A 246,560-nucleotide genomic window follows, 5' to 3' on the forward strand; every position below is an offset into this window, starting at 1 on the left:
CATATGCATGTGTATACAGCTATTTCTCTTGCATACGTTATGGGCAAATGCAAGTAGATTTCTAACGTGCATATGCCCGATCGAGCATGGGAATCTTTGGGGGGTTTTTCCCACAGAAAATACCAGAAAAAGCAGAAAGAAGAATTAAATTGAAATTGTATATTAAATAATCTTCGTATTTATTTATTTTCTAATGAGCAGCTGATTCTTGCTTTTATTCCTGTCCTGGCAATGATGATATGCTCCACATGTTTCAACCTGTGTTGTCATTACAAGTAACAAAAAAAAATTACTCCAAAAATCTACCCAGATGAATTTGCAGCTTCAGGGTAACTGCAGATTTTTTAATCTTCTTTGTCTTAAGTACTGCACAATACAGCTGCTGGTGCTTCGAGGCTCGGTGTAGAAAAACCTGCCTTTTTCCAACTGATGAATTATGAAAGTCACTTGCTTAAAGCTGTTGTACTGCAGATGTTACTGGTCACGTAATGCCTCTGTTCTGGAGCTGGAAAAGCACTTCCTAGAGCATCAGAGGTAAAATGTAGTCTATAAAAGGACCCAGGGAAGGAGGAACATCCTGGATGTGAAGGATAAGAACATATCTAACACACTGCTTTGAAAAATAATTGAATTAGCATTTACAGGGCAAGTGCGAGGAAACGAAAGAAAACAGAAGAACCTGCCCTGAGTGGAAAAAGGACATACTTTGTAAGCATGCTAATTTGAGCTATATTTTCAAGTTATGTACCGTGCTTTTGAAAGGATTAAACCCACATAAATTATAACAAATGATCACTTCTCATTTTTGTATGTTTTATTTGTATTATGTCCTCGTTACAAGAAAAGTGACTTTAAAAATACAAATCTGCCGCATCGAGTACAACTTTGACAGAGAGAGCAGTCATGCAACCCGCTTCAACTGAGCATGGCCAGCAGGTCCGGTCAGAGGATGCAATCTTAAAAGAAAGTCAAATGAGCTTTTATTTTAGCTATCAGTTAAACCAAAGAAATGCTACAATATTTCAGTTAATGGAAGTATGACAGGATATTTACAGGTTTGGTTTTTTTGCACATATTATGGATATAGCCTACTAAAAAAGCAAGCAATATGAATCAAATAATCCTTGATCCCCGAATTACTATTATTTTTTTACCCCTCTTTTGTCATTTTCAGAGGTTTGGCAATATCAATACAGGACAACAGATGACGAGCTGAATTTTGCATGTGTAATCTTTTTGTAGATTAAGAGCATCTTCATACACTGGTTCATGGTCAGCTTAATATGTAGACTTCAATATATTGAAAACTCTTGTTATTGTGAATATTAACCCAATTGCACATTGAGTGATGCTATGCAGGCATTATTTTCAACTCAGCCTACAAAATTAGGAAGCCATCACTCATAGCACCCTGCGGTTTCTCACAGAAGATGGGTCTGTCTCAAACATGGTGTCTGCTCTGTGGCAGTGGATCAACAGACTGACGCCATAGTCAGTTATATCTTCACTTTCATTATTTCTTTTCCTCCTCCTGTTGTAACAGTGTTCTGGGGATGTCTGGAAACTGCATTTAAGCATCTAGCTTGACTAATTCCAGCTGTCTTACAGCAGGATGGAACAGAGAACAGATTTCAGTCACTAGAAACCAATAACAAGCTAAGTGATACCACAAAAATTTAACACTGTTAATTAAAGTAATAACCAATGGGAGAATTGTATGCACTGCTCTTGATGTACAATACGGTGAGTAATGTGGTTGAAGAGCTCACTGCTGATCAGGCAACGTGTCTTGACTTCCAATCACACAAGATGATGAAATACAAACCCGAGCGCTGTTCACCATGCTGCTTTTAGCCCGTGAAGAGCAAACAACCAATGAAACGTACGGCTCTTAGTGCGACTCAGCATACAGGCCGCTTCCTATTAAGTGTGTTGTCTGAACAGAGGAGAAGATTTCGTCCAAAATAACATACCACATGCACAAATTCCAGATAACCTCCCAAGAAAGCAGTATTGCTTTGAGGAGCGTGTTATTCATGGCTGCCACGTGCTCACGTGAAGCTGTGTGCTCTGCTACTGCGTTTCTGCTGAAAATGCTGCTTCTTCCTTTTGCATTAAAGAGTCAATTGCCTTGCAGACTTCCAGAAAAACATCTTCTGCTGTTCCTTCTGCATCAACCTGTCAAGAAGACACAAAGCAATGGTTTTGATTTAGTTATAAAGGATTATCTTAACACAACACAAAGGAAATACAAACTAACTAAAAAAACCAACAACTACGAAACAGGTGCAGTATAAAAGAGAAGTTCTGTTTCATGTTATAAACGCTGTAGAGGAACAACATCCATAAAAATCAGCGACCAGTTGTACAGATGGACGTGAGAAAAATCTAAAGGTTCTCTTGTCTGGAGCAAAGTGCATTGATCAAATGAGGGAGGTTAAGCTCTTGATCCAGAGTACTCATCTTAAAGTAAAATAACACCTTTGATATACAGAAAACTTCCAAAGATCATCGGAAACTATTTTTACATGTAACATCCTCCAAAAGAACCTGAATAACTGTGAAACTCTACCATTAATTAAATGAATAGCATTGACTTGTTAATTTATTTCTTGTTGTCTAAGCGTCAGAGTGTGAAATGCTGCGTCTGACCCAAGGACAGCGAGCTGCCTGTGGATCTGTTTCTGGGTCCTTGTATTTTTAAGTTTGCTGAATTGATGCTGGTTCTCTTTGGCCTTAGGGCATGTTTTGCAGCAGCACATGATTTGTTGAATGCCCACAACTTTTGTTGAAAATGTTTGTGTTGTGATTTTTTTTATAATGAAAAGATTCTGTTTTGATTTGAAGTTCTCCAGGACATTGATGTTATTTTCTTGTGAACTGAGTCTAACAAAAACAAGGCAAAATGGTTATTCTGTATGGAGGAACAGTGTGCTGCACTGTCATGACAGGGAACATCGCTTGCAGCCATTAATGCTTCTGTGTGCTACTGTCGCGGGTTAACCGTGAGAGCTACCTACAAAACATAGCATTGCATCAGGATTTTGGAGCAACGAGTTTCATGCCCATCCTATACAAGTAATTAGTACCTGGGGATGGTGAACTGTTGCCTTCATCATAGTGGCAGAAGCAGCTTTCCTGCTGGATGTGCACATGAAGCCCATTGCACCCAGTGGGTGTTCAGTTCCTCCCAGATGGAACAGTTCCTCCCTGGTGAGGATCTGGCAATTCTGTCCCCCAAATTTTGTTTCCCCTCTGCTTTGCTGTGCGTGGTGTTCCATGCGTGCCATAATTTGCACATTCTGTAGATCCACGACAAGTTTCCTGAAACCTGTTTTTCTGAGCTGTGTGCTGCGTTTTTATCTCCAAGGTGCTGACTAGGATGCCAGACAACTGTTGTGTTTGAAGAGAACATTCCGGCCCACTTCTGCCACCTTTATGTTTTGCAGAGGAAAAGGAACTTCAAACTCCAAGGAGAGTATTTTTGAAATAGGCAGTGAAATCCCCCTCAGACACAGTGTTGTCCTGCAGCCAGCTCCTCTATAGCCTGTCTGCACTCAGCCTACATGCTTCTGGTCTGATGACAACCAGGTGAGACTAATCCTCTGAGGGCAGTGTGAACCTGATGGCAGACAGCCTGTTCCCTGCCAGTCTAACCAGGTCAGCCTGGGCAGATACTTTGTTCCTGAGATGAGCGGCTCAGTCATGCCTGTGTAGCACAGCAAAACGTAACTGCCATACAGGTGGATGAAGAGAGTGGGATTATGGTTTGATAACTGGTACATCAGGCAGGCATTCTTCAAGATGTTATTGCCACGTCCGTGGAAACGGCTGCCCTCCTCTTCCTCTGATTCCTCCCAGAAACCTGACATAATGGGGCTGTGGCTTGCAGGGAATTAAACAGCACTGTGTGAATGCTGCCTTGAACAGACAGCTCTGAGCCCGAGGCAGTAAAAAATGCAAACATATTCTCTACAGCTCCTGCAAGGAATGGTTATCTGTGCTGGAGCTGCAGGGTGCGTGCCAGCCTGTTGAGAGCAGTTGGTGGCTCCTTTTCCTAAACAGCTCAGATAGTGAAGGAAAACACAGAAAAGTGTTTAGTACTAAATGTGATATTTCACTTATATATGTCTAAGCTTATATAGATTATCAAATACTCTCATTTATATATATACATAAAATTTCTATATACGCTTACATTTATGTATATAAATGTATGTATGAATATTTGATTAATATATCCATCCTTTCCTCTCTTAATATGTTGGTTTATTTTTTGATCTTTATTCTGTAAGTGCAGCTGAATTAAATAACCAATTTAGCCTTATCAGTGCAGCTGCCTTGCCACAGGTGTCTCAGTGCCCTTTTCTAGAACCGGGATTGATACTCAGGTCTAGGTCTAAGCAGCTGTGGGGAAGAATGAGGTTTATGAGCTTGGAAATTGCTGCCCTCTTATGACTGACTGAAATTCTGCCTTCCTGACAGTCACAGTAGAATATGGACAAGTTTGACTAATGACAGCCTGGTGCTTCCTGTGATGGCTTCCCAAATAACAAAGGTCCAATTCATAAAGCTAATGCAACGTTGTAGCACAAAAGTAACTTAATGTGGTGCTAATTCACAGCCAGTACAGCATCAATGGCACTCTGCAGCTCCAGGGGAGAAAACTCTATTCTTCGAATTATAAGACAACTCATGAACTAGGACTGTTTTCAAAGTTGGTCAAGGCCATGTTCTTATGTTAAAAGCAAGATGTAGACAGTTTTATATAGTGCTTCTTGTTCTGAAATGTCAATATGGCTCTAGATGACTTCTGATATCTAACAATGTAATGTGCTTATATGAAATGACTGAAATAATCATCTTCATAATACAGTGTTGCTCATTCTAGGATTAAAATCAGCTTCTTACAAGCTTCTTGCTGCCATCAAATCTCCACTTATTGAAGATTTGGGAGTCTAGAACCCTACACATATACTGCCACTGAGAAGAGACTGCCTGAGGACTGTGGTTGTCACACAGTCAGACCAAGTCTAGAATAAACTCAGTGGTTAGAAGCTTCTTGTTGCAGTTAGTCAAGGTCAGCTGTGTTGTTGCTAACATTTTTATCTTTGTCATTAAGTAAGAAATCCAGGGGAGACATGCTGCTGCCCCGATTTGTGCTTGGGGTCAACTTACGTCTATCTATTATCTATAACTACTACTGATGTTTCTGATGTACTTTTCCACACTGATTTCTCATCTAATGGGTCAAACCACCAAGGGGAGTGACAAAGAAATGCATGTTCCTTTTGTTCCTCGAGTACTTATCTGCTAGGGTTAATGACTTTGGCAACCCTTCAAAAGATGGAACTAAATTAAATACCTACTGTCACTATGACCATTGATCATCTCCTCTCTAAAGGGCAATTTTCACATTTGCCCCTCCCTATGGAAACTTCTGATAGGAAACATTAGCATGAGAAGGTACAGAAATGGAAGATGATGAGGTGGTGGGTGCTGGCTGATTCAGTGTGGCCATCTGCTAACAGCTGTGTTTGTTTCATAAGGGTTATGAAATGTTTGTGACAGAATCGAATGATTTCTACTTAACCAGTATGAAAATTCACCTCATTTTAGAAAGAGCAAAAACCCAACACTGTAACAACACTGTAACAACATCACAAGGAAGGAGGAGAAAAGGAGAAAAAGAAGAAAAAGAGAAAGGGGAAAAATGAAGAAAAAGGAAATAAGAAAAATACTGACAATGACAAAGAGGAGAAAAGGGAATGCGTTTTGATTTACAGTGCATCTACAGTGTTGTGCAGTCTGAAATAATTAAGGATTTTGGACATCCTTGAAAACCTGCTGTGGGGATTGCTTATTTCTTACAGTAATATTTCTTTTCCTCAGATGACTGCTTGAATTGGGAACTTGTATCTAAGACACCTATTTTGATGTAAGGTACATAGGATCAGTCTTGTCTTGCTTGACTAGTAAAGCATCGCTCTCCTGTATTACTTATTACCCTCCTACCTACTGTCACTTGAAAAAAGCTTTGAAGTATGAGTCAAACATTAAAAGCAATCATCTTATTTCCTTTCTTCTCAATTGACAGAGGGCCATACATTCAAAGATATTTAAATCTAGGCATGTTAAAGCACAAGTACATGCCTACTAAATTTTCAGACACACTTTTCTGTCCAGCTGCCTTTGAAGTTACTGAGAAATAAATTTTAAAACAACAACATCTACCTGCTTACTACAGCCGTCATAATACAGTTCATTCATCTGAAACATCTGCTTCCCACAGAATTAGGTAGCTTGCAACTGTTGTTTTTGTGAGCAGTGCTTTCAGCACTCAGATTCCCAGCAAGCTCCTTGTTAAAAAGCATCTACATGTCATTAGCAGCAGGTGGATGTTCTGTAACTGACCATAAAAGCAATTATGAAAAACTAGCTATATCTCCTAAACGTGATTAGTTTTTAAATTAATTGAAAATATCCTAACTCATAGTGACAACTACTTTGCCTTCCAGAAGGTGATTTAGAATCTTGATGCCTCGGCAGAAAAGGGTGCAGAGGACACTGTCATTCTTTGCCCTCTATTTTGTCAGTTCCCCCTTTTCTTGTAAATACATCCTGAGTCAGACTGCAGGTCTGCGATGAGCGGCTGGAATACCCACCAGTGTTTATTCCTATGAATAACCTATTCCTATGAATAACCTATGACAGGTTCACAGGTATTTCATCTACATACAAAGGTGCAGATCTTGTACTTGCACTGCTGTGTAGAAACGCTGACAGGTAATCTCGGTCAAAGGGAAATTTGAAACAGTTCTGATCTTGTGGTAGCTTTGTCCTGTCACCGTTCTTGTTCAGAGATCAGCAGAATGGAAAAATGCTCCATTCCCATGTATCAGATTAGTTATTCATTGTGCATCAACGCACAGTAACTCTGGGTTTAGAGAATGCCATAAAATTCTCATTGCTTAAAATGAGAATGCTGTTGCAACCACATACCTTTGTCTTTTCCACGTAAATAGAGCGAAGAGACAGCAGACTGCAGACAAAGCTCAGCCAGACCTGAATTTTTCTGTCTCCAGTGGGTTGAGGAGGCTCCTGCCACTCATACGTAAGACCATTTTGCATGCTAAGAATGAGCAAGCTAATTTGACAGCGTGGTCTCAAGCACACCTTGATGCAGCACAACAAACCAGCTTCTCCACTGAGTGCATAACAAGCCTTTAATTTCCACGTCAAACCCTTTACTGGCCTTATGCCCAGGTCTGAATTTTACATTTGCATATATAATTTCCTGCCTGTTTCAGGACTGAAAACTTCTAGGCTGGATTCAACTTGTGGTATGTGTTTAATTTAACTTGGATAGAAGTTAAACACATACCACCATTGCTATGTGCCACATACCACCAATCCATGGAAAACTGCCCAACTCTAAATATACTTCAAATGGAGCAACCAAATCATACCAATATGCCAGAGCAATTTTCTTGTTAATTAAATCTATTTAACAATTCTGACAAAAGAACACCACTTCATTTAGAATTATTACTGTGCTTCGTCACACGTTGCAGTAAGGTGGCTGAAAAAGGCTGATGCTGAATTTCAATGGCAGTCAGGTGGGATTTAGGTTCTTAAGATTCCTCTAAAAATCTCAACATCCACTCTAGTCTTTCCTCCCTAAGAAAGACCTTGACTGAAATCTCCAGGGACACACCGCTCACATAGGCCCTACACGAAGGCAGGGCAGTGGAACGATACCATTATACCGCACACAGTGTTTGAGTTGTGTGACTGACCAAGTCAGACTGTACAAGTAAACTATCTGGAATCTCTTATCCACAAAAATTATCACGCAGGATTTCTTATACAGGCATTCCTTCTAGAAGAAAATTGCTTTGTTTCACAATATTTGCTACATTTGCAAAATTGAATTCATTTATTTTTTATTTTTTTTTAGTTATTCTAACAATATACTCCTGGTGAGGAGTATCTGAACCAGAATAGTTAATGAAGTCAGCTGCACAGTGTGAGTAAGTGCTTGTACCTACTTCTTGACTTTGACTACATGTGGAAATTAAACTGCAGAATGGATTCCCACGAGTGTTCAACATAGAATCATAAAATCATAGTATCATTTGAGTTGGATGGGATCTTTAAAGGCCATTCAGACCAACTCCTCTGCAGTGAGCAGGGATATCTACAGCTTGATCAGGTGCAGTGAGCCTGGTCTGAGTGTCTCCAAGGACAGGGCTTCCACCATATCTCTGGGAAATCTGTTCCAATGCCTTAACACCCTAATTGTAGAAAACTTTTTCCTATATCTAGTCTAAGATCACTTACACTAGGTTAAAAAAAATCACATTCCTTTTCCATAAACAATAAAGTGTTAAATGTGTCTTGTATGTAAGCTACACTGACTTCCACTCCTTGCTGCACACGTACCAGAGCTGCTGGCCTCTATGTGATTCTTTCTGAGGGGTACAAGAATAATATGGGAGGACTGATTTTAGAAGCTGAATATTTTTGCAGTGTTTTACCAGTGCTGATAAATAGCTGAACATGTTATTGTCCACATCATAAGGCTTTGGTGTATGGGGGAGCTCTCTCTACTTACATTTAAACTGGATGCACATCTTTGATAGCAGATGTGTATTTTTCAGTTTAGTAAAAAGGGAATGAGGTGGACATTTCTGTATGGAGTATCTGTGTTCAAGAAAATAGAACACATTTTTCAACCTTAAGAGGATGTTTTACATAGTGGTGTTTATAAAGCTGATTTGACAGAGCTTTCATACCCAACAGTTCCACTCAGAGGATGGAAGTATGCTAAACACCTGCATTCATCAGAAGGAACTACAGACAGTGTGCAGACACTGTAAGAAAAAACAGTGTATGCACTGTTCAGGCAAAGCATGATTACTTTTTGACATGCAAACACACGATGTCACTTCCCACAAAAGTAATGATAAAAATACAAAGCACACATCCAGTTCTAACCCATAGACTAGACAAGTCCCTTGTGGAACTAATGAGCATGAACTTAAAAGACTGCGCGTTTTGTCGTTGCATAGATTGCATAAGATATAAAGGAGGAACATACAGCAGAAGTATGGGTTGGGATTGGTGATTTGCAGATTTGCTACATCCTCTGGAAAAAAAAGCTTCCATAATATTTCAAGAAGTATTTTTGGCTGCTACACATTTCAGGACAAGAAGAATCAGCAGAACAAGTTTTCTCCAGTTGATCATAAGGGACAGTTTGCCGTGATGGAGAAGGGAAATATATAAAAATAAATGTAGACTTCCCATATAAATGAGATTACAGATGTGCCAACATATCCATCAGTTAATTGCACTGACGTAAGCTTTCTTGCTCCTCTGCAAAGTATTGATTAGAGAATATAAAAATGCTTTAAATATCACATTCTCAGCAGCATAAACTGAAGTAATTAACTGAAATTAATATAACTACGTCATTTATTCCAGCTGAAAGGTATTTCTTGTGTGCGTGGCTGTTTTACTTCAGGATATACACTGTCAGTTGTGTAAATGTAACTGAGGGACTTTAGATTAAACATAATCTTGCAACCTAATCATGAAAGCCTTTATAGAGAAACAAATCCTAATACCTAAAGAAAAGCTTTCAGCATTAAGTAAGAGCTTCTATACAGATGAGGCAGTGATTCCGGATGCATCGTTGGATTCAGGATGAAGCTGTGTTTTTATTCTCTCAAGTTGTACCACGGAACTCAGAAGGTTGCAGAAATTGCAAACGACCCACGGAGGTGGAAGGTGAGATCAAAGTGCAAAAACTAATACAGTTCATAAATGGTGTGCCAGTGTTTCCTGAATATTGCTTATACAACGGAAGGCAGAAGCAATAATTAATAACTAATTCAAAGTTTCAATCAATTTACCTTGCATAGCTGTGTTTTTCTCTCATAGTATGCAGCCAGAGGCTGTGCTGCTTGGCAATAGCCTTCAATTCTTTCCTTGATGGTTTCAGCACTATCAAAGTGCTGGCTGGTCTGATTTCTCATCGAAAAGCGACTATTCATGCTTTCTGCAGAGCAGTCCAGACAGAACACGAGTTTTGGTTCCCCAATCTAGAAACAAAGAAAAAAATAAGTATTCAAACCAGTGGTCTGGCAAGACCTATTTTATTTGGAAATTCTACCAAAAGAGACTTGAAAATTATTAGTAAATTACTTGTGAAGGCAGAAATAATGCTTATTAACATCTCTTATTGTAGAAGCATTTAGAGATCTTACTTCTCAGGATCAATACTTGATTGGGCTGTACGCATGCAAAGAAACAGAGATATGATCTGAAAATTCTAGCTGCTTGTCTTGAAGCTCATCAATATGTTCATTATATGCAATTGTTTGACTCATGGGCAGGAGTTGGACTCCGTGATCTTTAAGAGTCCCTTCCAACTCAGGGTATTCTGACTGTATTTGATTTGTATGGTTGTATTGGGATTTGATATCTTGCTTTGCATTTTCAAATTGCTGAATCATTTCCAAATTGGATGAGAAGCCGACCACTTAGTGTTTTATGGCTACTGTCAGACTCATCCGGAAAGAAAGTCTGCCTTTTTCGACATAAATAACATAAGTAAAGATTGATTTATTTTTATTCTCAGGCCTTGGCAAAGCTAGTAAGTAACTGTCTCTATTCACATTTGATAGTATATACTTCAGTACTTCATGGATGAAAAACAACTTGCAGGAAAGAACAATACATTCCTGATAATATTTTAGGAGACAGCCAAAAGCTCTGAACACAAATCTCTATCATTCTTTCTCTAAGCTGATGAAAAATATGGATATCATTTAGAATAAATCTTGCAGTACACTCTGACATGCCCTGCTCAGGCACAGCTCTGTCTGACACAAGGTTTTATCTGAGCAACAACTGATGGCCTGAGTGTGCAGCGATAAACTCCACTCTAACAAGTAAAACAAAGGTGTTCTAGGATTGGAGATAAGTCACGTAATAATTCTTCTGTGCAGTTATGTGCTGAAGACTTCAATTATGCTCTCAGGCTTTTTCTCACTCCTTCCAGCAGGGACAGGAGAACATCTTATCAGGAAAAACTGAGACAGAAGTAATTAGAAAAAATGACTGTTCTTCCCACTAATGACCATTAGAAATTCGTGTTTTTTCCATGGTTACAGCAAAGTAAATCTCAATTACTGATGCATGGAAATCATTGTCACTGCCCCAGTTTGCATTTCATAGAAGAATAAATATTCTGTAGGTAAATATTTCATGTTTGGATCTGACTGGAGATAGCTGGATTGCGTTGACCTTTTACTACCATAATGTCTTTCTAAGAGACAGCTGAATCGAAGGGTTTATTTTGGACAGTTCAATGACAGGCTTTTTTCCAAGCATTTTTTTTCCACACAGCTCAGACAACATTAATTCCATTAGCATGAGCTGCACTGTTGGGTTTGGGGATTTAAAAAGTGAGCAAGGCAGTTTTAGCAGTGCAGAGATTGGAATCAAGAAGTTAAAAAGAGATGTGGGCTTAATCAATGATTTCAACTAATGCCTTTCTGTCTAATTGGTGGAAATTTATTTCCCCCTGACTCCTCATAAGGAATTCTATGATCTTGTCTGATTTATAATGGTATAAATGAGGAACAATAATATCTTGTTTGACTGATTTGAGACTGATTTTGCTGTTGAAAAACCCATGTGGTTCTCATAAAGGTTTCAATACTCGTATTCTCTTGATTTCAACACATTACAGAAACATCATTCTTAAGTGTTAAAAACTGCACAGGGTAGAAGTAATGGCCCTATTGAATTTATAGCTATTTTTATCACTATTTTTTTTTTTTAAAGAAGCTACTTGACCTGGTAATGTGGAACTTGTATTTTAATACTGTTTTCTTCTTCTCACAAATAATAGAAAGATTGAGGAGAAAACAAAGGATTGCAAACTTTTGCTTATCTAGAATTATAGACAGTAAAACAAAATCATCTATTTCTTAGAAAGGCACTGGGCAGAACTTATGAGAGAAAAAGCTCTTTCTGTGTAGATAATTCTAGTTACAGCTGTCAAGCTTTTAAGTAGAAGCACTATTTCCAAAGTCTTCTAAATAGAATATCTCTTTGTTAATAATTAAAATGCTTTTTGTACATCATGCAGATATGCAGCATTATTCATATGCACTTCGACACCATTAATATATAAAGCCTTATGCTCCAACTAATGTCATTCAATTGCAGTGTAGGAAGAGTTTCTGACCACTCTTCAGAAAGAACTGCACAGCATTATCTCAATAATGACTCATTTTAAAAAACTTCATAGACTTTCTGAGCAGGCAAATTTAGCTTGTGAAGGCTGAAGTGAATGCACTGCTTCACAACAGGTATGACAGCACATGCAACAATAAAACTTTGGGGTCTTTGTATTTTACTGAAAATATCAAAGGCGGTTTAGGACTACGAGATCTTTTGCTACGTCCCAGTGTCTACTGGAACTGGTAGTCAGTTCAATAAAGCAGATATTTTTGAGAAGAAAATGGATGATTCATTCAGGAGGCTTGTATAGAGTATTTTCTGCAGATTTAAAAATGGACAGCTGAGATTTCTAAGTCTTTGCACATACTGAGGAAATCAATAACTCTCTGAACTGCCACACAGCCACTTGCAAAACACTCTTTCTATGGCTGTTGCCTGTTACTCATCATGAGAACTTTATCAGCGTTTGCTGATTCAAAGTGGCAGCAAGCTTTAGCAGAGGTCACTCAATAGTGAGAAATTAGCTGTGGTGACACAGACCTTCATGTGCCTTTCACAAGAAGAGTAGCCCCCAACCAGTAGAAGTAGAAAACAGATGCTAAAAAACGTAATTTCCACTACATGGCAATTGTTCTTTGTTTTTGTTTTTATTACATCTACTTGAAATGAGGCTTTACTTCTGTAGGCAAGTTCAAAAGCCCTAGTCACTGTATTGGTGTTGTGATCAGCATCAAAACTATTCTTTGTTGGACTGGCTCTTTACAAGTCCCCTTTGGCAATCAATTGAAGGTGGTTTCCCAAGCAGCACCTGAAGTATAGTCGTATCTTAACAGGAGTAGTAACAGAATTACAACTGCACATTCACCTTGCTCTCAAACTCTTCTGCTTCTTTCAGCTCACGGGGGTAGCCATCAATCAGAAATCCTTTTGTGTCTCCTAAATTGGTGATCATGGCTTCTTTCAGTAGCTCTAAGACAATACCCTGCATAGGAAAGAAAGGGAGTTACTTGATTAATTGATTAATAAGAATAGCTGGTATCTTTATTTGCTACACTGACTTATGCCCTTGAGAATCAACCCTGTTCTGACTTGCTAAAACCACATCCTGTGATTGCAAGTGTTTTTCTTCGGTACCTGCTCATGTTTTGCAATCCTAGCACTGCAACCTATCCTTCTTCCAAAGAGGATACATCCACAGTATCCTCTAAATAGCTGGGGATATTTTGTAGTTTCAAAATTAATTTTAGAATCTGCAAAACTTTGCTGGCACTGCTACATTTTCTAATTGAATTGCATTTGCTATGTCATTGTTATATACATGGAAAGTGTTAAGAGACCCCATCTGATCAATCACACTGAGGAGCAAAGCAATCAAAATCAAGCCTCAGCATACCTTTTCGTTTCCCCTGAGCAGCACTTCCCTTTCATTAGTAAACACACTCCACAATCTAACTGCACTCGCTGAAGACCCATCAAGAGTTCAGGCTGCAGACCTGCCATGTAAAAGTCAAGTCCAGCTGAGAACAACACCGTCTTCGTGGTCTCCACTAAACTGCAATCCAGCTGCTCTGGGATGTCAGCCAGCTCCGCAGGGAGCCACTGCAGGTATTGTAAATTAGAATAGCTGCTAGTAGGACCAGCTCTGAATCTGAAATGCGAAGCTATAAAATGTACATAAAGTTTCTGTTTCCTGTACTTATTCTTACATTTTGCAATGCATAGCACAGCATCTGTCTCACTGTACTTCATGATTCATTTATGTCGTGTATGGAACTCAAATGTAAATTGCTCCAGGCACAGAAGGAGGAAACAAGTGTCACATATCTGGCAATGAGGAAGATTCTCTCTCAAGTTGCAGATTCCTTTTCCTTTAGTAGGAATCATCTCTTATTCTCTTATTTCCACCCTTCTAGACAATCTACGTGCTACTGCCTTTGTAAACTGTTAGGACCCCACATAAAATTGTATCTTACTCCAGGAACAGGTTCACCACATTCCATGATGTCTTTGATAAATTTACTTCTCTCTGAGAGTGATGATAACTCATTTTGGAGGAGGTCAGCAGTGGAAAGATGAGTAAATCCATATTTCTTGGCTAACTGTTCACATTGGCTGCTTTTGCCAGACCCAGGGCCACCTTTGTGAGGAAGAATATCAAGAATTACAAAGGAATAAACATCTTCCTTTTCTCAAATTATAGCAGCTAAAAAATTGAAAGAAATTGATGACTGCCTACTTTGCTTTATTTATTTATTTATTTATTTTTTTAAAGCACAGAGACTCTACACTGGAACAAGTCATGTATTTCCCCTCTGATACCCACAATGCTGACTCAAGTGTGCTGAAATCAAGGAGTCAAAACAAGGAAATGTTTTGCAGAAGAAAACTTGTTACTGAAACACAATTACCATGTCACTGAAAACCATTAAACACGGAGCAGGGGAGTGTGTTTGATTCTGTACACATTCGGGCTCACTTGTTACAACAAACATTAGCAAACCGATCTTGCTAGTGTTGCAAAACATAGCAAAATCCTTGCAAGGGAAATATTTTGCCCCCACTTGTGGAATGGAAAGATATAAGCAGAGATGGCACACATATGGAAGTGCAACAACCAAACCTGTTTGCACTATGGCAAATGCAAGAGCAAGGCTTCCCTGTGCTGGCCACCTCTACCTCTAGCCAGATGGCTCCCACAGGTGCTGGTACACCTGCAGCTGAATGCAGGTGGAGGCCTAGTCCTACTGCTCCTGCAGTTGCAGATCTGACTTGCTCTGTGCTCACACTGCAGGGTGCTGTGCAGGCCCAGTGCTCTGCGTGGCACCTTGTCACCCCTCACTCTCATTGTATTTAGCTGGGAGCTGGAAAACCACCTTGAGTCAGAGCAGATTCCATTACTCGGGTGAGGCTGCTAAGGTGATTTTTTCCCCTGGCTGAAGAGCGGGTGCCTGCTGCTCACCACAGCTGTGGGCTGGGCTCTCCTCTCCTCCCCCCCACGCAGAGGCCCACAGGTGACAGCAAATGTGAGCTGGGTAGGTGCTGCTGCTGAAAGAAATATCTCAGGAGATGCACCTGTGTCCACCAGCAGGCCAGCTGCCGCTGCACCAAGAGTTCTCAAACACTGCCTCTCTGCAAGCACCCATTCTGGGGTCTGCTCTGAGATGGTGGATGCCTCGTGCCCTACGTGCTAGCACTGCCCCATCCCATTTCCTTGCAGGAGGTGTCTGCTCCTCCCCCCTCACTCTAAAGCCCACTCCGCGAAAGGCTCAGCAAGTTCTTTAGCTGCCTGCTGAGCAGCCACAGCTGCCCCACTCCTACTGGAGAGATCGACAAAATGGAGGAAAGTTACTTCTCATGGATCCTGCTCCTGTGGTGGTGATTTCCAGAGCTGCTGGAGGACCTGAGGTGAGTGCCTGTGGGGGGAGCAGAGGGGCCATGTTGGTGCCCAGAGTTGGGGGAGGCATGGAGGGTAAATTCACATCAGAAAAGAGAGACTGTGGGGAGAAATTATCTGGGTGTGTTGCAGTTGGGAGTGCTTTTATGATCTTCAATGGATCTATTCAGAAGAACTGCTGCAGTAGGAGGTAATTATACCCTTGCAGGTAGTCAGTGCTCAAAATTAAGAGGTAGAGCCAAGACTGAAGAACAAAACAAAAGGTAAAAGTGTGCTTTACTAAATGGCTGTGGGTTTTTTTAAGTGTATGACTTGTATGTTTTTCAAGACTCAGAACTGTGGCTACTTGGACCCATTGTGTGGATTTAAGATGCTAGAAAACATGCAATGCTGAGCAACGTGATTTACCTTTTTGTTCATCTTTCTGTGAACAAACATAGGAATAACACTTCCACCATGCAGTGAATTTGGCATCACCAGGAAGTTTTAACTTTGGCATTCAATTTAAGAAATAACTGCCCTGAGAATGTAATCTTCAGAGATGTTGCAGTACTGTAGCTGAGAATAAAATTTGGGTTATAAGGTAGTAAGGAAGGAGGGAACAGTTTTGTCTAGAGTAAGCTGCAGTCTTCTGCTTCACATTTGCAAACATTATTATCAACTTGTGGTGTGAGATTCACACTTGCACCAAGATTTTATCTAGAAGTGTCTGTGTCACAGTTATTTTATTTCCAGTGTAGGTTACATGTTGTTTTTCTGTTGCTTTAAGATGAAGAAAACTTTTCCTTTGTAAAAGCAGTCATTGGAAGAGAATAGCGTCTGTGTAAAATTAGCTACAGATATGCAGCCATAATGGGCAAATCACCTTTGTGAAAAAGTGTCTGTAATGATAAATTATTTCTGGTCCTTTTTGTTTTCAGATTGATAAGTTTGTGCGTGTGCTTGATTACATATTCTGTCTTCTGGCTTTAATTCACTAGCAGAGCAGTAATTTCATGCTACCTGTTTGGTGTATATCCAGTATTAAATGGTTTGTTGTTTTTTTTTTTTTGTTTGTTTTTTTGTTTGTTTGTTTTTTTAAAGCTATAAAAATGACTTTATTCTCCTCCTTATGTAACTTCAGTGTCTCTTCACATACTAAATAAATGTAGATCTCTTGCAGAAATGACAATGTGAGAACAATTTTAGGTTGTTTATCGTGAAGATAAATACTTATAAAAGCTAGTACATTTCTGTAATACCTCTGTCTTCCTAGTATTTTAAAAGAGAATGCTACTGAACATGCAGGATGTATGCTAAAATAAGCATTACTGTTCTGCCAAAACATTCAAGTTGCCCATGTTTATTTTCATAGAAAAATTCCAGCAAAGCTGAAATTAAAATACTGAGCCCTTTATAGAGCAAAAGATGTAATTAAATATCAGCTATGTAGTGAAAGTGATAATGTTTATGGCCACTACTATTAATTTTGCATCATTTGATGAGAAGCGAAGCATCCTATTGCTTGACAAACGTATGTGACCCACTTTGCGTACTCTCGTGTTTTTATATGGTGACAAAGAACTCACAACTCTTGTTTTCCCTGATTGAAAAAGAGATTGAATGTCCCTGGGCATTTCCTCATTCCTGAGGTATCAATGTGTGCTCAGTGCTTATGCCAATATTAATTTATCTAGCTGAAATTCAAGTATTAGTTAACATCGTAACTCCTTCTGAAGGTTGGAATACAGTATGATTGCAGAAGAGCTATCAAGGTGGGAAAAGATGGTAAAGAACATTTCCTTGCTAATTACTACTTTCTTACTGCTCAGGGTATGTGCCTGAAGGAGTGCTATACATTGAGCTTCAACAACAAACAAACTCTAAAATTACGAGGCTTATCAACCTGTAATGTTGTTCATTCTTTCAGGAGGTCTTTTTATTGAATCTGTGTCTTTCTGAGAAATATGAGAAAAATAGTCTAATTTATGAGAATCTATAATGAACAACAGCTGTGTAGTATGTGTAACAAAAGCTATTGTAAAAACAAGAAGCCTTTACTAGAACTTATTACGCTGTTTTTCAACCATAAAAAAAACTTGTGGTGGGGAAGTTTCCACAATAGTTCGGTGTCCAGAAGAGGAAAACAGGCCCACGCATATGGCTACGCTGTCATCTTTTACTCTGCCTGCTTCTATTTTGGACAAAGCTTGTGTTAACCTGTGGCAGACTGATTCACAGTAGCTTGCTATTCAGGGTTAGTCATGTTCTTTCCTGATTTTTTTTTCAAATATGACATGAAGTTAGAAGAGGAAAGTGTAGAAAATACTGAGAAACTGAAGGCACTGTGACCTGTAGGAAAATATGGAATTAGTGTGCATGTTTGAACTTGAGCTGTGGAAGCTTGGGCACAGTTCCTATAAGCACTTGATCATGGGGAGCTAATGACCAATGGTGACCCAACTGCTCCACAAGGAGGCCTGAGGTTGCCAGGACTGGGGTGACCTCAATAGACCTTGATGAGGTAATGGAGGTCTTCCACTAGCTCTCAGTTTTTCTGGTCAGGGTCACAGCTGTGTTAGTGCACTGGGGGAGCTCTGTTGGCTGCATGACAACCATAAGCTCTGCAGGCTCCTGCTGGAGCTGACTACACAGCTTCCTCCATAACAGCAAGGCAAGGGGATAGTGAGGCAGGTGTGAGCTGCTGCAGGGAGGGACTTGAGGCCTCCCTTGAGCCAAAGGCATAATTGCGATGGTCAAACACAAGTTATTACTGAGTTTGCTCTCAGGATGTGTTTTATGAATTCCAAAACTGCAAACCACTTATTGTTGGCCTTTACTTACAGAGTCCAACTACTAACAGTACTTCAGTGCTACAGTGCTTGTCTATTATGTTATTACTGCTGTGTACTGCACATACTGCTTTAAAGCTCATTAATGAACTTATTTTAAAAAAAATAATTGAAAATTCAGAAATTAGGCAGGTGGCATCACTCGGTGAGATTAACCTTGGAATCCTTTGTATCTCTCTCTGCACTCTCTGATATGAAAAGTGAGTAAATACTCAGAACTCGTGTGCTTCACAGAGCCTAAAATTACATGTCATTCTGCATATTGTTCTTCCTGTAGCCAAGGTTGAGATTTAAAGGTCTGCACACCATCTTAGCACAGGTTTCTGTTTCATATTATATTGATTCAGCTGCCTGTGAAATTGTATAAAAAGATCTTGGGATAAATAACTTTCTGGCAGCACTGCTGACTTAGGTGTTCACCTTTCCCAATTTAATTATTGGCTGCAGAAGTGCTTCATGGAGGATGGTTCAAAGGCAGAAAAAGAGGTCTCGGTCGGGAGAAATGACAGCTGCCTGAGCAGCACTTCTCAATTTTTCACTGCAGTCTGCGCTAGATCTGTGAAAGGTCTCTGTTTAAGAAGTTAAGCCTTACACTTGCTCTACCTGAGGCCCTGATCACCCCCAGTCTATGATAGACTACAATTCCATGGTTGCAGTTCAAGTGCACTGGTGTACAGGATCACAAACAGATGAATTAATGATGGTAGAGGGAGCTGGGGCTGCTGCGGTGAGCAAGCAGGGTCAGGAACAAGCAATGTGAGCTATTTGTGAACTGGTTTTGGTGTCAGAAGCATTAGCAAAGTGCAACTGTCATACAGACAGACTGGGATGTCTCTGTTTTAAGCTTGCTAAGTCTAACGAGTTTACTGTATACCAAACAGTACAGCATTTGACATAAATTTTCAACAGAAATATTTACAAGAATATCAAAATTAATTTAAAAACATTTCAATTTCTAGCCCTTGTTTTTGTAATGAGGATCATCTTTGTATGAAGGGAAAGTGCTTGCAGGTGGAATTTAGCTGTACAATGGAGCTCAGAAGTGAGAACAGAAAGTAAAAGAATCTGTCAAACTATTCTTATGTTCAGGCTGTGATTTTGGGGGGCCTTTGATCAGTTTGGCAATGCCACCTGAATTACTTATAGAAATACAAAAATCTTAGCTACAGAATGTGGCATTTGGAAGCTCCTAAGTAGCACCTCATCTGTCGTTCAGGTATGATTTTAGCCTGAGTGAAACCAAATGGGAGTGATACTGCATTGAAAATAAAATCCTTTTTTTCTGAACAATGATTTTTATCCAGAAAACATCCTGGAGTGCACTCTGGCAGCAATGTGATGTTGTGGGAACATGACCCAGGACATCGCTGAGGTTCTTCTCCTAAAGAAAAACATACTGGTTCTCTTTATGTGGGAAGTCAGAGAAAGCAGCTTTCTACCCTTACTACAGCTGGCATTTTGACTGATTTGGGTTTAAATTGTCAGTGCTGCTCATGCTCTGCCTGTCTGATTGTAGAATGAACCTTATTACAAGTATCATAGAATAATTTAGGTTGGATGGGACTTCAACTGATAAGTTAGATAAGGTTGTTCAATATCTTTGGACACTGATGTATCTTGGACAAATGGTGTTTTGTTGTTGTTCTCCCTCCCCACAACCCCTATGTAGAAGCTAGTGTTGGCAGCTGGTATCTGCAAATGTGGGTGGGGATAATGTCTTCAGAGTGCCAGCTGGACAGCTGGTCTTATTTATCATGACCTTAATACTTTATGTTAAAAAGAAAGTGGGGAGTTTGCCTCTGATCCAAAATGCAGTAAAATTCCTGGAAATGTTCTACTTAGGTTTCAGCTTCAACCAAAGCTAAATGTGGCTGTGTCTTACAAAACTCCTGTAAGAGGATGGGCAGAGATAATGTACCCACTAATGCTGTTAGGAGAGACAATTTTCTGGATGTGCTGTTGTGTGCTGCATTAGCTAAGTATGATAAAGTCATGAACTGATCGTTGTGGCTAAGTCTACTTTTCATGTTGCTCTGATGAGAGAGTGGAGTTTTCTTCTTGTTTGAAGAACTCTGCTTGATCTTAAAGGAAGCGATGTTCCTTTCCAAGTGACTAGTACTGAGCTTTCAGGTGAAACTTGTTAATCTAGTTTTAATGTATTTTTTTAATAAGGGTTCTTCCATGTATTTGTGGCTTACATTACTCCCATCTGTATAATACTGAGCATTACTATGGTGTTCTTCCTCAGTGAACTTCCAGAACACAAGTATATTGTAGACCTTGAGTCTGCAAAGCCTCAGTGCATGCTAAGCATTGTGCAAGGTAATGGCATGCTAAGGAAATGCATGAGTGAAATCTGTGTTTACAAAAAATATTTCACGAAGAGGTAAAGAGACCCGATTTTATTATTTTTCACTTGAAGTTATTAATAACACTTTAACTAAATCTAGTGAGTCAGCTTTGTCGTGAGGTCACCCAGCAGTGCTGTCACTGCACAAGAACTATGATTGTTTTGAATTAGTTTGCACTTCAACATATCTCCTGTTCTGAACTTCACGGGTGATTGTTAGCATGGTCAGTCACAGCTGTGCTCTGGGTCCCACACTACAAAAAAGAAGACACTGAGACCTTGGAGCATGTCCCGAGAGGGGCAATGGGGCTGTGAAATGTCTTATGAGGACTGGCTGAGGGACCTGGGAGCTTGGAGGTGTGGTTAGTGGGCATGGTGATGGTGAGTTGGCTGTTGAACTGGATGACCTTACAGGCCTATTCCAATCTTGCTGATTCTATAATTGCTCTGTAAATACTCAGCTAAACACTCCTGCTAATCTTTAGAAGAAATAGCATACCTATAATCAATACTTAAAACAAACAAACAAAAACAAACAAACAAAAAAACACACATGGATTTTTAAATTTAATAAGAAAAAAAGAATTCTACTTACCAACTATAAAAAAGATGTTGGATTTCTTCAGGTCTTCTGAAAAATCTAAGACAAAAAATAAAAGTCATTCTATTGGCAACACCTACTCAGATCAGTCTTGCCGACTTTCCACACAGCTGAGTGATCTATTCTTTTTTAAACTGGATTTGCTTTCTGCTCTGCGTTGCAGAAGAAATGCTCACCCTGTTCATTTATCCCCACCCTTGTAGCTGTCACTGAAGATATGATTTAAAAAAAAACAACACAAAAAACCTTTACTTGAAAGCTAGATGTTGCGTATATAAATCATCCTAAAAAAAGAAAAACAGAAAAAAAACCAAAATAAATGAGCACATGCACCTTGATGTAGTAATTTGCTCCCCAACCCGTTGCATCTTTCTTTGAATATATAATTAGGTCGTGGCTGGTACAGAAATTGGTCCACAAGCCATTCAGATGCTATTTGGCTATTTGGCATACTGCGTCAGAGATATAGCCTTAAATCCCCCTGAATCTCAAATTTGGCCAAATAACAGTAATCTCAATTGAAATCCAGGCATCCTTTTATTTCCTACTGGAATTCTGGTGCTACAGCACTACCTTTTGCTTAAATTGTTGGGTTCTTTGCTTGTTTCTGTCTACCCTGTTTATACCAAGATAGGGGGTGGTCCTGCACCATGGGATGTCTGCTGGAAGTTTATGTCTTTGAGTTATCTACTTGCAACATACGCTCATTTACCTCACTTAATTTTGGTTGTTATGTTGCATAAAAGTATCTACATCTCTTGTTATTTATTATTAAATTTAAAAGGTTTTAAAGGTAAATAAACTCACCTCCTGTGCTTTCATAACCAGAAAAACTTGACTGGTCCTCCTCCTGTTAATTAAGCAAGTAACAAATTGAAATGGATTTTTCTTGCAGAGTAGTTTGCATTTCTTCTTCTATTTACTTATATCTATGTCTAACCTCTGAGCCTTAATCTATGTTGACAGATGGTTTACAATGTCATAGGAATGGTGTTTGAGTGTAGAATGTGAACCTGGAAAACCTGAGGTAAATGGGGAATTCACTGGCTCCATCTGATTTATTTCTCTGTAAGGAACACTTTTGTGTGTTCCAGTTTCAGCTGTGCAGTTCCAGTCTATCATGTAAGCAGACCAGGTGCATGCTGTATTGGTTTTGAAGTGTGGTATGATAATCTATAAGTGATGGAAAGGCAACACTGGAGCAGCAGTAGAAGTGAACTACAGTGAAAAGATGAAATTAGTCTTTAGTCTGAAACAGTTTGAATTTGTTGACCTTCAGAATACACTGCAAAATGCAACTTGTTACAAAGGCTGCTGAACTACAAGGAGGGATCAGGCCAGGGAAATGGAGAACTTGGAATGTTTGTTTTTCTTTCCTGATGCTTGATCATTTGGAATTATTTTGCCATGTACTGTATATATGTATGTAACCACTGAAGAATTATGGATACTGATCAGCAAGAGAGTCAGAGCAGGAACTGTTTGCTGTCCTTATTTATGAGAACTGTATACATATATGCAGTATGTAGGCTGGGTTATGTAGTGTCAATACATTCACGCCATCACTGCCATAATATAGTCCACAAAATAATCATAACCTTGACAATAACATGCATATCTTATGTGATTCGTGTCTAATATCAGCACAGTGCACATTACACTCGTTCTCTCAAAATAAACATATTTAGAGTGGACAAGATTATGTCCAACACTAGCATAGAGTTCACAAGCTGCAGTCGTTTGGAGTTCTGCATCAGTATGGTGTCAGAAATAGCCACCATCAGAAATGCATATTGCTGTGTGAGCAGATTAAGTGGAATGAGCAGTGTGGTGACCAGAAGGGGCAAACTGCTGGCTGCTCTGATTCAAGGGGCTCCTGTGCTGCACTTGTGGATTTCTCCCTGTCTTCCCATTATCACTGAAACACAAGCACTCTTCATTAGGCTGAAGAGCCATTACGTTGACCGCATTGAACTCTTTCTTTCTGTGATTCTCAGCCTATTACACTGCAGCGGAACTGCTTTAACTTTGCCTTTTTAAAACATACTGCTAATAAAAGAAAGTTTGGAGGGAGGTATTTCAGGGAAATAAAGTAAAAGCAAAAGATTAATTCCTTCCCTGCAATTCAAGTGACGGTATTAATCATGCACACTTTTTCTTTGAAGTAATAATACAATAATATTTTAGACCTTGCAGAGGACATATTACATACAGAAAGCGTAGTCTGAGATTCAGCCTTTTATTCATGCCTTTAAGTTTATGAATGCAAATGGATTTAGGCGCAAAGTTTAAAGTTTCTTTAAAAATCAAGATTGCAGTTGCAAGTTTACACTACAATCAAATGAACTGCAGTACTCCTTGCCAATAATGGAATTTCAAATAATGTATTTCATTCTACCCTATAATTGCAGAATGGAACTGCCTCAGTAACCCCACTGGGCTGGTCAGAGCAGCAGGTGATAATATAGGTCTGTCTAAGCCAGGAACAGATCTCATTTTGGAGAGCTGAAATATGTAGGAACTAGAGACAGAGGTGAAGCAAAATAAACTTTCAGCTTTTTTAATTGTTATTTGACCAACCTTATTTGTTTGAATAGACTAAGAGGTTAACTAGGCAGCCAGCCATGTTCACGTACAGAATAAATTCTATGAAAGGTCAAAAATGTGAATTGTAATTACAACTCAAAGTCAGGTAAACAAGAACATTAAAATAATTCATTATATCGGTACCTGCTCGTTTTTCAGGTACAGAAATACTGTTTATGAAAGAATCTTTTTCATCCCTGTTTTTTTTCCAAAGAGCATCTGTTCTGTGACTCTGAGAGTCAACTCAGCATGAAGCCTGGTGTGAGTGGAGCCACCAGCCTGGGACAGAGCAAGCTCCTCATATTCAGAGAACATATCACTATCAATACTTTGTTTTCAAAGATATTTCAGTGGCACCCAGCTCAGAGTGGAAAGAGGTCCTGACAGTTTGTCTCTTGGAGTTGTGAGAAAAGTCAGGAGGAAGAAGAGTATGGCCACAGTTAATCTGGCTCTGATTATAAAGTATTCCTCCACAGCTCAGAACCAGGCTTCTTCCCAAACTCCCCAGAAGTACAGACACTTTGCCTGCTATCTGGGTGAAGAGAGCCATACTGCCTTCATAGCCTGTACTCCTTTTTAGAGTGCAGCAGAGACTGATTAATTCCAGTCTGCTTGTGTCACGCTTGACAAGATCTAATTGTGTGTTTCCAGCAGTAACAAGTTCACCAACTTGTGAACAACTTCATCTCTGTTGGCTTGAAAGCACTGTTCTGCCTAGTTGCCAAAGTGCAATGGAAAGGAGCTGTTGGATTTAGTGTTACCTGTTCCTAAAATATAAATCGGCTATTGCTATCAGGAATATAGCAACAGAGTAGCAGAATGGTTTCAGTATTCTCAGCATAGATGTTTGTGTTTAATTGGAAGCCAGGTGAGGAACAGAACTTTTGCTAATGAGCTCTAGAGAAAGGTGTAATTTCAGCTGCTTTTAAAGCCAAGGTAACATCTACAAATATTATCTGGAAACATCAGTCAGTGGGGCACAGCTGGTCACATAACTGCTTTGTCAGTGTAAACAGTATATTGGATTCTGTGCAGCCAGCAGAATTCTCCATCTGTCTCTAGCTGACATTTGCCTTCAGAGTTGGAAAACGCAGCCTTCTGGCTTGTCATGTAACTGGTTATCAGTAAATAACTGGCAGTAGGTACTTAGAGGTTAATAAGTTGTGCCTATCATTGCTGGATCTGATAAGAGAATGCACTGATAGATAGTCACAGTTTGCAATAAGAAGATGATACAGAATTCTCCAAATCTTTTGAGTTCTGCTATTAGCAAACTAGGACACTTACAAAATATCACTTCAGAGAAAGCAATAAAACTTTCTTTTTAATGGGACTTTTTTGTTAGGGTTTAAATATGATTGCTTTGAATGTTTGTTCCCTGAGGTGAGAGGTCTTCTGTTTCAGTCTCTGTTCTAGTCTTTTTTTTCCCACCCACATTACTAAGTTCTTTTGTTGCTTCATGCTTTGTGAAAATAGTGGTATAAAGTGCCTGATGCATTTTGTTTGATTTTCAACAGATATAACAGAGTTCCTCCTAGAAACTTTAAAAGTGCACCAATAACCGTGGGTTAAGGAGAATGGAGGCAAAGAAACAAAACAATTATGATTAAATATTCAATTTGCATCAGGGAAAAGAGAAAAGAAAATGTGAGTAGTGTAACAGAGAAAGGGAGGGAAGTTGCTTTCATTAGTCAGTGCTAAACAGGATTATTTAGAGACTCTTAACAACACAATAGTGTAGAAAGCTCTATATCAATAAAAGCAATGACATTTCCAGGGGAAAAGCAATAGTATAGCTCCTTTACAGCACTGCATCAGTTCTCAGAAAAGAATTTATCATCTTTCAGCGAATCAGTTCATGAGGAATGTGACTTTGGATATAACATTTTGAAGTTATGAGTCTGATTACATAGGGAGAAGAAAAAGCTTGTGTGAATAACATTTGAATTGTGCAGAAGGTGGGCATTTATACCTTTCCTGTGGTGTAAAGCATTACGGTAGTATGAATCAAGTGGCACGTAGCCACAAGGGGATGAGCTCCACAGGGTCAGCTAAGAAAGCAGCGTTCAGTGAAACAGGGACACAGTACATGCTGAAATCTTGAACAGGAATGTATCTGTACATACCAGGAGGAATTCAACTAAAAACTGACAACTGAAGTTACCAAGGGCAAAAATACACTAAGATTAAAGAGGAAGCTAAGCTATATATGGAAATATCGTTCAGTTCTAATCATCGCTGATAGCAAATCCTGGAAGGAATACTCCATCTGATGCTTAAGCAAGTCAACCAGTCTTTATTATGGATCTGGATAATACTGAACTTGGAAGTAACTTCATGTTTTTCTTCTGCAAGATCTTCCACCGCTCTTTATGTTATTTGGCAGAAGATTTAAAAAAATAAATAGCGGCAGGACCCTAAATAAGGCTGATCTGAGTCTGAAGGCAATCTGTGCGTTACTAGCTGAATATTTTCCACATGAGTGTCTGTCATACTGTGCAATACTGGCTGTTCAGTGAGCAAATCCAAACATATGATCAAAAAAAGAGGGGGAGTGGTGTGGGGAGGAACAAGAGCTATCTATCTGTGTGTGTGTGTGTGTATATATATATATATATATATATACACGTACGCAGGCAGACCTTTTCAAGTAAGCCCTTCTACACCTTTGACTTTGTAAGTTTCAAACTTAAATATATTTTTCAACTGTCTTTGTGAAGTCCTTGGAGATGAAAATGAACATTCAGTGTTTCTATAACACATTGATACATTTCAATCAAATTCAAACACAACTCAAAATAGACTAAGAGAATAGCAGTAAATACATGCTGCTTCTGAATCCTACTGCTTATTTTCCTTATTTTTGAGCTCCCCATATTCTCTTTTTTATCAACTGACTCAATTTGGCAATAGAGTGAGACTGAACTGAAACTGCATCATGACTTGTGACTAAAATTACACATAATTTTGAAGATTAAATTTAAGAATGCAAATATTCAATGGAACACATCAAACAAATGAAAACAGCATGTTTCTCTGCATAGGAAATATTTGTTGAGAACAGAACTTAACATGTAAGTAAATAAAAAAGAATATATACAAGTATAGGTAATACAGATGACATTGTGTACAGTCCAAGCAAGAAGTGAGTATGTGGCTTTAGTTAAGTGATCTCATTAGCATTCTTTCAGTGTGGTGTAGATGTATACCATCAATTTTTCAGCATGCTGTAATGCTGTAGGTCTCCTTTTGCTTTGTTATGAGTACAAGTGTTGCTTTTTACTTTTTCAAGGAACACTGCAATTCCACTTAAATCTTCCTTGTGATTCCTTTAGGTAAGGGCGTTATCTGCACTTTGGAGGAGATATTAAGTGATATCAATAAGAACATAATTGTGTGGAAGAAAAGAAAGATCTAGGGCTTAGATTTCCATTTTCACCTGTTTAGATTGCAGTGTTTTTGTTTTGAATTCTTAATCCTTAATAACATTATATGAAATTCAGTTTCAGATGTTTGCAAATGATGCTTCTAAAGCATCATTTACCTTAAAATCAACTTCAGCTGTCAATTAAGTAAACTCACTGATTAAGAATGCTCAAGGGAATCAGAAAGCATTGTGCAGTGTCTGTCAAGCATCATCTGAATATACAACTTTTCTGCTCGAGTCCAGTCTGTCACCATCTGTGTGGTTTTAGTTTGACATGTGTTTGCAACTGAGTTTAATAGGCATGTGCCTAATCCTAGGGGATGGCCTTTCAGATTAGGTGTATGCGGTCTCTGCTTATCAAAACTGGAATGGACTCATAGGTGCAGTTCATCTGCATTCAGATCACAAGGCTCTGAGCAAGCATTTGCTAGGTGGAGCTGAGCATCAGAAGAAATTGGGTGCAGTCAGCACTGAGCTGTGGAATTTGTCTTCTAAATTCCTGTTTTCCTGTAAGAGCAAATGTTTTGATGAGATACGCTGAGTTAGTTTTAAGTTTTATGTATGGGCAATGGTCTCTGGGAGCAGATTTTGTTGAGCTGTATTGTTCTTTGCCTTTAAATTTGATTTAAGACTCGAATAGCTTTTTGAAGCTGAACTGCTTTCTGCACACTTTGTGTTGAAATATGGCTCTGGAAAGAAGGGGCTGCTGTGCTCTGACCTCCCCTGGTCCAGAACTAATGAATGTGTGTACATGAGATACAGTATAAATACACCCTGACTTGGAGGTTTTTCTTTCCCCAACGGTGTATTTTCTTACACAGTTTGTACTGCTCAGTGGAGTGGAGTTACTTGCGGCAAAAGAGATGAATAGTAATTAAGATGAGAGAACAGTGCTAATGTTATCTGAGGTGAGTTTTGTTTGTCGTGCATGCAAACAGGAAGTGCAGACCAAATGGTTTTTTGTAATAACATCTACAGAAAGCGTTTCCCTTTTGCCCCTGGGATTTTAGCAAAGATAAGCATTTCTATGCTACTTCCCTTGTAAAATAAACCTTACAATACCTTTATAATAATGTTAAAAACGAATTGATTTCCACTTGCAAACCAAGATCATATATATCTTGATTTATATAAACAGAGCAAGACATAAAATGTGTGTGAGTATTAAGCAAGAAAAATGCATTAGCTTCATATTGATTTCCAGACACAATCGTGCTAGAAAAAAGGATTACAGAAATGAACTTTTAAAGGTCAAACCTAGCAACCAGGGTTTGGGGCAAGAGCATATTTTCCAGTAGGGTAGCAGCACTTGGCATGGTCAGAGCAGTGTGAGAGTGTTCTGGTAAACTGGACGCTGAATTTGGGGTGAAAATATGTCTTGAAGAAGAACTGAGGCTTTTTCAATGTATCTTTGTGATTTGAAGGCAGTGGCAACACAATACCCACGTTTTCTGTGCATAGTTATTATCTATTGTGCTTTTTAAAAGACTTTATCGCATACAGGTTTGTAACTCTTCAGTAGTTCTATTGTTACAAAAGTTCCTTGTACCCATGAAGTTATTCCCAGAAATCATTACTTTTTTTTTATTTTTATTTTTTTTTTACTTTAATTATTGTTCTTTTCTGTAACTTGCCATTGCTCCTAAAATGATCCTTCCCTGTGTGGAGTATTTATGCTCCCATGGGGGCTTTTGTTACATTAGGCCAATGCAGCAAGGAAAAGTGCAGCAGGAAATGTCCACTGCATTTCAACTGCACCATCAGTGCTGCTCAGCTCCTGCTCTCAGTCTGCTAACCATGCTGCTAACAAAAGGATTCCTCACATTGGCACTATCTGCAGAACTGGAAGGCAGTTCCATTTGCTTTTTTAGTTTAGAGGACAAATGCAATCTCAATTAAATTTCCAGTAAGACTGTGGTACAAAGACATGAATGCTCTGTCAAGGAACATATGAAGTGGAATTCAGTAATAGGTTCTTTTGGAAGAACTAAAACTTCATGAGTTAATTTCCATAGATAACATACAAAATTCTATGCTTCTGATTGCATGCATCATCATCACCACTCATTTATTTTTGTTAGCATCAGCTCCATTACTTTATGAAAATGAAACTCCAGGGCAGGTGAGGTAAGCTGTAAAAAGTAACTTGTCTTTAGCCTTGAAGAAGTTGCAGCAATTAAAATCATCTTTAAGAACAAAGACAGCAAAGGAGTCAAGGGCAGAGCATGCCTTTCACTTGCAATCTCCTGTGTTTTCTAAGGGTGTTTTGTTTTGTTCCTTTGTATCATGCTTTAAGATTAAAGTATTTGTCCTTTGCTAGTTATGTCTACAACAGGCAGTAAGCTCAGAAATGTCTTTTCTCTTGCTCCCTTCTAAGCTCTTTCTAACCCACACACTGTCACATGCTGCAGCACTTGTTCAAGGTGCACAGTAACACATTTTGCTATAAAGCTCTGTTCTTCAAACTGCCAGTCCTAATTCAGTACTGTGTGGCGGGGGAGAGGCAGTTTTATTTCAGGATAGCACTGCAAAAGTTAGCAGGCGTCTCTCCCTTGTGTGGCAGGTGATCAGGTCTGGAGGCAGCAAGTGTTGCTATGCCTTGATTACATCTGCCATTTACAGAAAAGCAGATGCTTACACAGACACATAGCATGCAGAATTACAGCAGGGAGAAAGAGGATAGAAGTGTAGACCCAGGAAATGTAGCTAATGAGAACAGACCTTCTAAAATATGGAAGTAGAGCACTGCCTGGAAGAACTTGGCATGGAGAAGGACAAGAACATGGTGTTGTAAAATAAGAGCAGCGTGTGGCCTCACATCTATGATTTGCTGCTACTGTTTACAGCTGTGCTCATTTTTTTCTCCCTCAAAGACCTTTGAGATCAGCTTAACTTTTGAACAGGCCTGTTGTAGGTCTACTGGAACACCCATTTATGTTTTATTAGGTACTTTATAGCTTACAACAAAACTCTTCTACAGAATTTATAAAGAACTAATCTGCTGAGAAAGATTTTAACTGTGAGAACTCCACAGATCCAAGATGACCCATTTTTAGTTCCTTCATAACAGGGCAGTTCTTCCTCTTTGTGACCCAAATTACTAAAGATGACTGCATAATCATTGTGTACATAAGGAGAAAAAATGAGTAGGGAACATATGGTTTCAAGAGGATACACTGAGGGTTTTTTCAGTATTGCTACTGTACCCAGAGAAGCCATTCTGCTGCTTCAAAATAATGCAAATGAGTTATTTAAAGAGCAGTTCTCTATCCACTAAAGCAAAATAGTAACCTTGTAATCACTGCAGATTAAAACTGAAAAGTAAAAATGAGAGTGATTAGTAAGTATTTTCTATGAAAAATGTGCTGCTTCTTCAATGCTTTAAAGTATATGAATTGTTGCTGAAATACTTTGTGGGAAGGGCTTTGTTAGAGGTCTCCTGGGGTGCTGGACGATGTGAACAGAACCTGCGCACAGCCCTGACTGATGTGCCTAAATATAGGAGAATTCAGAAATGTCTGTGTGTTTCTTTATCAGTTATAGGAGCAATGTGAAACGTAAAGGCAGGTGTGTAATTGGTAGAACTCACAAACAACTTTGCAGCTGAATTTATATGTTCAAGGAGAAGGCCCTTAGATTTGCCAGCAGAGAAGCAAGCTAGTATAAGGAAGGTACATGATCCTGATGCTATTTCCAAAAAATGCAGGTGAAACATGGTAAATTGTAACGCTTTGTTGTACAGACATCTTGTACAAGTCAACAGAGCTGCCTGAATTGCTGCAGAAATATTCATTAAAGCATAAATGTGGCACATCTTGAACAGTGCTGTCCATGTATTTAAATCTCCAGTAACTCGTATGAGCTCATCCTTCCTCACTGAGGAGTAATCGTGCCCTGTCCTGAGCACAACTGCAGGGAACTGCTTTGGGTTCGAATGCAGAAAAGAAATGGAGGCACAAAGATTGCATGCAGCATCAGAAAGTAAAGCTAAATAATTTCTGAGAGGGAGGAACAACTATTTCCAGATTTAAATGCAAATTGAGTTCTTGGCAATTTTTCTTGTCCCATTTTGCTATGGTTTGCAAGGGGGGAAACCAAGCAGTTGGCTTTATTTCTTGTGCCTTTAGTACAGTGCACCATGGTGATTTTGAAAGACAGAAATCTTCAAGCTAACCAAATGATACAGAAATGCCAAATACACTTACTTTGAGCTCATTAAGGGAACACTTTGTAACAGGCAAACAGTAGTACTTTGTTTCTAGAGCTGTTCTTTTTTTTTTTTTTTTAAGCATTTAATAGAGTAGTTTCCATGGCAACTTGAACTGAACAGATTGTTCATTGACTTCAGTACATTTCTATTAAGCATCTTTTCTCTGTAGTTAGGCCTGCCTGTCCAGCTCTTTAATCTATTTGGGTGCTTTTGCATTATCATTGTTTCGTAGATATCCCTAAAGAGTAGACCCTGTCTTTCTCTGCTCTTCATCAAAAACAAACATTGAAGGTCTTCTAAGTTTTCTAAAGTTTGTTTTCTATGCCACAGTCCAGTTTTTAAACAGTTTCTCTCTAAAACAAGATTTAATTCAACTTGGTTCCTCTGTCTGCTAGGGAAAGGGAAATGCACACAGGTGATATTCAACATTAGAAACCCAGAGGGTTTCTGGATACTTATGATCATTTTACTCAGATGTGCAATGATTAACGCTGTGCAGTACATATGAATGAAGCTGCTGTTATACCAGATGTTCCCTACATTCTCAAAGGTAAAGCAGATGATTAATATAATGTACTGTATGTCTGGCTGCTTTAAATAATTTAATCAATGTTTGCCCAGTTCTGAAATGCAGTAGTCCCAATCAAAACTACCCCTGCTAATGTGGATGTACCATTTGCTCTTTGTCATATTTTAATGGAACTGCTTGGAGAGTATCTGAAATCTTAACTCTTGGTTGAATCTTCAAGATGTAGAGAAAGTGGAGTCAAAGTGCTGGTACAAAACATAGTAAATGCTGCACAGTGACTTTCTAGTTTAATCCAGAGGGTTTTAATTAAAGTGAGCTTCAAATGCACTGTTGCATAGGAATATTTGAGTTTTGCTTTTGCATAGGTTTTTGGGGCATTTTCATCACCCTTAATTTAGGTTTTGTGCTCTGATTATCATTCAGGCTGAAAATGTTGTTATAGTCCAGTTAGCAACAGAGTCTGCTTTTCTCCAGTGTGCTTAAAACTTCCTGTTCCCCAGCAGCCCAGATTTGTCCATTTGCTCTGGGTGGGACATGACAACAAGCTGCAAGCAGAATTGTCACTGCATGGCAACAACTTTTAATCAAGAGCTTGTTTGCTCTCATTATAATGAGAGTAGATCTCTTTGAGGGCCTTTTTTCCCTCCATTAAACTTTGGTTTTGCTTGTTGCTTTTCAAGTGAGCTGTCACATTTTCTAATTATAAAACATTCTGCATTTGCAGCAAAGATTGGGTTATGCAATTTACTTAATTCAATAGATTGCTTGTCACTGCTGATCAGAAAGACCTTTATTATCTTTCCGTATTTTTTACATCTACTTTTCCTAAATTCTTGACATACCAGAGTGGAGTGGGGGCAAGCAATCTTTTCTTTGAATGTGCCACTGCATTTACTGAAGTCTGGTCTAACACTGGGAGGGTATGGAAGAAATATCTTGGTTATGAACTTGTGGTTTCCCTTGAGGCACAAAATTATGTGTTCATGTTTTGTAGATTTGAGATATACTTCCTTTCCAACCAATCCATTGTATGATTCAATGAAAACCTTAGAAGAAGATACGTATATTTTTAAGGAATTTACTTGACGCTTACCTGCTGTTATTACATTTTATAGGTATCAGTTTAATAATGACTTGTTCTGGGGTGTATTCACTTCACAACTGTATACCCTCTTCATTAATTAGTTTAAGTATTCCACAGACTAGCTAAGGCTGTCTCGAAAGCCTTGTTTTCACAAGAAAATAATTGGCTGCTCTTTTGTTCTGTATGTCTTTGATAGGATTCACTGAAGCCAATTTTTCAATACTCCCTTTTAGCCTGAATGCACTCGAAATATGCCAAATGGCAGGTTTCTAATTAAAAACCCAATTCTTAAAGATAAGACTTGTCTGATCTCTGGAAACAAGTGGTGTTTTATTAACAGCCTCTCTGGCAAAGCTGAGAAATTGAATGACAAATATAGAAGAATGCCACAGTGAACAGCAAGAACCTGTATCTCACTTGAGAGCATTCCAGCAACAAAAGGCAATTGTTATTAGACCAAACAGACACTAGACACCACAGCAAGTGCTTAGCATATTCTGTAAAGCCCAGTCCTTTAGAAGCCACGATGTTGTACCCAAAAAATGAGTGGCCAAAAAGATATTTCCTGAGTCTTAGTACACTTGAAAATATCTGAAACTTATCAGCTTACTGTACTTTGTTTTTCAGTTGAGTCATGAATGGGATAATGGCTGCTCCAGCAAAGGCAATGGAGAGCAAGACCATGTGAAACTTTGGTAGGTTCTTCTACAAGGCATTCTCACCAAGAAGTACTGATGGCCTTTTTTCTTTTTTTTTCCCTTTTTTAAAGAATATTTTTGGTCAGTCATTCTGTACAGCTAGCTTATTTGTTCTTTAATAGAGTATTTGCTAGCTATAGATCTGAGAAGAAAAATAGTTATTAGTGATTTGGAATAACGATTGTTTTTTATTAAAAAAGAACAAAACAACACACTAGTGGGTATTTCCCTCTTACCTTATAATGCTGAAGGAACTTAGTGACTACAAGCCTTCTGCTTCCTGCAGCATTCATGAATAGTCAGCAGGAAACAATCACCTTGTTCTCAATTGTTACATGAATTCAAACGATAAACAACTCAAAAAAAGCTTAAGCTTTGTATTACATATTTTATAAATGAACGTTCAGTGTCCCCAGTGCTCTCTTCAAGAAGAGTCAGATCTTGCAGTAGTACTGCTTTGCACTGTTTCACTGATAGGTACAGAGTGTTTCTCAAAGCACTTCCCTGTGTTTTGGAGCACTCCTTGGTGAGGTGATGAGTGAGTATGTAGGCGGATGGAACCACACCACTTGTTCTCCTTGTTCCTGCCTGCTGGCAGGAAAGGTTATTTTGGAAGAAGTTGTGTATGTCTGAAGAATTCAGGTGATTCTTCATTGGCTTAAGTTTACACTGCAGACTTTCCTACCTCATTCCAGGAACAAATAAATGCAGGGGTATCCGTGTATGTCTGCTTCAGTTATGTTGAGTGCTACTCAGCCCCAGCATTGCCTTTGCCTTCAATACATGCTGTGTACTGCTGTAACCTCCAGCTCCTCTTGTTAAGAGACTACCAAGATGTTCTGCTAAAAAACATTTTTAGCAGCTCAGCTGTGTAAGGTTGCTTAGAAACAAGCCTTCTTATCCCCCACGTTCTCATGACAGATTTCCTATGCAATAACATCACTGCATGACACATTCGTATCCAGACAAGCATTCCTTTTCCACTTGAAATTCTCATTGTAAAGGTTGTTGATGCTTCACACAATTCGTAAACAGCATGTGGTAAATAGCTGGAGTATTAAATCACTGCCACAATCAAAACGAGCTTAAGTTTTGAGAGTAAGCAGTTCTTCACTCCTGAATTGAGTTATTGATCTTTTCTTCCTGAGAACAGTATCTAATTTTGTTTTTCACAATGGGTAACTAGGATAACTGTATGATAATTTCTCCGTTCTGTGTTCCTGTATAGAATATTTCTTTGTATCATACCAAAATTTAGATCCTGATGGCGTGGTTGTAATTGCTGTGTCCTTTATTTTCTTCAAATAGCTCATATTAACTGGGTATAAAAATATTAATAATACAAATATTTGCATATTTTGAGTCATTAGTAAGTATCAATTATTTCTACTTTCAGCTGAAGACAACCATTGTCAGCCACTTCATATTTGAATATCTCTTTATGACTGAAGGGTTTTTAGCCCTGTGTTTATTTAACTTCTCCTTCTCTGCTTAATAACAGTATTACACTTTTCCAGAACGAAAATATGCAGGTCTGATAAAATAACACATAGAAAAAGCTAACTGCCACATCTGGCAGAAAGAATAATTGATACTGATGAAGATTACAAGGTCCCATCACTGTTGATTTCTTTGGCCTCATGTAAGAACAACATACAGCTTCGTCAGTGCTTTTAAGGAGTGTGCAATGTATCGTCGAGGAAACATAGCTGGAAATTATAAATCAGTACAATTTTCATATCTGTCCCCATTAATGTTGTAACTATAAAATTCCCTGTTCATATTGTTGTAACACATTTCAAACGTTATGAAACAAGAGTATAATTTCTTCTGAATTCACACTTTAATAAAAGCCTTTGCCATTAAAAAATGCCAAGTCAACATAATCCAAACTTTCCTAGACTTTTTCAAGGGAAGAGTGCTTGGTTTTAGTTGTTTTGTATTTTGTAGTTTCATGCCTCTTTTCTGAAAATTGTTTTATCCCCTTTTCTTAAATAGATAGTAGACTTGCAGTGCATTCAGAAAATCATTTGGCAACACTTTAAAATTCATGGAGGAATGTCAGCAGTGTAAGGCAATGGAAGATATGGGCTCTTAGTATTCACTCTTATCAGAAAGCAACCTTTGAGGATCACAAATTTACTTGTTGCTCTTAAAAGCATTTATGCTGAGCTATACTTAAAGATCAGCCACTCTGCTCAGACTAATTATAAAGCACAGAATATATATAATCTAGAATATTGTCTAGAAAGGGGTCATAAATACATACATGTATATATATATATATACAAAATTACCTGATCTTCAAAGTCAAATTCTGTATAAGCAGTATCTCCAGAATCCATAATCAGGCTGCAATCAAGTTCATTTGTCCCTAAAATAGGAAAGAAAATTAGACTTCAGAAATGTTGAAAATCTTCAATTCATGTGGTAGGACGCTGTAGTATTTCCAATTGTCTCCATGTGTGCAAGAACTCTGATCCAAGGAATCATTCAGATGTGCTAAAATACCTGAATGAAATGTATTCCATTAATAAGCTTTCAAAAAAGCTTCCATAAATCCTCAGTAATGGTTACAATAAATAGTGAAAATTGTGAATTTTATGGGCTGGGTGTTCTGTGTGCTGTGACTTGCAATTGTAAAACTGCCACAAGAATCTTAGCTTAGAGGAGAACATGAGTCATAGTTTGGAAAGAGAAAGGAAATCCTAATTAGTGATTAGCAGATATGGATCTTGGAGAGATGCTGATAGGGACCAAAGCAGAATGCTTCCAGCAACTGCAGTCCTTGTTCGTCTCTCATCCCTTTCCTAGATAACAGTGCAACTCTGTCCCTTATTCTTGTGTCAGGTTTAGCAAGTTGTGAGCTTCTTCCACTGGGGATGACAAAGTTCAGTTGCTGAGAAGTCTTGGGCTGGTTTAGCTTTATAAAATTAGTTTAAGCTGGAGGTGTTGGATAACAAAATCAGGAGTCATGTGGGTGGGTGGTGACTGCTTAGCAAGAATGGGAGGATTAACCACCATTCTTCTGTCGAAGTACAGCAAGGATGTAGCATGGACATCACCATCGTTTTATGGCATTACCACCTCATTTAGATTATCTCACTCCTGGGCAGTGAGGAAGGAAACAGTCTCCTGTGCATTCCAGATGTGCACTCCTAAACCAAGTCCTAGAAGTATTCACACAGTAAAAAATAGGCATGTGACTGCAGGAGAGTATTTCACAGCATTATTAAAAGTATGCAAGAAAATACTGCAAGGACATACAGGGTTCAAAACATTGTAACAAGTCAGCAGCCACAGGTAGGCCCAGTCACTTGTCTTCCCAAAGGAAGCAACAGGAGACACCAAGGGGTGTACAAGATATGCTTAGTGTTGTGTATATAGATTGCCTGAATAAGGGTCTACGGAGACCTGATAGCAGCCTTTCAGTATGTAAAAGTGGTCTGTAAGAAAGGTTTGTTGTGATAGGACAAGGGGAAAAGATTTCAGACTAAAAGAGCGAAGATTTAGATTGGATATGATAAAAATGTTTTTACGGTAAGGGTAGTGAAGTACTGGAACAGGTTGCTCAGATGGATACTCAAGGTCAGGCTGGACCTGGCTCTGAGAACCTGACAGATGTGTCTGCTTATTGCTGGGGAGTTGGACTAGATGGCCTTTAAAGGTCCCTTCCAATTCGAATGATGCTATGATTAGATGGTGAGCTAAGCATCACTAGGACAGAAAACAGCAAAGAAAAACGGGATGTCATTCTGACTAAAGCTATAACTCCTTGACAGAGATGATGATTCCAGAGTATCTTGATTTGCAATCCATATTAGAACTGCTGCCAAATTCATCTTTCATGCAACCATTCAGACTAAGTAAAAACACCAAGGAAAGTCTTAGACCTACCATCTGCTGGTGCTTTGTTGTTATTTTTTCCCCTCCTAATGTTCATATATACTTCAAAAGATTGTTACAGAAAACCCAAAAACAAAACAGAAAGCGGTAATACTTTCTCTTTCATTGATTGCTGCATTTATACAGGCATTGTGTTCTCTGGCATATACACTTTATGATCTTTTGAAAATACCTGTCCGTAAAAGGCATATGCAAGCAAACGGAATTACAGCTACCAAGAGAAGCTTAATTTTTTGATTTATTTTACACAGCTGACACCTTGCTATTAATATTGTTATTGTTGATAATATGATTTAAGTAAGACTGAACTGCTACTAGCACTGGCTTACCTGGCCTCATCAATCACTTTTAAAAGCACTTATGTGCAAGTATTTGATTAACTGTCACATAGCTACCATGAGCAGTATGCGTCCCCAGCCAGGAGAGTTAAAGTGAAATATGATGCTGGAAACTTAAACGATCAGGCTGAAAATGAGTACTCATATATAATGTATCTTAAGTGACAACAGCCATAATGGTTATACAATTTTAATGTAGTCAAGCATCTTAAGGGCCTTTTTCTTGATCTAGGACACCAATTTCCTTGGGGAAGCATAACTCTTCCAGAGAATATTCAAGGAAGGTCAGGAAATTTGAAAATACACCTCTTCATTCCTGGTTTAATGAAATCTAGCAAAAACCATAACCATTTGTCACTGACCAGAGTACAGAATGCTCCATCCCACTCAATCTGCTAAAATGCAAACCGAGCAGAATCATATTGAAGCAAATGGCTACTCCCAGGGTTTATCCCAAGATAAAGCAGAGGGAGAACATAGCCATGATACTCCTGTATGTGTAAGCATAAATTGCTTGCTGTATTCCAGCTCAGTTTTTTATTGGATGGGAGTATTAACCATTATATCACCATTATTTTGGTGAATTAACAAGCTTTAGTCTAAAACAAGGCTTCTATGGGAGGAAAGCAGGCTCCCTAACCAACCTGTGCTACAAGTGGCAGCAAAAGTTTACCAGTTAGCTTCATGGCATCAAACTGTAAGACTGTAATCTAAAGACAAAGCTACTGGCAAGACTAAAGCTGAGAGGAGGATGTTAGGAAGAGTTCAAAACTCAGCAAAATCTTATATAGTGGCTAACAATGGAGAAACAGAAAATGCTGGCTTAAGAAAAGGAAAAAGTTTTGTTAAAGCATTTGTAAGTGAACACACCCTGTTGCTTTAAATGAGTCTGCAAGCTGCAGATCTTGCAGTACTACAACAAAACAGACGATCAGAATAAGTTTTATTGTGCTTTCTGTGCGAGTTCTTTTTCCTTTGGTAGTATCGTAGACTGAGAACAAGGCTATGAAAAAAACCCCTCAACGCTTGTTTACCACTAAAAGGAAAGTACTCTAGTCCAAGGTGTCCTCATTCTCTTGGATGGATGTCCCGTTACATCTGATAACCTCAGCTATGGTTAATTTAGAGCTTTTGTGTGCTTGTGTGAACTGATCACAAATGACAAGCAACTATCAGCTTTTTGAAAGAGGAAACTCAACAGTTAAAAATAAACACAATGCATGACAGCTCCACTGCTAGAGAGCAATAGCTTGCAAGTATCTGATCTGAAAAAATAAGTTTGTGACTTTAAATATGCTTCCTCAATTTCAGTGCATGAATAAAGTGGATGTAAGGCCAACCTGTTAATTATGTTCTCTGTGTTTTCCTTAGGGAAAAAAACAGAATTTTATTATGTACAGTACCACACAATTAAAAAATAAATCAGTTGGAAGCTTTTATTAAATCCCTGTTAACTGAATAATCAACTCTATGGGGAGAAAGGGGCTACTGAAAAAGAAACAGCACGTTAGCAAAAATGCACTCCCTTTTTTTGCTAGGTTTTGCATTTGATACTGAAAGCTTCATTCATAAAGATTTCTCTTACTGGGGACCTGAGAGGATATAGAAACACAGCAGTGGAAAAACAGTTGAATTAGTGAGTCTGCAGTTGGACAAGGGTGTGCTGACAGGCCTGGTCTAAAGGCAAAGAGAACAGTTCCCCTGCACCCAGAAGGGGTGCGGGGCACTTCTCAGTTGCTTCATTCACCATGAGACTGTACTTCTGAAATTGTTGCTGTGTTTCAGGTATTGCTTATTATACCCAAGCAGTATTGTACAGGATTGGTAATGTTAAACTAAGAGGATGTGGTTGTTATGGGCTGATTGGTAATGCTAAGCTGAGAGGATATGGTCATTTTGGGCTGCTGTGTGGCTCCTACCAAAAGATAATGTACCCCAGAACCCAGAGCCTTAGTGGTCATAAATATCTCTTGTCCCAGAAAATCAGTCAGTGCTCTGAAGCTAAGCGTGTCACTTTCTCCAAAAGCATATTCACCCTTAAGTTTTCACAAATACAAACACCAGGCATTGCTTTTTCACAGTTCACTAAATTCATTTTTACAAAGAAGCCCAATTGTACTGAACTGTCTATATTTAACAGCAGTTGATTAAACATCTCATTACAAGCTAGCTTTGTGCCATCATGTGAAGTAATTATACCCCTTGGATCATTTGTGTTTTGGCAAATCAGTTAATGTATTTCCAATCCTTGCTTAAATCTGTTACTTATAGGAGGTCCTAGTAGCAATAGTATTCAATATGGTTTGCTGGCTCTACTATGCCCATACTTGTGTTTTAATAACTGCAGTATTTGCACTGTCTAACACTGGCATAAATTAAGATCATCCTGTGAAATATGTCTTTTTATGTTATGGGATGTGCTCTGAAGCACTGTAATAACTTAGCTAACATATGTGATATGGAAGAACTTGAGCAAAGACATGATTGGAAGATAGATTTTTGGTGTGACAGAACACAATTTACTGAAGGACTGATCAGCATTAAAATGATTACAATGTCATTTGGCTCTCAGCAAGATGCTTCTAATACCAATTTTAATGCAACCTTACAGTGTTGAATTTCATGTCAGGTTGTTGCTATTAGCAACAGTCTTAATATGTCATAGGAGTCCACAAGGAGAAAAATTGTATTATAATCGATAAAAATAAATGTTTTCTTTCAGTGCATACGCTTACATGGTTACAACTAGTTCTTATCAGAACGTGAATTAAATTGATGAAGATACGTTAAAATATTATGTCTCCATTAGCCACCAGGAATCAAAAGGATTAAAAGACAAGAAGTGGTTAAGAGAATGCTGAAATTGAGTCCTTTAGAAATTAAACACCTGTTCTCACAGGATCACTAGAAATCCCACTTTGAATCTTTTGTTTACCATTATTGGTGCTTAACTTGAGAACTGATTAAATGGTTGTGGCATGATTTCTGTCTCTTGTTTGGTGAGGACTTAAGCAGATCAGACTTTCAAGGAACTGACCAGAACTCATCCAGAATCACAGTTTAGTGGAGATAGTTTTGCTTTTGCCATTCTGTTTGTCAGTGCTAATACCTTTATGTCACATCATTTCTCTTACTGTCATTGAGCGTTTAGCACATTTTATTAGGAAATCCACAGGTAATTATCAATTAATTAATAATTGCGAATATCATTTTAGATTTGTAATCAACCTTTTCTCTCTAGGAAAAAGGCTATGCACAAAAGAGGTATGCATGCTGCTTAACAGAGAGAGCTAGTGGCCTTTAGTCTCCTGTATATCTTACCTTGCAAATTACCACTAGAAACCTGTAGGTTAGGTAATGCACTTTTCTCAATCTTTTTCGCCCTTCATTGACAATTACTCTTTATCTCTTTTTGAACATTATCAAAGCCAGCCTTCTGGGTGGGCTTTGTAGGTCCACTAGCTTGGATGATTTTCACATCATCAAAATATGAGCTAATCTTTCTGTCTGAAGCAACTGCTCTTCACACATGTCCTGTTAGTAGATAAGAAGTAATCTCTCCTTTGTCAAAAAGAGCACTTTGGTAGACCTCAGGTGATTGTTCATTATTACAAATGATTGAAGCCATCTTGTCTATCAATTTAGGGCAGATGAGTTTTCACTTAAGCAGAGGAGAGATCAGATTGATGGATGTAGTAGAGAAAGCCATATCATACTTGTTTTAATAATAAAGCAAGTATATTTTACAGAAAAGCATTTTTGCCTAGAATTTCTTTTTTTCTGACACCTACTTATATAACCCTCAAAATCTACTTGGAAGGAGGCCAGACATGATATCTGTAGAAAAAGTGGTGAAGTAAGCCTCAAACAAAATATTTCTGACAGATGTCATGGATTTTTAATGCTCTGATTTTCAGCTGCTGTTTCTTTTTGTCTTTTTTTTTTCTCCATTTCTTTGTATCTCACAGACTTTTTCTTTGAAGATGTTCAAGCCTCAGTAAGCACAAATAATAAAAGTGATAGTAGCAATAAACCTTAAAAAAGAACTTTGCAGTCTTCAGCTTGCATACAGTTTCCAAATTAGTACCAATTTTTAGGGAGGATGTATGATCATTAATCTCTCAGGCTTTCAGGTGACACTGAGATATCATCTGGAATTGAAACCGATGTATCTGGCAATTGGAATCAATCAACATATAGCATTTTTTATTAACAATATAGTTGTATAAGGTACTGTAGATAATCCACTGAAGTGAGCTTGTAGAAAAGCAGGGTGATAGCTGGTTTGTATGAATTTATCAAGTGTGAAGAGATTTGCCCTTGGTTGTGGAGATATTTGAATTGGTTAAAGACTTCACTATAGTACATCGAGGAATATGAAAAAAGTGTCCCACCATTGTCAAGTGCAGTAGAAAAAATGTGGTTCTTTAGTCTTGTATTAACTCACCTGCTGCAGCCTCTTTGTTAGCAAATAGCTTATTGTCAACTGCTGAACTTATATCAGAGAACACTTCTTCCTCATCTCTGTCTGCATCAAACTATTAAGGAAAAGAAAAGGTGACAGTCAGACACTGCTTCCTACTTGGCTGATCATCAGTATATAATCTTAAGCTTTATTAATTCATTAGGAATATTTGACAAGATTCATTTATTTTGATCATTGTTGGCTGAGTTTTATTGGAAGAAAAACTAAGTACTTTTTATTACTCTTGCTTTTAAATTTTTCTTATTTCTTGAAATTGAGGATACTTACATGACTATGGAAAAAGGGAATCGCATAATCTCCTGTTACTGGAGCAACCAAACAATGTCACATGAGTTGCCTGTCATTCAATGCACGCCCCCTGTATTAGAATTGCTACTTTTGGTCACTTTGTATTTTTATTAATATCTTAAAATGAAGAAATGAACCATAGGGGGCAAAAAGCACGATGTTATTCATTGCAGATTGGCGAACTTTTGTGTGTTTGTTCTTCCAAGTCTGAAATTGTTGAGCACCTTTTCAAATATCGCACCAGTACCTACCTGTCTCGTGGTAAAAAAAAGTCACAGACAAGGAAAAGCTCTGGTGAAATACAAACCCCACTAGAATCCTGGCTGCTGATACTCATAGAGATTAAGTATTTTTCCCAATATCTATTACAGAGTATGGCACAATAGTTAATAAGAAAGCTATAGAGGTACTGAATCGAGTATCTAACACCCACAATTGCCAAACCAACATCAGTCTTCATTATATTTTACAATTACTTACATAGCATCTATACTACTTAATTAAGCTGGTCTGTCACTGGCTAATGAAATTTGCTTTCTTATGAAATTTTCCATCAGCATCTCAGGATAAACCTAGAGACAGATCAGCCCAAGATTCATATTTATATGGGAGATTGGTAATCACAGCCTGAACCTCTGATTAATCAGCTGAGGCAAGTATGGGATTAGCTGTGGGAGCACAGGTGAGAGTGATGTAGCTGTGCTCCCGGAAGGGGTGGAGTTCGACTCCATCCCCTCTGAGACCTCATTTAAGGGCTGACTCCCACTGAGGCAGCATCTCTTGGAGATTGCTCTCCAGTGGGGACTGCCCCAGCTTCTTCAGCCAAGGCACCACCACTGGTGAGTTTTCCTTTGCTTATTCCTTCTGTACATTTGCTACCATCTGTATTTTAACAACCAATACAATGTTGTTATTATTAGAGTTATTATTTAGAGTGATAGATGTCAGAAAGAGTCCAAAAAATATGAAAAGAAAGTTAAAGAGACAAAGACTAATTCTATAGACTAGAGCTGTGTGAATGAAAGAAAGTAGAAACTTGTGGGAAGCCAGAGGGTATTAGAGAGGCAACTGTTATAAAACATTTGTTGCCAACAGGCTGAACACTCAAAACTTGAGTACTCAAATTGGTACCAGCTCTATTTTGAATCTTTAATATTTTAATACATAGATTTATGCTTAGCTCAGCTCAACAAGTTGTTTCTATTGTGAATGAGCCCACTTTTATTGCCAATGCATGGAATTTTCAGATTGATTTTGTGGCTCTGACCCTGAGGAACACTCAGAAAGTTCATCCTGTAACAAAGCATGATTGTCTGCCTGTCTGGGCAGACATATATCTAATTTTGAGGAGGAGTTTTGCCATTTTGTTTAGTGTTAATTGAAGCACAAAGTATTATTACTTATTTAAACTTGCTTGTATTTTCCTACTAGATTTCATCTTCATTTGTGTCAAAACTGAGACTTGTAGAAGAAGAGGTCTTAAGTGAAATGTTAGGCCACTGTTGGGCAATTTATTGTCAATGCAGAAAGAGCATCTTAGGAATTTCCTTCCTCATGAGGAAAGTATTATCTCTGTAAATTCTTTTATACTGGCTTTCTCTAAGGAAGCAAGGGGGTATGCCTTTCTGTAACTTCTCGGTTAAAACAAACAAAACAAACAAACAAAAAAAAACCCACATGCATTTCATTAAATATGCTAAGGAAGATAAGTGGTATAATATTTGTTGATATGAATAGGCACAAAACCCAGTGATCAGGTTGTGTTTGATCCTTACTGTGCAGGTCACATCACACTTGGAGAGATAACTGACTTACTTTCTCGTTAGTAGCATTCCTTTGAGTAATTCAGTTTACCATGAAAAAAAAGTATGATCAATCTCAATATGTTCTGAAGGTTCCTAGAACTTGAAACGTCAGCTTTGCCACTCAAAGAACACCAGCTGTCCTACAGCACTTATAAAATCTGAGCTTTGCACTGAAATTTTATATTGTGACCTAAAGAAAACCAATTATTTGAAGCTTGCACATAGGCTCATTTTTCTGCTTGCAAAATAAGAATTATAATACCCTGAGCCACAGGAAGGCAAGGTAGCTTTCACAGAAAAAATGTTTTTGAAAGAAAATAGGTAACCGTGTGAGTTCTGTACTTCACCGAAATGCTAAGCATTTTATAATGAAATCCTTTGATAATTATTGAAGTCCTCAGTTAAACATAAAAGGTATTCAAACAACACTATTCACAAAGAACAAGCAGCTGCAAAACTCTTTGTTTCTAATGCAACATGTCTAAATCAATAGGTTGATTTCCTTACTGAAAACAAAACTCTACCTGCTTTAAAACACAGCTCTTTATCTACCGGGATCTTTATAGATGGTTCTTCTTTCTTCTCTATGAAGGCAGTGAAGTTTGAAGTCTGGTCTCACTCTACAGTTTCCCCCTTGATAAGACACTAATGAGGTTTCTGTACCTATCAGTTTTGCTGAGGCAGGCAAAGAGGGAGGAGTTCAGAGGACAGGAGTGTCACATCTCTTTTAGAGACCTGGCCAAAACTATGAGCCAACAGGATTTGTCTGAAAAATTTCCTAAGCATGTTTGGTGACTGTACTTGGTAAGAACCTGGAGAAATATTTCTCCATACTTACACATGCAAGTAGGAACAGCAGGGCAGCAATCCCTACATCACTTCTACAGAGCGGTCTTGCTTCCAAGATGTATCTCCCTGTGATTAAGGACAGTATATGAGGCTTTTTCTACCAGTCTCCGTCATTTCAGTACTGTTGTATTATCTCTTCTTCCCATTCCTTTTATAACACAGCTAACAATCTTAACATAGAAATGCCATTATTTGGTAGGATGTGATTTTACATTTTCATCTATGTTTTAAATAACTGGTCTATGGAAAGCAGTTTTTATATGCTGCTCTCAGAGACTAAATGATTGGTGTTTCTAAATCCTGGCCATCTGAAGGAGCCTCCCAGGAAAACTGTCTGAGTTGTCAAACATTGTGAGTTGCAGTAGTCAAGGATAAATAGTGTTGAGCTAAAGAAGGAAGTTCACAGTCATTTCCTCACAGGTTACCAGCGGCCAAGCCCTGGTACTACTGGTGTGTGAAGGTGAAGCCATTCAATATTTCACTGGCCCTCATGGACTGATTCATCTTAAGTGACACTACGGGTCTTCACAGCTGGTTTATTGAAAATAACTGTCCCCCCCCCCCCCCCCCCAAAAAAAAAAAAAGGAAGATCATAACAGCCCTTCATATTGTAGTAGAGGAAAACTAGCTGCAGGCAATTCTTGTTTGTGCACTTTGAAATAATGTTAGAAATTGGGAAAACATAAAACAAATCAAGGTAGTTAAATAACATTTGCGACAGTAGATGAAAATCTATTCTATTTTAGAACATGGCAGATGTCGGTGAGAAGAAAATAAGCCCTGTTCCAATTAAAATAATAACAGCAGGCTAATTGCTCTATGGCAAAATTCCCATCTACCTCAAAAAGAATTTTAGGAGTTGGATGATCAATGCTTTATTTGATTGGCAGGCAACCACACCAACAAAAATGTAATTCATACATGCCTGAATTTTTTCTCTTGAATCATATATTATGCCACTTGAAGAAATACTTGAAAATATTAAACATTTCAAGGTACTGGTGATCTGATTATTAGACCTAGCTGCTGCAAGCAGGATAGCATTCACATGTACCCTTTTAAACTCTTGATCTTGTCTCAGTAGGGAGCTATTCATCACCTGTCTTCAAAAGCATGAGTGAGTACAGGGTGCTAAGCCTCTGATCAGTGTGGTCAGTGTTGGTAAGGAGGGGGGAAATAAACAGGTACACTGAGATGCTCTTTTAAGGCATACCCTCGTGTACAAACATAGTATTAGTGACAGAGTGGATGTTTTCTTGGTTAAACCAAACTCTGAAGGGAAATTTTTAGTGAACAATTAAGAAAACAGGACTCAAGTTGTGCTGGTTAGTCATAGAGTATAATTACATAAATGTATGCACAGGCATATAAGCCAAGAGATGACATTACATCTTGGTGTTTGGTTCAGAAGTGATTGCTTTTGGATGCCATGTGCTGGGTTGGTATCCCCAGCTGCTGAACTGAAGGGGCTTCCAGATGGGCAGTGAGAATGATGACTTGACTGTTGTGTGATTTGGCTATACATAAACACTGCAATTGCTACAAAAGGCAGCCTTTAGTTTAATTGTTCTTAAAGTGAATTTTCAACATTCCAAGTTAAACTTGAGAATATAGTGCCATGGCACATAGAAAGTGTGGGATGTTCTGGCAGTTTTAATTGCTTTTACAGTAAAATGATGTGAAGCCAGGATCCATGTGCATGTAATATGGAACAGCAGGATGCCAAGTAAATTGCATATCTTATTCGAGGAAACAATGAACAGTTAGCAGTAGCAATATCCTGTCTTTACAGGTTTATTCTGAGCAATAGTTTTTGATAGAAAAAGAAGGGAGAAATCCTGTCTTTTTGCTGTGATTATGTTCAGCACCACTGTGACTTGTATCAGTTTTCAGCTGTTAAAAATGAATACAGTTGAGAGGCAAGAGTTGATGGGATAGACACCATGCAATTGCGGCCCTTGTAGAGTGAAAAATGGGTAAAACTGACGGACAGCTAGACTTTATCAGGAGAGAAGGGAGAAACAAATAATTTGGTGGTATGGGAGGTTGAAAATATGAGCTGGGGGATAAAGCTATTACATGTTTGATCAGGAAGTTGATGGAGGCAGAGTGCCACAGAGTGGGCTTGGTACACACGTACTGTTAATAACAATAAAGGGCAAATCCTTAATGTCTGAGCAGATATTTAAGAGCAGTGGCTCATTATTTATTTATATTTTTTTCACCAATAAGGGTATGAATCATGATTGCTTGTGATTGTTATGTGAAAAGCAAAGCTATTGCTGATTTATTTCTGAATTTATTTTTGCATCATGCGCTACTGTAGTAATTTTCACTACTTAATTAATTTCAAGGCAACTGCCTTTATTGAGACAAAGTGTTCAAAAAGACTGAGCAGTGCTGCCCAGCACAAAGACAGATCGCTACTGAAGAGCTTGAATGGAAAACTGAGTTAGGAGATGCTCCATGATATATTTGTTACTCTGTCCCTATAGAACTCAGGAAAACATTCAGCCTGAGGGTGAGATCACCTTAGTTTCACCTCTACTGGGTCTAGAAGAAATTGTATTTTTATTGTACTGCACCTAACCCTAAAGGATGGGACAAACTGGATTACAGACTCAAGTGTGGTCAGATGCTGTCCAAATTCCCATAGCATTAATAACTCATTATTTCTTAATCTTCAGTATTCTTTTTTTTTTTTTTAACCTCTTATAGTACTGGATTTCATAGTGATACTGCAAATTCTGCAGTATTTGTGTAAAATGCAGCATTTTGAAACCTAGACAAAAGCCAGAGCTGTACAAACAAGTAGTGTGAAGCCCAGTCAACAACAGCTGTTGTTGGCAGTTTGCTATATACATCTCAATGACATTACAGGAAGATCTAGAATCACTTGACTCTTCTCCAAATACCTCCCGTGCTGCATTAGACAAATTCTTCAGTGTTCCTATTCCCACAGCCCCCACCTCAGTGAAACAGCTCTTATTACAAATACGTGATTTCCTAGTAAAGGTCATATATACAACAACTGGAACTCACATAAGGCAATTAAAACAAATTTAAAAAATTTAGAGAAATAGAATACATTCCTCCCCACAAATACTATCTTCTTCCCATGATACTTTGTACTTTGGTTTAGTGAAAAGCATTGATGTTGCTGCTAAATGCCTCAAATGTTTCCCTTTCAAGATCAACAGCATTTATTCTGTTGTTTTTTTTAGCAGAGATTCTGAACAAAACTACTAAAATATTGTAGACTGGTCTTTTTGCATTAAATAATCTCAAAACGAATATTATTAAGGAGGAATGCTACTAAATGAAAGCTAACATGAGAAGTCCTCCTTAATCTCAGCTGTATATTAAAGTATGAGAAATTGACTTGGATCCAAGGACAGGCATGGATATACCATAAGCCCAAAGAGTAGCTGCTGAAGTTAATTATGTTAAATCTGTATTTATTTGGTGAAATATTTTGATGTTTGTAGGTGTCCAAAACATTGGGAAGTATAGATGGTTTGCCTGGAAGTTGTTCAAGGCCATGCTGTATGGGGCAGCCTGATCTAGTTAGTATATGATTCAGTGGTTGGCAACACTGTCTGGGGCAGTGGGGTTGGAACTCTGAGGACCCTTCCATCCCAAGCCATTCTGTGATTCTATGATTCCAAGTGTAATTTCAGATTGCAAGAAATAGAACATCTGAACATTATTAATTTTTCCTTGGAAGAAAAAAGAAAAAGCCAAATATTTCCTGTGTATGTAAATAAATTCTGATCTAGGTTAAGCAGCATTTCCAGTAGTGACCTCTATACCAATCAACTTCATAAAAACTCTGGAATTATTGATAACAAAAGCCTTTCCCTGTTCTTCTTGAGTTGAGGAGCACTACATTTTGATCAAGTGTTATTGTTTGTCTGCAGGAGCATGACTTGTACCAAATTTAGGATAATGCTGAGCAAATGTCAGTTTGAGTTTAGGACTGGCTTGTAAAGCCAGCTTCCAATTGTGCTGCCTCAGGAAGGACATGAACTTGTTTCCTGCAGCAGTAAGCGAGCCTACTGCTATTTTAATTTCTGTACCAGAAAGTTCTGTTTAGTTGTCTAAATTATTGGAGCATGTTGTTTCAGAGCATTAGGGAGACTATTTGGTTTATAAATGAAAACTGGCAAGCTAAGGAGATAAAGACAGAAACTATTGCTTTAGTCATCCTGGAATGACATTCTTTCACGTCCTATGCATTTTTTGAAAATGAATACAGAACAAAATCCCACATGATTATGTAGGTTGAAAGCATTTTTTAAAATACCATAACTAGAAAAGTGGACAAAGTGGACCAGAATGACATGATTTATTTAACTTTTCAAAAGCTTATGACAATATTTCTACTGAGAGGGTATGAAATGAAGCAACTGTAGGGAAACACTACATAATATAATGAATTTAGAAATGAGCAAGACAATATGACAAATGTCTGAGGGATGCCTTGTCAACAAGGTAGCAGGCAGGATGGCCACTGCTTTGATCAGGGAAACTGAAAACACAAATTAGAAAACTAGAGCAGGTCACTTACTTTGGGTAGGAAAATGAAGTCTGAGAACGAGCAGGGATATTGGCAAGAAAAGCATGTAATGTGGCTACAGTGTAAGCCAACAGAGAAAGATGAAAAATTATGCAGGCTTCATTTGAATCTTACTAATATAATTTCTTGACTTCTTGGGGGCAGTCATTTGAGCTAAGTGAATTATAGAATACAGAAATATATAATACAGAAATTCTAGCACTTGAGATATAAAACCATAGGTTAATAGATTGAGATATAGTTTATTGCAGAGAAAACAAGCCAAGTAACCTATATTTATACATCATTTATACATCACGATTCTCCTTTTCTTCATTTTGCACAGAAAATTATAACTTTTGATATGCTAAAAAAGAACCTACTGCTTTACTCTTTCTAAACATTAATTATTTTATAAGCTTTGGGTCTTTTCTGTATTACAATGGCTTCTGGGTAGTATTCGCTGTCAATACAGCTATTTTAGCATTGCTGTATTTGTCTGTTGGATGACACTACATCATGGAGTTTCTTACACTGCAGTTGATGTCACTGTCATCTTGTGAAATGGCAGATGAAGGACAATCTGTGAAGCTTCTAGCTTTTCATCTTTTAAGGGCTTTTTTTTACTGTTTCTTTAAAAATGTTTAAGTTGAATAATCTCAGTCCTACAGCTGTGCAGTGATATTCATTTCTACTGGGACTCAGAAAAAACATGGGCAGCAAACTGCAGAATCAGAAGTGTTATCAAAGAGTCTGTTTCTATTGCATGTCAGCTCAGAGTTCATGAAAGGCACCTCTTCCCTTCAGCCTTCACCACTGCTGTAGTACTGACTTCAGTTCAAATGCTGGCTAGAAGTAATGGCTATTTAGAACATTTAAAAATTAGTCTTTGCTTTTGATTTCTTCTTTCCTTTATTATTAAAATAATTATTAAATTAATAAATGGTTCATGTTATCCAGAAATGGCATAAGCTCTGGCATGCTTATGGACCCTGAAAAACAGGACAGGCTTGGATGCAGGTTAGGCTTTGGGAGAAACCCTAGATTTGATTGTATTTTGTGCTTCTAAGTACTTGACAAACAGTTATACAATTATAACTATGAATTAATGCACGTTTATGTTTACAATTGAAAACAATAACAATTGAAAAACTGCAGTACAAGCTTATGGAAGCACTGTGAAAGCAACTCAAAGTGTAAATGTGTATTTCTGCATGCTTCTGAGATAAAGGAGTTATAGGAAATGGAATGTATGAGACAAATTCTAAATTATCTGTATCTTATATTGTCAAGATTTAGGTAACATGAACCAACTATTTCTTCCTTGTCTGTAGCTCTGTGTTATTGCATACGCATTGTGAAGCCTACATGATGTATTTCAATGCCAATCTGTAGACATTCTTTCTGGACACCTGGTGCCTATGTTTGCTCAGAGCAATATTAGTGACACAGTTCCCACTGACATTGGTGAGAAAAAGCTAAAACAAAACATCAGTTGGAGGGCTTCAAAATCCAGCCATAAATTCCTGGGTGAGATAACAGCAATGATCCCTGCCCTTATAACTTGATACAGTTTTGTGTATTTTATATTCATTTGACTGGGAAAGCCAATAGTTGTCATAACAAATCTGCAAGCAAAAGAAGGCATATAATAATCTCTAGGATTATTATATTGCCTTCAAAAAATCACTAATAACTGTATAAAATAAACCACCTTAACAATGCAGAAGCAGGCTTTCAGAATAATAAGAACTTAGATTAATCAGTGTTAATGTTGGAAGGGAGGACTACAGTCATTTAGCCTGTGGACAAAATAATTTGCCAACAGTGTATGCATAAAGCTCACAACTGCTGTTCTGAGCTGTAAGTTTGATTTCTAGAATAATACCCACTGCTGAGGGAAATGACTGGGAATAACAGTAGATGTGCCTATGAAATCTTGGCTCTCTAATTTTTAGCCCACGTTTATTTTACCTCAATTATCAGTTAGTGGGATTGAAGCTCCCTGTTCTCCATAGCAGATTTTTAAACAATTAACTGGTCTCACGTGTGTGCTGTGAAAAGCGGTGCATGCCCAAGCCAGCAGCAATGACACTGCAAATGCCAGGCAATCTGGCCACTCCTTTCTTAAAACAGAGCATTGGCAACTGCTCAAGATCCCAGCAGCTACACTGATGGGCAGTAGTTCAAGCAAAATTATTTGTTTACATTGTGATTTTTTTAATGTATGTAGCTACGCGTTAAAAGCCTTTCAGTTAGTAACTTTGAAGTGCACTGCAGCACCTTGTCAGTGGATACCAGTGGAAGGCAATGTGAATATCAGTCCGATGAGTTTTTATCACCTGTTTTTCATAAGAACAATATGGAAGTTCTAAAATCAGGCCATCAGTTAATTTCATGCTCTTTGTTTGTTTGTTTGTTTTTTTTTTTCCTGCTATGAAATTGTAATCTGGTAAATAAGTTAAGAAAAACAGGTTCTGACAACTGTACATATCTGAACATCACGTTCGGAATGTTTGTCCCTGACTTAAACACCATCAGAGATGTTGGAGAAGGCCCTCTGTTTTTATTCTTTCTGCCTGTGACTTGTCTAATTATCATTGCTTCATAAGCTTGCTCAGTTAAACACAAATTCTCATTGTTAAAGATAACACTGCATTCAATCTAGAGAGTAAACAACTTCTTTTCCAAATGGGGAAAAAAAAAAATCAACTAGAAGGGTATGTTTGTGCAATTAACCTCATGTAGCAGCAATATTTCTTACAGAAGTTCACTTGTCTTTTCATGGGTGAGGGGTATGATGTGGGATGTGTCAGATATTTTTGTTTTCAAGTATTTTTTTGAAGGCATTGTTGCACTGACTGGAACTGGTGACTGCATTCCATGCTGTCATTGTTGTCAAGGAAGAAAGCGTACGGTTTTTAATAGCTTAGGCTCCAGTCATCTAGCTCCCAGTAACTTTTGAAACTCACTGTCCCACCTTTCAGAGAGCTGTAATCTTTTACTTAATTCTTGCAGTTCTGAGGCTGGTCTATACTATATAACAAGAGGAAGATCCTAATCATTTGTACAGCTTACCCTGTATTAAAATTACACCAGGGGAACAGGAGAGCTAACTAAATATGTATCCCGACAGGAAATTCTGCATGGCCCTATTCACGCTAACCAAACTCCAACTTCCATTAATAGCCCTCCATCTGGAATGTTGACTTCTGCCTTCTTCCAGTGCAGAAAGCAAAAGCCTGCAGAGAGCCCCTTTATCTGTGTTCCCTGTGCAAGCAATTGATTTCACACACCAGCTGATTTTTAACAGATTCCCTGATGTGAACTCAAGCACTCTTTTACCTTAAATAGTGAGAAGCCTGAACACTTGCCTATGATTTATTTTGCAGAAGGTTTCCTACATGCTCTCCTCTGAGAGCTGTACCATTTTATAAATACATAAATTATGTTACCAAAGCGGGGTTACAACAAATTGTTATGCTCCCTCAATACTAGACTATCAAATAAATTCCATTGGAAGTTATTTCTAGCACAGCTGCCTGTTGAACTGAGGGTCAGAGGTCATCTGTCAAAAAATACTGGCATTGTTTCTGTTACCAAGTCCTACCCTAAACTATGAGGGAACATCTAGATCTGTAGAAATTATTCTGTATAACTTATTCTGTATAACTCTCATCCTACAAGATTTAGTGCTTTTCTAAGAGATACTCTCCTGCACGTAGTTAAAGATATAACAAATGGTTTTCAGAGCTAAAACCAAACTGCCTTCAGAATTCACGTGGCTCCTGACCCTCTTTCTAAATTCAAAAGATACAAGAGAATATGAATTGTAATAGATGAAGAAAAGCTTCTATTTACACTACAGGTCTTCAACTCATTTGTGTCTTGTACCAATGACAGGAAGGGATCAAAGCTGAAAGCCAATGTACCCACAAAACCTTTGATGAACATTACAGCAGGCTGAGGCAGAGCATTAAGCATGGAGAAGAAAGCTGTGATAACATTCTTGTAAAAAGAAAACAAAGAACAGAAATAAGCAGTACTGAATATAAGTGAAATAGGTAGAATATTTCTAGCAAAAATTTTCGGATAAAACTTTCAGATTCAAAGAGGATTACTGAAACTGTTTTCAGTGTATTACGGAGTGAGAAATTTAATAAGTAACTTGAATGTAAACTGCATTGCCCACATTCTAGGTTTCTTTTCTCTAAGGGCTCAGTGCTCACACAGAATTTTGTTCGTTTTAGAAGAGAAGACCAAAAGAGCACAGAAGGTGGAATGTAGTAGGAAACTAGTGAAAGGAGTATTTTTACATTGCCTAATTGGCCTCTTGCAGTGGTAGGAGACAGAAATGACACAGGCATTATAAAAGGTATATTATTACTGAAACACAGTGGATGGTAGAAAGAAGGAAATGACCTGACAGAACAGAGAATTTTAAAGTGCTAGTCTTGAAAATGTGGATGTAAAGTTTAATTTGATTTTGTGCTCAAAAGTGGGAGGGGAAATCCAGTGGGAAACGTAAAAAAAATATTTCTAACAGAACAGATCAAGGGGTAATTTATAAAAAATATCTTTTACATGTAAGCAAAAGATAATTGCAAGTTATGGTGAAAATATTTTACATGTTAATGTCCTCATTTTGTGCTGTGAATGGCTGCAGTGGACGTGTTATGCTATAAGTGTTAACGTGTTCGTTATGAATGGACGCAACAGTTCTTCCTTCACACAATATCACAATGGTATCTGTGACTGCAGTGTTCCAGTCACATTTAGGGTTATTGTACCATTTTATTATTTATTTAGATTACCACGTGTGTCATAGTGACAACAAGGTGGAGAGAGATATTTACTAGCCACTAAAGGAAAAGATTTCAGTTGTGTTCAGATGGGATGGTACAAACGCTAGCTTGTACAGTAGGGTGGATGATAACTGTGCTGGAGGATAAAGGAAGCATGCATAGTGATAGTATTCACAAACTCTTTTCCAAGAATTGTAGGCTATGTCTAAGTGATAGAAGGCAATGCTGTGCGGAGATGTATGTGGTTACCAGGAGCAGAACAGCCATAGTAGTGGTTACCTGATGAAAGTAACAGGTAATTTAAGAAGTAGGATATGTTTATGTCAGTGAAGTGCTGAGCTAGCACAATAGCAGTGTTTCCTAATTCTGAGGTATTTCATAAAGTTCTTGAAAGCTCTATTGGATAGTCGTTCTGTAATTGTATTAGAAAACAAAATCCTTGAAAGAGCTATTAGAAGCATTCAAAATGATATTCTGCACATGTAAACGTACTAGGGGAAAGATACTGTTCTCACACTAGCACTGTTTTGTGCATTGTGTTCCCTGAGTCAGACAATATGTGAGTAGCTGTTCAGCTTTCTTAGTTCTTCACCAACGCTGTAACTGTATCTAACTACTGTTGAACCTAAATGCTGAACTAAGGCTTGAGAATGCTAGAGAAAAAAGCCACAGTGGTCCAGAACATTAGCTGCATCACTTTTTGCTGGCAATCTGAGCATCTCCTTCATTCTGACACTTTCCTGAGCATTCACAAATATTTACCTTTATAATGCATTAAAAAACAAGAAGGGGAAATCTTTTGTTTGTTTTTCATGTAGTGAATCTACAGAAAAAATAAAAAAAGGAGGACCAAAAAAAATGCTCCAACAATCAGAGGGTAATATTAGATGGCATGATGAGAGAACAGTCCACTCAGTTTCATTTCACCCATTTGAATCCAGACTGTTTAGGATTGGTATCAGATCACACATTCAGCTGCCTAGTGCATAAGGAAATAGAAATATTAAGCAGCAGCCAAAGCTACCAGCTTAAGATTCAGGAAATAAGGAAGTTACATACCAGAATATCACCTAATGTAGTTATATTTTATCAGAGCTGTGAGAGTGAGAGCTTGCTGGAAATACTTAACAATTCTGTTGATGTAGTAACTTGCATAAGTTGGTATCTGAAATTCTTCCATTGATCAAATGTCAGCAAAAGGATTTTGACATAAAATCAAGGTATCATTGAATATGAAGTTTTCACAGGAAAGATCCACCAGCAGTAATCAGAACTAAAATTCACTTCTAATTTTTTTGTTTATTTTGGGATTTTAACATAAAAAGCATATCTGAAATGGGGGTTTGGTTCTTCTGCTAAACTGATAGGATGCAGTTTAATATAGGAACTTTTGCTCATGGATGCCAGATACTCTTGATCCAACTCAAAAAGTCTATCCAGAGATGAAGTATGTTTTCCAAGCTGATTTCTTAGCACGAGGCTCTTCTAAATAAATAAATAAAATAATAATAAAAAAAATCTTCTGTAAATCTTACTTTAGCTTCTAATTTCCTACTTGTAGTTAATATTCACCCAGAGGACCCTGCTTAATTACCTTAAGATGAATGATTTAAAATGACTTGAAGAGTATATAGAGCATGATATTTTAAACATCTCTTGCAGTTCATTTCTCTGCATGATAACTTGGCTTAATTGCTTAGCTTTAGCTCCAGATCTGTAAAAACAGCCCTGTTAATTTTAAACATGTATTGGCATTCACAGTGCCAGAAATGGATAAAATCTGGGACAGTGTGCCTGTCAGAAACAGCATTCCCTCTCTCTTGTATTCCTAAATCAGTTTTAGACCATGTGCTCGTCTATGACCAACCAAATAGACAGATTTTTTTTTTCTCCTTCTTTCTTTCTTTTTTCTTTCTTTCTTTCTTAACATTTACTTCTTTTTTCTACTTTTTTTTTCTTTTTTTTTTTTCTTTTTTTTTTTTTTTTTTTGGCTGTAGTTCTGAGGGGTTATAGGGCAACATTTCAGAAGCCATGTATTTACTTAAATCGTCACACTTTCAAAGTTAGAAATTAAGGTAGTGCTGTAGCAATTCTTTTCCCCTCAGCAAAGAATTACCAACCTGAAGGTTTTTCTGCACACATGCAGGTGCACAGGTGGCAAGTTTCCAAGCTTGACCATACTCTGGCAGACATTAGTATTTTGATATGCTGAACTTGCTAACATAAATCATATAATCAGAATGTTTTGAAGCTTTGGAAGTGTATATGGTGCACGTGGTTCTGCATATACACAGATTAATCATCTCCCCCCCATATGCAATGTGTATATATTTATAAACAGTTTGCTTAGGAAGGTTTCTACGTATGCTTCATTCATATACATACCTTGGTATGTTTTTCAAAATATCTTGCTAATTAGTAATACATGAATAGTGTTGAGACTCCATGTAAAACCTGGCAGCAATGACAGCATGTATATGCATGCTCTAGTTCTGCAGTTCCACAGGAAACAGCAGTTACAGAGACAACCTCGCTCTTCTGCCCCAGTTTTTCTGCAGAAGAGCTATCAAACACAGCAGAGATGCACAGACCCTTAATTAGCAGTGGCAGCTGGGTGTCTATCCATGTCTGCTGAGATCTGGTTACCTGTTCTAAGCTTCAGCTTCTCTTTCATTGCTTTGAATCACCAAAACGAACAAAAGTGATTGTAATTTCCCGTCCATCATCTTATTCCCCCTGCACAGAATTTTTTCTTATGATTACATAAGGATATACATTCAGGAATCTGCAAAAAGACTTAGGAGCTATGCAGTAAACCACAAGATGTCTCCAGAACTGCAAAGAAAACCTGTGGTCTCAAGGTTCCCACAGAGAGGTGCCTATATTCTTTGTTTGAATTGAGAAGTTCCAAAGCTATTAGAATTTGGCTCTTTCCAACACCAAGAAACAAGAACTGTCCTGAAAAGCCAGCATGGTAATCATGGTGAAAGCAGACCTAATGTGCTCCTGCAGGGCTGCACTCATGACTACTGTATTTTTAAAAGAACTGAGAGATAATTGAGAACATATTAATTCACTGGGACAGTCAATAGGAAACCTCAGCTCAATGTCCTCTGCAAAGCAAAGCTCATATTTCTGACTTCTGTGGAGAAGGGCTATGCTGAGGTATGGACAAGTCTAGGTTTGAGTGAAACTATCTGTAATATTAGAGTTTGTATTACTTTGCTGCAAAAATAAATAAATAAATAGCAAGATGCAAGGCATCAGATGGTATATAAGTGAGTTCCTGAGCCTCTGGTGGAGAAATGAGATCATGCAGGAGAGGTGGTGGCTAGCAGTCCCTATTCCTGGAATTATTTCAGGGAAGGGAGCGTGGCATTTCTAAAAATTATTTCATGTGAAACTGCATGAAGTACCACTACCACAAAATCAAGTGCAACTAATCGGTCTGCTTTCTGCCAAAAAGGATGCAAATGCCTTCAATGAAGAGAAGATTCTTGGAACTAGATTGTCACTTCAGAGAGGTGGCCAGCAATGGCTCTCATCAGGTCTGCAAGCAGAGTGGAGGTTCAGATCAGGCATTTGCTTACCACTTCCTATCGGTAAGATCTGCATTGACCCTGATAGCTAGTGGCAGGACCAGAGGACCCATGCTTCTCAGAGGGAAGCAGGGCAATTTAAAGGGAATGAGTAACTGAAAGTCCTTTGAACTCATAATTCAGAGCTAATGAAAGAAAGAAGGAAAGCAAAAGGCCTAAACCAAAATCTGGTGTTGGACAGCTATATGATAGCACAGAAGCTTCAGAAATGGATTATAACTTATACTTTCACCAGTGTATTGGTAAATCACAGCCTGGAGCTAAAGTTCATGTCAGTGTGCAATGCTATTGAAAAATGCTTTTTATAACCAAATCCAGAGAAAAATTTATATAATACTGTTCCATGGGGAATTTTTCTATGACAGTTGACAGCCATTAGGCTTGTTTGATGCTAATGAGGGCAGACAGCTCTATAAGCTATTTCCCTCACCCGCAACTATTTCACTTCTAAATTTGTGCTCAAAAGCTGGTTTCCAGCTTCAGCTGCTTTTTTTCATTTTTCTTCATTTCTCTGCCTAGTCTGAAAGTCATTTTAATGTTTTGCATAGCCATAATAGATTCTTTTTTGAGATAGGATGCTGTCCTGTCTTGGCTGTTTAAATAAGGTCCTCAGCCTTCTTTTAATGCACTATGTTTCTCTCTCATTAAAGACAGTCTTTCTTTTTTTTTTTTTTTTTTAGAACACACACAGACTTACTAACATAACAAGGTTGAAACCGAAGCACTAGACTTATATAGATTTTTAACAAATAACAGTACTATATCCATTTATACACACCAGATAAAATTCCAGTTAAAGTGATGACTTAATCATCTTCCAGAAAATAACTAGTAGCTGAGTGAATGGCTATCACTGGAGTAGGAATAGCAGAGATTTAAAATGCATGTCTGAATAAGGCAAAGTAAAGACCCAGCTTCTCTTATACCATCTTCCCACAATTAACTTTGGTCTGGTACAAATCACTAGTTTCTAAAATACAGGTTCTTCCAGTAGGATGAATTATGTCTGATGGAGAGTACATAAAAAAAAGTTTTCTAGTAAGGATAATTACACATTATAGTGATTTATTCAGAGGTCAAATAATGTAGTTATTTGAACCTTACGCTACAGTTCTTAAGAGCTAAGTAGTTCACTGCAAAAGTCCAATGATGATGAAATATCAGTATAATGTCTGGAAAAGAAATACATCTTAACACTAAGAAATTGTTTTCAGCTGGATTTTTTAAAGGATTCTTAAGGAATCCTCTTACTAGATATCTAACAGCAAGCTCTAAGCAGACAACAGTGACATGCTGGTCTAGACCTTCAGCTAACCCACAACAGCTTTATCCTGGGGTGCCAGAGGTGGAGGGGAGAAGGGTTAACCTTTTATTATACGTAACAAGAAAGTATTTTTTCAGAGCATGGTAGGTGTAAGGACAGCAACCACATTAAAAGCATTAGAACATATTAGTCCCATAGTTTTTAGGGTTGTATTTTTTTTTTTCCCTATATTTCTTTTATTTACATATTCCATCTTCAATATTGTGGTATTTAATACTATTTTCTTTCTATTCTTCAGAAGCGGCAATTAGTAAGGTCAGGTTTTCATGGTAGATCTACCAACATATTGCTAAACATAATTTTAAACAGAGATTACACATGGTTGTAAACATATCAGGTATTTTCTACTTGATTATAATGATATTTACAGATCTGTTAAATTTGAGCTACAGTCCAAAATGTTGGATATTCCAACTTTATTGTTCCAAAGAAGAACTTTTTCAATAGTAACAGTTAGACCTTCCTGTTTCATAGAAGTACTCGAGGTAGGACCCTCATTTTCTTCCTTAAAAACAGAAAACAGGATCAGCCTCTGAAAGTAGGGATAGCATGCCTTATCTGAAAAGATAAAACATACAGAGCAGCAAAGAAATATATAAGATACATATTGTATAATATTTATAAAGGCCAAGGGCAGGGTGGGGAGATGTGGAAAATGAATTACATCTAAGCAACATAACCGATAAGATCTGAAACTAGAAGAATGTGGTTTTCTATTAACTTGACCAAAATATGTCAATTATAGTGTGAAATATCTGTTGGAGCAGCCTTTCCTTTTTCTGGTTGACCTTGCCTCAAGGATTAATTCCTTCAGAAATTAGGTTAGTGTAATTCTATTTTATGCTTTTCAAGTTCTTACCCTGCTCTCCTCCTCATAATATTTCAGTGCCTTGCAGGTTCAACACTGTAATCAGAAGGAGAAATGCAATACTTTTTCTTGCTTCCTTTTCCTGAAGGAAGTAGAGTGTGCAGATGTCTCCAATGTAGGTTGAAATGTTAGTATTACAGATATAAGACTTCCACCAGGAAAAGGTGATGAGTCCTTCACTGGTATTAGTTGGATCCTATAGCTTTGAAAAAACTATCTTTTCCACTGATGAAAGGCCATGTAAAATTGTAGAGATTTTTTATTTTTTTTTCCAAAATGAAAAGAAAGTTCATCAGCAAAGAAGGAAGTGGGATTTTTGAGTGAGAGCAAACATGATGCAATGTAAGAAAACATCTGTTATGTCCATTGATGTTTGATTAAAGGAATAGGACTGGAAGCTGGCAGAAACACAAACAGATTTCCCATTGGGCAAAATAATTTCCAACAAAATGAACACATTAGAAGTAACTGTTGTCAAAACTCATAAATAATGCTGGTCTCTAAATAGAGCACTAAGAAAAGGAACAAATGATGGGAAAATAACAAAATGTTGAAGTTTCAAACTCTCTGTAGAGGTGTGTAGTTTTTTAAGTGGACTTAGAATATGTGTCCTCTGTTTCAAAGTCATGTGCTTTTAAAAATGCCTTTTGGTAGGAATTTTTACTTCCTTACTTGTTCTGAAGTGTGCATACTTAATCTGTTTCTTAATCTATTTTCACTACTTCTTTCCTGGGTACTTCTTTTACTAATTTATTCCCTACCAACTTGGTTACCCTAAGGATCTGCAAAGACGGTTTTCCATATGCAATGAAACTTATAGAAATATCTTGTGAAGTGAGATATGCCGTATGTATTCTTTATCATCTACTGGAAAAGATATCCTCATCTTCTGACCATAAAACTAGCATTGCATCTAAGTCCCAAGGCTCAACTTCACCACTGCATCTTATTTTGCTACAAGGAAAAAGCAGCTGCCCTGGAGCAGCTCTAATAAGATGCAAACTACAATTTGAATTCCAATTCTAGCCAAATGCCCCACATGCTTTCTGAACAAAAGACAAATCTTCCCTGAAAACTACACAGGCTTTCTGTAGGAAAAGTACTTGAAAAGGCTATAGAAGTGTTACAAAGCACATGCTTTCCTAATAATTTAAAGCAACTCCCAAGACCTCCAGTCCTCTGAAGTCCTCCTCTCCATTGTCAGTGACAGTCCTCAGATAGAACAGATATTCTCTGGAGAAAACAACTGAAGTATTTATTGGGATTTTCATTCTAAAATTACAAAAGGTATAGAACTGCATTATGACTACCAACATCACTGGATGACTTTGCAGTTAAAGACACTCTGACCAGCACATAGAATTTGTGATATCTGCCATGAGGAGAATGTACCATAATTATTTAGGCTATTATAAGAAACAGAGGCAAACTGTGCTATTATAGTACCATACGTACTACCAAGTTCCACACGCTGTTACAAAAAGACTCAGCTTGTAATTTAGAACTTTTCACTAATTCAACTCTTGTGGACTGCTCATTGAATTAACCACAATTAAGCACTTATGTACTTCAGGAGCACTTAGTAGCCCTACTCCCATTGTCCTCATCTAGCTTTATTTATGCATGCAGCTTCTGGTTTGTTTTGTGGTTAGAGGTAGTCTTTCTTGCACTGAGTACTGCAGAAGTCTGTATTCTCACTAATTTCCCAGTGGTCTATTTACATCCCAGTATTCTCATCACCAAAATTTTAATTTAAAATGTTAAAGTTTCTAGGACACCACATAATAAGGCATATTTAAATCATGATAAGATAATCTGTGGGCTTTTTAGTTACTAGTGTATTTATATTTTGTTACTATATATGATTTGTATATATACCCATGTATATAGTTATTGTTGTAAATATTATACGCACCTTACAACTCCATGCAAAAGTTATCTAGTAACTTCTTTGACAACCAGTATTAATTTACTCCAAGCTGAGATCCACTTTCTTTTAGTTTTGTTTTTTTTTTCGGCTTTGCTCACTTCCCAAGACAAGCATTCAGGAAGTACGTAACTATTTGAAAGACTATGAGACTGCTGAACTGAAACAAAGGAATATAGAATTCATAGCAGCCTAAGCCAGTCTAAAGGTTTCACAACCTTTTATCTCCACACCTTCAGAAAGTGTAAAATGAATGGCTAAATCTGGTATCACCATCTTGAAAATACGTAGCTAGGAAGATAGCATGAGTCCTTGCCAATATTACCTCTCATACATACTTAGATATACCTACAAGCACACACCCTTTGCACCCTTTGACTCTCGTGTACTGTATTTAGCATAGCAGTTAGGAACTGTTATAGATTTCTACAGAACAACAATGTAAAGAGTACCATATTATATTAAAGTACACCTTCATTTCATAGATGCAGTCAGAAAAAAAAGGTTTGTTTTCAGTCAACGTAGTTATGAATACTTAAAGCATAATTTGAGTCACATTAAAACAAAAGGAAACCAAAGAAATCAAATGTAACCACAACAGTTTTCAGAGGTATATACTAGAGGACTTACTGTAACAATTAGCCCTTTTTCCTGGAAATATTTAACCAGTGGAACTGCATTTTGCTTGAAATTCATTAGTCTTCTTTGAGTAGCTTTCAGGTTATCATCAGGTCTCCCTTGCTGCTCAGCACGCTTCAGTAACCTTTCTTTGAGCCTTTGATTGGAACACGCCAAGAACACCACCAAATCCGGGGTACAGATCTGTGGAAAAAAGCAATTAAAGAAACCTGTGAATAAGTAAGTTGGCTGCACTGGAAAACAGGATTCAGCAAATCCATTACTAGATAAGGCTCAGTTATGCAATATTTGCATAAAATGGATCTTAATTAAGTAATTAATTTTCTATTGTATCTTTAGGTGAGGATTAGAGTTCATAGGCTTGAGGAAGAGCTACTTCTTTTTATTTGAAGGCCTGCCTATTTGTCTCATGTGAAACTGTAAGGAAAATTTTGAAGGAATTTTTTTACTTCATTCCGGGAAACTTGTTTAGCCTTACTTGCTGTTTTCACTACCAGAAGGTTCCTGCAGCTAAAATTCAGATCTTTATAAAGAGCAAAATATAACATATTATATACATATTTGTTCTAACGCATGAGCATGAAGTCATTTCTGCTGTCCATACTTACCTAAGAAAAAAGCCTTTTTTATTTTAGTAAAAAAAATTAGCTTACTATTCTTGAAATTACATGATCTAATTACACTAAAATTTATGGTGGATGATCAAGAGCACCAAACAGATGCACTTTGCAAAATGTTTCCTATGCACAGAATAAATTTCTTTGTTCTTTTGTTAATTTGAGGCATACAAGTATATCACCAAAACATCTACATGTGTTCTAAAGGAATACAGAAGGAATTTATATCTTCTTTACACAAGTTGTTACCAATATATTACTGTTGAGGGCCAGAATGAAAATGTGTTTCTGAATATGCTTTCTATTTAGGTCCCTCTGTCCAGTGATCTCTAATTACATAAGAATAGCCATACACTAGACTGAACAGTTGAGACTAGCAGGATTCCTGTCATTTGAGGGGATACAACATGAAATACAGTCTGGCCTTTTCTATTGGTGGTGTAGGCACAGAAAGGCTCCTCTGGAGTCAAAAGAAACAAATACAACTTTTCAAAATTGCAGTGATGGTCATTAGCCCTTGTTTACAAAGCAGTTCACTAAAGGGCAGGATATGGAGGAAGTAGAAAGCAGAGCCTTTTTCCAACCACAAAGGACATTCTGATAAGCAGGAGTAGCAAGTAGAATGGTGGCCTCTTTATCATTACTGAAAACTAAACGAGGTCTCAAAGCAAATCAATTTATATTTTATTCACATTGTAGATGATTGGAGACATGAGGACTGAAACTAAAACCTAAATCCTAAAATATTTTTATCTGAGTATACATCAGAATTTGGAACAACTATTTCCAAAACAGATACTTCAACTTTAATAAATAAATACATAATTTCCCTGTCTTTTTAGCCTGCTTTAATTGACAGGGTTATTTCATCCTTTTATGGGATGAATTAATTATGACATTTAATCTTATTACCATGCAGTAGCTTTAGGGGTGCATAATTATTCATGTGAAAGACTATGAAAGTAAGCTTCTGTGGTAGTTTATGCAACATGGAATTAAAGTGAATAGCTTTATTTAGTATTTCTACTTCTGCAGGTTCAAGCAGCCATGAGGAAAGATGGTAAGAAATCTTCAGGTGAATCTGTAGCTTCAAGCTGTAGTTGGCCTTCTTCCCACTTTCAACACTTACTCCCAAACACCTTCAGGACTACCACCTACCACATACTCAGGTCTATGAAGTCTCACTAGACCTCTGGTGTAGAACCTAAGGTCTTGCTTATCACGTAACTTCTCATACGGCATCATATCTCCTGTTAAATGAGTAGTCCTAAAAGAAAAAGAGACAAGGGAAAGGTCTCCTCTTTGACACAAACCTGGGACTGCAGCTTTCCACAGGCAGCCTCAGTTCTTTAAAGAAACTGCGGCTGAGTAATCGCAACCTCACAGTGAGGGAAGGATCTGAAAGTCATCGTGACCCATCAGGTGTGTCAGTTCTCATCTGCTTAAATCCAGCAAACAAGACAAATTGCAGCAGACAGTTCTTTTCTAAGAAAACAGGAAAGCATACTCTGGGCCTATTTTTTTTTTATTATTTTTTATTTTTTAAGTTTCTAACTGTAAAATGAAGATAATAATGAGGTACAACATTGTAATTGCCATGTAAAATTAATTAATTAGGCTTTAATTATTCCCTATTGCTTTTCAAAATGGAAAGTTCTCTACGGGAACTAAGTATTGTTCTTAATTTTCTGATTAGTAACGGTAACAATACAAAAGGCAATATCAGAATCCCAAGAATTAAAGCTATTTATTCTGACAGTCTGGCTTTTGTAATTTCAAATACATTTCATTCACTGAAATAAAATGTCACCAAGAACAATGGCTTAAAATGCTTAGTTCAAAAAGCCTAGTTTTAAAGGAAGTATTGTTCAAAACTTTTTTTGGAAGTAGAAAATGAAGTTAATTCAAGCCTATTTGAGATAGGAATACAAAATAGTCTGGTTATGTGATGCCTTTATGAATTCCCCTCTGACTTGTAGAATATTCATCACCAGAAACTAGCTGGAAATCATTTAATAAACATGTCTCTGCTTGGTTTTTGATGCATGAAATAGTAATTTCTATATCCACATGGAAACAGACTTAATAGTGTTTACTATATTTCTCCTACATGCATTTACAACCTTCAGGATAAACCCTTGAAAGACTATTGATATTTCATTCCTGTTTTCATAAAATGCTCTGCTTCCATTTACCTTAACTATACCCATTTGCAAAACATGCTTATAAACAAGGTGGAATATAACAGAGTACTGTGAACGTACAAACATCTGAGGTTACTCCTCTGGCAGCACAGCTAGCTCTCTATAAATATGAGTAGAAAACTACTTTTTTTTTTTCTTTCTTTCTTTCTTTCTTTTTCTAACTGAGGAAATAATTTTTTATGACTCATGTGAAAACAAGCCTAATTCAGAATTAACCACTGTTGAGTATTTTGACTAGGCAGTAAGGTTTATTCTTAGACCGAGCTTACAGAAATGGTCTTCTACATATAGATCCAGCAGAGATAGGAGAACTGCATTCCTTCATGCTCATTCCCCCTGACACACTCATCTTATGTTTAAGGTGGATAGTCTTACTCACATCCAGGGGAACCAAATTTAACTACTCACAAATTGGGATTTGGCAGAAGGGAAAATCTTGGTTTATGGGAACAGATACATTTCTGGTTATTCACAACTTTCTGAATTTTAACTGATACAAAGAACATATGGCAATAACTTAAAATATCACTGGTAGGAAATGTTCAGTCCTCTTATTCTTTCTGAATAGTATTTACTAGCAAGTAAATCATACTCTCTTTGGCTCTAAATCTCCTTCCTTAAAGTGGGACAAAGAGTAAGTTAAGAGTATTCCATTCAAGTCAGTGGTTGATGTAAAGCAGTGTAAGTAGAAAGATGGTCACCTCTCTTCAGATATTTTCTACATCTCCTCTTGCTAGTGAAAGTAGAGTGATTATTTGCTACAGATTAGGTGATTACACTCTCTGTTTACATTCTCTGTTATTGTTTCTCACTAGGCAAGAGCTGAAAATACTTTGCTTGTTAATTCCTGGTATGTTCCATTAGACACTCACAAGAACCTTAACCTACAGCTCGTGAAAAATCATCATTAATTCAACAGTGCATTTTATTTCAACTGGTGAAGGTTACTAGCAAGTTTATTTATGCCAGTTCTAAGGATGCTCTCAATTGTAATTCCTGATCTGATTTTACAGTTCCATCTCTGCTGGGTTACCAGACTACATAGTTTCTTCTTTCTTTAGAAAAGTAAATCATGAACTTTCTTGTCAAAGAATGAATTCTGAGGATAGGATTCTTCCTGTCAAATGCTTCTGAATCATACTCACATTGCCTGACAATATGCTTCCAGCAAATTGCCCAGACTAGGTGATTAGGCTAATTGGTAAGTGATTAAAAGAGCCAGGTGCCTTTAGGGAGGGCTAATACAGATTTTTTCCTGTGTAGAAGAGATAACCAGTTGAAATCCCTAGCTGTAAAAACAGTGCTTCTATAAAGAAGCCTAAGCAGACCTCAAATTCAGAATTGCTCAGCAGGCATCTTTTTGAACACAGACTGTTAGGTTATTTCCTGAGAGATAAGGATCAGCAGTGGATGAGCTTTCCTTTGGAAAGCAGGGAAATGTCTTTGCACAGGAAAAGAGAAAACATGAGGTCTTACCCAGCAGAAACTTGAATCACTGCTTGTCTTTCTCAGGAGATTGCTTTAGCTACTTGGGGAGAAGACAGACAATGATAAGGCCATTCTACAGGCTTCCTGTTCTTGCTTGACTTTAAAAAAGCAATTTAAAAACTCACAGGGCCAATGAGAATTAATGAGAGAAATATAGCAATGAGACCTTATTATGTTATAGTTATATGTTATTATGTTGTAGTATCCTTCTACTCCTCATACAAATAACTGGTTATAGATATCTATCAACACTGACTGTATCCATGAAGCTTCTCAGACTTGGACAATGGAGTGGAAAAGTGGGGGAAGGGGGACAGAAACAAAGGAAGGAATGAAATGAAGAGTATATAAAGACAGTGTTGCAGAAAAATAGCTTTACTGTAACAAGAATACTGTAACTGTATCCTTTCGCAAAGAATAGATTCTTTCCCCTTCAATGGATTATCAGAAGGATTGCATTCATTTTATTACTTGTTCTGGAGCTCATTCTTGATGGAGCAGGTTTTCCATGGGAAGCTCTTTGTGGACTGATCTTAGCAGTCAGGCTAGGTGAGCAGTCAGCCATAGGTGAGTTGGCCATTAACTCATACGTCAAACTTATGAAGAGATTGCAGGCATTACTTCGGCTTGGAAGTTTAAGCATCAGACTGTTTTCTTGGCACTGTGAGAGGAAGTCAGCTCTTCCTCAACAGCCTATACTGCCTCTTCTACATGCCCTGTTAACTTTACCACAATTAATTTACATAGTATTTTCCATAAGGAGTGTATCTAGGAGATAAAAAGTAAACTGGAAGATGAACTAGTTATTCTTTGTTGAAGTAGTACATTTATTAATAATATACTTTGGGACATTTTAAACTAATAATCAGATAATATAAGTAACAGAAGTAGTAAATTTTAGCATTTTACATCTTCAAATATATCCTTGTCACCCAAGGAGCTAAAAGTATATTATTTTAGAAATTATTTCTCTATATCAAAGAATGAAATGATATTCATTAACGAATACCTGTTAATTCTAATAATTGTTCCCCATTTCATTAAACAATTAACAAAACAAAGCATTTTAAGCAAACTTCATCAGTATTTAATGAAATTAAAAGCATTAATCTTGGTGATGAAATTACTGAAATCAGAAGGAAAGTTACTCATGAATAACTGAAAAAGGAAGGAGGGAAAAAAAATCCCAAAGCAGTAACTGAAATTAACTGGTAAATAATAACAAGATAAATTGTTTCTCCTGGGAATGGTAAGAACATATTGCCATGTGAGTGAGAGGCTGCACACAAAGTCAAACTGCAGTTTATTCTTCACAAGTCATTTGAGTTCAATACACCAGTCAGAGCATTTCATTGCAGTGTTAGTGGAGATGAAGATATTTAGAATGCTTGAGCATGCTGGTACTCTAGATGACGTGCTGAATTTCAAACTGACAGGTTAATGGTAAGTAAACCATTTTCTCCTTGGCATTTTTGAAAGCGTGCTTTGAATCTAAACACCTTTCTTTGGTTTGCACTCAGCAGAGATAATGGATGCCTTAGGAATTTCTGCTTTAGGGTTACTATATGTCTGTGACTGAAAAGCTAAATAAATGAGTAGTAAAGCAGCATACTGCTGGTCAGAAGGAATTTTAAAATGCCCAATATCCAGAAATAATCAGATATTTAAAATAAGGATGTAAACTGGAAGTTCTATTTGCTTTTAATCTACTAACATTCATCTCTTCATTTTTTTCTCTATAATCATGAGTACTTGAAACTTAGTTTGCTTTGTAGTGAGAGCTGACATTCTCATAGTCATGCGACTTAGGGATAGTCACAGAATATCCTGAGTAGGAAGGGACCCATAAATATCACTGAGTCCAACTCCTGCAGTCTTCAAAGGCAGAATAAAAAAGAAAAAATATAGGCTTTATTTCAGCTCCAAAGAAGTTCCCAGAAAACTGTCTTCTTCAGTACTCACAGCTATGAGGTCTGCCAAGCTGAAATGAATAACTGACCATTAAGAAATTAAGCTGGTGTAACTAAGTGACCAGAATGGCAGAGTTGCTGCTGGCCTGTAAGCATTGATGAAGATCTACAAGTATCACTGATGACATCTTAAGACATTTTCCTGCTCAAAACATATAGATGACAGGAACAGCGATGTTAAAATACTCAAAATAATAACAAAAAAAGATTGATTTCTAATTTTAAATTCCTCATATCTGTGAAGTGCGTTTCATTCACTTACTCCAGATTGATGGTATTGCTTGGAAACAGAGTGAGTTCCTTCTGGCTTTGAGATCTGAGCAGGAAGAGAAATACTGTGATTCTGTGAGTGTTGCAAGTGATACACTGACTTATCTTAGGCACTTTAGTCACTGATATGTGATGCTTTTTAATACAGTTCTGCCTAGCAACACTTTGAGTACTTACTGTCCACATCAGAGCCTAGCAACATAATAGGAAAAAAGTTATAATCTTTTTTATCTATACCTATCTCTTGGAATGTTAGCATAAGTTGGTATATCTTGGCTTGTTCACTAACATTTTTACTAGAGCAGAGTTTAGTTCTGGATTAGTTAATGGGATAAAAACATGCAAGAGCAATTGCAAGTGAAGTTCAATGAGAGTTCTTTAACATTGTATATGTCTGTACCATATATCATATAGGATGGGTATATTAACCAGAGTTCAGACATATGCATCTTCCTTTATCTTTTTCACTAAATAAAGAGATAATGAAAACTAAAATGATATCAGATCTCAGTAACAGTTACGTCAGCCATAAAACCAAAGGAATTATTTTAGCATAAATAATTTATGTTAAAGCTACCTGCAGATGCAGCACAGTTTGATTCTATGCATGCTTGCAAAAGATACCAGGTGCCTTAGCTGACTTTATCCTTTTCCGATGGCTATTACTATGGTGAACCACTTCCAATATAAATTAGTTTATCTTCGCAATATCTCAGCGCAGTTCTTAATAGTGAGAGCAATGTAATAACGTACAAAACATTTGGTAAACAGAGTTAAAGGAATTACAGTGTTCTTGGGAGCAGATCAGATTTTATACCTTCCAGTTCTTTAGCATCCATAATATGCAGAGGCAGAGAAAGGGGAGAGGGTGTGGCTTAAATTAAAATTATATAAGCATATGGATGACAAAACAATATAGACTTCTTGCGATTAATAAAGACCAGATATGCTTACTTGATCTGTAATTATTCTTGGCTTTTGCGGCCTGCTTTGTTTGTAAAACTCTTATTCTCCTTACATTTGTCCAGTCTGTCTTTGAACCTTAGCTATTCTCTCAGTATCTTGTATTACTCACCTATAGTTCCATACAGTGTAATAATTTGTCCTTCACATTCTCCCCCTGCAATTTATTTTTAGTATTATTAAATACATGCTTGGAGTGTTTTTTCTGTCTGTGTAAATAAGGGCAAAGGAGAAAGGCAATACAGTGGAAAATGCTACTGGTAAAATAAGTGCTTCTTTGCTTATTTGAAGCTTTCACAGCATTACTGATGAATACACATTCCAGTACACTAAAAGGATGAAGATAAACTAATAGTCACCCTGGTCCCCGCTGCATATTCCTATTCTGTATCATATATGACTGAAAGAATAGAGAAGGCCAGCATATTCTACTTAACCAAATATACAATTACCATCATTATTTTAATTTACACCATAAATTCTATAAGTGTGCTAGCTGCTTCGCAGAACAAATAACGCTGTAGAATCACTGTTGTAAAATTCTGATTTCATTTCAGAACATTTGTAATCAAAACAATTAGCTACAGTGAAGAGATCGTGTAATAAGGGAAAACAATTATACTTCAAGTATCTCTTGACAGTTCCCCTAAAAATAACCTTCATAACAGCTTGTGTCTTATGAAATGTTCTCCTTTTTTCAGGAATATAAACATGAAATGGTCCTAAAGTGACCACTGGAGTGTATTGAATCATCTTAAAGTGACCATCTGTAAAACAAGCATTAGTCCCCGAATAAGCTGATGATAACAAGAATGAGAACTGATTTTTATTCAGTACTTTTTATCAGTACATTTCAGTATTATACAGGTGAGGTATTTGTAAGAATAGGGCAGATGAATTACTGAATAACATGATTTGTCTGTTTGCACTTTGTGGGATTTCACTATTTTCTTCACAAGGATGTTCCACTGCTTAATAGTTCTTCTAATTAGAAAGAGTCTTTCTATTTAATCAAAACTTTCTTTCTTGAAATTTCAACTAATTATTTCTCATATTGTCAGTTTTGGATAATGAGAACAATTCTGCTTCTTCCTCATTATAAGTTATGAGTGGCTTCTACAGACTGCGCGCAAGAAAGCGATAACATTTCTAAGCTGTGAAAAACACCTGCTGCATCTTTAATTGCAGACCTACACAAATCATCACAACAGTTAATCACTGAATCCTCCACAACTTAATTACACTTCTCATTGAGGGATCTCTGAGTTGCTTAAAAATGTTAATGTGTTTAATGTAAATAATTTGACATGCCATGGATTACTGTCGGCCTCACATAATGGGGTGGAAAGATGACTACCATGTCTACTGGTAGTTTCCTTACTTAATCACAAGACCATCTGTATGTGAGCAACATTATGGCTTACTAAACAAAGGATTTTAAAAACAGCGAACATTTTTGTAACATATGAAGTCAATATGAAACACTGAACATATTCCACTGGATTAAAAAAAGTGTACATTGAAATATGTACATTCTTTTTCTGTATTTACTTCTATGGCCTTAGTTATATTCATATACAAGGTCAGCTGTAAGGACAGATTAAATCAAGAGATAGTCCAAACAGACCAAGTTTTCTTTCCTTTCCCATATTGATTTTAGAGCAGATAAGACTGAATGGTGACCCTTTATGAAGTGCTGTGGGATTTTCTTTTAGAGAGACTCAGTCATCTATCTTTCAGGAAGTATCAGACCTTGAGGAGGATGATTTAACAAATCCCATTAGACTAAAAATGAACAAACTGTCTGAGAATATAATCAAGTCTAAAATGACTACATGCATTCTCTCTTGTCTCTAGAAAAATAAAACCAATCTACAGCATCCTTGAAGAAATGGAACATACTAAAAAGGAGCAAAAGTCAGGCTTTCTATCTTTCCATCACTCTTTTATCAAGTTGTCTTATACAATAAACAGGGGCTAACCAAATCCATAGAGAGGAATCTTTCAAATTAAATTAGGAAATATTGGAAAAGCATATTTGAATGATGCAGTGAGAAAGTCCAAGCATACATTAAACAGGTTTAATCTTTCCCAACTTCCATGGTGTGGTTTGCAAGAGCTTTTTCTATTACATTCTGGATTTCATTTGTTAGTTGGTTTTCTAATGATGGGTGCTCAAGTGATGTTTAACTGGTTTTCCTTTGTAGAGGGAGAATTTAATAACCTAAAGAACTTAATAATTTAGACCCTGTCAGTTCTTCCACTTTCACCCCTCCCCCATGCTCTTTCATCAACTACAAAATCAGCTCAAAACTAGAGTACCAAGAAATACACTTCAGTCATGCTATCACAAAATATACTGGAGATGAAAATGGGACAAGGAAATGCCTAAATTTATGCTCTATGTTTCGTTTATAAAATAATCATCTCTTTCACTAATTATAAGGAGATATAGCTGGCAGTCATTGCCTCTTTTCTGTAATAACTATTTTATGTATTTCCTTTAATTTTCTCAAATCAGTCTTCTAAATTTTGCCCAGAATGCTACCTTATAAAAGCATTAATGAAATGCCTCATTAACTGCTTCCTTTTGTTACTTCTGTCCTGGCAATGCCACTTCAAATTCAAAGTACAGAACTGGTCATATGCTAGCAATTGTGAAGTACTTTGAAATGCTCTGCTTGAAAGGCACTCTGAAAATACAGCACTGAAACTGCAACCATTGCTTTTGACCATAACTGTCACGTTAACAGCACTTAGTAAGAAAATTAGATGGCCTGGCCTGGTTTTTTTTCCACTGAATTTAAGTATTTTTAGATGAGTTTAAAATATGCACATAAAAACAACATCTGAATAGAATTCATTAATACACTTTTAGCTGACTAAATCCTATAAGTATAATATATAATAACCAAAGTGTCTTTAAAAAAAGCACATCATTTCTGGTTCAGAAAACCTCCAAAACAGGCAATTTTATTCCAGTCTTTCCAATGCACAGTAGTACTATGAGATTAAATGCATTGTGAATATATGCATTGATTTAAATATGTTTCTCTTAATGTGGACTAAATCAAACAATTAGATATGGAAATATATTTTCCCCCTTTGTAAATCACTAATATGTATTAAAAAAATAATTGTTAGATTTTATGCAATTTTCTTCATTGTGAGAGGATTTTAATTACTGAGGCAGGAGACTTGGGATATTGGTGATGTTACTATGCTTTCTTTTTACAAGTACTTTGTCTTCATGCTTTATAGCATAAACCAAAAGAATGACCTTCTTTTAGTCTGTAATAACATACTTGTGAAGATTTAAAGAGCAATGCTCAATCAGAAATAACAGCTAGTCTTCCCAGGAATTTCAAGGAGCCTAACCGTTAAAGAAATACAGTTAAAATGAACAAAAACAGTATCTTACTTGGTCCTCAAAGGAGATTGCCTGGGCAACATCTCTGGGAAATCCATCGATCACTATACCCTCTTCATCAGGGATCTGCATTAATCTCTGTTTGATTTCAGTTATGGTTGTTTCCTTTCACAGAGAAAAGAAGTTTATTCAGTATTGTGAAGTAGGTTTCCTTGATGGTGCACATTAAGACAGCATGTACAAATCCTCAGAAAGTAAATATTAACAGAGGATAGGCTTAACTCTGCTGTACCTGGGGGGCTAGTTCTCCAGTAGTAATTATTTTAGCAATTAGACTCCATTTTCTATTGCTGCTTGTGCTGTGGATCTTCTTTCTTAACAATTCACCAACTGATATGTAGTTAAATCCATAGCGCTCTGCTATTTTCAAACTCTGTGTTCCTTTACCACTTCCTGGGCCACCTATTGTTAAGAATAAGCAAAACATTAAATTAAAACGTCACCCGAAGTACTCAGTCATATGGGAAATCTCCACTGCCACCACCAATCCTCCAGTACCAGAACACACCTTGCAGCTACATGATTTTTACCAGTCATTAGAAATAGATCTGATCTACCCAGTTATAAAGGTACAGTTTTTAAAACTACAAAGAAATACAAATTACTTATGAAGAAAAAATAAATATCCTCTTCTGGGCTTGACCTCATCTGAAAGCTGTTCCTGCAAAGGAATTTTTCCTGATTTGTAGTAAGGGAGAGACAAATGAACCAGTCTCCTCTGGACTCTTTGGATCCAAAGGTAGAGTCAAATAGTCTTGTTTACTCATGGCAGAATACCTGTTTAAATAAAGCATCCAAGAAATTGAACTAATAAAATCTGCTCCTAAATAGGAGTTTCTAAGGTTTTGTAATTTTAAAATACAGAGAAATATTAAATAATCAGCTGAGATGTTTCTACAGTAATTTGGTAGATGGATTCTCATTGAACCATGCGTACTTCTGGTATTGATACTCAAAGAATCTGATAGAGAAGCAATTTGTTAGATTCAGCTTGATGGACAACTCGAAGAATAAAGAGACCCTTCAGGCAGAATAGGTATCAAAATCACAGCCACATTAGACAATAGGGAATGCTGAGGTGAGGGTCATTTGGACAGCAGAAACAAGAATACATGTATAAAAAAAGTCAGAACAGATCTGAACTAACAGAATGTGATAAGATGTGAAGAACAGAGAAACTGGAACCCAGTGTGTAAAAAGAGTGAATGGTTTTGACAGAAATAAATATTTACTTATGGAAAGATGTATATCACTAAATAGCATACAAAATCAAAACCAAACCGAATGCTTTGATATTAACTCCCAACACTAGCTAGCTATTTTGGGAGCACTTTTGTGTGAGAGCACTGAATTTTACTTCACAGACAAGGAATCAGTCTTACTAAAAACATAATACACATTTTCCCTGAACATTAAAAAAATGCAGCAATGTGGTAAAAGTAAATATGGATACAATGAGCTGCCTTCTAGTAATAATAGAACTCTTGCTTATCGTTGTCTGCATTATTCCCATAAATAGCTTTTAGCTCAAACCTGTACCACTACATGGCAGAGGGCTTTCAGTGCCACCAGCAGCCATGAGCAATGTTTCTGCACGGTGACTGTGCTGGTAACTGTGCCTTGCTGTTGTAACTTAAATCAGGTCATTCCTTCACCTAACAAGGCACAAGCTTTTTCTCTTCTTTCTGCAGATTAAATTAGGCTTTGCAGCTATTACTGAATATCAAGTATAGTAGGTGATCTATTTTTTTCAGCTTTCCTCTTTGTTAGAATAAAGAATGTTTCCCTTTTGTAGATATACAAGCGTTTGTTGTACCAGGAATCAGGTACAACAATTCACCCAGGTAGCTACAAAGTAGCTCTGCTTTGGTTCTCTTCAGTTCCTTCTGGTGGCATGCTCAGCCTTCCCCATGACAGCTACATTCCACCAAACCTTATGCTCTATTTTGCTCCTGTGACAAAACCATACCTGATACAGATGTTCTAATGAGATAAGACTATGTTGTTTACAATTTATTACAGCTCTTGGTAATCTGGAACAATAGCAGGTTTGTCGTAGTGGATTCCCAGTGTGCTTTTCCTTAGATAGATGAAAAGCCCAGCACAGAGAAGTGCCGCTAATTGCCAGCTGATTGCTGCTGGTTTGCACGGAGTAGGTATTACCATAGTATGTACATAATATGTACATGTAATATGTAAATAATATTTACATCACAGAGAAGGGAAGGTCCTGCCGCGTCACAACCCATGTCCTCACTAACACCTACTACAAAATCTATTCTTAATTACAATATCTACTCACTCTGTGTAAAGATTTCTGTAAGCTATATATATAAAGCCACACACTGCAATCTAATGTGCATAACATAAAAAATGTATACAATATATTCTATATATTGTTTGTTCGAGTGTACCAGTTATTTGTATTAATTTATGTGGGTTTTTTTTGTTTTGTTTTTTTTTTCAATACTACAAGCTACCAGATATAAGCAGCAGTAGGTTGTGACTGCCTTAAAGCAAAGGACTTGTAGAACATTCTGGATCCAATGCTGTGCATAATCGTTGCATATATAAAACTTTATTTCAGTTTATTTCCCTGAGGATGCCAGACCAGTTTGAAACAAACTACCTTGCAGTTCAGTAAAAGAGAAGTTCAAAACATAAATAGCTTATCTCTAGATAATTAGAAACAGAAAAAAATGCGAGAACAAGGGTAATAATGCATATATGACAGTAGAGTTACAAAAGATGCCAGAAAAGGAGGAATTGTTTCTTGAAAAAGCATCACTCTCTGTAAAAGCCTAAAAGAACTGGAAAAAAAAAAAAAAAAAAAAAAAAAAAGTAGAATTTTTTGAAAGCAAGTAGACCTTACATTTCTGTAAGGGAGAGATTTCCTTTGTCATTAAAGAGAAGCAGAATAAAGGTGTACACTGACACTTCTTTCAATTCAAATTTGCAAGCATAAAAAAAAGAGAGAAAAGTATTTCTTTAATGATCTCACAAATCACATTTTTTACAATCCAAAAGAATATCCCTTCAGAGCAAACTGGGGTTATCCATTTACAATCTAGTGGGAAGCAGGTTATTAAAGAAAAGTGATTGGACAAAATTAATTCTCACAGTAAATCATTATAATCTCCATTTTTGACTCCAATAAATTATACTGGCAAACTGTACGCTAGAAGCGAAAATCAAATCCCTTTTTCATTATTTTCAGTTATTCTGAGATTAGACATTATTAAGGAAAAGCATGATCACTTCTTAGATGTCTGGATCAGGGAACATTTGCTGTATCTAAGATTATGTTTGCTAACTGGTTTTAAGAGATGCTCATTATGCCCAAGTTGTTTTACTAAGGCAGTTGTTTTAATGTGGCAGAAGTTCAAACTTTTGACTTTGCTTACACTGTTGCAAATTCAAATTAAACTCGTGTAGTTAAGATTCCTGAATAGATTTGTGATTTCAAAATCAAGCTGTGGACTGAATTTAACAAACGGAAGAATCAGCCAATTAGCGACAGTTCTAACTTTGTTCGACCCTTCAAACTTTTCTTATGAAAACTTTCATCTTGTTTTAACTAACGTTTTTCGCTAAGTGCATTTTAAAGGCAATGGTTTAAAGGATGTGGCTAATGACATCAGAGGAATTTGTAAGGTATTCAGACTGTATCAATAGTAAAAATGTATTCCTCAGAATACATTAGGAAGTATGCTATAGCACTATAGTGCTTTAGAAACTTAATTTTCCATTCATCTACATGGTTGCCGTTCTCCTGATTCTACCTCATTTTTCACATACTTGTTTTGTATCTTTACGTTTCATCAGCTGACTTTTCTGCAAATGCAGAAAAAGAACCAAATCCCACTCTTATGGCTACTTGGTGCATTATATACATGATGAATTTCATAAAGTCTAGAAGCTGTAAAAACCTTTATGGAAGCACTAAGAAGACCTTGGGCTAGTGCATTATTAAAGTTCACTAATATGAGTTCCTTAACTTTCGTTTGTTTCAGTCTCCAACAGTGGATGGAACAAGTGTCATAGTGGCTAGGCAGTAAGGTAAATTAAGTCTAGTTAGACATAAATATGTTGCTTAACTGGAGCTTTAATGGGCACTTTTATGCAAACTGAGAAGTATGCAACACATTTTTTTCGTGTACAATTTTTGTCTCTTGAAATATATACTGGCCTTTTTTTTTTTTTTTCCATTTTTCTCTCTTTTATACTTTCAATTTATGTTTTTATGTGCTTTCTCAATAGAAAGTTGAATTTGGGAGAAATTTTCCTGATATTGTACAAAATTGGACAGTAGCTGTTAAGCTTCATATAGTATTGTGTTGCTATCAGATCACACTGTAATAGGCAGATTCAGAGAGACTCAATTGGAAAATAAACCTGAAATAACCTTTGTGGGATGCTTACAATGTTCTCTATATAAAAGGGAGAAAACAAAAGCTCTGCAAAATCCATGCTCTGCTCACTATATGCAGGTGTTCAAGGATTTCACTTTAAATACTCCTGCACTCAGTTCCAGAGGTGAAAGCCAATCTCTTTCTTTTGTCTAGACTGAATCTTCATTCATTGCTCTACTGTAATTGAGCTACACAAATTTCAATGCATAAGAGACAGCTTTTCTTCCTATTAAAAGGAAGGCTAGTTAATTAATTAAGATGAATGAAGGGCATGTGGTCTTTCTCCATCTAAAGTAAACCTGATAGTTCAGTGGTGCGTGGAGAGATTTGCCTGTTGTGATTTGTCATGCGGAAACAAAATACAAAGGCAGTGCAAATGCCTAAGCCATTCTTTTGGCATACCACAAATATTTAGAAAAATGCCTGTTTTTCTCTTTGCAGTATATTTGACTATCACATTTCTGAGGACTGCTGGATGCAGACCCTGGAGAACATTCATTTCCTAGAGATCCCACTTTATAGTGCAGGGAAAACACTTCTGTTTTACACTGTTCTCTGTTACAGAGAAAATCTCTCCTTTTGGTATAAATAAGGATTTATAGACAAAAATGTGATCCTCTGTTCCTCGTACCCGTGCTTGTACCTATTTAAACATTGTAGAAAGACAACTGCCCCAGATGACAAATAAACTAAAATTCAGCCAAAGAAACGTAGATTTAGCCTTAAACTGCAGTTATCTCTTAATAACCAGCATGATTGTTTGAGGCTGGAAAACAGTTGCTTAGAAAGGGCACTAAACAGCACACAAGAGGGAATCTGGAGAGAGAGCACAATTAACTCCTTTTCAGGTTTCTCTCTCCAAAATTGGCACAAGATTCACTTGCCAGTAGATCTAGAGATTAGTTTATGAATGTTATGCACTCATAACATTCTGGTAGTATACACTCATAACTGGTAGTATACACTCAATCCAGACGGGCCTGATGATCAGTTTTTAAGGTTCTAACTGGCTTATCCATTATTTTAAATAGCCTTTTTTTTTTTTTTTTTTTTTTTTTTTTTTCCAGCTTTGGATACATCTACATTAGGTGTTTCATTTCAGATCCAGAGGAAGAGCACTTTGATTCACATAGGGACTTGTGAAGGAATGGATTCATTTTAGATTAAACTGTACCAGAAGATATGCTCCAAAAGTAAACCATAGGCACTCCAGCCACTAATGGACACTGAAGCTATAGAATAGGACCACAAATGCTCATGGCAACTCCATTACAATGCTAGCAGTTGGATGTTATGTCCTCAGCACTAAGAGTTTATGTTTCTGATTCACTCTAATCGGGCTGCACCACTTGCTAGGGCAGACAGAATACCTGCATTTAAATACACACTGGTACCTGCTATGTTTGCAGAACAAGTAAAAAGTGAAATCAGGAAACACAAAATGTTGTCAAAATGAGTCTGTGTTCATACCTATGACAAGGATAATTTTTGGTCGAGGTCTTGCAGGATCAAACACATCATATTCCTCAATTAGCTCAGCAGTTTCAGAAAGATCGGTGTCACTTTCTATAGAAAACTGTTGGATTGGAGGGAGTCGGTCATACCGTCGGTAAGGGAAGTTAGAATTATCAGGCATCACTGTAAAATAGTAAGATAAACTGGGAATCGTGCAAATATACAAAAAATTGAAAACCTATTTTGTACACAGATTTAAATATAATAAATAAGCGTAAGGATAAAGGCTAGCTTTACTGTAGTGAAAAAAATAGAGTATCTTCTAATTTTACAATGTGCTTGCTATCACTGCATTCCTTGCCTCTAATTATCTGATTTATTAAATTGGAACCACTAAGAGTCCATTTTCCTTTCTGTTTCCTTAAATTTACAAATACTTCAGCTTTTCTGTGAAAATCTGTTCATAGCACCCAGAGTTTGGCAGTGGCCTCTGAGAAGAGGAAGCTTGTGTTGTGCAGACAGCCTGTACTGCTAAGCAGAACTCCTCTGGTGATACATGTTGTACACAGAGATAGAATAGTAATCTTGCTAATTAGTTTAATGAACTGCTGGATGGCAAGGAAGAATAACTATGGCAACTGAAAGACAAGCTAACTACTCCTCGTTAACATTACAAATAAAATAATTACAGGTTTGGATAATGACATTTGCTGGGCTTTATGAGAAGCACCTTTACCTAAGAATTTGTAGCTTTTATCATATTAATACATTCTGCATATATAGCTTCAATAAAAATTAGGCCAAAAAAAAGTGCAGTGAAGTTGGTACATATGTTACCCATAAGGACCAACCAAAAACATAAGCCAAATGCATTAAGAGAGCTTTGATCCTGTCTTTGCAACTATTTTAAGGAGGATATGAGAAATCTCTCCACTGATGTGTCAAACATTTACACAGCAAACATACATTATCAGGCTGCAAAATGATTACAACTTCCTCTCTCACACATTTGTTACAGGAGGAGAAACCCAAATGTGAAAGCCCAATTGAACAGAAAACTTAATCCTTTGCCTAACAAAGATCAGAATGAGACTCGGTCTGCTATAGAAGTCAGTATACAATAATTTAACAGTGGATGTAAAACCATTCATAATACAGAAGATATAAGTATTTTCACACTTAATACATTACCATTTCTGAAAAAAGATCTCCTTGGTTGTCCTCCATTGAGTGGAGGCAGAGTCTTCTTTTCTGGGCTGACAAAAGTGTCCCATTTCACTTTTTCTGATCCTCCAAGCTCTTTGACCTTCTGCAAGCAGCTTTCCAAATATTCAATAGGGTCATCAGGTTTGTAACACATTAATCCATTCAACAGACTCTGCAATGTCAGATCAGAAATACATACAACAAAGATAGATGGTAGGAAGAAAGAAGCACATACACTTAGAATTTGACCTTGCGTAGAGAAATCTCGTATTCCTTATATATTCAGACTTCCCATTCAAACCAATGCACAAGACTGAGGCCTGCATAAATTACATGATTTGAGCTTGTTGGTGTTACAAAAAATGATTCAGGGGGCTTAGGGCTATGTCTTTATACTTGTCTGTTTGCATCAAAATAGAAACTGAAAATAATTCAAAAAATAATGCCCTTAAATTTTCTTAGACCTGCTGCTGGCAAATATATGTACAGCAATGCGTGAGCCAAAAAAATCCACTTACATACACTGCGTATTCTGTTAAATCACTAGAGTGTATATTTCTGTTAAAGATGGGTTCAGCCACAGGTATAATACGCATATTCCTGGGTCAACAGTTTAACAAATAATGAGAAAAGATTTTTCATAATCATGAGAATTTCCCACTTACCATCTTGGTAAGTATTGGAGAAAAAACCCAAACCCAAAGATCGCAGGCGGTTCCAGATGTAACAGAGCAGAAATTCCCAGGCATTAGAAAACCCCTGCCTGTGCCATCCATTCCACACTTGTACCAACGAGCATTGCGGAGTGTGGAAGAAGGAATGCTAGGCCCTCCTCTGACGCATGGGGATTGATTTTTCTTGACAAAGTGATACATATAGGTCACCAGCTCACCTCTCCACACCTCATCCAACCTGCTCCAAAGAATCAATGTTACAGGGTGGTTTATCTTCCTTTGTGTTTCTCCCAATCTGTGTGCATGTACTCTGAGGGTCATAGTTGATGCCAGTCATAAAGATCTCTGATTCAGGATCTGCTCATTTATTATCTACAGTTCATACTATGAGTGAGTGCTACTTATATAGGTTTGTGGTTATAAAAAGGGGTATAATGTATATGCATCTAGGCATTATTTTACTTACCTGACCACAGCACCTAGCCATGTATTTTTGCAGATGTGCACCATTACTGTAAATAGCTAGCACCAGCCTTACGCCTGTATAGGAAAACAGTTTGATCTGCATCTCTTGCTAAAGCATTCACATTTTCAGTGTGTCTGCAAAATGTAACAATGCTCTGTGCCCTGTCATTTCCAAACATACAGAGAACAATGTCTTGCTTCCGAACAGACTATGGAAAATGCATATGTGTGCGTTTTATATAGAAGGTGGAATGCCTGCTTCTGAAAACATACGTATATATATATATATATATAAATTCATTCTGCATAGGGAAGTAATCACCGACCATTAGCAGCAGGTAACTTGCAAGAAGCCAGAGTTTGCTCCCTCCCGAGGGGCTGAACGAGGGCAGTCGCTGCCCCCACCCCGGGCCGGGGGGCGCTGCGGGGCTGCTGCCTTCATACCTACTGCCCGGCAGTACTCGCGCCCCGGGGTGTGGGGTCCAGCCCGCAGTGGTGCGGCTCCGTCCTTCCAGCCACCTTCAGTCCCCCGCCCCCAATAAACACCCAGCCCCGTTAATCGTACCTCGAAAAGCTGCGGAATCTCCCTGCGGGCAAGATACTCCTTCGCCTCACCGGCGCTCATACCGGCGGCAGGGGAGCAGGGGCAAGGCGGTGCAATGCGGGAGCCTCTCGGTGAGGCTTCGGCGGGCGGGCGAGCCGGGGCGGGGGGAGGAGGGAAGGCAGGCTGCCCGCCTCTCCGTCCCCGCTGCACGGAGGGAGAGGGAGAGCGGTTCTGCCCCCCCAAAAGGCGGGAGGAAGGCGGGCGCAGGCTGCCGGGGAAAGTTTCAGGAGGTGTCCGCGGAGAGGCGGAGGTGGGATTTGGCTGAGCATCGCTGGCGCTCGGACTGCTAAAATCCCGTGTGTTGTGGTCATTGTGACCATGAGATCACAGGGACGGTCCTGACGAGGTCCCTTGTCCAGCCTTCATCTCAGAGCTGGGTTAGCTCTGAGCTCCTAGAAGGTTGGTAAGGGCTTGAAGTGGTGGTCTCACCCTGCAAACCCCAAACGGCGGCACAGCCTCTCTGTGTAGCCTGTGCTTAGCTGGTGTTGTGGTTTCTTTCCGTTCCATTACAGCCTGCCTTGGCTCAGTTTGTCTCATGTCTTGCACCATTGCATGCACCATTGTGAAGTACTTGGTCCCACCTGCATGGCAATCTCCTCAAAAACAGTGGGAATCTGCTATATGCCCTGTCCCCAGGCTAAAGCAGACCAGTTCCCTCAGGTCTTATAAGAGCAAGTACTATCATAGAATCATTAAGGTTGGAAAAGACCCTTAAAATCCAAGCTTGGCGGACATCCACAAAGCTGGCCAGGAATAGGACAAGAGGCAATGGTTATAAGTTGCACCAGGGAGGTTCAGGCTGGATATTAGGAACATTTTCTTCTCAGAAAGAGCTTTGGAACAGGCTACCCAGGGAGATGGTGGAGTCACCATCCCTGGAGGTGTTCAAGAACCATGAAAATGTGGCACTGAGGGACATGGTTAGTGGACATGGTAGACTTCGGTTGATGGTTGGATTGGATGATTTTAAGGGATATTCCGTGGCACGCTGGAAGTTAGAGTAGGTTATTTCAACTGCTTAATTGCCAATATCAAGTTTGATGTTCTAATTGGATCTACCTTTTTGATGATGTTTCTCTTTTCTAATACAAACAACATCCATGTAGTTTCACTGATATGCACCCTAACAGGACTAGATAGCTAACTTCAAGCTGAGCATTTGCTTTATGCAGCTCTGTACTGTTCCTACAGTGGACAGGTCTTCCCAGGAGCCTTTCAAGAAACTTTTCCTCTTGTACATGGATTTATTTGTGTATCAACATTGATTTGACATGTTGCTCCCTCTCATAGCAACCATATTCCTTGTCTTGCTGGCTCAAGTGAAACAGCCCCCTTCTTCCTTTGCCCTACCTCCAGCCTTTTCTATAGACACTTTACTTTCTCCTGTAGAGGCTTCCAGTCTGCCAGAGGCAGATCCATTTTCTTCTTCAAACAAGACTGGAAGGTTTTCCAAGTGTTCAACCATCCAGTTACTCCAAGCGGCTTCACTTGAAGGGGATACAAACAAATGGAAATTCATTAAAAAGTAAAGTATTTTTATTTTTTTTATTTTTTTTTCTACTGAGTAAAAAGTAGCCTCCAATGTACTAATTAAAAGATGCAAGATTGTTTTTGGAAGACCTTAAATGTAGCTTGACAAGAAGAATGAATTAAATTAAATAGATATTTTCTTAAAATAAATTCTGATCTGAGAGTGGGCTAATTGAAGTTGCCATCCTATTTAGGAAAACAGAGATGTAGTTTTGGCATTCTGTGGTTTTAAAATTTATTTTTAGTTAATGCCAAAAAGTCTAGATATACTATTATTGTCCCAGACAAATTCCATTTATAAGCTTTCAGCATATCTATATTTATATGTTGAGCTTTTATGGGTATATATCTATCCCATCCAATGTCCTGGAATAACTTTTCCTTTCACGTGCTTTCCATATTGTTGCTTGTATCATGACATCGTTCTCAGGAATGGGATTTTCTTGTGTGTATAAATTCTTGTCTGACATGTTTATTTTCTTCTGTAAGTTACCCTGCATTTTGCTCCATTAGATCACACTACCAGGAAAAATAAAATAAAAATCTGACTTTCTGCCATTAAATAATTACTGTTAGGCACATCTAAATTATTATTAAAAATATACATATCTGTCAGACTGAATATGTCAAATATATCCAGAAAGTTTACTTTTTGATCTAACAATATGGCACCTCCTTCTAGAAGTAATTTGTTATGCATTTGCCTGTAGCAAAATCCCCATATTGAAGCAGGGTCACGGATCAGTGCTTCTCAGAGGCTCTGAAGAACATCAGCAGCAAAGAATTGAGAATACATGAATTAAACTTACTCATGAAGCTGGGTTATTTATCATTTCAGGTGTATGTGTAGCTTAAAGGCAGCTGCTTGAAAGTTAGCTGTCTGTCTTTTAACAGCATCTGATCAAGACTGTGGATGGAGATGAAGTGGTTTTACTGCTTCAGAAAATAACACAGGATGCAAAAGAAGTAGAAATAAATGGAAACACAAATTTAAACTCCAGAGCATCATCCACTTCTGAAGGTACAGGCAGCCCTTTGCAGTACTGCAGTGAGACAGTTACTGGTAATACTTCTACTATTTCCTGCTTCTTCTGCAGGTCAAGAAGGTGCTGAGCAACATTTGATTATTATCAAAATGGTAATTCAGAAGTTCTGAAAATTAATCTTGAATGTTCAAATGGATCTTATATTACTGGGCTGGTTCCATTTCCATTCTTGTTGCTTTCTCCGGTAAATAAACAAAGCTGAACTAATATGAAATTAGCATGGGGTCAGCTGGGATATGCTGTTCTGGGCCATCTCTTCTTCTTGGTTAAAATAATTACATAACACCCAGAGCCTTCAGAGATAACTTAATTCGGTGCCATTTTCAGAAATCACTTCAGATTCTCTCAGTGTTTTTTTAAGTCTTCTCATTTTTTCCTAGTGACCGTTCAAGCCACAGTGGCTGTCCTTTTTTCAAATAACCCACAGTTCTTCTAGATGTCTTTATTAGATCAGAACTGATGTCCTTGGATTGACGTGCTTTATACAGGCTGGTGCAATACATGTGGACAGTTTGAATTTGTAGATTCTGTAAGTCAAACAATTATATGCAAGACTTTTAATCCAATATGTTGGATTATGTGCTTCTGATCCAGAAATAGTATGCATTTTAAAATAAACATAGAACTTTCTTACAGCCCTGTACCATGTGTAGACTATTAGTGTGGTGTAAATTATTCCAAGATTACTAAACTCATCTTTTCATTATCACGAGAAACTTGTTTCTGCAACTGTGCTGTTTCCCTACACTGCTGTTAACACGATCTTTTTCTGTTGTTCCTCACATTTAATTTCTACTTTGCTAAATCTTTTTTTTTTTTTTTTTTTTTTTTTCCTTTCTTTCTTTCTTTTTTTTTTCCCTATCTAAGCAGACTACTTAAGTGAGCTACATTGAAAGGTAGGGAGAATTCTGCCTGACAAAATCTGGTCTCTGGATGTATTTTTCTTTTAGTCCCAGAACTGCCATTTTTTGTAACCTCAGTGGACACAAAAATGAATAAAATCTGGGAGGGAACAATGAAAGTTGTGCTGCTTTAAAATTTGAAGATGAGAGCTTAAATACGATGTGAAAAAAAAAAACAAATAAATAAATGCTATGATCCTTAGACTTCTTTTTGATAAGCTAAATACGTGTGGCTTTGACTTTCCCATTAAAGCATAATCATTATTCTGACCTTTTTCTGAACTCTTTCCAGTATAGCAATAGGCTTCTTCTGTGAAAGCATCAACCAGGACACACTGTTCTAGAACCAGTCGTGTCAGCGCCAGGTACTGATGTGATTCAACCTGCCTCTAACATCATAACAGTTCTCTTTCCACACTGATGGATTGAAATGGTACACTGGCCTCTGTGTTGCAATGTGGTCCATTCTTGACTGGTTATCTATCAGGCTCCTAGCAGCTCTGCTTTCTACTCTGCTGCATTCCCACACGGATTGCTCATTTCTATAATAAACAGCTGTTCTTTATCATTAGATGTACAACAACATACATTTGCTTGTAGCCCGTTTACCAGATGACCCAGTACCAATGCCCTCTTTATGAGTTACCACTTCCCTAGTCCTTGCTGTCTTCCAGTGTATCAGTGTCGTTACCAGTGATTTTGTCTTTGTTTTGTTTGTTCGTTTGTTTGCTGGTAATTAGTAAAACAGTTATACAGCACATGGCCGAAACACATTGCCATGGGACAAAATTCACGTAACATGTCCCATTTAAATTTCAGTTGGTTTTATTTCTCAGCTCAATGCAAAGATTTCAAAGGTTCATACAGTCACCAGAATGTCTTTTCCAGCTGTTTTAAAACTCAAATACAAGTTATCCAAATATGCAGATTTACTCAGTTGTGGCTACAGTTTAAAAGATTTATCTGGCTGCCTTTGAAATGGAGAATGTTTCATCGTAGCCCTGTTATGTAATTACATCATCTGATTATTTCTCCATATGCTGAACAGAAATAGGTAGTGAAGGCTTCCGGTTGCTTTTGCTGTATCTGTGCAGTCAAATTCAATAATCTTGCTAGAATCCTTTTCATTCTTCTATATGGAAAAACAGCTCTTTTTATCCCGTTTCACCTGTCTGACCATTGGTTTTTATGACATTTTGTTTCCATTCTTGTTTTTTACACTTTTTAAAATCTCTGACATATTTCTTGAGCTTTCTGGTATTTGTTATGGATGCTTTTCTTATTCTTAAGTATCTTTATCTTCATGCTAAATTTCATGTTTTTCAATTTGAGTACTAAACCCTGATCTGACTCATAATAATTAGATACCATGAGGATATTGTAGAGGCATTATGTAGCTTAATAAATTCAAGGTTGCCACCTCAGGAAGTCTTTAAGTCTTAGCAAGATGGAAAGCAAGAGATCCTGTAGAAGTTTTCCCTGTTCTTAATTCCTGATGGTTTCTATTGTTGAGATCACAGCGGACTTAAATAGACCTTCGCTCTTATTCATGATGGCTTCTTGATGCTTTTTGTTTTTATTTTATGGTACTTAAACTGGAACCTCCCATCCAATCACTTTTTGGGAAGATTATTTGTTTTCCTCAGTTACCATTTTTCAGTATACTGAATTTTATTGTCTTAGAAAGGATCAGATGCTTTTTTTAAACTCAGTAGTCTTTGTTTCCTTGCCTTTTCTTCCTGAGGAATCAAACCATGAATTTTAAGGTTCTAATCATATGAATTCCTCTCAAATAGATACTGAAAATGAAGTAATTTTAGCTTGTTTTTTTGCTTTATATGAACTAAGGAAATGTCGGTAGTAATAGGGAAAAAAAAAGAAAGAAAAAATACCACACAAGTCAGTTAATAAAATAGGCACGAACTGAATAATCTGGGGAGATTGAAAGAAAAGAATTCAGCCACAGCTATTAGACTTCATTCTGGAAACTCAAAAGTGTATAAGATTGTTAGAAAGTATGATTTCCTGCTACTCATCATTTGAGTTTTATTTGAGTGGTTTAATGCAGCAGTGCCTTATTTGTATAAGCAGTTATTCAACTATGTGGTGAAAATCACCTTGATAGAAAGTAGAGCTCTTGAAAAGAGAAGCCTCTTGATTGTTATTTTTTTTAAGCTAAATGAATGGAAAGTACTGACAACTTCCAATTTGAAGGGCTTAGAGAAGTCATATGATATGATGTGATGATATGATTGCTCTTATTGAGAAACTTTCAGCAATTCTTCACACTGGTGTCTTTACAATGGCTCATCATATTGTGATGTCAAGTAATGGGGAAAAAGGTGCAAGTTAGATTGACAAAATTTTTTTACCTACGGTTAAGGAGGATTCTAGACTGAGCTTTTTCCAGCAGGGTAGAGCCTGTAGGACATTTACATTTCCAGGTTTTTATTTCAATACAGAGAACCCAAACTACTATTAATTTTGGACAAGCTGTACATGTAAACAGAAACTTTATTTTGTCGCAGTATGATTTATTATGCTTAGAGTTCACAATGGAATAACATTGGCATGTGTTCTTGTTGAGATTGATCACTGCAATATCTAGTGTTCTGGAAAAATTGAAGAGCCACCTATTGCCATACTCAGTATTCATCACAAAGCAGTAGCTGTCAAGATTCAGGTTAGCCACTGGTATCTGTTGTTTCATCATTAAAGAACTTAAATTATTTACAGCTAGAGCTTTCTTTGCTTTCCATATTTCATTATAAAATGGAGGATGACTATCCAAACCCTCCTTTATAAACCTAGGAAAGTTGAAACTTAGGAAGGTGTTGGCTCACAACTCTCAATTTTATTTTAGGAGCAAATATTTTGTGGACAGAATTTTAATTTTGATTGAGCTAAGCCCCTTCTGAGTGAGCTTAGGTTCTTGAATTCATCTATTTAACTTTTTGTTCTTGCATTGCAATGAATGGAACCCGATTTATAGAGACTAAGATGTGCACACTGCATAATAATTAGATGAAAATCAGAACACAGAACAAGAAAAAGATTAAAAAAAAATCATCTTAAGATGCAATGAGCTGTGTTGAGAGACAACATGAGAGGAACTGGCAAATGTTTTAACCATGGAAATGTTTTAATGTTAATTCAGAATTCATCCTGACTTTCTGCTGACGTACGAGAACATTGAATTTAGTCAGTGACTTCAATGAATGCTTTCCTGACATTATAACAAATGAGAATTGGATCAAATACCTGTTTTCAGTAGAAGATGACACCCTGCCAGATGGCTTATTAGCAGAGGTAACAGAACAGCTGATGAAACTGTAATATTCTGGTTGAACTTGAACTCAGAACAACAAAGCACGGGTTGAAAACTGTTAGCTAAATGGCAGAAGTGTATGGCTTGATACAGGATAGAATGAGATACTGAATAATGTTTTTAACATTTGAAATTACTAAAAATATTCAGCACTACTTGAGTCACTAAGTCCTCTCCTCCTATCCAATAAAATTAAGTAGTTGTTCAGCCTCAATTCCTAACAGGGTCCCTTACATTCCTAAAGAAATTAAACTGTTCTGGATAGCAAACGCAGCCTGACAGGGTGTTGGAGTCGTGACTCAAGGCAGCAGTCAGGAGAGGACTGTTAGCTGTTTACTGGAGAACTTCTTACAAAGTTCTGCTTCTTCCTGAACATGTTTCAAGAGGCAGGTTGCTACAAACCTGGGCAGCTGTACAAGCGACAGGCTCCCTGCATCTTTGATGTTTATTCATAAATGTTCAGGGAAAAAAACAAAAAAAAACCCAAAAAACACAATAAAACAACTGTTGTTTTAAACAGTATTTTGATATGCATTTGAAAAAGTGATTACTTGCTTCACGTGTTTTTCCTTGTATATTCTGGACCTCATTGAGCTCATGATGTTAATATCCTCCACTTCATTATTCAAGCTATCTTATAAAACTTCCATCACTAGTACGTTCCATATCTCCATTTATTCAAAAATTAGAAAGCATGACTGCTTGGGAGTCTGCGGTTTTAGGAATGTCTTTTACAGCCCTTGACTACAGTGGGCCAGTAAGAAACTAAATTATTAACTTTACCACGGATTTCAAATTCCCCCCTCCCCTCCTCTCATCTCCTCTCCTGTCCACATTTCATTCACTCAAGCTGCAGGTTAGAAGAATTCTGCCTTGTAGAGCTAGCTTTCCTATCTGACTTTTATTATGGAAAAAAAAATGTTACGAGCAATTTCTGGAAAAGAGCTGAATTTACCACTCAATATTATTAATGCAAACACAGGCATTTCCCTTCCAAAATACATTTTTCATTTGTGACCATAAAAAAGATCTCCTCTGAGAGAGTACATTTTCTGTCTAGAATTCTAGGCAGATAAATAGCCTAATGGATAAACTTATTTCAGAAAAGGATTTGAAAACCAATCTAATGATTTTAGATTATCATAAGTAGATACAGAATTATTGAAGGAAATAGAAAAGATAGTTTATACTGTTCTGGTTGCAAAATGAGAATATAAGGAAGACACAATATGTCAAGCGCCTTTAATTTTAAATACTCTTGTGATAAAAATCCATCCATGGAAGAGGATTTGCATTAAAAATGCTTCCCCTAACATCATGATATATAACAACCTCCCAAAAATAAAATCATTTTCTTCATTCTCTGGAAATGTGCAGGTAAATATACTCAAATGAGAGAGTGAAAATGAATATATATATATTAAAAACACACCAAAATGTTGGGTAAGAGCTGCAGTCTCCTGGTTTCAGGATATCATGAAATTGACACTGAATGCTTTGATATCCTTGGGTAAGAACTGCTGAACAGATGGAAAGTGTTTATTATTTTTATAACTAGTGAAGTCAAATTATTATCTGATTACCACATCTGTTCTAAATGAGAGAGCATACATTTCTGTATCTGATAAACAAATGTTATTTCTTCAGATGTACGATCACTTAGGTAATAGACCTTATAAATATTTGAAATGCTTAAACACTGGACCTTTTACTGGAAGCTTGACTTGAATGATTTTTGAGCTCCAAAAAGACTTTTCTTTTTTCCCCCAAATGTTTAATCAGTTGTCAGAACATTGTTATCTTCCAGAGCACTCAGCCAATGATTTGCTAAAAAATGAAGAGAGGGTGTTGCAGAAAACAGGTCTGAATCACCTTTGTAGTCTCTAAAATTGAAGCCAGGCATATACTTTATTAATACCTGACTCTGTTGACTTGGATTGCACTATTTGGGCTTTTGGGTCTCTGAACTCTGGGGAGTATGGCTATTTCACCGATGTGAACATGTGGTGATGGTGAGGCAAAAGTTATGCTAAAGTTATGACACCGAATGTTCTATGAAACTGGGACCTGCATCAGGCTCTGTGCTTTAAATTGTTCATATACACACACACACAATGATTGTTCTTTGTTTTTATTTTTTCCAAGTGCAAGACATATATAGAATTTTTTCTGCACTTTATGAAAGAACTTTTGTTTAGGAAATCATTGCTAGCTCTCAGAGTTAAAACTTGGGAAGATGATTGTCACTGAGAAAATATTTTTGCAAATGCATCTATTAAGATACTGAATAGTTGAAACTGACTGATTGCTGTCTTTTCTACATATAAAAATCATTCACCTCGAATTAATGTGTAAATTAAAATGCTTGTCATCAAAATATAAAAGATCATTAACCACAGTAAACATAGGTTTTAATTTGTCATGTAATATATATTTAATTGCTAAAATAATTTGTTCAGGTCATAAAACAGGTCAGATATATGGAATCAACAGATATGTATGAATGTATTGCTAATTACTGTTATTACTGTGACTTCTTCTTGACAGTATTTTTCACTTTCTAGAGTATATAAATCTCATTAGGATACACTCCTCCTCACAATTATTATTAGAGATGAAAAGAAAGCCTTCAGGTTTTTTTATTCATGAGAAAATTTCAGAACAATATAGAAAAGCTTCCATAGAATTCATAACCATTCTCATCTCAGCAGTTCTCCTCAGCTTGCATAATACCCCGATCAATTTATGCCACAGAATTTTGCTTTTAAGAAATGAAGTATCTAGGGGACTGCCTAGCCTCCAGTTCACTTTCTTGCTAAATTTCTTACCTGGTTTCATCTACGCTCTTGCTTAAGTAAGAACCCTTTCCATTTTTGAAGTAAAATTCCACTGGCACTGAGTGCCAGCACTTTAATGGTGAAAAGGCATTTAACTGACCTACTGCGCAAAAGGAAATTCCAACAATGCTGCATTTCTATAAATCACAGTAAAATCTGGATCCCAAGTGTTATCATTTCAATTGATGAAGTCATTTTGGCATTTTTACTTGGAAACAGCTTCCAGAAAATACGCTCAAAAATGAGTACTTTTAATTCCAAAAATCATTAAGTATAACAGAGTTAGAAACTATAATATGTTGAAGGATATTCCATGCTACGTTCAATGTGAATGCTTTCCATCTGACCTACAGCAACTTTTAGAGTATCCTGCTAAAAGTAGCTGAGGAGGGAGCCAGACTCTGTGTTTTATGTGTCTTCAACAGTCTGGGGAAGTTTTAAGGTTTGTTGATCCATTGCTACATTTGTTCCCTGCTTACCAGCGACTCTAAAAAGTTCGAGGGATCCTTTGTCTAAAAAATTTTTTGACTCTTTTGATCCATTCCACCACATAACACCTGGGAAAACAAAAAGAATTGTTCATATTTATGGTGGCTTTTTAATTATTATTATTTTTTAATATATTAAATCATTCCATCTGTTAAGTATATTCCTGTGAATATCTTAATGGCCTGTATTTGAATTTGCCTCAAATTTTGCCTTTCAAGTGCCATCTTCCACCAATCAGTTCTAATAACTCATCACACCGTGATCTACATAACCTTGCTGGCAACTGACTAGATACAGTATATTCACTGTTCAAATATTTAACATTAATCAACATTGTTGTACTTGGTGTCTGAGTAACCTTTTTCAAAGTTGACTCTATTCACTGTCTATTTCTATTACATTTTCATAATACCAAGTCCATTTATTTATTTTTTTCAGGTACTGCTGATGCACATTCAGCCTGTAACTCTCAAAACTTTGTGCTTGTTTTCTCATTTAGCTGATGAGTAGTTCTCAACAGAGTAAAATAAAACCTTGCTTTCAAATGAAGAAGACTAAAGGATATATTTAGATTGCAGGCTGTAGAGTAATTTAAGAATACACAAAACAGCTTTAAGTAATGATAAGGGAGCTAAAATCAGTTCATCAGCAATACAGCCCTTTACTTGAGTTAATTTAACCAGCAAAGCAGAGAAAACTTCAGCTCATCACTATGAAGAGCTCTTCCCACCTCTTGATGTGGGGTAACAATGAAAAACCATGAATCCATGACACCTGAGACACTCCAAAACTTGGCATGTTTCAGACGTGTGACAGACAGCACAGAGATGTCAGAACTAGAGTGGAATAAAAATGACTTCTTAAGGATTCTCAAACATGATGCATTATATCCACAGCTTGAAATTAAGAATAGAACTATGATATTACATTTTGCTTTACTTAGAGCAATTTAAATAAGATTTGTATCTTGTTCCTAAATAAAAAGCCCATAAGTGCAAAGGAGGGAATGATGCAAAAAAGATGAAGGCATTCTTTTACTGCTGCATTTTTCATGTATTTTGTTACATCAATACAAGAGAATGATTGATCAAAGTTTTCAGCATCAATTTCTGTTGAGAAAAGGTATTGTTCTACTAGGCCAAATGTAATATTTGATGACCGCTACTATACCTAACGAACAATATAAACAAGGTACCACTTCTTTTTATATCTTGTTTTCTCAAATTTTACTTATGTTACTGACAGGATAAGCCATTGGGACTGTTTGTAACCCAATGTCTTCTGAACATGATTATTGCACAATTCAACATAATGGAAACTACCCACTTGATGAGATTTGAGTCATTAATTACAAAGCAGCACTAATGACATGGTAGACGGTTAATTCATTAAGAACAAACATCAACTGAATTTCATTCTAGGGTCCAAGGTTTTTGTCTGAGCTCTAATTTGACCTCAAAAGGCACTGTGAAAAATTATTCCTGTGTATGGGAGATTGGTGATCACAGCCGGAACCTCTGATTAATCAGCTGAGGCAAGTGTGGGGTCAGCTGTGGGAGCACAGGTGAGAGTGATGTAGCTGTGCTCCCGGAAGGGGTGGAGCTTGACTCCATCCCCTCTGAGACCTCATTTAAGGGCTGACTCCCACTGAGGCAGCATCTCTTGGAGATTGCTCACCAGTGAGGATTGCCCCAGCTTCTTCAGCCAAGGCACCACCACTGGTGAGTTTTCCTTTGCTTATTCCTTCTGTACATTTGCTACCATCTGTATATTAACAACCAATACATCCCGTAATTTCACTTTGTAAATAAGAGTGAAAAACATTGTCCAGTTTGATTCCAAGCACCAGGATTCTATGGATGAACAAAAATGTAGTTTCTGATGTGTTTAACCAGAGTACAAAAATAATCTGTTAAAACATACAGTCCAGTAAAATTGCTTTGACTTTATAATTTTAGAAGAAAGATGTCTGTGTAGTTGTTGTCCTTTGGAAGTTCTGTATTCATTACTACCATAACACTGTTGCATATTTTTGATCAGAATCACCTTGCTATTGTATATCTTCTAAATTATTACCTTCTGTAGAAAAGCTGTTCTCCCACAAATAGAAATGGTAAAAAAATGAACAACAAAAAGAACACCTAAAACAAACAAAATAATACCATGCAAACGGCAAACAAATTAATAAAATCAATCATTAATTTGATTACTTTTTTTCCCATCCAGGTTCCATCCAGGGGACAGTAATTTTATCAGCTCAGACACCAAACTTGAGCAGACTCATTTGTTGGTTACAAAACCCAGAAGCAATATAGAAATGGGAGATCTGCAGGGACTTTTCTGAATTTTTGAATCTACTGTTCTGACATCCAAAATGAAGAAAGTAATAAATCTGCATTATTTTAGTGATAATACAGTTGACCTATTACTGACGATTCCTGAAGAATCTGTCTTGTTGACATACTTCATCGCAAGAATTCCTTTCATTTTTCAAGAACAATAAACGAGCTAATTTTTTTTTCTTTATCTTATTTCTACTGTAGAAAGTCATTGGGCAGTGTGTGCAAGTCTGATAGGAACAGCAGAAGAAGCACAGGACCAGGATCAAGAATACATAAGCAAGAAGAGATGCTAAGATACAGGTAATATAACTGAGGTTAATACAAGCAAAAACTGAGATATTTAATTGGTGCTTATATATATACACACATACATAAAAGCACAAGAACACACTTTGTAGCCAAAAGTTTTGAGATAAACCCTAGTAGCTTATGGGATACATTTGCAATTGCTGCCCCTCCTCAGAGGAAGGCCAGGCACCATGCTGGGCAGGAGGAAGTGACAGATGGCTCTAAGAGGGCAATTTCAAGACTGTTTAGATTAGAGGATTAAGGCCAGGGCAACCTGCTAGAGGAGGGGAGAATCTGGAAGGGCACCAAGAAGAACACCAACGTGAATCCCAGCTGCAGCTACAGCAGCTTTTTAAATGGTTGTTTTAATTACAAATCATTTTGGAATGCACATTTGGTGTCCTTTCTAATTACTCAGCATGAGGTACAAGAAACATGGTGGCAAAGGTCAATCTAAAAAGACTGAGCATGAAAAATACTGTGATTAGCATGAAAACAAAGCAGAATGAAAATGAGAAGCAGATAGTGTAGAGCTTTATTCTAGATGAAAACTCCTCTACAGGCATGGAAGCAAACACCACCGAACATCAAATCTGTACTGAGAGCTGCCTACAGGGCAGGGAGATGAAAAGAATAAAGACAAAGCTTTTTTTTACTGTCTTGCTGGGAAAAAAATTACAAGTGATGCACCTCCAGGAATAATGCCTGAAGCACTGGGATGTTCCTGTGTGGCTGATGAATACTAAAGCCCATAAAAGACAGACTGTACAGCAATAAAATTCATAAGTAGAAGAGGGAAGAGATCCATTACAAAATACACTGGAACAGGCTAAGGGTATCTAGCAGGCAAAAAATGCTAGAGACTTAAAAAAACTGAACTGCACACTGTATAACAGAGCTATAAATCAGATGGAATAATGGCTATTCCTTTGGTCTCCAAAGTGTTTGTGAAACTGAACTTGCTCTCTCTCAGTGCTGTTTCCACTCTGGGAAGCGAAGGCATCAATATGACCTGAATGCTTAGAATAAAAGAGTGACACTTGCAGTGTTGCTGCAGATGGTCTAAACATTGCTCACATGTTGCAGCAGACAGCGTGTGACACAAGTAGTGAATTTGCAGCTATGCTTTTATATCAAGAGCCAATTGAACCTTACTGTATGTTGCCACATACAGTCATGACAAACAGCAGCAGTATTGACAAGTGTGCTTAAACTATTCTGCCTGTGAAACCCAGTGTCTGAAATGTCTCATCCCCTGCAAGTGATATTTCAGTTCTCAATTGCTCAGAACAAGTAGTAGATGTCTGTAGAGTCCAAACGTGAAAAATTGTATTTACATCATTCCAGTGCAGTCAGATTCATGACAGGAATATTCTTTCTTTTTCCTTGCAGTGGAAAGAATATTATTAAAACTATAGTCAAACATTTCAAAGAATGCTGTGATTAAGGTTGCTTGTGATGCACATTTTATAAGGTTCGGGAGTTTGTAAGTGAATTTGATGGTTTTAAGTTTTATTAACAAAACAAATAGATGTTAGTTACTTCTCATGCCAGGAAAGAATTCCTTGTAAGAAGTTCTTTATATTTGTAGCATCTGACTTTAACTTTTCCTTTAGTGTGAATCATAGATTCAGAGAATGGCTTAAGTTGGAAGGGACCTTAAAGACCATCCACTTCCAACCCTCTGCTGCAGGCAGGGTGTCACCCACTAGAGAAGGCTGCCCACACATGGGAGCTAAAAGGTAATAAAGAACCACTCAAGTCAAAGAATAGAAAGTCAGCTGACCAGCTTATAAAACAGGATGAGGACGTGCTCTGAAAGATAGCAGCCTATCCTTTGGGATTACTGACGCATCTTGAACACATCTGAGAATGCTAACAGCAGAAACATTTGACAGGGCAAGGAGAAATCTTATACTTGGTCCTGTTTTAAATTCCTGTAGCATTCTGGAGCCAGAAGATTCGTAATGTAGCAACTAATGGACTTACATGTGGGGACTAATGGACAGAGATACCCACAGCAGTTCTCAGTGTGTTCATAATAGGCTCACACAGGAGATGTGCTCAAGCATGGGCTATGGTCTTTAAAAGGGAAAATGTTCATTAGCTGTAGGCACAAAATGTGATCTAATCACAGGTGATTATGTTTATCATGAGGAAACCAGTCACCATCTCAAACAGCAAAGGTAACACTAATGAAATTCCATCATCAGTACGTGAAAATATGCTCCTGTCTGAGAAGTCATTACTGATGACAAATACATGGTGCAGGAAATAGCTTCCACGGTTCAGGGCAGATTCTGTATCTTGTAATGGAAGGCATCAGGCAATTGAGCGATGACAGTGAAAGGGCGAGTCAGTGGAAATTAAAAAATCATACCAAAAGCTGGATAGATTGTGTTACAAGAACGATGATTCATTGGCTCTGACGGACGAGCCATGTGTTAAGAGGCAAGGCCATAGCAAGACATCTTGACATCAGATCCGCTCTCATTGCTCTCCTCTCTGCTCCCTTCCTTCATTCCCCTTCGGCGCCCTAAAGCTGCTCCGATCTGCAAACACTGCCCGACGCCAGCTCTGCATCCTGCCCTCACCGAGCCTCCCACAACACCCAGGGATGAGAGCTCATTTCTGCTGCGTAAAAAGAGCACGTAAATCCGCACTTAAGGTGTGTAAGCGGCTGGCACAGCTCGGAGCCGCTCCCGTTCTCTCTGCACAGTGCCGGCACACGCACCGCTCACGCGGGGCAGCAGCTGCTCCACTCCCGCTAGGGCGGCACCGCGGAGCATGCGCAGACGCCGCTTCGCCCCTTCCGGGAGAGGGGCGGAGCGGGGCAACATGGCGGCCGTCATGCACGCCGCCCGCTGGCCCCGCGCCGCCGCAGCAGCGTTGTTCCTGGGGTGCTGCGGCGCGGTGCTCGCCGGCGGCATCCAGGTACGAGGGCTGGAAGGAGAGCGGTAGTGGGGACAGAGGGCGAGCGGCGCCGCAGACTTCGCTCTGCTACCTGGGCGCTGCTTCCTACATCTTGCCGGCGCTCACCGGAGCGCCCGGGCCTGGACTGCCCCTCGTGGGGTGGAGCCCCGCCTCGCTCCGCCCCAGCCCGGCTGCTGCAGCTCTGGCTCGGTGGTGGGTTTGGTACAGGAGAGCAGCGCGTCTCTGCTCGTCGGACACGTGCAGCTTGCTTAGAGAGTGAAAAAAAAGCCCTTCTTTTAATACGTTTGCATCCTTCTGAAATGCAGTTTTGTTACGGTAATGCAGTGTAACTTTCAGTTGTGCCGGCTCTCTTTGCCTTTCTGGCCGTTTGTAAAGCTGTGTGTGAATAAAGAGTTCCCCGGTCTTCATGCTACAGCTCTGCCCGCTGTGAGTGAGTCTGGGCCGCATTGCCCGCTGTGCTGATTTCTTACATCAGTAATGTGCTTTTTGCACAGTGCACATGCACTGCTTCTGGAGTCCTGGCCCCTCTCTGTGTCCTGGTGGATGTAGTCTGCTTGGAAATGGCCCTGTGCCCTGCAAAACCTGGTGGGAGCCATGATAGATTGAGATAGTGGATTGCCATTGCCCTGGCTCCTTGTTTTTAAACACGGAGCTTAAAACTGTAGGTTGACTTCTCTGCTAGAAACAGGATGAAAGACTTTTTCTAAAGGAACAAAAAGAACAATATAATAGAACTTCATCCAAGCCCCTTACCTCACTAAGAAAGAAATTGTAAGTCCATAAATTAGCGTATTTTGTTCTTGGAGCATTCTATGGTATAGACATGCGTGGGCTTTTCTTGTTAGCTAAGCTGGAAGTGACTAATGGATCTTTTTGTTTGTTGCTTAGCAAGTTTCAAGGAAACATTAGTTACTGCTCAGCTAACTTGGGTAGAATGTGTGACATGGAATAAGAAAAATCTCTGGCTTTAAAAAGCTTTTGTAGATTTTATTTTAGGTATGGTAAGTGCATGAATGCATTATTCTTTGTTTTGTGGAAACAAAAGCAGAAATGGTCTTTTCTTACTTCTGAAAAACATCTAATATTGTCTCTGTCTCTCAGGATCAAGCAGAACAGTTCTTCAAAAGCGGACATACAAATAACTGGGCAGTTCTGGTAAGCGTAGTTCTGGCAAATTCTACAGAAGTGTGCAGCTTTTCATAATGTGCCGTATTTGCAACAGCTGCTCAGTAATGCTGTTCATTTGAAAGAAATGGAATGGAAGGATAAAGACTTGGAAATAAATAAATTTGAAGTGATCCCTACAAATTTATTAACTGTAATCAAACTATCTGTTCCAGGCAATTATACATCAAGCACTCAGAACGTAGAGATACTTGGCAGATTTCATTAAGCTAAAGTTCAACAGCGTTAAAACAGTTAAATTATCACAGTGCATCTTGAACCAACATGTAGTTATAGTATCAGAGAGGTGTGTCTCTTTGATTAGAAAGGTATAATTTCTTTCTGATTTGTGTGTCCGTAGTCAATCTGTTAACTAGTGATAACAGGCTTAGAATAAAATAAATATAGGAGACATAATGTTTAAATCAACTGTTGTTAATTTTTTTCTTTGCCATGAATCTTTTATTAACTTTGAATCATACTGCAGAATTGGTTCTTAATCACAGCTCAGGTCTTAATGACTAATTTGTTTCAGAACACTATCATGATTACTCAGTAGCAGATGTTTGTTTTACAGATACTGAAATTTAGCAACATAAAATGAAAGTAAATAGTACTGAATTGAATTAGAAGGAATAATTTCTATATGTTATAAAGTACAAACTAGAAACCATGAAAACATTAAGTATTACTTGTAATACTATTAACAAATAAACACTTTTGTTAGAATGCTTACAGAAAATGAAGTGGATTGTTCTGTCTGAGGAACTGTACTTTCTATCCTCAATGCATTCTCTGCACATTATAGATTTTTTCTATTGTGTTGTAGGAGGTAACGGAGGGAGATGATAACGTCTTGCAAAGTCTCAGCTGTATTGGCCAGGGTTAGTTTTTAGAGCTGTGAGTCTTGCTGAAAGGCAAATGTACACATGGGAGCATTTGAATTTTGTAACCGGACTTGAGAATCCTTCCAGACTGAATTTTGATTTGAGTTTCTTTAAAGGTAGATAAAAAAAAAGATGTTTGATAGCACAAGTTTGCTTAAAGGTGTTTCTGTTTAATTTGGAGTTGAAGAATTCAGGAAACTGCCTGCAATGCTATGGTCATTCCTTCTTTCCTGTTTTTCTGGTTTTAAAATCAGGTCTTTTATAAAGCTTTTTTCTTCATATGTCTGAAAGGTTGGTAAGACAGAAGGAAATTTGTCTGCAAAGGAAAGTTGCTGTTGGTGTAGAACAAATGAAAAGTATTGAACTTGATGTAATCGTGAGGACGATGATAAGGCCAGCAAGGAAATGCAGCAGATTGCCTATGAAAATTTTGGAATCTCATTGGTTCAGAGTTTTTGAGGGCAGATAAAATAATATCTCACCTAGGGAATAGATCTCTTACAAACTTAATGATTCTATGAATGGCTCATCCCCAACCCTTCACCCTGTTAATATAACTGAACTCCTTTGAGATTTTTTGAGAATTTGTATTCAGATTTTGATTAGAGCTTACATAGCTCTTTATTATGTTTGACTCCTTAAATGCAAAGTACTTTCATTGTATTTTCCCCAGTGTGGTTTCTGCATGAATTCACTTATGCATTTATGCAATAGTGCTCCCAGAAGGGTTTGCTATAGAGATGAAAACTCTTCCGTAGATTTTTCTTTCATTGGATATGGAAAAAGTAAGTGGGGAAAAAAAAATAAAGGCCTATCTGCTTGCTGTTACTGCTGGTTTATTCCCTCAAATGACACTTTCTATACTTAGTTGGGTTTTAGGTCAATTTTGTCATGAGCAAACACATAAGGAGCATTTATTTTATAACATTTATTTTCCACATTTATTTCTCTGGTTAAACAAAGGTTTATATATACAGAGAGAGAGAGCTTATGGCATGACTTTATTGGTGTTGCTGTTTTCTTTATGATTTGTTACTTTGTTAAATACCTGTGATCACTGTCTTCTGATGTATAAGCCAGACCTATTTGTACATTTTACACTATTTAATTTGGTGTTTCTCTGTCCTTAAAAATTCAAGGTATGTACATCTCGATTCTGGTTTAATTACCGACATGTGGCAAACACTCTTTCAGTATACAGAAGTGTCAAGAGATTGGGCATTCCTGACAGGTGAGGAGATCTTGGTGAATGCAGTTCCTTTCAAATGTGCTGTTAAAGTCTTCTGTTGTCTGAAGCAGTATGAAAATACATTTCTCTTACCAGTTTAAAGTAACTTAGAAATAAATGTTTATCGTGGTTCTTGGGTGTGCTCTTTCACAGTGGGGTTTCTTTGTTTTGAAAGGGCTTGTTCCTTGTTTTAAATGGAACTGTATCTGATGGTTTAAATTACTTGTCATCAGCAAAAGAATTCACTGGGAAAATGTTTTTTGTTCCTACGAATGTGGATTACTCTGATTTGCTGATGTATGGGCACAATGGTTCAGTTTGTGAGAGGAAAGTTTTGCTAGGATAAAACTAAACTAAAATGAATTAAGGAATAGCTTTTGATTGCTGGAATCATTATGGGGTTTAAGTTTTACAATAAGGGAATAGCAATAGCATACGTGATTGGATTACTTTAGCTTAACAGGTAACAGGCAAATTAACACCAAAGTTGTTTTGCTGGATGTATGGACAGTGTTTTTTAAGAATGCCATATGGTGCATGTTTGTGCTGCATTTTATTCCAAATGAAGTAATTTACTTGGATTATTTTTGAGGATCTGTGTTTCAGTTATTTTGGATAACATTTATCCTTTCAGTGTGTGTGCAGTGTATCAGCACTTAATGAAGAACAAAATTACTCTTAAAATACGCATGTACAGGTGGTGACATAGGTAAACAATGACTGCTTGGTATTTCATATATTGACCAAGCCCTGACACTGCCAGCTGTAGTTCTCTGCCTGCATGCAGGTTGGTACAGCATTATAATAGTCCTTCAAGTGCCATTTTTTTTCATGTTACTGTGAATAAAACAAAATCTGTTAGCTGTCAGCTCATACGTGTTCCATAGGAGAATTTCCTATTAACACTATGTACCATGCAGAAGTGTACCAGATGTGGTATAATAGTTTGAAGAACGTTTGTGAGCTCCTGAGGTTTAATGAACAAAACCGTTTTCATTATGTTTTTAATTGATCTGCTTAAAAGGGCACAGACAGGCTGGGATTTCTTCTGGGGAGCTGTATGAAATGATTTAGCCCTGTATAAAAGTCTCCTGATTTAATAAAGATGTTGACACCTAGGTCTGTGTGAGTCTGTACCATAGAGTTGCTGGTGTTAACTGCCTACATATTCAGCAGTGGCCTGTGTGAAACCTGTGGCTAGGTAGCAGCTGCGTTTCCCTCTGTGGCAACTTTGTAACAGTGAGTGTGTACATAAGGAAATACAGTGTAGCTAAGCAAATCTTCTCTTATGATGACAAGCATCTTGATGTTACAAGCTACTGTTTTAATCATGGGATGATTTTGTTGTGATTTCCTTTTGGTATATGTAAAACTAGAACGTCTATAAGGTGTTCCTTGTATTTCACAGTCACATTGTTCTGATGCTGGCAGATGATATGGCATGTAATCCAAGGAATCCTAAACCAGCTACTGTGTTTAGTCATAAAAACATGGAGCTAAATGTCTATGGAGATGATGTGGAAGTGGATTACAGAAGCTATGAGGTAACCATGCCTTAAATTATGGGGTCTGTGTTTTTATATCTCATCTTGCAAACACTTAACACCAGTGTGAAACTTTCAATGTGCAAATGAAATGTGCGTTAGCGAGGGCTATTTATATTTCTAATCTTAAGCTTATGCTTTTATTAAAAACGAATACCAAAAGCCATATGCTACTTATTTTTGTAAAATAGTTACTATAAAAAAAATCTATTTTCTATGTTCTTTTTGTTTTTCTGTAATATTCTTTCAAGCAGTTTAATGGCAAATCTTAAAATAGACAACAAATAAATGATTTAATAGTGATGCATAATTGTTGATGAAAGTTTATAGGAGCATCTAAATGCATAAATAAGATGTGAATCTTTGCATAAAGAGATGAAGATACTATGCCAAAATAGAAATATGTTGTTTTTCTGTTATGTTCTTTCCTGAGTATGGATTTTTGCTAGCATCTGAGCTGTGTATGTCGGTATGGACAGCAAAGGAAGCTTTATAGGAGGTTTTACAATAGCCATCCTGATGATTTCTGATCACATAAAGACTTATGTAACTGTAATTGATCTTGTTTTTCCTCTCTTGAGTTGCAAAAGTAATTTAAACTTTTATTTTTCCATGGCAACACACACTAATGTTGGAGCATTTCTGTGAGTGCATGAGCAGCTTTGGCAGAACAAAGGTATACACTGACAGGTTTTCAAATCAATGAAAAACATATTTAGAAATTATAATGGTGGTAGTCTTATTGGATATAATAGAACACTAGGCTGATATTAGTGAGATATAATAAAAGATGCTGTGTAATTGTGAGCCTTACTGCAGTAAAATCTTGAGCAGAAGATGTCTATTGATATTTATACCATACAGTATTGCATCTTACTAGATACACTGCATGCTGCATTGTTCCATTATTTTTTCTTAATGTAATCCAACCTAGAATTGTTGACCCGTACTTTTATCTTTAGAAAATTACTTCTGCTTCCATTCTTAGGTTACTGTGGAAAATTTCTTGCGTGTATTAACAGGAAGAATCCCACCAAGCACTCCCCGATCTAAACGTCTTCTTTCTGATGACAGAAGCAATATTCTAATATATATGACAGGTAATTAGAGTTTTGTGTATACAGTTTTATTGACGTTTATTTTGCAGTTGGATGGATCTGTATGAAAGCGTGAATTCTCATGAAGAGCCCAAACAAAAAAAAGGATTGACAAATGATTTTTTTCCTCAACATGTCATACTAACAAAGAAAACCTGTGAGACTGTATTTATTAAATGTAGTTTCCAGTCTAAATTATATTTTTACTGTCCTTGTGCTGAAGCTTTATTGGAGCAAAACAATTGGGGTTGTTTTGTTTTGTTCTAAAGAAGATGATCACCCAGACTAAATATGTTCCCTTAAGCTACATACTTGCCTAACTTGTGTTTTTTCTATCAGGCCATGGTGGGAACGGTTTCCTAAAATTTCAAGATTCTGAAGAAATCACAAATGTAGAACTTGCTGATGCCTTTGAACAAATGTGGCAGAAAAGGAGGTAATAAGAATGTATTACGTAGAGCTTAAATACTGTATTTCATTAACGTGCCTGGAGTCGTACTGGTAGGCCTAGCTGAACTTTCAACTGTGATTCTATTTGTTGTCCATAGAATAAGCTGAAAATTTACATTTGGAAAGAAGAGTTTTAAATTTTGTTTTCAGCTTCCTACTGTGAGAACTGCTCCCACGAATTGACTTGGCTGAACTTGCCATCTTGAAATCAATCATTGCGAAGTCTTCTGTTCTTTAGGTTGCTATTAGCTATCCTGGTAACTAAAAAGCCAAGTTCCTGTATTTCAATCTAAAGAAAGTTGAGTAAGAATGCTGTTTTGTTTCTTTTAGGTACAATGAATTGTTGTTTATTATTGATACTTGTCAAGGAGCATCCATGTATGAACGATTTTATTCACCTAATATAATTGCCTTGGCTAGCAGCCAAGTAGGAGAAGATTCTTTATCAGTAAGTACATTTCTGTGGTCCTAAGGACGATTTTCAGAATACCTCAGTAGGTTAAAAGTGCAGCCATTGCTGCTTTTTTTATAAAACTAAAATTTCCCTTCTAATTGTGTACAGTCTAATGTTCTCAGTTATGAAGTGCAACTTGACGAAGCTCTAAGATGTATCTTCCTGCTTTTGTGGGCTGTAGCAAAGAAACGGGCTAATATGTTTTATTTTCCCACATTTTCTATCACAGAAATAATAGCAAAAATCATTTCATGGTGTATTTTATAAATGTAAAATAACAGAAAAGTGTAATTGATTACGCAAAAGGTATCACACATGTAAGGAAGATGATGACTCCCCGTCTACATGTTGATTTTAGCTATGCCTGTCAACACTAGCTTTTATTTGTGTGTCCTTGACTGACACTATATTGCTCAGTTCTGGTTCAGTTCTAAAAAGTTTTCAGGACTTGGAAAGTTTACAGAAATTCTGAGGACCCACATATCCAGTGAAAAGGAAGAGGCAAATCATCTTCAGCTAATTGCTGATAGTTAAAGGTGGTGGCAGAATTCTGTGCTTCCTGGTTAATTTATATGTTTCCTAGATTGGGTAAAAGTCTTATGGGAAGACCGGTGAGCGATCTGAGTGGGGAATATTCAGCCTTGTGTTTCTTACACTTTGTCTATGAAAAAAGAATAACCAATAGTTATATCCCATTGACATTACATAAAGAATGATGGGAAAGAGATCCAAGCCAAACTGAAAATAAGCTGTCTTTCTCAGCTCTGTTTTCTAAGGCCTAAGAAGCTTGGGATGGTACATAAATTCTCTGGATTTCTAAGAAGGGAGTTCCCAGCTTATTGTCTGGATGTAGTCTAGAAAAATGAAATTAATCCATCTATTACATAGATCATCAACAATATGTTTCTTCACAAGTAGTAATTTGCTTTGTGTAATTTTCCTAAGAACAAATAACATATTATGCTTAACTTTTGTACCATCCTGTTATATGCTGTTCCCTTCTCTAAATACTGAGTTCTGTCCTGAAAATGCCCAGTAACTGTTTCATATTATTTTGTAGCATCAGCCTGATCTTGGGATTGGTGTTCATCTCATGGACCGATACACATTCTACATGCTAGAATTCTTGGAAGAAGTTCATCCAGCCAGTCAGACGAATATGAATGACCTTGTAAGTAGTCTCAACATTCAGTAATTTATTTTTTCCATGATGTTCTCTAAATGCTTTTTGCACAACTACTGTTTGTTTCAGAAGTAGCTTTGTGGGGGTGGCCTTTTTGCCATTATTAAACAAAGCAGTAGTGTCATATTTAGAGGATTGTACTTAGTGTGAAAGTGGCTTGTTGGCTACAGAAAAAAGTTATCCAAAACTAGCCATTAAAAAAAAAAAAAATCATTGAAAAATAAATAAAGTTCATTAAATATTTAAATAAAATGAAATGTTTGTGCATTAAAAAATGATAGTTGGAAACTTCTGAAATATGTAAAATCAATTTAATGGAAAGCAGACACTTTGTGGACTGGGAGCATTTTGCAGTTGCTTAAACAGAATTCTATTTGTGTACTCATGAATACCTATAGAGGCTGATTTCTCCACTTATCTTCCAGACAGAGACATGTCTCAATCTGTCTGTGTTTGGAGTTTATTATATCTTAGCTGAGTACTATATGAAGCTTTTAGTTAAGAAGCAGGGGAAAAAGAACAACTTATTAAAAAAAACCAACAAAACAGCTTATAACAATCAAATATATGCACTGATAAAATGGCGTGAAAAGTAGCCATCTTTTATTAACCCTTCATGCATTTTTAAAGGCTAATTTTACTATAGTGATATTTCCTGCTGTGTTGCCTTGTGGCTGTAAATCCTGATGTGCTGTATCGATGATCTTGGATCACCGCTGACTGAGCACATTGTGTTTGATTCATTTGTGTAAATGGAGCATCTACTCCTTTGTCTACACAGGCTTGTCGTAGCCTGGCTGTCAGATCTGTAGTTGAAATCAGTGTAAGCAGCCCCCATTTAACAGATTTTGTGTTAATATAAAATTGATTCAGTGACTAAGATTCAGGATTCCTTCACTGGAATGAGAATGAAACTGGCTTGTAATTTAATACCTTTCTGATCACGAGATACAAAAAACTTCAAAATCAATCTTGTTAAAGAAGAATATGCAAGTTATTTATTGACAGCACTTCTGCTTTTACTCCATTCATTCTAACAGCATTCTAGAAGTCTGTTTTGTAAACTAGAAAGTGAACTGACTTTTAAAAAAATAATAATAATAAATTTTAGTTCAGGTATTGTCAACAGTGTAGAAAATGTTTAGGTGACCAAGTAGCTTACATTTGAGAAGATACCTAAACGTTCTGCTTTGCATTTTTGTTTTATGTTGTGAGCTAAATAAGTAGGAAGACCTATGGAAATTTACACTGATAAATTACTTACATTGTGCAAGACATCACAGCATGAATCTCCTTATTGCTGCTCTGGGAAGGGGAGGGAACAGAACCAATTATATGAGACGGTTTGAAAAAGTACTGAATAATGATATACATATATTTCAGTGATTGTGTTATAGGATACATATACATAATGCTTTGGCACTGAAATATGCTGTTAGTATTGTTCTGGATTAAGAACAAAGAGCTAATGCTTATGCAAACCTGATTTGATTTTTAATATTGACACTTGCGAAGTCTGGACAGTATATTAAGTGGTTCACTGTTGCACATAGCAAATCTGTAGTTGTTGACCTATCTTCTGTGACTGATATCTACTCTTTCAGAAGTGCTCTGTATTTGTTACAGAGCACCCATCACATCACCTATGCAGTTTCCTCCTGCCACTGTTTAAAAAGTTTCACTTCACTTCCACCTAAGGTTTGGATGTCGCATTCCTGTGAAGAATGAGGCATCTTTCCTCCACCTACTTCCCACCTGCTCCATCTGTGTTGCTAAGGGGATGGCAAAAAGCTCTGCAAATGACTGATTTTCAGTTTGATTGCGATTCCAAAAAAGTAAAAACTAACGTATCACACATTCAAACTTTGAAAATCAGATTCAAATACGTTCTACATGAGGTCATAAAATAACTTAAAACGTGGCAAGAAAAATTGAAGACTTTGGAAACATCAGTGCATTAAGAAATGAGTTTCATTTAGCCAGTTTCTTGTGTTTCTTTTTTCTTCTCCTTTAAATACATCAGTTATTAAAGTGCTGGCTTGCTGGGATCTAATTGCCTTGCAGTCCTTTTTTGTCACACAGGTACTGGGTAGTTGGATTGTTAATACTGAAATCCTCATTTTCTCAGTGCCTTTACACATTTTTGTTCCAAATTTGTCTCTGGTAGTAAACTGTTGTGGGACAGGTTACAAACAGTTGGATGTGGTGTCTGTTTCATGCTTTCAGGCCTGATGCAGTTGTTTTGGAACATGTGCGTATATTCTAAGAGCTTAGAAGAGAGACCTTCACATTACACTTGGTGTGGCCAATTATATCATCCCGGCACAAAACAGCTTTGAGTAGAAAATTAACCCAAAATAGGAACAGTTATGGCAGAGTTACTGAGTCAGAGTCACTAAGCTTTGCTGATTAATCTGTACATGCATGCTAATTAATTTGTACAGCTTTTCTTCTGCTTACTGAGTGATATTTTTGCAATGATATGTGATCTATTTTTTCCATCTTGTATTATAAGATGTTATTTTTCTTTTCCTATCAAAAATGTATCTAAATGTGTTTTTTTTTTAATTGGAGAAAGATATTTTCCCCTCTTTTCAGTGATGCTCAGTATTACATAATGCTAGAGCCATTAGTTCTGTCCTCTGTGTTAACACTAATATATTTAACATGCGTTATAATTAATTTCACTTAAAGAGAGTTTAAAAGGAAAATGTATGTAAGTTGAATAAAATAGGATCTCAGGATATCTGCTTTCAGTTTTTTCTCTATGAGCAAATATTGTATTTCAGCAAGAAGCACAATTATCTTCCGAATGTTCATATGTGATCTGGAACTCTACCACCCAGGAGGATAAATTTGGTGTTTAGTTGTATTTGGGTTTTGACTGCCACAAAGAACAGAAGCACACTGCAGGGTGCTGATATGCTTCAGAATTCATGCTTTCTAATAGGTTTTTAAGCAGTAGTCAATTATGTATAGAAAATCTATGAGGGACACCAGACATTTTATGTAATGATATTTTAAGCTTTTTTCCAACCTGGAAAATAGCATGGAAGGTAACAGATTTTCTGCATCAAAATGATGGCTCTGATTTATTTGAGTGACTTTTATTAACAAAATTGTTGTGGTTTAGGTGGAAGAATTGCCATCTGTGTCTGTATCTTGCTGTCCAAAAGAAGTTTATGTTTGAAATGAATCAAGGTAGATTATGAAATGCAATTATAAATATGCTAGCTTTGATCTGAAATCTGCTTGCTTTTGAAGTAAATTTAATACTTTACTTGCAAATTATAAACTTACAGAGCATTGTTTTACTCTTTAATACTTTTTTTGTTCATTTTTTTTGTTTGTTTTAAAATGCCATGAGCTTTTTATCATCCTGTAGCACTTTCTTGAGAGTTGTAAAAGGTGGAAGAAATGTGAGCAGTTCCAAGTGCAGGAACAATTGGTGAGGCTGTTGATGCCCTCCTTCAAGAGTCAAAGGATGGTAACAGTGTGCCAAAGTGGCACATTAAAAAGTAAGCAGAAATAAGTGGCTGAAAAACACTAAGCTTCCAACAAGCTATTTAGTGTGTCCATTGAGTTAAACTTAGATAAATGATCATCTGATACGATATCCTGCATGCTCTTGTTTACAGGCTGTTGTAATTCTGCTTAGAAATGTGGTTTGTTTGTTTTGTTTTTTTTTTTTAGTCCAGATTTGTCTATGAGAGCATAGAAGTTTTCCTCTGATAGGTTGTTTCAGTGCTCGGTCAGCTTTACAGGTAAACCTGTGCTTGTAATTTTTCCTGCTGAGCTGGGCATTTGATGAGATTCACTCTGCCCATGAGGACGGTTCTGTTATGCAACGTCGTGCAGTCTGTACGTGTGATATTCTCCCAGCTGAGTCCGGTGAAGGGAAACTGAAGGCTTTGAAGAACGCTGATTAAATCCCTTCTCTGTACATGTTTACTGCAATGATTTGTACAGATCTCACTCTTAAAATGCATTTGTTGAGGGCAAGAAAGATGTTTTTGAAGTCTGTGTTTTAGGAAGGAAATGGAAGTATTTGCTGTGACCAACAAGGCAAAAGTTCAGTGGGCCCTGAGATAAAAAGAGCACTGGGCTCATATGCCTTTAGTAGCTAACATGAAGCAGAATTGCGAAGCAGCTCTTTCTTTGATGTCTTTGAAGCTATTTGCAATGGTTGCGTATGATCAATAAACCTTTGACTTGCTGTTGGAAGTCTGTTTGGGGCTGATAGAAGGCAGCTGCATTGAAAGATCATTCATAATTTGTTGAGTCATTCGTTCTCATCAGATATTCTTATTCTGGTGTTAACAGTACAAGAATATAAAAGCATTGTGGTTCTTACAGTGTTTTGTAGCCTTTCTAGCTGGTACCCTGACATAAAAATATGGCTGCAGCATAGATTAATGTATCAAATAGAGGGATCAAAAGAAATATTTAGCTTATGTAGCTTACTTTGGAGATAGGGCACAAACATAAAACCTTAGTTGGAGCAAGTTAGAGAGAATGTATTGTCTTTTGGTGAAATGAATGTTTATGTGCCCTGGCAAGTGTCTTCTGTATGTACAGGAAACTTGATGCTGGTCAGTCTGGTTCATTTCCACTTTGCATGGAGGATAAAAAGGTCATGTTCAGTGGATGTGATACTCTGCCAACAATATAAGTGGGAATCACTGAAAAACAGCTCAGTGGATCTGTGCGCTAGTATCCATTGGTTAGGGTGAAGGTTAAGGTGAGCTGAAGCCTCCCTGGATTTACAAGCTTAGTCTGTAAGACCAGGTATAAAAGAGAAGTTGTAGTAGGTGCAAAAGGGAGGAACAGTGAGACAGAATCTGTCTGTAGTGGAACCAGGTATGTTGCTTTTTCTCTGAGAAACTTTTTAAGAGAAGGGTTCTGCTGTCCTAAAAAGAGCCATACAAACCTGTGCATTTTGTGTCAGGCTGTGCAAGGAATTTCTGCTAGGAGTTACAGAACTGAAACTTATAGGTTTTATCAGTCAGTATCTGGGATAATTGAAACTGCATCTGCACTGAGGTAACTAGGACCTGTGATTCTGCCCTGAGAGTGCAACCATCTCACTCATGACAGAATCAGAGATATGAGTTCTACACTGTGTAACTAATGGACCTGTTTGTGAAAATCACTTGGAAAATATCATTTTAGGAAGATGACCGTCCTTGGTAGTCCTGTGCTAAAGTTGTCTAATGTTACTAATTAAACTGTATACTGTGTGCTCTAGGAGATACCCTGGAATAAGGAATCTGTCTGGATGGAAAATGCTAGAGATATTTGTGGGCAGTGTGGTAGGACCTGTGCAAAAATCCGCAAATCCAAAATCCATTGGTTTTGCCTTGAATAACTTCTGGATTTGTAACAATTTTACTGCTTAATAGGCACGCTACTTAATCAGATATTTTAAGTATTGCAACTAATCTGTCATTGTTGTATCTACCTTTATTTGGTATAAAGATAAGTTTGCAGAAAATGAGTCTGCTTAAACCAGTTTAATTTGTTAATGCTAGTTTTGCCTTCCCACTATTGGAGTTTGTGCTGGAGGTAGTGGAACTGCTGATAGGTATGTAAAATTAATAGTGAAGTAGACAACTGTAACACCTACAAGTTAGCTGTGTCTGTGAACTTAATGTGCATAGTACATCTTTGATATTTTAAGATCCTCATTGAGTATTAATTCATAGGCTGTAAACCAGAAATAAGGAGGTTTTGGTTTTTTCTCTGGTAAAAAATTAAATTCTTGATTCAATTTTAAAGCCTTCACAGCGAGCTACTTGCCATGGCTTGTGAAACCTGCCTGCCTCCTGTCAGTAAGCATGAAGAATTTATACCACCTTTTGCTTTTTGGAAGATACAGCAGTGTTGGTGCTTCTATATTCAGAAATGCATTTTCACATTTAATCAGTCAGTTGTAGTTGGCTTCCACAAAAGCATTTCTACAACCATATTGAGAGCTGTGAGGATTAAAGTTTTTTCTTTATGTTTTTTAGTGTTTTATTTCAGTCACTTTTCTTTTTGTCTGTGGAGCTTGTATTAAATTCAGGGTTGTACCAAAATGTACGTATGGTATTTGTCTTGATTTTATAGTAATTTCATTTTGAAAATTACCTGTAGAAACTATCGATCAATGAGGAACATGATATGACTTTCCATATTTGTTCTCAGTTTCAGGTCTGTCCAAAAAGTTTGTGTGTTTCCACTCCTGGGCATCGAATTGATCTCTTCCAGCGAGACCCTCAAAATGTTCTGATAACAGACTTCTTTGGCAGCGTAAGAAAAGTGGAAATTACAACAGAGACAATTTCTTTGGACCGTAATTTAGCTGGCTTTGAAAGCGAGTGAGTAGTCATTATTTATTATATCTAGTATATTATTTAGCTTTGTTCAGCAGATACCAAACTGCCTTATAACTATCAAGGGAAGAAGAAGTGTTTTCCATGAAAGGACCAAGGGGTCAGTATGGACTGTTACTATTGATAGAACTGACGTTTGTCAGCTGGAAGTGTTCTGTTTTAAAAAAGAATTCCCACTCCCTCATCCCATCTTACAAGTAAATAGTTCAGAAGACCCCAAAGTGTGGCTGTCATCATCAACAAAGAGAGTCGTCTAACATTTTCTTTCTTCCTTGATAGCTTAATGTGCAGAGACTTTTAAATTCCTTTTTATGGTAGTTTGCTTCTTCAGGTAAGCTCTGAGTTCAAAGCATGGGTTGCTTCATTAAAACTGTTTTCTTAATAAATGCTTAGTTTCTGTTCTGCAGATTCTATGGCTTTCGGCTTTAGCTGTTCAGAGAACTTCAGTTGCAGAGATGTAATTATTTACATGAATAACATTGCTGGTGTAAGTTTGTTGGTAGAGGGATTCTGTTTCTTTGTGGATGAAGAAGGAATTACAAACTCCTTTGTATTTTTGGTATTCTGTTGCCACCTATTGGAAACATGTAAAGGAGGATGTGTTTGTACAGCAGTGTATTTGGCATTGTGCTGCCATTTCTGATGCATCTTTTAGCTTTCACAATACTTTGCTCTAGCAGGGAAGAAAGAAAAAATAGTCAGCTCTAATCAGGAATGCAGTATTTTGCAACTCATAAATTTATATGAATTGTTATTTACTATCACTCAGTTGTTAGTGGATATCAGTTTCATTAGTTTTAGGGATAATAGTAACTTAGGCCCTTGAAATTAATACTATCCTACACTAAGGCCAGTGTATTTTATAATTTAGAAACATGGGATTCAAGTTTATGGAAAATTTAAAGGAGATTCAGACTTATTTATTTCACATCTAAAATCTAATAGTGTGATACATTTCTTGTTGTAAAATCTTCTGGCTAAGGCTCTAGTTGAATGTTATTTTGCTTTTAGTATACTGATAGTAAGTGAACTTTTTGTAAGCTTACTTTGTTACCCACCAGAATAATACCTTAATAGTGTTTCTAAAAGCCTTTGTGAAGAGCAGAAAAGTTGTGTAGAATTGAACTTGCTCTCCTTAGGAATTTGCCTTAAAATAAATGCATGAATTTGCCATGAAGTGTCTGATACAGAAATCTGTGCCACCTAATACGAATGTTGATGTGTTACAGAGATCACTGTAAATCTGTGTGCACTGATCTTATTCTGAGAAAATCTGTGCAGAGTTTAGGATCTTTTCTTTGTTCTGAATTGTATTTGTTACATTTTTGTTGAAAAGACATTTTGCAGCATTACTTTATTCTTAACATTTGATGCGTTCTCTTTCATTCCTTCTTTTCTGAATCATTTTCTCTCTGTTTCAAGCTTTTTCCTTCTGTTCTTGCATATTGGTGGCAGTAGAGTGCTGCAAAATGTTTGTGTTAGGGAGCAAAACAGGGAAGCAAAGTAGGGACCCCAGCTCTGATCTGGTCAGTGTTAGATTGGAATTGTTTTTGTTATAAAGTTGCAAGGGTCAGTGTATGAAGCTAAGCAGATTGTTTTAAACACAACCAAACCAAACTGCTGACTACATAGATAATGGGTAGAGAAGATGCTGTTGTGAGATATGACCGTGCCTTGGAATTGTGCTATTTGCAGACAATGCAAGGTTTCACTTAACTCAGTGCTGTGACTTTGCCAAATCTTTCTGACAGAACGCATTTCTTTTGCTGCACAGTTCTTTAGCAATTACTTTGCAGCGTGTCTTACTGTGAGCTCAGCACAAGCAGTTCCTGCACTGCAAGGTCAGTGCTGGTGTCTGATACTGATAAGCTCTGTTAGTCCCAGTGTGGCCTTAGGAGTTTTCTTTGCTTGAGCTGAAGGAATCCCTTGCTGTTTCCTTTTTTCATAGTAGTTTCAGTGTAAGCTATGTTCACTTCAGAGGGTTTCTTCCTGTCTGGGCCTGTAGTTGCCACCTTCAAAACCTGGGTGTCATTCATGGACTGTGGGACTTTGTCTGTTACTCTCTCTCTCTCTCTGTGTGTGTGTGTGTGTGTGTAAATCACTGTAAGAGCATAACGTGAATATAAAGAGTAAGACTGTGAGTCTTGGAGACAGGTCTGTGGGGTGTCTCAGCCTTGGATAGTGAGTGTACAGCATGTTAGATCACTTTATCCTGTGCTGTTCCTGTCACGAGGAGGAGTCATGTAAAAGTTGTGTTGGGAAAAATTAGGGACTGATGTTTCCCTAGAGGGTAGTAAGAGGTGAATTAAAGGCTGCATCATATAAAACCATCCTAGTTTCATTGCTTTTGAGGCTTGGGCTTCAGATTTATTAGTTGTGGTGAGCTGAATTGTACACTACTCTCAGGGGCAGTTGTCCTAAAACTGAAGAGTTTTAACTAAGCTACTTGGCTTAGGACCAGTACTTGTGTGATGGAGAATAATTGTGAGTAATTGGTTTAGTTGCAGTACACTACTACTAATGCTGTCTCCCATCCATTTCTTGATAGTACCTCATTGTTTCTGTTCCTTGTTCTTATTCCTACTGGTTAGTTTCAGTTTTAATGTGCTTGATAGGAGAAGCTGCTGTTGTGTATTCCTGAATATAGAGAGGTCCAGTTTGTGAACAAATAGGTAATTTGTTTTGGCCGGTAGATGCAGCAGACTTTTCCTAAAGTAGCAGAGGCTGTGTTTGTTCAGCGATCACCGTTAATTTTTAACCAGGTGCCTCAGTTTGTTTGGAGATCACCGTTAATTTCTGACTGGGTGCTTGCAGAGGCGGGTGGGCGCCGGGAGGTGGCAGCAGCGCTAAGGCAGCCGGGCTGTGCTGGGATGGCAGCAGGTTGCGGTTGGGTTGGGCTTGGGTTTTTTTTCCCCTTTATTCGGTCAGCTTTAGAGTGAAATTAGATGAGGAACGGAAGGAGGAGTTGAATTACTATTTTTATTATTCAGAGTAAATTCTGGAGAGGCTCTGTTTTTATTTTACACTCTTTGGACTTCACATATGAAACAAGCTCATCAGTTATGCATGTAGCATACATTCCCTTAATGCCTTATCATTATAACAAAATGAATTCATAATTGTGGATGTTTTAAATCCAGAAGTGTTTTAATAGCCTACAACTATATTAGGGAGTTTGAAGAAATAATGGGTAGTTAAATATTGCTGCTGTATTTCTTAAAGTACTTTGTAAATACATTTATTTTTTCTCTGCTTGGCTGTGAAAAGATACAAGTATGTGTATATATGTACGTGCATGTGCACACAGTACTGTGTTTGCAAGTGTAAAAGATACATTCAAGGTAAGATGACTGCAGTGACAACAGTGGAAGAAATTCTGTGGAAAGGCTGCTCCAAAAATAATGCTTCCTATTTTATTATTTTGGTCTGTGAAATCAGAGGTGGCTGTTGGTGGCATGGCAGTAGAGGAGTTGAGGTTGAACCTTCCCACCACTATCCTGTTACACTTTACTGCTGTGCAACAGATGGCAGCAGAGGGGCAGTCTGACAGAATGGCGACCTCCATAGTGTATTATATGGTAGGATACATTTACACTAGTGTAGCATGGCTATAAAATAAATAAGGATGACTGCCAGTATCAAAAGGAACTCTAGCTATAAATTGTGTTGGGAAAACCTGAAAAACAAAAGTATTATGCTTGTTTATTGTGCTCCCTGTTTAGCAATAAAAAGCAGAGCTGAGTAATAGATTTTATTTTCTCATTTAAAATATTTTTGATGGTAATTTTTGCCAGAGATTTTTGTTTTTCATAAAAAAATGTTTTCTTGCAAGACTGTACCTTGATTCAAGTTTTCTCTGATCTTGGATGTATTTTCCCCTGCTACCTTGAGTGGATTTTATAGGGCATCTTGTATTTCTTCAGTGACAGAGCTTTAATTATTACTACTAGGCTTTGCTACGATCATTTTGTGCATTTTCAGTTGAATACTACTCTGCTGAACCTACGTACATACAGTTTAAATAAGCACTGACACACACACAAAAAGAGAACTGTTGGTCTGCAGAGGTGCTGTGTACTGTGAATGCCCCACAAAGGTCACTTTAGATAAGGACTAAAGTATGTAATAGTAATAGTGTTAACTTCAGACTTGTTCTTTGTAAGTGACTTTCATCTGCAAATTGACTTATGTATTATAATAGTTTCAGGTACTGGACCGGTAATGACTGAATTTGTTGCATGTCAGATTTTGAAGGAGTCCTTCAGCAAATTTAGCAGATTTTAACAATCTAAATAGCTGAGAATATCGAGGAATCACAGGATCTTCAGTCTAGATTATTTTTCATTGTTTATCTATTTCTTTTTACACCTTCTTACGTAACATTCTTGTTTATTTTCTTTCTCAATATTTCTTCACCTTTTCTCCCTTGTGTGATCTTTACTTGCTATTATTTTTACAGTTGAGTGGGCTGCTTTCTAATTCTGGTCCCCTGGAGTGCTCTTTAGACTTTCTAGTGCTCTTTATATGGAGATAGTGATTTGATTTTCTTGCTTTGCTGTCCACTCACAAAATTCAAATTGGTATCTATTCAAGGAGGTACTTCTATAGTTGTGTTCTATATCTTGTCACTCAGGAATACCATGCAGTCACCTGCAATGTTTGTCCTGTGTCTGACCAGAAAGTATTTCCAAGTATGTATTTTTTCAGGTCTTTGAGACAGCATTTTCATTTCCATAAAATTACATTAGTTATTATTATTACCACCATCTTCATATCAAAAATACCAGAGCAACTGTTGATCTTTTTTATGTGTAATGTTTGTTGTGTACTTTTTTTTTTTTTTTTTTTTTTTTTTTTTTTTTTTTTTTTTTTTTGTGATTTCAGAAGAAAATTTCAAGGGAGTAGAAAAAAAAATGGGGGAAAAAGCAAAGAGGCATCTTGAAACAGTTATTATGGGACTGTTATGTCTTTGGAATTTAGTGGCCAAGCATATGTTAGTGTTGTTTATGCCCCAGAAATGAATCTGGGCACATAACAATTGAGTCTCCAGGGCTCAAATAACATTGCTATTTTTTTTTAATGTGGTATTAAAGCATATGTACGAGCGCTTAGTCTTTCTCTGTTTTGATATTGTGAAAAAGCTTACACTTGCTTTTTGAGTGCCTGAGGGATTACCTTCCAGATGGCCAGAGATTTCTGCCACTGAAAATTTATATCTTGTCCAAAGTTGTGGGGGAGGAAGGGGCATTTTGCCTTCACAACACATTTATATAACTGATGGCTAAAAGACCTTAAGTGATCTCTATCTGCAATTCCCAGCCCTTCCAATAGGAGATACTTTTCTCAAATCGGGTGTTTGGTGGACTACAGTTTTTGCCATAGGGCTGTTAAATTTCTTACTTGAGTCCTTGAAGTCCTATTATTGATCTCAGTAAGCTGCAAGATGATCTGTTTGATAGTGAGAAGTTTCTCTGCACTGCTTATTTCTGAAGACTCTATTACACTCAAAGAAGTTACACTTCACAGAAGACTTTCTGGGAGCTTTAGTTCTTCAGTGGGGAAAAAAGAAACCAACAAACACAAAAAAAGAAAAGTATAAATGTATGTTGTGGGAGGAGAAGAGCTGACATCCAAAAAAAGCATTGCGTTATTACTAGGCATCTCTTTTCAGTCGTTAGCTGTTTGAATAGACAACTGGAAATTTCAGGCAAGGAGAGAGAAGTGAAGCCACAATTGCATCAAAGGATGGAAAGAAAACCAGAGGTGATTACAAAAGGAGATCTGATCATATAAGAAGTAGGTTTACAGATGGCTTGCTGAGCACCGTTTAATTTTACTTTACAAAGTGATATTGTTTTATATGCTTGGTCAGGGGTATCAGAAATCTATACAGAGTGTGGGAGGAGGAACGACAGATGCTGAATATGTCTACCAAAGTGCTCAAGCTACTGTTAAGATTATTGTCTGAAATCTGTTGGACAGCAGAATATTAACTGTGTGGCAAGATTGATCTTACAGGAAAAAAAAAAAGCTGTAACTAAAAAACTTACTGCAGAACAGAATGTATTCAGCTTTTTTCAAAGGTAGTGGACTGTAATTGCATGAAGGATAGATATTGGTAAGCTGTAGGAGAAATGAACAAAAAGTAATGAAACATAGCAAAGGGTTTTGCATGTCCTGAAAAAAATATATACAGCAGGAGGAATGTGAGATACAAAGATAGTTGGAGCAATTGTTATTGAGAGGCTGGATACGATGTAGTATTCTTTCGGATCCTAGCTAACTCACTTCAGTGGGCTCCAGTTACTATTCGGTAGTAATTGTGGATGTTCAGCTCTCATAGAATGGTGATGCCTGTCTTTGTTGTGCCAGGTACCATTAAAAGGGCAAGATTAAACTGGACACAACATCACGTAATATTGAAAAAGAACTGAAAAGCATGAAAACCCTTTACTCTTCTGTCCAGAGGTCAGATCCAGTTTGGAACATAAAGACAGGCGGGATTTCTCTTTCACAGAGTGAGCTGGAAGATCCAACTGTGTATGTTTGTTTACACTCGTATTCCTATTTTGTAATACACTATCAGAATTAGTACAGTTGAAGGCAGTATGTTCCCATGTCATCAACAGAACTGATGTATTGTGATTGCAAACTGAAATTAGTAGGTTTTTGCCAGATTTCCAAAAATATAAATTGAACTGACCTACATTATTTGGGGAATTCCACTTTCACGATGTGAAATGATAGGGAATTAGTGAGAATGAAGCGTCACCTAAATAATACTTTGGTAACTGGAAGAGATTAGGATTTGGGAGCAAATGAAGGGGCAGGATGTCCTCTTCCTGCCCCCTGAGTATTCAAACTGAGCTTCATTCCGGTAGTTTCCAACAGAGGACAAAAATGCAGTGGAGACTGGATCTTCCTTTACTGTGGGGAAGGGAGGAATAAATGCTGAGCATTGATATTCACAGGCGCTTTAGCGTAAGCTCTTTGAATTACATGATAGCTATTTTAAGTTTCTATTCCTACTGGTTAAAAAAAAATTGGTGCTGAAGTCTGGCTGACATACAAATTTGTTCCAATATTGAGAGAATGCTTGATTAGAAATCAAAACACTTAACAGTGTTGCACCATCCTCCTGACACCCGTTAGCAGAGTTTCAATTTTATAGTAATATTTTCCATGTAATTTCTCGTATATTGCTATGTGAAAGGTACAAAAAAATCAATCCTGCAGGGACCAGGTACAGAGGAAAAGATGGAATAATCTGTTGATACATTTTCAGACACTGTGAAGGGTAACAAAATTTTTTTTGCTAATCTCTAAGAATAATCTTCAGCAGATTATTGTCTTTATCTTGACTAAATGTGTGTTTTCACTTCGGTGTTCGTCATTTTAATATACTTTTGTAAATGTTGAAGAATTAGATTATTGGTTTTCCAGTAACAGATGTTGGATGACAAATGTTTGGTCTCAGGCAGTTTCAAATCGTGTGTGGAAGGGTACTTTGTGACAGTGGGCTACTTACTCTGCAAAAAGCTTAAGTTCATATTTAATATTACGTTTAACAGGGCCACAAAGATGATGAGGGGCCTCTTATGAGGAAGGGCTGGGAGTCTTGGGAATGTTCGGCCTGGAAAAGACAGAGAGGGGATCTTATCAATGCTAATAAGTATCTAAAGGGTGGGTGTCAAGTGGATGGGGCCAGGCTCATTTCAGTGGCACACAGCAACAGGAGAAGGCACAGCAGGCACAAACTGTAACACAAGAAGTTCCATGAACATGAAGAAAAACTTCTTTATTTTGGGGGTGCCGGAGAACTGGAATAGGCTGCCTGGAGAGGCTGTGGAGTCTCCTCTGAAGATTGAAAACCTGCCTGAACACTTTCCTGTGTAACCTCCTCTATGGGACTTGCTTTAGCAACGGGTTGGGCCTGGGCTTGTTTATTCTGCCTGGAATAGGCAAATTGGCTATCAGAATAAACAACTCAAATACATGTTTTCTGTGGTCCAGCTGGTCCCAGATAGTTAGTTAGTCTGTATAATTTATACTCCACTGGCACAGCATAGCTGCTGTCCTCGCAGGGAAAGAGATTATCTGCAAGGAGCGAGCAGATGGTCTTTGTACTCCCTGCTGAGGGCGTTGTATCATGGAGAGGGCAGAGCCAGTCTGTGGCTAGGAGTCACTAGCTTAGCTAGCCAGAGCAGCCAAAGGCATCCTGCTGGCTGCTGCTCCTTGCTTTGCAGTTTGTGCAGAGCCCATATGGGCTCTTAAGAGGACAGGAGGATGAGGGTTGTGACATGCCAATCTTTTCACCATGGCTGACTTCCTGGAACTACAGTCTAGGGCTATAGTTCTGCTGGCAAAAGCTTTCAAAACCAGGGACAAATCTGCCTTGCAGATTATACATCTAGATTTCCTTTTGCACAACACAGTGCTCTGAAGGATAGGAGTGGACAGATTTTCAATGCAATAGAAAAGATTTAAGTGCAAACTATGTGAAAGAAGCATATGAGTGTATGTTTTTCCTGTAACTCCACTGTAGCTGTTTAAATGTTACAAGTGGGATACTGTATATTGTATTGTAATTATATTAAATAATTTGGATGAGATAAAAATCAGATTTACTTGTATTCCTGCATGGTTTCTGGTCCTTAGTTACCTGCAAATGAGACATGTTGCCATAAGCATGTTTTAGCTGCTCTAAAATTTTAATATCATTTTTCTGTTTGAAATGGTAGGACAAAAGCTACATCTCTACATTTTTAGCAGTTCATGACTTTGTTTCTGAAAAGAGAGTAATGAACCTAGTAGTTATTAAAAGGTTTATCTCAATATAACTATAACATAATATTTAAACTCCAAACACAGTTCCCCACTGACTAGCTTTATTTTTTTCCTGTTGGTTACTTAAGAGTCTGAACCATGACTGCCCACTAGAATAAAATAGGAATGAAGACCGCTTGCTGTAGGTCTAAATTTTATCTGGGGAATTGGAGCAGAACAGCCACTAAGTGAAACTGCTCTGCATCTTAGCTATAGAGGACATAACCTCTCTTGCTTCCTTAGCTGTCAAATAGTGCCCTACTTTGTTTTCCTTTGTGTGTGGTTTCCCTCTGATACGGTTTTACTAATGGAAAATTTATTACAAAATATTCTAAGCTGACTTCTGTCTTATCAGGTGATTAGGAGCTTTTATAAATGTCTTCATAAAAATATACAGTGTATCTGTAAAATGGATAAATTCACACTGTACTGTAACTATTTGAAAGGAAAAGCATAGGCACAAAAAATGTGATTAGATGGAAGAAATCCCTTAAAACAGTGTATTTCCACATGGTTTGTCAATCTAATGGTACTACTGAAAAATATTAACTTCCATAGGAATCTGCGACTGTATGAAGTAATTTAGGAAGGAAAGAAGAAAGAAGTGCTCTAGCTGTGGCAGGTAGAATTTCCATGCCATGAATTCAAGGTGGCTTAGGTTAGTGGTCACTCTAATGTATTATATGTTTAGTTGTTGTATTTTAAATGATGTATAATTGTTCAGTTTCTGATTAACACATCTAGGAAGCACCTTGCAAACAGCTTTCCCCGTTGCTGTTCTTGAAGTTTGCAGTAAGGCCATGGAGAGGGATGTGCTTCCAGTCTGGTGATAGAGTGGGGATAAATTGTGGTGTTGGGGTACGTGTTCTGCTAACAGAGAACTTCTGTTAGTCACAAAATCTGTATTGCATTGGACTATCAAGGTTTTATGCAAACATAATTATTTCTTTAACACCAAGAGGGAGTAGAAGAGTCATTTGGTAATTATGTGCCAAATTATGACTGTTGTTAAATCATCTAATTCTAAATATAAAACATTTTAAATTACAGTGCAGATCTTAAGAGATTATCATTATCACTGTGTTGAACTTGTGTACACATACACGAGTTTTATGGCAGGTAATAATAGATGCAAGAGGTGTATTAGAATAATAGTGATTAGTAGTCTGACATGGAATTTATTTGTGATAGTATGTCACCCAAGGGGTAGTTGGTTGAGTTTGTAAATATTCTAGATAATTCTTTCTTACTGGTTTCCAGCTGTTTCTTCTGTCTTTCTCTAGATGTGAAATGAAGACTAAAATAGCTGTCCGTCACAAGACATACTGAGAGTGGGGGAAAAAAGGGCAATGGTCGGGGGAAGCTCATTTTACATATAAATGATTAGATTAAAAAATGCCGGTATGGAGCATACATAATCTCAGTGTGACTGTTGCCTCTGTCTAGCTAACTGTAAGAGAAAAAGCTACAGAAACTATGGCTAATAAGGATATTGTTTTAAAGGAAATCCCACCTACAGAGGAAATCCTGTATTCTTTTAATGTGCCAATTGAATATGCAACCTGCACACCATAGCAAACTGAAGTCTCAGTAAAGATGGTGTAATATAAATTGAAACAGGAATTAATTAATGTATTAATGCCTTTTGTTCCTACTGTGCTCATCTGGTGATCAGATTATTTTGCTAAACGCAATCAGAGCTGTACAAAAGAATATTTATATAATAAAACTTAATTAACTAGAAATTTAAGATGAAAAAAATTACAGAAATGAAGTGAAGGAAATTGTAAAATGTTATTTATTCTCATTAATAGTTGTCTTTGTGAAGTAAAAGTATAATTTCTGGGTATGATTCTTTTCAAACTGAACTGGGAAAAAAAAAGAGCAAGAGAAGAGCAAGTCATGAAGTCTGTAATCAGAAATTACAGCAGTTTACTTGTTGCTAAGTCAGAAAACATAAACTGTTTTTGTTTTTAAAAGCTGAAACGAAGTATCATCTTCCTATCCACAGACAAAAAGACAAACTCTTTGGGCAAATGAATATTGAATGCAACCCATTCTCAAACAAACAAATGCAGAATTGCTCTTAGTGCTGAATTCTTTGATGTAGTAACTTTCTTAGTTTGTAAATCCTTCATATATTTTGCTAGTATTTTTGATAGTGCTTAAGAGGACAGTAGTATTAAGTGCAGATTATTCTGGTTTTCAGCTCTGTTGCAGTTTCCAAACTCTGCAGCTACATCAGTGTTCTAAGGCGAATAAAACTCCCTTGCTAACTTGGTTCTTACCATTTATTTTAAGTATGCCTAAGTGCGTGGCCCAGAGTTATGGCAGCTGAAGAAGTGTACTAACTAAGGAGGCTAATTGGAGACCTACGTTACATATTGAGCAGTTCTGCAGTGCTCTGCTTCTCTAAATGTCAAATGCAGAACCAGTTCAATGCTCTAGATGTGCAACTGCATGTGCTTCACAGGGAGTTACCACTCAGTTTGAAAAGGTGGCCAAGAGAGCAAGACAGCAAAGGATGACACTGGTAAGCTGTCTGAGGTTGTGGAATGGCTGGGTTGTGAGAATCTGCCCTGAGGTTAGCTGGGAGCTGATAGGATGGGCTGAAGAAGCAGGTTTGGTCATCTTAAAAAAAAGAGGGAAGCAGCGTGAAGTGCTGTTGCTTACAAGAGGTCATTTCCATTGCCTACTCTTGTCAACTGGACCCAACTGTCTCCAGCACAGCACTGTATGTATATATTCAGGAGCAATATTAGGGGCCAGATGTCCACATCAGATTAAAACTTTAGAGATGGGGTTTATTGTAAATAGCTTAGTGTGGATTTATATTTTTAATGTTCAGTCATGTAGGTTGAATAAATCTATTGTAGTTTAATCAGCCCAGGTTTTGTCTGAATACTTGTATTTGAGTTACTTCTCATGAGTAGAGGGGTAAACACTCATGAGAGGTTCTTCCTTTGTGGAGTAGAAAAATATGATGCTATAAGAAATATCGAAAGAGCATCTCCTATGCATTCAAGGAAAAGCAAAACCTCAAGAAAAACAACAAAATACCACCAAAGAATTTAGTCCTGAACTTCTGTAATCATGGAGATATAAATGTAATAATCTGAGTGAAAAGCATTTGGAGATGGCTCAAGCATTACCACGTATTTCATCTGTTTGCTGGCAACTATAGTTTGTTTCTTGTATGTTCTAGACCAACTTCAGAACGGAATGTGTTCTAATGTGAAGAGAGATTTTCTGAAAGTGACAGGAAACATTTCCATTGTGACAGAGTGGTTTGAACTGACGTAGATCTGCAGTGGTAGCACAGCGCTTAAGCACATTTAGCAGTCGCATTTTTGTTTATTTGTGTCCTTCCTAATCTACTTAAAGCAAAGGTGGACAGTTTTCTTTAAAAAAAAGGATGCCCAAACCCAACTTGTTTTAGTAAGTTGCCACACAAGTTTCTGATGCGATACTGTTTATGAGAATCGCTTTGTCCTACAAGTAGTAGTCTCTGAATTAGTGTATTTTATGTGAATATATTTTGCATTAAAATAAGTAAATGTACTCAGACATTTAAAAAAAAAAAAAGCTTCAATTGCTAGTTTCAAAATGTAGTAAAACATGAGTTGTTTTTTTTTTTTCCAGTCATGAGTGTGAAATAGCCAGATTCTCATCTAGTACACTGTACAGCACTTTAGTCAAGGAACTATTGTTATAGAGCAGATAAGATTAAAAGAAAAAATCATTGGGTTTGATGAAAACCTGCATGAGCAGTGGGGGAAAAAAAGCCAAAGTTACCATAGCAACCACCAGGGCTTTAGACAGAAGCTAAGTAAATAGTGGAGAAATGTAACAGAAAATGTGAGGGCCATTTGGTAAAGCATTAAAAAATGAAAATGAAATTTTAAGGCAAACATGATTAATACTGAGCTTTTATCCCTTCAAAATCCCTAATCAGCAGCTGATTGCCCTTAAAATAAAAATAAGAGAACTGTCATTGATAAAGTTTTAGTGTTGGAATCCATTAGGCTCTATTAAAGAGACATTTTTGTGAATTTCATAAAAAACAGGTGACAGCTGTATGAGACACTTCTGCTTATTTTCTTCTCAACAGAGGTTAAGGCTACGGTGTTAACCTGTGTGGTTGATGAGGCTTTAAGAACGCCTCTCCTGGTATAAACAGCAGTTAGACCGAAAGTTTGCTTGATGAAAGTGGTCCCGCAGTAGAAATACCATGAGTTCTCTGTGAGATGTTGTTAGGTCAACGGACTGTGTAACAACATAGGATTGGCAGAGGCAGCTTTAAAGTTCTTGGGCAGTAGAAATTCATGAATGGACAATGTTGGTAAGCAGAGGAGGGCAGAATTTCCTGTATAAAGCAGGCTTATGCAGTTGCACAGTCACTTTCCCATGCCTTTGTGTCTGAACCTGTCCTCTGTTCTGTGTCAGAGCAGTAGGTTATGATGGGGTTACCTTAGCACTGGGACAGCATGGGGACTTGGTTGATCCTGCACTCGGAGCCATTGCAGGTGGTTGCTGCTCCCAGATCTTTGCTGCAGACAGAGCACTTTGCTCAGTGTGCCCACCTCTGCCAAAGATCTGATCCAAAAACCCTGCAGAGTCAAATCACAGCATGAAGCCTTGTTATCTCCCAGCACAGTCTGTTAGCACATTGAGGTTTTCTGTTGTATTGTAGTGCACTTGAGATCAGAAAACTCCATAAACATTACATTGTGAAGTATGACGACTCAGTTAAGATCCTGGTGAACATGTTTAGCACAAATAAAACAAGAATAGTTTTCTAGTACTATTTATTTTTTACTATGCTGTTGTAGATGTGTGGAAACTGAGAAGTATGGTGCTGTGGTGGGTCATATGAGCTTGAGATACTGAGCACATGGTGAGAAATGTGTTCTATCACTGGTGTCATGAGGCAGGAGCACGGCCGAACCCTGCATTTTTGTCAGATGAAACTCTACCCCACTAGGTGGTGCAAGCAAATAAATCAGCTTGCAAAATACTTCTTGCCAGATTAGTAAGCTTAGGAGAAATGCATCTCTTACTATATTAGAAAACACTATATATTTTTACCTTTGTAATTATGAATATTAGTTATTAAGAATGTCATAGACTTCTCTTTCCACATGCAAGAAAAGGTGTGTTCTATTCCTTGCTGAGATGTGTATCTACCTTTTGGGTAGCGTAGGCTGTCAACAGGGTACTGTGCTTATAGCTGAGGTGATGACCTGCAGAGGAAGTGGAAAGGCTTGTGGTGTTTCTGTGCTGGCAGAAGGGCCTGCTGATGTCCTTTGAGGGCCTTTCCAGAGAGTCAGCCATACCTTGCCTGGCCCTCAGAATCTTTCCCATTGTGATTTATCCTTTGCCAGTTGCACGTTGGATTTGTTTACCAGTAACATATACGTACAATTAAATGATGTATTTACAAGAAAAGCAGGTTTCAGACAGTTAGTTAAAATACTACACCATCATGTTATTGTCCTGAACAATTTAGTGTATAAAATTCCAGTAGAAATTCACCTTTGAGATGTAGTGTATACAGCTGGTCTGTAATGGTCACTGTGCTATGTTTATTAGGTCATTGGCTCTATTATGTGTTAAACAAGCTATGAACAACAGAAAGAAAGCCACTCAAACCTGGAAACACACTTCCATTGTGCTCCTAGGTTTGATCATAAGATGACATTATCAATTCGTGTCATACTAGCTGTACCACTGTGTTGAATTTAGACCATAATCTTTCAACAATTCAATCTTTTAATAGATGTTCTCTTCCTCCTCCTTCCTACTGAAAAACCCTCTTGTCAAATGGCAGCTTTAATAAAAATAAGCTGGACAGTAGTTGGTCAACAGCTTTTTGTAGCCACAAGCATTAACAGAAGTATTTAAATTCTAACAAAATGCATTCTGGAGATAAGCAGAAGGTCCCACGATTTTCTACTTATGCAGAGCCATCAGCATTGTCGATTTTTTTTGTCATAAGTCCTATTTTACCAGAGTTCATAAGGCTTCCCAGTGGACCCCAGGCTGCCAGCTCTCCAAGGAGCTGATGGCATCATGGCTCTGCTGTGGTACTGAAGCAGCCCCTGCCTGTACTGCTGGGTGAATGCTGCAGTGAACATGTCAGCTGCTTAGCAGTCAATGTGAGACAGCAAGTGTTCTTCTGTGATGCTGTTTTCCCCGCTTATATCTGTCTTTCAGGCCTTTATTTCACAAGGAGTGCAGTGTGTTCATAAATGCTTTATTATCATGTTTCAGACCAGGGCTCTGTAATAAAGACAACAACTGCAGATCTGTAGTGAAAGTTGAGTACTTTTTAGTGCCATATATTTACTGAAATGGAAATTTTTCATTTCAAAGTGACTTAAATATTCATCATTTAAGATGGGTGTGTTTGCTGCGTTTGTCCTAGCCTCTATAGATGCCGTGTATGTTTGTGTTGCTGTTCTTGTTGTGGGCTTATTTTCTTAGTAAATAAGGCAGGGGGACATTAAAGTATAAAATGTAAACCCAGCAATACTTGACATAAAATGCTGCACATCTAGCCTGTGCCCATGAAATCTCAATTGACCAACATCCAATACATATAGTAGTTACAAATAGCAAACATATACTCAGAGTTTTACAATAAGATTCTATTAGAATGTATAGTCTCTATAGGGTAGACAAAAAAAAAAATGTGGCAGAGATGTACTTAAAATACAGAAAGAAGATTTTTTTCCCTTAGTTTTGTTGTGGTAGGGGAGAAACATGCTCATTTACCATCATGCACTTTTGGCTTTTATTGATTCCAGAACTGGAGTAGAATTTGTATTTGTACTGTAGGTAAAGTAGAAGGATTTCATGTTTTAAAGCACTTTGATATTCATACTGAAAGAAGTGGTGCTTGTTGTGATAACAAGTTAAAAGTTGCATGACAAAATCTGAACTCTTTCTCCATGTATTTGGTAATATATAAAATTTCTTTTGGTGTCTGCATGTGTTTGTGCTTTCCTCACTTTGGATTTTTTTCCTGAGCATATTACTGTGCAGTTGGAGTGGTTCCATTGTTTCTGTAACTGTTAGTTATTCCATATGCAGATGGTGAAGGAGAAACCTGGCCTCATTATCTATAATAAATAAACCAAGAAATTAATTCTTACCTTAGTTTCATATTTGTCCTTTTTATGTATACTTGTGTGTGTACACACACATGTATTGCGAAGGTCCTGAGCAGCACTGAGGGCTTTGTTCTTTTACATAAGGCATCTTGAAAGGTTGAGATTTCTAAGTCATGACTGGTTGGCATTGTGATGTTTCCTCCTATATGCAGTCTGTTGCTGTTAGTATCTACTCTGTAGATTGTAAACATTAACAGGAAATAACTTCTAGATAATGGAAAAACCAACTGCTGAGATTAGGTTAGTAAACCTTGCTGGACGCAGGCACAGCCAGGGAGATGTGTGGCTGGAGAGCATGTTCTATCTAAATACTGAAGGTTGGATTTTAAAAGTTAAAGTCCAATTTTCACAAATGACTATATACTATCAGTCTTCAGAAGACATTTTTGTTGGCATAATAATTCTGCTGACAAATTATTTATTTACTTATTTTACCCTGTGCAAGGACCAACCCATTCAGATGTTGTTGAAAAATATGCTGCTTAATTTTTTCAGGAAATGAAAAGATCTCATGCAACTGCTTTTTGCTGAATTGTTTTGTAAAGAAAATCTTGGTGATCGTGTAACATTGCTGAGTATATACAACATTGATGATTAAGACCATTCCAAGATTTTTAAAAACTAAAATTCATATAAACATGGGTGCGGAAAAACCCTGAGACTTCTTTTAAAAAGCCTTTTGTATTAAATGTTTGTAGCCTTTTGCTGTTTTAGTAAATCAAGTAAAACACTACAGAAAATCTAAAGTAGCTGAGAAGAAGAGATGAGGATGGGTATGGTTGTAGCTCACTTAGAGCTGATGTTGTTCCTGCTTTAGCCTTATCCCTTGAAGACTGCAAAGAGAAAGGGAGCTTATAGCTTGTGGCATGCTCAGAGCTACTGCATCTGTTTTTTCGCAGCAAGAGGAGAGTGAGGTGATCAGAAAAATGCATTTGGCAAGTGTCTGATATACTGGATTTTGTGTCAGGTATTTGGATTAGAAACCACCCTGGAATATTAGAAGCCTGGGTTGTCCAGCCTGCTGTTCAGCTTTGCAGCCAGGGTTAACTTGCAAATTCAGGGATGTCTTTTGTGTGAGTATATCAGGCAGATAATGGTACTACTACAGCATTGAATTGATGGGAGGGCACAGGATGTCCCTGTGTCTGTCCCAAACACTTTGGACTTAGTGGCTTACCTTGACAAGTGGCTTGCCTTTGCAGCTGCTGTTTCTGTTCCTAGGAATGGAACACCAAAATAATTCTAGCTGCAAAATGTGTATGAAGAACTTAATATACGATGCTCTGGTTAATATGCAGTGGTCCATGGTGGACAGGAGCTGAGTCCTTTGTGGTCCTAATACTAGAACCAGGATATAAGGGAGGATGGAAATACAAATCATGAAATACCAATGTAAATTAAAAGGTTGTCTGCTTTCAAGTCACACAGTCATCAGTTCCTTGTTCAACATCATCAGACTCCGTAGCCTGCGGTATCTTGACCTCAAAGAATGTAATGTAGCTAAGTGTTAGCATTTGAACGTGAGGTTTCATCTGCCATTAAGAAAAACAAACAGAACCAAACTCATGACAGAAATGGTACAAGCTGTCTGTAAAAACAAAACAAAAAAGAAATAATGCTCTAGAAGATTAGACAGAAAAAGCTCAAGAGCTGTATGTGCTCTATGCTGCTAATGTGAAGAAAAGCCCTCTAATGTCCCTAATAATATACTGTTACCTAGACACGTGTACTGACAGGAGAGCCATCGGATCTCCTAAAGCATTTATTGCTGGCAGTCGGCCGGTTTGGAACACTGCTCAGTTCTGCCATGGCTGCTCAGAGCCAGCTGCAGAGAGAGGAACAAAGGAGGAAACCCAACTGGTGAAAGAAGCGAAAATGGTTCAGTTACGTAGTGTATTGTTTTGCTGTCCATTGAGCGTGTCTGTTTTCTGCTTTGTACAAACGTGCTACTGATGATGCTGTATCCAAAGAAATAAAAGGCAACGTTTACTGTCTAGGGGGAAGTTGATTGCACAGCAAATCGCTTCTTGAAACCCCATAACTGTAATTCTTAAGATGAATATTCTGAGTGCCTGGGACATAACATGTTTATACGTAGTCTATTGTTGATACCAATATATGCTCTTTTCTACGTAGAAATTTTTAAGTTTCTTTTTTGTTGTTTGTTGTTTCCAGCAGAGGCTGGAAGCTGACAGGCTGATTAGAAGCCCTTCTTTAAAGGATCTGAGGGCTGTGGTGGACATGAAGTTGTATAGAAACTAAGCAGACTGTCATCATCAGTAAGGCAAACTGCCTGCTAAGGTACATGAGGTTGTTAGCAGACTGAGCGATGTTACTACTGTTTCACCTTGATCAGTGCTAGTGGAGTCCCACCTGAAATAGTCTGTCTGACTTTTGGCCTTCCCCTTCAAGAAGGGTGCTCATATCCAGGAGAGGGGTCAGTAGAGGTTGAGCCAAGATGGTGAGGACCTTGAGCACCCAACCTTGAAAGGTGATTGAGGGATCTGGGCTTACTGAGGCTTGTAAAGACAGGAATTGTAGTGGCAAACTACAGTGGTTTGAAATGCAGTTAGAGATGGTAAACTGTCCTCCAACCAAGGGATACAGGCTGTAGGTTGCAGTTTGGAAGGTTCGGGTTTATCATTAGGAGAAAAGTTTTTTTTCAAAGAGGATGGAGTAGCCTTAAACATTTTATGTGGAAAGGTTGGTGAGGTTTTGGAGGCAGCTTGGTGAAGCTGTGACTGACCTGATCTGGCATTGGAGATCTAAATAAATGATCTGCAAAAGCCTCTTAGAAATATTTCTTTAATTCCAGGTGACTATCTACATTGAATTTGAGTGAAAAGGCAAAGCAAAAAAAGTCTAGTAGGAAGCTTCAACTGCAGGGCCTATGGTAGAAGGTGTGATGATAATGTCAAACAGAAAACAGACATTGCCGCTGCTACTTTAACATATTCTTGTAGTGAACTAAATATTCTCATTAGAAATTATAGCTGGATGGTACATTACATGACTCATGAACTGAAAAAACAGAAATACATCCTGTAGGTGTAGAAATATTGGGATTCAAAAACCCTGCACATTTTAGCAAGAGCTTGTCGAAAAGCGTAACAATTTAGACAAATGCTGATACATTCTGTTTAATTTAAACATGTGGAAAGGAACAGTGAAATGAAACAAAATATGAATTTAACTGTAATGGCCGCTAAATAATGGAACTGCTGTGTTGGAATGCTACTATGTTAATTGTTTGTTTTAAAAATATCCTGCTGTTTTTTCTGATGTTTCATCTGCTGTCAGGTGTTGTTAGAGCCTCAGTTACTATGTATAAGATAAATACGCTTTGAACAAAATTGAACATTTGCTCAGCTAGATGGGAGGTAAGTCTTTTCTGGCTGGTTTGGACCATCAGTAAAAGCTCCACTGATATTGTTAGACTTGTCTGTGTCATTTGGCTCGAGTCTGGGAAATTTCATGGAGTCTCTTGTTTTTCTGTTCTCCCCTGCAAACTCTGTGTGCTGTGGAGATGAATTAAAGTAAAGCAGTAGCTTTAAGTAAGTAGCTACTTTTTTGCTCTGGACTCAGATAGTGATTTTCAGTGATAGAGGAGAGACTTAGCTGGTCTTCTATCTCCGTTTTTTTTTTTTTTTTATTAGCATTTTGTGCTTCAGCAGCATCATCATGTTGAAGCTTAAATTAATTCAAGAGAGATTTTCTAATTTACCTAAAATGTGGAATATTTGAGATAGCCGAATAAGCCCTCCAGGTCATGTGTTTTCCAGTAGCAGCAAAGACAGTTCTGCTTAGTTAAGCTAATATTCTTTCAAATATCTTTCCTGTGTCTTGCCTAAGTGTAAAAATAGGAGCAGGAAGAACAGAGAGTCCCTTCAGTGTCTAAACATATTTTAACAAAAGTCATCGGCCAGAAAAGAGAAGATATTGGTCAACCTGTGTCTTTGGCTGAAATGCAATACAGATTTCCATCACCTCTTTTTAGGATCTTGGGATAGTTAAGTATATGTAGCTTGGCAGAAGTTAATCACTTGAGATTCTTCAAATGAGAAATTATATCTGGATCTCAGAAAGGCAGAGGAACCATTTGTTACAGTCTAGTTTTATACAGTTTATGAAGCAACAGATTAAAGCTGAAATGTGTCTGGCAGACTCTGGAAATGCTAACAGACCTTTTATAATAGCGTCCAACAGAAATCACCAAGCACTCAGAGACTCCAGGATTAAAGCTGTACAACTAGTTTGGGTCAAAATTATTGACGCTTATTTGAAAGAAATGAACAGATTGCAGAAAGTGTTTGCATTTCCAAACAGTAAGATGCTTTGCTTCTTCGTTCTATGCAAATGAGGCCAAGTGAACGTCAAGTACAGTAAGTTTACTGAAGTAAAATAATTTTTCATTGTGGTAAAAGTCAGCAATACTGTTTCCTTCTCTGGATAATAAATCCAATTGTGTAACACTGATGTAATTTTTCATTGCATCAGGGATTTTTTTTTTTTCTTTTTTTTCATGTTATATTGTTCATTTTCCTTTTTAAGCCAGTCAGCTCCCTGCTGGATTAGTTTCTGCAAACAGCACGAAGTGCAGGTAACTGCATTCATCTACCCAAGGATCTTAGTGTGCTTGTCTGTAATCATGAAATAACTTGCATATTTCCACTGTAGACCTATCTCCTTCTCTTCATTGTTGAATATACAATAACTCACCTATATAAGGACATGACTTTAAGACTTCACAACAGTGAGCTGCAAAAGGTACACGTTAGCATTCTTCTGGACAGTCATGCAAAGTCACACTAGGTAAGCTGCCGGCTCTCTGGCTAACAAGAGCTCAGTACAGTGGAAGGGAGTGAAGTTGTTTGCATTATTAGGCATATCAGATGCTTACAGGGGGATGTCCATGCATTTCTGAGCGAAGGTGGTGGCAGCAAAGTGTACGTTGAACATTCTGTTAAATATCAAAAGGCTTAATTTGATTATTTAATAGGAGAAAATGATACAATAAAGGAGATTTCATGAAGAAATTCCCTGGGATGATGACTAATTTCGAGTGTTTGTTTCTCTTATATGTGACTATTAGCATGGTGGGCATGCCTATAAAAAGAGAAGAATGTATTTGCACATTTTCTGAGGAAAAGCAGAATCAACAATTTTCTCTTCTAGCATTTTCCATGTAGTTTAGTGCTTCTGTTGGTTAAATGTACCTGATTCTTAAATACACATGAAGTCAGGGCTTAGCAGGTAGATCAAGTACCTGGCATTGATCCAAGGTCTAATTCTTAATCTTCTGTAGTATGGCTGCGGTAGATGAATTTCTTAATGGCCAATTTTAAAAACTATTCACTCAAACCTGACATAGACCATTTCAGTCTCTCTTTAATAGGAAACCTAATAACTTTTTCTGATGTGCTGCATAAAGCTTTGGTGTTCTGTTTTCTTTTTATTGCCAGATGCAAGCATGTTCGTGTATTTACAGTCAATAAAGCTATCAGCGCTATACATGGACTTAGATTAGAAATTTCAGCCTTTTAGCTTGGGATAACACAGGCTGCTGCTGTGTTATTTGCATCCTTTGGTGACACAATGACTGATCAGTCGCAGCATTTCTGCTTTCAAGCTGCTTTTAGGAATGGGACAATTGTTGCAGTACCTTCATTCACAGTTTTCAGAAGTTATCTTTTAAGCAAACAAGACCGGTTCATGAGCTATACAAGGCTCTTCTTCCTTCAGGTATTTTTGTCTCTGATAGCCTCTTCTCCTTAGCCTGACTTAACACTCTGACTTTGATCTTGAGTAGGTTCTGAGATGAGTGGTTATATGTTAGGACTTACTTTTCAGGTCCAGTAGCTTCAGAGAGGTGCAATATTACTTGTGCATGGATCGTATGTGTGAAAGAATGTACTCTTTTCAAACCAGAATATCTAGAGACTGTATATGTCTTAGCCCTGCTACCTCATGTAATTAACGGATGTTTACATTGTCCAGGGAGCCACGCTTAATAGCTCTGTTGTGCAGTTTGTCCTGATTATAAAGTCTTTTCTCTGTCCTGAAGTGTCCTAACAGCACATTTCTGCTGTGAGCGAACCAGGTAGTGATCACATGCTGCTCCCTTTTCTTGTATTTTTACAATACTTGCATGAGATAAAATGTATCTATGCCCTAAAGCCATTGCAGCTATTCTGTGTAGCAGACCATAGCACTTATGGCAAAATATGCCACTTCTTGATAGTAAGAATTTGTACTTCAGCACACGTTGGGTCTCTCAGGAATTTTCCCACAAGAAAGAGCATGTAAATAAGAAATAGGAAATAAGATTTTTCACTAAATATCTTGACATATTTTACTGGATTTAGATTCACTTTCCGCAGTTTCTGTTTTTATGCTTACTTTCTTCCATCTGAGAATGCTCTCAGCGGCAGTATAAAAATAACTATCAAATTGAATTTTTCGATGATCCTCCTCTGTCTCTTTCTGCTTCCCACATCTCTTCTTATTTGCTGTTTCTTTCTAGTCTTCTCTCTGAAAAAATCAAGATATCCTTATGCTTTGCTTACCAGCTGTCAGGCGTGATGCAGTATATGCTGATATGCCACTGTGTTAGCTTGCTTTGCCACTGTTGGCAGCACTCTGCTGTCATGCTCAATTGAGACAGAAAGGAGCATTTCTCACTGGAAAATTAATTCATGAAAGATGACTTTTGTTTTTGTAGCAGAATTGTTTTGAAAGACATTGAGCATACAAAGAAATGTGTATCACAACAAATTAGCTCGTAATTTTATGAAGGCTTTAGTGTCAAATATCAATGAAGTAAATAGTGAGGCCGAATGATGTTGTGGAATTACGGCCTCAAATTACCTCATGTGATTTGAGCACAAATTCCATTCATTGAGTTGACTTTTTTTTTTTTTTTTTTTCCAGACATAACTTTTTTAACAAAAATGAATGCAGTCCCAGGCACCTGGAAATTCTGTAAGCAAAATAAGCAACTTCCTTGTGTCTGTCTGAAAGAGAAAAGCAAGGTCAGAAACACTGCAATGGATATGATCCTTTTCCTGACCTGTTCATCTTCCTCCACCCTAGAAAACACAGGAGGAAATAGAACATCCTCTGTGTCAATCTTTTCCCCCTTTTCAGTTAGAACCTTTCTATTCTTCATGCCTTTGAGAAGAAGATTGTCTTTTACAAGTAATTCATCCAGCCTGTGAGGCCCAGCTACAGTGGGGCTCATGTAGGGTGCAGTAGGAGTTTTGCAGTAAGTTTTCCCATAATTCTTTATACTGACTGTCCTAATTGTGTTGCTTTTTTTTCTTTGATTGCAAAGCTGACCATGCTAACTAATGTAATTCTTTTGATGAAGTATGACACTGTTCTCTGCTTATGAATTAGACAGACACATGTATTGCAGTTCCGTGGTGTTTGTCAGCATAGTCTCTGATGCAAGTTTATCTCACTACAGCTAGTGCTTTCCCAATGTTTGCACACAGCTTGGGCTATAATATGTGACTAAAGTAACCAGTTTTAGTTGCAGCTGCTGCTATGGGGAAGGGAGGTACATGGTGTTGCAGGATCTCATTGGCAGTGAGCTGTCTCTGTTATCTATTAAATAAAACTATTTAAAATTTAGTAACTGTATCTAGAATCGGAGGGTTTAAGGCTCTGGTAGCTGTATTTGGCTTACACGTGCTTATAAATATAGGGGAAAAAAAACTAATTCATGGTCAGTGAGAGCTTGATGTTTTTGGTTGGCTCAATGATTTGCATTTCCTCTTTGCAGCTGATTTTTCTTAGAGTGAGCTGAGTATTTGGTGGTAGGAGGTGGTGGTCTGTACATTCTCTACGCAAAATGCCTTGCTGTAACTTTAGATGATAGCACTGCAACATCATAATAATGAGTACTTTGCTACTATTGTCAAATTTACAAATGCCACTTATGGTGAGTTATTCTTGCACCTTAGCCCATAACCTCAAGTGCCCAAAGTTTATTGATACAGTGCTTTATCATAGCTGCTAGCTCAAGTTAATGACTTGCTCCAGGTAAAGGACATTCTTTGGCAATATTTCATACAGCTTTTTTGTCACTTTTTTGAGCTTCCATGCTTTAATGTATGCAGTTTAATATTAAAGATTGAGATACATGCTTATCCAGTTGAGGAGGCAGGAGAGAAGAATCAAAGCTCTTTTGTTGTCTTGACAGCTACTAAATCACTGAGTACAGAAGAACTTGGGAGAGTTACCTGTCTGTGTGTGTAATTAGTGTACGTATGTATACGTGTGAGCATATACTATAATTTGTCTAAATCTTGGAATTAGTATAAAATATACAATGTAGTGTAGTTCAATTGGTTTGATATATTTCTTTTTCCTGAAAATAAAATAGAGTAGAAAAAACTTTCTTGAACTTGAAATTCTCCTGTCAGCCTAATTTCAATGTAAATCTAAATTTACTTTAAAATGTGTTTATACTATTCTTTTCTCTCTCCCTGTTTTTTTCAGTAAAGCTTCCTAAGCCTCAAAATTATCTTGATAATTTTTCTCTTTTTAATCCATTGACATTTAAAGAAAGGTCTTTTTCTGCAGTTGATGGGGAGGATGTTTGACTATGCAAAGGGAGCTGACTCTGTCTCGACAGAAAACATTGCCAAATGTTCAAAGCCCTTGATAGTACAGGCAAGGTTTTTTTTTTTGTTTGTTTTGCTTTATTTTATTTTATTTTATTTTATTTTATTTTATTTTATTTTATTTTATTTTATTTCTTGCTAACATTCAGTTTAGAGCAATTTTAGCTGTTACTTGCAGCTTCATATCTTCAATTTTGGGATTTGAGTTGCTGTTTTTTCCCCTGTTTTTGCACTGTCTTTTTATAGACTGCAGAAATAAGTATTCAAGGTACTAATGAGTATTATGTACAATGTTTCAATATGTAGAACTGTGGCTAAGAAGTGCATCTATGTGGTGTATCCATAAATCAGGGTAATGTATCAATTAATGTGCTCAAATTCACATCAAATGAGGATAACTAAATAGGCAGCGGTATGTCTTGTATTGGAGTAAAAAAGGAATATTTCATACTGTGTATCTTCTGGATTACATGTGCAGTTGTTATGTTGTTATGTTTGTTTTGTTTTGTTTTATTGGGAGGAAAGAAAAAAGAAACAAGAAAAAAAATATGTTTTTTAGAAATAATTAATGCCGCCACCAGTCAGCTGAACCAGCAGAGAATTGAAACTGTTCTAAAACAGCTTGAAAAAGATGTGACTACTTTGTGAGGAAAACAGTCAGATGCGAGTTCTCCTGGAAAGAAAGAATTGGAAAATCTTTTCAGAATTGGTGATAGTTTTTACTGGTATTTCAACAGAAAACAGAGAAATAAATAATTATCTTCTTCAGTGTTGATGTCCTTGGAGCACCAATCATTACTAGTGAAGTTTGGAAAGTGGCAGTTTGTGAGTACAAACTCATCATTGCCATTAACAGTCCCTTGTAAAAGCTGTTTCAGTAGACCAGATTCACTAGTTAACGGATGCTTATTTTTCTTTCATTCAGCCTCTTACATGGAACTTAAAAGCACTCTGAACCACATCAGAAATTCAGAAGTTGAAAAGGGAAGAGATGTGCATTTACAGATTTCTCTTTTATCATTGCAGACTTAGTCTGTGGTTTCTGTCTCATGCCCAGCAGTCAGTCTGCAGGTAAAATAACCCTGCAAGCCCACGTAACAGTTTTGAATTAAATGAGTATAAGCTGGTAACTTGAGCTTGCAAAATAGCGTCTTGGCCATAGTTTTTGTCTGAAAGTAATTCCAGTTTAATTTTATAGAAAAGGCTTCATTTTGTAGAGATCACTTTTCCTTCATTTCTTCTCATACTGCTGAAATTCCTATGCTTAAAGCTCTTTAAAAGGACTGATAAAACTTTGAATGATACTTTAAAAATGAAGTGAATGCTGTGGGTTTCAGTTGAAGAAAGCGCTATGATTAAAGGGTTTAAAACATATTTTTGTACTTGTTTACTATCTTTTAAATATTATTTAGAGTAAATGCATATGGATTCTGCATTTTCAGTTGTAGCTGTGGTTTATCTGAAACTTAGAGATATATGATGCATTTTGTTGGTGAAGTGTTCTGCTCCTGAAGTTGATGTTCTTTGACTTGTTTGAAACTGATAATACTTGTTACTCTGCTCTTTAATGCAGAAATGTTTGTGTTGCTTAAGTCATCATCTGGATACAGATATGCACTTGTAAGAATAGGAGAGAGTAAATGATCCTTCTTGCCTTTTGAGGCGGTCATATTTGAGTTATGTTGGCAGGACTGAGTGAAGTATCTTGTGTTATTAACAGTCCCAAATCTGCTTTGTGAACTCATAGGGGTTCTTGCCTGTGGGATTTTCAATCCAGTTTTCACCAATGTTCATTTGATACTAAACTGAGATTTTCATGGGTTTCTGCCACTAAATTGGTGGTTTATCTGCATTTGTTGGGAAAAAAATCCACAACAATATTAACATTTGTTTACTATAAACTTGGTATTTCACTCAGCTGTGCAAGAATACCCTTTTGCTTCATTTTAAGCAAAACTGTATCCCACATACCAAGCTTTTAGAAGTGATATTCATGAAACTCTTACATTTCAGCAATTCCATTTAGCAAACATTTTGTTGACTTTGATAAATGTTAACTTCATTTCTTCTCAGGCTGCCAAAGGACGTGTTGACAACAGAACCACTAAAATATGCTGATCAACTTCCTGTGGCTCAGATAATACACCAGGTAAGCCTTTCTATGTTGAGGATTTTCTTTGAGGATAAACAACGTCTGTAATATTCTAACTGCTTTTCTAGGTCATGCAAAATCAGTGTGCTCATGCTGGAAGTATGTAAAAACAACATGCTCTTGTTCAGATGACAACCATTAAATTATAAAAGGCTTATTCAGAACTTGCTGTATGACACAGTTGTCACTTCAGAGGTTACTGTTCAAATTGTTGTATGTAGTGGTGTTAGAGGAAAAAAAAATCCACAAATTTTGTCTAATTTGCATGTTTTCAGGAATCATGTTCCTGCTCCCCCCAAAAGCAGACAAACTGTAGACTCCCTCTTGTGGAATTATGAAGCATTGAGAGGGGAAAATAATGTCCCCTTCTGAATGAGGTGTTTGCAGTTTTTCTGCTTCCAACTGCAGCGGTGTCATCATGCTTTCTGCTTTGCACAGGCCTTTGTTTGCTTTTTGGTTTTTTTGCAATGGAAAACAGAGATTGAGATTTCGCCTAGATTTTGCCTACTGTGTCCTTACTTCAAATCAATGCTATTCCACTGATTCAGATACTCAAATGAGAGAGTTGGGGCTGGAATTGAAAAGCAGGCTACATTTTTAATTATAGCATGTCTAATTTTAGTTAACTTATGGCAAGAAGGGAGGAAGAGATCTTTCTTCTGCAGAAGATTCTGTAATCCCTTCTTGCTCTTTTCTCAAAGTTCAAGGTCTGACACGCAGTCCATCCTGCTGATAGATGAGATGCCCAGACTTTATTCATATGTCTTCGGAAGCCTGATTGCTGGCTGTTAGCCACTGTGGGCTCTGCCTCCTTTGTGGAAAGGCGAGAGACTAAGTAACATCCATAAAACTTGTGACATACTGTAAAACCTGAATATTGAGACTTTGCATCTTTGTTCTTGGTGATGTTTTAAAGAAAGTGATACGACTTGTTCTGTTACAGTCATTTGGAATTTTCTCTCAGAATTTTATTTTTGAACTTTGTAGATGCTAGTCCAGCTTCAGGGGTGGATAATTCTGATTTCCCTTGTTTAGGGATGAATAGGTCAGATTACTGCTTTCCTAATAGTATCTCAACTGTATGTAATCTTTCAAGTAATCAGGTATATAGTGAAAGACAGAGCTGAAAGCTGGGGAACATTATGACAGCTCCCCATGGAAGAGGAAAAAAGGGTACAATCCACCAACTCTTTTGAGACTACAAAAACTTCCATCCTGGAAACTGGGAGATGATATTGCTCAGGATAGTAATAAGCCAGATAAACAATGTTAAATAAAGCTGGCTTTGAACACATGAGGATCAGCTGGAAGAAATGTCCAAATGTGGAAGTTACTTACAAAATCCTGTTAGTAATGATTATTGTTGTAGGCCTTTCCAATACCTTTGTCAGTTGGTGTTTATGAGCAGTTGTGTTCCATGCTGCAGGCAGTGATGGTTTTACCTTGAAGGAAACACAAGCTCTATTTTAAAACTTTAAAATGTACAGGTCTTTTCTGCAAGGTTTAAGCACAAGGGATTTAAAAACTTTAGGCTGAAATCTGCACCTCTGGGAGGAATATCTGATGTGTTCAGAACATGGAAGATTGGAAATCAGGACCAGTTTGTATGTCAGGAACTCCCTGGTGTTGTCAGGGCTTCAAATGACCCAACAGCTCGCAAATGTCACATTTAAAATTCTGCCTTCATGCCTGACTCTCAGCATAAATGAATTAAACAGCAGAGCAAGCAGCCAGTCAATATGTTCTTAACAGTGAGAGTGAGCAATGAAACAGTTTGTGGGTTGTTTGGAATCAGTAAATAGAAACTGCACAGAATATCTCACCTAGAGAAAAATCTCAAATAGGAAACAGAATTAACCTTTTAAGATGGTTGACCAGATGAAATGTCATAGTAATATTTTTTACAACATTAGGTGGGTAATAACCAAGGAACGGTTCATTTAGCTACTGTGTATTATACTATAATAATAGAATATTACACTGTGGAAAGGCAAAAATGTGCTTTTATAGCAAACAGACAAGAATATATAACAAATTTACCAGTAACATAGGTCTGGTAAAGCAGCAAGTCAGTCCTAACAGTCCTAACATAACTAGAAATGTCTTTGATGTAAGAAACCGAATGAAATGGCCGTTGTTTAGCTATCATGTCAGGAATCAGGCATCATGTCCTGATTTTATTTGTCATTGCTGCCCTTTTTCAGCCTCTTAGCTGGAGTCAGCTAAGCATACTCATCATCATGTGTGCCAGTGAATTAGCATTTCTGAGTTTATAATGCATTGTTTCTGAGGGACCTTTGATAATTGGAACATAATGCGAGGATCATGTTCAGCTTATAAGAACAAATATCTCTGTTTTACTTTGAAAGTAAAAGAGAGAAGAAAAAAAAACCTAACATGAGTAAAAACAGTGAATACTGTTTGTGGTGTTAATCTTTATCCAAAGTTAATCACTGTGTTAATTCTGGGCCGTTTTTTCATGTTAACCTGTCTGTGTCTTACCACTAGCTAGGAATAGCAGTGAAGATCGCAGATGAGTCTGTTGCATAAGTCAGGATTTGTATTATGGCATAAATACGTAGAAGGAAAACAAACAGTAACATTTAAGCTGTTTCTAGATTTGTACCAAATTCAGACATTTGTAAATGAAATAAATAGTTATTTCCATTTTGGAAAGGGGGAAAAAAGAAAAAAAAAAAAGGACAAAGATGTGTATTTAAGTTTAAAAAGAATAAAATACCAGGTGAGGAATCTGGTCATTAAGACATACTTCAGAAATGGGAACAGTTAAGCTTTCAGAGGAATACCCACGTAAGGTAGCCTTTTGAAACGAGATTCTTTGTGTACAGTGATGTGTGCAGTGCTGATGCTGCATAGAATTAGTTTATGAAAAATAAGGCCAAGAGCAGGATAGAAAAGAGAGAACAATTCTGCATTTGTCTTTAGTGAAAACGGGTCTATTGAAAAAATAAGCAAAACTGCGTTTGAGAAGATTATTTTCATATATCATTAAGGATATTCATTGCCGGGCCTCCAATTCAGCATGGTATTTTAATAAAAGTACTTAACTTCAGTGACAGTGCTCATGCTATGAATGTCACTATGCAGTAATATATTTTGCCTAACTGAGATTTAGGATATTGAAGAGATTTAAATTGTTACAGGTGTCTTACTGATGGAAGAGTGTTTTGTTGATGAAAGGCATATTTCAGTGGATAAACGCCAGATTTTCCTGATGTTATAATTGAAAACAAAATGAAACAGCAAATTCAGAATAGAATCAGCTTGTATACATATTTATTATAGTCCATGGTAAAATATTAAGCAGATAAATTAATATGCTGTTAAAATGGGATGATATTTCAGGAAACCAACTTCTTACTCTTTGCAGGAATTGCAAAATTAACTTAAAAATTGACCTAGCTTAGAGTTCCAGATGTACGTAAGAAGAAAGGGCTCCTGGATGTTTTCTCCTGTGGAGGAATGCATGAGAAAATGTTGTGATAATAAAAATAAATAAAAATTAAAGAATCTAATTTTTCATATTAAAGATTTGAAATCCAAATTCATTTTAATGAAATATGGGGTTAGCCAACATAGGGAGATCTTGAATCCATTCCATTAGCTAGACAAAGGCCTTGCATCGTGCTGCCTTACACAGGGACACCTGTCTGGCTCAGGTTTTACTTCTGTAGTTTGGAGCAGCACCAGCAGCATACTTAGTATTGTGCTGTGTTCTTATCACTGCTGCTTCCTATGGCCTTTTTGGAGTATGCCAAGAACAGCAACGTGTTGTGATGTTCATGCCTCTCTGTAGTGGACTAGAGGTGAAAAATACTGTTTTTGATGCATGTCAGGAAACTCCGTGATGCCTCCTTTCCTCACCAGCTGACCCAAGCTCCCTTCAGGGCTCCATTCATGCACATAACTAAGTCCAGCTGTTCTGCACATTTTTGCTGAACCAGCCCTTCATCTAGGGTTCTTGGAGTGTGTTGAAGATAGTGTGTTTTAATATGATTTTGGGGGGCATTTCTTTCTCATTTATGTTAAATGATTTTGTGAATTCTATAACCTAGTGGCAGTTTGCCTGCATTTTACAGCTCTCATGGATGTGGTATGAAGTGGAATCATAACTGGATGTTATCTAGTAAATAAGAACTTCCTTTTTTTTCCCCCAGATGAGATACATAATGTGGATTAAATTTCTCTCACTGTTGCGTAAGTTAGAAATTATTTAAATTTGTTTTGGCTTCATTTAATGCTACTTTGGATGAAACTCTCTGCAGAAGGAGCAAAACAAACCTTCTGTCAGAAGCTGTTACTGCACATTTTTGCCAGCCACCAAAACTACTGTCACAGGGCAGCAAAGACCTTCCTGCCAGCACTGTGCAGTGTGATGCACGTAGGTGTGCGGATGCTTACATCCCAGTGCTGCTTCTAATGTTAAGGCTGATTAAAAAAAACTTAGAATAGCAGAGTTATGACGTGTGTATGTGAGCCATGCAATGTATGTGATGTGTACTGTTAAATCTAGAGAATGAGTGTGTTATTATTTTAATAGTTCTGTTTTCTATTAATAATTTACAAAAGTAAACAAAATAACTAGGAATGGAATAGTCCCGTTTCTCTGACTCATCCCAAGAAATCACCAAACACACTCTTGCCTTGGTTATAACTGTTACAGATCTTTAATGGCAAAGCATTAGACCTAGCAACACTTTCAGACAGTTCTTCATCTAGGATTACTGCAGCACCAGTGATGATGCTCAGTACCCTCTGTGTAAGCCATTAGTACACACAGGCAAGACTCTCAGTCAGAAGTCTCCTAAACAGTGTCATAGTAATCCTGATTTAGCATAAATCAGTGATGATCTGTTTTTACGGGGAAGGCTCGGTCAGCTACCTTGGTTTTGTTGTTTTTCACCTGAACGTGGTGGGAAACATTCTGGAAGCTGAGACTCAGTATAAAGCCGTCTGTTTTCTTCCCTCTTCCCATTAAAGGAGTGTTGCAGGTGATCATTCTCTGCCTATCCAGAATCATTATTTTTCTGTTTCTAAACCACAGGCTTGAAGTTTTGCTTCTTTATCTCTTAATTAAGTTGAAGTATTAGGTGGAATCTCTCAGTCCTCGAGACACAATAAAGATCACCAGTTTGGAATTATTTTTCTTTCAAATGCTGCTCTCTAAATCTTAAAAATTTAGCAGTAATTACGAGAAACTTCATTTCCATAAGGATTGCCTACCAAAATATTCATGCATGGGGAATTCTTCTTTTGTCTGCACACAACACTGCTTGTTAGAGCCAGAGAGAAAGCATTAGTTTTTCTGTTGCTGACTGAGCATTACAGGGGAACTGAATGTAGTATTAAATTCTCCCAATTAGAACCGAATACAATGGATTGAATGAGTAAATGCACTGAAAGGTAGCTCATGTGAGGCACCTAACAGTCAGTTGTGGGGTTCTTGCTTTTAACTGTTTCCTAGTAGAAATACGGCATTGAACTTTTTCTGTAAGCCAGAGAGGGGTGACCTGTCCCAGCGGCCCAGAGGCTCTGGAGATTGAAAATGGTTATTTTTTTCTTGCTATAAGTATTGCAAGACGTGTTTCAGCCTGGCTTGACTGCAGAATTTCTGAGGCCATCTCAAGTAGGTGGTATAAGCCAAAATTGGTAAAGCATATATTATGTTCCTTGGAAATGTTTGTCTGTATTTCTCATGAGTAGTTGAGAGAGAAACAGATTGTTCCTCTGGAAAGTGGAAATGGAAATAAATTAAAGGCTTTTGTGCGTATTATGGGAGTGCTCAGTTTGCACTTGAGAATACTGGTAATATGAGGCATTATGTGTGAATGTGGTGTCATTCATTTAATGTATTGGGTTTATGAGACATCACTTTCATACGACCAGCATACAGAGCTGCCAGGTATAGTGTTAAAATATATGAAAAGATACCCAGGCAATGAAGTAGCTATAATTGTTAGAGATGCTGTGTTGGAGCTACATCTTCTTTAAGACATAGTTTCTGAAATAATTTACTTCTAAAGCATCACCTAAGATTTAAAATGAAGGAAGAGGTTCAGGAAGTGACTGTAACATGTCAGACTTCAGAGAGTGCTGTGTATCTTCTTGGTTTATTCATCTGAACTGTAGATGTTTGCATCTGGAGGGTCATTAGTAGCTGAATGGCCATAAACTCTAAGAACTGTTATATTTCTTACATGCCTGATTCAGATGGGAAATACGTATGTTATTTTTCTGCATGTGTTTTGCAATCCTGTATGCACAAACCTTTCAATATATTATATCAATCTTTATATATTTTATCTTGGCTTTTTTCTTGATCATGCCATGATCGCCTTTTATTACGCTTTACAGCCTGCCCGCAGCCGTGACTTTAAGACAGCGGGTATTGTTTGTACTGTGCTGTAGATATGCTTAGAGCTTTACAGAAAGAGACAGGTTCAAAATTGCTTACAGCTTAAAGTAAACTTCACGTAGCAAAATAAAGTTAACAGCGAGAGATTTTGTTTGTAGACTAGCGCCATAAAGGACTGTTATGTTAATCTGTCCTGACTTTCTGCACAAAGTGCATCGATGCTTTGCTTGTATTCTCCCCTTGTTGTGGCTGTATTGAGGTCAGGAAGAGTGACAAAATGAGTGAGTAGAGTAGTTAGATGTTTAATCAAAATACTTCAATTATAGGGGGAATATAAATAAGAGGGACAGTAACTACATGTTGGTACATGTTTGTGATTATTGTGAGGTATGCATGATATTGCAGCTGCCATGGAAGGAGCAATGTGTCCCAGGGGTCTCAGTTGTTAATGTCATGTGAATTGTTGAGCAGTGCTGCAGATAAAATATCAGTACCTATCTTGCTCTGTTTTGGGCAGCTGATATTAGAACTGCTGCTATTGCTGGCAATGTAGGGAAGTTATTTTTAAGTGAGTTATGTGATTTGAGGTTCTTTTGCCCACTTTTGTGCTTATAACAATCTTAGGTAACATCAGAGCTTTTTGACAAAAGTTCTCCCTGCAGTCACTTTCACTCACAGCAATTATAGTCCTCCATTAAGCTTCTACTTTACTTCTTTCATCATTCATTGCTTCCATGTGATTCTTCATTTATTTATTTATTTCTGTAATACACCAATCTCCATTTATTATCATTGGTCATCCATAAGCCCGGGTCCTTAGATGTTGGGAGTCTTTTTGGATTTAACTGCACTAGGTTCCATTTATTTGGTATTCCTTCAAATATTGGGAAAGTGAATAATATTTAGGTCGCTGTGGAGACTTGCCTCCAGTGGGGATAACTGAATAGGTTTTCAGTGCATAATGGTATGCAAATAATATTCTTCTGACTCACATGGGAATAGACTAAATATATGCACAGGCTTTCTGTGACCTTAATAGATTTGTAGGCATCATAACACACCATGTGCGGCTGCAGTATAGCATCTGATGTACAAATATATGAACTGTGGTGGAGGGTAAAGAAAATTATGAAATAACTCTGTAAATTTAGTATGTGATGCACACACCTTATTGTATCTGGAAGTGCATGCCAGCAATATATCTGATTTACTTTGTAACATAAGCAGTAAGCATAATAATAATCAGTGCTGATAAAACAGAAACTTCTTATGCTTAGAACACACTAATTTGTTACACTGATAAAGCTTCTTCATGCGTGACATGAGGTGAGACTGAAAACATGGAGGAAAAAGATGTCTTTTTACATTTATGCTGTTCATGAGGAAAAATAACTTTTATAAATCTTCCCTTTTCAGTTTGTTTTATATTCCTGGTTCTAGAGCAGCTCAGGAAACATGCTGCTTTAAGAAAGCTTTCCTTTAGTGAAGCTTTCTGTGCAGGAGAATTCATTCTTCCTAAAACTTCATTTCACTTAAATTAACTTGTATTTCCACTGAGGATGGCTTATATTAAGCACAAAGGGAGGCTTAGCGGTTTAGACTTCCATCAAATAAACCGCATAACTAAAAAGAGGAGATGCCAAGCCTCGTACTCTTGTACTTGAAAGTATTGTGTTCCCGCTTGTGGGAACTTGAGATTAGTAAAATTATAAAGGCTTTGCATTAAAAACAGGGAGATAGAATTAATTTTTGCTTAAGCAGGGAAGTGTCAGAAGCCTATTATGGTAATTTTTCAATTTTGTCTTAACTGTTCACACATTTTAAAATAGTTGTACAATTGAGCAGAGACATAATTGATGTGTTGTGGTTTCTTTTTTATTTCTTGTTCTTGGGCCATCATAAAACATAGCTGAGGTGCACTTAGAGGCTTGGGAGAAGTAGGTGTGCTAATTAAGTAGTTGACAGTTTTCATATCATAGTGAGAAAATTTGCCTAATGGATTGAAATAGTTTTATAAGAATGGTTCCCCTATTCTTAATTACGTCCAAGTACAAATATTGATATTGGATGAAGACAGCTAAGCCACTAAAAATTTAGTGTGAACATGCAATTCCTAGCAATAGAATTTGGGCATTGTAGCGTCTGTCATGTTTGTTACTATCAAGGTAAGCAGCAGCAGTAAAGGTCTGTATCAAAACATGTTACTTCAATAGTTTGATTTGTTGCCTTTCGAAATAAGCATTGATTCTATTAAAGATGCTGAAAATATCAAAGAATGCAGAGCTATTGCACTCATATAACCTTGTGTGGTTGCTTTAGTCATTACATTTGTACTGTTTACAAGTGAAAGTTTCTCTGCTAGACAGTGTTTTTTCAGTGAATAGTAAAATTAACAGCAAGTTTTCCATTTATTTTTATTTTTTCATTCTATCTGCTATATTTCTTCTCAGCATATGCAGAACAAGAAGTAGCTGTTAGAATAAGCTCACATTGGTAAGGACAGAATATGAATGTTATCAATTTTAGCTTGACATATTTTGTAGCGCTGCCTGTGATGGTAGATACTTTGCTGAACATTTTTCCTCAGGTGATGGCACTGTTAGCTCCAAATATATTCACACATTTATCCCACTTAACCGTGTAAGCTTAGTGAGGTGTTCTTGGTGATATTTTGTGTTAAGTTAATTATAGTTTGTTTACCCTTCAGTAGCGTGCTGCGAGGAGCATGGCAGTGTAGCTCACAAGCTCTTGACAGGACTGATGAATGGCTGGAGATAGAGATATTGGCAGGCTGCTCTCTGGTGCTCTGTCTGGAATTGTTTTCCTAAATAATTCAGAGTGTTGAAATTTGATGAAATCATTTCCATTTTAAGAATGGGTGAAAGGGGTAAATAAATGGAGACTCCAGGAATGGGAGAGCTCTGATTGTGTTGTTGAGCAGATAAGACAGCATCTTTTCCTTATTGTTCTCCTGGCAGTCCTTTGTGTGTGTGTGCAGCTCAGCTTCCTGCAGGCAGACACTTTTGTCATGCTTTACCCATCACTGTGTGGCACCTGCCTGTAGCCGTTCTGCTCCTGGCACCCTTCCCTCACATGCTGACTGTTGTCTCTTGTGACCCAGTGTTTCTGGAGATACCCAACTCCAGCACAGGGACACTGTGAGCTAGCCAGGGATCTCATGTTCTTAGGAGGATTGTGTAGGAGTTCTGAAAGTCCATCTACAAACAAAGTGCTATCAGACCATTATTACTTATATGGGGCTGAGTGACAGTGTGGCAACAGTAGGGCAGTAACCACCGGTTAGTTTGTGTGGTAGGAAGCTAAAGGGGAACTGGTTTGCTATTAAATATGAAGATCTGTGGTTTCATCTTTTTAAAGGGCTTACCTTTCATCTTTTTAAAGGGCTTACCTTTCAGAACGATGCTGGTACTGCACATACCACATGTGTTTATCTGCGGGGGTACATGCTCAGCTATACTCATTCATTCTTCCAGAAAGATGGACTGTTGAGCCCCAGGTAGCATCTGACAGATGAACTGGTGTCATGCAAATGATATGGGGGAACAGGAACACTGAATATTTATGACACCATAAATCTGCCATTCTTTCTCAGTGGCAGCTGCCAACAAAAACTCTTTGCAGGAATGAATCTGTTCTCAGGGTCTCTTTGTTTTTTTTGACACATCAGGCCTGACATAAATGGCTTGCTGGTATAGGTTTCATTATGTGCAACCACTAGGTAAGTTCCTGTATTGCTTCCATGTTTTATGATTTGTTTTCAAGGTTGTACAGCAGCTACAGCAGCCAAAAGTTTTGTGTTGATATTTCAGGATAGTTCTTACCTCCTTTTGTTTTGTTTTGTTTTGTTTTCTTCTGCTCACAGGGAGAATATACACAACATAAACTTGGGTGAGAATACTTGTCTGTCACAGGAGTGCAAAAATACTGCAAACAACAGTTGCTTTTAGAAGTAGGGTGGTGGTGGGGAACAGATCTATTGGCAGCTGTGGTACACTCATTTCTCACTGAAAATGAAAATGTGTGGCAGTAGAAACACAGCTATGTTTGATCTTGCTGATATAAATGTGTGGACACTGTTTGCCTCGGTGCTTCTTCCCCTTGTCCATTTTTTTTCTCATGCCTGTACTCTTAAGTATAATGCAGTTCTGAGTTGTGCAAGCCACAGCTAGAAAAGCCTGCGTGGGTATATTGTCACAAAGAGCTCAGGGCAAAGGAGAACTTTCAAAATTAGAGTTGCAGAGATCACAGAGACATTTAAAAAACGAGCAGTGAAAAGTACACTAATAGAGAATATTGATTTGGATTCCAGTTTCTTTAAATGTAGCTGTTAAGGTGTTTGATTAGATTTTGTATTCAATATGACATATTGAGTGTAAGATCTAATGTTGTCTAACATCTGTTGTTAATATTGCCTGCCACCTGGAAATGAATGAAGTTACTCATGGGATATCCAGGAAAAAACGCGTGGTTAGAACCATCACTACTACTTTGAAAGGAGTAGTTCAATAATTTATGAACATCGTGGTTTCTCCATATAAACATCATTTGAATGTGAGTGATCAAAATTCTGCTTCATAATGAAAGTTTTGAGGCATGCAATTAATTTTATGAGATTAAGGAGAAAAAAAAACCAACCTGCTTCAGAGCCCATTGATTTACAGGTACTTAGAAGGGCTCACCTTGAGGCAGTGACACCATGGGAAATCCAAGTGGAGCTCCCTGGCAGGAGGCAGCGGTGCCCGGTGTGCATCTCCCAGATGGGGACAGGATGAGGCCTCTTCTCTGCAGAGCTGGGTTGTTGGTTCTGGTTCTGCTGCCACTGGCTTTGAGTTGCTGTAGCAACAACATCTGTCCTGTAGATAAAGCTTCCCTAGGGGAAAGTGAGCAGTGTATGCTGCTCCAAAAATAGTTGTGAGAGTGGGTTGTCACGCTTTACACCTTTCTAGCAAATATAAATAGAAGAAAACTTTGCTCTGCAGACCCTTTTCACAACCTTTGTTCTTTTGCAACAGACTTTTCTGTCAGCTTAACCCAACATTTGGGTTGCAGCAGGTGAGTCACTTTTACAGTTGATTGTTTTTGGACATCCTGGCCATGGAGCTGCAGCCAGTTAGTGCACAATCCTGTTTTCTCACCTCCAGTCAAGAAGGTTTATTATCATGTGCTGAATGCCTTTAGTCTTGTTTTTGCTAATGATCTTCTTCTTGTTTAAATTAATTACAAATATTTTTGAGAAGGATGCTGCTTGAAGTAATGGTGGCCAACTTTTAATACCAAGTCTGTTTAATTACTCTGCTCATCTTCTATTTTTGCATGCTTCAGTTGGCATGAAGCTCTGTGTTTGCAAATCTATTTCGTGTATCTGATGTGGATTTAAGTGCTCTTTTATGAAAATTATGATCATTACTTCCTAGAAGTATATGAATGAATATGAATTTAAATACAGTTTGCTCAGTAGGCCTTAAATAGATGTGATTTAAAATATATGTACATATTTATAGTTTTTCTTCACCCTTCAGTGTATGCATGCTTCTAAGTATCACAGTGACACTTGTAACTGAGCAGGAAAGAGCTCAGCCCTCTTACCTCAGCAGAGTTAAGAGTTCTGCAGTGCTAGTCTACCAGAGATAGATGTGAATTGTTACAGCTGCCGGTACAGAGCTGTGTTTGCTGGCTTTGGTTGTATCAAATCACACATCTTGGTTCGGAAGGCCCTGTAGCACAATCCCTGTTTGCCAGGCATCGGTCATATGAGCGCTGGCTTGTTTGGAATTGAACTGCTCTGGGTCTCAGGTGCTGGGAAGGTTCCCTGTGATTAGAAGAAGCCTATTATGTATTGTGTCAGAGGTTGGAAGATTAATGAATAACCGCTAAACCACTGAAAGCACTTTAAAGCGCTATATAATGCTGAGAGATAACACTGAAAGTAGAAAACAGTAAGTGAGCAGCCATTTTTGAAGCAGAGGATCATTTCTAATGAGCCCTACAGATTACATATTCTAGAAGGAAATGAAAAACTAAAGCTATTATAACAGTATTTGTTTTGTGGTGATTGTAGAATTTTCAAAGTACACATTTAAAATGCAGATGTTGGTAATGACATTAATTTACTTTTAGCTGCTGTTTTTTTTCCCCTCATATGTTCCACGAGTTTTTGTTGATGAATGAACTTTCTTCACCATTTTATTAACATTGGAGACATCGGTAATCATGGCACTGTGGTTAATAAATACAAACCAGGAGATTAGACAAAAGTGCTTTAAATTATTTTGCAGATTAACAGGAGCTGCTTGTTCTCTTATGACTTTAATCTTGCTGTGGGCACAAAAGAGGATTAAACTATTACCAGATGACTGAAATTATTTGATTTCCCCCACCCCACTGTGGGAACCACAAATCAAAATGATAACCAACAAATTAGAAGTGCATACTTCACTAAAAGCTCTGACTGTGTGTTTTATGCTGTGATTTAATTGTGATTGAGTACAAATTTGTTCTGAAATTAAACTTTGTCGTGTGTTTTCTTACAAGAATTGCAATGATTATGTGGTCTGAAATTGGATTGGATTGGAAAGCCTTGGATTTCAAAGACCTCCTTTTCTTCAGATTTCAGTAATGGTCATTAACACAGGCCATAACATAAAATTAGGCATCTTGATTTTAGTATTGTAATATGAAAGCAATAGAAATATTCATTCAAATGGAGAATGACTTTTAAATCTAAAATATGTGACATTTACCCCAATGACCTGTTAACGGTGCAGGACACTGCACTGGCAAACAGCACATGTGATTTACTTCCTGCTGCTGCTTGCCAACCCCTAATGCTGGTAGAGGTGGAGAAATCCACAGAGGGGTACGCACAGGGCTTCCTCTACAGCTGCAGCTCCTGCCAGAAAGCCCCAGGATCCAAGGTGGAGTTTTCTATCACCTGTTCTGTAGTAAATAGACCAAAACTGGGCTTAGGGCACTTTGAAACTCCAAAGTTTCTCTCTTGAAGCCCCGTTCAGAACAAGGTGTTGGCATAGACAGAAGCGTTGGCCTGTCCTTTTCTTGTTTGGGAATGACTCCGTTTCTAGTTGTAATACTGCTATGTTTATACCGTGAGCATTGCTTTACTGCTGCCATCCAAATGTGGGTTCTGAGTTTAACTTTTCTATGCCAGTATTTTATTTGGGACGCTGATACAGAGTTGAGTTCTGCTGGAAGTGGACTATAGGATTGAATTATAATGGTATTTATCAAAGTGTTTTCCGTGTGATGTTGTAAATCTTATTTGTGTTCTGATCTAACATTATAAATTTAAACCATTCTTAATGTAATTACTACTTCAGCTTTAGTACTTTCTTATTTCTTAAATAAAACTCATTTTAATTGCAATAGCAAGTACTGTATGTTTTACAAAACACTTTCAATGAAAATCTTGGATACTTTCCATTATGGTCCCTGTAGACCCATCCAGTTTGAAAATACACTGTTTTATCCTCTCCTTAATTACAGCACTTGGAGCAACTTTCTGTTAACTGTTTCTTAAGTTCCCGGAATAATGAGTCTACCAGAACTAAAGAGAGTGCGGCAGAAAACTGTTCACAGGAGGAAGCTTGCTGTTGCTTAGCTACCTATCTTCTTAATTTGGAATCTCCAGCAATTCAATAACGACTAGCCCTTAAGCTGCTGAATGTATTTGTGACGCATTGTGCCATTTCTGTGTGCATTTCACCTGTGTGTTACAGCTATTATTGCAGGGAGGAAAGGGGCGTTTATCATGGGGTTGTATTGTAGAAGAAATCACAAAACCTAAATATGAGCAGTCCTTAGTAAAGTTCCTATGTGGGCACTGCTACACTGAAATGCAGAGCAATCTGAATCAGTGCTGCTCGAGATCAGCCCCAAATAAGGGAAAGTTAGGCAGAATTTTGGAGTTGTGAAACCTGCAGTCTTTTAGTAACATACATTCTCACATCAATTTAGGCATAGAAAAGGTACATAATTAATTGCAAATTAAAATACTGCAACACTTAATGGTTTTTTTGTCCATTTAGCATTTTATTACGAGTGAGAAAATGCCTGGCTTTCAAAAATTACCGTTCAGAGAAATTTGCTAGAATAAGATGCTGAATTAGTCCACGTTCTTATGTTAAATATTGATTTATTATTGTAATTTAAGACTTTAGAAGAAACTTCATGTTCACTTATGCTTTCTAATCAATACAAAGTGACAGTTTATCTAGGGATTGCTTTTGGCCGCAGTACTGGTATTCCTCCAACTCTTGCAGGTATGCTTTAATGGCTTAGATATGGATCTGTGTAACCTCTTTTCAGATATTCATAAGGTTTTGATGTCTGCAAGTCGCTAATGGAAAATACTGGCATATTTCAATATAATTTTGTGCTCAATTAACCTCACTATTGACTTACAGATGTACAACAGAGTTGCATTTCTTTGCCCTTTTATTGTGGTTAAGTATTTACGTGCAGATCCCAGTCTTCATCTGTAAAAACTTTTTTGTTCTGATAATTTATTTCCAAGATGACCAAGCTCTTGTACAGCTTCAGATGCTTCCTGGGGCACTTTCATGTTTTAAACAGTAATGTATCCTTCATGATTTAACACCGCATCACATGGCTTTAAGCTGATTATTGCTATGCCCTTGATGTCCCAGTGTAGAGACATGACTGTACTAGCCTTTGTTTCCTTGTGGAATTTCCTGGAGCAGCCTTCACCATGGTGTGACAGAATGTGAAACCATACCCATAGATCACCTTATAAATATTTATTCATATAAATTCTTTAAAGAAATTAAATTACGTGATCTATACAAAATAGGAGAGAGAGGCTTTTAGTGTCACTGACTGCAAATTGAAGTCATTTGTCTAGAAGGGTCAGGTGCCACTTTCTGGTAAGGAATTTGTCTGAGATCCAAGAAGGGGAAGATTGATAGTACAAAGAGATTGATGAAACAGGCACTGCAATATGCATATGAAGTTATGGGTTAATTAGGAGGATTTAAACAAGAAAGTTCCTCTGTGTGGAGAAGTGTCATGTGCTGTTACCGTCAGAAGTTGAGGTGTGCTGGCAGCCTGTTTGAACGTTCAGAGTTGATTTCCTGAGATCTCTGTGTGGAGATGCGTGGCTGTGAATAGCAGTGAGGTGGCAAAGTGGCAGTGACGCACCCGTTGAAGCTGATGAGTGCTTCTTAGTAAGCAGTATATGTTGTCTTTGCTTATAACTTTGGGTTTCTTGTTACAAAATTAATTACAATGCCTGTTGTATGATGCTGGTTTCAGAGGAATTGAAATTGTGAATATTTCTGAGTGTCAGCTCCTTCAGGTGCCTGAGGAGACAAGGCCACTTGTGACCCTTGCTAAGTGCAAGCACAGTACTTAAGCCAAAATCTTAATGTTATATCTATGGGGCGTAGCAGATGGAAGCTGAGCAATCCACAATCATTGTTTTCTTCTGGGTAGAAGAGATGTTTTGAAAGAACAGACGCTGCAAAGTGCTCTTTATTGCCTCCAAGTTCACCAGCCACCTGGTATGTTTACTGGAGAACGACAAGGCAAGCTCCTGTAAGCAAATTTGTGCAGAAATGGAGGCAGTACCATCTCTTCACTTAGAGGATTTTAAATTTGACTTAAATGTGATGAAACCAAAATATGCTGAGTGCCCCTTGTGCCTCTTTCTGTTTAAGGACAGAATAGTGCAAATCGTTCAGCAAGGCAGAATAAAATAACTCAGCATGCACTTCAGTGTTTATTATTGTAAGAGTAAATCATCTCTGTCTGCATAGAAGATGTGTAAAGCGTAGCTGCTGAGGGTAAGAGTTGACAGAGGCATGAGGGACTGAATTATACCTCTGAATTCCGTAATTCTGATACTTTTGTCACGACATTCTTGACTAAAATTTTGCATTCATATGGATTCATCTTAGAGAGACAGATGTGGGGACATGCAGCAGCTCTTATCTTCCACAATCCATTTTTCATAGTATGTGGAATATCTGAAATTTTTGTAAATATGAGAAGAGGAGGAAGGAGACAGACGAGTTTTATCTTGCCTTACTGTAAAGTGTGTGATAGAAGAAAGAAAAAAGCATTGCAGTGTAATGCTTTTTACCAAAGATGAAAAAATTGTTGAAGGGACAGGTATTTGAATTGCAGAATATATTTCTCCATTAGGGAAAAGCAGTTAGACTCAATGAGGCCTCTGGGAAATGTGACTGACATTAGAAACAATCCTATTTTGTGTTATGATACTCCTTTAATAATGAATCCGAGCTTTTTATGTGTTTAGATATGTTTATTTAAATAACTGTGTACAGAAGGAGCAGTAGAAAACATTCAAGGTAATGGAAAAACAACACCTCTTCTCTCACAATTTCAGTTCCTGGAACTGTTTTTCATACTTGCAACATTCTTCTCTTATATTAACATGAGACCAGATAGGAGAAATTCTGTCCAAACAAATGAGTTTGGACATGTCCTGCCACACTGTTACCATCAATATCACCATCAAAGTGGTGTCTCGGGTGCAGTTCTGGTGGCTTTCTGTGGTGCTTTGCCTCCCTTCCTGAGCATCAGCTCATTTCCCATCAGCATTTACACCACGTCAAGAAGATGCTTCTTCATGAAGAAATACAGCCTGTGTTTTTCTCTGCAGCCAGGATTTTATTTTTTTTTCACTTGATGGAGCCCAGTGCCTGTTTCATATGAAGATGTAACCACTAATTGTTTGGTTTTCTCTCTTTCTGTTTGTTTGTTTGTTTCAGAAACCAAAACCAAAGGACTGGCATCCTCCTGGAGGGTTTATTCTAGGACTCTGGGCATTGATTATCATGGTTTTCTTCAAGACATATGGAATCAAACACATGAAGCATATCTTCTAAGTTTGAGCAAGCAAGATTATTGCATTGACTGCTACCTTGGATTCACTGGATTTCTCTTTATGTATATTATGGTTGTAGTGAAAAACAGAGTTAACATCTCACTTCCAAGTGTTCTTTTGACATCGTGTCTTCTGCCTTCTTTTTCTGAAGTCTAACACATGGTTATAATATTAGACAAATCTTTTTTTTTTTTTTTTTTTTTTTTTTTTTTTCTCGTTTTAAGCAAATGTTTTATGCTTTCTATGCTTTCTATTTGACCATCTTCTCTTTCTGGTTGTATTTAAAAAAGAAGGGTGAACCTCGACATCCTTGCAGACTTTCTGAGGTAGTAATCTAGAAAAATATGTATTTTTTCCGGCTCTGTTAAATACAGCCCTTAGTCCAGTCCTTTCACCCTGGACAAGTTTGGATTTAGGATTCTGAGTTGGTGGAAGGGAAGCAAAAATACAATGACCTCACTGAATCTGCTTAAAAGAAATGCCAAAAAGAGTGAAACTATGAGCACGGGGTGACCGCCAAGAGCATGTCGTAGCTGTCATCTTTTTACTCCATGTGATCTGGATTTGGATGTATTCAGGGTTTTCAGTGCACTGGATTTTTGCATAAAGCAAAACTGACTCTTGGATCAGGATGAAAAATGCTATAAGTGGTACTTCGTATTCAGTCATTTCTGAGCATGTGGAAGATGAGAAATATAATTTAGTTTTTTGTAAATTCTGTTTGGGCATATTGATTTGTTCTTCCTGGACATGTAATGATGAACGCATGCTAACTGTGTTTTGGCTGTGTAATGCACAGATACTAATAAAGAGAAGAACAAATTTCTGCATGTATAAAAACAGTAAGTGCCAACTAGGTGATGCTCTCGCGGTATGCTTTTGGAATCTGTTCTCTCTCCTTATTGTAATAAAGCTGATGCATACGTGGTCTATGTTACTAGGAGTTATCTGTAAACTATCAAAGCTAGTAATGTTGTCTTAGAATAGGGTGTTGAGCATTGTTCTATTACACAGAAGATACAAATCTGAGTGCTTACACTTTTTTATTGTTTTCCACTTTCAGACTAGCTGTGGCATCGTAACCTCAGGTAACAGCAGGCTTGTCAGAGACCTGTGTGTATGCAGTGACTGGCAAGGATACAGAGAAGGCAGTCACTGAGGCTTTCAGCTGTTGCTTGGGACAGATTCCAGAGAACAATAAACAACAGAAGTGTAGCTGATCTCCTGAATCTAAAAACCCTTTATCTCCCTGTATCTTCTGGGCTTGGAGAGGATAAAAGTACCAAAGGAGCCATTATCAGGAGGTAAATACTTGCCTGCCGCACCTTGATTTCACTATAAAGTTGAGTTACCTAGAACCCCGTGGTATTTTTTGCTGAACAACAGGACTTGCTTTCAGCATTTGCTGAGCTCCAAGAGCAACAAGCAAGCTGTATGGAAAACACCAGCGCCCTTATAATTTTATGAACTGTTCTTCTGTGGAAAATATTGGTGATTTCTTCCCAGTTTGCCACTGAGAAATTTTTATATAACTGAAGCAACTTAATCTGAGAGATGAAAGCTTTGTTCGCTTCTCCTTCAGAGAAGGAGGAGGTGAGAAGCTCTGTGAAGCCTGAGGAATGGATCTCTTTGTGACTTACTGGCTTGGTGGGGATTTTTGGGGTAGGGTCTTTGATAAGCAGTAGGATCGTGTGCAAAACACACTGCCAGTGTGACTTGTCTTGAAATGCAAAAAGTGGTGTATTCTCATGCATCAACCTACTGAGATCTGTTGTAGACTGCTACAGAAATGCAGAGACATAGAAACGTGTAGATACTGTAGAAAAAGGAATCCTGCAGAATTTGTTCTTAGAGGATTTGCTTGCATTCCATTTTTTAATCCAGCCTTTGATCCTCTTTGTCTATTGTAATGAATATTTTTAATCAAATATTTATTTTATGGGCCGGCTTTGTCACATATTAAAAAATGGCTAAAGTGAAACTGATAGAGCTTTCTGCCTTACTTCAGTTTGAATTAGAGTTGCTGGGAGCTCTCAGCCCCTACTGAATTCTTTTTCTGCCATCTTTTGCAGGAAATGTTGGTTAGGAACATCAGCAGAGCTCAGCAAGTAGCAGAAGATACCATAGGTTCTGTCTTTTTAAAACTTATCTGCTTAGAGAAAAGGAGGCAATTAGGCAGGTTATTAAAATGCAATTTAGAAATAGAAGCACTCGGTAAATGTGCCCGTGAAGGTGATTAAACTGAAGTGAGAACAACAATTATACTAAAATGCGGCAAACTACACTGTGGGCTTTTCTAATGTTATTATAAGCACAGAGTGAGGGGTTGAAATACATGTTTCTCAGAGTCACCACAAAGTTGCCTGTTCTACATGTATGACACATTATTTTTTATCCAATATGTTTTATTCCTTGAGTTGTTTTAGCCTGAAAACCACTCTAGAAATATTTCCTTATTGTCTGTGAATGTGTTTGTGCAATTATAGATTTATTTCCTTTAAGTTAGTAATCTTTTTCACTGGCAGCCCTTCAAACTCACTTGGGATCTGGACTCCAGGAACAAATGAGGACATTCTTATACACCATTTGTGTTTTACAGGCCAGAAAATATGTTTTTGCATTGCAGATGTTTTCTGCGTTGTGCACAGATGATCTTTGTAATGGAATCGAGAAAGTAGGCAAGTTGACAGCTCCTTTATGTTTCCTTGCATAGAAACTTACAGAGCAGAATTAATTTTGGTATTTTGAGAGTCTGTATAGATAGGGCTGTGAACCAAACACATTCATGCTTGCAATATTTTGTATGTGTATGCCTGCATCTTTTGTTGTGTAACCGGACAGCTCTGTCTGCAGTGGGTTTTCTAGATGTTTACAACAGTGGTAGCTGATAAAAATAATGGTTTCGTTTCAGTGTTTCAGCTCTCTTTCAGAATCATGTATTGATGAAACTGTATTCAACTGAAGAAAGGGTAAGTTAACTAGTTTTATACTCGTATGTGCATTCTCTTATGCCTCTGCACTTCCTTTCATTTCTAAACTGTTCTTAAAGTATTATATGCATTTGAGAGCAGTTTTGTATGACCATGTCCAAACGTTTACATAAATGCACAATTTAAACCATGCTTCTGTGATAGACTGAAAAGTGAGATTCCCTCACAGATCAGTGGAGAAGGAAACCTGAGAAGTGACGACACAGTTGGCTTTGCATTTGTCTCAGCCAGCCGAACGCTTTTGTTTTTAATCTGAATATCACCAAGAAATGCTGTCATCCCAGCATAAACAAAGGTAACAGTCATCAGAAGTATTTTTAGAGTAGCATAGTGTAGAGTATCGCTCTTCTAGACAGTGGCCTGTCCCTCCACCTTCACTAAAAAATGGTTTCCATTATTGATTATAGGAAAGCAAATGAGTGTCTGCAAATTGAATCCATTTCTCTCCATTCCTCAGTCAGGGATTTCCATTCTCTGGTACCACATCCTGGAAACGTGAACTGGAAGCAAATGAATCTCCTGGCCTAATGCCCTTCAGATGGGTGTTGGTATGTGCTAAATCAGGGCTGAGTTGTACATAGTAATAATCCAGTTGTGTGAGAAAAAGCAAGGACCAGACTCAACTGTGCATATGTCATGAGTTGAGAGGACCTGCATGGTGACAGGGAGGTGCTGTATATAGGAAAATCTGGGGACAAAGCTCGGGAGCATGAGAAAACTCAGTCTAGCTGTGATAGGTCTTGCAGCGCTGTCTGTCAGAGAGCTCTTTGTGACTTGGCAAAATTATGCTTTCCGGACGAATTCACCTCTGGACCGAAGACAAGCATAAAATATCTCACCCAAGAGACTAATAGAACCGTAAAGTTATGAACTACAGAAAATAGTGTACATAATGAAGGTGTCTCGTCAACCGTAACTTCAGCACTTCTTTACGATAATGAGCATAATAGAGTTTTTGTATTTTAAAAAATAAAAAGGAGAAATGTTTCTTTTGGAAGACACCTTCTGCTGTGCGTAGCTTACTGTTATCTCTGCCTTATCTCTTTCCATTAACTGCTAAAAATAACGTGCTGTAGGGAAGCGGGTCTTGAAAGTGTTGAGGTTTTATGATGAAAACTTGAATATGCTGTGTAATGTGCTCTGAAATCAGCATTTCATAGCACTGATTTCACTTGCAAGTTATTTAAAATAAGTCACTTTTTCTCCTTAATGAGGATTTCTGCCTTATTTGATGATTAAATTGATAGCGTTTAAGGTTTCGGTTCAAAGTTTATGAACACATACAGCTCTTAATGTTTGGTTCTGCCGTGTTTCCCTCTTGATGCAAGTTTCAGATCTTTTTTGTTGTTTGTTTTGTATGTACAGACAGCGCACTGAAGCCGTCAGTACACGCATGTCATTTTTGCTGCTCTGGCCAACAGGCTTACTAGAGGCGTGGATTGTATCAACACAAGTTATTTTGGTAGCATTGTTTGCAGGAGTCCCTTCAACAAAATAAGCTCTACCAGAAACAGGCTGTCTCTGCAGAGTAAGAGCAATGCTGGCAGAGCTCTAGCGTAGATGCTCTTTCTTTTAGTAAGATTCTTTTGACGCTGCTCACTGATTCATTTCTTTGGTGACACGGCTCTGTTTAGACTGAGCTGCTGGGATGTATTTTGTTGGGGAGGTTCATGGCATGTCAGGCTTGTTCCTACATCAAGTCAACTAATTTGATCTAGGAAATGTATTTCTTTTTTTGCCTGCAAAATGACATGCTGGAATAATGCTGTCATGTATTACATGCTTATTTGGTCCACTGGTTTTGCATGTAGTGGGCATTTGAAGTTTAGACCCTGTGCTTTCTGAAGGTGAACTTCAGTTCTAATATAATGATACGTATTTCCTTTGTCAAATGCTTTGATATTTACCAATGAAGAACACCACTGAGTATTAGCTGTTGCTGTTTGCTTTTTGTTAGTTGCTAGTTTTGTGCTGGTTTGCCTGTCCAAGTTAGGGTTGTTGTTTAAGATATTGTGGCTCAAGTTGTGATGATTTTAGGTTCCCCTGGTCTTTATAATGCAAAAGGAGCAATGAGCAGAATCATCCTTATGTTGTGACAGTGCACATTAGTATTTTGTACAGCTCTTCTGCACAGCCTCCTTCACACTTGTTCCAATCGTCTGTGCTTGCTTTTATTGCTTATTTCTCTGAAGCTGCTGCTTGCCAGCAACAGGATTTGCAACAGAGTGACCAGGGGAAGCCTTTTAGTGTTTCACATAGTCCTTGTCTAGAGATGTATAGTTGTATTTAAAGAAAAAAAGCTGCAGTGGGAAATGTTCCAGTTTTGTCCTACACAAATTAACAACACGTTGAATACTGGTAACATCTTCTGGTTTTGGCACTGTGTACAGCTTGATTAGAGCAGAGGAGGAATGAGGGGAACATATCTAACATACTATGATACTATGATATCCTCATGGAAACCTAACCAAAGCTCTTCCCTTCGACTCACATCATGACTTGGATCATGCAGAGTGTTTGGATTATAACTAACAGGCTCTAGCTTGATCTGATGGCCAAAGTGAAGTCAGCAAATTCCTAACACCTTCTATCCTGCTAAATATGCATTATTCCCTTTATCTTCTCTATGCTTTAGGAAGTATTTTGTTTCCTAAAAGCTATTGTTGTTATCTCAGTGGTTGTCTGTCTTGGTTGCATAAAGAAGCTGACAGACTTAAATATCACTGTGCATCTCCTAAAGGAGATAAATCTGCTCTGAGAAATGAGAAATGATTAAGATAACTTTCCTTGAGCGTTCAGCAGGGTCCAGTCTTGCTCTCTGTCCGAGCTAGATGCTTTGCATTCAGTAAAATGAAAATGCAGTTACTGTTGGATGTTATGGCTGCCTGGCACGTGCCACTGCTTTGTGTTGGCACAGTGTGAGCATGGCAAGACTGTAACTGGGCTTTAGCATACAAGTTAATGTTCATCCTGTACAGAAATGTCTACTGTCTTTTTTTTTAATAGATGAGTGTAGCCCCTTGTATGCTGTGTCTAGGAGTGACCTACAATAGACGTCAAGGGAGCAGTTCAGAGAAGCATTTAAAATGTACTGTGGCTTTTTCCTATGGAATCCTGCTTGTAACCTTACCCTGATGTGAGCTCTGAGGATGTGTTCTCTTGTTTCCTGTGTTCAGATGGGCTTCTTGGGTGAAGGTCTCTGTTGTGCTGTACTACTGCAAGTTTCTTTGCAAGCCTTTGAAGAGCAGCCTTGCAAAACCAGTTGTGGAGCTCCACATGGACTCATCACCTGGTTCTTGTCTACTTGCTTCAGAAAACTTGACACTCTTTGACACCCATTAAGGCTCTGAATGGAAGGTTGTCTTATTTTGTAGCATGGTTTTGTTAGCTGGGCATCCGGCAACTCTGACAAAATAACAATGATAAGTTTTTTTCCCCCATTCTTAGTTTCTCAATCAATGGATCTCAATTCCAGCTGTGCACGGTATGGTGTAACAACCATGGCTCTTCAAGATGAAAAAACAGCTGCTCAGATGAAAGCCAGCATAAAAAGCTGTGGTGTGCTGGAAGTTCAGAGGTAAAGTAACACAGATCTTAGAACTGCTCCAGTGAGTAAACACTGTTTTACAACAACTGTTAGTATGTAAAATGATGCATAATGAAGATCATGAATGAATCAGGTTACAGTGTAAGGTGACAGCATAAACTAGAGAACAGTAGCAGCTTCTGGTTGCACTACTTACCCTTGGTATGGCAACGCTTTTTGTTTATCATAAAGCTGTTTATCACTAGGTCACAAAGCCTCACTTCAGGCTGAAAGGAAGCAGGATGTGCTGTAGTTCAATATATTGCTTTTTACAAATTACTCATGTATTTTTGTATAAGTGGAATTGAAGCATTTTAAAAAGTCGACCAATTTCTTTGCCTTCCTGTAACTTACAAATTTTGGACTGGATTTACGCTCCCTGTAAGGCTGTGTGCTCAATGCATTTCAAAACATTTGCTGTCTTAGCTTCATCAGAGGCCTTTTAACAGTAAGCTAACTTTTATACATGTGGGTGTGACTTAGGAAATACACCTTCATGCTTTCTGTAACCAATGCTGAACCGCCATAGGAAGCTGATGAGACACATTTTGGGGTTTTTTGTTTTTTTAAGGAGACTGGAAATGTACAGATAGTAATTATTTACAGAACCTGAAGAAGGAATATTTACAACCAGTAGCTTGACTCTCTTGGAATGTTGGTGATCTAATGTCAGTTTATCCTGCTTTTCTGATTCTTAGTACTTCACCTGATCTATTTGGCACTGAGCAGCCTTTCAGGCAGGACAGAAGCACATGGAGCGCAGCACCATCTCGCAAGTCCTGCTGAATGCTGTAAGTAGATCACTGTGATCTGTTTTAAAATGATCTGTTCTTAACAGTAACATCACTTAACAGTGGCATCGTAGCACCTACTGTGATCTGCACCATCTCCTGCAGTCATAATTAGGAATGATCTGTAAATCAATTTGATAGAGTTCATCAATTCAAGTAATACATGCTGGATACACGCCCCAGTACACATGCTGAAAGGGATGTGCAAATGACTGTCAGTTCAAAACCCATCCTGTTCTTTGTAGAACTTTGTGAAATGAAGTGGAAGGGATAAAACATAATCATTGAATGAGGGAGAGTTAGAGATCAGCTGGCAAGAGATAGATGGGTTACAAGTAATTGGCAGAAGCAGAGAGATTTGTATTAATTTTGTGTGGTGAGTGATGTATACCAGGAGGAGCACTAAAAGAAAAGTTCCAAGGCAAAATAGGCTGTACTTTGTTTCTTACCTTGTGATAGCAGCAAAAAAGGGAGCTTTTGGAGACAGTCCAGAGAAGGGCCACAAAGATGGTCAGAAGGCTGGAGCACCTCCCCTGCAAAGACAGGCTGAGGCAGCTGGGTTTGTTCAGCCTGGTGAAGGCTGAGGTTTGACCTCATTACAGCCTTTCAGTACCTAAAGGGAGCCTACAAACAGGAGGGGAGTCAACTCTTTGAAAGCGTAGATAATGGCAGGACAATGGAAAATGGTTCTAAGTTGAAGGAGGGAAGATTTAGGTTGGACATGAGGGGGAAGCTGTTTACTATGAGAGTGCTGAGGTGCTGGAACAGCCTGCCTGGAGAGGTTATGTATGGATGCCCCATCCCTGGAGGTGTTCAAAGCCAACCTGGCCTAGTATTGAATGTGGAGGTTGGTGGCCCTGCCTGTGACAGGGAGGTTGCAAATTTATGGTCCTTGAGGTCCCTTCCAACCCAGGCCATTCTATGAAGGAGAGTGGTTCTCTTATGTCTACACGGCATGACAGGGGCAACACTGTTCTACCTCTGATGAGGTGCTTTACTGCAGTTTGTCCCTAGAGAACTGAGGCATTGTTGGGCAGCTGCAACTGTTTCTATGACTTTTTGGAAAGAGGAAGTTATAACATGTCATAACTCAGTATCATTTAAACTTAGTTTGGTCCCAATTCCATGTGTTGCCTCTGAGGTTGAGCCCATTGGATTTAGAGGCTTCAATACTTCTGTTGTTTCTTTACTATCTGTCCAGTGAGAGACACCTTTGTCACAATGTTTCATGCAGTAATTTCTTCAAAATAAACAACCAGAGAAGTTGGAGATGTTGTATTGTGAGGCAAAAGGAAAAACAGTAGCATAAATGAAATTTTCTTTATTCACAAGCCAAGTGTAACCCAGTAAGACACAGTGTGAGCTTCCACATACAGAACTAGCATTGTTTACTCCTTGTGTTTTCCAGGCTTGTGTCTGTCACTCAGATACTGTCAGGTGTAACTTTGCTGCTCTTGGGGAGACCACATCATGGAAATTTTCCACATCCCAGCTTCAGTGCAGTCCAGGATCTCTGAGATTGGTGGCTGTCTTGGAACAGCGGAAGGCATGGATTATACAGGTGAGACGTTCACATCTTTTTGGCTGGTACTGAAGAACACTGTAGAGCAGTTTCCTGGTATTAGAAATCTGGTTGTATTGTTGCCAGCCGTTGTTACAAAGTGCTGTTGCCTGGTCTGCAGATCGCTGCCTCAGGAAGGCTATTCCTTCAGCCTCCTGCAGGACCACAACAGGCAAAACAAAACAACCCCTCAGCTGTAGTTTGGTCTCTTCTGCAGTGAGAACACAGTGCTGTCTACTGATTTCTTTGGGATGAAATCTGCCTTCTGTCCCCCCCACCTCTGGATTAAAGCAGAGCAGTTTGACAGCACGGCAGCAAATTCACATTAATATCAAACAGAATTTTCACTACCGTTTTCGTATTAACATGAGATGCCAGAATGTAAAGTTATCTAGATCTGCACATGGGACCATTCTTGCTGTTAAAGGCTTTGGGCTGGAATGGAGCCCAAAGTTTTTAAAAGAAATGCAACATCTCCAGATCAAATATTAACCACATGCTATATAGAATCGTATTTTTCAAACAAGGTTCATAAATAAAAAGCTAGGCCTTTCAAACCATCAGCAATATTCATTCTGGATTTGAAAGATTATGAAAGATCAACAACCACAGAACTGTGAATTAGAAAAATACTGGCCTAGGTTGCATAAAAACCTCCATTAAATAAATACTGTCAATTTTCACTATGAAAATTCAGCGGTGTTGTACTTTAAAAAACCATAATGAATTACCCATCCCGTTAATGATACCAAGTTGCTTTTCACAAATCACACACACGTACGGGAAGTCAGATGGCCCAAGAGGCGATACAGTGGATTAACACACAGCTCAACAGACAGTACTCTCAATACACTCCTCCATCGGAACTTCCTGACTTGCTGCAGTTATCAGCTGCAAATCCTGTTACCCTTTTGCTGTCATTTGCCTTGCTGTCCCAGCAGGTCCAACACCCTGATGGCTGATACAGTCGGTGATTGTGGTTGCAGTCTTGTGCATTCATCCCTCAGACGGCCGCTTTAATCTCGGGCTGATTTACAGTAAGTGGTTCTGGTTTCCAGTCTGGTTGGAAGAAGTGAATATTGAATGTCCGCGCCCAGTTCTCAAACACTCGTTTCTCTGTGATGAAGCGATGATGGCTGCCCTTCCGTCCCCGCTCGTGTGAAATGTACATTGTGCATTCGTCGGGTCCCAGAGGTTCATAATAATGATAAGGTACTGAAGGATGATTAGGATCCCTGCAGGAGAAAAAAAACAACTCGTGGAAGCCCCAGATGTTCTATTTTACTGATTGAAAAGATGGTATCTTTAATGAGCTGATGGGCTCAAATCCACTTTTACTCCCAGTTAAACCGCATTTCAGGTATCTGCATTTTTCCTGAATATTTAACACATCAGAATGTGGCAAAGGTTGTTTTTTTTTTTTTTTGGCTCCTTCCTTTAATCTCCTCCTCTCTGTTAAATAAAGGACAGCAGTAGCTCAGAAATAAGGGAGAGCGCTGCAGGGCTGTGCTACTACTCTGAAATGTGAAGCAAACTGCTTAAGAGATTTATATCTAGATAGTGATTGGTAAAAAGCTCTGCAGAGATATTTACTGGGATAGGGAAAGAAAGGGAAAAGAAAGATAGAGGGGTGGTGGTTATCTGTGCCACGGCAGCTCAGCTGAACACTCCCAGCACAGTGCACACGGGTGTGAGCACACAACTGCAGTGAACAGGTCTGCACACCAGGTCAGCAATACAGCCTGCTGCTGCTGGCTTTGCAATCAAAGCTCTGATGCATGAGGGTTCGATGATTTAAAATGGCAACTTTCCCATGTGTGTGTGAGCTGAAACTTCAGGCCATTCACACTGACCTTGTGAGTCCATCAGCATTAACCAGCACGTACTGGTGACACATAGGATGTGCCAAAGACTCATCAAATATTTAGGATAAAGATCATTGTAACAGTTTTAATATCAGTGTTTTAATGTTGCATTCTGTAAGAGACGCATGTATTGTGTTCACAATATAATAAGCCACAGTGGTTCACTCTCCTTTTATTCTCTACGTTAAACTATACCCATTATGTTGTTTTGCTCTGAGCACAGAATGACACGAGCTCATACAGCTGTCTCTGTCCTGAATTCAAGGAGAGAACTGTCCCAGACAGAATAACCCGACTGTACAGTGCTCCAGTTAATACCAACAATCTATTTTGTCGTGGCAGAAAAAGCAGCAGAAAGTTGATTGATTGAAATACTGCCATTTAGTAAAGCCTTGGAACTGTTCTATATGAAAACCTGAGCTGGGTAAGGATTGCACGACAGCAAGAAATCTCACGCAGATTCAGGGCTGTCAGCTCTAATACTGAGTTGATTATTTTCATTTTGAAGAGCTAATATTTAAGCTCAAATTCAATTGAATGCATCCACAATCTGTCACTATTCTGTCTCGGTCATTATTTTTACTGTGTAATTCTGTCACCTACGCAATTCTCTAATTCTTCTTATTTTACCATTATCCATATTGTATACACAGAGGTAATGTATGATATTACTGCTGCTTTCCATTTGTACCGTAGACTAACGTTTTAATTCAATCAGCCCAGCTTCCCAGTAACACAACAGGGTGATCAATCTTAGCACACCACAATAACAATAATATTGCATTTCTAGAATAAGATGGATTCTAAACGTACAATACATGATTCTCACCAGAATACATAAGAGAGTAAAAAGAAATCTTTTAATTTCTCACCTACAGACGGTGTATTTTTAATGTAAAAAAATACCCTTTCCTGTGCATTCTTCTTAGGTACGACTATTAGATCTCCATCTTCAATTACATTTTCCTATACTTTTTTAAGAAATTGGGCCTTTATTACAATCTCTAAAATGAATCATTTGTATAATTACTGTAAATGTAACAGGATACATTTATGTTTTCCTACAGCTACTGAACACTTGGACACCTGCCTCTCATTTAGACTACTTTTCTTCACTCTAGATGGATTTTCCTCCTGTGTTCTCGAGGGTAAACCTGCATTGCTTGGTGGAAATTTACTGCTTTAGAATTATAATTAGTAAAGTTGAAATCTTATCTCCAGCAGTCTTTGAATAAATGCAGTCACAGAGGAACTGAGTGAACTGCTCAGGCCCAGTACTGCACTGTGATCAGCTGTGCTGATCTGGTTAGCATCCTCCTGCCTTGTTTTCTCCTGAAGTTTTGAGGCTTAAAAGTCCAAATGTGTTTTAGGTTTAGGAACACCAAAAGGTAGTTAAATACCTCCTGCTTTTTGTCTGTAGTCTTTTTCCTTTTGTGGCAGTTCTGGATTCCCTCAGATGTCACACTGGTAAGGTTTGGATTGGAATTCTGGCCTGAGTAACTACAGCGTAACTGAAATTAACTGTACTGTGTTATCTTCTAACTCTGCAATTAGCTTGTGTCACCAGCAAATGAAATGCATGAGTAATTTCTATGCGGAAATTGCTTGCCACCTCATTTATTAACATTAAAACAGATGCTGTTTTATCACTGACTGATACTGGACATTAATCAGTATTTTGTCAGGCTCCGCATGCATATTAATATCACAGCTGGGAGGAATCTAGGGAAGATCCTTTGTAAAATATACTCTACTTCCTGCCTAATCGCCTGCCAGCGCAGCAACAGCGTAAGTGCCTGCACCCAATGTCAGTCATCCACTGTTTGCCACTTCAGTGCACATTTTCCCACAGATGGTATCCACCCACAGCGAAAGCTGAAAATACAGCAAGCGCTGTTTGCCTGAAAAGAAACGAGACAGAAAAACATGGCCATCCCATCCCGTCCTCTGGTCAGCCTCTCCCTTTACAAACAGGGCTGTTACGAAGCAACCTGCTGCAACTACAGGTGCTCGACTTGCTTTGTGGAATAACTGATACTTTGAAGGGTGAATAAAACGTCATTAACATGTTGAGTGATGGGCAACATTCTGTGCCAGGACTCCTATGTTTTCAGGATAATTTTTTTGCCTTCTATTCCCAGGAGCCCATTTCCCTGGCATGTGTTCTAAGCTCAGTTTTCCAAGCTATGTAAGTGTTTTGTTATGAAGTTAGTAAGGTAATGAATTGAGATTTGGGTATAAGGAATGAAAGGGCTCAGCTATCTCCCGTGCAGCTCATATAATCATCTACGTGCATCGAGTCCTCCGTACACCCCAGCAAATGTAAGTAGCAACAACTGCTTCCTTGCAGTTGATTTAAAGCGACTGAAAGAGGAGAGGTAAAAAAAAAAAAAAAGCAACACAAAAAAACCCCACACTAGATTTAAAAGCGGTGCCCAAAGGAATAAATTAAAGGATTTCAAATGCCAATTTTCAGGCAAATTATCGCAGATGGGAAATGGCCTGGCAGTCAAATGAGGATTCTTCATACGAAAATGATCTGACTCCATAATTGGAGCAAAAATTATTCATATCAGTTAAAATAAGGCTCAGAATTAAGCTTTAAGTTTCTTTGAGTTCCAGAATGCCCATGAAGGGGGGGAGGGAGGGAAAGAAGGGGGAAGTTAAAGGGATCTCTTCAACATCTTGAATTTTCCTTGCACGTGTAAGAATGCAGAGATACCTGTAAGAATCCAACCTTTCACTGCTGCACAGGATCCAACAGACAGGAATGGTGTTACTACAGACTGCATTAAGCTTTCTCTATCCTCTGCAGGTGCTGCTGAGCAGCCACAAAGAAAAGCAGCAGCACTGCAGCTCCTGCAGGAGTTGTGTTGCTATCTGCGCACTGCAATCTGGCTGCTGGTGTAGGGAAGCAAGAGGAAAATCCTTGATTTCCATCCCAGGCAGAAGTGAGTTCTTACATGTGTGTGGCAGACTGCTTAAGGTTCCTAAGAGAGGGCAGGGCTTCCTACCTGGGCTGCCAGTTTGCTAGACTAGGCTCGGACTGGATCGCTGGACACTAACATGTACAGCAAGATGACTTGTTTTGTGACAGGAAAAAGGAGAGATGCACACTCTCTCCAAAAAGCTTTCTAATGTGCATGCAAGCACAGGCTTTCATCTTATTCCAGAATGTGCAAGACAGACATATCTAACAGCATGAAAGCAATATCAAAGCCATTAACCCTTAGCACAGCAGAGATCTGAAGCCAAGCAAAAGGCATTCGGTGTTACATATAGCTTTGCTCTGTGCTACCAGAAATTTATAATAATCAGGTCGCCAATTCCAGTTAAACTATAAAATCAATGTCCAGTGAAAGTAAATAGAAATGAATCCAAAACATGTTGTTGCAATTAATAGCGGCAAATCTTTTTAGTCAGTAGTGGAGACTGCTTCACTGGACTATTTTTCCTGCATGGGTAGGAAGCAATTTGGTTAATGATCTTAAGCTAATAATTTGTAACAGAATCTACTGTATAATGTTCATGATACCTTTGAGGTGTCCTTCATGTTACAGATGCGGTACTAATTCAGTTCCATGACAGTGATCACCCACACTAATTACTGACTCTACAGATTAATACTTAACCAATAAGGAATATCTGCTGGAGTTGTACATCTGGTGATAGTCAATTTGAATAGTATTAAGAATGTATATATATATATATACATACATATATATATATATATATGTGTGTGTGTGTGTGTGTGTGTGTGTTATTTTTTAAACCTTAATGATTCCTTGGCTGCACAGCAAGTAAAACAGAGTTGTACCTGTACCACCTGATGTATACATGACAGGTAGGGTGGGTTGCGTTGGGAGGACAGTTGGACTTGGATGATCTTGTATGTCCTTTCCAACCTTGTGATTCTGTGTCCAGCTTCTTGTCTATCAAGACAAGACCCCAAAGCCCGTCCATCTCCACTGGATTTTTATATGAGAAGGACGGACCAGCCACTTACAGTGATGACAGGGACATAACCATTTCAGAACAGGAACTGAAGAAATGTGTCTTTGCCAACTGAAATGACAAGGGAACGAAATGCTGTGCTAGGGAAGGTATTTATGTTGCCTGAAATATCTGATCTAGTTTGTTGTTTTCCTTGGAGAATTCATGATGAAATCTGGCAGTACATCACAGCATTTATCACTGGGGTTTTGTTATAATTTGTAAAAATTCTCACAAAGTGAGATTTAATGTTGACATTTCATACTGTAATTTCTTCAGGGATTTTTACTGCTTTGTGCTCAGGATAAATGCAGATTTCTAAATATCCTTTTCAGTGCTCACAAGAAAGTCAAAGCAGTCCAATTCTCTGCGACAGATGAGCTAACCTGTCACTGCAGCGTTCTCCCCACGCCCCTGAAATGGATCTTCTATTGGTCAAGGAACCAGACTTCAGTCACGTCACTAAATTTGCAACAGGAAATTAAGGCAAGTAGCTCTTAGTGAGAGGGATTTGGGAGCAGGGGACACAAGCTGTTACTTTATAAACCAACATCAATACATCATGCAGCTTCCACTGAGAGAATTTGTGTGCTGTTTCTACCACGTGTATCCCACACCCTGCAGGACCAAAGCGGGTGAATAGAGGACTGACTGTATTTAGTCTGCAGATCCAAATTCTGTGGGGTTTTTGGTGGGGATCATTTAGGTTATTTAGGAAACCAGTTTACTGGAAGACTGGCATTTATGTGACAGCAATACTACAATCTTAACTTCAGTAGCACAGGAAGTTAATTCAGAACCTAGTCACTGCAGGAACTGCTTTTCTCTATTAATTGTGGGGGCAACCTTTAAACAGAAATTCAAAATAATACTTTCTAGCGCTTCCTTTTTTCCAGATTAATTTCATGCCAATTACTGCATTACTTGTAGCTGATAAATATTCAGGGACTAAAAGAAACCAACAACATAGATTAATTCTCCCACACTACAAACAAAACTTTTTAATATTTTATATGACATAATTAAATGCTGTTTGTTGCTTTCAGAATCAGATCTTGGGACATGTTAATTAATTGCTTTAGGAGGATGGAAGACATTTCAGAAAGAAAATTCAAGATTCAGATATTTATCTGTAATGTTCAACCTTGTTGGCTAATAATGGTTCCAAAACAAATCCTACCTGCAGAAATCCGGTGGCACCATGCCATAAACATTTATCCTGTCACACAGCTCTAATGCGATAGTCATTGTGAACCAGCCCGTGCTAAGCCAAGTGTTGGATATCTTCCTGAAAGCAAAAACATAATTAAGTTTCTAGTCTGACAAATAATTCTTGAAATGTCTGAAACCATTTCTGGGCATGTATATATGTATATTTTCATTTCTCAAAAAGGTTATGAATTATTTTTATTTTTATGAGAGGTTATGAAAATTGAACAACCAAGACAATGACTTTGCTCATTCATCTTTTAACAACTTTTACTTATGTCTTCTGTCAGTCAACTAATCTATGCAGCAACTACCCTGTCTGTAATTAATTTTGGACACAGCAGCGTTTGTGAACATTTAGCTGATCTTTTGGTGATTTTACCTTAAGCGAGTGAAACTTCATGTCCTGTATACACATGCTCCTGCTAGTAACGTGCTAGATAAACACCACCCATCTGCAGGGTGTTCAAGGCCAGGCTGGATGTGGCCCTGGCCAGCCTGGTCTAGTATTGAATGTGGAGGTTGGTGGCCCTGCCTGCAGCCAGGAGGTTGCAGATTCATGGTCCTTGAGGTCCATTCCAACCCAGGCCATTCTGTGATTCTGTGACCCAAACAATTGCTTTCCTGCCTCTGGCTCACAAGGTAATTTAGGAACATGCTCAGGCTTAGAGTGGTCCATGCGTAACACCTTGCCTCCAAAACCGAGAGCAATTGTACTCAGACCAGGACCTGGGTTCTGTACACATCTGGAAAGGAAATGGGGCTGCCTGCTGGCTTACTTTCCTTTTTGCTTACACACACACACTTAGTCTGCAATTCAGTGTTTGCAGTAAATGGGAGAAAAACTGATTCTGAATAAACAAGCTTAAAAGCCAAACAATGGAATAAAGATTTTAAAACTTATCCAAGCAGTGCTTTGACCTCTTTAAATACCATGTCTGTAGGACAGCACTGCAGAAACAGGGTTACAACGTTTTGCCTTTTCATGAAAGATCTGAACAAAACTCTAACAAAAGAATCCTGTTTTTCTACCTAATCAGCTCTAATGAAAGAATATGAAGAACTGTCATGTGCTTATTAGGGAAAATTATCAGATATTCTTTTATTCTATGAACTAACACACTGTGCTGATAATTCTGTAGTGCACACTAAATTACAATTAAAGGCCTTTCTGCTCCACCAAAATCTCATTTATAATCTCTATGGAAATACTCTTCCTGCAGTTATTTCATTTATGCTTCCTTTATCTAATTACTATAATACTGGTTCTGAATCATATTTTCTTAATGTACCCTTATTCAATTATAAAGTTATTTTCAAGTACAGTTACTTTATAATACCAAGTACACTGCTCTGTAGCCTTTGTCATTCACCATACTATTTAACTGACAGCGTTTTCTGAAGGTTTCCTTTCATTTCAGAATCAGCTATTATTGTAAATAACAATGCATCCAATTACCTTTTTCCTCGTCATTTCCAAGACAGAAAGGAATGGTTTGATTACTGCAGCCTTGCACTCACACTTCTCTCCATTCTTTTTTTTTTGCAGGCACAAATATTGAGAGCTCAGCAGAAACCTCCCAGGGAATGGCATCATTCCGGGCTGTACAATGCACTGCTCCTGCCCCCACAGCTACATCAATGTTCTTCCCTTACAATGTCTACCCATGTTTCTTTTCATCTTTCTTTTTTCCATGCTGCCTATTCATTTATTTTCACCTCCTGTTTCAATCTTTTAGTCCTTCATGTGTACTGCACATGCCCTACAAAGCGCTGGTTCATGCAAATCCTGCAGCTGCTTAAATGCAACAGGACCTGTGCAATAGGACCTGTAAACGAACGAGGCTGCATTCTGCTAGGATCCATGTGCCATGGATTCATGCTGGGAGTTCAGGGGGGCTCTGACTGAGCCCACTACAAGCCTGTTAGAATGTTATTAGCATCTCAGGCTCCTTGAGCCCTTCGAGAGCCATGATGGGGCCTGGTGCCTGTGCAGAAAAAGAAATGCTTTCATCCCATGCATGGCTGTTGGCCTCCAGCTTCATACGGGTAATCCAGAGTTAGAAAGCAGCAGTTTGCCTCTGATTGCACTGCAGCTGTCAGGAAAGAAATGGACCCCTAGGTCCTCATGGCAGGACTGGCCAGACTAAAAAGACTGGAGGTGAGCTGGTCCTCAGAAATGGGCATTTCAAATGGTCCTACAATGAAAAGAGTAATCTCTCTCTACTACAGCTCTTCAAACTGTCCTGCTGTTGTAAGCACTGGGCATACTAATAATCCTTTGTACTTTTCCTGAAAGGGCTGAATGTTTATTTAACTAATAACAGATTATAACCTCCTTGCTTTGCTCCATTCTGAGCGAACAAATCTGGAAAAGACTGTACCACTGCTGAGCTGGCAGGGTACCCTCCTTCTTATCCTTTCCTCTCGTTCTGGCAGAAGCAGAGCCTGGCAGAGAATCAAAAGCACTGTTCTGAGGATGAAGAGGACCTTTAATGGTTAGAAACTAAATGAGTTACTGTGTGTGCGCACTGGAGTTAATGTGAGTCAGTCAAGTAGTTTGATCCATGGTAACTGAACTCTCAAAGAAAGACAGACGGGGTACGACAGACACCAAGCTAAGACGCAGTCACCATCAGCTACTGGGATACAAGAACTTCCATGCCACTGGCTTTGCCCAAAAGACAAATCTGGCACTCAAGTCTTCTATTTCACCATGAGTTACTGTGCAATGAAGCCACCTCTTCATCTGAACCTCAGTAGAGACCCTGTTCAATTTTTTACTACTACGTGTTTAATATATAAAAAATAGGAGCTCATTAAAAGTAAATGTGTTTCTCTCTAGGAAGTCTTTGGCTTAAATGCCCATTTTTCAAACCTTATATGTGAAAATGCTCGAGTCCTGCAGTGGGTCACCGATTAAAATGTTGATTTGAAGATCAGCCTACAAGTCATAAACAGTCTCATAAAGATCTAACTACCCTAACTTCCCTTTTCCCAGTTGGAACTACAAGGTGAACGCTTCTGAAGCGCCTAATGTATGACTAATGTTTGTTTGTTTTACAAGAAGCCTTACAGCTGCAGTTATCCAAGAACGCTTAGATTCAATAAGCAGCTATTATAAGTCACAGAATGGTGGCATTTCCTCTGTGAGGAAACATAACATATCCATTCTGATTTTTCAGAATCAGTAAAATAACTTTCAGGTATATAACCTCAAAAGTGAGATTTAAACAGCTCCTACCTCCTTGGCTGTATAAACAGTACAGCCAGATGCTGGCATTCTAAATTGATGAGGCAATACTCCATACAAATTATTTAGAGGCATACTTTTAACTTACATTGCAAGTGATGTTATTTGGCGTATTATACCGTATCACAACTCATGCAGCGGAGGATTTAATGGCCGTGATGGTCCCTCTGAGCAGACCTCAAATTGGTACATATAAACTACATTATTTTACTACTGTATGACTTCCCCCAAATGCATCCCCGTAAATTTCCTCACCTGTCTTTCCCCGTTTCCCGTTTAAAAAGGTCATCAAATTGAAGCATCTTGTGGCGAGAAATCATGTATGCTTTCAATTGAGGCAGTATCTGATTCATCAGCTGCAGGTTGTTGTACACCAAGCCTTTACCGTCTCTCCTCATGTAGCTGCTAGGACCCCAGAAGATGAACACAGCACCGTGGCTCGTATTTAAGAGTTCGTTGCGATTTCGCAAAATCCTCTGAATACTGGAGTGTGCAATGACTCGAAGGCTTGTTTTGTTCCCGACATCCTGTCCATAACCCCGAGTAGGTGCATCATTCATTCGTATTACACACTCCGTCTCGTCGATTCTGTCGCCTTGTTTACTTCCCAGAAGGTGTCCAGAACTGGTTACCAACGCGCAGCTCTTGCAGTGCATTTTTAAAGGCTGCAAAAGGCAAATGTAATTCAAAATCAGCTGTGAACACCTCCCCATACGCCAGGTATAACTCACATGTTACACATACACTGCATATTTTATAGCAAAAAACTCAGGATTTTGCATCAATCTCCCTCAGCATTCTTCCCAAATAACTGGGGATGTATTACCTATACCTTTTATAGATGGGGAAAATGTGTGTAGCCCTTAAAGTTCCTCCGTGGATTTGAATCCACAGTTTAAATCCTCCTTCCCAGTGCGGTTTAGTAATGTTCACATTCAGTACTCACACCAGCTCCTATACCGTTCACAGCTGCACAGCGTTGTTCTTCTTCCGCTTGTTATGAAAGAGTTATAATTGGAGTATTTCTGATTCCTCCTCTTCCAATTTCTGCAGGAACTAATCATTTTTTAAGTCCCCATAAGCACAAGCACGAATAGCTTTTCAACCCTGGGGTCAGGACATTTTGCACAGGGAAGACAATTATATCGTGGTCTAATCCTTCCACTCTGTTTCCAAGTCAGTTCCAGGACGATGGCAGTGCTCTCATGCCTCTGCTGTGGTTCAACAGTCAGAGCTGCTCATTAACATCTGCCTATCTTTTACATGACAGCGAGTGAGAGCACTGAACTTCTTCTAGCTTGCTATGCTTAAAAGTTATGCAATAAAATGAAACAGGCGGTGCCTGTTCAGTCAGTGCCTGATCTAATAGAGCTGGGAGAGTAAAACAAGCTTTCCTGAAAATGAAAATGCTTTACAAATCACACTGCTGAAATCTGTCACCAGCACGTGTATAAACAAGAGGCCTATGTATGTTCATCTGCTGCGCAGAGTGCGGACTGGAAAGGGGCAAAAGGGTTACGAGCATCCCCAAAGTGCTGATTTCCAACAACAATACAGCGAACTGGGAGGTACAGCCTGTCGGAGGGTGCACCTCTCTACACATTCCAGCATCTAAGATCTGCAACACTACATTCCAGACCATAGATCTGTATCTGGTGTATCCTACATGGGGAGGAGGAGGCAGTCAGAGCTGCTGTCCTGGCATGGCACGCTGGCCTTCTTTTTAAATTAAACCAAAAAGTAAATGAATTATACAGTGTATGCAATGACAGCAGCAATAAGCTTTGTGTCTCCATCGTGCCCAAAAAAACAGAAGTCCTTTTTTTCTCACGTATGTGGGCTGCAATCCAGAGCTAATGATATGAGTAGCAATGTTCGTGCTTTTGTACTCAAGGTTCCTAATGCAGTATTCACATGTATTTTCCTTTAAGCTTTCTTCTGGCACATTGATGAATTACCTAGCAAAAGGCTGTAAGGTGAACGAGCTTCTCCACCATCATGCTTGGGAAAGCAAGATGAAGTGCTAATGAGGTTAAAGGAAATGTAGTCAGCACCGATGTTAACTCACACAGGTTTGAATACCCAAGCTGCAAGACATTTTCACCTACAACAATCTCTGCTGGTTTCTGGCCTACTGAGCTACAAGTACTTATTTCTTTTAAATGTCTGCCAGAGGATCCATCACCTGTGAGGAAACAAGGGCAACCCATCAGTGGAGCAGGGAGGAAATGTCATCATCTGCTAGGTGATCCACATTAACACTCCCACAACATCTGTCCTGTAGCTCGCTAGAGGATGATTCCCTTTGGAAAAAAGAATTCTTCTGACTGAAACATGCAGGACTTACCCAACTAATGCTTCAGTGATGAGTGGGGGCCGAGCAGCTGTACCCGCTGCGGTCCAATCATTGATGCTCACCTTGGAGTCTTTCTGCACAGATCTACAGATCTCACACCTAAAACCGTCAGGAATTCACAGCCAACAGCCACAACATTCTCACACCAGCTGTTTCTGATGCCTTGACAATATTGAAAGCAAGGGGGAAAAAAAACCTACTGCTGCAGTATTAGCTGGTCGGGAGGCAGTGGTTGCGCCAGAAATGTCATCTACTTAAGCAATAATAATGGAGGCACAAAGCGTTTCTTTGGGATTGATGACCAGCTAGGAAAAGTTGATGGCCTGAGAATAACCAGGGGCCATTAAGCCAGAAGAACATTAAGTTCACAGAAAGCTCTCTGCTAATGTAATTATTACAGTGATATGTGGGGAAAAAAGCAAACTAAAAGAAGCAAACCGTGACATACAAGTTACATTTTAGGTAGTAGGCAGTGCAACCTGTAATCCATTTGTCTTGCTTCAAAATGCCCAAAAAAGGCACAGGGTGAGAGGCAGGTGACTTCTATGGTACCTGTGTGCACCCAGTGAAGCTGGCAGAAGAAAGGCTGTCCCAGGAAAGGGAAGGGAGGAGGAAAACCTGCCTGGTGCTGGGACACCCACAGCAGCACGCTGGTGGACATAACAAATGTTCACAACCTGGCACACTAAGTACCACGAGCCAAACTGCCACCAGCAGCTGTCACTGCCATGCGTTACAGCCCAGGAACTACTGCTGCTATATCAGCGTCTTCTGGTTTGTTAATAACAGACCAACAAGCAAATGGCAATGAAAAAGCATTGCCACAGTTGTTCCTGTATTTTCCAATTTAAGCAATCTCTGCTCTGTTATTGACTTCAAAATCTATGTCGTCCAATGACAGAAAGATGTTATTTTCAGACACTTTATTGCTCCAAAAAAAAAAAATCAATAGAATGTTATTACTGATTCAAACTATGTTACTCTTAGATAAAATTATTTTCTATGTGATGAAATAAAATGCTTTCTTCATTATTATCTTTTCATTTCTGCTTATCATAGTCCTTTGATTTTAAAGCCAAGATTTGAGAGCACAAGACAATTCCCCCCAGTAAAACCAGCAGCACTGGGAAGCAGGAGGCTTCTTCCTACTGAGCACTCACTGACCTACTTCTGAGACCCCTGGGTTCAGATCACTCCATTATCAGGAGTATAAAAGTTTATCTTCCTATAAATAAATAACAAAAATGCATATTTTATCTTAGCAATGATGATATGGCCAAAATAAAGCCCCGAACAGTGAAGAACAGCTCATTACTGAGCCTGGCAGACAGTGAGCACCTGTTAGTTCGTTAACACCAACATTCCTAATGGATAATGCCGGACATAGTGCAGATGAATTCCAAACGTACTGGGGGAAGGCAAGAAGCAAAGCAGATGAAAAAATGCTACAGAATATTCAAATTCTTTTTGGATATCTGCTCATTAACCACACGTCTGAGACCAAAAGTGCAAAATGCCAACGATCCTGTAAAAATAATGCCAGTTCCCCTATATTTTTTGCTTTGTAATATATCAATGTTGGAACAGGGCATGTGAAAAGAGCTAAAAATGAAAGAAATGTACAAGCACAAAGAGTCTGCCTTAGTACTTTCAAGTCCCATGCACACGACACACTGAAATGATGCCCTCAAATCAGTCTTTTCTGAACAGAGAATGAGCCCAGTGCATACTGGGACATTCTGAGTAATACTTTGGCAAATAAAGAGCTAGAAGGAAAAGTAGAATGAAAAAAAAAAGGCATGTAGAGCCTTTTAACCTCAACCAACTGAGGTATTTGGGGCTCTGTGAGCTCTGGTTTTGTGGTGCTGAGTTCTGATCTAAACATGGTCTTGGTCTGACCACAGACTTCTCACACACGTTAGGTTGGGGAGCATAGCTTACTTTGCACACTATGTATGCCAGCACTGATTTTCCACCCAAGTTCCATAACTTTTCATTCTTTAACCCATATGTCAGCAAGTGCAGAGAGGTCTTAACAAGGAAAAAAAATCCCCTGAGCAAATGCATTTGTAATTTTTGTTGAACTGGACTTTTGGAGCATTGGATGCTCTGCTGTGAAAACAAGCTGCATTATCCACTGAAATAAAAGCACTGATTGCTTCACGAACTGCACCCCAGTGACCGACAGCACACAAGTAAATAGAAAGGGTTAGGAGATACCACTTCCCCAGCACAGCTAATCCTTATGCAAATCCACATAACAAGTTGCAGAACTCTGCAATTCAAAAAAGGTCTGGCAAATCTGTTTAGGAAGATAAATGCGTGTCTGCTTAAAAAGATAAAAGATAAAACAAATGAATTTCTTATTACTTCTCTTTGTTTCTTGGTCTGTAAAGCTTGAATATGCAGATGTTGTGGAAACATTAGCAGCCTCATCTCCTACTGGTTCTTCAAGAGTTCATTATACAACCGGACCCTGCCTTCAGATATCTGCTGAACAGTGGAACAGCCGAACTCCAGCGCATGCATTCATCACGGCGGTGATCACAGCGCCCTGGGTTTTATTTCTCCAAGGAGCAGAATATTTTTGTCTGCCACGATATTACGCTGATGGGCATCTGCAAAGCTTGTAGTGAAAATATAATTCTATTTCCAAACGGTCCTTAGGCGAATCTAATTCAATTTCTAAACATGAGGCTGGATTACAAAAAGAAAAAATAAAAAAAAACAAATGCACTCCATAAAGCTTTCACTGGGGTAATTTTCTTAGAAAAAGTGCCGTTCAGCACATTAGTCACCGAAGAGTTTTGTGCTCGTGTGAAGTGTTTTCCGGCACATTAACTCTTTTTCAGAGACCTGCCTGCTAGTCAAAGCTTCCATTAGATTAATTAAAATATGGCTCCTCTCACTGGAAAGAAAAGGCATGAGTTTGGTTACAGGACATTGACCACGTCCAGAAAGCGAGCCCTTCCCAGTCACATGAAGTACAAGCAGAAGCGGCGCAGGAGGCGGAACAAGGAGTAACTTCCTGTGTACAGAGCGCATTTCTTTTCTTGTTTGGAAGCAGGATTACACGGAACTGATGTTTTCCCCTAAGCCAACTGAAGTGAATATAAGGTGCAACCTTGCAAATTGTCAGTGCGTATAAAGCCAAGATTTAGAGAGTAGTTTCCAACCCGCATCCTATAAATGTGTCCCAAGTGCAAGATTAGTATCAATCATAGGCTTATTGGAAGGGGAGATAGGATACAATGATAACCTGGAGCTATCCACTAGAGTAATGGCCTAAGAAGAAAAAGCAATCAGAGAAAGAAAAGCATATCTTCAATGAAAGACAGCACTGGAAAATCAGGCAGGAATGCATCACGTTGATGAACATGAGCTGTTACACAAGAGAGAGAATCTCGTGAACAATATGAAGGCTCGAAAGAAATGATTACTGCTTAATGTTTATCTTAAAAGCAGTGCAAATAGACATCCATATTACATCAAACCGCTTCACTTTCGTGCTGCTGTTGAAGTACTTGCACTGAGATGCAATAAGGCAACAAGCACGGTGTCTTAACTAACTATGCAAACAGTTATCAATGGCATTTTAGAAAAGCAGGAACTATTTCAACCGTCAGACAGCTTTGATTTTTGCTCTGGAAAGCACCCACATCAACTCCTCCGATCTGCTCTGGCATGCTTTGGCAATTCTTCCTACTTTAAATCTTTCAGGGAAACACACCTTGAGCTGCTCCCTCTGTACCTGCCATGGCTGAGCAAGACTTTTTATCTAGCTTTAAAGGTGAACACCACCGATCCTTCAAGACTGTTTTCAACTTAAAGCACTCGGGTCTTTCTGTAACACTCTCCGCCTCTTCCGAATATATCTAAACTAGAGCCATATCTCCAAGAGGCAATTATGGGATAGCACTGGCAAGGAACAAGCGGTTTAAGCCCCTGCAACGCAGCCCGCTTTCACACAACTTTAACACAACATATTCAGACCAGAAGAAACTCAAGATCAAGTGTCCGATTAGAAAGAGTTAACCACCCCACCGAGAATTCTCACTACCGCCTACCTTGTCGTGTATTTCTCTACCTTGTTGAAGCTGACTAACAAAAAAGCACATCTCCTTATTGCTTTCAAAGGTCTTTGTTTCAATAACTGTCAGCAATGTCTAACCTCACCACATCCACCTTTTGAATTTATGGGTTAACTTCATGTAATCCTCACTAGTTTATTTGGTATTAACCCCAACTGCTCTGTGTGTTCCTACTTCTGTCCCTGTACAGTAACAGCAGATAAGAAATTAGAGAACCAAAAAAAAAAGACCGAGAGAAGAAAAACAGACTGAGAATTCTATTTTTCCTGTCAGCAGACATTGCTTCTGGGTTTTACATGTTTTTCTGAGGACATCCCAGGTTCAGAGACACACAGCTCTGTACCACCTGCAGAGCAGGATCTCACAGCAGCTTCTGCAGTTAAGGTCACCGAGGACAGAAACTGGTGCTGCTGCTCATTACATCCACTGCATTCAAAGCTACCAGATACAAATCGTCACTAGGACTTTCTCCCAGCATGTATGCGGAAAGGAAAAAAGGTGTGTTTGGGGCCAAAATATCTGTATATTTACTTTTGGACTAAGAGCAGATGAGAAGAAAACATCCCAATAGATGGCTATTCACAAATCTGTGCCTGCAGCTGAAACCATTCAACTCCAGAATGTTGAACTTTTGGGGAGCTACAGCTAAATTTGAATTTAGAGGTTGGCTTTGGGTATTTTTAAAAGGGTCTCAAGCATCCCTTACACATCTCTCCAACTAATTGGTTCCCATTATCACAGTCCTGATCCGGAGACAAACATAAACATATTTATCCCACTGGGATGTCTGTACTGAGCTTATCTGCCAGAATGTACGTTAGTATGAAATTAAACACTCATAGGATGGAAACATTTTGCACTGAGATGGTCCTATCGCTGAGGGTTAATTAGACAATCAAGTGAAAGAGATGGCACTCTGTCTGCCGACGTGGATTTCCCAAGGAGATGAGATGATGCTCTTAATTTAAAGCAGGAACATCAAAGCTATCTTCTGACTAAGTCAGGGGGAAGGAAGTTTGATGGAAAAGTTTGAGTTTAGCCGGTATCTGGAGGAAGCAGAGAAAAAGCCTGGCTGGAAAGAAAGGAAGGGCTCTCCCCAACAAAGGCATCCTGATCTGCAGGGCAAACGAGAAGACAGCCCTTGAAAAAATGCGTCAGGGAAGAGCTGATAGCAAGTCAGCTAATTATGGGGAGAGAGGGTGTGTGACCTTGCTAGAAGTAGAGTTAAGTACATTTCCATATCTATGTATTTCACAGACATTTATAACTGGGCATCTCTTGGGGCCATGGCACTTAAGTGCTTTTATTTATGTTTTACTGTCAGCTGATGTGAGTGAAGAATAATTCCCAGGCACTTGGCTAAACACTCTTCAGTAATATTCCTCGCCTCAAGATGTAGCTTATCTACACACTGGGGAATGGTACTACTTAAATCCAGTGACCCAGCACGTTAGGCCGAGGCGTTTGAAGCACAGAAGGGCGTGCCACCGAGAGGAGGAGGGAGGCAGCTGTACCAACAGATGCCACAGAAATCAGGGAAAAAGGAGCCATCTCTCAGCGTGCAGCAGCAGATGGGAGCCTCCCCAGAAAGAGGTGAGGTGCAGAGTACGAGCCCCGAGGGATTTCAGAGTGTTTTAGACACTTCTCTGCTTCTTATTTTACCTTAATAGGCCTAAATTGCACTCTTTTACTGTGATGCGCGTGTCATCTGAAGTGCTTTTTGCCTGGTAGTGACATTAAGCTGCTTTTGCTCACTTCTCCCCCTATATTTTTTTGAGGGGAGTATGCCTCACTGAACTGGTCTTCAGATCCATTTCACCATGGGAACAGCAGGCCAAGAGAAACAAGTCAGAAATAAACAACAACATCAAAAAAGAAGGGAGGTAGATGGAAGATCTTTCTATAGTGATGCTGACTGCACATAAAATTCAGCCCAAAATGCCACAAGAAGGGTAATGGTGGTGGGGAAAGAATGATAAGGAATAACAACAGCATGACCAACTACTGCCGGACTGCAGAGGACGTTCAAAAATCTCCCCATCTTCTATTGCTCCAAATCCCCATTACGAAATGCATTAAGATCTGATACGTCTCGATGGGAAATCTGAAGCTGTGTGACGGGCACTTGCTTTGCAGGTCACTGTGCCATACCCGGCTGCACCAGAGACTCCCAGCTCATGGCAATGAATCTCTGCTAAACAGAGTGTTATTTGCATTCTAAGTTTTCCAGTATAGGTCATCATTCCCTCCTTACGGCCCCAAACAGCGCCTAGCAATTAACCAACACTTCTGAGAAATCCAGACCTCTCTGAAGCCACTATTTCGAGTCTCAGGAGAGACAGAAAGGCCTTTTCTTCTTCTGGGGCAGACGCACTGATCTACCAACAGCTTTCAGTATAAAAATCTTTCAGCAACGAGTCAAAAAGAGAAAAAGCCTCCCCTGAGGGGTGTAAACAGTGCACTGAGCAGAGATGCATGCAGGTGCTTCCTCCTGTCTGTATGGCACAACCCTCAGCTGCACGCTGCTGTCCCTGACCTGGTGAGCCCAGCTGAAGGCAGCCCAAGATGGTGCCCACACACTCATGACAGATGTCTCCTGAGGATGCACAGCCAACACAATACCAGACACCTTAAGCACAGCACTGCCTGTATGTCGCAGCTGTGCCTGTTTGCGCATCCAAGGGAGAACCACCCCATCCTGCTAGAAGTGCTGCCTCTGCAGCACACATGGCCGATCCTCTGTCCTAGGAATGTAACCTGGAGGCAAAAAGAGGCCAAACTCAGACACATCCCCTTCAGGTACAGCTGCAGTGTGGGCAATGCTTTTCTGCCACACGTTCTGCTTCCCAAAACACTGAAAACTGCAACCGTGCAGAATTGCTACCCTCAAAAAAGTAATAATCACAACACAGCTCTACTCTAATTAAACGGAAATTAATTACATCCTATACAACAGGACGGGCTCTGAAGGCTTAACTGGTTTCCTTTTTAATTATTGTATAACTTTGTGAACACAGCACAAATCTTCTTTTTAACATTCTAAACACATTGGAGGGCTTTGTTTGCTTTAAAAGACTGCGATGGATGCCACGTTTGCATTTAATTAAAAAAAAATAAGTTCTTAAATGGGTTTATTTTGGTTCAATGTGTATTTGTTCAGCATGGGACAATTTCACATCCGAAATCAGATTTTTTTTCTCCAATTGGTATTGAGCAATAGACATCTGGGAAAGCAAATAAAAAGAACAGATCGATGTATTTTCAAAGGAACGCTTGTTAATACAAAAGCATTTGGTCTTGTCACAAGTAGATTATTTTTGAATATTCATTGTTTCCAAAGGAATCAATCCATAGCCTGAAAGTTAAACAATTTTGGCAGGAATGAAACAGCGCAACAATAGAACTCAGAACACACACAAAAACCTGGTGCTCCAACTGGTCAAGGGGAAGGAATGGAACCACCATTCCTGAATGGGCTCAAGAGGGGGCACTGAGGGACACGGTGCACGCATGGTGGGGACGGGCTGGCTGTTAGATGAGATGATCTTAGTGGTCTGTTCCAAGCTTAATGATTCTATGAATGATATCTGTGAGTTTGGTGGGGTGAGGCTGTGGGATGAGTGCAGGCAGGGCTGTGGCAGGCACAGAGCTGGCAGAAAGGGGTTCTTCTTTCCATATCCTGAGCAGCTTCACACAGAAGGCAGGCAAAGCTGCTGGCAGGTGCAGAAAAAGAACAGTGGGCACATGAAATTCCAATGAGGAAACAGCCCTTTGGTTTATGTGTTTCCAGGGCCAGGCAGCAGCTAAGCTAAGACTCTTCTAAACTGCAATTTTACATTTGGGTTTAGGAGCTTTAGTTGGGCTAAGTCCTGCTTTAGACATCAAAGCTCTTCATAGGATCTAACTCTCTGGCTTTGTATTAAATAAAAGTCCTAGGGAACCACTTCTTCACAGTCACGTACCTGATTCATCACACTTTGAAAGCGTACAATAAATCTGTCATGGAAGCCTACTAATTGCTAGTAAATCACCAAAGCTGGAAGTGTCACAAGCGCATGCAAAAAGAGTGAATGAGAGGAGCACAGCAGCATTCAGAGAGCTCTGGGGTGAAACCCTGTCCTGAACTCGTAATCTATGTGAAAATACACGACGGATAATGATTACTAAATTTGAAATCAAATCTTCACGTGGCGACAACTCAGTAAGGTTAGGTGATTATAGGACTATGCAGCAGCATCAATTATGGAAGCAGAAATAGCGTCACGAAGGCTACAAAGGCTTTGCAATGCTTTGTTCAGCAACATCAGAGGGCACCCAAACAATCTGGGGGGTTCTCATTTGGAATAAAAGAAAGAAAGAAAGAAAGAACAAACGAACTGAAGGCACAAGCCCAGAAATGACTGGCAACGATCCTAACTTATCATCTGAGCCACCATTTGCTCTGACAGTCGATGGGAAATGAAGTGTGATCAATTCAAGCCCATCGTCGTACATCGTTCCCACTGACTGACCTGACACATCTTTGATTGAATAATTAGTTCAGATGTGAATAGCACACATTTTGCACAGAGTTCACAAGTCAAAGCCCTGCTATCATACAATGGAAAACTACCATATTGTCTTTGGCTTTACATCTTTCACCTACGCCTCAATATTGCCAAGATCTGGAATAGAAACGTTAACAGTACATAAGAAGTACTAAAATCCGAAAGCATGAAATCTGGAGGTCAGTGTAACTCCTCCAGTAATACTACACAGGTTTTTAATCCTACATATGGATAATAAGCCATATCAGAAGGGATTAAATCCGTGCTCCTCATTTACAATAGCTCACTTCTAGCAGCACCTGTCCATCTGCTCATCTCTAAACTACCAGGGGAAGCAGCTCCATCCCCAGCACTGACACCAATGCTGACATTTTAATAGCAGCTACTGTTTAAGAGCACTATCACCATCCTGCGATTCCTAGAAAAGATTTAATCAAGTTTTGATACAGAAAAGCTCTGTAGACTAACCAGCTTCTAAGGTTCATGAAGAGGTGGGGGCTCCTTCATTGCTTCTTTACTCATCACAGTGATCAAAGACACTGTGTGCACTGTTTTATCTCATACACTAACGGTGTTAAACCAAAGCAGTTATTAGTGCAAAATGTGGCCTCACTTGCCAATCGTGTCCTTCATGTGCACCTTGGCATTTCTACACTTGGCTCATACGTGGGTGCAGTGCCACAGCACCCACAGAGGTGTCAGAAGACAACAGCTCCCTCAAACCATTCTGCTGTGGTCTTGTCTGCACTCAGCAGTTCTCTCTTTATCTCTCCTGCCTATTCCCTTCTCACCTGCCAATAGACAGCAAAACCAAAAAGAGAAATGTATAAAAATACAGGAATGTGCCTGTGGCTTAGAAAGCAGAAATCATGAGAAAGTAAAAATATCCTACTCCACATCACAGGTGACTGATTTCTTCCCACCCTACGCTGTAATACATCTCAGCCTTCGTTAACACAAGAATAAGGAAGCTCTTTCCCAGAGCTAATAAAGACATGCCTTGATTAGTGCTTGCTCAGTGTGCTCCAATGGAAGGCGATTCTGGTTTGTCCAGCAGCAGCACCTCAGATAATCCAAATAAAACAGGTTCAGCTTTCTTTCTGGGCTGACAGCACACTGAAAACATAATGCCGCAGCTTTGTGTCCACAAAAGGCTTCCTTTGAACTTAACACCAACCCTATCCCCGACCATCTTAAACTGTCAGAAAATACCGTATCAGCGTAATGCTGGCGCTTGCTGGCAGATTGTTTTTCCGATTCCGCAGCCCAGCAGGTGTGTGAAGAGCTGGGACACACTGCAGTGTAACTCTGGCTGCTTCTGTAGTGCAGCAGTTTGCATAAGACTTTGAAGTGAGTATTTCTTAAGAGAGGAAATCTGCATTACTGAGGCAGCACATGTACTGCACACAAACCACACGTATTCAAATTCAACCCTTGTCTTTTTATGTCAAACCAGCTTTCCTATATCAGCGGGATTTGCAGATTAGGGAAGTGACGTTGGTCAGACTGACTGACACACAGTATCTGCCTGTGACGTCCACACGCACACTCTGTGCATCATGCAGACACTGTAGGGAAATGAGAATTACCTATGTACTACGTGCAGGCTGATACAAGAATGGGATGAGCAACAAGCTCACAGAAAGACAAAATGCTGGCATTTCACCTCCTGTGGTTATTTATCCACGGCCATCTGGGCCATAGAGGTTCCTCAGCCACTCTTCTTTTCAAGAGCAAAAACTTTATCTGTGGTTTTCTACAGGGCTTAGCTCTGGTGAGCAATAATTAAGCACTGAATCACTGCAGAAAATTGCCTCCTTTCTGCCTGCTGGCAAGAGTAGTTAGCAGGGGGTATATAAAATATGAAATAAAATATTCTGCCCTTTCCAGATTAGCCCAAAGCACAAACAAGCACTAGCATTCTCTTTGTTCCTCTTACTCAGAGCGAATGGTGCATCAGGTTTGAGTAAGACAGTTGCATCTTGAGCAAATTGGCTCCAGGAATCAATCAATGCATCCCAGCAAAGGAGCTGGGATGTCTAGACGTGTACACTTGTGGAAATGGTTACCAGGCATGCGGTAATAACGGCAACATGATGGGCTGACAAGATTTCATTTCCCTCTGAGATTGGAAAACTCTGATTCTGTTTGACAATAAATGTAAATTATTTACAGCACAAAGACTGGGTACAGACCGTATGTGCAGGGCACTGTGTGGGGGTGGGCAATTCTTACATACAAGAATCAGGGCGCTGATAAAGTGAAGAAGACCAAAGGCAGAATATTTCTATCTTAAACAATTTTCCACATATTAACTATTCATCTTAATACCACATCCTTTCATACCTGATTATCTTATTAACGTTTGGTAGTTTTTTATTCCGCTAAAGCTTACTGGAAGAAAAAAAATTGCAAGTGTTCAGCAGGTCACTTAAAAAGGGGCTATCAAAGCCTCAGCACCACATAAGATGCCAACATCCTCCAAAATAACACTTGCTAAATGGATTTTCACAAGCAGCAATCTCTATTTACTAAAACAGTAAAATCAGCCTTGCAGTATCTAAAAGAATTAACTGTTCTCTGTGAAAACTAGCCATACAGCATCACAGGAGGTTCCTCTTTACCCAGCATCAGTTCAATTTTGCTGTCTCTAAGAAGGAGATTATATTTCCCCTTTACAACTCAGTTGCTAAGTGTCTACTTCAGCTCCCAAAGGCAGGCTGACATCACCCAACTCCTTCTTGGAACCAGGCTGCTTCCCTTGTACCAAGCTGCTCCTCTCACCACTTTTTCAGTTCTCTTCCCTTTCTTTCCTGGTTGCAAAGTCCCCAGCACGTCTTTACTGTCCAGGATAAAACCTTTGTGCCACATCCAAGCCACTGCAAACATACAACTGAAATGATGCACATGCGGTAACAAAGGACTCATTTGAAACATCCCTGAAATGCATTCTGAAGGATGAAGGGAGCACATCAAAAATTTAGGATGTTACAGAATGTGAATTTCGGAATGAGTCAAATCAGCTGGGCACCCTACAGCTTTCAGACTTTACTTTCTGTTTCTGTTCTATTTGCTGCCTGCATAGGGTTATCAAGAACTTTGTATGGATAACATGGAGCATACAGATTGCTTATAAAATGTGTCTCTGTATGTGTTCCTCATTTATTACAGACTTACGTAGTCGTTACTTTAATAAAACATGTTTTGGTATTTATTTACAAGTTTGGGGTCTACATTCTGGGTTTTTTTCTTCCCCTTGGGAATAAAGCGGAGGTGGCTTACAACTAGAATCTGCAAATTAACAGCTTTTCTGGATCTTAGTAAACAACTTTTCTTCTGGCAACCGCGTGGGGTTTTCCTGGAATCAGGCATCTCCAAGAGAAAAGGATGAATTACTGTACGTGGCAGTCTTAAACTGAGGATCTGTTTCCTCTCATTACCATAACTGCCCACTGTTAAAGTCTTACTGTATATTTCATAATACTGCATGTTTTATTAAATCTTCAGCTCCAAGACTGGTGAGATTACAAGAGAATCCATTTCTCAGAGTGGCCGAGAGTCTGCATGCACACAGACTTCAAAAGCAAATGATAAACTCCAAAGGTAATACCGATGTTGAAAGCTCACGATATTTAAACTAATAGATTTGTTGGATATAGCTTCTGGTTGTTTGACTTGGATTGGCCAGAGCTGTAATACAGAATGGTAGAAGGAGGAACCAGGAAAGGTTATGGAGCAGATCATTTTGAAGGTTTTAAATGGGAAGTGCTGCATAATATTCTCATCATTAACCTCATTAGGGTTAGGACTCCCATCAGGGGCCTGGAGAACAATGCTCCAGGTGCAAAGTACAGTGAATTCCTCTGTTTCAATGTAATATGTTTTCCTCCCCAAAATCAGTTCTGCACCCGCACACTAACCATCTCTGAAGGGTAACAGGCCTTCTGCATCACAGCAAATCCCCCCTACTTGGCCACCCCACTGCTGGCTCCCTTCCTGTACAAGTCACATACTTTTCAGCACATCTATTCCTACTCCCTCCCTCTCCAACAGAAGCACCAGTGCCTACATTTGCCTCACTCTTCACACTTCAGTAAAAGACTGTGTTGTGCCGCTTCTCCTCCACTTCTCCTTCTGAAGAACAGGCCACTGAGGAGTCACCTGCCATATGTCCTGCCATATGTCCTAGTAAAAAAGTAAGGTTATTTGGACCACGCTTTTCCTCTATGCTTTTGCCTTCACCCTGAGAAAAAGCCAGCAACTCTTCAACACCATTTTAAAGGCGAAATTTTTGCTCACACTGGGAGAGCGAATTTATTGAGTTTCAATCTTCATCCAGTTCTGGGTACTCACATGCAGCTCTCGGAGCAATAATGTGAATGAAAAGATTTTTTTTTTCTTTTTTTTTTTTTTTTTTTTTTTTTAATTTGAGCAAAGCTGTAACCAGCTCATTCAAACACTCAGCAAAATCCTTCATGCAAAGTGAGGGAGATGTTACAAGCTGCCTTAAAAATTGATCCCAAATGAATGAGTCACCTTCTTAGTAAGTAAGACTTGGCAGGACTGATTTCCATCACAAAGCCACCACTGCCTTCCAGCATCCTGATGGCACTGTCAGTGACAAAGTCAAAGACTGAAAGGGTACAGATACAGATTAGAATTACTCCTAGGGCAGCTTTAACTGCAGAGTTGCAGAACTGTAACTACTGCTCCCTAAAACACTTTCCTGCCCCCAAGGGAACACTTATGATGTCTCAGAGGGCACTTTCAACACTGAGAAAAGCATGCTCGGGCCCTCTTCCAGCTGCTTTCAGGAAACACGGGCTGAGCAATCCACATGCTGCTGGCTCCTGAGCCCTACGGACTGTGCAGCTATGATGGGAAGCTGCTGTTCTCTGGCACAAATCCCAAACCTGCTACAGCAAACTGTGATCATTGATAATTTTTGGAGCAACAAGATGTGCCATGAGAAGACACCATGGCTTTTTTCCATGTACCCTTATTTTGGCAGAAAATAAGCTTCTAAAAAGCTCTTTTTGGGTTAGCAGTAAATATGCAATGGTAATTTACTGCTAACAATCCCATTATTACACTGAAACTAACTACATTTAAAGGATGCCCACCCTCTTAATGTTTTCAGGTAATTCCTGGTGAATTTCCATGCCCAGATATGTCAATCAAGTCAGCTTCTTGAGCAGCAGAAATAATCCACCATGAGAATAATAACTGTATTTACCAAATGTATGTAAATAAATTAGACTAGCAAAGTACCAGTTTAAAAGTGAAACCCAAACCCATTTGTATTTATCTGCACTGAACAGCCTTGACACATCTCCTTTGTTTCACAGAAGACAAACTGGAAGATGCAATTCTTTCACAGCCCGTAATCCTGCTGAGCATCACCTTTTACCCCAGTCACTTCTCAAAATTCATTCCAACTGCTGAGTGTGACAGGTATGCAGCAATATACACTTGGTGATAAGCAATTCTGACAACGTTTAAGTTGGCCTAGTTTCCAAGGTAGTTCATATAGCCCAGTGAGAACAAAGTAAGATCTGTATCAATGAATAGGATAGGAATGCTTTATAAAATTATTGTCTATACAGACCCCTCCCAGAGAGAAAAAGAGACCCTGTTCCTCTCTCTTCAGCCTTTTTCATTCTTAGGTTACTTTTATTTAAAATGGACATTACTGTCAGAGCAAAGAAGTATACTTTGTCAAAAAACGCAGTCCTAGAAGGGATGAAGCAGGAGGGTAAAGAAGTGCATTGTACAAGACAAGCTGCATCACACCCTCACAGTCAAGGCAAATTCTACCAGATACGTGGGAACAAACACTTCTACATTCCAGTCTCTTCAAGGACAACCGTGCCACCCTGTGATGACACCTACTCTCCTCTCTCACTACCTACATGTCTCCTAAGCATGAATCTGCTTTCTCATTTTCTCCCTTCACTGCCAAAAGTAGCACGGATAAAGTTATACCTGTTAAGATGCCAGCAGCCCCAACTGCCATTTTGACAAGGCATTTCCTTCACAAGCTCTAGGAATTCCCATTTCTTGAGCTTTTCTTTTTGACAAACAGAAAACTACCCCGATCCTCCCACTACCAACTACAAAATCAAACTGACCAGAAGTTTCCTACCAGACTGCTTCAAGTTTCCTCTTCTCACTTCTCTGATTAAGATCACATTCACCACAGCCCTGCATGTTGACCATTACGTGCTTTTACACACAAGAATAATAGCACTGTGATTTTCTCAAGCATTCAGTGGTCAAAGCCAAAGAAACAAATATAAAATCCCTCCTTCATCTCTGCTGTGTAAGATTTACTTTATAACGGCTGTTTTGGTTTTCTTCCACCTAACTCTCAGCGCCAAATATCAAGCTTAATTTTTTTCTCGTCTCATAAAGAATAACTCAGTACTGTTTGCTGGTTCACAATGTGGCTGAGGACAAGTAAGGCAGAAAACAAATTCAAAGTTATAGACTCCATCACTTACTGAAGAAATCAAAGCAAAGGAATATCTAATACAAACAATGAGAAGAAATGGTAAGCAGAGTCTGTAAAGCACACTTGCCCAAAGGCTAAAGACATTATGAGGTGCTCCAAGGAATTTCATTAATTGTACATGAAATGGTCATTGGATAACATACAGGAAGGCAAGCAGGGCTTGAAGCCCTGCTCCCCCCAGCATCCAGCTCTCAGCACTGCTTGCTCAGTTCTTTGTGCCTAGAGGCACAGTTCTAACAAGAAGTAAAATGTGCTCTGACCCTCAACTTAGCTGGCTGTTTGAAGATTAGGGTCATACCCTCAGAGAAAGAACTGTAAGTCACCTCGGACCAAGAAGACATTAGGGTTTTGACTTCTACATTCTTGATAAGCATTCTAACCATCAGGCTACATTTCAGGGCAAAGCACAGGACCCTCTTGTTTGGTGGAGGATTACACGTGTTCTTTGCAAAAGTGACCACGATTTTTTAAGAGAAGGGCTCAGGAGGTTATTTCAGGATCAGGCCTTAGATCAGCATGAAGGAAGGTGTTTATTCAGAGGCACAAATAAACCTGAAGATATGAGACGTATCTCTTCGCTCACTGTTTCTTATTATCCCCCTTGTTTAAAATTTTTTGTAAGCTTGATTTTGTCCAGGTATTTGTGTATCACCTACAACATCCATCAGTGTGAGCAGGTATTTACTAAATAGTGCATAAAATAGGCACATTTGGCATTTTATGTGCATATACAGACATACCTCCAAGGCCTAAGCAGTATCTATTGAAACATTTAGGCTCTTCCAATGTATTGCTGTGTTTTACAAACCTGATTCTATGACATTCCTGAATGTAAGACAACTTTCTATTTTCAATAAAGAACAGAAGTTATTTCCTGAAATATAAGCCAAATAAAAAATATTTCTGAAGTTATGTCACATGTTTTCATACTCCTTTCTTACATCTTCACCTCCATCACTGGTTTTGTAATTTCACATAAATCCCTAGATGTATCTCCTGTGAGAACACAAAACACTTTATTCCCTTCACATTTAGAGGGAAGCATAGACACTGCATTGTTTTTCTTCGCCATAGATTTAAATGTGTTCTTGACAGAGAAGCGTCTGCCTTATTAACTCAAACAATATCTGAAAGGCATGAAATCTGTGGCAATACTTCAGCTGTTACCACGAATCACAAACTCTTTTTCAGCACATTTGAACTGGGACCTTACTGCTGTGAACACTGATCCATCAATACAGTTATCTGACATAATGTAATTTCAGAGCAAAATCACATCAGTGACTTAGTACCAGGTTCTAGATGAGAGTCTTATTCTTCGCTGATTACTTAGAAAGTGTAGCCTAAAAGGCTCTGTACAAGGAGAAAATAACTAACCTATAGATAATAAGGTGAATAACCTTACTGGAGAGATGAACTCTTGAGATTTTAATTCTGCTTCCATTCCCATTTAGCAGAAGTTCATTAAACTCCTACATCATGAGTCTGACCTAGAAAAGTAAATAAGTACTCTGTTATTCCCTTTAGAGCCCTGAGTTACTAATAAGGAATTATAAATCTCCAGTCACTTTGTCAAGCAGCCAAATACATCCCAGGTGAAACACAACTGCAAAGTTCATAAAATGAGAACGATGGAAATGAAAGACTAAAAATGCGATTTTGTTTTATAGACCATGAATTAATACCACATTGTTTCCGCCTTTCTGAGCTACAAATACGGACAACTAGGAATGAAGAGAATACAGCTGCATTTACTGACCTGGTCAGCTCCTTTACTGGCCCTTATTTGTCTCCTCCTTAAAAACATAAAGCGGCCGCACTTATATAGCACTATCCATCATAGATGTTTAAGCTTTTTATGAAGACAGATTGGCAGTTTAGATGTGGAGAGAGTCCGGAGCAAATAATCATAAACATTCACATGCAACTTAGCCAAAGTCACCAAGCAAGCCAGTGATGGATTTGATAATAGGACCACAGTGCCCTGGCTCACCCCTTCCAGCTCTAAAGATGACAGCATATTATGGGCAGTGATCCAACAAAATGCTAAGCGTATCTACTACTAGAAACTTATGAATAATCAAATTGAAGATGTTTTCTGAAACAAAGCTACAGTTCTTCTAAACATACAATGAAATCCCGCCTCTGCTGAAAAACTTGACTCCTTTTGGCTTCAGTAGATATTTTCATTCCTTTCTCAATGTTTTTTGAATATCTGCTTTAGATTTGTTAATTTGTTCATTGGATGACCTCAGTTATATGATCCAGGCTATGTTAAATATAGTCGCTTCAATTGTCATTACCTACAGCGATTAAGCCTATAATTAGATCCCCTTCAATGTCTTCTTGACTTGCAAATGCAACCTTCTAACCTTCCCCAATTCTATTTTACCATTTGACCCTGAAATATCTGATTGCTTTCCACATGCAATAACTCTGAAGTCCTCTTTGAAGTCATCTTAGAAAAGAAGCTGAACATTACTTTTAAAAATCTAGTGAGAATTATTTATAATCAAGTTTCCCATGTCTAACTATAAAAGACCTAAGGCTCATTTACAAACCATCCTACTACAGCTCATCTGACTGCTTCTGCAGCTGTCAGTCAGAGCAGTTTTGCCTTGAGAGCATTCTGCCTTCTGAAACTTCAAAATACACAATCAGCCATGTAAACATTGTGTTTGGTAGGAATTCAGAGATATTCATAATCCTGGTGTATGCTCAACCCACCCGTCACCTTGTGAGGCTTCCTCAGTCTGTGAAGAAACCCTTCTAAAGAGCCATAAAAGTCCTACAGTCCTGCCTATTCCCAATAGTGAAGTCTTTTTTGCAAGATTCATCTTCTGTCCTTGAGTCAGATGCTGCCTACTTGGCTGATGTTTTCCCTGGACAGAATGGTCTGTACATTGTACATTCTGCACGGAGACTCTGTACAACAATAATTAACATGGCTTCACAATTTGAATCATATCTGATGTATTTATCGTGCTGATTTTTAATTCTCCACCCACCTCTTAAGCGGAGATGGCACCATTAATTACATAGCTGAAATACCTTACCTTTATAAAAATCCAAATGAAATCACTAAATAAAGATTGCCTCCATGAAACCATTGCTTTCTCTTATTAGCAATACAAAAGTGCAGTAATTGAAATGCATACCTGCGGCTGTTTGTTCAACTGGCCAAGAAACTTGACAGTTAGTGAAGGCAATCTTAATTTAAACAAAGTGAGGGTTAATTAGAGATATGCAAATAATTTGTTGTCTTGTATTTCAAACTAGGATGTTCCTAGTGTTCCATTCAAATAGATGACTGGAGGACAAAGGATCCTTTAAAAGACAACAGTGAGATGTGAAACACACAGAATCATAGAAGCACTGAAGTTGGAGAAGACCTCCAGGATCACCTGGTCCAACTGCCCAGCTGCCATCAAGACTTCCCCATGAAATGACGCCACTTAGTACAACATCTAAACGTTCCATGAACACCTCCAGGAATAGTGAGTCAACCACCACCCTGGGCAGCCCCTTCCAGAGTTCAACCAGTCTTCTGGAGAATAAATTTTTCCTAACATCCAACCTGAACCCCTTGGTACAACATGAGGCCATTACCCCTATTCTTATTGCTAGTTACATAAAAGAAGAGGCCGATCTCCGCCTCACCTCAGCCTTCTTTCAGAGAGCTGTAGAGTGCAATAAGGTCTCCCCTGAGCCTCCCCCTTCTCCAAATCAAACAATCTCAGTTCCCTCAGCCATTCCCTGTATTGTGCTCCAGATCCCTCACCAGTTTCACTGCCCTTCTATGGACACGCTCCAAGGCCTCAATATCATTGTAGGGAAAGTGTTATAAAGAATCAACCGTGTGAAAATACAATGTATTAGGAAAATGAAATTTAAAAAAATATTGCATATTTGGTTCAATTTCCATGTATTTCAGTACCCCACTGGGGATATAAACATGCTTTATAATTACTGACACTTTCAGATCAAATTCAGATGCCTACTCTCCAAGAGCTGGGTTTTCTCGCCATACACATGATGTTTCAAAGACAACACGCCATAGTTCTTCTAGCTTTGATGGAAAGAGACAGACATGGCTTTGGGCTGTGAGACAGATGATACTACAGGGGTAAACCAACTAAAAATTCTCCAACTGTTTTGTAAACTGAACAGTAATGCTAGCAACTGGTCATTTCGTGTCTCCACTGCAGGCAATTTAATATCTCCTATCTTTTATTTTCCTTCTCTCTCTATTCCATAAAACGCCAATAAATCCTCCTTTTCTTTAATCTAAGCTTAATTGGGTTTTTGGCTGTTATCTGGGGAAATTACTTTTCCACATTCCTGAGGGAAACAGAGCAGCATCCTCAGGAGAGCGGAATACAACCATCCGGTCAAGGGCATGGGAAATCTGTTATCTCCTTTCAAGGAACTGCCTCGGAGGGGTCAGTGAACACATTATGAACACAGAAAAGGCTAAATGACTAAAGGATACAAGGCACCATCAGGGACTTAGATCCACGTAATAGACTACAGTTAGTGAGAGGTAAGATTATACACAAACATGTTAGGAATAAGATGGATATCTTCACAAATATTTCTTAAACAATGTGTTTACTGAAATACAGATCACATGCAGAAGTCACACCGCTTTAATTATAAAAGCAAATTGAAGTGATAAAACGTCTTAGCATGAATGCAGACAAAGGTATGAAGGTGTCTATTCCATGATAAGGTAGTGTTGGAGAATAAAGAGCACGTCTGGGATAAAGCATCTTAACATTGTACCTGTGCTCATGGAAGATGATGACTGCAAGAAAGGCAGGTAATAGGGTTCTTGATATTAAAAAAAAAAAAAAATTTATATATATATATATATATATATGTATGTATGTATGTATAAAACGATATAAAGCTCTTGTTTGCTTATCAAAGGAACTCCATTTTCATCAAAAAGGAAACTTTTCCTCACTGATGTCCCCCAACAGGGATTTCACATACAGACTTTCTGCTAATAGTTCACAGCCTCATGTAATTACAGAAGACAGAAACAGACCCGCAGTTTGAGGTGCTTTCAATGGAATTATCACGTTGCAAGTCTGAGCTTAGCAGTTTTATTATGTTTGCTGCTTTGTATCACTGTGCTGTTTGGAATATATATTCAGAGCATTTGTATTCCAAGTATTCCCATTTTTAGAATACAATTTAATGTATAGACAGAGCAGCAGACTGCCTGCTTCCTGACAGTGCTGATAAAACCCCCAATGTTTACCATGTAAAATTCTGAGCAGGGAAGCAAGAGACCTCTGCAGGACAAGAGCTCAGACAAGAGTATCACGGTAAATCTGAAACATGGCACACTGACAGAGCCATCCTTCTTTCCTGCTACCCAGAAAGAAATATTCCTCTGAAATGCCAAAATGAGTACAATCAAAACTATTCTGAATGTAAAAATACTGCATCTCTGCTTGCCATGACACTGGACATGAGCATATTTGGAACATTCTGCTGTATACCACCAGCAAACAGTTTTTTTCTGTCTAGCTCAAATAGGATGCTACTGAATAGTCTGTGATGTGCTAGGACAAACATATTCATAGAATACGAAAACTTGCAACCTTTGTGCTGTCCCTAGCACTGAGGACTGTTATCTTCAGCTGCACTCTTTGGCAATGCTTCCTGCAATCACAGCTTGCAGTCACAACCCACTATCCCACTGCCTAGTACCAAGTTTCTCTAGCCCAAGGAATCTGCCAAAAGACCACAGCATCCATAATTCTACTTGGCTACGTTGTGAGAGGGATAGGGAGGAAATGAACAGCCCTGAAACAAACTGCTGCATGAATTATTCTGATGCAAATTTGTACTCTTAAAACATTTCTCTGTGAGCTAGGAGAAAAGAATGCAAATGACTGAGAATATATTTTTATATGTTTGAATTTACCACTATGAAAAGTCGATTAATTCGAACAAACCTCCAAACAAATTCAAACGTTAGGTCAAAAGTACAGCAGTGATGACCAGCTAACCAATTTATTCACCCAAGACAGACTCACGGTCAAAAGATGCTATCTTTCATTGTTCTTATTTAATGTGCATTCTAAAACATTTTGGCCTAGATCTTTATAACATACAGACACATCTTTCTGAAATGAATGAGAATTTTCATCTAACCACTTTTGAAGAACTGAGCCTCTGGATTTCTCAGGGTATTATCATCACAGTTAATGCATTCATATAGAACTGAAATTGGCTTAGTCACACAATCCATCAGGCGAGGTCTGCAGTACCCTCCTCGCTGAAGAAACTAATTTCCTATCAAACTTTTGAATGTTTTCAAGCTGCTTCAAGCGGCAATACTGTTTTGCGCAGCCTGATCCCCTCCTATTGATGACGGCTAACACGTTAACATCACCACAAGATCAGGATTTTAAATCAATGAAATAGTGAACTGTACTGGAATTACTCTGCACCCACTGTAGCACCACTGGCAGCTCCTGGAGGCCCCAGGGGCTCCCCACAGCTCTGCTCAGCAGAGCAGGCCTGAACTGGTGCCATGATCTTTCCCCCCCATACTTTTCTGATAAATTTTACAAAATACCAAATTACGAACCTGGTATCATTAATCCATAACAAAGAGTTCACACCTTTCATTTAAGAGTCCTAAACATGAGATACCAAGCTCAATCCCAGTAGCAGTCAACTGCAATCAGTTTAGGGCAGCTCATGTCCATCCAACCAACAGTTTATTGCAAACAACCTTTCTTTACCTTCAAATAACAACTTGTAGCCAGTCTTTCATAAAAGTCACTGGGAAACTCTCTTTAGACAACCTCTTCTTTTCACTTTTTTCTAATGCAGCTTTAAATTAACATGTTCAATAAAGCAGGAAACACTCTGGCTCTAACAGCCAGAATCAGGCTTGATCCTCATTTCATCTTAGCTGGAGATAATCACTTGTTACTAATGCTGAGTGCTAAAGACATTCCAGAATTCCAGTGAATTATTATTAGACAGATTTTGATTCAGATCACTCAGTGTAGAACTGTACAGCTTTATGTGTCAGTTTATTTTGTAGTTTCCTGCTTGCAGACAAAGGTTTGCAAACCTTGACTATACTTTCAAGTAAATCCACAGATTTCAGGACCAATCTCATAATCTGATACAAACAAGTAATCGCATCAACTGGTTTGCACAAATCCTTCTCGAATAGAAAAATGCGTACTTGATTTGCTGAACCACTTTATGTGCATTTATTACAGATGGAAGATGTGGAATTTACATTCCGAATAGGGTATGGTACGTGTCATACATCAGCTATGTAGCAAGAAGTCGCTGCTTTTTTGTGGGGGTGTGTTACATGAGCTGTCAATAGAGTTTGTCAAGCAGTACTTTGAAATTCAGTTATATCACACTGGATGACTGGCTAATTTTATGGAGTCTAGACAGAAAGTCTGAAAATTAACAGGCATAAATTTGAATCAATCATTCCTGTGCATTTAGCACTCCCTGCACTACTGATATCTATGGAAAAATGACCAAAGCTGTCCGGAATATCAATAAGAAACCCTCTAGCTGGTTACAGTCAACAAGCACTGAAGTACTTATATAATGACAAGACAACTATGTTTGAAAGGAGATACAGTCTCTCTAAATGAGGTGATCACGCCCTTAGCAGCTTATTAGCATTAAGTAGTGGTCACTCACAGTGGAAAATCTCCTGGCTTCAGGCTTAGTATATACAGCATTGCGTTCTGGGTCACATGCACAAAGACTAGCTAGGTTACCACTAATCAGTTCTCAGTGTCAAAGGCTCACTGATTGTTTCATCAACTCAGGTTTATTCCAAGGACAGCTCATCAAATTACTGCAGCCGGACAGACACTGAAGTACCATACAACGTTACACAGCTGATGAGCACAGTGTCACAGAAAAGAGACAGAACCTTTCTTTCAAAACACATTCTACTAAATATTAAGCTTCTTCCTTCAAAGTATGCCTTGAAAAAAATTAACTGTGTCATGCCAAAAAGCTTTAATATTGGGATGCCACTACTTAACTGCATACTCCAAAACACCCTGCTTTTACTGCGTGTCTGCAGTGATGCTTCTGTGCACATTGCAGTAATATGACAAATGTGGCCTTTTGTGCTCTTAATGGATCAGAACCAATACAAGAACATGAGTTGGTTGATCTGAGAAAGCAACAGGCAGACAGACATTAATTCAACAATGTACCTGATATATGAGGTAATCCCCACAGTGGATGTTTCACATGCATCAGATATGTTGCTTTGATATTAAAGCTTCGAAGAAATATTTCAGCCTTCCTCTGCGGTCTAGTAAGTAGTTAATAATCTTAATCTTGTCTAGTATATCTTTAAGCACTGTAAAACACTTTGTTCTGTTGTATCTACCACACATATTCAGCAAAACCAGGGGCAACAAAGAAAAGCATATATCCTCAGTCTGGTACTGGGACATACTCTTTTACTATCAGATAGATCATTCTGCATCGTAGGAGTTTAGAGCCTCTGAAACATTTTTGCAGTACTATAGGAACCTTTCACTGCAGCGGCATCTACAAGAAGCACAGAAATATGCAGGTAATTCAGTTACTGACTTATCCTGTGGTATCACAACACTTCTTCCTTTTCTGTTATTTGATATAGTTACCTACATTAGCCTGTAATTTATAGGAATGTGAAGTAAACAGTACCTAAAACACTTTCACTGAGCACTAACAAAAACTTCTCATAGTTCAGATACAAGTGTACTATAGCAGTAACTTGACTGATAGTTGTGTGAAGCCACAGGCTTCAGTTCTGGATCTAAAAGCGCTAACAATTTTATGGATTACATCACATTAACAGTAACTAACGTCAAGCCACCCATGAGCAGATTTAAGTAGCCACTTATTCTCAAAGGAGATTGCATTCCTTCATGATGACGTTAACAAGCACCAGGGGAAGTCAATGTCAGTAGGGAATCAGACTAGGATTATCCAGAGTCCAGCACTAATTGCTACAGCCTCAACTCTGCAAGATAGTTAAGCATGTGCTTAAACATTTAATTATTCTCACTGAAGTAACAGAAGAAATCACATGCCTAAGTAATTCGCTGAATTATAGCTGTAATTACAGACTATTCTTCCTGCCAGTATCTTTCAACATCACTGAAGATGGATTCTTCAAAGTATGCGGACATTTCTAGAATGAGATGGGCTGTTAAGAGGAGTAGGACCTCAACAGCAAAGTCACTCAGTAATGCCTCAGCATAGTCTCAGCAAGTACTCACGTGCTAGTCTATCCCAAATATTAGATATCCTTAAGTTTTCAGAGAGTCTACACAGTGATGCTTCTACAATACAGAACTATGCGTTATCTGACAAAACTTCACTCCTCCTCAAGGGCTTGTGAAGCAATAGAAAGTCAAAGTGGGTTAGGCATTAAATAGCATTAAAACTGATTCTGAAGCCCCCTTTCTCAAAGGCTTCTATACTGAATAAAAAAAATAAAATCTTCATCCTCTTAAATAATTCATGATAAACATAATCCTGGGAATTTGAACACATAATTAAATGCTGCAATCATTAAACATTTATAAAGTTTGACAAGTATGGTACAGTTACGTTAGTTACAGAGAAATATGACTTGCCCTGATTATTCACTGAATCCCTGACATGCAGTAACACACAGCACTAATCTTAGAGCTTGGCACTGAAATCACTGCGTTCAATGTTTGCTCATTACAGATCTTCACAGACTATAAAGGAAGTTGTTTGTCTGTTTGTTTCTAGATTTTGCTTTCTTTGAAGAAGCAGAAGTTGTGTAGCAAAGGCACTATGGGGGGAGAACTGGAGGGCAGGAGTCAGATGAATCCTGGCCTGAAAGACATTACAGATGTAGGTATTTATTTCAGTCATATTTTTGATGATCAAGCTTACAGAGACACAGCAGCACTGTGAAAGACAGAGCAATTTGGCAGGATAAATACGCGATCTTAATGGCACATCTTTACCTCCCAAACTAACATCCCATTGCAATCATTACCAGCTGACTGCTTTAGCAGAAAAGCAAAGTACTGATCACAGTCATAATTCGACCACAGATTCTCCTTGCAGAAAACCCCTCTAAACCCTTATTTTCAAGGCTGTAAGTGTTAGAAAACACTAAATTTCTTGAAATTAGGAAATTCAGCTGTTTTTTCCTCCTCCTCATTTCAAATTTACTCAGTTTTACCGAAATACCAAAATCTTTTTCAAATGCAACATATTCTTCAAAATCTATAATTTTTTCCATACATCAAAAATCTGTTCTCAAACTATTTAAAATTAAAAATAAAATATATGTCATTTTTACTTTTCTGGTAAGTTCTCCCAGAAAAAATGACACAGATGCTGATACCAATTTATCTTCTCATAAAAGTTGGTCCCTTAATATACAGCACAAGGAATGATGAAAGCAATATTTCCTCTCATTCTTATTATAATACAACTCACTGGTAAACATATACCATTACATGAACTGCTTGCAACACTTCCAGAACCCCTCCATTCACTTAAGAACAACTGAAGAAGTATTCTTACTATGCAAATTATTTGATATTAAAATCAGTAATTAAAATAAGTTTAATTTCCTTTGGGATTCCTTTTTATCTTAAAGCAAAATAAGTAAATAGATCCTATTTGTTTTCATGTTTATGCTTTCTTTGATCTTCAAAATACAGGGAAATACACTGGTTTTACAAATAGTTTTACATATTCAGTCTCCAAACCACAGCCTTATTCTAGAGCAGCATATAGTGATGCTCAGAAGGAAGATTTAGCTCTCTCCCACAGGCTATTTATGAGTGCCCATTAAAAAGAGCAAAGATGTAAGCTATTAATTTATCCAGTAAACAGCTAAAATAATGGCTGGTATATCCTGCAATGCTGAGCACTGCTAGGTTTTTAAGAAGGCAAGTTTTATTCTCTTACATAAGGAACATGAATGTTCACAATCATCACAACATTATCTACCCCTGATGTATGATAATAAAGAATATTTATACTAACAAATAAACAGCCATATAGGATAGCTTTGATTTAGTAACCAATATAAGGATTTGGGTGCCTAACGTCAAATTTAACTTCATTTTTATTACAGTGTAGTTTGGGGAGGTAATTAACCACAGATTTGTTCAATGCTTAAATTCACACCATCTTATTTTTTAGGATTAAAGCTTTCTATGACAAAATAAAACGCATCTGCAGGAGCACAACTTAAAGACGGAGCTGCTTAATTAAACACTACTGGGAAATTTTGCTCCGCTCCAGGCTGGATTCCTGACTGGAATTACTCCAAAGTGGCACGACTTCTTTGAATTCTAAGGAAATCTGTAAAGCATTTGGCAGTGGATGTTACCCAAATCCCCAGCTGTTTCTGAACAGGTAAGCTGTCTGCATTAGTTTGACTATGGACACGATGCACATTAGCTAAAGCTATGGAGCTCAAGCTTAATTGCTCTGTAAGGACAAGGAGGTCTGAAGTGGAACGAAGCTGAGGTATTGATCCTTGTCATAAGAAATAGGCAAAACACGTATCATGAGCCCTGAGTAATATTATAAACCTCCAGGATACACACAGCACAAATATATGTCTGAAGCTTAAGAAAATTAAAATGCAGAAGTAAAACAAAACATAAAATATGACTATGCAAGCAGGAATTAGAAAGGTAGAAAGCAAAGAAGGTTAAAAGCAAAAGAATGTGAAATTTCATAGAGCATTACACTGTTATTAAGGGTGTAGAACACTAATAGAGTATGTGAATCTTTATACATAAAAGTCTCGAGGAAGAGTACTAGAAAGTACAACGTATAACAACACAGGATACTTCTGATAGAAAAAGCCTTCAGTGAGAGTGAACACAACTCATGCGGTCACAAGCACATTCCCCCATCAGCTGCCAGGTGGTACAGCGGGAAGCAGGCACTGCGCCATGTGTTTAATCAGCTCACTTAGAAGCTGTGAGTACATGGTGTATGAATAAGTTAAGTTTTTAATTCAAGAACCTCTGTGCTAAAGCATTAAGATTCACAGCACAAGTTCCTCCATATTTCAGGTTTTCTCATCTTACAAGAACCAAAATAGTTTCCTTGTGCAAATTGCAATAATGTATTATACGACTGCATATAATGTGTATATCCCCATAGAGATGTCTGGTGAGAATACATTCTACCGCCGATATCAATTCTGTTACAGCTCAAACTACTGCAACTCAGTTCCTTAGTTGCCACTTCAGCACCCTTTGGTTCTGAATCTGTTGTTCTCCAGTACAAGTCTATGATGTCTATCACATACATAACAAAATAAAGTATCTATACAACTGTTAGCACAGCGTAACATCTGAACTAACGTTAATATATACGTTGGGAGAATGGTGGCTTTCGATTCTCAATAACTAGAAGTTCTTGGCAAATGAAACTAAAGGAAGCACAGCTCATTAAAGAAAGAGGCTGAAAGAACGATTTAAAAAGAAAAAGAAAAAAAGAGAGAGAATGGACAACTACCACAGAATATATTTCAGTATTACTATCCCCTAAGATAGCCCCTAGAAGTCACTGATGGATTTGGTATTGACTCCAGGATGTCAGAATCCAATTCAAACCATGTTCATTTAATAAATTCTAACCAAGTACAAGATGAAAGTGCTGTCTGCATTTCTGGAATGCCTAATGTTACGTTCACCACATCAGACCACCTGACATTCAGGCTGAAAACCAAGATAACCCCGAGGAAGAAGCAGTCATTAACATTCCAGAACGCACCACTGCTACTGATAGAGCGGGCAGCTTGGAAAAGCATTGAATTTTAGAGAATCATCTTACATGAGATACAGCAAGGAATATGGATCCATATGCATGCCTACCTAGAGGTGAATAACTAAACTAACTACAGGCCAGAAGTTTTTCAAGGAGCCATAAGATATGGATTTGCAAATGGGAGAAAAAGAAGCTTTAAGACTAATTCCTCAAATGATTATTTAGTTTTCTATAACCTCACAGACATGCTAAATTCAAGAAAGTATTAAAAATCATTAATCCTATATAACCCTAGTATTACTGACTGTCCTTCCAATCGTTTGCTGCTCTGCTGTACCTTCTACCATAAATCACTTAGATGACACATCTAAATCCTATGGAAAGCTGCTTCACTACCTACAGCAGTACTGAGTTACTTCCCACAGAAAGACTCAAAGTTAGAATAAACTTATGGCAGTACACACAGGCCACCCCATCATCATTACCCTCTATAAACATACAGATGCGTTATACTTGTGGTCAGGACAAAATAAGGGACAGGAAGGGAGGAAAGACATGACACGACACATGACGTACCTATCTGAAATGCTCCTACAGCAAATCATTTAATTCTAAGTACTAATTTACCTGACGTTCTAAGGGTAACACAAGATCCACACAAAAATATACTCCTGGTAATAAATGCTTAGCAGGTCTAAATAACCAAAGCATTTCAACAAATGAGCATGGTGAATAGTCAAATATCCATTCCTCACTGATTTCAATGGGACTCAATGTACTGTACTTGATAAATTGTACCGCCCAGCTAACACAACACACACGGCACTACATGAATAATAATGGATATTTCTTTATAAACAAACAAACATAATTCTATAAAAAGTACTTTGTATTTCATATTGATTTTAGGGTGTACATAATACATCCTCTGTCCCATTAGAACCAATGAGGGGTGAAAATACAATTACTGAAAATAATTTTGATTAAGATTAATCTGATTGACCTTTTAGCCTTTTTCCAAGTTTTCAACAAAACAGGCTGAGAAACAAATTTAAGATGACATGTTACATTTACGTGTAGTACAAAGAGGTAAGAAGACTTGTGACATCCACAAACGGGATGGACCTACAAACCAGAGAGTAAAACAACTCCGGTGAATAACAAATACATAGAGAGTTGATCTGACGTGTATCTCACTGCTTGCTTCTCGTCTGTCCCCCGCCAAGCTTAGTTTTCTATCTAAATCAAACACTCATCAAACATCATTGTCACTTTTCTCCCAAAAACTGGAATTTAGATTCTATAGTGTATGCTTAATCTTCTGGAAAACAGCATTAACACAAGCAAAGGCAATTATATCAGAATATCACATAAATGGATTTAACAGACTTTTGCAAAAACTATATAGATGAACTCATCAGTCAAATTTAAACACTAGAGTAAAACGATAATGCTACTTACTAAACATGCATAGGAAGAGTTGACAGACTCTGTAGTGAGTAGCAACAGAAACCTGAGAATAACTGCAAACAGCACAGCTGAAAACAAAACAAGAGTCATAAACTTCACTCTGAGAGTGGGAAGACAAACAACATATAAGAATATTGACAGAAAGGCAAATTACAAACAGTAAAAATCATCACCATGTTGTGTTGTAGTTGGATCATGTATACAGTAATGTAAAGCTACTACTAAGCTCCCTCATGCAGGACATGGGGAAAATAATTTTCAAAAGCAGAGTTCCACTGTCTTCCAGAAGATGAATACTGAATGAGTGTAAGCGTACTGTTACCTCCAAAGAAATATTTTCCTTCTTCTTTCTACAAACTTAATCATGTCTCCTCTGCTTCTTGCTTTTTTAAAGCACCCTAACGCTGTGGGGTGGGTCTTTCAAACTAATGAGATTAGAGACTTTCATTATCACTGTCTACTAGTAAAAAGGGAAAATGTGTCTCACCAGACTTTTGAGCTGAGATATTCAGCATTATGTATCTTGATGGTATATTCCAACCGAATGCACAGCAACAGACTGCACTGAGACGCAATGAGATGAGAAAATGACAGAGAAAAGATATTTAAAAAAAACCAAAACCCACACTGAGATGATACACAATTTGCAACTGGCATTTTTGAGCTGATTGTTCTCCCAGTACAGAATTTAATCTTTACTGAAAAGAAAAAAACAGCAACCCCCAAAAGCCACGAGCATCTCACATCTCTGTCTTCAAAACAAATGTTGCATTGTGTTCCACTTTAGCACTGGCATCACCAAATAATTTGGGGAAAACACAGCAGCAATATGACTAAGAGATGATTTATATTTTCAGCACCGGGCTTCAAATCACCACCTTTTTTCTTTTTCCAAACCAGACTCGCTATGTATCACAAGCTGCAGATGAATTACGTATCTCATCCCATCCCACATCCCATCATCATCTATTGTACCTGTATTCTCACTTTCACAGCAAGTAACAAGATGAACTCTTCTGAAAACCAAACTTGAACAGGCACATCTGAGCCATTCTAAAATCTTTATCACGTAGAAAACATTGTGTCTGGTGTCCCCTTCTCCGAGATCTTCAAAACTGGTGAATTCATCACTAGATTCAATGGCAACGGAGGTAAAGGATGTCTGCTACTTTTACTGTTAGATCTGCCACATGGAGTGAAATCAAACTGACACCACTGAATCATTCTCCAAAAAGAAATAAGGTAATGACATGCTAAATACCGACACTTGGTTGTGTTGTTCTCCAGTTTTCCAGAGATGAGAATGCTTTGCCTGGGTTTACTGCCTACATTCAGTTAAGCAACTTCACATAACATCCTTAACAGAAAAATGAGAACACCTCATTTCTTTCACCACCCCATTTCATGGCTGTAAGTCAGCCCCCTTAAACAACTAAGAATTTGCTGCCTTTCAATGAACAACCACAACAGACAGGCAGCAGGTCCAGCAAGCATGGGTACAGACACGAAAGGAATTCACATCTGTTCATGTGTGTTCCAGCTAGTTGGATTGTACCTTTCAGTGAGCTACCATGATCCTACTGGTCAGCCAATGGCCGAGAAACAGAGAACTCCCAAGCAAACAGTGTGGGTTGCCTTCCAGCCTAAGTAGCCCTGTAGATCATTATGGACACACAGGCTGCCTGGCTTATAATGAAATTATCACTTTGAATTTCATTTTTCAGCATTACAATGAGAGTCATCACATCGATTCATTTTTCTCCTGAAGAGCTCAAAGCACTTTAGGAAGAGCAAGCAAGTGCTCAAGTACATCAAAGTACATCACGTTAAAAGAATAATCAATAGCATGGGACTGTCTCCTTGTCCTATGTTTGAAAGTATCTGGCACCCCAGAGTTGGCTCTGCAAGAAGGCTTAAAGGAATAGTGTTGACATAAATGAACGCCAAATTGCATACTTGTGTTCTGTGTGCACTGCCCTCAGAGCCAATCAGTTCACCACCAGGAACAATAGCACGGGATGTTTGTAGCAGCTTATTCAAGGTCATGCAAGAAATAGACAAGTTCTCACATGTTTTCATATTTTACTGAGAAAGCAAAGCATCACTTACTAAAGTCAAATCATAATTTTCCTTCTTTAAATGCTGTTTTTAGAACAAAGGATACGTAGGAGAGAATAAAGCTGGGGACAACATGGAGCTGCTCTAACTCTCACCAGCATCCAAGAGTGACAGAGTCCCATTCCAGAAGCACTGTCTGTTTCAATCTCTCTCTGTCTCAACTAAACCTAAACTCATCTTTGGTGAGTGAAATACTGTATCTCCCAAAAAAGCATATGGAAGTATAGCAAGGCACTGCACTTCTGCATTCATAAAAGGTTTCTCCATCTATAGCTCTGGTTTCAAGTTGAGTGACACACCTTCAAACTCATCAGACTAATGGTACTTTTGTTTGTTTTCCCAGCCTTTTTATTTCATACAAGTGCTCTTCTCTATTTCCTGACATTTAGAATAACATATTTAAAAGGCATTCAGGACTCACATTAACATCTAACCAGCAGCAAAAACTGTCACTTCTATTTTAGCCCTCTTAGCTCCCCAATTATGAAGTTCTATTAACTGAAAGACAGCTCCAGTTCACAAAGATAATCAAGACAAAAGGTCAGTGGTCTATGAAAGGTAGTTCTGCCCTTTTGGGGCACCGCTGGGACTTGAGCTTCAAGGAAAGGCAGAGCGCTCCTCATTAATATAATCCTAGCACCACTCATAAAACCACACAGATTTCCTCACATCTGAGGATACCCTCTGAAACATCAGCCCTCCAGGGGGAATTCCATATAAATGGTTATTGAGCAGATATCCAGCTACCATCTAACAGCCAACATGCTGCAATCATCACTGCCAACATGTGTACCTTGATAAAACCTAGAACTGTTAATAGAAAAACAAATGCTACTTCTTACTTCTTCCACCCTATAACATAGGGAATCCTAAAGCAGGAGTATTGGGGGCTTTAAAATTATTAGCCCAACTCCTTTCCCTAAGCAGCATGAATCTGACAGAGAGGAGAGGACTTTGCATGAAGATTTACCCTTCTGTCTTCAAATTTTATCAACCCACGCATTTCAGCACTTCAGAGCAGACTCAGGAAAGTACCACCTATACACCTATATAGTAAGAGAGGCACTCTGGAGACCAGCAGCTGGTGCTGGGCTGTCAGGTCTGAGCCCACAGCACTGGCAGCCTTGCTAAGAACAACTGATTGTGCTGCAAGCTTGGGTGCTAACTGCTTCTGCTGATTTCCAGGGGAGAATTCCATAAAGTCTTAGCAGAAACATGACTGAGATCTTTGCATAATGACATTTCATTAATAGCGTCTTCTGGCCTTCTGTGCCTCTTCCCCACTCTGCAAAGCAGCATGTGGGAACCATTCAATACTACACTTTTGCTCTGCTAAGAAATACAAAGAGACCGAAAGTAACAAGAGTATCTGTGTATATAAGGCCATTAAGAGATACACAAGAAGCGATGGATTACAACAAAGAAAAAAAAAGTTTTTTGAGGCTGCATCCCCTGACAGAGTCTCAGCATCACTTGATGGATTATTTGTCAGAGTTCACCATTTGTGAGTTGTGTAGCTAACCTAAGCTACAATAGTGCGACAGGAATATGTGTATTTCAGCATCTAATCAGAATGGTCTGGTTCACACACCTTTACTCTAAAAGCAGCACAGTGTAGCTTTTATTATCCATAATGCAGTTTTATTATCCATGATAACAGAATTCACTACTTGAAATTCTCTCCTCCAACATTCCTATTTTGAATGAGAAGATCAGAACTGTCTTATCTTCATTTTCACTCACTGAAAGAGAAAAATATTTACACCTAATCCACAGAAGGGAAAGAAAACTGAGGTCACTTTGACTTCAGCTGCATAATGTTACACTTGAGAAAAGACTTGTATTTTTTTCTCAAGATGATACTCTCTAAATCCCATATTTCTGTACCAAGTATCTCACCCCTGCTATGCAGAGAATGCTTAAAACTTTTGTATCTGTATTCTTGTATTTGTAACCCATTGTACTTACTCTTTACATGCTGCAAACATTGGGCACAGGAAACTGAGGGCTGTCTAAACACCGAGCCTTCAGTAGATGTCCTCCTTTACCACTTTCACTTACAACATCAAGCACTCCACAAGCTAATTGTCTGCAACTCCACATCTTGGGAAACTCCTGATTAGCATCTATACAGAGGTCAAGGACTGAGCTGGCAATATACAGACTGCTTCTAATTTTGATCTTAAAGAGGATCTATACAGGCATATAGCAAAAATTTTCCTTTATGCAATCACAATGCTTATATTCAGCTATGTTTCAAATCACCCTCTTTGTTGGTCTTCTTCTGCAATTGTGCAAGATTTTGTTTTTCTTTACACTCAAAGATTAAAGGGTAACTCGAATATGCAAAGAGTAAATGTTTAACAATCTGGGATATGTGCTGTCATAACTCTTCTCCCCAGCACTGAAATTTACTTATTTGATTGTTAAACATAATATACCTTGATGTAATGTCATATAATAGTTACCAAATCCACAATATAACACAACATAAAATATATACCATATATTTTTAAGGTGTAAGAAATTAACAAACTTTGTAGAAACATGAGGAATACACTGCTTCCTAAAGGACCTCAGTCGAAGAACCAAGGGTGCCCATATTTGCATGCCCCATTAAAGTTTATTATAGCCCAAAATACTGTGCAGCCCTGCTGCACATATCAAATACTGTGCTCAAAGAGTCACCCTGCCTGAAGTCACTACAGTTGTTGCAAAGTGCACATGGTTCAACACGCTCTGAAAATCAGGTCATTTATTTACATGCCCATGTAGTAATGTGGAGTGAGGGCTCAGCAACATACAGATGATAGTTGGGCAGCATACGAAAGCCTAAACCAAAAGGATGGTCTTCAAACACCTTGTTCAGCTATTATCTAAATTCGTGCCCAAGTTCAGACTTCCCACATAAGTGAGTACAATCCAGCAGTGAGCAGGTCGTGCTGCTTCCTGGAACAGCTGACACAGCACTGCCACATACAAAGGAGCTGGAGGTGGCTGAAGGAGATAATTTGATAAAATACATGAGGAGGCTGCCTGGAAAATTACAAGGTAACACTGTAATCTGCAATTTATGCAGCAAAACTTTTTAAATCACATACCTCAGTAGTTTCTGAAACTGGAACTTGTACCCCATCTCAGCCATCCCCAGCTCAAGACCACATTTGCTTTCTCTCTTGTTTTTAGTTATCTGGACTGCACTACCCTTCATCAAGGTTCTGATCAAACAGACGGTCTGCACTGAAACTGAACTTCAGTACTTTTCTGCAGGGCAGTTCTCAAGTAGAACAGGTATCTCAAATCCATTTTCAGGTGCATAACTCTTCCAATCCACTGTAGATATTCTCAGAGCTGTATAGAACAAGGTCTGAAAATTCAGTTCCAAGCCAAGCATGACAGTCAGGTGTCTCAAATGATTATTGTGGACCTATTCTGAGGTTGAGTCCCCTCAGTTTTCAACACTTGAGCACTTTTCAAACTCCTGTCTGAAATTCCTATCTGGACACTCAAAGGTCAAAACTATGGTTTGAACTTTTTTATGTTTCACTATCCCCCTATGTAATAAGGAATTAATACTCGCATACTTTAAAGCAGAAGTTTCCATTTAACGTTTCTATGGCAATTGGAGATCCTCAGAAGGAAGGTAAAGTAAGTACAAAGTATTATTATTTAATGAGTTAAGGGACAGAACCTCTTGTTTCGGAAAATGGGAAGGTTGTATGTGTGTAAAATACAAAAACAGCCACTAGAAACTATATTTAAAGGAGAACGACACAAAATTCTCACTTGTTGAGCGTTTCTTTTGCTAATATTTCCAAAAATACAGCCTGATTAGGAAAGCCCTGTTTAGGCAGCTATCATGCTTAAAAGCCTATCTGTAGCATTTTTGCAAACACTTCAACATCCAACCTGTCACTGGATAACCACAGTACATCTTTTAAGGATCATATGTATGGCACAAACTGCACTACTAGGCTATTTGCAGACAAGTACTTTAAAAACTCCTCTTTGTAAACTTCGGCTAAGGCAACACTACACACATCCCCAGTGAAATCTAAAGAATCCCCACAACACAACAACCTGACTGCTTACAACCAGTTTTATACCTTGCTTAACTTCCAGCTTCACCACTCTTTTCATATACTTTCATTCAAGTCTAGATATGCTGCAACTACAGCACATTTCTTCTTTTGTGACTTAATGCTGTAATTTGAAAAGAAAATGTAAGAGTAATTACTGATGTAATAGAACATGAACATACTGTAGACAACTCCATAGAATTTTAATTAGGAAATGCAGGTTCACACAGTTTCCTATGTTCTCCTTTCAATGAGCTTTTACCCACAGCACATCTTATTTTCATGAATAGAGTATTTTGAACACTTGTCAATTCTGTCTTCACATTTCACAAGCATAAACACAAAATAAATTATGATGCTGCTAAATAAGGGCTTGAAATGCAAGCTTCTTATAGAAACATGTATGCTTAACACAGCTTCTTTTTTTAGTGATTGATCGCTCCGTGCAAACACACGAAGGCATAAATACTAGCAGAGTTGATTCTTTCTAATTTTTTTGCACTTCGACATGGCCTCAGTCTAAAGAAGGATCTAACCAGAGCCTGACAGTTAAAGATTAACAGTCCTGCCATACCAGCAAGCTTGACAAAGGAGCTTAACTTAATCCTTAAGGCAGTATAAGATGTCTTACGTGTATTACTGGGTAGGAGCACAGCTTTAATAAACACGGCGTAATGTAATTGTCAGTACTTTTACTGATATAAAATATGGGATATGAAACGAAACAACAAGTAAAAGGACACATGTATTTGTTTTCCCAGGGAAACAAAACAACTAGATTTCATTTATTTATTTATTTTTTAAGATTACTTCTGCTTTGAATTTCCAAGTCTCAGTGCTCTGCACAGACTGGTACACAGAAAGTAATTCCAATAAAGAAGACAACAAGCAGGTGCAGCCCATCACCCATACTCAAGAAGCAATGGGACAGCAATTTTTGCTAAACTGGCTTACACACTGACTGTCACAGCTGTCCTTAGTTTTCACCTCTGATCTCAGCCACAAGGTTTTCATGCACTTCCTGTAAGCAATACACTCAATTTTAAAGTTTGGAGGCTTTAAATAACAATTGGTCCCTGGACTTTGCATGACATGGATGAAATCATCTCCTGCGCTTCCTAGTGGAATAAATCTTCTTTTGTAATTAGCTGCTGAGTGACAATTAACCACCATAACCATCATAGTTCAAATGTTAGGATACTAATCATCATTTTAAAGCACTTTTTTTCCCTCACATTACGCACTACAAATAAGAGACGTCATATTCACAACACACTGAAAAATATCCCTAGGAAGAGTCATTTCTGAGAAGCTTTAATGAAGTCTGTGCATGTTATCACCCAGATACGTCTGAGAGCACTGAAATGAGCATTACATCTCTGTCAGAGTTTTTAGTGTAAGCCCTATTTGTACAGTTCTCCTAACACAGCAGTTCTGCCGTATGCCTTATCAACACAAAACCTGAAAAGCTTTCGAGTCCTGTGAATTGTCTCAAATCTAAACTTGACCTGAAGATATGTGTTACTACAGGTTATATGCAGATGTATGTATATGATATATTCATATTCCACCTGGTGAGCTCTGACACAAAGACTGAGAGCCAGCTGCACCTTCTGCTGAAGCCCAAGGTGTGGTGCATTCATTGTCTTTCACAGGAGCAGAATTAGGAGCCTTGCGCTTGCAGCTGGGTAACAAGCTGTGCAAAGTTTCAAATCAACACAGCTGGGAGTGAGAGGCGATTCTAAAGCCTCATTTCACTTTCCAGGCCAAAATGTCGACAGGCATAATTAAAGACACCCTGAAAGCTGCTCTGTATTGCACAAATTGCTGCAGATCAAAAGGGATCACTGTGCTGCCAGAAATCAGACACATTAATACCAGAGATACCCTCCTGGCCCTGATATCCCTCCTCCACATCTACCAGCTGCACAAAGCACCTCATTTATGCCCTTAAACCATCAGGGATACACCAGCACTGCCACTGAGAAAGAATATTCAGCATATCTGTAACTAGCTCCAGTGCTCTTTCTGTGCTGCTACTGAGACATCAAGCAGATTCAGGGAAGAGGAAGAATTTAACTCTAGTTTCAATTCTACTTTTTAAAAAACATAGCTTTTGGCTACTCATAAAAATTAAAAGCGAAGTCAAAATTAAATCTATGAATATGAAAATTAGCAACAGGAAGAGTAACATTAAGGCTCAGCAGTCTTATGTTAGATAGCAAAGACACGATTAAATAACATATCATCATCTTCAAAAATTCTTCACCAATTGAAATTAAGCTGCAGTTGTCAGCATTTCCAAATTTATATAGCAGGAACGCCAGAAAACATGTTGCAAATGAGATGCCCTGTCTGTGTATGGAGAAATAGCTACACACACAAATAATCTTTAGCCTGATTTTCCAACACCATTTTCTAGAGTAACACAACTGAAGTCATTCCTTTGGCAAGCACACATCCAATGAAAATAGCAACATTTTCCTAAGTGGTGACTTAGATGAGGAAGTAGTGTTTTGTGAACCTAACTCAGAGTCTCACATCAGAGTTTGAAAACCTGACTCACAATGCCATCTATCCTATTAGGCTGTTGTACAACAGACCATGCTCTGCCTGTAGGTCAAGGCTATAGGATACACAGAAGCTCTACAGTGCAAGCCACACAACCACACTTAAATATGCTGCTGAGTCCAGCAGACCCTTCCTTCCAGTCAAGCTTATTAGTTCTGGCTTAGCAATGTGCTCACTGCAGCTATTCAGCTGCCAGAGCAGAGCTGATGCATCTCCAAGCAGCTCAAAGGGAGGGCAAAGCACACTCTCGTCTGCTGGCAAAATCCCATACAGACATATGCTTAGACATCATGTCAGCTGGCACTCAGCAAGATGGGGAAGCCCTTACTGAAGTACCGGTTATTTCACATAGTCCCATTCATGTCAGAGGTGGTTCTCATGGATAGCATGAACAATATTGTAACCAACTGACTTCTTCATCAGACTCACGAATCAGTACTGAAAACAGACAGAAATCCAGAGCAGCATTACAAAGAGCATACACAAGTAGATGAATGAATGGAAATAGCAGTGATTTTGCTGCAGGTTTTTAATCAGTAAAATGTATTTTGGAGAGTCATCAGTAATAATGATTATTTCAAAGAATATAAGCGTTAAGAAAGAAACGATCTCAATAAAATATAAAGAGCTTTGGTTTGCTTTGATTTCTTAAAAAAGGAGTTCACCTACAAATATCCAGGCACAGGACTGAGGAAGGACAGACAGTATTAATTCCTCATCACTCTGACAGCTGCAGCCAGACCACTGGCTGTATTTTGTGATTTTATGTTCCTATTTTAGAGTCAACCAATATGCTGAGATATGTAAAACTAACCCTTTTATAGCAGCATTAGGAATAAAGTGGACAGCAACAAAATTTAGGAGCACATTTGTCATTATTCTGATCTCCAAGGATGAAATTTAGCCAAGTATCTCAAGGACTGACCCAAGGAAGGCATATTGTAAGCTACAGTGGTGCAGGGAAGGGACAGCACAGGTTATACAGCAGCATTTACTGCCTGGAAGCTTCCATGTTCTGCATAAAGGTTGGGAGAGGAGTGCCTCCATGTAGACAGCCAGAAGATTTTTCATAAGGACTACTGAAAGGTTTTGGAAATCATGCTTTTTAAACATATTTCTGGCCAAATATTCAATCTCTGCAAAATACAAGATGGCTCTTGTTTGCATGGCTAAAGATAAGGAACAGCAAATATTGCAAATGCAATTACAGTCCCAGGCACCGCACCTGAGAATTGTACAGAAATGTTTTGGACATGTCTGTAAACCCATTCCCAAGACACTCCACACAGCCTCAGCCCGTCCTGACCCTGATTGCACAGAGCAGCACAGCACAGCTCCAGAAGAGACACAGCTGCCAAAGGTCAGCACTTATTTGTTCAGGTACAGACTGACAAATCTGATTTCAAACTCAAGCTAACAAGCCTGTCTCCAGCTACGCTATGCAGACTTACTGACCCAGCCTGCTCCAGCTTTGGGGATCTCTACATCTCACTTTATTACCCCATAATGATGTGCCACCTTCCTATCACTTGCCTGAGTTATGTACTTCCTCAGATGCTTACATTTTGTGCAAGTCACACGGGTGATTTTCACTGATACAGAATAAAGATGTCTGTCCACAGAGAATGCAATGCAGGCAAGAAAGTTTAGAAGGTAACGAGCTTGAATTTACTATCATGCCACTATCTGCAAAACTTGTCGTGCTGTCTCAAACTGGAACAAAAGGTATAAAATTCCATGCAGGTGAGCTTGCCAACAGTGTGCGCTTGATGATGAATACAGTCTCCTGAAGCCTATTTCTCACTGAGCCATTTCTTAAGCATAAACATCTTTCCTTTAACTTTCCTGTGCACAAAGCTTGATGCAGATGTACATTTGTACAAACTTTCACTGTTGAGTTTTTTCTTTTCCTTAGAGAAAAGTCTTAGACTGATGCTCTGCTGAGTGTTATTACATCTACTCTTATGACCTGCTATAGCTGAGGGCAAGATTTACTCTAATTTAATACTGCCTGACAGTATAAACTTTACAGAATATTTTGTTTCTGCAATATTAATGCCAAGACAATATCTAAGGAGGCTAATAACATACCAAAACAAATATATAATATTTGCTAAACAAAAACGTATATTACAATTGCACAGACTGCTTAGTGAGAAATATCTTCCTCCTCTTTTCCAGGTTATGTCTTACCAAGTCATCCATTCTTAAATGGAATTTTTTCCCACAGCTGCAATTAAGTCTTAATGCATTCTATTAGAGGATGAAGCACATGTTTATATACTCTTGTTCTGCATTACAACAGTCCAAATTATCAAATCCAAATTAAGAAAACCTGCTCTATGCTGCCTGTATGCCACGTACACTCCTTCCTGATCCCTTGTTTCAAACAACAAACATTCTGCATTCTTTTCAGAAGAACACTCCAGTAATCTATTAGTTTGCCCCCTCAATGTTGTAAAATAATCTGTTCTTTTCCTGAACTTTTCTTACAGTGCTGCAGTAAGCATCCAGTGTTTATTACTGCACTTAATGCACACATGGTACCCCCATGAGTACAGTCCAGGCACTAACAGAACGGCCAGATTTTCCTGACCTCAGTTCTAATGTACATTCCCTGTAGGAACGTTTATGTTTCCAAGCCCAACTCTGTCTTTAATAGAACACCTTTGGGGGCACCTCAGAGCTTCACATCTGCATTTTACTCTCTTCCATTGCAAACAGACTCTCTGAAGGTGGATGTTACAGGTTTGATTTGACCTTTGACCCCTCCCATGCTTTGAGGCTCTTATTTTTTAACTTTATTTGGATATTGTTAGAATCACAACAAAGAGCAATTAACATTTGTGTCTAAACTGAAAATATTTGCTTTTCCAGCTGAGAGCAGACTTCAGTAATTAACCTGGTCTGAACACATCTAGCTGTGACGGCTGGAGTGAAAGAGTGATGAGATTGCTTAGGGGTGAGGAAAAACAGGATGAGGTGAGGCATCATGATGCTTCATCTCACCTTCAAAGCGGCTTTTGTGCTGTCACATCTGCTTATATCAGCACTGAACGACTGCTGATTTGATCATAATTGCCCTAATTAGAAGTTAAATTAATACACCGAGTTCTTCAGTATCAGTGCCACCTCAGCATCAAGGATGTGCATACAGAGAGTAGCTGAGCAATACAGGTTAAATGAATAAAGAAGGTCACAGAGAAAAGGAAACTACTTGCAGCCTATTGTTCTGAAGATATCACGTAGTTAGGATGACACTCAATATCCACTTATGCCCCAGGGCAAGCAGAAAGGGGAAACTTAAGGAACTCTATTGAGAGATATCCATCAGTTCTGAACAAAAATTACATTTCCTGTCATTGGAAATCTCATTTAGTTCAGACTTGCTTCCACTAAGGATTAAAACCCCTCAAAAGAACACTTTGTCTTTATAGGAAGATGAAAATAGCCTAGAACGCTCACAGTGAAAGTTGGTGTGCAAGAAATGGATAATATGGTAAAATGAAATGGTTATCAAATATAATATACTTCAGCACGTACTGGAAATATAAATGTGGTCACTGAAATTAATGATGAAAATGAAAAGAAAAAAATTACCAGTTTTTTCATGAGACATGCGCAAATCTCCCTAGCAGACAAAGTGTCACCAATTCCCTGACCAGAAGTATTTTGCATATCCACCAAATGAGGAAATTTTTCATGTCCACACAAGATGATAGGGAAGGAGAAAGAGGAAACAGGCCCTTTGTGCTTATAAAAGCATGATGCATAGGATATTCATATAGCAGGGAACAGTGTATTAACTCATCCTTCACTTCTCATGATTCAGATTAAACTTGCAATTCAGAGCCAAATAAAAACAAGACACACAAAATAAATAAAAACATCTTCACTGAAGTTAATGCAGGAACATGGAGAAGAAAAACCTTGGCCTTAGTCAGCTGTAAAAAGAAGCTAATGGCCAATGTCACAGTATTGGATATTACTGGGAACGGACTTTCTCAAAATGTGAGAAAATTAAAACATGTTTTTGCACTAACTGTCTTCATCTGACCATGTAGCGACTATTGATGCTTGTACTGAAATCAGTCATCAGAACGTTGTGATACAGTCTCTCAAATAATCTTTCTGTTTCAGCTTATATTAATCACAGAATCACAGAATCGCTCAGGTCGGAAAAGACCTTAGAGATCATCAAGTCCAACCATGACCTAACCATACTGCCCTTACAACCCTCCGCATGGAACGAAAGAATAAAGCTCCATCACAATCTGGGATGATGCTGCAAATTACACAGGACCTTCACCTGGTACAAACTCCAGTACTTTCTGCATCCCTGTTGTAATGGCAGTGATCTAACCTGCTTTATCTCCTCAACGACCAGAACACAGCTGATTTGTGGCTGGTAGGTTATGTAGAGCATTACATGAATTAATGTAAAACTAGCAATATCAGGGGCACCTGAATGACTCCTTTCAGATATTTCTTTCCAGCAACAGACACTGACCTCAACCCAGAGTCATTTCCTCTACTGGACTCCATCTCCAGTGGCACTACTTTAGAAAGAATTACGCAATAGTCAGAACTGTAAAATATTGCTCTGTTTTATCGCTCTGATAGCAAACATTCTTGATCTCTCTCAAGCAAGCACCAAAGTCAGAATTCTACAGAAGAATTGTTACAACTACAGAGTATGTTCCCTACCAAAAAAACTCAATAAAAAAGATGCATAACCTGTTCAAATAACTGATGCCCCTACATAAATAATATCTGAAAATATTTCAAGATATTCCAAGTGGGAGCAGTGCCAAGCTAGGACTACTGGCTCTTTGCAGCGGTGCCAAGCAACTTGCAGAACAGAAAAATGTGCCATCATTTCCCATCACTGTTGTGTACTCCGTACTGCACACTATGTGCACAAAGACACTGCTAAAGATCTCAGACAAGGATCGTCAGAATGAATGAATCCAGGGTTTTGATTTGTTAGACTGAAAAAGTAGGCTACTGCAGTAGCTCAAAGCAAGAAAGCTTAAAGCAAAAAATAGCAGTTATTCAAATACTGGGTACATCTAGTAAACTGTAATTGTCCCTGCCCTGCATGTTTATATATTCAGTTCATTCTCCTATTGTATTCCTTTGTCTATTCCATTATGAGGGTTTTAATGAACTTACAGCTGTAAGAAGGAAAGTACCCTGCCTCAAAACAAACAGCCCAAGAAACCAACAAGACACTGCCCAAGGGTCTCTATGGCCTCATGCCTCACACCTCATTCACGACAGATGCGTCCCTCAAGAAGGTTATTCCAGAATCAAGTCTCCCCCTTGTGGATCTCTCTCAAAATAAAAGCTCCATCAAATATTAATTGTAAAGCCTGAGCGCCTTCCTTTACAGGTAAGACTATCGGAGGCAAACACAAACATGAAATCAAATTAAGAAAAGCATTCTTTGACTTCACTCAGTGGGTCTGACCTCACCGCAGGAAAGAGGAGCTCTTTCCCTGCCATTTCCACTTAGGGTAATTGTAAAAATTGGCTTAATTAACATCCTCAAACTTCAACCCCAAAACATCAGTAGTTTAACTGTTTAGGTAAATTCAAGTTCCAAACTGTTCCTATATCTAAATGAACATAAAATACATCAAGATTTTCCCCCAACTCTAAGTGGAAAAAGTTCCCACTTTCATCTGAGTCTCGTGTCTCAGAAATTATGGAGCTACAGAACTCTTTGCAGAATGACTTCCTCAAAGACTACATTAACTACGCCATTCTCTGATCTGCATTAACTTAAAGGGATCACAAAGATTTCTTTGCATATGATAATTCACATTATCATAAATTAAGAAAACGTTGTGATCTCTTTCATTATCACGTTGGTGCTCATGCTCTGCTATGGCATTTAAGCACAGCTCCTACGTTTTGTCCATGAGATTGATTTTGATTTCTTTTTTTATTTTCTAAGAAGCGAAATGGCTTGAAATATTATTCAATTATGCATGTGACAAACTCATATTTTATTCGTAGCACCAACTGTTGAGTCGATACTGGGTAAAAAGCTTTTTAACTACTCCGAAAATGTCCTCATATTCATTTCAGAACAGTAATAGAATGGTTAAATATTTATTTGTTGCAAGTTTTGGAACTATGCTATGTTTCCTACTTTCATTAGCAGTCTCTTATTTGTATGCAGTAATTGCTTTAAAAATATTAGCACTGTAATTCTTTGCCATCACTGTGGTAAATCAGCAAAATTTTTACCCCCGTGTCTCTCCACAGAAGAGCATAATTCTGCTTCCCCTGACACCAATAATGAAACATCTTTAATTTTAGGATTATACTCAAAGAATTAACGAAAGATGCCCATTGGACAGTCTGGGACTCTTATCCTTTCTAACAGTAGATGCGAAAGCTTAGCAGTGCTACTTTGCCAAAGCGCCTCTGCAGGCAGTGACAGCTATTCCAAGTACAAGGGCAGCAGCTTCGTCTGCTGCAGTCCTTGACCCCTCAACAGCAGCCATCAGCAAACCATGCTTTCTGCTCCAAATATGAGAGTTTTTAGGATATAAGCATTAGGATATTACTAAGAAAAAGGGCATCATTGATCCATTACAATCATCCATCAATAGTGATGGCTTGGGCTGCAACATGCTGTGATGAGATGCCAAGAACCCCTCTCTGAACCTGGTGCTGTTTTAGACATTCTTAAGAGTTTAATTTAACACAAACGAAGTTTGCAGACCTAAGCAGCAAAAGGCTGCGAAAGCTAAGAAAATGGATTCTAATCACTGCTGCTCCATTCAGGGAACAAGGTTTGCAAAAATCATAAAGACAAAACCCTGCAAAACAAAACATCACAAATCTGACCAAGTGACAAGAGACTCCTGAAGAAAGACACTCCAAGCCCATAAAAAGAATTTTCTGTATTTTAGTCATATTCTCAGACTGCCTGCTTATCTTGGCAGGATGGATGAGAAACCCCAGCTCTCACTGAATGTACAATAAAAGGAGGCAAATAATTGCTAATTACAGCATTGGAAGCTATATTTTAAAGTCATTGGTATTTTACTAAGTACTCTGATTTTCTTGGAAATGGTCTTTGTATGTGATCATACAGCGCTACTAAATGAGCTGTACTGCCAGTAGTGACAGACATTTGTAGGATGTGATGTACAATGAGATGAACAATACTAAAGGTGTATAACCCCACAAACACTAGATTGTCCTATTAAAACACACTATGGGAACCAGAAAAATTCTTTCTAACATGGTAAACATGTTTTAGCTCCCAGCTCTAAGTTCAACATTTACTCTACGACTGCCAACTGTCAAGAGTACATGGACTCACACGAAGGATGAACTTTGTACAAAGGCCGTTCAGGTCTTTGACAGACAGTATGAAGATTCTATACAGGAAACTAAGGCAGCTGTTGTATGAAAAATCTACTCTCCGTTGTTATTTTACACCGTCATCTCTTTGCCACCAAAATAACACATACCATTGCTGAAGTCATTCTCTTCTCCTTACCTTCCCAAGCCTGCATGTTGCCATACATCAAGTCCTTTTTATCTCTTTCCAGACCTGCTATCTAAACTATCAGGTCCTCCCCACAGCCACTGAAGTTTATCATACTCTCCTTGCAGTCCTCCAAACATTCATCACATCTCTCCAGTTCCTTCATTTGCTCTCACTCTGTGTTGGACTTTCATGCTGATTGTTATCCAAGCTGTCTCCTCTGCAGTCTCAGCTGTCCCACTCCAAAAACACCTCTGAAAACTGTTCACCCTTTTTCATTTCTTGCAACCTCTCTCTTCCCCCTTCTCTCATCATCACTAATCACTCTCCCTTCTTTTTCCAAGCTATTAATGGCCATGATTTTTGAGTTCTCCATTTTTCATTCTGCCAGAAACTGAGGTATTCTGGAATCCTAAATCCACGTTAAATATCTGAGTCTTTTAAATTACCAGAACAGGTACACTTGTTAAGAGTCAAACCCAAGCTCCTCTCCATTATCTCCCCATGGTAATACAGAGTCCTCACTGCTTTGAGTACCACAGCTCTCTGCATGATCTCATGCATTAAAATAAGACAAAGCATGCCAGGACCACATCAGATCACATAATGAGTGTGAGACATAAGCTACGTGAAATAAGATTTAAAAATGGAGTATGTATGGGTTTAGGGCCATACTACAATATATTAAAAAGTCAGAGCAGCAGCTTTTCCAAGATACGGGGAAACATGAAAACTACCTTGGAATACACATGGAAGACTGATTTTAAATATATATTTTAATGAGGAGTGTTTCAGAGACAGGAGAACCACTGGCTATGCACAGGGATGGCTTAAAAAGCTTCACAGATGCCTTTCTGATGATTACTGCTTACCAATATCACGAGCATACACACCCACACTGCATCATGACACTCAGGTTAAGGAAGGCTGATAGAATTACAGAGGATTGCGCTGTTGGTGTACACTCATTAGGAAGCCCCATGGCCAAACCTGTTTTTTCTACAGCCAGCAGACATCACATTTGAGAACTTTCAAAGAACCACATAAGAAAGCGAAAAACACCTAGAAGGGACCATCAGGAGCTATTTTTCCTGTGTTAAGAGCACTACAGGTAACTCCTGCATAGATAGCGAAGCCAGAAGGAACAATAAAAATCCATGTATATCAAAGTCACTAGTCCTCACACAGTACCTCTAAGCTGAGGCCAGTAACCTGTCTGACAACACAGAAAGACATCAGTCTGGGTGTCAAAACATGAGAAAGTTGGGGATCTTTGCTTCTTGTTCTCATCCTTACTACTAGAAACCTCGCATACTAAACGTTATCTGGGAGTTCTGAGGAGAGGGATCCTTGGAGCTTCCACATAAATGCAAGAAACTGTACGCTGCATAAATGGCAGAGGAATCTGCCTTCTGAGAAAATTACTGAATATCAAGTATCTCTTCAGTGGAAAAAACCACCCTACTCGCTGTCATTAGGTCTGTCTTCTGAGATACCAAAGCTCCTTATGCCCACCTTCAGTCAATGGGTATCAAAATCTGACAACCCAGCCTTGTAATTCCTGAGTCAAGGGGAGGGACGTCATTTTGTTCACCATTAGAGGTGCCCCCAGTTTCTATAACAGAAACCATGGCTGACAACTTCTGCTTCTCAGGAGGATGAAAAGGTCATTTGTACAGGAAATACAGTTCTCTTCGGTTTCCCAAGACTGAATGAGCTAAGAATAAACACCTACCCACTGACTTTCCTTCGAGTAGCTAAACTTTAACCCTTACTTAATGCTAGACGTAGGAGACCCCCAGCATTCACCACCAGAAACAAAACAGTATCTCCTGCTGGGCAGGGAAGAAGAAAACCAGTACCCCACAGCCCAACCACTGGGCTGGACATCGGGCCAGGAGTAAGCAACAGAAGGCTGTGGAAGGAAGGCAGACCCAGCAGCGATGCTGCAGAGCACCCCGTGCCCGGCACAGCCGGGAGGAAGGTGAGCTCCGCGGAACGGGGTCGGGGCTCCCCCTAGGAGGCCGAGGCAGCGCCGGACCCTACAGGAAGCTAACGGGCCCCGCGGCGGCGGCTCACCTTGTGCTCCAGGACGCTGATGTAGCCCTCCAGGAGTCCGGCCCCGACGGGGAGCGCCGGGCGGTGCTGGACGCGTCCCGGCGGGCGGCTGGGCACCGCCGCCACCTGCTGCTGTTGCTGCTGCTGCTGCCGCCGAGGCTCCGGGTGGCCCCCGCCGCCGCTTCCGATGCCGCCGTACATGAGCAACAAGCTGGTGCACATGGTGGTGAGCGCCAAGCAGACGGCCAGCCCGTGGCGCTGCGGGGGGGCAGAAAGAGGCGGCTGAGCGCCCCGGGAACAGCGGCCGGCCCCGCTCCCGCTCCCCAAGTTTCACGCCGCAGGAACCCCAGCAAAAGTGCGCCGGAGGTTCGGGACCTCCCCCTTCGTCCCCGCACCACCGACCCCAGCCCCACTTCTCCGGTACCCCCCGGCTACCCCTCGCCTCTCCTTACAGCCCCGTCCCCCTCCGGACACCTCATCCGTGCATTGCAACGAGTGCTGGGCACGATCACGCTCTCCTGCCCCCCACCCCCCTCATCTCCAGCCTCGTCCTTTAAGCAGCTCAGCTTCCCACCCGCTCCTCACTACGCACAAACACAAAACCCCCCAACCCCGAGCAAGACGAATAAAAGAAAGCATGCGGAAAGTTCGCCGCCGCCGCCATCCGGCTCGCGCTCGCCTCCCGGCACCCCGGAGAGCTGCGAGGACGCGGCCGGGGCAGGCGGGAGCGCGTGCGCCCAACCCGGGGCAGCCCCGCGCCGCTCTTCCCCTCCCGCCGCCGGGCCGAGCCGAGCCGTGCCAGCGCCGCACTCACCATCAGGGTCTTCATTTTGTGCGCCTCCCGGGCGCCGCTACGCCCGCTCCCCGCTAGGCTCGGCATGGCGGGGGAGCCGCGGCCATGGCTCGGCCGGGGAAGCGCCGCCGTGCAGGGGATTAGGGGGGAATTACAGCCGGCCGGACCCTCGGAGCGCTGCCAGAGCCGGGTCCTCGGCCGCCCCGCCTGCCTCCGCCTCCTCCTCCGCCTCCTCCCGCCGGCGCAGCGGCGGCTTCAGGGCAGGTGGAAGTTAACTTCTGCCGCCCCTCGGGCGCGCTGCTCCGCCGCCGGCGGGGGCACGGCGGGCACGCGGCCGAGACTGCCGGCCAACGGGGAGCCACGCGGAGCGACCCTCACGTGGAGCCGCTCCGGGTTTTCCCCGGCGGAGAATCCGCGGCTCTCCCACGCTGGCTGTGCTGGCTGAAGCCGGCGGCGTTCAGACACCGCTTGAAATTCGCGTTCGTAAAAAAAATCGACGCCCTCGACTCCTTGTGCGGCTCTAACGCCGCCCTCCTTCATGCAACCCTTCCCCAAAGCGATGTCAAAGCCTTTTGATAGAAGCTCTCCTCTATTTTCCTCTTTTGCTCCCCGTGCCATCTTTGCAGTGGCTGAAGGTGGGCGACTGCCCCCTTCTTTTACAAACAGCCTTCCAAACTTCTTTATTTAGTCCTTTCCTTCTCCGTGCCGATGGTTCAGACATAAAAACTTTATGAAGGGACCTCAAATTACACCGATCTCCTGCTCCGGCAACTCCACATATTAGGACTTGGCCCTTCAAAACAAGCCGTTTTAAGGTTGATTTCTTATGAAGGTATTAAAATGACAGCGTAGCATTTAAAATAATAATCTATCTCCTAATCACGGCGACATTTCTCTTGAAATTACTCATGGAAATAATAGTTCTAATACATGCCTTCACATCTAACCTATAGCTATAGAACATTAAAGATTGCATTAAGGAGAAAACGATCAGCAGACTAACTCAACCATGGGCACAATAGCAGCTTTCTCAAGGCTGAAATTGTCATTGAAATCCATTTTTTATCTTCGCCAATTCATCGGGGGACTAACAGTGAAACAAATGCCATCTCGAGCGCTGGCACAGAGCGCAGCATTTACCGCCTTTAAAGAAAGCAAAAAGAAAGAAGGAGGTATGGGTACGTCGGTGGATAAGGCGGTAAACATGCTTTATCATTTCAAGGAAGAATGTCCTCATCGTGCACACTCTTGCTATTTATTCAGTTGGTGGGTTTGGTTTCAATGCACCAGTTGTAAAGACAAACGAAGCAATATAAGAAGAATCTTATCAGGTCTTGGTAATTCGTTATTACCGTGGTTGCACTTGACACTCAAATTAGTGAAACAAAGGGCCAACCTGATGAATCACTGAAAGCAAATTATCTGTGGCTCTCCAAGGCTTCTTGCTAAAGACTGCAAGAGGCAGCTCATGCATTTTTGCAGCGCTATTTCTCAACTATCAGCAAGCAGGTTGGTAGTGACTGACCCATCTAATCCATTTTGCCATGCCAAACTGGAGCGTCGTTTTTATTGTTTAGGCTGGTGGCTCCATGTTAGACATCTTGTAACCCAGTATACATCCAACCAAAGTCATTATACTTGTGGGTTTGGGTAGAAGAAACTGATTCAAAAATCTTCTGATAAAGGAGGCAAACTGAATTTTCTAATGTAATGCTGAGCTTGACTTGAATAATGTCCAGCTTTCTGCTCCTCAAATATTTAATTAGATTGCTGTGATGGTCATAGGCAGCATTCTTGGCAGCCAAATGCACACTGAAACAAATACAGCAGCGTAATGTAAATCCTACGGAGGCATTTATGTGTAAGCATGGGAACTTTAGAAATCATCTGGAAAACAGCCCAGCCATTTAATTTTAAATTCCTATGAATTAATAGTTTTAGCTATTGGGAGGCTTGCTTTTTAATAGTATTTGAATGCACATACGCATGCAGGTAAGCATCTGAATAGACAGTAGTTAGACTCGAGAAGAGTAGAAGAGCACAGGCTGAAGGCATAAGCATTTAATCAACCTGGAAGCAAGTCAATGAGGAAGGTATCTTAAAGTGCATCTGACTTCCCACTTCAAGCAATTTATTGTCAATGTGCAGCTGATACTGAGCTGGATTTCTGTCCGGTCAACATTTTGCTGTAGCCCTGTGTACCCAAGGCACTGCAGGTGCTTTGTCTCATCCATCAACAGTTTTGTTTGTCACTTTTGGCTGGCATGTTTCTACACGGTTTGACACTCGGTGGGATACAAAGCACAGGCAAAGACTGTGTTCTTCACACAAAGATACTGCTCGTCAACAGCACTAGTTATGTCACTGTGTGTAATTCTCTTCCTACCTAAGAACTAGGGGTAAGGATAGAATAAAACACAACATCCACTCTTCCTAGCCCTGGAGGAAAAAAGGGGCAGGGGCACTTTGTATATTTTTCAGCAAAGCCTGACTGAAGAGAACTTCCCATCTGCATGGAAGGGACTGGACTGTCCCCTCCTCAATTGACCCTGTTCATTGTCATCTTTCTGGTAGCTGCATGCTGACAGAAGAGTCACAAGAAATGAAAATCTCCTTGTGGCAGCTTCGGGAGAACCTAAGCCACTAATGACAAATAAAAATCCATGCAGTGTGAGAAATCCATGTAAGAAGTAGTGATGCAGATAGAGACAAACTTCTCAACATTGACAACTTACTTGGAGCAAAAGAGCTCTTTCACCAATTGCTCAATAATGCTGCTCAAACAGTACCTTTCCCTGAGCTGCTGGGATGAATGAAATATCTACCCCTTTATCACATATTGTTTAGCTTGTCCTCCAGAGATTTCCCTGTGCAGATATAGTATATATCTAGATATTGGACTACATCTGTATAGATAGAGTACATATATTTCCCTGTGTAGATTGCCTTGTAGAGACATAAAACATCCTTCTAAAAAAAAGGGCTGATTTCCCACAAAGTTGATAAAAAGGCAACAAAGTATAGTCTACACCTTAATAGCATGAAGAATTTTAAGCATGTTTTCCACATTATGGGTGGCCTAAATTAGGTCCATGCCCAGCTTTAAAGGGAGTAAGAAAACGGTGGTTTTGTTTACCACAAAAGACTGAGAAAAAGAGGGATCTGGTGTGATATAAGTAGTTAAACTCTAGGTGAGTTCAGCGCATTACTCTGCAGGAGTGCTGAAAGCACTTTAATACATTCCCATCATGCAATGTGTATGAAGACGTTTTTCAGAAAGATATTGGTGCTGGATGTGCTTAAAATAGATTGGAGGGGGGGTTGATTGGATCAGGACCACTTTGTGCCTCTGAAATTAAGAATCTGAGTTACTAAGATTCTATACATGGCTAAACGCGAGAAAATATTTGTTAAAAACATAAAATTAATCTAAAAGCAACTCTGTTCGAGTTGTATCACTTTGTCATTTCCACTATATTCTGTTGTCTGTGAAGCCTTGGATCTGCCTCTTCAAGAGGAAAATCCCGGCCCCACTGAAATTAAGTCCTATACATCTTTTATCCCTCTGCTTGCTGGGGCAAGGAGCTCACTAGCAAGTACAAAGCTCCCCCTTCCAGCTTTGCAGACTCATGAGATATGAGCTTAAACCCTGATCACTAGCGTAGAACAGAATATTGCTTCTCCTGGGCCTCAAGCCAGTGACATTTGGGAAGATGGCTCTGAGTGCCACATTTCAAGGGGGGGAAGTGGAGCACTGTTTGACTGGCTAGCTAGAAAAATGAGCCTGAAGGTGCTAAGGAGGTTACAAGACGATGAAAGTTTGCATGGATTAATGGACAAAGGGGCAGTCAAAGGTGCACAGGAAATGAAATAAATCACATGGGTATCACCTCCACGTGTTGTTTTATTATTTATGTATATATGAAATTTTAACTTCTTTTTCCTGAGAGGAAGGGCTGCATTTTTGCATCGCAAACACAACCAATGGAAAATATTCAGCAGCCAGCAAAGTAATGAGCTTACAGTATAGATTTTTCAAACTGCCCAGTGATTCATGAAATGCTTTCCAAAACTAGAAATATGCATTGAGGATTGGTCAAAAAAGGTAGAAACAATAATACAGCTCAGTCAATACTGTCCCTCCTTTATGGAATCAGGCTGCCTTTGAACTTCCGACAGAAGCAAACTGTGATAGATGAATAAAAAAAATGAAGTATTGCATAGAAATAGAAGTGCAAATGAAAACAGAAAGGGGAAAATAGCAAGATAAGATCTGCTGAATCTGCTGGTTTTTTCTCTTCTATTTCTTACTTTTATCCTCCATCTTGGAAACATAAAGAAAGATATTGAATACTTCAGAAACAATCTGTCTAGCTCAACCAAGAGGACCCATCTACTTTAAGAACACATGAAAAGCTGCATTGATCTAATCACTTTTTTAGGGGGAAAGTTAAACAGGGCACATCCTGGAATACACTGCACACCAGTTGCTCACATGTGCTTATAACAGTTCACAATTTCAAATCTAAAGTGAAAAAAAAGTAGTTGAAAGTAAGAAATTAGCAACAGAGTTCACAAATAGAACCTACCCAGTATGTCACATAGAAGCCAACAGGCACGACTAGTGAATATTCTGCATGGCCTTTTGTGTTGCTGTTCAGTGTAGATCAAAAGAAAGAAAACATATATAACCTCTGTGCATAATATGAACAGCTTTAGCATACGGACTAAAGTGACCGTGGACATCATTATTAGAACTGAGTGAGAGGCTGGATACACTGGATATATTGTGCGTGTGTGTATGCTGATAGGAAGTCAAAGTGTTAAAGGAAGCAGAATGTCTAAACTTTAAAAAAAAAGGAAATTACCAAGCAAATATCAGACATGAAGCATTACAGCAAAAAAAAAAAAAAAAAGAAAAACAAAAAAAAAGAAAAGGAAGCAAAGAAGGATAAGAGCTCATTATGGATTGCTTTGCAGTTTTTTATGTATTATTAGAGAGTCGATAGAAAACTCTCCTGCTATTACTAACACAAACACAAACATCACTTATGATGACAGGCTGAACAACTATGGCAACACGGGGATCCATTACCATCAAACTGAAAAGGCACAGTCACAGTGTCAAGTAAAGCCTTTCAGTAGTCGAGATATAAATACCCAAGTTTGGCAATAGCTATTGTTTTCATCTACAGATTTACAGAAACCATCCTTACTACTTCATATAGTATATAATAATATAAGCATACATACAAACTCAGATTAATAAATCAGTGACGTACAATGTAAGAATAGCTTCCCCTGATTCCTGTCATAGCTCTGCAATTTCATGCTTGGGTCCCATGTACTTCTATTTAAAAAACACTAACAATTTCTTCTGTTTACCCCGAATACTCAATGTTACCTCAAGGATGAAAGTCTTGGAAAGTTGAACTTACCGCTAAGGGATCCTGAACACTCCTGTTTCCCAGGGAAGATGTCAAGAATTGAAAGAGGTTCTCTGCATTCAAATGAGATGCCTTTTCAAGACAGTATCAGTTCTAGCAGCCTGCAGATTCCAGTGGTGATATTTCCACCAGGAGATAGCAGAGAGCAGGAATCCAAGGTGCAGTCATTTGAAGGAATGGACATAGTGTCCTCATTTATGTAACTTCCGTAATTAATTGCAATTGAACACAGAATGTGGACCTGCAAGAGAGTACATAATAGCTATGAAATTACCTCCTATGTCAAGGCCAAACCATCCCAGATAACTTTTCCAGCCAAGATGAATAAGCATCGCAGGAAGTAGTCTGAAACAGTGGGAGAATTTATTCACTGCCATAGGTATCTAACTGAATGTTTCAAACCAGCTGCCAAAACAAATGGTTATCTTCCTTTGTGATGTGCTGTGTCCTTGTTTAAACATTTCTGTCACATCATTGATATTCATCACAAATACAGAAAACAAGGTTTCTCTCTATTTCATACAGGATAGATACCTTGGTTGTCTACTGGCATGCTCAAATCAGGGCTTAGAGCAATCCATGGCTGCATACGCTCATTTTTCTCTCTTATGCTTCAGGGCAGAAGACCAAGTCCAGCTCAGCTGTAGAGCTGGATCCAACACTTCCCGCAGCAGCTGTACCTTCCTTCCTTTGAACAGCTATTAATATTTGTTACCTCAATCCCTAGGCTTTATCATCGCCACCTGCCTCATGCTTTTCATTCAAGTAACAGAATTTTACAAATTTGTGTACTTTTTAAAACCATAGTAAATATTTTATTCAATATGACAGTCACATACGTGGTGTCTAGAATGAACTACAGTGCCAGGAACATACTGGCTTGAGTTTTGCCACAGTACTTTTGCTGCCTTCTGATTAATTCCTTGGTGGAAACTGCGTTTGGCCTTTTGTTTTTCCAGATTTCTTCAGAGACCAAAGCACTCTAATTAACACCCCATTTATCTAATTGCTTTGTTTTTCCTTTTTGTTTAGGATTTATTTCAGTTTAGAAGTGATTATTATGATGCCTTCTTTTTATTTCTCTAGAACAGCTTTTGTTGTTATGGCAAGTATCTAATTTGTGTCTTTACCAAAAGCCCCCAAATTCTCTAAGGCTTGTTCAGTTTTCCCTGTAATCAGTACTTGAAATGTGAATCTAAGCTCTGCAGGGCAGGTGTTGTTTCTGTCCTGAGTTCAAATAAATGAGGCCTTAGGCCATTTATGGTTTAGCCCATAAATTCAGATGTCAAACGAACAGGTGGTAACGTGACACAAGCTGTTCTTGCTCGTTGTCTGAGTTTCCTCTGCTCAGCTTCCTACAGCTTCATCTCTGTCAAAGTCCTGAATCACTCTCCAACATGGCTACTCCATTTTGGCAGGTTCTGCTTCTGTCCATTGATAAATGAGTGCTGCTCTGCTTCTAAGCAATATCAGTCTGGAAAAGTGTGGAGCTTGGAATCTGAGAGCAGCTCTATACTGGCACAGTAACTCAGGCACAGCACTGCATTACTGTGACTAAAGCCTTCTGGGATAAACTGGCTCGCATCTGCCTGGCTTGGAGCTGGTGCAGAGGAGCTTGGGTCCATCTGTGCACCATCTCTAACTGACTAGCAGCCTGCTAGGCTGAACCACTAGGGGTTGTGGCTCAAAAACCTGCAAGCAGAGGAACAAAATCTTAACAGAGAAGTGAAAACAACAGGCATGGTATATTAATAAAACATAATAGTTCTTCAATGCTTGTCCAGTCACTAATTTGGGAGATTTTTTGCTTGTAATTTGATATGCTGCTAATGAACAAGCGTGGATGGTGTTAAACTTTCTAACTGAAGATAGAAGAATTATCTGCCTGTCTTATTTGTGTAGCTGACTCAATCATTTTGATCAAAGAAACTACTAACTGCCAATTTCTTTAGGATCCTCAAACATTTTACCCTAAGCACCATTAATCTTCAAGCATTATCTACACAAAAACTACCATCACAAAAACCATGTGCAGTCATCACTATTTACAGAAGACACTTGCATAGTGAAAGTAGGAAATGCTGACTAACTCCAGCTGCCATCTTATAGGTATTACCCTGTTCCTCCAGCACTGATTGCCCTCAACTTATTACACCTGCAACCAGCACCTGACATACAAACCTTCCTCATTCTCCACCCTTGTCTTCAACTAGAATCACCTGTGCTTCTGCCCCCACACCCCCCAGCTGACCCCTGCTCACTTATGCAGCAGCTGGACTGGCTTCTCCCTGGCTCACAATCTTTCTTGCCATATCCTCAATCCATGCAGAACTCCATGATGTAATTGGCTAAGGATGGTTCTGCTCAGCAAGCTGCTTTTCAGCAGAGCAGTGAGTGATTGGTAGCACAGCTACTTATCTGTAGCTGTATTATTACAGCATGTCTTTTTGATTAATTAGAAACAGTATTGTAAGTTTGAGTTTCACAGTCAGGGTATTATTAACTAACATGCAAAAGAAAGAGCGCCCTGTTTGCAGCTTTCTGTATCTGAAGTGAGACAGAAAGGATTAGAGTAGGGTGGAAGGAGAATAAGCAACAAAGGTATTTACAGTGCAGGATGAAAAACCATATAAGGGGTTCTTAAGGGGCATACTGGGGATAAACAAGACACTATGTGTCATTACAGAGGGTCAAGAAGTCAAAAGTGATATTAATAGAAGTGCTAAGTCTGAGCTGCAGTTTCACTCACACAAACAGAAATCTGTGGAACCTGAAGGCTGCCATGCACTGCTGAAATTTCAAGCCAGGCAATTAGGATTTAGCAAAGCAAGTGGAAGATGGCACGCAGGGTACGCAATGTCAGCTCTCTGATCATACCAAATGGAAGGGAAGTCTGATTTCCAACTCTTAACACAGAGATGATTTAAAGGGAAACAACAGCTCTGCTTAACCTTGCATGAAGCTCAAGATCCATAAAAACAGAGATGGTGTAATCAAACTTTGGTGATTAAAGTATATTCCTGAATCCAAACACATACAAGTGTGTTACTTTTCAGCACACTGTAGAGTCCTTAAAAAAAAACAGCTCTGGATCCAAGCTGGATCTCTGTCTTACCTTTCATCCCACCCAAAGCTGTTTAGCCTTTGTGCGTGTGTGGGCTAACCCTTCCCTTTTCTGGGCTGTTGCTATTGAATTGTTCATAAATCTTGTGATTATTAGGTAAGGTTAGCCCTCACATTTCAGAAAGGGTACATCGTTTTTGCAAGCTGATGTTGGCTGGTGAGATGTCTTTGTAGCACTAGATTATGTAAACCAGGTGCTGACCAGCAAATATGTTGTAGATGGCAGTGCACTGATTCTGGCAGCACTGAACCAGACAAAAACATATAGCAATATAGGTTATGTAGATCCATTTTATTCCTAAATGTGGGTATTAACAAATTGGCAAAGTCATTGGCCAATTGACTCGAAGTATAAGCATTAAAATAATTCATCCTGAACAATGTGTGGTTTTATTTTATGTTTAGTACAGTAGGCTTACCTGCATGAATTTGCTGTGCTTACTTAATATCCTCTTTAAGATGAAAAATGGTGCCAGTCCTGTGGTAATAGCATCTTTTGACGCTGAGAAAGCATTTTCACTGGATTGAATGGCAGTTTCTCTTTACTATGATGGAAATTTAAAAATTTGCTCTAAATGCATTGCATCAGCTACACTGTTCTGAGCAAGGATACATGCTAATGTCACAATACAATTTTAACTTCTGAGGGGGACTAGTCAAGGGTGCCCACTTTCAGTGCTATTTTTGCTAGTAGAAGGAAACTGGTCTTCAAAAGACTAAGGAGGCTGGGGGGTGGAGGCTCTAAAACAGAATGCATTAAATCTGAGAGGCTGTATTTGCAGAACTGCCTTTAAAACGTTGCCCCATTTTGTTATACAATACCAATCCTCTGGAGACTCTAAAACAGATCCTGCAGGGTGCTACAGATCCCAAACAACTTCCCAGATACACTGTAGGTTAGTGTTCAGCCAAAGATTTTGGAGCTGAGTAATGGTTGCAGAAGTTCCCAGTGTCTTGCTGCTCACTAAACTGAAAATTCACAGCAAGGCCTTAAATGAAAAGAATGCTTTACTCCAAGCTTGGATTTTCATATGGATTTTCTGATGGAAGAATTCTTGAGAAGTACTATTGACTGTTCTCCCCGTGGTCACTGGAGTGATATGAGGAAGATTCATCTGTTCCCCTTGTCATCAAGCACATCACCATGAAGAAAAAAAAAGATCCTTATGAAATCTCAAGAGGTGCACAATTTCAATGCTTGGTATCTTGACAAAGTTAAACAGAAGTACATCAGCAGTATTAGAATGAAAATGTCTCCAGAGGGCAAATAAGATATGAACGTACATTCAGGCAAACCAAGCATCACTTGAGCATCTGAGACACAAGCACTTCCTCCATTTCTTGTTTTTCTTCTTTCTCTACCCAGAACACACTAAGCATCAGAACCTTCTTCTGTAATATTTTAGATTTCTGGTACAGTACATCCACAGTAATAACATAGAGGGAATATCCTCCCATATCGCTGCTCCCCAGTATGCACCCACCCTTTAAGTCTTTTCCAACCCTGGTTTTTGTTACTGTTCTCTCCAGAACCAGACAATCTTGGATCTCCTAGCAGGCAGGTGTTGGCAAAGTTCCTCTCAGTGTCAGCTTACTTACAGCTGAAACCTGCAACCTCTATACCAGCCTCACTGCTACAGATTTGGGAAACTGGAATTAGTCCCTATGGCAACAGAGAAACCAGCAAAGTACAGGTGAAACATTGTGAGGTACCTGATGAAACTAAGTAAATAGTTGGTTCTAATTCATCACAGGCTTCTGTGATCAAGTGTTATCGGATCATCACTTCCACTATGAAGAAGATTGGAGATAAGAATGCATAGCCAAGGAAATACGTTCCTTAGGTGGAACACTGTTTGTAGCACAGAGGAGCCTCAAAAGGTGACGGGACATTTAATTGCTCCTAAAATCAATAGTGTCCTACAGCCACTAGTTTTTAACAAGCCTTAGTTTCAGTAACATGGTAGACAGGGAAATCTATGGAGAGAAAAGAAATCTAAAATAGCTAATAACTGATTTTTCATTCTCACATCACAAAAGATGCTGCTGAAGGAAATTCTTCCAAATTCATTACTTTTGACCTCTTGTTATTTGCATTTAGGGAATTATAGCAGTTTTAAATATATGGTGATGCAAACTAAATACACATTTCAACGTTTAGACATAAAGTCTGATAGTTAAAGAAATGGAGATTTCACTGAGCGCTTGGAAGTTCAACACAAAATTAGTAAATAAAGTTTAACAAAGGTAAATTGAAAGGCGAAATGAACTCACTCTGATGAGTTAATGTAATTCCCTTATGTAATGCTAGTTTCCCTACAATAATTAATTTTAAACACTAAACCAGTATGTCGGTTTCTTGATAATTATAAAAATGCATTCATCCATGGCCTTGCAAATTATTAATATTTATCATAAGGAATATCCTGTAGACATTAAGAATCAAGGGAGACAGACTTTTCAGAAAATTCCTGCACAGCTTTACTAGAACGATAATGGAGTTTTAAATACCTGGGACTGCAAATCAAAGAGAGGGACAGGGCTAAATCCTCAACTTCTCTTCCCACCACCTTCCTTACAAGTCACTCAAGCAAAACTTGCACTGAACCTCAAAATGAAAGATTTCAAGACTGCAAGTGCATGATACAAGTATCCTATGTATTCATTTTTGTTCCACTTCAAGGAGGCAAGAGTATCAAGGGTTCTAAAGGGATGAGGCCATAATGGTGTTAAAAAAGATTATGAAAGTCCATGTAGTTCTCTTCCATTTCAGGGATAACTTCAGTGATAAGAAAACTGCATCATGACACTTTTGAGTTACTTCTCTAACAATTCAGCAACACTGATTATCAGTAGCCTGTTCATGGATATTCTTAAGTCTCTCAGCAGATTTGAACATAAAGATTTCACACTTGTAGGAACCCTAACTCATCTTCAGTACCAAGAAAGAGCTTCCCTTAAGTCAGCATGCATCAGTGGGGATACTGCTTGTACAGAATCTGCTGGATCAGATGCATGTGATCTAGTTATGCTTTAAAATAAATGTGAAAAGCAGAAACTGGAGCCAACTATGAAGCAAAGCAATTCGCAGTTTCAAAAAAGCTACATTCTATCTAACTTCCTTCTATGTAATAACAAGGTTAAACCAAAATTCACATTTGTTCTTTCTGAACAAGAATTTGACTACAACGTGTTTTCTATCATAATATGATCCAATCCAGAGAGAGGAAGAAGAGCAGTTTTATGGAGTATCTGATTCTACCACATACAGGATCCCAGAATCACAAAACATTTGATGTCAGAAGGGACCTACAAGTCTGTCTGGTCCAACCCCTCCTCAGGCAGGTCCATTTAGAGCAGATTGCCCAGGACCATGCTAAGATTTGAAGATCTCCAGGGAGGAAGACTCCACAACCTCTCTAGGCAACCTGTTCCTGTCCTCAGTCACACACACAGTAAAGAAAATATGCCAATAGATATATACATACATGTATATTTATATATGTGTTTGTGTAAGACAAAGAGAGCACATACCAATTAAAATGTTCTTGGTTGATAGGTTAGATCTACAATTTTTGGTAACTTTTTTCACCCTCACTAGCAGCAAGGACTACAACAGCTATGGTCATTAAAAATTATTCTACCCTTCCAAAATTATAGGCAAACATCAGTTTATATTTTGATGAATTAGTGGACAACCAGCATCGTCCGCACATTAGGCAGGGGAGCTGAACCCTGGTGGTGATATCAATAAATCTCTGTAACCTTTTTGTGACTACTTCCAAAACAAACTGTAGGAGCTGGGTTTTGAGAAGGTATCTGGAGTTTTCCCTTTTCATTCTGCTGAAGTAAAGCAGCTCAGCAGTGTTTATGATGGGGACTGTGAAACCACAAAGGAGCAGATGAGACAGAGCTAGATAAGAAAAGACAGAAGTGTATTCCTTGTCCTATCTCTGCTTGATAAGCAGAGGAAGCAGGAGCCAAAGCAATGACTGTACAGGCAGATATACATTTTCTCTGCACACAGGGATGATGCAGCAACCTGCATGCTAGCAACACAAATTAACTTCCTGCTTTTTCACATACCAATAGAAAGACTTTAGCCAACAAGTTAGCTAACACAATGAATATAGATGTAGGCTGAGAAAATAAACTATTAGATTCATTTTTACTCATCAGAGTCACACAAGACACCAATCATGTTGGTGTAAGACAGATGAAGTACCTAATACATTCCAAGGATGAACAGTTCTTGGCTTTGAAAGTGAACTGTTATAACTGGTTTGCCCTCTCTTGCTGTCATTCCCAATTTTGCTTACCTTGGTGACCACTGAGAGAGGAGAGCTAAAAAGTCTTAGTGTGTGTGATTGCAGGGTGCTATTATTTTATGTCAGTGTTCTTCATTAATAAGCTGGCTGCTTATGCTGCTGATGTGTAATATTGTGAAGCAGGTGAGCTGATAAAGTATGAAGGGTATTCTATAACCTGTGCTGTACTTTCTATTCCCTTACAGGAACTTAGAATTCAGAAAGGCCACTCTGAACAAAATCAAAATACAAGAAGATAAACTCCATTAGGAACTGAAGTGCTCTGGCTGTTGTTGAAAATGGTCTAATTAATAGTTATTGCACCAAACTCACGCAGTAGTTGCAGTAATGACACTGATGTTATTGACGACACTGAAGATGGGCTTTAATTCAGAATGGAAATGAGTATTTGTCAACTGTATATTGCTGCAGGCAGTGGAAGGCCTTAGAGCTTCTTTGTTTTGTTGTTCAGTTGGTTTGCTTTGGTAGCATAGCTCCAGGTGATTAATATATATTTACACAAGACAGGACATGTTATTTCACTAGGGCTCTATGCCTGACACTTGGCCATACCTGAATAATAAGCATTGATTGGTTTTTATTCCTACTGTTTGGTTTTTCAGTGACAGATAGATGTAGGTGAATAGTTATGTAAGTGGGACTCTCAAATTTCTTGTAACTTTTATAAAACATTTTCCTTTCTTCTTTGGTTTGTGAAAGCTGTTGGCAACAGATAATGCCAACTCCTGCATCCTGAGATAAGGTTTCATTCTCATCAGTATTTGGTTTCCATTCAGACTCCTGTTGATGCATTTTCTTGCTTTTGGTTTTTACTATGTATCTGTTTGGCTCCTGTTATTGTTCAGAAATAAACATGTCACAAAGCCTTCCTGTAACCAAGCTGACTTCAGTGGGTAGATAAGGTCTTCATCAAATGTGGGGATTGGTAAAGCTCACATCTGCTCTCATACTAATGCCCTCTGTCTCACAAACACCATTTATTACTATGAAATGTCAAATTCCTCAGCTGGAACAAAAATCACTGTATAGTACCAAAAGCTAAGGGAACTTAGAGCTTAGAATATACCCAGGGAAATCTCCACAGTAACTGGTGCCCTTAATATTGGCACCTTGATCCTGAGGGGGTCACACAACAAAGCTTAAGATGGCCCTGTGATAAAAAGCAGTCAGCATTACATACTCTAGCTCAAATCCTTTTTCCAATCCCATTGAATTTGATGGTAAAATTAGACCTGACTTCAGCAGACAAAAAGATTTATTTCCTTGCCTCTGTGCAGACTTGACTCACCTGTCATGTAGATTTCAAGGCTGCAATCCCAGGTGGGACAAAGGTGCAGCCTGGCATCCTAGCAGGTTGCTCAGGTAAGCAACTTTCAAATCTACAGGTGGACAAAAGTTTATCAGGCAAAAAAAAAATAAATGCATCAGGTTTCCAGATATGCCAGACCACACATTCAGAGAGGCAATTAATATTTCTAAGCCTTTTTCAATAGCTCCTTCAGCACAAAGCAGCTGCAGCACTTGTTTGGCTGGTTACCTGTAGGTTCTGCAAATTGTCTGGTGATGGTGTGGCATAACATTTCTAAACTAATTCCTCCAGAAGAGTCTGTTAAGAAAACAGAATCCATGCTGAATATCTCTCTGGCTTTAAGAATGTTCACTTGTGATTATAGGCCAGCTTTTGGCTGTGTTCCTTTCTTTCTGTCTCCCCCAGCATCATTAAATGCTGGGTCACTCAATGTCAAAACTTCCCCAAGTGAATCTTACTTGCTGCCTTAGGAGCAGGCTTACTACTTGCTTTCTTTACATTTTAATTTACTTTCCCTAAAGATAACGCTTCAAACCAGCAACTAATGTTCTGTAACCTTTTTATTGATCCATCTTAACACCTGTTCATCCATTTACAAAGAGAAACTCTCTGTGAAGAAGGAAGAATGGTATTAGAGGAAATATTGTAGAGGCTTGTACATATTCCTAGGCTTTACTAATATCTGTGTGTTTGGCATTAAAAAAAAAAACCTAAAAACTCAAGGTTTCAGACATTCTAGGTGTGAAATAATGTGATATCTTAAATTACGCAGCTAGTTCTCCCTGATGCTGCGTATCATAAAAATACCTTCTTTCAGTGCAGAGCTGTTGCTAACACAGCTAGCTGCCCTGTTCGACCAGGTACACATACCACAGAGCTTGAAAATTCACCTTTCTCAGAATCTTCCTCAGCCAGTCCCTGGTTTTCATCATGAAAACTTTTCTATTCATTTGCGAGGTCTGTCCAGCTTTCGGAATGGATGGAAAGCAGACAAAGCAGTAGAAGAAAAGCCATGGAAAACACTCATTTCCAAGCAGCCACGATAACCATGATCTTCTTTGTTTCCAATCTACGGTTCAAAATTAATGAGTACAGGAAAATCTCTATTGCAGAGAATCAACAACTGTCAGTCAACTTAAGGCCATCAGCCCCAGAGCCGCTACCCAAGCTAACTGCAAGAGGATTATGCTCTTTGCTTTTCTCAGAATAGAGAAGGCTTGTATATCATTAGCATTTCTGTCAACACCTTGTCTCACAGCCCATGGTCTTATGCTATGTCAGTCTGTGGTTATTTGTTCACAATTTGGATTAGGAGTGGTTGGCATGTGTTCAGTTGAGATTCACTCATTCCCATTGAGAAAAGGTATCAGTTTCATTGTTCTACTAGATTTGTAGGATTACAGCTGAAATCGGACCTGTGAGCAGTGTTTAAACAGAGAGTCCCAAAGCTAGTTTATTGGGGAATACAATTTACTAAGGGAACAACTGAACAAGGACTCAAGAGATTTCCTTTCAGCTCAACCAAACACTTACTATGTGTGTGGAGACAAATCATCTCACCTGCTTTATATAAATGGGAATTATATTTTGCTTGGTACAGGATCTTCAGAATAATAACCTCATAAAAGCCAAGACAAATCTGACAAGCCCAAGAGATGTCTAACAGATAATGTTAGACCTTTAAAGATCTATGTTCTCCCAAAAGACGTACGGAATAGGTGCTGAAATTTGGCAACCTGACCAAACATGCCATAGCTGAAGGAATCAAGTTTTGTCTTATGTGTGACTCAAAGGGAAATATTCTCGCCTTTTTAACAAAAAAGCCTCATTTTACTCATTTTGTTGAATGGTTACTAAATTGTTTAATTCCTCCTTTAAATTCTACATCTGCTCTCAACACCATTACACAGTATTTATTTATACAGACTTACTTTGTGGTACTTTCTTTAGCAGATATCCAACACACCTGAGGCTATTTTGTTGTACATACCTCTGCTTCACTGTATTTTACCTTTCTATGAACCACAGAATGATTGCAGAATGAGTTTCACAGAAAAACTGATGTATTCAACAATGTTTTCCTCTGTCATCTGCTACCACAAACAGGGTGGCCATTTTGTCTGGCCAAAGTAAACACAGCAAAACCAAGGCTGCCAGCTAGCAATCTGTGCTTTGTTTGGCTTTGCTGGAACAAGCTGTGATGTGGCAGGCAGTGTGTGTGTTACCCACATATTTAGAGTATCCTCCAGGGTCAAAACCTGGCCATTAAAAATCAAGGATGAGTAAGAATGCATGAAAGTTATCCCAAAGTCAAATGCTTCTGAAACTGCAGCAGCTTTAATAAGAAACAGCAGCTCCAGGCACTGCACACATCTTCTTATACTGTCAAACATAAATGCACAGGAAGGTATAGTGCATGATTAGCAAGTGGAGCCACCAGATCTGCCAAGAAATTCGTGCACCTTGCCAAATAAATGCCAGTCAGGTTAGACAGCAGAGACACTGACTCTGGCCTTGGCATGTCTGAGCAGTAAACATTTGCCTCTCTAATATATAGTAAAGCACAATGGCATCCTGCTTTACCAGCATATGGTCAGGAGCACCAACATCTTGACTCCTGAAGGTAGGATTCACTTTGCTTCCTACTTCCCTCTTCCTCTCCAAAATTTCCTTGGTTTCTAGAGAAATAATTTAATGTTCTCCTCCCTATCAAGCTGGTAGTACACTCCTCTGCGACCAGTCATCAGTGATATTCTGTGCACTGGAGTGCATGACCTGTTTTAATGAGCTTTGGCAGAACATCAGATTCATTTCCCCTCCCCCACCTAATTACTGTATGCCATTTGTGCCATTCTGGTTCAGGACCTCTCTGCAGATCTATTAGAAACACCTATTTCCAGGGATTTATGTATAAGCAGTTATAACATACTTAAAAACGACAGAGAACGACATGCAGATGCAATATTTTTTTATCCTTTTTATGGTGTTTATCCGGTTGTTTTAAGACGCTTTTCAGGTCTAATAGCACTGTGTAAAGAACAAATTTTCCTGCAATTAACATATGCTATAAAGTAATTCATTTTTATACTTGAAGGTATTTCATAAACTCTTGTAAAACAATTCAGTGACACAACAACTTACAAACTGATACCTGGGGTTCAAAGCCATCATCCTGCAAGGACAAAAACACTCGCTTGACTTCCAGTAATTTAGCAGACATGTTCATATCTAAAGGATGGCTGTTGTGGCCAGAATCAAGCCTGGTCTAAGTCTTCAGCAGATCTAGATCCACAGTAATAAGCTGATGGTACTTCCATGCCCCATCACTCCCATGCAGCAGTCTAAGTATCTGAAAGACTCCACAGAGAACAGCTCTACATCCCTTCACCTTTCCAGTGCAAAATTTAGTATTCTCTACACTACGTCCCCAGGTCACTGTACATGAAATTATTGTCATCTTAAAGTAAGTAGCTCAATTAACTAGTCTAATTGTCATGGCAATGCAAAAAAACCAACCCCAAAACAACACATTAGCTCATTTGTTTCCTGTTACACAAGAGTATATAATACAGACAGTAGTCTCTTCTTTCTCTTTTTTTTTTTTTAATGCAAGGAATTATCAATATAGAAAAGTGATAATATGAAAAATGTGGCACTATAGCGGTCATAAACACAGCAATTTTTGTTATTGTGAGTCTGCCTCACTCCCTACAACTATTTAATGTAGTCTTTAGCTTATTTTTTTTTACTATTTTCCATTTTCAGCTGTATTCTCTGAATACTGAATGCTATGGCTTATGAGCTGACTTCATCAGCTTTCACTCACTGTCTCCCTTGTTGTTGCACATAACTTTCTGGTTTCATTATCTGTAAGATATTACTTGAGAGACACTTTAAAAATGGATGATGGGATACAAAGTCTTTGTTTCCCTCACCCAGCACACATGGATATGGCAACACCTGCCCTGTTTACCAGCCTTTCTACGCTTTTGTAAACAATGAATGTTGTAGAGTTCATAGTTTTCCCCTTTTATGCCTATTTACATTTCTACTGCTTAATAACTTCCTTAAGTCAAAAGGTTTAAGAGGTATTTTCAAGGCTGACAAATTCAAAATATGACTACTGTCCTACAAGCAAAAGTTACGATGGCTATAAAATCACAATTTCCAGAAGTACTATTTGTATTACAATTGCAGACAATGGTGTAATGGTGAATAGAAATGTGGTGAGAAGTGCATAAAAAGCTCTGTTATTGATTTCTTATAAATAAGTAGAGAAGCTCTATTTACCTGCATCTATCCATGACTGCATCAGTTCTTAACAACATATACTTCCGTATCTTCCTTTTTTTTTGCCTTTCTAGCTGCCTGTATTTTCGCAGATCCCCAGGGCAACTAAAAACTTTACTCTCTAAACTGCTCAGTCATGAACTTCTGTATTTACAGTCCCAACAAATTCCAGATTTTATTAGCTGGCATTGCTGAGTCCTGTTGGTTTTTTTTGTTTTTTTTGCAGAAGTGACTGACATTGTTTTATTACAGGGACTGCAGGTGCTACGAAGGTGGTATTTCAAAGCAAAGTTAGGGATGACATTCAGGATCTGTTGGTTTTGCCAAGCTTCATTTTTCTGTTTCATTACAATTAACCATAAAAGCACCTGCTGCTTGTTGTGAGGACAGAGGTAGGATCCACAGTGGCCACATTCAATTAAAAACTTTTGTTGTATTTAATTTAATTCCATCTTCAGGTATTTTTAATCTCGATAATTGGAAACAGCATAAGGCATATTGATGTATCACCACTTTGTGACTGTCAATTAGGGCTCCCATAAACCTGGGATTTGCCACAAGCTTTTATGACTTTAAGCATGACATTTACCTGACACTCAATTTTCCTATTTAGGAAGAAATAACAGTGGCTTCATGGGAACAGT

General features: G+C 38.6%; 3 protein-coding genes and 1 long non-coding RNA gene across 5 annotated transcripts; 2 read left to right on the forward strand and 2 right to left on the reverse strand.

Annotated features, from left to right (window-relative positions):
* Positions 1-799: 799 nt before the first annotated feature.
* AK5 (adenylate kinase 5) lies at positions 800-83,320 on the reverse strand. The gene is made up of 14 exons (XM_072343655.1): positions 83,083-83,320; positions 81,364-81,550; positions 80,188-80,355; positions 74,538-74,707; positions 74,297-74,410; positions 63,355-63,546; positions 42,663-42,753; positions 36,269-36,345; positions 22,245-22,287; positions 21,432-21,476; positions 14,235-14,398; positions 13,127-13,243; positions 9,921-10,109; positions 800-2,178 (listed from the first exon to the last, which is right to left on the reverse strand). The coding sequence occupies exons 1-14, from the start codon at positions 83,140-83,142 to the stop codon at positions 2,074-2,076; spliced, it is 1,722 nt and encodes a 573-aa protein (XP_072199756.1). The 5' UTR covers positions 83,143-83,320; the 3' UTR covers positions 800-2,073.
* A 15,365-nt stretch (positions 83,321-98,685) lies between these two features.
* Positions 98,686-158,199, forward strand: PIGK (phosphatidylinositol glycan anchor biosynthesis class K). Its single transcript, XM_072343656.1, has 11 exons — positions 98,686-98,817; positions 99,919-99,972; positions 102,008-102,099; positions 103,505-103,640; positions 104,629-104,740; positions 105,077-105,173; positions 105,518-105,635; positions 106,702-106,812; positions 113,011-113,183; positions 139,903-139,978; positions 157,148-158,199. Exons 1-11 carry the CDS (start codon positions 98,722-98,724, stop codon positions 157,262-157,264), a joined length of 1,182 nt encoding a protein of 393 aa, XP_072199757.1. The 5' UTR covers positions 98,686-98,721; the 3' UTR covers positions 157,265-158,199.
* Positions 158,200-165,890: 7,691 nt separating this feature from the next.
* Positions 165,891-228,014, reverse strand: ST6GALNAC5 (ST6 N-acetylgalactosaminide alpha-2,6-sialyltransferase 5). 2 transcript variants are annotated; one of them, XM_072343558.1, is made up of 5 exons: positions 227,441-228,014; positions 226,648-226,884; positions 176,767-177,176; positions 173,230-173,337; positions 165,891-167,426 (listed from the first exon to the last, which is right to left on the reverse strand). In XM_072343558.1, exons 1-5 carry the CDS (start codon positions 227,504-227,506, stop codon positions 167,195-167,197), a joined length of 1,053 nt encoding a protein of 350 aa, XP_072199659.1. In that variant the 5' UTR covers positions 227,507-228,014; the 3' UTR covers positions 165,891-167,194. The 2 variants fall into 2 exon arrangements, with proteins under 2 accessions (XP_072199659.1, XP_072199660.1); XM_072343559.1 differs by lacking the exon at positions 227,441-228,014 and adding an exon at positions 227,101-227,381.
* On the forward strand, positions 170,767-176,755 carry LOC140255739 (uncharacterized). The gene is made up of 3 exons (XR_011904540.1): positions 170,767-171,007; positions 172,385-172,535; positions 174,808-176,755. It is a non-coding gene; the product is annotated as an uncharacterized lncRNA (long non-coding RNA).
* Positions 228,015-246,560: the final 18,546 nt, after the last annotated feature.

Source organism: Excalfactoria chinensis, chromosome 8 (assembly GCF_039878825.1).
Source record: "Excalfactoria chinensis isolate bCotChi1 chromosome 8, bCotChi1.hap2, whole genome shotgun sequence".
NCBI lineage: Eukaryota > Metazoa > Chordata > Aves > Galliformes > Phasianidae > Excalfactoria > Excalfactoria chinensis.

Coding starts and splice junctions, on each gene's coding strand:
- ST6GALNAC5 (XM_072343558.1), bottom strand. CDS start 227,506: ATGCCGAGCCTAGCGGGGAGCGGGCGTAGCGGCGCCCGGGAGGCGCAC. Junction 177,177..226,647: donor TCAGCGTCCTGGAGCACAAG/GTGAGCCGCCGC, acceptor TGCCTTTTGCAG/CCTTTAAAAATGCACTGCAA. Junction 167,427..173,229: donor GTGCCACCGGATTTCTGCAG/GTAGGATTTGTT, acceptor TTTCTCCTGCAG/GGATCCTAATCATCCTTCAG.
- AK5 (XM_072343655.1), bottom strand. CDS start 83,142: ATGAGCGCCGGTGAGGCGAAGGAGTATCTTGCCCGCAGGGAGATTCCG. Junction 74,411..74,537: donor CTGGAGAACTAGCCCCCCAG/GTACAGCAGAGT, acceptor TCTCTGTGAAAG/GAAACAACCATAACTGAAAT. Junction 2,179..9,920: donor GAAAAACACAGCTATGCAAG/GTAAATTGATTG, acceptor TCTTCTTGACAG/GTTGATGCAGAAGGAACAGC.
- PIGK (XM_072343656.1), top strand. CDS start 98,722: ATGGCGGCCGTCATGCACGCCGCCCGCTGGCCCCGCGCCGCCGCAGCA. Junction 99,973..102,007: donor CAAATAACTGGGCAGTTCTG/GTAAGCGTAGTT, acceptor TAAAAATTCAAG/GTATGTACATCTCGATTCTG. Junction 102,100..103,504: donor AGATTGGGCATTCCTGACAG/GTGAGGAGATCT, acceptor TGTATTTCACAG/TCACATTGTTCTGATGCTGG.